This window comes from Bufo bufo, chromosome 2 (assembly GCF_905171765.1).
Source record: "Bufo bufo chromosome 2, aBufBuf1.1, whole genome shotgun sequence".
Lineage (NCBI taxonomy): Eukaryota > Metazoa > Chordata > Amphibia > Anura > Bufonidae > Bufo > Bufo bufo.
The window spans coordinates 793516388-793804745 of NC_053390.1; the positions used below are offsets into that span (position 1 = coordinate 793516388).

At 45.4% G+C, this 288358-nt stretch overlaps 1 protein-coding gene and 1 long non-coding RNA gene across 6 annotated transcripts; one reads left to right on the plus strand and one right to left on the minus strand.

The window, feature by feature from the left end:
* The first annotated feature begins 64591 nt into the window (after nucleotides 1–64591).
* Nucleotides 64592–218726, plus strand: ST3GAL5 (ST3 beta-galactoside alpha-2,3-sialyltransferase 5). Of its 5 annotated transcripts, none has more exons than XM_040419251.1 (7): nucleotides 64592–64728; nucleotides 180836–180966; nucleotides 206712–206817; nucleotides 211080–211423; nucleotides 213141–213327; nucleotides 216636–216794; nucleotides 217788–218726. In XM_040419251.1, exons 2-7 carry the CDS (start codon nucleotides 180911–180913, stop codon nucleotides 218073–218075), a joined length of 1140 nt encoding a protein of 379 aa, XP_040275185.1. In that variant the 5' UTR covers nucleotides 64592–64728; nucleotides 180836–180910; the 3' UTR covers nucleotides 218076–218726. The 5 variants fall into 5 exon arrangements, with proteins under 5 accessions (XP_040275185.1, XP_040275189.1, XP_040275188.1 ...); XM_040419254.1 differs by lacking the exon at nucleotides 64592–64728 and adding an exon at nucleotides 83666–83688; XM_040419252.1 differs by lacking the exon at nucleotides 64592–64728 and adding an exon at nucleotides 178903–178924.
* A 3499-nt stretch (nucleotides 218727–222225) lies between these two features.
* LOC120990426 lies at nucleotides 222226–225411 on the minus strand. The gene is made up of 3 exons (XR_005776415.1): nucleotides 225068–225411; nucleotides 223981–224066; nucleotides 222226–223257 (listed from the first exon to the last, which is right to left on the minus strand). It is a non-coding gene; the product is annotated as an uncharacterized LOC120990426 (long non-coding RNA).
* Between the last annotated feature and the right edge of the window lie 62947 nt (nucleotides 225412–288358).

A 288358-nucleotide genomic window follows, 5' to 3' on the forward strand; every position in this document is an offset into this window, starting at 1 on the left:
TCCACAAGAATTAATGGAAAATGGAGATGAAATTTCAGAATTTCACTTTTTTGGCAGATTTTACATTTTAATCCATTTTTTTTCAGTAGCAAAGCAAGGGTTAATAGCCAAACAAAACTCAATATTTATTACCCTGATTCTGCGGTTTACAGAAACACCCCACATGTGGTCGGTCGTAAACTGCTGTACGAGCACACGGCAGGGTGCAGTAGGAAATGAACGCATTTGGTTTTCGGAAGGCAGATTTAGCTGAACTGGTTTTTAGATGCCATGTCCCATTTGAAACCCCCCTGATGCACCCTTACAGTAGAAACTCAAAAAAGTGACCACATTTTGGAAACTATGGGATAAGGTGCCAGTTTTATTGGTACTATTTTGGGGTACAAATGATTTTTAATTGCTCTATATTACGTTTTCTTGTGAGGCAAGGTAACCAAAAAAATGGATGTTTTGTCACCGTTTTTATTTTTTATTTTTAACAACATTGATCATACGCTATTTTTATTGAGCAGGTTGTTACGGATGCAATGATATCAAATATGTCTACTTTCTATGATGTTTGTTTCAGTTTTACATAATAAAGCATTTTTAAAAACAAAAATTAGGTTTTTGTATCTCTATTTTCTGAACGCCCTATTTTTTTTTTATTTTTCTGCCGATCGTCTTGTGCAGGGGCTCGTTTTTTGCAGGAAGAGTTGACGTTTTTATTGGTACCATTTTTGGGTACATATGATTTTTTGATCATTCATTATTACACTTTATGGGGCAAGGTGACCAAAAAATTGGTTGTTTTGGCGCAGTTTGTATTTATTTATTTTTACAGCGTTTACCTGAGGGATTAGGTGATTTTTCTATAGAGCAGATCATTACGGACGTGGCAATACCTAATATGTCTACTTTTTCTTATTTATTAAAGTTTTACACAATAATAGCATTTTTTAAACCGAAATAATGATATTTTAGTGTATCCATAGTCTGAGAGCCATAGCTTTTTTATTTTTTGACCAATTGTCTTATGTAAGCACTCATTTTTTGCGGGATGAGGGGACGGTTTGATTGGTACTATTTTGGGGGGTATATGCCTTTGGTGTTGCAATTTTTGTGATGTACACCGTTTTTTTTTTTTTTTTTTACGGTGTTCACCTGGTAGGTCATGTGATATTTTTATAGAGCTGGTTGTTCCGGATGTGGCGATACCTAATATGTATACTTTTTTATTTATTTCACTTTAGCACAATAATAGCAGTTTTGAAGCAAAAAATAATCATATTTTAGTGTCTCCATTGTCTGAGAGTGATAGCTTTTTTATTTTTTGACCGATTGTCTTAGGTAGGATCTCATTTTTTGTGGGATGAGATGACGGTTTGATTGGTACTATTTTTGGGGGCATATGCCTTTTTGATCACTTGCTGTTGCAATTTTTGTGATGTAAGGTGACAAAAATTGCATTTTTTTATTTTTTATTTTTTATCAAATATGTTTTTATTGTTTTCAAACAATTCGATTGATAAAAGTACTTTGTTTGTACATCAATAAGTTGTTAATTATGCAATACAATATAATACATGAATTGACATACACTGTTGTATTACATTAACCTCTTAAGGACACATGACGTACCGGTACGTCATGATGTCCTGGTACTTAAGGACACATGACGTACCGGTACGTCATGTGTTGTTCCGATCACTGCCGCCCGGCCGGCAGTGATCGGAACCCGGTGCCTGCTCAAATCATCGAGCAGGCACCTAGGCTAAATGCGCGGGGAGGTCCCGTGACCCCCCCATGTCGGCGATCGCGGCAAACCGCAGGTCAATTCAGACCTGCGGTTTGCTGCGATTTCTGCAGTTTCTGATCCCTGCGGTCCCTGACCGCGGGGATCAGAAACTTTAGTATTCCTAAAATAGATCTGTATCCCTCCCCCTGCACCCCCCGAGTGATTTTAGCCCGGTGGGAGGTGCAGGGGGAGGGTTGCGGGCAGTGCGGGCGGTGCGGGAGGCGGGCGGTGCGGCAGGCGGGATCGCGATCCCCCGCCCGCCTCCCCCTGTATAATCGTTGGTTTCTAGTGGGTATACCAGGGTGCCAGCACATTGCTGGCACCCTGGTATAAACGGCTGACATCTGCGATGCGATGTCAGCCGTTAACCCTTTCCATACAGCGGTCCGTACGGACCGCTGTATGGAAAAGGTTAACAGCGTAGGGAGCTCCCTCCCTCTCCCATCGGGGGGCTGCTGTGCCTTTGCAGCCCCCCGATGGGAGAGGGAGAGAGCCCCCAGAGAGCCCCCCTCAGCCCTGTGCTTACCCTTCCCCGTCTGCGCAGTTCTGAGCAGACGGGGAAGGTTCCCATGACAACAGGACGCCTCTCAGGCGTCCTGCTGTCCATGGTGCTGAACAGATCTGTGCTGAAAGGCATAGATCTGTTCAGTGTAAGTAAAATACAGTACAGTACAATATATATTGTTCTGTACTGTATTATACAGACATCAGACCCACTGGATCTTCAAGAACCAAGTGGGTCTGGGTCAAAAAAAAAGTTAAAAAAAGTGAATAAAAAGTAAAAATCAAAAAACACATTTATCACTAATTAAAAATGAAAAAAATAAAATTCCCTACACATGTTTGGTATCGCCGCGTCCGTAACGACCTGATCTATAAAACGGTTATGTTACTTTACCCGAACGGTGAACGCCATAAAAATAAAAAATAAAAAACTATGATGAAATTGAAATTTTGCCCACCTTACTTCCCAAAAAAGGTAATAAAAGTGATCAAAAAAGTCGCATGTACGCCAAAATAGTACCAATCAAACCATCATCTCATCCCGCAAAAATCATACCCTACCCAAGATAATCGCCCAAAAACTGAAAAAACTATGGCTCTTAGACTATGGAAACACTAAAACATGATTTTTTTTGTTTCAAAAATGAAATCATTGTGTAAAACTTACATAAATAAATAAAAAAGTATACATATTAGGTTTCGCCGCGTCCGTATCGACCGGCTCCATAAAAATATCACATGATCTAACCCCTCAGATGACCACCGTAAAAAAATTAAAATAAAAACGGTGTAAAAAAAGCCATTTTTTGTCATCTTACTTCACAAAAAGTGTAATAGCAAGCAATCAAAAAGTCATATGCACCCCAAAATAGATGCCAATCAAACCGTCATTTCATCCCGCAAAAAATAAGACCCTACTTAAGATAATCGCCCAAAAACTGAAAAAACTATGGCTCTTAGACTATGGAGACACTAAAACATTTTTTTTGTTTTAAAAATAAAATCATTGTGTAAAACTTACATAAATAAAAAAAATTGTATACATATTGGGTATCGCCGTGTCCGTGACAACCTGCTCTATAAAATTACCACATGATCTAACCTGTCAGATGAATGTTATAATTAACAAAAAATAAAAACGTGCCAAAAAATCTATTTCTTGTTACCTTGCCGCACAAAAAGTGTAATATAGAGCAACCAAAAATCATATGTACCCTAAACTAGTACCAACAAAACTTCCACCCTATCCCGTAGTTTCTAAAATGGGGTCACTTTTTTGGAGTTTCTACTCTAGGGGTGCATCGGGGGGGCTTCAAATGGCACATGGTGTAAAAAAAAACTGTCCAGCAAAATCTGCCTTCCAAAAACCGTATGGCGTTCCTTTCCTTCTGCGCCCTGCCGTGTGCCCGTACAGCAGTTTACGACCACATATGGGGTGTTTCTGTAAACTACAGAATCAGGGCCATAAATAATGAGTTTTGTTTGGCTGTTAACCCTTGCTTTGTAACTGGAAAAAAAATATTAAAATGGAAAATCTGCCAAAAAAGTGAAATTTTGAAATTGTATCTCTATTTTCCATTAAATCTTGTGCAACACCTAAAGGGTTAACAAAGTTTGTAAAATCAGTTTTGAATACCTTGAGGGGTGTAGTTTCTTAGATGGGGTCACTTTTATGGAGTTTCTACTCCAGGGGTGCATCAGGGGGGCTTCAAATGGGACATGGTGCCAAAAAACAGTCCAGCAAAATCAGCCCTCCAAAAACCAAACGGCGCACCTTTCACTCTACGCCCCGCTGTGTGCCCGTACAGTAGTTTACGGCCACATATGGGGTGTTTCTGTAAACAGCAGAGTCAGGGCAATAAAGATACAGTCTTGTTTGGCTGTTAACCCTTGCTTTGTTAGTGGAAAAAATGGGTTAAAATTGAAAATTAGGCAAAAAAATGAAATTCTCAAATTTCATCGCCATTTGCCAATAACTCCTGTGCAACACCTAAAGGGTTAACGATGTATGTAAAATCAGTTTTGAATACCTTGAGGGGTGTAGTTTCTTAGATGGGGTCACTTTTAGGGAGTTTCTCCTCTAGGGGTGCATCAGGGGGGCTTCAAATGGGACATGGTGTAAATAAACCAGTCCATAAAAATCAGCCTTCCAAAAACCATACGGCGCACCTTTCACTCTACGCCCCGCTGTGTGGCCGTACAGTAGTTTACGGCCACATATGGGGTGTTTCTGTAAACGGCAGAGTCAGGGCAATAAAGATACAGTCTTGTTTGGCTGTTAACCCTTGATTTGTTAGTGGAAAAAATGGGTTAAAATGAAAAATTAGACAAAAAAATGAAATTCTCAAATTTCCTCCCCATTTGCCAATAACTCTTGTGCAACACCTAAAGGGTTAACAACGTATGCAAAATCAGTTTTGAATACCTTGAGGGGTGTAGTTTCTTAGATGGGGTCATTTTTGGGTGGTTTCTATTATGTAAGCATCGCAAAGTGACTTGAGACCTGAACTGGTCCCTAAAAATTTAGTTTTTGTAAATTTCTGAAAAATTTCAAGATTTGCTTCTAAACTTCTAAGCCTTATAACATCCCCAAAAAATAAAATATCATTCCCAAAACAATTCAAACATGAAGTAGACATATGGGGAATGTAAAGTCATCACAATTTTTGGGGGTATTACTATGTATTACAGAAGTAGAGAAACTGAAACTTTGAAATTTGCAAATTTTTTCAAATTTTTGTTAAAATAGGTATTTTTTGGTGCAAAAAAAATAATTTTTTTGACTTCATTTTACCAGTGTCATGAAGTACAATATGTGACGAAAAAACAATCTCAGAACGGCCTGGATAAGTCAAAGCGTTTTAAAGTTATCAGCACTTAAAGGGACTCTGGTCAGATTTGCAAAAAATGGCCTGGTCCTAAGGTGTAAAAAGGCTGTGTCCTTAAGGGGTTAAAGTGAATAATAAACTTTTTAACAGTTTAACAATTGCCTTGTCTGTGTTTGCTTTATGTAATATTCATTATCTATTTTGTTCTGGTATCTTCACTTAGTATAAGCAATCCAATTCACAGCGGATCTGGACAATTCTGATGCATCAACAAACATTCCCACATGAGAAAATAATGTCAGGCATTTATTTAATTTGCACTTTTGTGTATTGTAGCCATGGATCCCACATTTTTTTAAAAGACTCGTGGCTGTTTAATTGCCAGCTAGTCAGCTCCTCCATCCGACAGATTTGGTGGGATTTTTGAAGCCATTGTTGTACGGAAGGTGGTTGGGGTTGCAGCCATAGCAGTGGAATGAGACATTTAGCTGCTGCCAATAGTTGTGTTAACAGATAATTTTTTGACGGTCCATATTGTTGTGTGGGCAAAGCTAGTAATACCAACTCCGCCGTCAGATTGATGATTGATGGATCAAGTGCACGTAGGTGCTTTTGTATTTCCGTCCAGAAGGAGCTGACCACCGGGGACACGACCACCAAATATGGCTCAGGGTTCCATCTTGCGCCTGCATTTATTTGAGGGTGATAAACCTATTTTATAAAGCATTTCAGGGGTTTTATACCATCTGGAGAGACGTTTATAGTGGTTTTCTTGCATTTTTACACATGTTGAAAAACCATGGGAGTGCTTTAATATAAATTTAATATCCACAAATTTTACAGCATTAGAGATTTTGTAATAAGATAAATTGTCACAAAAGTTTTGTAGAAAGAGGCATAAGTGAAAAAAAGTGACTTGTTAAAAATACCTTTAATAAATGATCAAGTGGGTATAGGTATAAATATACCAACTGTGAACAAGCTACGTTGGCCGAGAGGACTCAGTAAGGGAGTAGCAATCCCTTGGACAAAAAAACAAACATAAAGACACCGTCAGCACAGGGGTTATAAAAATAGGTAAACAGAGAAAAAAGGAATGAATAATTACTTATAGCCCGGAGATGCGGGGCTAAAATTAGGCACTAGCTACCCCTAGAGTCCCTAGAGGTCTGCTGTGCCCAGGGCGACCCCCTAAAGGTGGAGGTTCCCTGTCCCCGTACCTAGTGCTAACAGGTCCCTGGAATTCCCTAGTTACAAACAGTTCCAGGAAATAATAACTTTAAATACAATGACGAATAAATGGTGCTCTATATGGATGTATGTCACCATTATTCTCAGGTGAGCAAAATCCGCTGATCACTAAATTGTTCCCAACAGAAAGGTGGTCACCAATAAACCCCGACGCGTTTCGCCCAAAGCTAATTAGGCTCATCAGGGGGTACAATGAAGTATGGTACTTAGCTTTTGCAACCGGATGTTTAAGACCATGATACTTTATTCCGCTGCCGGTCCCCAAGAGGAGGAAAGTGACCCTCTTTCCGCTCAAAGGTGCAGGCGGTAGAGATGAGGATTCATCCAGGCAGAGGTCGATCTATAAGGATCCAAAGCTCCAAAGTTTTTTTGTCCAAGGGATTGCTACTCCCTTACTGAGTCCTCTCGGCCAACGTAGCTTGTTCACAGTTGGTATATTTATACCTATACCCACTTGATCATTTATTAAAGGTATTTTTAACAAGTAAATTTAATATCCTCCTCAGATAGTTTTATGTCTAGCTCTTTTTCCCATGCTCTCAGGAACTGAGGAGGGTCTACTGATTTAGTAAACGATGGGTGTGAGTATAGAGTAGATACCTTTTTTTTTTTGCTTTTGTGGTGGAGAATTAATTGTTCGAACCATGACAATGGTCTAATGACTTGATTACGAGACATAAATAGTGTGCATACAGTCTTGAAGTGTTCAAAGTGTAAGAAGTTAATTTCTGGTGACATAATTAATGTTTGTAGTTCAATGTTGTCTGGTATTTTATTGTCGGCGAGACACGCAGCTACAATCATATCTTTTAATTGTGACCAAAATGATCTCATAATAATTTCATCTTTTTTGACTGCATGTAGTATTAGACATGCCGGCGGCGGCATAAGTGGCGATGTACCATTTAAGATTGTATTTGTTTGCTGGAGGGATTTCCACACATGGATTGTGCCTTGCACCAGCGAATGGGAAAGTGCCTGAATATCTTTATGTTCTGGTAACCACAGTATTTTTGAGTATGTTGGGCCCAAGACCACTAAGTCTGATTTGTGGCTTGGGTATTTATCTGCGGGAGTACTACCTGTAATTTTAAGCCACCTTTGCAAGTGAAGTGCTATGTAGTATTGATTAACGTCAGGGAGACCTAGCCCACCTCTTGATTTTTTACGGGTTAGCATCTTATATGATAGCCTAGGTTTTCTTCCCTTCCATAAAAAATTTGAGAAGTGTTTTCTTATGGTAGTGAAGAAAGTCTCAGGTAAGTACATGGATAACATCAGTAAATAATAGAGTATTTGGGGAAATACATATGCTTGCAATACGTTTTTTCGTCCCATCCAGGACAGGTATGGAAAGTTGTACTGTCAGTTGTTTGGATATCTTAAGTGTTAGGCCTCATGCACACGGACGTTTTTTTTTGCGGTCCGCAAAACGGATTTCCGTTGTTCCGTGATCCGTGACCGTTTTTTCGTCCCTGGGTCTTCCTTGATTTTTGGAGGATCCACGGACATGAAAAAAAAGTCGTTTAGGTGTCCGCCTGGCCGTGCGGAGCCAAACGGATCCGTCCTGACTTACAATGCAAATCAATGGGGACGGATCCGTTTGATGTTGACACAATATGGTGCAATTGCAAACGGATCCGTCCCCATTGACTTTCAATGTAAAGTCAGGAGTCCCTATTATACCATCGGATCAGAGTTTTCTCCAATCCGATGGTATATATTTTATTTATTTTTTAGAAATTCTTTATTTCTTATTTTGCAAAAGTAACAAAATTATTGCATGTTGAAACACATACATTAGAAAATAATAGTCGGATCAATGCCGACTGACATCCTGAAGTATAATCCAACAATGCACAAACAATTACAACATGTAAGTCTGTGTTTGATATTCAGCCTATGGTGACAACAAAGCACCTTGATTCATCTAACGAGAACCATACACAAATCAAAGGGCCAATGAAGACGTGGCCACAGCATGAAAATAAAAGAAAATTCGACAAACAATAACAAGAATGGGGGGGGGACGACACAAGACAAGGATACGAAAGGAAGAGTTAAGGGGCAAAGGGTTCAAGGAAGTAGGGGGGGGGGGTAAATGAAGTGTACATGAGTGTCCAGACGAGACTCTCAAGCCAGCAAATTCCGATACTCCTGAAAGGTGAACCAGGGGGACCACATAGCAACAAAGGCTCTGTTACCACCTTTCAAAGATGCTGTGAGTTCCTCCATTCTCCGTATCTCTTCAACCTTCTGAATCCACATTCCCACGGAGGGAGGAGAAACAGACTTCCACCTCGCAGGGATACAAGATCTAGCTGCTATAACCAGGTGACGCAGACAGGATCGTCAAAATAAGATCAACGGTAAGTCAGAAAGAAAGAGTAAGAAAAACTCTGGTGTGTTAGGAATCGAAAAGGGAAAAATGGAAGCCAGGGTCTCATGAACAGATTCCCAGAAAGGTTTGATTTTGTCACATTGCCAGAAAATATGTAGGAGGGAACCTTGGTGGGAGTCGCATCGCCAGCATAGAGGAGATGCCGACGGGAACATTTTCTGGAGACGGGTAGGGACATAATAACATCTCGACAGCAATTTGTAACTGTCCTCCTGATATTTACTTGCAATGGATGATTTATGGGTAAACTGGAGAATTCTAAGCCACTGGTCAGAGGAGATATACTTCTGCAAGTCCTGAGCCCATTTAGCTGAGTAAGAGGGGAGGTAGTCCGAACCCGGCGTTACCAATGCCTTGTATAATTCTGAGAGAGAGTGCCGATAAAGGCCGGAGCCAATACATGTCTTTTCAAAAGGAGTGAGCGCCCTATCAGACCCCTGAGAGGAAGGGATAGAAGAAAGGAAGTGGTGAAGCTGTCTTGATCTCCAAGGACCCAGAGGGCAGGGATCTGTCAGACCTAGTAGTTCCGAGTAAGTAAGCCACCTACCAGATGTTCTAAAGAATGGTGCCCTACACCTACCACTCGATCTCCACTCTGCAAACGGACCCCCCGAGCAACCCGCCGGGAAGTCCGGGTGTCCCAAGACAGGGAACATCGGGGAGGGCGTTGGGGAGATTGTAGAGATCTGTTGGTACTTACGGAATTGAGCCAGGGTAGGGCCTATGAGAGGAAAGGTCACTAGGAACCTTCCTATCCGTCCATGGCAGAAGGGCCAAAGGAGTCCGGGATGTGAATTGCTCAATTGAGATCCATTGTTTGAACTGGGTCTGCCGAGACCAGTCTACCACACTGTGCTGTCTTCACTATTGCATAGTCTGTTCATTTGTGTGCCTTCAGCACCATCTAGTGACCTTTAGCTGTAAGTGCATCTTTTGCCTTGTTAAGTTATGCATATTCATTAGGTCACCTGACTTCCTGCTCACAGAGCTTTCTGGGAAAGAGACAGGCTCCTGCTTCATTTTCTCCTCACCTCATGGAAGGAGCAGCTGCACATTGTGTGTCTCTTACTAAAGCATCGTCGGCAAGGGATTAATTCATGTTTTTGTATTGGTTTTGTGTACACTGTACTGTATACTCAGTTCTTGTATGTTCATTTTCCTATAGTTTACCTTATCTACTGCCGGTTAATAAAAACCACAGACTACAGAAACAAGTCTCATCTTATTAACTAGTAGAATGGTGATATCTGCACATGTTGTGAGAACAGGACAGTAAGGGCTCATTCAGACGGCCGTATGCTATCCGCAAAAATGCGGATCCGTTTTTTTGCGGATTAGATACTGACCCATTCACTTCTATGGGGCCCTTTTCTATTCCACGGTTCCGCAAAACAAATGAAACATGTCCTATACTTGTCCGTGAAAATCAGGAGATGGCCCCATTGAAGTCTATGGGTCAGCAAAAATACTGAATGCTATCCGTTTTTTTGCGGAACCGCAAAAAAACGGATAGCATTCAGTATTTTTGCGGACAGCATACGGCCGTCTGAATGAGCCCTAAACGACGACTTCCAGCGAGAGAGACGCACCTGACTACACAGAAGTCTGTTACAGTCCACGCAATATCTGCAAACGGACACCACAGCGACTTCTATACAGTCCAGTGCTGCAAGGGGATAGCCGCTTCAAGCAATGTAGACACATTTGATTGCATACTGTGACCGCTCTCTAAGCACAGCGACCGGCATTCCACAGCACGGTAGTCTCCACGCAGTTAAGTGTCTTCACCAACACCATGTCACGTAGCACAGTATCAAGCTACAAAACAAGATCAGGGAAGGATGGTTCCACTAAGTCGTCTTCCGTTAGCAATGCGGCTACCATTGTGTCACGGCCACGGCCTCAAGTGCGGTTGCCGCGGACAACAGATATGTGTGTGGTTCCCTTGGAGTTGTGCGCGCGTTTGTAGCACTTTTGTATGTCTGTGTGCGCTTTGTTTATGTTTGGTGTGCACTGACATTTTCCCATCACTGTGGCTGTCCGGGGCAACGTTTGGTTGTATTATGTACATGTGGTGGCAGTGTCCCGGCCTTCTGGCTGACTCCCAGGACACGCTTGCCACCCATGTCGTTGCCTGCGGCAACAGCCACAGTGTGTTTGTTGTTTGGACTCTTCCCCTTTAAGTTATGTTTTCCCTTCTGTGGTTTTGGAAGGGTTAACTCCAGTGGGGGCCAACCTTCTGGTCATAAGCTAAATATATGTCCTTTGGTGTCTGGAAGATGTGTTTGCTTTTATGTTTCTTTATTGCACCTGTGGTCCTGGGTTCCCGTGTGTTGTGTGTTTGTGTGCTGAGTCCTGCGGTCTGTGGGCAGTACATCCACATGGGTTCCAGGCTTGGTTGTCTGTGGTAGGTCTCTGCTATGTTTGTTACAAGTACCTGCCATTGCCATAGGTTGCATTTGTTTCCCCTTGCTTGCAGCTTGGCCAGTGAGACTCCTGTTCCTCCGGATCCAGAAGGAACAGGATGTCTTACTCTGACTCCTAGCCTAGGGACCGGCGGAGGGCGAGTAGGGATCCGAGGTTCCTGCGCATGGGTCCTCCTACCTTCAAGGTCGGCCCATGCAGGTAGGAGTTAGGGTCAGGTTAGGGACGTTGTAGGAGGTGACCTTCTCCCTAATCCTGTTTGTCCTGGTCAAGCAGCGACCATCATCGTTCGGCACACGGCTGAGGGTTTCCCCCATCCTCAGCCGTGACACATTGCCCGCGCAAAGGCAGAAGCCGCGAAGGTCAAAGCAGCCTTTGCTGAACAAGAAATGAAGATGAAAGAAGAAAAGGCACAGCTAGAGGCTGAGAAAGCAAAGCAACAGGCTTCAATAGACATGCAAAAGGTCCTCTTAGATGCAAAGCTAGAGAAACTCGCCGTAGAGAAAGAAACGGCAGCCGCCATAGCTGAAGCAGAGTTCCCGAAAAGCGGAAGTCACCGCAGTGTGCTTAGCCCAGAACTCGGCCAGCAAGATCCTGTACAACGCACTTCAGAGTACGTCCGTCAACACTCTAGACCAAACAGCAATGCTGATCCATTCCCAGGAACCGAAGACGTCACCTATGCCAGAGAAGAATCATACCGTCGAAAAGAAAGAGTCACGCTCAGATCCCAGTCCTACAAACAAGAGAGCCCAGAGCCACGTGACAAAACTCCTGCACACCAAGGAAGCCAGCTTCCAGTCCAGCCTGCAGAGCCACCTTATCCCACAAGACAGTATGACATGGGCTGGCCTAAGTCAGAGACTCCATACAGGTATGATCACCCACCGCACTCTCACCGTGACTTTCCACCTCCAACCAACCTTAGTAGTAACCAGAGTACAATAGACTTTGCCAGGTTCTTTACTAAACAAGAATTAGTTACAAAGGGACTGGCGAAGTTCAGTGATCGCCCTGAAAACTATAGAGCATGGCGGGCCTCCTTTTATAACATTACAAAAGACTTGGGTCTGTCACACAGTGAGGAGATAGACTTCCTTGTAGATCGGCTTGAAAAAGACTCTGTAGAACATGCCAAGAGAATCAGGGATATTAATATAAACTACCCAGAGATTGGCCTAAAAATTATCTGGTATAGACTTGATGAATGTTATGGTTCTGCAGAGGTCATAGAGGATGCGTTGTTTAAAAGAATTGACGAATTCCCTAAAATATCTAGCAAAGGGTTCCAGAAACTTAGGGATTTAAGTGACCTACTGATGGAATTACAGGTTGCCAAAGCTGAAGGGGATTTACCGGGGCTTGCTTTCCTCGACACTGCCAGAGGTGTCAAACCGATTGTATTAAAGCTTCCCCACAACCTGCAGGAGAAATGGGTCTCCCACGGGTCAAGGTACAAACATATCCACAATGTGCCATTCCCTCCCTTCAGTGTGTTTGTTGATTTTGTAAGGCTAGAAGCTAATATTCGTAATGACCCCAGCTTTGATCTATCACAGTCTTGTGCCACTCCCTATGACCACAGACCACACAAAGGATCAGTGGCAGTGCACAAAACTAACATTTTACCTGCGGATTCTTACAGGCATTACAGCTCCGCCAGCCACGAAACAGTCAAAGATCCTGGTAAGCAGTGCCCTCTACACAAGAAGCCACACCCTCTTCTGAAGTGCAGAGCCTTTAGAGAAATGTCCATAGGAGATCGCAAAGCCTTCCTCAAGGAGAACCGCATTTGCTACAAGTGCTGCTCATCAACATCACATATTGCCAAAGACTGTCAGGTTAGTGTAAAATGCACAGAATGCAACAACTCAGATCACAACACGGCCCTACATCCTGGGCCTTTCCCATGGACCTCATCACAGAGTAACAGTGCCAGAGAGCATGGCAGGGAGGAAAGTAACTCTGAAGCTAACCCACCAGCAGTTACTTCACAATGCACTGAAGTCTGTAAAGGACTCATAGGCGGCAGGTCCTGCTCAAAAATCTGCCTTACAAAAGTATACCCAAAGGGCTGCAGAGACAAAGCCATCAATGTTTAAGCTATCATAGATGACCAAAGTAATGCGTCCCTAGCCAAATCTAGTTTCTTTGACATTTTCAACATCAAAGGGCCTAACACTCCTTATTCTCTAAAGACTTGTGCGGGTACTGTAGAAACAGCGGGTAGGAGAGCTAGTGGCTACCTAATTGAATCCATAGATGGTAAAACGTGTCTTTCCTTACCAACTATTACTGAATGTAACCAAATCCCTGATAATAGACACGAGATCCCTACACCAGAGGTAGCCATACATCACCCCCATTTACAGCGTATAGCCCATCTCTTACCAAAACTCGATCCTAACGCTCAGATAATCCTACTCCTAGGGAGAGATATCTTACAAGTTCATAAAACTAGAGAACAGATTAATGGCCCACATCATGCTCCTTATGCCCAAAGGCATGACCTAGGCTGGGTCATAGTAGGAGATGTCTGCTTAGGAAGCATACACAAACCAACCTCCATTAATAGCATGCTCACAAGCACATTAGATAATGGACGTCCCTCTATTTTCCAACCATGAAAAAACAACTTCCTCATAAAGGAACTGCCACATAGTACTTAACTACCTTGTTCTTTCATAGACTCTGTAGACCACGACATATCTTGTGACAGTGACGAAGACCACTTAGGTTGCTCAGTGTTCCAAAGGACCAAGGAGGACAATCAGGTAGCAATGTCCCACGAAGACAGATTGTTTTTAGAAACCATGCAAAAGGAAATCAGTAAGGATGAAACAAATAGTTGGGTCGCACCCCTTCCCTTCAGGCCTCAAAGACAACGTTTGCCTAACAACAGAGAGCAAGTCTACAGACGTTTTGTCTCTCTAAGACGTAGCTTCCACAAGAAGCCAGAAATGAAAGATCACTTATTTACTTTCATGAGGAAAATATTTGAGAATGGTCATGCTGAGGTAACTCCCACCCTTAAAAACTCAGAAGAATGTTGGTATTTACCCATTTTCGGGGTTTACCACCCAAAGAAACCAGGTCAAATTAGAGTAGTGTTTGACTCTAGTGCTAAATATGAAGGCGTCTCCTTAAACGACGTCCTGCTCTCAGGTCCAGATCTTAACAACAAGCTCCTAGGAGTACTGCTTCGTTTTCGTAAAGACTCTGTTGCCTTCATGGCGGACATTCAGCAGATGTTTCATTGCTTTCTCATTAAAGAGGAACACAGAAACTTCTTAAGATTTCTTTGGTTTATTGACAATGACCCCACAAAAGATATCGCGGAGTACCGCATGCGGGTACATATCTTTGGTAACAGCCCTCTCCTGCAGTTGCAACTTATGGTCTCAGACACTCTGCTCAGGAAGGCGAACTAGAATATGGGTCAGACGTCAGAAAATTCGTAGAAAGAGACTTTTATGTTGATGACTGTCTAAAATCACTACCCACTGTTGAGGGTGCAATAAGTCTCCTTAAGAGAGCTCAAGAAAGGACACAGTTTGGTTCACGGGTCCTGCTTTTCTATACAACTCAGAACATTCTTCTGCCTGTGACTCATATGAGCTGTTAGATGCAGATTCTGACAAAGAAATCCGCCCCCAGGTATCTGTGCTACTTACTGAAAGTTCGCACAATCAGCTTGGTAGCCACCGTTTCATCAGGTTTTCTACCTGGAAGTCACTTGTGCGAGCTATCACCTGTTTAGCACACGTAGCCCGTTCCTTCAAGCATGCCCCATTTGTTATGGAATGTAACTGCAAAGGTTGGCACCATTGTAAGAATGGATACTCAGTAAGTGAGCTAGAACAATCGAAAAATCTAATTATTTGTTCCATGCAACAAGAGACATTCGCCAAGGAACTCTACTGCATCAACAACAAAAAACCTGTGTCAAAAGACAGTGTGTTAGTGAAGCTCGATCCAGTCCTTGACGAGAATGGTCTGCTAAGAGTGGGAGGGCGGCTTAAAGAGGCCAAATTAGGGTTTAATGAGAAACATCCTATCATAATACCTGGTCATCATCATTAGCTTCCTTGCTTGTAGAGCACTACCACAGTAAGATAAAACACCAGGGCCGACTATTCACCGAAGGAGCATTAAGAGCTGCTGGGCTGTGGGTCGTTGGTGCAAAAAGGTGTATTAACAAATGTATATTCAAATGTATCACTTGCCGCAAGCTACGCTTGGGTTTACAAACGCAAAAAATGGCCAATCTCCCATCCGACAGGGTTAGCATGGACCCTCCATTTACTAATGTGGGCCTTGACGTGTTTGGTCCCTGGTCCGTTATCACACGCCAAACAAGAAGTAGCCACGCTAGCTCCAAGCGATGGGCAGTCATTTTCAGTTGTATGTCAATTCGAGCCGTCCACATTGAAGTTATTGAGTCTATGGACACTTCTAGCTTCATAAATGCCCTCAGGCGCTTTATAGCAATCAGAGGTCCTGTAAAACAAATCCGCTCTGACAGAGGCACAAACTTTGTTGGAGCTTCTAATGAGCTAAAGATTCTCTCCAACTTGGATAATAACAGTGTAAAAAGATTCCTTAGTGAGCAAGGATGCACTTGGATTTTCAATTTCCCTCATTCTTCTCACATGGGAGGAGCCTGGGAAAGAATGATTGGCATAGCCCGCAGAATCTTGAACTCTATCTTCCTACAAGTGGGCAATGCTAGACTCTCTCATGAATGCCTTACAACCTTTATGGCCGAAGTCTCTGCCATTATCAATGCCAGACCCCTGGCTCCGATATCAAATGACCCAGGAGATCCAATACTGCTTACACCTGCCTCTTTACTTACCCAAAAGACTGGTATAGTGAGTGCTCCTTCTGGAGAGTTTGGCACCAAAGATCTCTACAAACGCCAATGGAGACAAGTGCCTTGCCGATACTTTCTGGAATAGGTGGAAGAAGCAATATCTTCCCACCTTACAGACAAGAACCAAATGGCACACAGTTAAGCCCAACCTAAAACCTGATGACATTGTTCTTGTTAAAGACTCTCAGGCTCAAAGGAATCATTGGCCTTTGGGTCTCATTACTAAAGTGTTTCCAAGTGAAGACGGACATGTCCGTAAAGTTGAGGTCAAGATTTTCAAACAAAATGAGACCAAACTGTTTATCAGACCTACTTCCGAACTAATCCTACTGTTATCTGTTGAGGACTCTAATAGTGACATCGGCTGATGTCAAGCGGGGAGTGTGCTATCTTCACTATTGCATTGTCTGTTCATTTGTGTGCCTTCAGCACCATCTAGTGACCTTTATCTGTAAGTGCATCTTTTTCCTTGTTAAGTTATGCATATTCATTAGGTCACCTGACTTCCTGCTCACAGTGCTTTCTGGGAAAGAGACAGGCTCCTGCTTCCTTTTCTCCTCACCTCATGTGAGGAGCAGCTACTCATTGTGTGTCTCTTACTAAAGCATCGTCGGTAAGGGATTAATTCATGTTTTTGTATTGGTTTTGTGTACACTGTACTGTATACTCAGTTCTTGTATGTTCATTTTCCTATAGTTTACCTTATCTACTGCCGGTTAATAAAAACCACAGACTACAGAAACAAGTCTCATCTTATTAACTAGTAGAATGGTGATATCGGCCTGTTAAACTGCATACAGACCCCGGGGGTACATGTTGTGAGAACAGGACAACACGTTGAAACATAGAGGCTGCATAATACTTCCTTAGGTCAGGAATCCCTAGGCCCCCCCCTTTCCCTTGGCACATGCAATAAGGATCTAGACAGTCTTGAACTCTTCCCCGCCCACAGAAATTTAAAGAGGTCCCGATGTACAACAGAGAAGAAACTGGCCGGAATGTGGATAGGGAGGGTCTGGAACAAATACAATAAGCGTGGGAGGACGTTCATCTTAAAAATGGCACACCTGCCGAACCACGTATATAGGCCTTTGGACCACCTCTTGAGGTCTTCTCTGATCCAACTGAGGAGGGGGGTAAAATTCCTTGAGAATAGCTCTCGCAGATCCCTGGGAATCATTGTGCCCAAATATTTAATGGCACCTGTCGTCCAACGGAAAGGCAAGGAACCCGCCAGTTCGGCCTCTAGAGCCGATGGAATGGAGACATTAAGCGCTTCAGATTTCTGTAAGTTAATTTTCAGATTGGACAAGTTATGGAATACTTTGAATTCCTCAATTAGGTTAGGGAAGGTAACTCGAGGTTTGGTAATCATAAACATCAGGTCATCTGCATAGGCTGCTATCTTAAAGAGGACCTTTCACCGATTCTTACCCTATGAACTAAGTATACATACATGTGGAGCGGCGCCCGGGGATCTCTCTGCACTTACTATTATCCCCGGGCGCCGCTCCGTTCTCCTGCTATGTCCTCCGGTATCTCGTTCCCTAAGTTATGGTAGGCGGAGTCTGCCCTAGCGCTGGCCAATCGCATTGCAGAGCTCACAGCCTGGGAGAAAATAACCTCCCAGGCTGTGAGCTCTGCGCTGCGATTGGCCAGCGCTAGGGCAGACTCCGCCTACCATAACTTAGGGACTGGTATCTCCGCCTACTATAACTTAGTGAGCGGAGATACCGGAGGGCATAGCAGGAGAACGGAGCGGCGCCCGGGGATAATAGTAAGTGCAGTGAGATCCCCGGGCGCCGCTCTCCATGTCTGTATAGTTAGTTCATAGGGTAAGAATCGGTGAAAGGTCCTCTTCAAACTCCTTTTCTCTCACCATAAGACCAGAGATGTCAGGGTTTTTCCTTATAGTCCTTAGGAGTGGTTCTAGAGTGAGGATAAAAATTAAAGGAGATAAAGGACAACCCTGACGCGTACCATTCCTAATCTCAAAGGGAGGCGAGAGGACACCATTAACCTTTGTGGCTGCCGAGGGAGAAGAATATAGGAAACGGATCCATGTCAATAAGGAACCCTCCACACCCACATGGTTTAATACTGCAAATAACCATGGCCATTCACATCCAACCCTGTCAAAAGCCTTTTCGGTATCTGTGGATAGGAGACATAGGTTGGAACGTTGAATCTTGGCAAGATGGACCAAGTTCAAGACTTTTGTGGTGTTATCTCTCGCCTCCCTTGAGGGAATGAAGCCCACCTGATCTAAGTGTATAAGGTCCGCCAGGAAAGGAGTCAGGCGGGTGGCCAAGACTTTTGCGAAAAGCTTAATGTCTACATTAAGTAGAGATATGGGCCGGTAACTGGCACAAGCGGTCGGGTCCTTACCTTCCTTATGGACAACAGTAATGTGTGCATGAGACATGTCTTTAGGGAGAGGAACTCCGGAGCTTAATTTATTCAAGGCATTGGTAAGGGGAGTACGCAGGAGGGGGAGGAATCTCTTATAATAGGAGGCCGATAGGCCATCTGGGCCTGGAGCCTTACTAGGTTGCATTGATTTCAGAGCCTCCCCAATCTCATCAGCGGTAAACGGGCTGTTCAAACTCTCAAGGGCCTCACTCGGTAATTTCGGTAAACCCGACCTAACCAAATAGGAGCTCATGGCCGAATCCAAGGCCTGACTAGTTTGACTGGACTGAGGAAGATTGTACAGGTTCTGATAAAATTGGGAAAAAGCTTCTGTGATCGAGTCAGGATTGTGTAATACCGGTCCCCGTGGTGGAGTAATGCGTGGGATATAGTTCCTTGCCCTTTGTTCACGTAAGGATCTGGTCAAGAGTCTACCACACTTATTGCCATATTCAAAAAAGTGTCTCCTGCCCTGCGAAAGGAGAAATTTTGTACGGGTATCTAGTTTATCTTTAAGCTTGCACCTTGCCTGTGTGAGCTCAGCTCGAACAGATTGTGCATGGGAGCATTTATGGATCTGTTCCAGATCGGAAATGTCCTTCAAAATCTGGGAAATTTCCAAAGCCCTCTCCCGTTTACGCCGTGCTCCATGTTTGATGAACTCCCCTCTAATCACGCACTTATGCGCAGCCCACACCATGAGGGGGGAGGCATCGTCTACTAGGTTTTCCTCAAAGTAGTGTGAAAGGGCCGAGTCAATACCCTGCGACACTTCCATATCCTGAAGTAAGGACTCATTAAGACGCCATCTCCAGGACCGGGGCGAGGGCAGAGGGGACTTCAGAGAGACATGCAGCATGGCGTGATCCGAAAAAGTAATTGGGTCAATAGAGGAAGAGGCAATGAGAGGTACTGCCGAGTGTCTAAGCAAAAAATAGTCCAATCTGGAGTATACATCCCTAGGAGTGGAATAGAATGTGAAGTCCTTAACCTCAGGGTTAATCACTTGCCACACATCCACCAACTGATGAGAATGAAGGAGGCTCCTGAAACGGCGAATGTAAGAGTAAGGCAGGTGAGAGGAGCCCTTGGAGACGTCCACCAATGGGTCCAGGGCTACATTAAGACCCCCCCCGACCAGAAGCGTGCCCTCAGCAAAGCTATCCAATTTGGACAGGATTACCGTAAGGGCTCTCAACTGCTTCGTGTTGGGCAAATACACATTGGCCAGGGTACACAACTGGCCCCCTATTCTTCCCTTAACGAACAAATATCTGCCAGTATCGTCAGTGCTAGAGTCTAGGAACTCCCAGGGGGCGGATCTAGCAATGAGGATACTCACACCTCTCGATTTAGAATCACTATAGCAGCTATGATAAGCGTCAGGATAACGGGGGGAGCTAAATTTCGGCATAGTATCCCTACGGAAGTGAGTCTCCTGAATGAAGGCGATCTGTACCTATTTACTCCATAGGAGCCGGAGAATGGAGGAACGCTTCTCAGGGGTATTCAGCCCGTTGGCGTTAATGGATGAAAAGGTGATCTCCGACATGGTCCGGAGCTGTAAAAAACAGAAAGCAGGGGTGGGGGGATATATGAGGGGAGGGAGAGAGGAAGGAACAAACATAAGGATGGGTAAACACCACTATAGGGTAGACAAACAAATACAAACACGCCTGTAAGGCGAAGTATCAGAACCAGCTAATCCGGTTCAGATGAGATTCCAAATTAAACAAATCAACCAGTGGAGAAAGCAATCCACTATGCGACTCTCGGGTAGCCCAGAAAAAGAGCCAACCAAGATTCACGGACCTAGTGGGGGGTGAAGAAGAGCACTCAGTAAAGCTGCCCTTTCCCCCGGCCCAGTAATTAAAGCAACAACAATACCGAGTAAGGGAGGGGGTACAAGGAGCAGGCCGCCGACCCTGAATTACAGGGTACAAATGACAGAAACGTCTAGGTAGCATCCTGCTCTCCGCACCACCCCCCACTCTGGCACAACATCAGGTATTGTGGTCAAAGAGCATGGGTTATACTCAACCCTTATAAACTAGAGCTATTTGAACCAAGAAGTCCTCTATCCAGGTGAGTGTGGGGCTGTAGGACGAGCTTGACGGAGACCATCAGACAGACGTGGGGGAGGCCCCCCCCATTGGGGTTGAGAGAATTGGAACATCTTGCCAATCCGGTAGGGAGATGAGGGGGCAGTCCAGGAACTGACTAAGCTCACCCGCCTGGTCTGGAGAGTGTAGAGCAAACGAGACACCATTCTTGCGGATGATTAGGTGAAAAGGGTAGCCCCAGCGGTACGTGGCCCCGGCATTTATGACAATCTGCAGAAGGGGTTTGAGCGTGCGTCTCATGAACAGAGTTCTCCTTGACACATCAGATAGAAGTTGGATCTGGCATCCTCTGAAAGGGATAGGACCCTGTCTCCAGGCTCTTTGCAAAAGGTCCTCTTTTTCCCTAAAAAAGTGAACTCTGCATAGGACGTCACGAGGCGAGGAGTTTTCTGAACGTCTAGGGCCTAGAACCCTATGAACCCTGTCAAGTTCAATAACAGATTCCTCCGGTTTGTCAAGAAGCGAGTTAAATACCGCAGACACCACCTTCCTCAAATCGGCAGACGGGACCTCCTCCGGGATCCCACGGATTTTAATATTGTTACGCCTGCCTCTGTTTTCTTGGTCATCCATCTGTAGCAATAGGTGTCTGTTTAAAGCCTGTTGTGATGAGACCATCTATTCCACATTAGATAGGCGGGTATGTAGATCCGACGATATTTGGGCCTGCGAAGTCACTTTTGTAGAGATGGATGCTAAGTCCGCCTTGACCTCAGCAATAGCCTGATCATGTTTGGCCTCGACCCTCTGTATGATCACCTCAAGGTCTGCCTTAGTTGGGAGTGCACTCAGCAAAGACCAGATGTCCTTCAGCTTGGGACGTTTAACAGGTTTGCCCTGAGAAGATGAGGTAGATGACGATTCCCCCGATGAATCAGAGGCAGCTGACGGGTGGAATATAGCTGGGGTAGAGGGGATGTCAGGCGAATGAGCCTGGGTAGGCCGGCCACCTCTAAACACTGCCTGCGCACCACTCGGGGCCTGCAAATCAGGAGCGTGTATCAGGGGCCTGTGTGTGGTAATGGATTCCCCCGATAGTGGGACAGGAGTCTCTGGGTGATCGAGAGGGTGCTTTGGAGATGGTAAGGCCTTTGCTGGTAGCCTAGGTGGGGATTCATAGCATACCGCACTCACCGGAGCCAGAACGGAGGTCCCGCCAGAGTGCTTAAGTCCGGGAGCAGACGCAGGAGGTGGCATGTGTGGATCATCTCCAGACGCAGCGAGAGGTAAGTGAACCCTCTGCTGTGAAGCTTGTGGGATGGGTCCCGATGGGCCTACCGGCATTACAGGCGCCTCCACTTCTCTTGAATCCTCCGCCGCCATCTTAGGCCATGAGGCTGCTTGTACATATGATTTCCTGCCCGGCCCGTATGTATGGCTCATGGGCGTGGAAGATACAGCTGGCCAGTCTGAGGATGGTGAGAGCGGAGGCGGGGGGTCCGCTTGTGTCAGCAAGGAACCGCCAACTCCCGTCAGCGAGGGAGCGGTCTGCAGCGCGGCTCCTTCCTCCATCGGCGCCATCTTGGTGGGGTCTGGCGCGGGATTCGGCGTAGCCGTAAAATACCTCGAAATATTAGGATCCGAGGACATAAAAGTTGACCCATGGCGGCCCGAACGTCTGACCATGGTTTTTAGGTCAGTAGCATCAAAATCGTTGCTAAATATCTCTGTTATAAGGGCCAAGGGTCCGGAAGCTCTGTAATGTGCGTGTTCACTGCTGCATGCTCAGGCCACGCCCCCCCCGATGGTATATTTTAACTTGAAGCGTCCCCATCACCATGGGAACGCCTCTATGTTAGAATATACCATCGGATCTGAGTTAGATCGTGAAACTCAGATCCGACAGTATATTCTAACACAGAGGCGTTCCCATGTTGATGGGGACGCTTCAGGTTAGAATATACTAAAAGAACTGTGTACATGACTGCCCCCTCCCTCCCCCCCTGTATTTAACTCATTGGTGGCCAGTGCGGCCCCCCCTCCCTCCCCTGTATTTAACACATTGGTGGCCAGTGCGGCCGCCCCCCCTCCTTCCCTCCCTTGTATTTAACACATTGGTGGCCAGTGCGGCCGGCCCCCCCTCCCTCCCTTGTATTTAACACATTGGTGGCCAGTGCGGCCGGCCCCCCCTCCCTTGTATTTAACACATTGGTGGCCAGTGCGGCCGCCCCCCCCAATTAAAATGACCGCATTGCTTATAGCACAGACCTTTCATTTACCAGTAGGAGGAGCGCCCGGCCGGTCACAGACATCGCAGGTAAGTATAATGCTTCTAAAAATGCTAAGTAACCATGGCAGCCAGGACTGCAGTAGCGTCTTGGCTGCCATGGTAACCGATCGGAGCCCCAGCGATTAAACTGGGACTCCGATCGGAACTCTCCGCTGCCACCAATGATGAGGGGTCGGTCATTTTAATTAGGGGGGGGCCGGCCGCACTGGCCACCAATGTGTTAAACACAAGGGAGGGAGGGGGGCCGGCCGCACTGGCCACCAATGTGTTAAATACAGGGGGGGAGGCAGCAGGGGGCAGTCATGTATACAGTTCTTTTAGTATATTCTAACCTGAAGCATCCCCATCACCATGGGAACGCCTCTGTGTTAGAATATACTGTCGGATCTGAGTTTTCACGAAGTGAAAAATCAGATCTAAAAAGCTTTTATGCAGACGGATCAGCGGATCCGTCTGTGTGAAAGTAACCTACGGACAAGGATGACGGACGCGGATGGCAATCTTGTGTGCATCCGTGTTTTTTCACGGACCCATTGACTTGAATGGGTCCGTGAACCGTTGTCCGTCCAAAAAATAGGACAGGTCATATTTTTTTGACGGACAGGAAACACGGATCACGAATGTGGCTGCAAAACGGTGCATTTTCCGATTTTTCCACGGACCCATTGAAAGTCAATGGGTCCGCGAAAAAAAACTGAAATCAGAACAACGGCCGCGGATGCACACAACGGTCGTGTGCATGAGGCCTTAAGGGGTGAAAGTTAACTAAGTACAAATCTTCTAATTTGTTTGGGATTTGCACTCCTAGATATTTTCTGGAGTTTTCTGCCCAATGAAACGGGGAGATTTGGCTCAACAGGGCCGCCTGGGACTGAGTAAGTGAGATGTTTAAGAGATCTGATTTAGAGTAGTTTATTTTAAAGTTTGATATATTTGCCATATTGTTGAAAAGGTCTAATAGTCTGGGTATTGCAGTGTTTGGGTTGGTAATTAGTAATAAAAGGTCACCTGCGAAGGCCGATATGAGGTGTGTGTCTGAGTTTTGGGTAAAGCCCTTTATAACATCATCCTGTCTAAGCTTTTGGAGTAGTATTTCCATTGTCATTATAAATAGGGAGGGGGAAAGAGGACATCCTTGCCTCGTGCCATTTGTTATGCTGAAGGACTGAGGCAGAGTGCCATTTACTCTGATTCGTGCAGTTGGTGTGGAGTATAGCGTAAAAATTGCTTCTATGAATTGGGGTGGAAAGTTGAATTTCATCAACGTATGGTGCATAAAATCCCAGGCGACCCTGTCAAACGGCTTCTCAGCGTCAGTTCCCACAAGCACCAGGGGTTGCTTTTTTGCTTTTGCCAGATATATTAATTTTAGCAGGTACAGTTGAGCGGACACCTGGATGTTCGGGTTCGGCAGGTTCGGCCGAACTTTAAAAAAAAGTTCGGGTTCAGGACCTGAACTTGACCCCGAACCCGAACCCCATTGAAGTCAATAGGGACCCGAACTTTTGGCCACTAAAATGGCTCTAAAATAGCCCTGGAAAGAGCTAGAAGGCTGCAAAAGGCAGCAAAATGTGCTTAAGAGCATGGCATATGCTCTGCAAACAAATGTGGATAGGGAAATGAATTAAAATAACATAAAAGACCTTAAAAAATAATAATTTGGAATTATCTAGGAGGAAGAGGTTGAGGAGGTGGTGAATGGGTGGATGTGGCGGTGTAGGCTCACGTGGCGGTCTTGGTGGAAGCTGCGGCGAAGGAGGAATAGGTAGCCAACACAGATGTGTGTTATTTTGCATTTTACATAGGGGTATCCCCCAAAATATTGGGACATACAGTACAGACCAAAAGTTTGGACACACCTTCTCATTCAAAGAGTTTTCTTTATTTTCATGACTATGAAGGCATCAAAACTATGAATTAACACATGTGGAATTATATAAATAACAAACAAGTGTGAAACAACTGAAAATATGTCATATTATAGGTTCTTCAAAGTAGCCACCTTTTGCTTTGATTACTGCTTTGCACACTCTTGGCATTCTCTTGATGAGCTTCAAGAGGTAGTCCCCTGAAATGGTCTTCCAACAGTCTTGAAGGAGTTCCCAGAGATGCTTAGCACTTGTTGGCCTTTTTGCCTTCACTCTGCGGTCCAGCTCACCCCAAACCATCTCGATTGGGTTTAGGTCCGGTGACTGTGGAGGCCAGGTCATCTGGCGCAGCACCCCATCACTCTCCTTCATGGTCAAATAGCCCTTACTTTCAAAGTTTTCCCAATTTGTCGGCTGACTGACTGACCTTCATTTCTTAAAGTAATGATGGCCACTCGTTTTTCTTTAATTAGCTGCTTTTTTCTTGCCATAATACAAATTCTAACAGTCTATTCAGTAGGACTATCAGCTGTGTATCCACCTGACTTCTCCTCAACACAACTGATGGTCCCAACCCCATTTATAAGGCAAGAAATCCCACTTATTAAATCTGACAGGGCACACCTGTGAAGTGAAAACCATTTCAGGGGTCTACCTCTTGAAGCTCATCAAGAGAATGCCAAGAGTGTGCAAAGCAGTAATCAAAGCAAAAGGTGGCTACTTTGAAGAACCTAGAATATGACATATTTTCAGTTGTTTCACAGTTGTTTGTTATGTATATAATTCCACATGTGTTAATTCATAGTTTTGATGCCTTCAGTGTGAATCTACAATTTGCATAGTCATGAAAATAAAGAAAACTCTTTGAATGAGAAGGTGTGTCCAAACTTTTGGTCTGTACTGTATATAAAAAAAAAAAAAGGAATAAGTGCACTTGAGTACAAGGATGGATGGTTGAGGCTGTTAGAACTGTTTAATCTGCACAAGGTACAGACAAGTCTTGTGGGATCCAGGCCTGGTTCATTTTAATGAACGTGAGCTTGTCCACGTTGGCTGTGGACAGGCGGCTGCATCTGTCTGTAATGACGCCTCCTGCCGTGCTAAATACACGTTCAGAGAGTACACTGGCTGCATGGCAGGCCAGCACCTCCAAGGCATACAGGGCAAGCTCTGGCCATGTGGACAATTTGGAGACCCAGAAGTTGAATGGGGCAGAACCATCAGTCAGTACGTGTAGTCGTGTGCACAGGTACTGTTCCACCATGTTGTTCAAATGCTGCCTCCTGCTAACACGCTCCATATCAGCAGTTGGAGCCGGTTGTTGCGGCGTGGTGACAAAGCTTTTCCACATGTCGGCCATGCTAACCCTGCCTTCTGAGGTGCTGGCGCTGACACAGCTGCGTTGGCGACCTCTTCCTCCTCCCCTGCCTTCGCCTTGTGCTTCCACTTGTCCCCCGGTGTCAGTTGGGAATGCTCTCAGGAGCGCCTCTACCAGTGTGCGCCTGTAGTGCAGCGTACTCAAGTTGTGTGTAATAATGTTCCTGGATGTAGTAGTGCAATAAACACTAACCTGAGACGGCTGACTCTCTGCATAGGCAGGTGATGGTGGAAATTGTTCGTGACGCCAGTGCCAAGTAAACGGTGGCACGCCGTTTGCGGATAGCAGGAATAAATGAGGAACACCGTGAGGTTAAAGCAGAACTCCAACTTTAGTAGTTTTCATGTAGAGACAATAATGGAATCGCAGTTCCTTGGCATACAGTCGATTTTGCAATACGGTTGATGCAGGCAATACAGAATAAGCAAGGTGATTACAGAGTGTTAAACACAGGACTTGCAGTACAGGAGCTTGCACTCTATCTCTGACTGATCCTGGAATATAGCAAATCTTCTCCAAGGCCCAATAACCTAGCTCTGGCTTTATATCCTTGGTTTTAGCTTTATAGAGTACCTCCTCTGTTCTCTTGAGTACCTCTTGCTTTCTTGAGCTTTGCCTCTGTCTCTCTCTCTCAGCTTCCTCAGGCTCTTTAACTTAAGTATTCCTGTTTCTGCATAAGGGAATTCAGGAGGGGAACCTTCTCCTGATGGCAGGCTTCAGGCCTGGACTGGTTTCTGACATTGTCTAATCTCCAACTGTAGACTACAGACACTAGACTCCGTCTCCCTTTCACTTCCCTGACTGGGCCTTATATCAACTAGGGCTCCCTAGCTCCCTCTAGTGACTAGAAGCTGGAATGACACCCCTAGCAGGCCTGTACATGCAAGTGTCATAGTAACAGGGAAACACATAGCATTACATTACATGACATTTTATAAAACTGACATATACCAACTTCCCATGATTAAGGAGGGACGACAGCACACCAAGTGACACTTTTGTAGTGACGGGTATTACAGTCCCCGTACACTACATACCCCACTGCTTTAAGCTGAGTACGCCCTCGTACTCCATCAGGGCTCGCCCAACTGGAATCTCTACCTGAAACAGAAAATAGAGACATGCAGGCATACATACATGTAATTCATCTGCATTTACATTCACATCAGGTCCAATTGGCAAAAGTGAAGGGTAGTGACAAGGGGCGTCGTTCTCTTCTCTCAGGATAGTGAATGGAACTGGGGCGCTGACCTGGCACAGCGTAACATTATAACCAGGATAGTCCATGACAATGAATAAGTCCATAATAGAACAGCAAAATGGATAAAACAGTATAAAAGTTCTTGGAGGCTCAAAGAACAAACATGAGTCCGTACCCAGGTTATTTCTTATTAATCACAGAGGCTCTCATGCGGTGGAGTCCATCTCTGGGCACATTTCCTTTTTAAAAGAGCAAAAATCTCAGAGGCTCAGGTTCTTTTGAGTCTGTCTCCAGGCACGGTTCCTTAGTATGAAGTTGCACAATAAAAGGACAGCAAAGACACGTACTGTAATACCCCTGATCAACCTGAAAAGGGGGTGAAGGGTAAAAGGTGCAACTAAGGAACAGGCACAACTTGGCGTGGGGTAGCAAAAGCAGGCAGGAGGTCCTGAAAACAAACTTGGCCTTGTTGACTTTGTTACTTCAGTGGTCAACACCCACCACTGAGCCGTGGATGAACTGGCAGCCGCAACAAAGGACCAGGAAACGTAGAACCCCTGTCCTGGAAGGGTTAACACCATATTTCTGCGGTGAAATAAATCAAAGGCCTAGCAGGCTGATTCACAGTGGCATATCGTAACCACTTGGCTCTGCTGGCAAGTACGGCCTGTAGTAGTCCTCTACAGGAGGATGTGCCCACATAACTGTATTGGAGGGTAGCTGCAAGGTGAAGGGGCCCCTAATAGGTATTGGCCCCATGGGCCTAGGGGTAAACCCTTGGGTGGACCGTACCGGTCCCGGCATGATAATGGTGGGATGGAACGGAGTGGTTACCGCCGCCTCAAGCGGTCCGGTGGGCTCTGCGCAGCTATTCACAACTACCGGAGGTCTTCTTTGGGGCACTGGCGGAGCGGTGGCAGCAGAAGGTGGTCTACGGGTGGTGACAGGCACCCTTACCTCGTCCTTCTTTGGCGGCGTCTGGATCCTGGCGGTCGCGATCTTGCGCAGCTCCCGCAACTTTTCCTCCAGCCGGACAGTCTGCTCACCGATGCTCTCTGTGTCGGAGTCGCTGTCATCTGCTGGCGCCGCCGGCGCAGGTACAGTCACCGATGGTGCGGACTCGGCCTCTGCAGGTTCTGGCGATGCGTCTGGTCTCCGACCCCTCCGGATGTTCTTAAAGGTATTTTGAAGTCCTTTTAAATTCTCCATCTCTTGCATGGTCTTCTCCCGACGAGGCAGCTCGGGGGACGGATAGGGGCTCACCCATTTCTCCAACACGGTTGGCTGCCAGAAGACGTTAGGCCCAATGAAGGAGCTCCGCTCCTGAAAGGCGTGATGGGCCGGCTCTGGAGAGCGTTCAGGTTCCCGCTCGCAGCCAGAGTAGTCTTCTCCTTCTTCTGCCTCCCAGTCCTCAGGTTCTCGCTTGGGACGGGTCACAGCAGTCGCATAAGGGCCTCGCAGGCTCTCGGCAGGGGTGTACTCCACTTCCTCTCCCTCACGGAGGCTGTGCTGATAAGAAGGGAGGTAGTCTCTTTTGACAGACCTTCTATTCACATATAGGTCTCTGCCAGTCAGATAGTCTTGGATGAACCCGTAGCCACGGATTTTGTCGAAGGACACCACCACTCCCTTTCTCCTTTCCAGGCGGGGTTGGGTGTTAGTGTGCTTTTCATGGATTGTTTTAGTCAATTCTTCATAAACGATTTTGGTCTTGGTATTCCGCTTTATAGCGGCCTCCCGGATCTCCGCCATTAGTGAGGACCATTTGAAAGAGGGCTGAAAAAAGTCTCTCCACGAGCCATAGCATGGCTCTGGTTCTTTCTCCCTCGGGCGGCAGGCGGGTTTCTCCGGTCCCGGAGAGTAGGCCGGTGGAGCCTCCTCTGGCTCTACACCGATGTCAGTCATTTTTGCAATCTCAGGTGCGGACGTTGCAGCAACGCTCTGTTCACTTTCCAACATGCTCGATCCTTCTGAGGAGAGTGATAGGGTCGCGTCAATTACAGCAGCCAGCTCCTCCCATTGCACTGGGAGGCCGCCCCCCAGGTATTCCAGTATATGGAAGGCGGTGTCCATGCTGGCAGACATGCAAATGTCCAGATAAGCAGTGGCGCCTGACCTTGAACTCCTTCCCGCTTTTTCCTCAGAAAGGCGCCAATTTTTCCCGCCTTTTCGGGATGAAGGTGACGCAGCAGTAAATTCAGCAAGCCCAGCAGCCATCTTTGGGTATAAACGCTGTCTATTCACTGACAGCAAGCAGGATTGTAAAAAGTCCACAAAACCACACTCCAATGTGGCGATTTTCTTCCTCTTGGTAGCGCAACACTGCACAGCGCTTTTTAGAGGTTTTAGGAACACTTTGGGTATGATTTTCAGTCCACAAAGTCCACTTTCAATAAACAGGCAATTTGTCACTTTGGTCACAGGGCAACTGTATAAGGCACAAAGTTCACGCTTCTTGCACTATAAAGCGTGCGAATCCTGTTCGTGACGCCAAAAGAGAGGTGCAGCGTACTCAAGTTGTGTGTAATAATGTTCCTGGATGTAGTAGTGCAATAAACACTAACCTGAGACGGCTGACTCTCTGCATAGGCAGGTGATGGTGGAAATTGTTCGTGACGCCAGTGCCAAGTAAACGGTGGCACGCCGTTTGCGGATAGCAGGAATAAATGAGGAACACCGTGAGGTTAAAGCAGAACTCCAACTTTAGTAGTTTTCATGTAGAGACAATAATGGAATCGCAGTTCCTTGGCATACAGTCGATTTTGCAATACGGTTGATGCAGGCAATACAGAATAAGCAAGGTGATTACAGAGTGTTAAACACAGGACTTGCAGTACAGGAGCTTGCACTCTATCTCTGACTGATCCTGGAATATAGCAAATCTTCTCCAAGGCCCAATAACCTAGCTCTGGCTTTATATCCTTGGTTTTAGCTTTATAGAGTACCTCCTCTGTTCTCTTGAGTACCTCTTGCTTTCTTGAGCTTTGCCTCTGTCTCTCTCTCTCAGCTTCCTCAGGCTCTTTAACTTAAGTATTCCTGTTTCTGCATAAGGGAATTCAGGAGGGGAACCTTCTCCTGATGGCAGGCTTCAGGCCTGGACTGGTTTCTGACATTGTCTAATCTCCAACTGTAGACTACAGACACTAGACTCCGTCTCCCTTTCACTTCCCTGACTGGGCCTTATATCAACTAGGGCTCCCTAGCTCCCTCTAGTGACTAGAAGCTGGAATGACACCCCTAGCAGGCCTGTACATGCAAGTGTCATAGTAACAGGGAAACACATAGCATTACATTACATGACATTTTATAAAACTGACATATACCAACTTCCCATGATTAAGGAGGGACGACAGCACACCAAGTGACACTTTTGTAGTGACGGGTATTACAGTCCCCGTACACTACAGTAGTCGCGCATCTTCCTATCACGCTCCAGTGAGGGAATTAAGGACGGCACATTGTCTTTGTAGGAGAGACATTGTCTCCAGCAGGGTGGCCACCCAGTAGTCAGCACACGCTAAAATGTGGGCAACTCTGCAGTCGTTGCGCAGGCACTGCAGCATGTAGTCGCTCATGTGCGCCAGGCTGCCCAGAGGTAAGGACAAGCTGTCCTCTGTGGGAGGCGTATCGTCTGCATCCTCCGTATCCAGCCAGCCACGCAACAGTGATGAGCACGAGCTGCGTTGGGTGCCAACCCGCTGTGAACATGCTTCATCCCCATCCTCCTCCGCATCCTCCTCGTCCTCCAGTAGTGGGCCCTGTCTGGCCACATTTGTACCTGGCCTCTGCTGTTGCAAAAAACCTCCCTCTGAGGCACTTCTAAAAGACTGGCCTGAAAGTCTTAGAAATGACCCCTCTTCCTCCTCCTCCGCCTGGCCCACATCCTCTTCCTAAGTGTTTTCTCAAGGAGACATAGAAGTGGTATTGTAACGCTGATAACGGCGTCATCGCCACTGGCCATGTTGGTGGAGTACTCGAAACAGCGCAACAGGGCACACAGGTCTCGCATGGAGGCCCAGTCATTGGTGGTGAAGTGGGGCTGTTCCGCAGTGCGACTGACCCGTGCGTGCTGCAGCTGAAACTCCAATATGGCCTGCTGCTGCTTGCACAGTCTGTCCAGCATGTGCAAGGTGGAGTTCCACCTGGTGGGCAAGTCGCATATGAGGCGGTGAGCGGGAAGGCCGAAGTTGCGCTGTAGCGCAGACAGGCGAGAGGCGGCAGGATGAGAATGCCGGAAGCGCGCACAGACGGCCCGCACTTTATGCAGCAGCTCATACATCTTGGGGTAGTTGTGAATGAATTTCTGCACCACCAAATTCAGCACATGCGCCAGGCAAGGGATGTGCGTCAAACCGGCTAGTCCCAGAGCTGCAACGAGATTTCGCCCATTATCGCACGCCACCAGGCCGGGCTTGAGGCTCACTGGCAGCAACCACTCGTCGGTCTGTTGTTCTATACCCCGCCACAACTCCTGCGCGGTGTGGGGCCTGTCCCCCAAACACATCAGTTTCAGAACGGCCTGCTGACGTTTACCCCTGGCTGTGCTGAAGTTGGTGGTGAAGGTCTGTCGCTGACCGGATGAGGAGGTGGTAGAAGAGGAGGAGGAAGCCGAGTAGGAGGAGGAGGCAACAGGAGGCAAAGAATGATGCCCTGCGATCCTTGGCGGCGGTAGGACGTGCGCCAAACAGCTCTCCGCCTGGGGCCCAGCCGCCACTACATTTACCCAGTGTGCAGTTAGGGAGATATAGCGTCCCTGGCCGTGCTTACTGGTCCACGTATCTGTGGTTAGGTGGACCATGCCACAGATGGCGTTGCGCAGTGCACACTTTATTTTATCCAATACTTGGTTGTGTAGGGAAGGCACGGCTCTCCTGGAGAAGTAGTGGCGGCTGGGAACGACATACTGTGGGACAGCAAGTGACATGAGCTGTTTGAAGCTGTCCGTCTCCACCAGCCTGAATGACAGCATTTCATAGGCCAGTAGTTTAGAAATGCTGGCATTCAGGGCCAGGGATCGAGGGTGGCTAGGTGGGAATTTACGCTTTCTCTCAAAGGTTTGTGAGATGGAGAGCTGAACGCTTCCGTGTGACGTGGTGGAGATGCTTGGTGACGGAGGTGTGGTGTTGGTGGCACATCCTCTGTTTGCTGGGTGGTAGGTGCCAACATTCCTCCAAAGGCGGAGGAAGAGGCCGAGGCAGCAGCAGAAGAGGGAGCAGGAAGGGCCTGAGCCCTTTCTTGGTTTTGAAGGTGCTTACTCCACTGCAGCCCGTGTCTCGCATGTAGATGCCTGGTTATGCAGGTTGTGCTAAGGTTCAGAACGTTAATGCCTCGCCTCAGGCTCTGATGGCACAGCGTGCAAACCACTCGGGTCTTGTCGTCAGCATATTGTGTGAAGAAGTGCCATGCCAGGGAACTCCTTGAAGCTGCCTTTGGTGTGCTCGGTCCCTGGTGGCGGTGGCCAGTAGCAGGTGAACTGTCTTTGCCACGGCTGCTCTGCTTTGGCACCCTGTTCCCTCTTTTGCTGCGCTGTTGGCTCGGTCTCACCACTGCCTCTTCCTCCGAACTCTGAAAGTCAGTGGCACGACCTTCATTCCATGTGGGGTCTAGGACCTCATCATCCGCTGCATCGTCTTCCACCCAGTCTTCCTCCCTGACAGTGGCGTACTGCCAATATAGGCAGACCACGCCGTTGCTATGGGGCCCGCGGCACAGGGGGGCCCGGAGGGCATGAAAGGCTCCGCCCCCTACTCTTCACAAGACAGTGACAGTTTATTCATAGTTTCAGGCGGCATTCTTGAACTTCTCCCTCCGGCTCCAACCCCACCCATTGTTCGGGCTGCATCTCCCTCCCAGGCAAGGATCCTGCTGCTGCTGATTGGCCAGTGTATCAGGCGCAGCGCAGCCAGGCACACACAGAGACTAGGGTGGCCACTGGCTTCATGGATCTCGCCGGCCACGCCCCCAAAACATACAAACCACGCCCACCTTCACGAAGCCACGCCCACATCACCTGCCGGTAAACGGGTGGAGGAGAGGTAAGAACTTGTGGAGGGGTCATGGGTGTCCTGGAGGGACAGTAGTAGTTATTAACGGTAACCCCTTTCAGCAGTACCCTATTCACAGTATTTATTAACCCTTTTCAGCAGTCCCCTGAGGGCTTAATAAATACTGTGAATGGGGAACTGCTGAAAGGGGTTAATAAATACTGTGAAGGGCCTTCACATAAACCCATTTCAGCAGTCCCTCATTCACAGTATTCAACCCCTTTCAGTCCCCTCTTCACACTTATTTATTTCCCCCTTTCAGCTGTTCCCAGGACCCACACAGTAGGTATTATTAACCCCTTTCAAAATTACCAGCGCCTGCCCTTCCCCCCTTTGAGCAATCCCTGACGGCCCACAGCACAGACCAGGGAGTACCTCAGCGCAGCTGCGCTCCTCAGAGTCTGTTCCTCCACTTCCTGCGTGGCCGCGCCTGCACAAACCAGAATTGACTGGCGCGATGCAGGAGCTGCCGGACGTGCGACTGATGTCGGTGCGCTCTACGCCGTGATGTAAGTGATCCTTAAAGTGCCCCGTACTCGTCGAGTCTAGAGTCGCTGATGACCACAAAAAAGGAGGACTTCTGGTTGTCCGTCCTGGCTTTGTTCCGGACGGAGGACCAGGAGTCTAAAAAACGGACGTCTGGTCACCCTAATAGAGGAGTGCACCCGGCGTGGCAGAGTTATCCTCTGCGCTCACGTGCTGCCCGCCATCTGCCGCCCGCCCTCAAGACAGTCATCAGCCAGTGAGTGCCCCACACCCCTGGCCCATACTGAAGGACTGGTCAGTGAACACAGAAGTGTGCCACAGTAAGAGGACAGCAGCAGACTTAATATAAAGCTCATATATGGTATTGGTTGGATATGGGTATTCTTGATAGGGGGAGGGCAGCAGCAAGCAGTGGGGTTTGGGGGGAAGGGGGCCCTGTAGGATCATAGAGTACTCAGGAGGACAGTGTGCTTTCCTCCTACTCCCCCCCCCCCCTCACTCCCCGGGGAGAAGAGGGTGGAAGCACACTGTCCTCCTGAGTCCTCTATGATCATACAGGGCCCCCCAGCATATCAGTCACCTTGCAGGGGCGGGGGCAGAATATGATTGGTGGCTATGTGCACACTTAGCATCAGCAGCAATGAGTTAAAGGGGTTATCCAACCCCTATAATGCCCCCCAAAATGCTCGGGGCCAGGCACCTTACTTACCTCATTCCCTAGCACCCGCATTGCTCCTGATGCCCACACTGCCTCCCTCCCGTCACGCAGATTAATAGATCCAGCGACATAGGGGGGAGCAGGCTAGCAGCCAATAACAGGCCACAATGGGAACGAGCCTCCCTAGCGGGTGATGCTAGGGAGGCTCATTTCCGACGCAGCCTGCTATTGTCTGCACCCCCCCATTGGGCAGAGGTATTAACTGTATGCGGTGCCTGGGCAATTTGGGGGGCATAATAGGGATTAGATAGCCCCTTTAACCCTTAGGATACCAGAGGTTTTTTCATTTTTGCATTTTATTTTTCCTTCCCTATCTTCCTTGAGCCATAACTTTTTTTTGTGGGAAAACCCCACAATCTTTTCACCTTTTTAATGGTTTTGTTCCTACAGCTTTACCTTTGTGGCAAAACTGACCTGTTCCCTTCATTCTCTGGGTCAGTACGATTACAACGATACCACATATGTATAGGTTTTTTATGTCTAAATAGTGTAAAAATACATTAACACTTTAATAAAAATAAAAAAATTACTTTTTTACATCACCATATTCTGACCCCCATAACTTGTGGGGGTCATATTCTGACCCCCATAACTTGTGTGGGGGCTCATTTTTTGCGGGATGAACTGTAGTTTTTATTGATACCCTTTTGGAGTGTGTGTGACTTTTTAAATCACATTTTATTACATTTTTTGGGGTGAGAGAAGTGATGAAAAAATGGCGCTGGTAACAAAGCTGTGTCAGGCTTTACCGCAGTGGGCACAGGCAGGAGGAGTGATATATATGCGGGCTCCTTCCCTGCACTCGTTCAGTTGTGCTCGCATACATATGGCGCCCTGTGCCCACTTTGCTAAAGCCTGACATCGCCCATTTATGCCCGACTTTAGCAAAGCAGACAGGCAGGAGCAGTGATGTGTGCTGTACATGGCTGAGATCCTTACTCCCATACAGAGAGAGTATGGATTATAAAGGGCTATAAGCACCTGAATTCAGCACCTATTTCTTAAAGGTTTCTTACGGTTTCAGTAGAACATGTATACATTTTTTTATTGGCAAATGGGGGTGTGGCAGGGGAGGAGCCAGGAGGTGGGATGGGCCAGGGGTGGGTAGTGGGTGGGGTTGGGGGCCTAATTCAGACTCTTGCTATGGGGCCCAGTGATTTCTGTGAACGCCCCTGCTCCCTGACCTCCTTTTCGGTCTGCACACTGCAGAAAGACGCAGCAGTTGGCACCTGTGTTTCGTCATCATCAGAGACGTGCTGAGGTGGTATTCCCATGTCCTCATCAGGAAACATAAGTGGTTGTGCGTCAGTGCATTCTATGTCTTCCACCCCTGGAGAAGGGCTAGGTGGATGCCCTTGGGAAACCCTGCCAGCAGAGTCTTCAAACAGCATAAGAGACTGCTGCATGACTTGTGGCATAGACAGGTTCCCTGATATGCACGGGGGTGATGTGACAGACTGATGGAAATGGGTTTCAGGCGCCACCTGTGCGCTTTCTGCAGAAGACTGGGTGGGAGATAATGTGAACGTGCTGGATCCACTGCCACCCAATCGACTATCGCCTGTACTTGCTCAGGCCTTACCATCCTTAGAACGGCATTAGGCCCGATCAAATATCTCTGGAGATTCTGGCTCCTACTGGGACCCGAAGTAGTTGGTTCACTAGGACGTGTAGCTGGGCCCGAACGACCACGTCCTCTCCATGCAGCAGTGGCTCCACCAACACCACCACCACCACGACCATGACCGCGTCCCTTATTAGAATTTTTCCTCATGGTTAGTGTTCCGCCAAGCAAGAAATTACAAATAAAGGGAACGGTATATATGGGCTGGTTAATATGACAGATTCCCAGCAAAATAGATTTATTTCAGCTACTTCTAAATGAGTACGGTCACACACAGATAGTGTCACAGCGGTGTATATGGGCTGGGTAATATGACAGATTCCCAGCAAAATTTATTTATTTCAGCTACTTCTAAATAGTTTCGGTCACACACAGATAGTGTCACAGTGGTGTATATGGGCTGGTTAATATGACAGATTCCCAGCAAAATAGATTTATTTCAGCTACTTCTAAATGGGTTCGGTCACACACAGTGTCACAGCGGTGTATATGGGCTGGTTAATATGACAGATTCTCAGCAAAATAGCTTTAGTTCAGCTACTTCTAAATGGGTTCGGTCACACACAGATAGTGTCACAGCGGTGTATATGGGCTGGTTAATATGACAGATTCCCAGAAAAATAGCTTTAGTTCAGCTACTTATAAATAGGTTTGGTCACACACAGATAGTGTCACAGCGGTGTATATAGGCTGGTTAATATGACAGATTCCCAGCAAAATAGCTTTAGTTCAGCTACTTCAAAATTGGTTCTGTTACACACAGATTAGGTCAGAGCGGTATGGCATGAAGACAAGCGTCAGATCATGCAATGCTTTGCTGGTGCACTGCAATTGCGGTAAAATGGCCGCCGATGACCACTGAAAAAAGTGTCTGAAAAAACGCTCAGGACAGGCACAAAACCTGTGTGCTCTGCACCCACAAAAGATCGAAGATTCTCAGCTGTAGATGTGCAGAATTTCAGGACTTGGTTGTATTTCTCCCTGCCTAATCTCTCCCTCAAAGCAGTAACCTATCCCTACACTAGTGAAGTGCAGAGTGACGTGCAGCGCTACGTGACTCCAGCTTTTAAGGAGGCTGGTCACATGGTGCACTTGGCCAATCACAGCCATGCCAATAGTAGGCATGGCTGTGATGGCCTCTTGGGGCAAGTAGTATGACACTTGTTGATTGGCTGCTTTGCAGCCTTTCAAAAAGTGCCATAGAAATCGCCGAACACCGAACCCGAACCCAAACTTTTACGTAAATGTTCGGGTTCGGGTGGAAAAAATCGTAAAGTTCGGTACGACTCAACTCTATTAGCAGGCATATAACATTATATCTGCCTTCTCTTCCCTTGACAAAACCCATTTTATCAGGTTTAATTATATTAGGTAAAATACCCATCAGACGTCTAGCTAGTAGTTTGGCCCAGATTTTAATGTCAATGTTTAACAATGATATGGGCCTGTAGCTGGAACATAGGTTAGGATCTTTCCCTTCCTTAGGCAGAATTGTTATGTGTGCTTCCAGCGCTTGTCGTGGAAGATATCCTCCATTGATTAGATTGTTACATAGTAAGGTGAGATGAGGCAGGAGGATGTCTTGAAATTTTTTATAGTATCTGAGCGTGAGTCAGGGCCCGGGCTTTTTCCCATTGGGAAAGAGAGCATTGTGTCTTTTACTTCCTGTATTGTAATTGGTTGGGTTAAAAAATTGCATATTTTTTTCCACTTTTTTTTATTTATTTTTACGGTGTTCATCTGAGGGGTTAGGTCATGTGATATTTTTATAGAGCTGGTTGTTACGGACGTATGTATATACAGTATTTCACTTTAGCACAGTAATAGCAGATGTTTTAGTGTCTCCATGTTCTGAGAGCTATATATATTTTTTTTTTTTTGGGTTATTGTCTTAGGTAGGGGCTCATTTTTTGTGAGATGAGGTGACAGTTTTATTGATACCATTTTGTGGGACATACGCCTTTTTGATCACTTGGTGTTGCACTTTTTGTGATGTAAGGTGACAAAAATGGCTTATTTTAGCCATTTTTTTTTTATGGTGTTTATCGGACAGGGTGGATCATGTGATATATTTATAGAGCCGGTTATTACGGACGCGGCAATACCTAATATGTGTGTTGTTTTTTTAAATGTTTTTTATTATAAAATAAGGGAAAAGGGGTGTTTTTTTTTTCTTTTTTTCTTTTATTAATTTTATTACTTTATTAATTTTATTAAAAAACAATTTTTTTTTACTTTTTTTGTTTACTTTATTTCTGATGTTCACTTTTGGGGCTCTGATCCCCTCTACAATGCATTACAATACATCTGTATTGTAATGCATTGCCTGTTCGTGTCTGACACTGAGTAATACACCAACTTGCAGGATAACAGGCAGAACTGGATGGACAAATGTCTTTTTTCGGCATTATGTACTATGTTACTATGTTACTAACAGGCTGCCTAGGAGACAGGCCTGAGGCTGGATCTCCTGAGCACCTTTAGAAGGCAGGTCCCGATGCCGCGCAAGGCATAGGACAGCCTTTGCACGGCATCGGGCTGCCTTCTGACACATCGAGTCTCCGCCACAGCAGCGCGGGGACTCGATGCGCTCCCTCACCCGACACAAACCCCCTCTATGTCGTGGTCAGCGCGGACCGCGGCATAGAAGGGGTTAATCCGCTGGCATCGGCTTTTACAGCAATGCCGGCGGACACAGAGGGGGCCCGGCTACCAAGGACTGCCGGGCCCCTGCAGTGATCGCGCGCACCGCTCCGGTGCCCGCCCGATCACCATGACGTACTATTACGTCAAATTGCGGGAACGCAGTGGCTTCCATGACTTAATAGTACGTCATAGGTCGGGAAGGGGTTAAGGACACTGCACCACCATGTACAGTCAGGCCCTACAGTCTATCCTAGCCAACTGGTCCCCTCCTGGAACTGTGGTCTTATTGCAATATGTCGATGACTTACTTTTGTGTGCGGAAACAGAGACCAGCTGTCCAGCCGCCACTCTGTCACTCCTAATTTTTCTCCAAGAAAATAGGCGTAAAGCTTCTAGGCATAAACTGCAATTTACAACAACAAGGTGATATTTCTTGGAACACTGCTTGTCACACGGTGCCCGGCACCTCACCCCCAAACGAAAAGAGGTAGTGGAAAAGATACAGGTGCCCAGAGGAGCACAGAACTTGAGAGTATTTTTGGGTCCTGTCTCATACTGCCGCCCCTGCATACGGCACGCATCTATGTTAATTCTATGACTGTTTGTCTTCTGATCCCTTTCATCTTACAGAAGAAGCTGTTCATACTTTGAAACTGTGCATACTGTCTGCCCCCGAACCTTTCTGTTTGTTTTGTTCTGAAATGCAGGGGCATAGCACTGATGTACTGACTCAGAAACACGGAGATCGGCAGCGCACTGTTGCCTACTTTTCTGCTCGCCTCGATCCTGTTGCCAGAGGCGCCCCCTCCTGTGCCTGTAACTGTTCAAACTCCTCATGACATTCAAGGCATTCTCGCTCAAGTGCAACCAAAACATACAGTAGGTGAACCCGATTTTGTGTCAATCTCGCTGTATTTCTCGGCGAGATTGAGCACATACGAGCCCCATCGCGGGAGCCAGCGCCGAGCTGGCTTGCCGCTATGGAGAGCAAGCGCGTCATAGAAGCGACGGGAGATCCGACTTGGATTCCCGCCAATTCTACACGTGTGCGGCGTTTGTTATGAATCCTGAGGGGGAAGTCCCCGCCGGATTTAAATAAAAATCCGGCCTGGGTCCCGCCCTCAGGAGCATACCGGGCCCTTAGGTCTGTTATGGGTTGTAAGGAGAGCCCCCCCTACGCCGAAAAAAACGGCGTAGGGGGTCCCCCTACAATCCATACCAGACCCGTATCCAAAGCACGCTACCCGGCCAGCCAGGAAGGGAGTGGGGACGAGCGAGCGCCCACCCCCCTCCTGAGCCGTACCAGGCTGCATGCCCTCAACATGGGGGGTTGGGTGCTCTGGGGCAGGGGGCGCACTGCGGCCCCCCCACCTCAGAGCACCCTGTCCCCATGTTGATGAGGACAGGGCCCCTTCCCGACAACCCTGGCCGTTGGTTGTCGGGGTATGCGGGCAGGAGGCTTATCGGAATCTGGGAGCCCCCTTTAATAAGGGGGCCCCCAGATACCGGCCCCCCACCCTAAGTGAATGAGTATGGGGTACATCGTACCCCTACCCATTCACCTGCAAGAAAAGTGGTAAAAACACAAATAAACCACACAGTGTATTAAAATATTTTATTTTTCTGCTCCGGAGGCCGCCCCCTGTCTTCTTTATTAGCTCTTTTACCAGGGGGGGGCTCTTCTTCTTCCGATATCCCGACGGGTCTTCTCCGCTATCCGGGGGGGTCTTCTCGACTCTCCGGGGTTCTCCTTCTGTCTTCTCCTTCTGTCTTGTTGTCTCCTTCTGTCTTCTGTCTCCGGGGGGGGCTCTTCTTCTTCCGATATCCCGACCGGTCTTCTCCGCTATCCGGGGGGGTCTTCTCAACTCTCCGGGGTTCTCCTTCTGTCTTCTCCTTCTGTCTTCTCCTTCTGTCTTGTTGTCTCGGCGCACCCCGATTCTTCGTCTTCTCTTCTTGTTTTCGCCTCTCTCTGTTGTTGACTCGGCGCACCCCGGTTCTTCGTCTCGCGAGACGAAGAATCGGGGTGCGCCGAGTCTCGCGAGACGAAGAATCGGGGTGCGCCGAGTCTCGCGAGACGAAGAACCGGGGTGCGCCGAGTCAACAACAGAGAGAGGCGAAAACAAGAAGAGAAGACGAAGAATCGGGGTGCGCCGAGACAACAAGACAGAAGGAGAAGACAGAAGGAGAAGACAGAAGGAGAACCCCGGAGAGTTGAGAAGACCCCCCCGGATAGCGGAGAAGACCCGTCGGGATATCGGAAGAAGAAGAGCCCCCCCCGGAGACAGAAGACAGAAGGAGACAACAAGACAGAAGGAGAAGACAGAAGGAGAACCCCGGAGAGTCGAGAAGACCCCCCCGGATAGCGGAGAAGACCCGTCGGGATATCGGAAGAAGAAGAGCCCCCCCCTGGTAAAAGAGCTAATAAAGAAGACAGGGGGCGGCCTCCGGAGCAGAAAAATAAAATATTTTAATACACTGTGTGGTTTATTTGTGTTTTTACCACTTTTCTTGCAGGTGAATGGGTAGGGGTACGATGTACCCCATACTCATTCACTTAGGGTGGGGGGCCGGTATCTGGGGGCCCCCTTATTAAAGGGGGCTCCCAGATTCCGATAAGCCTCCTGCCCGCATACCCCGACAACCAACGGCCAGGGTTGTCGGGAAGGGGCCCTGTCCTCATCAACATGGGGACAGGGTGCTCTGAGGTGGGGGGGCCGCAGTGCGCCCCCTGCCCCAGAGCACCCAACCCCCCATGTTGAGGGCATGCAGCCTGGTACGGCTCAGGAGGGGGGTGGGCGCTCGCTCGTCCCCACTCCCTTCCTGGCTGGCCGGGTAGCGTGCTTTGGATACGGGTCTGGTATGGATTGTAGGGGGACCCCCTACGCCGTTTTTTTTCGGCGTAGGGGGGGCTCTCCTTACAACCCATAACAGACCTAAGGGCCCGGTATGCTCCTGAGGGCGGGACCCAGGCCGGATTTTTATTTAAATCCGGCGGGGACTTCCCCCTCAGGATTCATAACAAACGCCGCACACGTGTAGAATTGGCGGGAATCCAAGTCGGATCTCCCGTCGCTTCTATGACGCGCTTGCTGGGATGTGCTGTCGCTATCCCAGTGAGTGCGAGATCTCGGCACCACGTCGCCGAGTATCAGCGCGACGCTGTCGTGCTGAAAACACAATGTCAGAAACACCTACTGTATCTCCATGGCCAGACAACTGAGACTACAGTGTGCACTCCTCATGCCTGCAAACATCTAATTCAAAGGTTGTACTACTCTGAATCCTGCTACTCTGTTACCAATTACAGATTCAGAAATGGGGGAGGGAGGTGTATCAGAACTTTTAACTGATCTTGTTGAACATGACCCTCATGATTGCGTACAATTAATGCAGCAGGAAACGTCTGGTTTTGAACATGTTCATGAAAAACCTCTTTCTAAAGCTACATGTACACGAACGTTGTTTGTTTCCGTGTCTGTTACTTTTTTTTTGCGGATAGGACGCAGACCCATTCATTTTAGGATGCGGTCCACATCAGTATATCCGTTCTGTAGCCGCGCAAAAAAAATAGAACATGTCCTATTATTGTTCATTTTAGGCATTGTTACAAACTGATGGCATACGACAAAACACATACGGTCATGTGCATGTAGCCTAATCCTGACTTTGAGTATTTTGTAGATGGAAGCAGGTTCATGGGAGAGGATAGCCGGTTCCATACTGGATATGCAGTGGTCACTTCCACCTTATATATCAGCACAAGAGACGTAGTTGAAGGCACTCAATGAGGCGTGTAAAATGGCCAAGGGGAAGAAGGTGAACATCTACACAGACTCAAGGTATGCTTTTGGTATTGCACATGACTTTGGACCTATTTGGCGGGCCAGGGACTTCCTAACATCAGCAGGCCAGCCTATAAAGAATAAAGACTCTGTACTAGAACTTATGAACTCTCTGTTGTTACCAGAGGAAGTTGCGATCCTCAAGGTCAAAGCACACCACGGTGGAGGCTAATGGTAAAGGTCGAGCTGACAAAGCGGCCAAACAAGCCGACTACAGCTCGTAAAGACTGTCCCCACCCCGGTAAAAATCCTGAAGCCTGAAGATGTGTCTGTAAGTATGCTCCAGAAAATGACTGATCAAGCCCCTCCTGAGGAAAAAGAACTTTGGGCAAAGCACTGGGCCAAGGTTGAGGAACAAGGAATCTGGAGAAACAAAGAAAGGACTTGTTACCTCGTCCAATGTATCCTGCTGTGGCACAGGAGGCCTATGGGCCTACCCATCTGTCTAAAGCAGTGGCGTCTCTAGCTTTCAAATTTTGGGGGGGCACACTGGGGGCCAGGACAAAAGTAGGGGGGGGGGCAGCTATAACAACGATACATTTACACAAGTATGCTTAGAAATGCTACAATACTTTACCCAATACCTAAAACCGCAACAGGGAAGAAAAGTCCAGCTGTCTGTGGATGACACTTTTATAGAGAGGGGGATCTGTGGATGACACTGCTATGGGGGGGATCTGTGGATGCCACATACCGTATATAGCATCTTATGCTATATGTGTCATCCACAGATCCACCCCATGACAGTGTCATCCCCATTTCCCCCTCCATAACAGTGTCATCCACAGATCTCCCTCCCTATAACAGTGTCATCCACAGAGCTCCCTCCCTATAACAGTGTCATCCACAGATCTCCCTCCCCGCCTCTCACAGGAGTGTACATATATAAAATAAACATATTTCACATGAACACTTACAGTTACTTGGCCCTTGGGGATCTCGGACGCCACTTCCACACTTGGCCGGGGGCTCGGCGGAGCTGAAGTTGTGTTTTATCCTAATGAGAAAGATTTCATAATAAGGATTTGGAGAAGGGGCAGAGGAATAGCAGAGCAGAGAGAGGATGGTGCTGCTACTAGGGGATCATACCATGGGGGAGTAATAAAGCCAACCATAATGCCCCCCAGTAGAAATAATTCTCCTTATAATGTGCAAAACATAAACCTCCTATGCCCCCAGTTGAGCTAATGTCCCCCATAATGTGCCAGTATAAAAAAAAACTATATAGTGCCCCCAGTGAATGCCTCCATAGTGCTCCTCTCCCCCCTTCCTGCTAGTGCCCCCCATAATGTACCAGTATAAAATGCCCCATATATCGTGCCCCAGTAGATGCCCTCAGTGTCCCCCATAATTTGCAAGTATAAAATACCCCTTCTTAGTGCCCCCCGTAGATGACTCCATAGTACTCCTGTCTCCCCTTCTCCATAGTACCCACCATAATGTGTTCCAGTATAAAATGCTACTGTACAGAGCCCCCCATATAAAACACCCCTTCTTTGTGGCCTCAGTAGATGCCGCTATAGTGCCCACCAATAATGTGCCAGTAATAAGTGCCCTCAATAACGTGCCACTGCCAGTAACAAGAGCCCCCCAACGTGCCAGTAATAAGCCCCCATCACGTGCCAGTAACAAAAGCCCCCATCACGTGCCAGTAATAAGCCCCCCATCACGTGCCAGTAATAAGCCCCCCATCACGTGCCAGTAATAAGCCCCCCAATGTGCCAGTAATAAGCCCCCCATTACGTGCTAGTAATAAGCCCCCCCATTACGTGCCAGTAATAAGCCCCCCCCCATTACGTGCCAGTATTAAGCCCCCCATCATGTGCCAGTATTAAGCCCCCCCATGTGCCAGTATTAAGCCCCCCCATGTTCCAGTATTAAGCCCCCCCCATCATGTGCCAGTATTAAGCCCCCCCCCATCATGTGCCAGTATTAAGCCCCCCATCGTGCCAGTATTAAGCCCCCCATCATGTGCCAGTATTAAGTCCCCCCCATCATGTGCCAGTATTAAGTCCCCCCCATCATCATGTGCCAGTATTAAGTCCCCCCCATCATCATGTGCCAGTATTAAGTCCCCCCCCATCATGTGCCAGTATTAAGTCCCCCCATCATGTGCCAGTATTAAGTCCCCCCATCATGTGCCAGTATTAAGTCCCCCCATCATGTGCCAGTATTAAGTCCCCCCATCATGTGCCAGTATTAAGTCCCCCCCATCATCATGTGCCAGTATTAAGTCCCCCCCATCATCATGTGCCAGTATTAAGTCCCCCCATCATCATGTGCCAGTATTAAGTCCCCCCATCATCATGTGCCAGTATTAAGTCCCCTCATCATGTGCCAGTATTAAGTCCCCCCCATCATCATGTGCCAGTATTAAGTCCCCCCATCATCATGTGCCAGTATTAAGTCCCCCCCATCATCATGTGCCAGTATTAAGTCCCCCCCATCATCATGTGCCAGTATTAAGTCCCCCCCCATCATCATGTGCCAGTATTAAGTCCCCCCCCCATCATCATGTGCCAGTATTAAGTCCCCCATCATCATCATGTGCCAGTATTAAGTCCCCCCCATCATCATGTGCCAGTATTAAGTCCCCCCCATCATCATGTGCCAGTTTTAAGTCCCCCCCATCATGTGCCAGTATTAAGTCCCCCCCATTGTAATAAGCCCCCATAATGTGCCAGTAACACTATTGTAAAAAAACAAACAAAAAAAAAACACTTATACTTACCTCAGTGTCAGCGATGCGATGCAGACTCTTTCTGTGTCCCGCGCTGTAAGGCTCAGGCGGCGCGATGACATCATCGCGCCAGCCTCTGATAGGTTGCCGGCCTAGTGCCTGCAGCCTATCAGAGGAAGGGGAAGGGACACGCCTCTCCCTCCCCCAGTGGCGTAGCGTGGGTTGCCAGCACCCGGGGCAAGCCAAAAATTGCGCCCCACCCCCCTACCCCAGGCACGCCCCTTTTAACAGATACTGTAGTAGATCACCTGCAGTCCTATGTAACACCACAGATAACACAGTGATAACTCTGAGTACAGATAATGTAGTAGATGGGTGTAAGCCCCCAGAATTCAGAACACACACAGTGTTACCTGAAGTCTGGGGCCGAATGCGGCAGGGTGGGCCATATTCTCAATCTCCTCCCCCAACCCTACTGTGAAACAGATATGTGCATGGACATTATTATTACAGTATAATACCGCCCCATACCTGTTACATCCAGTGACGTCTCCTGTGATGTAGACTCTCCTCGACGTCTTCATTCAGAGATAAGACCGCCATGATACTTTCTTTCAGCCGCTTCTCGTCTCTGCAGAGTTTCACATAAATCTTTTTAGGTTCCTCACTTTACTATCATCCTCTCCTTCCTGGTGTCTCAACAACTCATCCTGCTGCCCCCCAATACTGGGCTAGAGCCATACAGATAGTCCCCCATTCCCCATAATATTACTCCCCCTGTATATTATAATGTCCCCCTCTTTGTTAATAATACAATAGCCCCCTCTTTGTTATTAAAGAGGGGGCCATTATATTAATAATAAAGAGGGGGTCATTACATTAATAATAAAGAGGGGCCATTATATTAATAATAAAGAGGGGGACATTACATTAATACTAATGTATTGGCCCCCTATTTATTATTAATATAATGGCCCCTCTTTATGCTTTATTATTAATATAATGGCCCCTCTTTGTTATTAATATAATGGCCGCCTCTTTGTTATTAATATAATGTCCCCCTCTTTGTTATTAATATAATGGCCCCCTCTTTGTTATTAATATAATGGCCCCCTCTTTGTTATTAATATAATGGCCGCCTCTCCCCTCCTCTCACCTAATTACAAAGGGGGGGACTATGCACTCAGGGACTGTCACTCACTCTGGGTCGCTTGAATCACTCTCTGCCTGGAGTCTGCCTTCATTCTTGCTCCGGCTACTGGCTCTGCACTCACTGCCTTTCCTGCCTGGAAGGTGGGCGGAGCCTATCAGGAACTGCCGTGCATGCCCCGCCCCCTCTCCCCTTCTCACTCTGCTCTGCAGCCGGACGCTGTGTGAGGACGCTGGCGGCTCACTTCACTTGGGAAGGGGGGGGGCATTTTAGTTGGGGGGGCACATGGGGGGGCACAGCATGATGTAGGGGGGGCCGTGGCCCCCTCTGGCCCCCCCCCTGGCGACGCCACTGGTCTAAAGGTGCTATGGTAAGTGTTGTAAATGCTGGTTGGATTGCACCAGGGTTTTCCACTGTAGCTTTATATACCCACCCAATTAAACCACACATGTAATATAATTTTTTTTATTTTATTGCACATAATTATACCAAAACAATATATCACAAAGGCACATCATAAATCCGCGGGTGAAAACTGTAGAGCCAAAATCCCCCCCACACCAAGATACTGTCAGCCTATATTGCATGCACAACATTACTTAAACGTAAAGTTAATCATATATGCTGCCCAACCTACGTGGGTATGATTTCACGCCAGCTGAAAAAGCGGATTAGGGAGCATGTGCTGGTGATTGAAGCCACTAAGGGTACTTTCACACTAGCGTTACACTTGAGTTCCGTCCTAGGGGCTCAATACCGGAAAGGAACTGATCAGTTTTATCCCTGTGCATTCTGAATGGAGAGCAATCCGTTCAGGATGCATCAGGATGTCTTCAGTTCAGTCTTTTTGCCATTTCAGGACGGAGAAAATACCGCAGCATGCTGCAGTTTTCTTTTCGGTCAAAAAGACTGAACACTTTCCGGAATGCCGGATCTGGCATTAATTTACATTGAAGTGTATTAGTGCCGAATCCGTCATTAAGTGTCCCGGCAAAAGGGATCCGGCATTCCGGAAAATGCAAAAAAAAAATTATACCGGATCAGTTTTTCTGGATGACACCGGAGAGACGGATCCGGTATTTCAATGCATTTGTCAGATGGATCCGCATCTGGATCCGTCTCACAAATGCTATCAGTTTGCATACATTTTGCCGGATCCGGCAGGCAATTCCGGCGACGGAACTGCCTGCTGGAATCCTCTGCTGCAAGTGTCTTTGAGTTACAACCTATTGCTAGACACTTTAAGGAACGACATCATTCTGATGGGTCCCTTCTACGCTTTAGGGGCATTGACCGCATGATTATCTCTCCTCGGGGTGGTGACTGGAGGAAAACCCACGCCCAAAAGGAGACTAAATGGATTTTTCTCTTGAATACTGTTTCACCATATGGATTAAATGAGGGCAATAGCTTTGTACCATGTTTGTAACATTTTGGCTCCTGCTCCTCTGTTCCGGATTGTCGTCTCAAGTAAGGCTACTTTCACACTTGCGGCAGAGAGATCCGGCAAGCAGTTCCGTCGCCGGAACTGCCTGCCGGATCAGGCAAAATGTATGCTAACTGATGGCATTAGTAAGACTGATCAGGATCCTGATCAGTCTTAAAAATGCCTGATCAGTCGAAAAAATTTATTTAAATGCCGGATCCTTCTTTCCGGTGTCATCCGGCAAAAACGGATCCGGCATTTATTTTTTCACCTTTTTTTCAGTCTGCGCATGCGCATACCGGAAGGACGGATCCGGCATTCCGGTATTCTGCACTAATACATTCCTATGGGAAAAAATGCCGGATCCGGCATTCAGGCAAGTCTTCAGTTTTTTTAGCCGGAGATAAAACCGTAGCATGCTGCGGTTTTCTCTTTTGCCTGATCAGTCAAAATGACTGAACTGAAGACGTCCTGATGCATCCTGAACGGATTAGGCTCCATTCAGAATGCATGGGGATATACCTGATCAGTTCTTTTCCGGTATAGAGCCCCTGTGACGGAACTCTATGCCGGAAAAGAAAAACGCAAGTGTGAAAGTAGCCTAAGTATTGTTTTTAATTTGATTTTAACAGATGTTTGTTTACTGTTTTGGTCATTATTATGGACATTACTGTTTGAGTTGCTTTTCTCTGTGATTGGTTCTGGGTGGGATTAATGGTATTTATCTTTTGTATTTACAGTAGGGGGCTCCATTGTCTGGACATACACATGTGGAGAAGAACAACCTTTATCATCTAGGGGATCTTGGCGGACATTTACCTCAGGGGAACAAAATTTTTATTGACCATGAGAGTTGCCCGGACTTTATCTGCCCATATTTGGGTGGTGAAATTATTGATGTCGCATTTTTGTTGATGGGGATATAAACAATTATGCCCTTAGGGGCATGTTAATTATGTCTGTCTGTTCCATATATACATATATTTTGCATGAGCACTGCATGGCACGAGCACTTTTCTGTTTCAGTGTTTCTTTATTGGTATGGGCACGAATGGCGGCGGGTGCGGGCGGCATCTGGAAGACAAGAGCATCTCCTTTGTGAGATGAATGACAGGTTAGTTTTAACGTTTTTTAGACAAAATTAGCCTTCAGATTTCGCTTATAAGACCACATTAGGAATCGCTAGAGCTCCATGAACATAAACATATTTTTACGGTTCAATCATTATTTTATTAAATCGTATAATTGAATAATGTATAAATATATCCAATGAGTATACAAAACAGTAAAGTACAAGGTCAAGAACTGGACATATCAATAAGTCTGAGGTAGTATTACATTCAATAATTAGTCTTACGAAACAAAATTTCAAGTATTAGTACCGTTGGGGCTTCCATAGATGAATCTAAGAGCATACACGGCATTTATTCTCTAATTTCCAGACTAGTAACCACATAAGACAGGGAGACATCACAAGACATGACAGACCAAAACAAGACATATACAAAAGGAAGGGGGGGGGGGGGGGGGGGGGGGGGGGGGAGAGGGTGTATAGGATAGGATAGGAGATTCTACTTAGCGTAGTATTTAGGAGCTATTACCGGGGACAATACCTGTTGTCAACCAATCATGGAAAGATGTGGAGGTACGAAATTGATTCCATGGGTCCCAAGTCCCCCAAAAGGCTGTAGCAGATCCTGAATCCCTAGCGCCTAATTCTTCCATATGAACTAGTGAATCCAGGGCGTTAGACCAGGTCACTCTCAAAAGACTCTCTGTAGACCTCCATTGACGGGGAATTATCTGTCTCATAGCTAGGATAAACAATCGGAGGGCGCCCTTCTTAATCTGTGAGATCCGCCCTGAGAACATGGATAGAAGAGCTAACGCAGGTGAGGGTGTAATAGTAGCTTTGTATAAGAAATTATATAAGTCAAAGATCTCCTGCCACAGTGGGGCTACACCCGGGCAGTCCCACCAAATATGAGTCATGGATCCCCTTGCACTAAGACATCTCCAACATGCATCAGATACCTGAGGATAAAATTGGTGTAATCGCACTGGGGTCCTATACCATCTGCTAAGGATTTTATAGTTGAGTTCCTGTAAATTACAAGACACCGTTAATTTGTGAGTGAAGAGGAGAGATCTGGACCATTGGTCTACAGAGAAGGTGGCTCCCAGTTCCGATTCCCAATCAGACATGAATTTGAGTTTAGTTCCCTGGGTGCCTGTGGAAGAGTCCTCTTTCTCCCCAGAGTTCAACATGGCATATAAATGAGATATAGCATGATCAGGAGCTGACCTCGCTGTGCACATCTTTTCAAATTCAGTTAAGGGGGGACATGACCGCGATCCAGGTATCAGGGATTTAATGAAGCTTCGCAACTGAAAGTAGAGGAGCCAACGCCCAGGGCCTGCAGGAATAATGTGGGAAAGATCCTCCAAAGGGAGTAAACAATTCTGTTTATATATGTCTATTAATTTGATTGGTTGTCTATTATGGTCTCCTAAAGCTGGGAGTTGACTCAAGCCTGTGGGGAGATCTGTATGACCCGTGAGTGTCGTGAGAGGACCAGGAGAATGTATAAGGCCAAGTTTAACCGCAAATTTAGCCCAGGACCTAGCCAAGGAATATAGAAAGCATTGGGGATTGCGAATTAGATAATGAATTCAAGGAGGTAGGGGACAACCAGAAGATTCCAGTGGCTAAATGTGGAGCCATTTCATGCTCAATTTCTACCCATAGTTTAGTAGAGCGGTTGTGACATAGATCAAGCACACAATTCATGATTGTCGCTTTATAGTATGAGCTAAAATTTGCTAGTCCCGTACCCCCCTGAGCTTTAGAACGAGATATTAAGCTATAACTTAGTCTAGCTCTGGGTGCTTTCCATACAAAAACCGATACCATTCTCCTGATCTTAGTAAAATAGGTTAAAGGGATTTTACATGGGATCGTCTGAAACAAATATAGAAGACGCGGTAAAATGTCCATTTTCACCACATTAATCCTCCCAAACCAGGAAATCTGGAGTGAAGTCCATTTATGGAAACTGGATTCAATAGCTCTAAGCAAAGGTAGATAGTTAAGTTTAAAAACATGTGTCAAGTTGGCTGGGATATGTACTCCTAAATATTTAATATGTTGGGAGGTCCACTTAAAGGAGAAAGAGTCCCTTAAGGAATCTGCTTCCCGCTGGGGCATGTTTATGTTTAAAATCTCTGATTTCTGCACATTGACTTTAAAGTTACTAAGGCGCCCAAAAAGATCAAATTCACGAAGAATCGAGGGCAGGCCTATCCTGGGAGAAGTTAAGTAAATAAGCAGGTCATCTGCGAACAGGGACAGTTTGTGCTCTTTATTGCCAAGCTTGAGACCCGAAATGGAAGGGTTTGCCCGAAGAGCATTAGCCAGGGATTCCATCACAAGGGTGTATAAAAAGGGCGACAAGGGGCACCCTTGACGTGTTCCATTCCGGATCTCAAAAGGGGCAGAAAGAAGTCCATTAACACGTACACAGGCTGAAGGGGAGGAATAAAGAGCTAATATCCTATAGATCATTTTGTCTCCTAGGCCAACGTGGCGTAGGGTCTCCTCCAAGAACCGCCAGCTCACCCTATCAAACGCCTTCTCAGCGTCTACAGCGAGAAGGCATAGTGGAATTTTGGTTTGTTGTGCTCTCGCTATCAGCCCTAGCGTTTTAAGTGTATTATCTCGGGCTTCTCGTCTAGGTACAAATCCTACTTGCTCTTTGTGTATACAACCTGGAATGTGGGGATGGAGCCTCAGAGCCAAAAGCTTGGCATACATTTTGAGATCCACATTGAGCAAGGAGATAGGCCTGTAATTAGAGCATGACGCTGGGTCCCTGCCTGGTTTGGGGATGACTGTGATATGTGCCTGGAGTGCCTGTCGTGTAAATGGACAATCTGGTAAGATGGAATTAAAGGTTTCAACCAATAAGGGTGTAAGATCTTCTCGGAGAATATTATAGAACCGTGAGGTCAATCCATCAGGGCCTGGGGATTTCCCATTCTTCAGGTTCTTGATCACTGATTCTAGCTCAGGGAGGGTGAAATCATCTTCCAACGTGGCTGTATCCTCGTCAGATATAGGTGTAGGGCCAAATTGGGTTATGTATTCACGAGTTTCGTCACTAAGGGGTTCTCGTGAGAGAGCGGATGTTGGTAAATTATATAAGGATGCATAATAGGATTGAAATTCCGCTGTGATATCTACTGGGTTGTGTACAGAGCTTCCAGTACCTGTATTAATTGATGGCACGTGAGTCAGAGCAGTTCGGGGATGTAAGGCCCTAGCTAGCCAACTTCCACATTTATTACCATATTCAAAGAACCCGTGTCTAATTTTATCCCTAAAACATAATGATTTTTGGTCTAGGATCTGCAATATTTGATGTTGAACTAGAGAAATGTCTGATTTTAAGGTGTCAGTAGGGGAATTTTTGTTTAGGTTTTCTTTTATGGCAAGGTCAGATAGAAGAGATTTCAATTTATGGGAGCGTTCCTTCTTCAGTCTGGAGCCATGTGAAATAAACACCCCTCCTAAGCACGCATTTGAGGGCCTCCCATTTAATAGGGGGGGCGGTCAAATCCGTTAGATGATCATTAGTAAAGTTGGTAATAGCTTTCCTGATGTCTGCTAGGCAGGCTACATCTGATAGCAGGTTATCATTCAGTCTCCATGAGAAGGGCCGGGAGTAAGAAGGTTGGGAGGAAATAATGCCACACACCGGTGCATGATCAGACCACAGGCGAGTGTCAATAGAGCATTTAGGCCCAGAGTCCAGTAGTTGTTGAGATATAAAGATGTGATCGAGTCTACCATAACTATTATGGATTGGAGAGTGGAAGCTATAATCCCTGACACCTGGATGCAAAATGCGCCATAGATCCACCAGGCGAAGTGCCATGAGCTCGGATTTAAAACTGCGCAGAGAACTCGGGGAGATCGAGGACTTACCAGATGAGGAATCCAGCAGTGGGTCCATCACCAGGTTGAAATCGCCTCCAAGTATGATCGGGGAACCATCTGCAAATTTGGATAGTTTTTTCAGGATCTTGGATCCAAAAGTTGTTTGTCCCTGGTTAGGAAAATAGACATTAGCTATAGTTATAACAGAATGATCCACAGAGAGCTTAATGAAAACAAACCTGCCCTTTAGGTCTATCTCAGAGGATAAAACTGTATAGCTAAATGATTTGTGGAGTCCTATAGAGACTCCCCCTGATCTGCTAGTGGGATTAGGACCATGAAACCAATTCTGATAATAACGGTTGGCATATTTGGGAACGGCGCCTGCTTTAAAGTGAGTCTCCTGAATCATAGCAATCATAACTCTCTTCTTATGGAGGTTGTATAAAATCTGACTCCGTTTCTCGGGTTTATTGAAACCCCTGACATTAAAAGTGCAAAACGATATGGGTGCCATTTTGAGGAATATTAGTGAGAGGGAAGCATAATCTCCCATATTCTGTCAGTACTATCTGAAATGTAGTAGGAGTATGGGGAAGGACACATGAGGGAGGGAAGACAACAAGGGGAACAATTAAACACAGAGCAGTGCACATATAAAGCATATAAATCTTATTTGGAAGAACCAACATCGTCGGTTCCAAGGGTGCTAGGTGACGACCATAAACATATTTTTAAATGTGGGGGTAAAAAACTGGTGACAGAATCCCTTTAAGGACTTGGCCATTTTTTGCAAATCTGACCAGTGTCACTTTAAGTGCTGATAACTTTAAAACGCTTTGACTTATCCAGGTCGTTCTGAGATTGTTTTTTCGTCACATATTGTACTTCATGACACTGGTAAAATGAAGTAAAAAAATTTCATTTTTATTTATAAAAAAATACCAAATTTACCAATTTTTTTTTAAAATTGCAAATTTCCAAGTTTCAATTTCTCTACTTTTATAATACATAGTAATACCTCCAAAAATAGTTATTACTTTACATTCCCTATATGTCTACTTCATGTTTGGATCATTTTGGGAATGATATTTTATTTTTTGGGGATGTTACAAGGCTTAGAAGTTTAGAAGCAAATCTTGAAAATTTTCACAAATTTTCAAAAACCCAATTTTTAGGGACCAGTTCAGGTCTGAAGTCACTTTGCGAGGCTTACATAATAGAAACCACCCAAAAATGACCCCATTCTAGAAACTACACCGCTCAAGGTATTCGAAACTGATTTTACAAACGTTGTTAACCCTTTATGTGTTCCACAAGAATTAATGGAAAATAGAGATACAATTTCAAAATTTCACTTTTTTGGCAGATTTTCCATTTTAATAATGTTTATCCAGTTACAAAGCAAGGGTTAACAGCCAAACCAAGCTCAATATTTATGGCCCTGATTCTGTAGTTTACAGAAACACCCCATATGTGGTTGTAAACCACTGTACGGGCACACGGCAGGGCGCAGAAGGAAAGGAATGCCATACGGTTTTTGGAAGGCAGATTTTGCTAGACAGTTTTTTTTTTACACCATGTCCCATTTGAAGCCCCCCTGATGCACCCCTAGAGTAGAAACTCCAAAAAAGTGACCCCATTTTAGAAACTACGGGATAGGGTGGCAGTTTTGTTGGTACTAGTTTAGGGTACATATGATTTTTGGTTGCTCTATATTACACTTTTTGTGAGGCAAGGTAACAAGAAATAGCTGCTTTGGCACAGTTTTTATTTTTTATTTACAACATTTATCTGACAGGTTATATCATGTGATATTTTTATAGAGCAGGTTGTCACGCATGCGGCGATACCTAATATGTATACTTTTTTTATTTATTTATGTAAGTTTTACACAATGATTTCTTTTTTGAAACAAAAAAAATCATGTTTTAGTGTTTCCATAGTCTGAGAGCCATAATTTTTTCATTTTTTGGGCGATTACCTTGGGTAGGGTATGATTTTTGCGGGATGAGATGACTGTTTTATTGGCACTATTTTGGGGTGCGTGTGACTTTTTGATTGCTTGCTATTACACTTTTTGTGATGTAAGGTGACAAAAAATGGCTTTTTTTACACCGTTTTTATTTTAATTTTTTTACGGTATTCACCTGAAGGGTTAGGTCATGTGATATTTTTATAGAGCAAGTTATTACGGACGCGGTGATACCCAATATGTATACTTTTTTTTAATTATGTAAGTTTTACACAATAATATTATTTTTGAAACAAAAAAAAAATCATGTTTTAGTGTCTCCATATTCTGAGAGCCATAATTTTTTCAGTTTTTGGGCGATTATCTTAGGTAGGGTCTCATTTTTTGCGGGATGAGATGACGGTTTGATTGTCACTATTTTGGTGTGCATATGACTTTTTGATCGCTTGCTATTACACTTTTTGTGATGTAAGGTGACAATTTTTTTTTATTTAGCACAGTTTTTATTTTATTTTATTTACGGTGTTTATCTGAGGGGTTAGGTCATGTGATATTTTTATATAGACGGTCGATACGGACGCGGCGATACCTAATATGTATACTTTCTTTTTATTTATGTACGTTTTACACAATAATATTATTTTTGAAACAAAAAAAAATTATGTTTTAGTGTCTCCATATTCTGAGCCATAGTTTTTTTTATTTTTTGGGCGATTGTCTAAGGTAGGGGCTAATTTTTTGCGGTATGAGGTGAGGGTTAGATTGGTACTATTTTGGTGGGCAAACGCCTTTTTGATCGCTTGCTGTTGTACTTTTTGTGATGTAAGGTGAGAAAAAAATGGTTTATTTAGCACAGTTTTTATTTTTAATTTTTTACGGTGTTCATCTGAGGGGTTAGGTCATGTGATATGTTTATAGAGCCGGTCGATACGGACACGGCGTTGTCACCAATCAACACACCTTGGTTTTAGACTACCTGACAGCAAAGGAAGGAGGCATGTGTCAGGTTGTAGGACCTGCTTGTTGCCATTATATAGATCCCTAAGGTGACCTACGGGTAAAAGCTGGAATAGAAAAGGTGGAAGCCATGAGAGACAAATGGTTACAGGAAAATAGTGCAGACAAAGACTCATGGTGGGGAGGCCCCTTTTCCTTCCTCAACCCTGCCAACTGGTTCAAAACCTTGGGAGGGTGGTTCACGGGAATTCTTTAAACGATTGTCCAAGTCGCCATAGTTATCCTCATAGCAGATGTATTGCTTAGGCTACTGTTTATGTGCGCAAACTAAGAATGCACCAAAAGAAGAGATTATAGAGACTATTGAGAAAATCTTCTGTCCTGCGCCAGCTGTAGAACTGAAGATATCTCAAAATGGGGGATTTGTGAGGAATGAGAATCCATAAACATAACCTCCATCTTGTGTATATGGGAGATTTAGGTCAGGTTCTAAATGGAGCTTACAGGGTTAAATAGACAGATGATAATAAAGTCATAAAAACAAGGTCAAAAAGTCAGTTTATGTGTGTCGATCGCACCCACACACCACTCGAGCAGAGCTATCTGGTGAAGGGGGGGAGAAGAGTAGAATGGAAACCTATGTATGGTCTTATCATTCATATCTTATAACCGCAGATGTCATGTTTGTCATGTGATGATCTTTTCCTATATATTGTAAGCTTGAAGTAAGAAAGAAATCGGATCCAGCTATGTTCAATAACTGTGTCAGTGTCCCTAGCGCTCATATCGAATCCTTTTAATTTGGATTCCAACAATCATAGGTGAAGGGATATTTCCATAACACCCCCCACTGTACATACATGATTATTACTTGGAGACCTCCACTGTACATACATGATTATTACTTGGAGACCTCCACTGTACATACAACCTCACTAGTAGGAGACCCCCAATGTACATACACTCTCATTACTGGGAGCCCCCCACTGTACATACACCCCTATTACTGGGAGACCCCCCACTGTACATACACCCTTATTACTGGGAGACCCCCCCACTGTACATACACCCAGATTACTGGGAGACCCCCCTCAATACATATACCCTGATTACTGGAAGACCCCCCACTGTACATACACCCTGATTACTGGGAGACCCCCCACAGTACATACACACTGATTACTGGGAGACCCCCCACTGTACATATACCCTGATTACTGGGAGACCCCCCACTGTACATATACCCTGATTACTGGGAGACCCCCCACTGTACATATACCCTGATTACTGGGAGACCCCCCACTGTACATACACCCTCATTACTGGGAGCCCCCCACTGTACATACATGATTATTACTTGGAGATCTCCACTGTACATACAACCTCACTACTAGGTGACCCCCCACTGTACATACACCCTTATTATTGGGAGACCTCCACTGTACATACACCCTGATTACTGGGAGACCCCGCACAGTACATATACCCTAATTACTGGGAGCCCCCCCACTGTACATACACCGTCATTACTAAGAGCCCCCCCCCCCCCCACTGTACATACACCCTCATTACTAAGAGCCCCCCCCCCCACTGTACATACACCCTAGCACTGGGAGACCCCCCCACTATATATACATCCTGATTACAGGGAGACACCCACCCCTCCCCACAGTACATACACCCTCATTACTAGGAGCCCCCCACTGTACATACACCCTCAGTAGAGGGAGCCCCCCACAGTACATACACCCTCAGTAGTGGGAGCCCCCACTGTAAATACACCCTCAGTAGTGGGAGCCCCCACTGTACATACACCCTCAGTAGTGGGAGCCCCCCACAGTACATACACCCTCAGTAGTGGGAGCCCCCCACTGTAAATACACCCTCAGTAGTGGGAGCCCCCACTGTACATACATCCTCATTACTGGGAGCCCCCCTACTGTACAAACACCCTTATTACCAGGAGCCCCTCACAGTACATTTACCCTGAGTAGTGGGAGCCCCCCACTGTACATACACCCTCAGTAGTGGGAGCCCCCCACAGTACATACACCCTCAGTAGTGGGAGCCCCCCACTGTACATACACCCTCAGTAGTGGGAGCCCCCACTGTACATACACCCTCAGTAGTGGGAGCCCCCACTGTACATATACCCTCAGTAGTGGGAGCCCCCCACTGTACATACACCCTCAGTAGTGGGAGCCCCCACTGTACATATACCCTCAGTAGTGGGAGCCCCCACTGTACATACACCCTCACTAGTGGGAGACCCCTGTGAAGGACCTCCAGTACTCAGGATGAGTATGTCCGCCTCTGTATTCTTCCTTGTTCAGGAGATATTACAAACCGCTGGTCTTTAGCTCCCAGTTTCTCCAGTCACTGGTCCAGACTCGGTGCTTTACTGAGCAACTGCACAAACTTATATATTGAAAGTGATCAGATGAAACTGTAATCCATCCCATCCCCCTTCCCCTCCCCACACCACAGGGGTCCACCTGCTAAGGCTACTTTCACATTAACGTTTTTCTTTTCCGGCGCTGAGTTCCGTCACAGGGGCTCTATACCGGAAAAGAACTGATCAGGGATATCCCCCTGCATTCTGAATGGAGAGCAATCCGTTCAGGATGTCTTCAGTTCAGTCATTTTGACTGATCAGGACGGAGATAATACTGCAGCATGCTACGGTTTTATCTCTGGCGAAAAAAACTGAAGACTTGCCGGAATGCCGGATCCGGCATTTTTTTCCATAGGAATGTATTAGTGCCGGATCCGGCATTCAAAATACCGGAAGGCCTGATCCGTCCATGCGCAGACCGGTAAAAATGTGAAAAAAGATACAAGACGGATCCGTCCTTGCAATGCATTTGTGAGACGGATCAGCACCCGGATGCGTCTCACAAATGCTTTCAGTCAGCGGCAGATCGGCGGATCACATTGCCGCAGGTGTGAAAGTAGCCTAAAATAGCTCCAGGCAGCCCTAGCAGGAGCCTGGCCAAAATGTCATTGTCCTGAGCTCTTTCAGAGTACAATGGGAGATAACGAAGGGGGAGGGGAGGGGGGGCTGACAGTCTTTTGAAACAAGTTACACAGTATAACATATAACATAATTACACATATCCAACACCAACACACATTTAGCTCAAACTGATGACCATGTCGTCACATAGGATGGCAGACCCGGTGAGACCCTCTACGGGTCCACTTGGGGATGTCCATGTTAGTCACCCTTCCAGTTCTGTTTGACGAGATGGACCATCAGCATTCGCATTGTGTTTCCCAGGCCGGTATCGGATTGTGAAATTGAACGTCTGTAGTGCTAGGCTCCACCGCAACAGCCGCCCATTGTCCCCGGACCCTAATTACTGGGAGACCCCACTGTACATAAATCCTCATTACTGTGAGCCCCCCACTGTACATACACCCTCAGTACTGTGAGCCCCCCACTGTACATACACCCTCATTACTGTGAGCCCCCCACTGTACATACACCCTCATTACTGTGAGCCCCCCACTGTACATACACCCTCATTACTGTGAGCCCCCCACTGTACATACACCCTCATTACTGTGAGCCCCCCTGTACATACACCCTCAGTACTGTGAGCCCCCCCTGTACATACACCCTCAGTACTGTGAGCCCCCCACTGTACATACACCCTAAGTACTGTGAGCCCCCCACTGTACATACACCCTCAGTACTGTGAGCCCCCCACTGTACATACACCCTCAGTACTGTAAGCCCCCCACTGTACATACACCCTCAGTACTGTGAGCCCCCCACTGTACATACACCCTCAGTACTGTGAGCCCCCCACTGTACATACACCCTCATTACTGGAAGAACCCCACTGTACATACACCCTTATTACTGGGAGACCCCCACTATACATACACCCTCACTACTGTGAGCCCCCCACTGTACATACACCCTCAGTACTGGGAGACCCCCACTGTATATACACCCTCATTACTGGGAGACCCCCACTGTATATACACCCTCATTACTGGGAGACCCCCACTGTACATGCACCCTCATTACTGGGAGACCCCCACTGTATATACACCCTCAGTACTGTGAGATACCCCCCCCCCCCCCACTGTACATACACCCTTATTACTGGGAGACCCCCACTGTATATACACCCTCATTACTGGGAGACCCCCACTGTACATACACCCTTATTACTGGGAGACCCCCACTGTATATACACCCTCAGTACTGTGAGACCCCCACTGTATATACACCCTCATTACTGGGAGACCCCCACTGTATATACACCCTCAGTACTGTGAGACCCCCACTGTACATACACCCTCATTACTGGGAGACCCCCACTGTATATACACCCTCAGTACTGTGAGACCCCCACTGTATATACACCCTCATTACTGGGAGACCCCCACTGTATATACACCCTCATTACTGGGAGACCCCCACTGTACATACACCCTCATTACTGTGAGACCCCCACTGTACATACACCCTCATTACTGGGAGACCCCCACTGTATATACACCCTCAGTACTGTGAGACCCCCACTGTACATACACCCTCATTACTGTGAGACCCCCACTGTACATACACCCTCATTACTGTGAGCCCCCCACTGTACATACACCCTCATTACTGTGAGCCCCCCACTGTACATACACCCTCAGTAGTGGGAGCCCCCCGCTGTACATATACCCTCAGTAGTGGGAGCCCCCACTGTACATACACCCTCAGTAGTGGGAGCCCCCACTGTACATACACCCTCAGTAGTGGGAGACCCCTGTGAAGGACCTCCAGTACTCAGGATGAGTATGTCCGCCTCTGTATTCTTCCTTGTTCAGGAGATATTACAAACCGCTGGTCTTTAGCTCCCAGTTTCTCCAGTCACTGGTCCAGACTCGGTGCTTTACTGAGCAACTGCACAAACTTATATATTGAAAGTGATCAGATGAAACTGTAATCCATCCCATCCCCCTTCCCCTCCCCACACCACAGGGGTCCACCTGCTAAGGCTACTTTCACATTAACGTTTTTCTTTTCCGGCGCTGAGTTCCGTCACAGGGGCTCTATACCGGAAAAGAACTGATCAGGGATATCCCCCTGCATTCTGAATGGAGAGCAATCCGTTCAGGATGTCTTCAGTTCAGTCATTTTGACTGATCAGGACGGAGATAATACTGCAGCATGCTACGGTTTTATCTCTGGCGAAAAAAACTGAAGACTTGCCGGAATGCCGGATCCGGCATTCAAAATACCGGAAGGCCTGATCCGTCCATGCGCAGACCGGTAAAAATGTGAAAAAAGATACAAGACGGATCCGTCCTTGCAATGCATTTGTGAGACGGATCAGCACCCGGATGCGTCTCACAAATGCTTTCAGTCAGCGGCAGATCGGCGGATCACATTGCCGCAGGTGTGAAAGTAGCCTAAAATAGCTCCAGGCAGCCCTAGCAGGAGCCTGGCCAAAATGTCATTGTCCTGAGCTCTTTCAGAGTACAATGGGAGATAACGAAGGGGGAGGGGAGGGGGGGCTGACAGTCTTTTGAAACAAGTTACACAGTATAACATATAACATAATTACACATATCCAACACCAACACACATTTAGCTCAAACTGATGACCATGTCGTCACATAGGATGGCAGACCCGGTGAGACCCTCTACGGGTCCACTTGGGGATGTCCATGTTAGTCACCCTTCCAGTTCTGTTTGACGAGATGGACCATCAGCATTCGCATTGTGTTTCCCAGGCCGGTATCGGATTGTGAAATTGAACGTCTGTAGTGCTAGGCTCCACCGCAACAGCCGCCCATTGTCCCCGGACCCTAATTACTGGGAGACCCCACTGTACATAAATCCTCATTACTGTGAGCCCCCCACTGTACATACACCCTCAGTACTGTGAGCCCCCCACTGTACATACACCCTCATTACTGTGAGCCCCCCACTGTACATACACCCTCATTACTGTGAGCCCCCCACTGTACATACACCCTCATTACTGTGAGCCCCCCCTGTACATACACCCTCAGTACTGTGAGCCCCCCCTGTACATACACCCTCAGTACTGTGAGCCCCCCACTGTACATACACCCTAAGTACTGTGAGCCCCCCACTGTACATACACCCTCAGTACTGTGAGCCCCCCACTGTACATACACCCTCAGTACTGTGAGCCCCCCACTGTACATACACCCTCAGTACTGTGAGCCCCCCACTGTACATACACCCTCAGTACTGTGAGCCCCCCACTGTACATACACCCTCATTACTGGAAGAACCCCACTGTACATACACCCTTATTACTGGGAGACCCCCACTATACATACACCCTCACTACTGTGAGCCCCCCACTGTACATACACCCTCAGTACTGGGAGACCCCCACTGTATATACACCCTCATTACTGGGAGACCCCCAATGTATATACACCCTCATTACTGGGAGACCCCCACTGTACATGCACCCTCATTACTGGGAGACCCCCACTGTATATACACCCTCAGTACTGTGAGACCCCCACTGTATATACACCCTTATTACTGGGAGACCCCCACTGTACATACACCCTCACTACTGTGAGCCCCCCACTGTACATACACCCTCAGTACTGGGAGACCCCCACTGTATATACACCCTCATTACTGGGAGACCCCCACTGTATATACACCCTCATTACTGGGAGACCCCCACTGTACATACACCCTTATTACTGGGAGACCCCCACTGTATATACACCCTCAGTACTGTGAGACCCCCACTGTATATACACCCTCATTACTGGGAGACCCCCACTGTATATACACCCTCAGTACTGTGAGACCCCCACTGTACATACACCCTCATTACTGGGAGACCCCCACTGTATATACACCCTCAGTACTGTGAGACCCCCACTGTATATACACCCTCATTACTGGGAGACCCCCACTGTATATACACCCTCAGTACTGTGAGACCCCCACTGTACATACACCCTCATTACTGTGAGACCCCCACTGTACATACACCCTCATTACTGTGAGCCCCCCACTGTACATACACCCTCATTACTGTGAGCCCCCCACTGTACATACACCCTCATTACTGTGAGCCCCCCACTGTACATACACCCTCAGTAGTGGGAGCCCCCCGCTGTACATACACCCTCAGTAGTGGGAGACCCCCACTGTACATACACCCTCATTACTGTGAGCCCCCCACTGTACATACACCCTCAGTAGTGGGAGCCCCCCGCTGTACATACACCCTCAGTAGTGGGAGCCCCCCGCTGTACATACACCCTCAATAGTGGGAGCCCCCCCTGTACATACACCCTCAGTACTGTGAGCCCCCCACTGTACATACACCCTCAGTACTGTGAGACCCCCACTGTACATACACCCTCAGTACTGTGAGCCCCTCACTGTACATACACCCTCATTACTGGGAGACCCCCACTGTACATACACCCTCATTACTGGGAGACCCCCCACTGTACATACACCCTAATTATTGTGAGACCCCCCACTGTACATACACCCTCATTACTGGGAGACCCCCACTGTACATACACCCTCATTACTGGGAGACCCCCACTGTATATACACCCTCATTACCGGGAGACCCCCACTGTACATACACCCTAATTATTGTGAGACCCCCCACTGTACATACACCCTCATTACTGGGAGACCCCCACTGTACATACACCCTAATTATTGTGAGACCCCCCACTGTACATACACCCTCAGTAGTGGGAGACCCCCACTGTACATACACCCTAATTATTGTGAGACCCCCCACTGTACATACACCCTCATTACTGGGAGACCCCCACTGTACATACACCCTCATTACTGGGAGACCCCCACTGTATATACACCCTCATTACCGGGAGACCCCCACTGTACATACACCCTCAGTAGTGGGAGACCCCCACTGTACATACACCCTCATTACTGGGAGACCCCCACTGTACATACACCCTCAGTACTGGGAGACCCCCCACTGTACATACACCCTCATTACTGTGAGCCCCCCCACTGTACATACACCCTCAGTACTGTGAGCCCCCCACTGTACATACACCCTCATTACTGTGAGCCCCCCCACTGTACATACACCCTCATTACCGGGAGACCCCCCACTGTACATACACCCTCAGTACTGTGAGCCCCCACTGTACATACACCCTCAGTACTGTGAGCCCCCACTGTACATACACCCTCATTACTGTGAGCCCCCACTGTACATACACCCTCAGTACTGTGAGCCCCCCACTGTACATACACCCTCATTACCGGGAGGCCCCCACTGTACATACACCCTCAGTACTGTGAGCCCCCACTGTACATACACCCTCAGTACTGTGAGCCCCCACTGTACATACACCCTCATTACTGTGAGCCCCCACTGTACATACACCCTCAGTACTGTGAGCCCCCACTGTACATACACCCTCATTACTGTGAGCCCCCACTGTACATACACCCTCAGTACTGTGAGACACCCCCCCCCCCCCCCCACTGTACATACGCGCTATATTTTTCTTTTTATATCCCCCATCCCCTAAAGCCCCCATCTGACTCCCACAGAAGTGAATGGAACATTCTGGGAGTTGTAGTCCCCTAACACCTGCATGGCCGGCGGTTGCTGATCCCTGCAATCCCTGATCCTCATTACCAGCAGTTACTGGGAGCTGTAAAATGATGAGAATTACCACCAAAATAATCGAATCAAGTACCACCAGCCAAAAAGACGCAATTAACGGACACAGGAAAAAGGTTGCCTAATTTTACAGACTGTCCAGGAATCCTCCCCCCCCCCCCCCCCATATCTCCTCCCCCTCCCCCCCCCTGTGTGACCAGAGAGCTGCATGTTTCCTGGGATGGGACTCTTCTTCCTCTGTGGATCTGCTGTGACTTTCCCACGTTGTCCTGAGTCCTCATATGTGGATGTGACCCTGGAAGAGGCTCCCGGCCCCCCTCGTCCATGTAAGTGTCCTGGTGGTCTCCCCTCCCCTCTGAAAAGTTTACTTTCTCAGTGTTGCATGGGTTGGGGTGGTCTCCACGTTCCCATGCCTGGGTCTGGTTGGATGGTGTTTTTGTATGGAGCATTGTTTAGCTACTGTATAGAGATGCAGCAGAGCTGAGTTTGTTGAATGCATTATTATTTTTTAATCATTTTTTTTTTTTTTTTCATTTTATCATTTTTTTCCCTGTGGCTTTCCAGGTTAGCAGTGTTATGTCAGATCTAAGTGAAAAGCAGCGTTACCCTGTGGCATATTCATCTCTAGGGGTGTCTTCACGTGGGGTGCAGACACTGTGGATTTTCTGTCCAGATCTTTGAGGTCGCAAAACCTGCAGTGTGAAAAAGTAGCAGCAAAATGAATGACACTTGTTTGATTTGAGCTTTGGTTCTGGACGTATGCAAAGCTGCAGAGCTGAGTTTGCAGTGTGGCGCAACTCATTGCGATACCACCGTTTATTATCTGGGATCTTACATAGGACTGCAGGTTGAGTAGTCCAAACACAGGATAGATCATAAGTGTCTGATGGGTGTAGACGGTGACCCCGGGGGGTGGTCACCCACGCGCAGTGCTCTCCGCTGTAGAGGCTTAGTCACACTTGTGTATTACAGCAGTTTTTTCTTTTTTTTTTTTGTCCTTTGTTTTTATACTTTTTTTCTTTTTTTTTTTTTTTTCATATATAACTAGTGTTAAACGAACTTGTTTTGTAAGTTCGGCGTCTAAAGTTCGGGTTATCGAAGAATCCCGTTATGGATTCTAAATTCCGTTAAGGTTTGTGGTAGCGGAATCCATAAGGGGATTCTTCGATAACCCGAACTTTAGATGCCGAACTCAACACTATATACACAACCCCTTTCAGTGGATCTGTAACGCATGTTCCATGATTGCACAGATCCCTCCGTTTTTTTACCACGTGTATATCTCCTACATTACAAAAACGGCAAATAAAATCCCCCAAAAAACAATAGTTAACACTTTAATAAAAAAATAAAAAAACAACAACAACAAATACTGCTCAAAAATGGAACAAATTGTAAAAGAAAAAGATCAATCTTGCTTGTGTATATCATTATGCGCAGGTGTGAACGAGCCCTTATGGAGTTCATTGACTATTTTAGCTCTGCTACATCTGCAGAAGAAGCAGCTAGAGCTCTGGAGAACGTTTGCAGAGAGTTTCACTTTTGAACCTTGGGTGCTGCTTCCATAGATCACTGTGGGAGTCATTTATTATCCTGATTTGCGCCTGCCTTAGGGCTCACGCACATGACCCTAGCCGTTTTTGCCATCCTCAAAACACGGATACCGGCCGTGTGCGTTCCGCATTTTACGGAAGGTCCTGCCTGCTGTAGAGCTGTCCTCTCCTTGTGCACAAAACGGACAAGAATAGGACATGTTCTATTATTTTTATTTTTTTTATTTTTTGCGGGGTCGCGTTACGGATATACGGATGCAGACAGTACGCTGTCCCATTAAACTGAATGAGTCCACATCCGATCCCAAAAAAATGCTGACTGGATGCGGACCAAAACCACGGTCGTGTGCATGAGACCTTAGACTAATTTTGCCTGGTTTAGACAGGCCAGTTGTATTAGGCGCATTTACTAATAAAGGCGCGCCTTTTTTGTTGTCTCTTAACCCCTTCACTACCGAGCCACTTTTCACCTTAAATCCCAGGCCGATTTTTGCAAATCTGACATGTGTCACTTTAGGGTCCATTCACACGTCCGTAAGTGTTTTGCGGATCCGCAAAACACGGACACCTGCAATGTGCATTCCGCCATTTGTGGACCGCACATCGCCGGCACTATAATAGAGAATGCCTAATCTTGTCCGCAATTGCGTACAAGAATAGGATATGTTCTATTTTTTTGCGGAAACGGAAGCACGGATGCGGATCCGCAAATGCGGATAGGGACAGCACATTCCAGCCCCATTGAAAATGAATGGGTCTGCCCCCGTTCCGTAAAATTGCGGAACGGATGCGGACCCGTTTTGCGGACGTGTGAATGGACCCTTATGTGGTAATAACTTTGGAACGGTTTTAGGCTACTTTCACACTTGCGTTGTTCTTTTCCGGCATAGAGTTCCGTCACAGGGGCTCTATACCGGAAAATAACTGATCAGGTATGTCCCCATGCATTCTGAATGGAGAGTAATCCGTTCAGTTTGCATCAGGATGTCTTCAGTTCAGTCGTTTTGACTGATCAGGCAAAAGAGAAAACCGTAGCATGCTACGGTTTTATCTCCGGCTAAAAAAACTGAAGACTTGCCTGAATGCCTGATCAGGCATTTTTTCCCATAGGAATGTATTAGTGCCGGATCCGTCCTTCCGGTATGCGCATGCGCAGACTGAAAAAAAGGTGAAAAAATAAATGCCGGATCCGTTTTTGCCGGATGCCACCGGAAAGACGGATCCGGCATTTCAATGCATTTTTTCGACTGATCAGGCATTTTTAAGACTGATCAGGATCCTGATCAGTCTTACTAATGCCATCAGTTAGCATACATTTTGCCTGATCCGGCAGGCAGTTTCTGCGACAGAACTGCTTGCCGGATCTCTCTGCCGCAAGTGTGAAAGTAGCCTTACTTATCCAAGCCATTCTGAGAATGTTTTCTCGTGACACATTGTACTTCATGACAGTGGTAAATTTCAGTCAATATTTTTCATTTTTATTTTAAAAAAAATACAAAATTTACAAATAAAATTGAAAAATTAGCAACTTTCCAAATTTCAATTTCTCTGCTTTTAAAACAGATAGTGATACCTCCTAAAATAGTTATTACTTTACATTCTCATTTGTCTACTTCCTGTTTGGATCATTTTGTAAATGACATTTTATTTTTTGGGGACGTTACAAGGCTTAGAAGTTTAGAAGCAAATCTTGAAATTTTTCAGAAAATTTCCAAAACCCACTTTTTAAGGACCACTACAGGTCTGAAGTCACTTTGCGAGGCTTACATAATAGAAACCACCCCAAAATGACCTCATTTTAGAAACTACACCCCTCAAGGTATTCAAAACTGATTTTACAAACTTGGTTAACCCTTTAGGTATTCCACAAGAATTAAAGGGCTTCTGTCACCCCACTAAACAGTTTTTTTTTTTTTTTTTGTGTACTTATAATCCCTATCCTGCCATATTGCTATACCTTATGTTATTAATAATTTTCGTTCAGTAGATTTAAAAAAAAACATACTTTTATGATATGCTAATTACCTTTCTACCAGCAAGTAGGGCGTCTACTTGCTGGTAGCAGCCGCAGAAAACCGCCCCCTCGTCGTGTTGATTGACAGGGCCAGCCGTGATCTCCTCCTCTGGCCGGCCCGGTCAGCATTTCAAAAATTGCGCGCCTGTGTTGATTCGGCGCAGGCGCTCTGAGATAAGGAGCCTAGGCTCCTCAGCACTCCCTCAGTGCGACTGCGCCGATGACGTCACCGAAAGAGAAGACGTCATCGGTGCAGGCGCACTGAGGGAGTTCTGAGGAGACGAGCCTCCTCATCTCAGAGCGCCTGCGCCGAATCAACACAGGCGCGCGATTTTTGAAATGCTGACCGGGCCGGCCAGAGGAGGAGATCGCAGCTGGCCCTGTCAATCAACAGAAGGAGGGGGCGGTTTTCTGCGGCTGCTACCAGCAAGTAGACGCCCTACTTGCTGGTAGAAAGGTAATTAGCATATCATAAAAGTACGTCTTTTGCAAAATCTACTGAACGAAAATTATTAATAACATAAGGTATAGCAATATGGCAGGATAGGGATTATAAGTACACAAAAAAAAGAAGCCCTTTAAAGGAAAGTGTAGAGGAAATTTCAGAATTTAACTTTTTGGGCAGATTTTCCATTTTAATCAATTTTTTTCCAGTAACAAAGCAAGGGTTAACAGCCAAACAAAACTCTATATTTATTAGCCTGATTCTGTAGTTTACAGAAACACCCCATATGTGGTCGTAAACTGCTGTACGGGCACACGGCAGGGCGCAGAAGGAAAGGAATGCCGTATGGTTTTTGGAAGGCAGATTTCACTGGGATAATTTTAAGTTGCCATGTCACATTTGAAGACCCCCTGATGCATAGAAACTCCAAAAAAGTGACCCCATTTTGGAAACTACGGGATAAGGTGGCAGTTTTGTTGGTACTATTTTAGGGTACATATGATTTTTGGTTGCTCTATATTACACTTTTTGTGAGGCAAGGTAACAAAAAATAGCTGTTTTGGCACAGTTTTTATTTTTTGTTATATACAATGTTCATCTGACAGGATAGATCATGTGGTATTGTTATAGAGCAGGTTGTTACGGACGCGACAATACCAAATATGACTACATTTTTGGGGTTGTTTGTTTCAGTTTTACATAATAAAGCATTTTTGAAAAAAAATATTTTTTAGTGTCTCCATATTCTGAAAGCCATAGTTTATTTTTTATTTTTTGGGCAACTGTCTTATGTAGGGGCTCATTTTTTTCGGTATGAGATGGCGGTTTGATTGGTACTATTTTATGGTGCATATGACTTTTTGATCGCTTGGTATTACACTTTTTGTGATGTAAGGTGACAAAAAATGGCTTTTTTGAAACTTTATTTTAATTTTTTTTTACGGTGTTCACCTGAGGGGTTAAGTCATGTGATATTTTTATAGAGCAGGTTGTTACGGACATGGCAATACCTAATATGTATACTTTTCTATTTAAGTTTTACACAATAACGATTTTTTTGCTTAAAAAAATAGAACATGTCCTATTATTGCCCGCATTACGGACACGGATAGGACTGTTCTATGAAGGGCCAGCTGTTCCGTTCCGCAAAATACGGAATGCACACGGACGTCATCCGTGTTTTTGGCATATCCATTTTTTGCATATCGCAAAATACATACGGCCGTGTGCATGAGCCCTTATGCACATTTTTCATCCGTTTTAGCTATTTCCCTCTGTGATCCGTTATTTTAAATCCGTGAAAAGGTGAGGATCGGTGTGTGGTCCGTGTGCCCCTTTTTTGCCGTCCGTGTGCCATCCGTGTTTCACTGACACTGCAGAGAAGAAAAATCATTTTCAAAGCATCTCTTCCTAATGATCCATGAAACACGGATGGCATCCGTGGTTTTTACGGACCTATAGACTATAATGGGCGTGATGGATCCGTGAACGGACAAAATAGAGCATGCTTCCGTGCTAAAAAAACGGACCCACGGACCATGCTAATACACACATTAAAATGAATAGGGACTTGTGCTGTCCGTGAAGAACACGTCCATGGAGGCTTTAGACAGGCAGATCAGCAAGCGATTGTCGAGAAGGAAGCGTTCCCTCCCAGTGATCACCTGTAGTGTTCCGTTCAGTAGTGTTTCCGTTCTGCTTCCGTTCCGTTTTTTCCGTTTGTGATCCGTTTTTTGTGGATTGGAAATGAAAGCAAACAATAATGTTTAAACAGTAAGTACATAAAAAAAATTAGGCTGGGCATAAAAAATTTTAATAGATGGTTACTCAAAAACGGAACGGAAACGAAAGACATACGGATGCATTCAGTTTTTTTTTAGCGGAACCATTGACTTGAATAGAGCCACGGATCATTATTTGCGGGCAATAATAGCACATGTTCTATCTTTGAACAGAAATACGGCAACATTGAAATGAATGGTTCTGCATACGGACCGCAAACGGAATCCGCAAAAACGAAAACGGGGAAAAAAAAACTTACTGGACTAGAAGTAATGCAGCCATCATGACCTCCTGTCAGGGGTGCACCACCAATGAGGCCAGGTGAGGCGATCGCCTCAGGCAGCACCAGATAGGGGCAAGAGGAGGGCAGCGGAAGGGCCATGGGCAATGATCGCTTTCATTGTGGCAAATGGGTTAGGTTAAGAAATTGGCATTGGAGAAGGAGGGCCAACTTTTAGTTTTCGCCTCAGGCAGCAGAAAGTTGCCTTCCGTTCTACTTCTAAGGCCCCATGCACACAACTGTATTTTTGATCCGCATCGTTTGCATTTATTTCAATGGGCCGCAAAAGATGCAGACGGCGCACTTTGAATTCTGAAATTCTCCTCCACTTTGCTGGTGCTGTACAACGCTGCGGATTTGCCACACGAAAAATCACCTCAGCTATTAAGTCACGTGTGGCCCTGACCTTAAAATCCCTTTCGAAGCTTTACAGCAACACGCCAGCTTCAGTATGTGTTATACACAGAGCACCAGATCCTTTTAAGGCATGCCGCAGCACGCTACCTCTTGGAGAAACCTTTTAAAGGACATCTGTCAGCAGTTTTGTCCCTATGACACTGGCTGACCTGTTACATGTGCGCTTGGCAGCTGAAGGCATCTGTGTTGGTCCCATGTTCATATGTGCCTGCATTGATGAGAAAAATGAAGTTTTATGATAAGCAAATGAGCCTCTAGGAGCAACGGGGTGGGGGGGAGGGGGTTGCTGTTACACCTAGAGGCTCATTTGCATATAATAAAACTTCATTTTTCTCATCAATGCGGACACATATGAACATGGGACCAACACAGAGGCCTTCAGCTGCCAAGTGCACGTGTAACAGGTCAGCCGGTGTCATAGGTACAAAACTGCTGACAGATGCCCTTTAAGAATTAGAGTCCTCCAGAAGCATGCAGAGGCAAACATATACTTATATCCTTAGCTTGTATCTTCAGTCCACTTCTCCAGCCCAATTGTAGCCTGCAGCAGGGGACACTACTCCATGTTCACCACAAGAAGTCCAACACATGGTAAGAAGGGAGGAGAAGGAGGGAAGCCACCACATGTGCATGTCCTTCACATGCGCATCACCGCTCGCATGACCATGTGCGAGGGCTTAATTTTTGCAGTTGGACTTGTTACCTTTTTTTTTCTTTTTTATCAATGGAGTTTTTAATGATCGACACAATAATAAAACAGTACTGTAAAACAAGATTTCATAGCATACCGTATGTAAGAACTTGTAATATCCACACAGGGATCATCAGAGAGAAATATATATAATTATATGTAGTTAAAAATAGTTAGAATAATAAAAAATAAATAAAAGAAAACGAATAATAAGAATAAAATAAAAACAAAATCGGGCAATTCAAAGTGAGGCTTGTTGCATAATCCACAACACTTATTTAAACATGACAACATGGTCGGAACAGAGAATATGTACCAACGTGCCTGCAATTTCTCCAACATTGAGATGAATATGAAGGACTGATTTTGTGTATATGTGCTGGTGTCGAAGGAGAATCTTAAAGGCTGTCTCCCAATGAGCAGCTCCCTTTGACACAGCGTACCAGTCATCTACAGAGTGTGTTGTTTCCAATTCCCACTCCCATTTGAGCACAAATGGAGGTTTCTCTGTTATATCTGGGGAGGATAATATGCTATAAAAAAACAACCATATTTGAGGATGAGAGGAAATCCCGAATTTGAGCCAGGAATCTGAAAGTGGGTATATTTGGTCCAGATAAGGCATGTCTGATTCTGAAGTTTAAAAAAAAATCCTTTTGGGGAATAGAAAAGCTATGAGTTATACTTTCGAAGGTACGCAATAGTGCCCCCTCATATAGTAGTTTTAATGTAACATAGGCCCCTCTGTTACCCAATTATCTAGGTGGAGGTCTGGAATCCAGATATTCAGGTAATGTAAAGGGAGTTTCTCTAAAATGGTTTTAGGATATTTAGACGCATATGGAAGCGTATTTTTCCACGCTATAAGGCCTCTTTCACACGGGCGTTGCGGAAAAATGTCCGGGTGCGTTGCGGGAACACCCGCGATTTTTCCGCGCGAGTGCAAAACCTTGTAATGCGTTTTGCACTCGCGTGAGAAAAATCGCGCGTGTTTGGTACCCAAACCCGAACTTCTTCACAGAAGTTCGGCCTTGGGATCGGTGTTCTGTAAATAGTATTATGGTTATAAGGGAAAATAATAGCATTCTGAATACAGAATGCTAAGTAAAACAGGGCTGGAGGGGGTTAAAAAAAAAAAAAATCATTTAACTCACCTGAATCACCATGGTAAAAGATCATGTGACGTACCATGTGATGACCGGAGTGACGTCATCCCAGGTCCTTAAACTATAGTTAATGCTCTCCACAGGTCCTAGACAGTAAAAGAGTCAGACGGAGATGCCGGCTACGCGAGCAAGTGGATAAAGGTGAGTTAAATGACTTTTTATTTATTTTTAACCCCTCCAGCCCTGTTTTACTATGCATTCTGTATTCAGAATGCTATTATTTTCCCTTATAACCATGTTATAAGGGAAAATAATAAGGTTCGGGTCTCCATCCCGATCGTCTCCTAGCAACCGTGCGTGAAAATCGCACCGCATCCGCACTTGCTTGCAGATGCTTGAGATTTTCACGCAACCCCATTCATTTCTATGGGGCCTGCGTTACGTGAAAAACTCACAAAGAGGAGCATGCTGCGATTTTCACGCAACGCAAAAGTGATGCGTGAAAATCACCGCTCGTGTGCACAGCCCCAAAGAAATGAATGGGTCAGTATTCAGTGCGGGTGCAATGCGTTCACCTCCCGCATCGCATCCGCGCGGAATACTCGCTCGTGTGAAAGGTGCCTAAGTGAGGCTTTCACACTCGGCAAAGGTGACGGGATTCTTGTAGTACTCTTGGGATCCATATCAAATCCTGTGATGAGGGGGCGTCCATAAACAATTAGTTCTAGATGCACCCATGTTTTATCTTTGGTGTTTAACCACTAATCTTTCATTTGTGTGAGTATAGTCGCCCAATAGTATTTCTTCACGTCTGGTATGCCCATTCCTCCCTTAGCCCAGGGTCTAGACATTGTAGAGAAGCGAATTCTGGGTTTTCTCCCCGCCCATAGAAAGTCAGCGAGCAACCTCTGTAGGCACTGAAAGTATGATACCGGAACTGGGATTACTACTGTACGAAAAACATATAATTGGGAGCATCATCATTTTAATGATCGCTACTCTACATGCCCAAGAGATAAGTGGTTGAGAGAACCGTCCTATCATGGAGGAAATTTTTGTCAATAAGGGTTGATAATTTGCTGAGTAAAGGTCGTTAGGGTTATCCCCAAATAAGTAAAGCCTTTCTCTTGCCAGTTAAATGAGTATTGGGAGATTAATTTAGCCCTCATCGCAGGATCCATGCCCACAGGTTAAGTTTGTAGTAAGAAACACTTTGGAACACATCAATCACCTTTTGTACCCCTGGGAGAGAGATCTCTGGCCTGGAGAGCGACAGTATGACGTCGTCAGCATAGAGTCCCAGAGTATGGGAGGTCCCTTCTACTGTGATGCTTGAAATAGTAGATGATCGCCGTATGGTTTCTGCAAAGGGCTCCATCACCAGGGCAAAGATAATGGGGGAAAGGGGACATCCTTGTCTGGTTCCATTGGATATGGAGAATCTATCCGATAAGAAGCCAGACGTGTACACTCGGGCTGACGGAGATGAGTAAAGGATGAGAATGGCCGATTTGATAAAACCTTCAAAGCCGAATTTGTCTAGGGGAGCTGCCAAGTAACCCCAGTATGCTCGATCGAACGCCTTCTCTGCGTCTAAGGCCAAGAACAGGGAAGGCGCTCGGGATTTTTCAACCATCTGAATCAAATTAATAAACCTTCTCGTGCCATCAGGTGCCTGTCTGCCTGCGACGTAACCCACTTGATCAGGATGGATTAGTAGCGGGATAAAGTTCAACAAACGTGTCGATGGTATCGTTGCATACATTTTTACATCGGCATTCAGAAGTGAAATAGGGCGGAAATTCGCTGGGCAAGTTGGTTCTTTACCAGGTTTAGGTAGAGTGACAACATGAGCCATGAGCCTTACTGATGGAAATTTAAAAGCCTTGGCTAGTGTCGGTACAAGATTAGGGGAGAAGTGTTTATTTCTAGTATGTGTTAGTGTATCAATCCAGGCCTGGCGCTTTATTCAATGGGAGTGATTTAATTGCTGTTATTACTTCTATATCCGTGATAGGTGATGATAAAAGCTCCAGTTGTTCTTGTGATAATTTGGGCAAATGGATAGAGGTAATGAAGGAATCTATGGACTCTTTAGTGGAGTATGGAGTTTGGTTATCATCCTTCAAGTTGCAAAGTGATTCGTAATATATTTTGAATTGGTTCGCCATCTGTCTGGGGTCAATTATTTTGTTGCCATTTTTATCTAATAAATGCCCTATGCGCGAGGCGGCTGAGAGTTGTTTGAGTCTTTTGGCTAAAAAGGCACCCGCTTTATTATTTTGCGTGTAACATTGTAGTTTGAATCTCTTAAAAAGAAATTCGTGTTGGGTTGCTAATAGTGTTTGTAGCCGACGTCTGAGCTCACCCAGAGCTATGGATTATGTGGGTGTGACGGTATTTTAATTTTGAGATTCTAGACGTTAGATAGATGAGATTAAATCTGTAACTTCTTTATTTCGTTTTTATTTTTTGCGTGAGTACAGCATTGAATAAAAATGTCCCTCATAACTGCCTTGTGTGGGTTGCACAAAGTTTGTGGATCTATATCCGGGGTGTTATTCAGGACAAATTATGAGGACAAGTCATTCCTCAGTTTGTCCTTACAGTTTGGGTAGTTCAGTATCGAGTCGTTTAGACGCCATAGAGATGGTAAGGGGGATGAGAACTGCTCTAGTACGGTGAGAGTTATCGGGGCGTGGTCGGACCAAGTGATAGTTTTGATACTAGTGGAACCTGCTTGAAGGAGTGAAATTTTGTTGACTAAAAAGAAGTCAATCCTCGAGTAAGATTGACGGGGTGAGGAAAAGAACGTGTAGTCTCTCTCACCTCCATGCTGACACCGCCACACATCATAGAAACCCTCCTGGGCCAGAGAAGCTGCTAGCGGTGGTAGGCGTCTCCCAGGGGCAGTGGTATCTAGATGAGCATCCAGAATGGTGTTAAAGTCCCCAAGCATTATCAAAAGTCCCTTGCTCGCCAACCTTATCTTGGGCAAGAGAGACGTCCAGAATCGCATATGATGCCTGTTGGGAAAGTAAACGTTAAAAAAGGTATATGTAACATTATTAACATCGCAGATCAGTCCCAGATAACATCCCTGAGGATCTACAATAGTGTCATGCAAGGTGAAGGTCACTGTATTTTTAATGGCTATGGCCACTCCCTTATGTTTCGTGGGGCATGATGATAAAAAGTTGCGCGGAAACAATTTATTAGTAAATTTAGTTTTAAGTTTGAGGAAATGAGTTTCTTGTAAAAAGAGTATCTCGCACCCAAGTCATTTGGCTTCCCTCCAGACCATGCTACGTTTGTAAGGCCCTTAACATTCAGCGATGGGATTCAATTATGTGACCTGCCATGCCCTCGCTCCACAAGGGAGTGCCCATATGTTTAACATTTTAAAAGGTAATAGAGGTATGCAATGCCTGAATCGCCTATAACAAATATTAACAGTGTATTCTGACTCAGATTGTTGTAATAGCGATTTATTCCTAGTGAGACCTCTATGCCTGGCCTGTATGAGCAGATATAATCACTGCGGACAATCCTTATCAGATAGCTTGAACTCTCCAACACCGAGTTTATCCGAGTAAGTTGCTTTATTCTGTACGCCAAATAACAGAGTACAGCAGAAACAGATGGATTCCGAAATTGTGCGGGGTTGTGCGGTCAAAAGATGATGCTTTTGCAAGCCTACATGAGAATACATGTGTACCTTGTGCAAATGCCTGGAGCAGAAAGAAGATACAGGAAGGGAGGTACACGGAAGAAGGGGTGGAGCAAAGAAATGAATGACCGATCAGGAACAGAAAAACAAAGTGCAATACCAAAAACGACCACTAGCATATAACCAAATATAGAATATATGAATGGTTCAACAAATTAAACTGTATAAATGTAACCGCGTAGCAGCACACAGTGAAAACCAAAGAGAACATTCAACATAATGTGAACATAAATACCAACTTGTGTAACCATTACTTCTATGGTACAAGAACCGTGTGTACTGTAGCTTATAGGGACGTATTTAGATCTTTAATGATGATCAGTATATACGAGCTGTGGACCTTCAAGAATGAGATACACCAGGCATGCTCAAACTGCGGCCCTCCAGCTGTTGCAAAACTACAACTCCCACAATGCCCTGCTGTAGGCTGATAGCTGTAGGTTGTTCGGGCATGCTGGGAGTTGTAGTTTTGTAACAGCTGGAGGGCCGCAGGTTGAGCATGCCTGAGAGATACACTAAACCATTATTGGAGTACTGTGACAGTCTCAAGCGTTGACCATTGTCCAGTCGGCAGCAACCGATGAGGCTCCGCTGGGTAAAAACTTCAACTTTCTCAAGATGGACATGCCTTCTTCCACCGATGATATGGATGTAGACAGGGCCGGTACAAGGCAGGGGCCGAAGGAGCGGGTGCCCTGGGCGCTACCATTTGCGGACAGGAGGGGGGCGCAGGCAGGGCCGCTGATAGGCCAGTACAGCTGGCCCAGTTGTACCGGGCCCGGCTGGCAGGGGGGCCCGGGCTGCCGACTCCCGAGCCATTTTCAGGGCCGATCCTACACGGGGTGCAGTGGGTGCCCCGCACCCCAGCGCTGCGGCCCTGGTGACAAGTGGGGGCGGCCGCGGCCGGCGGCAGGGCAGAGCAGGAGATGAGCGCCTCCATTGCGGAAGCGCTCATCCCCATAGTCATCTGTATTGCCGTCCTCAGGACGGCAATACAGATGCCTGTCTGTGCTGCGGCAGAGGAGGGAGAGGTGTGTCCCCTCCTGTTCCTCTGATAGGCTGCCGGCTTAGTGCTGGCAGCCTATCAGAGGCCGGTGATGGCGCGATGACGTCATCGCGTCGCCTGAGCCGTATAGCGAGGGACACAGACGGAAGAGGTGGCCTGCATCGCATCGCATTGCTGGAGGTAAGTATAAGTGTATTATTTTTTTTTATTTTTTTATATAGGTACAATACTGGGCTGGCACATGATAAGGGGGGCTACTGGGCTGGCACATGATAAGGGGGGCTACTGGGCTGGCACATAAGGGGGGCTACTGGGCTGGCACATAAGGGGGGACTACTGGGCTGGGCTGGCACATGATAAGGGGGGACTACTGGGCTGGCACATGATAAGGGGGGACTACTGGGCTGGCACATGATAAGGGGGGACTACTGGGCTGGCACATGATAAGGGGGGACTACTGGCACATGATATGGGGGGCTACTGGCACATGATATGGGGGCACTCTGGCTACTGGCACATGATAATGGGGGGGATCTGGCTACTGGCACATGATATGGGGGGGGGGGCTCTGGCTACTGGCACATGATAAGGGGGTCTACTGGCACATGATAAGGGGGGCTACTGGCACATAGGGGGGCTACTGGCACATAAGGGGGGCTACTGGCACATGATAAGGGGGTCTACTGGCACATGATAAGGGGGGCTACTGGCACATAGGGGGGCTACTGGCACATAAGGGGGGCTACTGGCACATGATATGGGGGGCTCTGGCTACTGGCACATGATATGGGGGGGCTCTGGCTACTGGCACATGATGGTGGGGGGGCTCTTATTTCTGGCACATGATTGGGAGCACTCTGGCTACTGGCACATGATATGGGGGCACTCTGGCTACTGGCACATGATATGGGGGCACTCTGGCTACTGGCACATGATATGGGGGCACTCTGGCTACTGGCACATGATATGGGGGGCTCTGGCTACTGACACATGATATGGGGGGGCTCTGGCTACTGACATGATATGGGGGGGCTCTGGCTACTGGCACATGATGGTGGGGGGGCTCTTATTACTGGCACATGATTGGGGGCATCTATGGGGGCACATCTTACTGCAGATTATTGGGGGGCACTATAGGGGCATCTACTGAGGCTAAAAAAGAAGATATTTTATATGGGGGCTCTGTATAGGGGCATTTTATACTGGGACACATTATGGTGGGTACTATGGGGAAGGGGGGGCACTATGGGGGTCATCTACGGGGGCACTGAGAAGGGGTATTTTATATTGGCACATTATGGGAACATTAGCTCAACTGGGGGCATTACAAATGTTTTGCATATTATAAGGAGAATTATTACTACTGGGGGTGCATTATGGTGGGCTTTATTACTCCCCCATGGTATGACCCCCTAGTAGCAGCACCAGCCTCTCCCTGCTCTGCTATCCCTCTGCCCTTTCTCCAAATCCTTATTATGAAATCTTTCTCATTAGGATAAAGCACAACATCAGCTCCGCCGAGCCCCCGGCCAAAGTGTTGAAGTGGCGTCCGAGATCCCCAAGGGCCAAGTCAAGTAACTGTAAGTTTTTATGGGGGTTCTACAAAAGAGCTATCGTGGGGCAAAGTTCATATTCGTGTTTACACACGTGTTTTAAAATGAATGCTTTCTCCTATTATAAACAAGTGGATGACACTGTTATGGGGGGATCTGTGGATGACTGTTATGGGGGGGATCTGTGGATGGCACTGTTATGGAGGGTATCTGTGAATGGCACTGTTATGGAGGGGTATCTGTGGATGACACATAGCATAAGATGCTATATACGGTATGTGTCATCCACAGATCCCCCTCTATAACAGTGCCATCCACAGATCCCCCCATAACAGTGCCATCCACAGATCCCCTCCATAACAGTGCCATCCACAGATCCTCTCCATAACAGTGCCATCCACAGATCCCCTCCATAACAGTGCCATCCACAGATCCCCTCCATAACAGTGCCATCCACAGATCCCCTCCATAACAGTGCCATCCACAGATCCCCTCCATAACAGTGCCATCCACAGATCCCCTCCATAACAGTGCCATCCACAGATCCCCTCCATAACAGTGCCATCCACAGATCCCCTCCATAACAGTGCCATCCACAGATCCCCTCCATAACAGTGCCATTCACAGATCCCCTCCATAACAGTGCCATTCACAGATCCCCTCCATAACAGTGCCATTCACAGATCCCCTCCATAACAGCGCCATTCACAGACGACCCCCCATAAGTGTCATCCACAGACCCCCCCCCCATAAGTGTCATCCACAGACCCCCCCCCCCATAAGTGTCATCCACAGATCCCCCCATAAGTGTCATCCACAGATCCCCCCATAAGTGTCATCCACATTACTTATGTTTTTTTGGATAATAAAACTTCTAACTGGCTGGAGAAAAATAAATATCACTTGTAGACAAATCTGCATGTTGTTTCAAGGCGGCGTCTGGGGAGGGGCCAAGGGCGGGGCCAGGGGTGTGGCTGAAGGAGGGATCAGGGGGTGGAGCTGAAGGGGGCCCCGTCATGTATGCTGTACGGGGCCCCATGATTTCTATCAGCGGCCCTGGGCGCAGGTGAAGTGCCAGCAGTGTACAGCTTCACTGTACCACATTAGCCAAGCGCCACTTGCTGTGCTTGCTGTGCTGAGTGCGCTCCTGCACCCGCCTACACCGTCCACACCAGCCATGTCAGCGCTGCTCCTTCTCTCCCCCTATGAATTTTGTGCCGACTGCGCTCCTGGCTCGGGCTCCCTTTCCTCCTCTGCGTTTCCTCGCCCCCCCCCCCCCCATGGAGGATGATTCATTTGGTTGATACCACCGGCGTGCGCCGTGTGACGTCACGCGGCTCACGCCGGAGGCGAGGTGTGAGGTGAGAGAGGGAGGACTCGCGCAGCCTACAGGGAGCTGTGTCGGCGCGTGAAGAACAAGCTACGAGGAGCCTGCCTTCACTAGCTGCTACTCACACACAGACTGTAAAAAGTAAGAAAATAATGTAATACAAATAACAAACTAATTTTTTTATTAAAAAAATTATGGTCATCTCAGTCCAATCCCCCCCCCCCCGGGGGGGGGGGGGGGGGGGATTGGACTGAGATGATCATAATTTTTTTAATAAAAAAAAGCAGTTTAAAGAAATGATTTTGTGTTATTTTAAGCTTGCCTTTTCTGTAAAAAAAAAAAAAAACATTAATTGCAGCTTCACTGTGCCATCACATGCAGCCACTCTGTGCCCACCAACCGTAGCCACTGTGCCATCAATTGTCGCCACTATGCCCATCATGCAGCCACTGTGCCACCTAACGCAGCCACTGTGCCATCACATGCAGCCACTGTGCCAAGTCCAACACACTCAGCCACTGTGCCATCAATTGTCGCCACTGTGCCATCACATGCAGCCCCTGTGCCATCACATGCAGCCCCTGTGCCATCACATGCAGCCACTGTGCCATCACACACAGCCACTGTGCCAACACACGCAGCCACTGTGCCACTCGTCAATTTTCGCCACTTTGCCCATCAAACGCAGCCACTGTGCCGATCAAACGCAGCCACTCTGCTCATCAAACGCAGCCACTGTACCCATCAAACGCAGCCACTGTACACATTAAACGCAGCCACTGTACCCATTAAACGCAGCCACTCTGCCCCTCAAACACAGCCACTGTGCCCATCAAACACAGCCACTGTGCCCATCAGAGAAGGAGCAGCGCTGACATGGCTGGTGTGGACGGTGTAGGCGGGTGCAGGAGCGCACTCAGCACAGCAAGCACAGCAATTGTTGCCAGTTTGCCCCACTGTGCCCATCAATTGCCGCCAGCGTGCTGCCAGTTTGCCTGATCAATTGCCACCAGTATGCTGGTGGAGGAGGCTGACTGAGGTGACCAGCACTTTGTTAATAAAAAATGGCAAATAAAAAAAAAGTGTTTGTGTTATTTTGAGCCATGCTTGCAGCCTCACAGCCTCACTATGCCACCAAACCCAGCCACTGTGCCATCACTGTGCAGGGTGTCCCCAAGAAAGGCACTTATGCTATTTCTGGTGCCGGGATCAGTTTGCCCGCTATATTGTACTGTCCCTGCCGCGCACATGGGCAATATGGCTGCCACTGGCGGAAAGAGCTTCTTCCCTGCAGGGTGGAATGATCGGACCTCCGCTGTGCTTCTAATCCACGGAGGAGGTAAGCGGGGGATGGTGGGAGGCTGTGAGGCTTACCAGCAGTGCTGCCCTTCACCCTCCTGCTCCGGAGGGCACTCCGCTGCTGAAGCGAGATGGGGTGCCGGGACTCCTGGGATTCGTGCGCACAGTAGCGGCGTGCTGATTAGCGGCGTCCCAGAGCAGCGGGCAGTGTAGAGGCCGAATCAGCTCCAACTTTGCCAGATCAGGTGGGCTCCGGTGCTGGGCGCTTAACTGTCACCTTTAGAGGGGTTTAGTGCCAGGAATGAAGTGCTGTGAGCCGCTGTAGAGCATCCCAGGCTGGGAGAGCAAGATTCAGGCGGTCATTTGCTTCAGCGGCCAAGCTCCGCCTGGACTTGTCACCTTTTTATTGGTATCACTTTGGGGTGCATATATCATTGTGTCGTGCGGGCCGTAACAGATGCGGCGATACTAATGTGATGGAGAGTTTTTTTTGTTTTGTTTTTTTATTTCCAGTGAGAAAACATTTTTTTAAATGGAAAAAAGGTGTGTATACCTTTTAACTTGCAGATTTTTTAAATTAAACTTTTTTTTTTTTTAACTACTTATTAGTCCACAAGGGGACTAATAATTATCAATGTATTATGCTGTCAGTAGGCAAGCTATTAGGCTGCGACTCTGGCACAGCCTAATAGAGCTTAGACATAGGGCAGACCTGAGGTCCTTCATTAGACCCCATCTGCCTGTATAGACATCAGCACCCCAATGATTTCACTTGCGTGGGTGCTGTTGGCTGACAGAGGGAGCCCACTCCCTCTGAAACGTCTTGGATGCCACAGTTGCTATCTAAGGGGTTAAACGTCTGAGATCGGTGCTTCTGTCAATCCCGGCTGCAATGAGAGGGCCGAGCTCCTGCTCTTCACTGCATGGGAGACCCGTGCAGCTCTTACACTAGTCTGCCTTTAAAAAGGTGGTGGCCTAGGGCCCCTTAATAACTGTCATAAAAATGCGTATGGGTGGTCATTAAGGGGTTAACCAGGGGTGGAGGGTACATATTAGTCTGCAGACCATCTCTAGTAACACTTATCATAAGTGAGTTTTGCCTTTTAGATCTTTGTGTCCTGTTTGCAGGAGATATAAAGCAGATTCCCATCTTGCTAGCAGTTTCTTCATGTTCTGTTTTGTCATCGACAAGTCGGGTATCTTGGATTTAAACATATGAGGGGTGTTCAATAAGTGATCTACCCCAGCATGTTCTGTCAGTGTTGGAGAGCTGATCTTGCCGCAGTTCAGTCTTATGAAAGCACTGGAAGTGACAGAATGTCAAGTGCAGTACAGTGCGGGTCTATAAAGAAAAAGAGGGATTTGGAGCTTCGTTCTGTGATTAAATTCCTTACAAAGGAAGAAAAGAAGCCTAAAGAACTCCATAAAAGGATGATTGCTGTATATGGTGATAATGCACTTTTACTACTACGAAGTAATGTTTTGAGCCAAGCAGTTTAAATGGGGCAGGGAATCAATTGAAGTTGACCCTCGTTCAGGGCGACCTGTTGAAGCATCTTCAGAGGAAATGTACCATAAAAGTGGAGGCCATGACTTTAGAAGATCGTCAGGTCAAAATCAGTGTTATGGCTCACGAATTAGGCATTTCAGTTGGCACAGTTTCCAGTATCCTTCGCCAATCAGCTGGAAATATCATGGCAACAGTTTTTTTGGGATACAGAAGGCGTTTTATTACTAGAATTCATGTCACAAGACAACAACTACTGGAGACACCTGTTCTTTAACAATGACGGCATTACGTGAGGCAGTCAAAGAGAAATGCAGTGGGAAGTTTCATGACAATATGCCAGCTGACAAGTCTCGCAAATCACAAGCTATCAGGGAATGCAGCTTTATGGAGGTTAACAATCCACCCTACAATCCAGACCGGGCTCCCAGTGATTACTATCTCTTTCAGAACCTGAAGGAACTTCTGTGTGGACAACGGTTTCCTGATGATAATGCAGTCAAAGAGGCGGTAACAGGGTTCCTGCAGCAGCAAGAAGTCTCCTTCTATTCTGAGGGCATCTGATCACTGGAGGTGAAGTGGAATTTGTGTGTTGAAGTCAAGTGGGATTGCATCTCAGAACATTTTTGTTTTCATATTCAGGTAGATAACTTATTGAACACCCCGCTTACATGTATGGCAGTGGCTTATTCTCCTCTCCCTAATAAGAATATGTGAACGCTCAGCATTGTTGAACAGGAGGAATATTGATCCACTGCTGTCTTAAGTATGTGGCCAGCCTTAGTTGAGATGACTTCAAAAATCATCTAGGATAGGGAGAAATGCTGGTGGTATTCATGAAATACTTCCTCCGTTCTCATAAAGATTTGGGGGTTAGCCTCAGCTCTGATACATCTGGGTTATAATAGCCTATACTCATAATGCTCAGGGCTTTTGATTCCTCTTCCCGTCCTCAATAATAAAGCTTCTGTCAGGCAGCTCAGCCGGGGTTTGATGGTTACAAGGCTCGCACAATGGAGAAGTTCTAGCAGTGCCGTTGCAGTCATTTTTCTAGCACATATGAATGCTGATCTCTTCCATTTTGGGGAACAGTGTGGGGGGGGGGGGGGCTTGTGCTTAGCCAAGGGATGAGCTTACCCATATTTTTGTCCTACTGCAGAGGCGGGAGGTTTTAGCTGCAGCCACTTGCCTTACTGCCAGACACAGGGCAGTGAGGAGGAGCAGGGAGGACTTGGCTGATCTCCTGGGACACAGAGCGAAAATTTCTTCATATGTTTCTCAGTTTTAATTGTAATATGAGGCAAAAATAAACTGAAAGGAAAAGAGATGAGGGGAGGAAGGGCTGAGATTCTTTTTTCTTATTTCAATCAAAATCTGCATTGTTAGTGCTGTACTTCCTTAAAAATTAATTTACACTTCTGGGATTTCTGGGATTTTTTTCACGTGTAATAAACGGATAATTTAAGTATGTCACAAGGGGCTATAGTGCTATTTTAAATAAGAACGGAGCGGCTCTGCTCCTGGTTAAACCATAAAGGGGCCCATTCAGTCAGCCGATTGGCGAGGATGTCTGCAGTCGCATATTAATGGCCTGTCCTAGGATAGGCCATCAGCAGTGTACTATATTATACATTATATAAAGAGCACCTGGGGTGTGTACATTTTTCATTTTAATTTTTTTTATCAGGGATACGGGAAATACAACCTTCATAAATCATGAGGATGAAGGAGCCCCAGAGGTTTTTCATACACCTTTGCCCACCGGGGTCTCGACTTTTTTGGATGATCTCCAAGCCAAATGTACTTCTATAAGACTTGGGCTGTGAAATCTCCAAGAACATGTTCATTCTTACAAACTTGTCATGGAACTGACATGATCAGCGATAGGAGATCCCATGACTCTATGGACAGAAAAAAAACAGCCCTGTCTTTCTGCTGTTGTTAAAGAGGAACTCTGTTGAAGACTGTAATTTCCCAACTAAGTTGTTTTCTGAAATCATGATGTCAAAATCTGAATAATTTGCCAAAATATGTCTAGACTGATGCAAGACAACAATTCATTGGGTGACAACCACAGAGCTCCATTGTTCTGTATGACGAGCCATTGTCACTGAAATCCTTGGGTCTAGTCATATATAACCTTCCTTACAGAGGAGCTCCCCAACTTCCTCTAGTGGTGACTGCAGGCAACCAGAAGTTTATCATTTATAGGGGTTTCTCATGAATTAAATTTTGATGACCTATCCTCAGGCTATGTCATTAATATCAACAATAGTCTGAGGGAAGTGGCCCTTTTTAGGGATTTCAGAATTTTAAAGAGCGTCTGTCATCAGGATCAACCCTATTAAACCAGGCATGATGTTACTGATAAGTAAAATGATACCTTATGTGCCACTTCCGCCACGATATGTAAATGGGAGCACTGATAGGTGAGCCCAAGCTCTTCTGCCTTCTCCCCCTGCCAATGCTCCATCCCATTGACTGACAGGGCCAGGCATCTCAACTGCCCCTGAAAAGTGCACAACAGAGACACGTAAATAAGGTATTATTTTACTCATCGGGATCAACCCTACCAGACATTATCCCTGATTTAATTGGGTTGATCCTGATGACAGATGCCCTTTATAGGGGTTCCCCCATCTTGGACATTGTGGCTTATTGCTAGGATATGCCCCCAATGTCTTATAGCTGTGGGTCCTGCACCTATCCTTACAATGGAGCCTGCAAAGCATGCGCGGCCGCCCATCATTAATTTCTATGGGAGTGCCGAAAATAGCCGAACAGAGCACTCAGCTATTTTCTTAAGTCCTGTTGAAATGAAAGGGAAGCGCACGGCACAAGTGCGGCCACCACTCCATTTACTTCTGTGGGGCTTCCAAAAATAGCCGAGCGCGCCACTTGGCTATTTTCGGCACTCCTATAGAATGGCGTACGGCCATGCATGCGTGGTGTACTCTCCCATCACTTTGCGGGCTACCTTCTAAGGATAGGTGCGGGTCACAGAGGTAGCACCTGCACCTATCAGACACGTGTAAATATACATCTGTGGACGGGACTTTAAAATTGTCGCCTGCTCGCATTATGGAGAGCCTGCCTGTGGCAGTGTAATTCTAATACAGTCCATTGCTCCAAAGGGGAACTATAAAAAAAAAAGTATAGAAAAAGCTAAAAGTTTTTAAAAATCTAGAAAAAAAATTTAAATATGAAAATTAAAATCCCTCCCTTTCCCCAAAGTTAAAATAAAAGTACATAAACAATTAAACATCATGGATATCGCTGAGTGCAAATACGCCCTTACTATTAAGACAAAAGTATTTATCCGAAACGGAAATAAGTCAAAATGGCTAATTCGTCCTTTTTTGATTGCTTCACCTCCCACAATTTTTTTTTAATAAAAAGTGATCAAAGTCATACACACCCTAAAATGGTATCAATGAAAAGTACAGATCACCCTGCAAAACATGAGCCCTCGCACAGCTCTGTACACGTAAGAATAAAAAAGTTATGTGGGTAAGAATATGGTGATGCAAAGAAAAAAAAAAAATTCCAAAGTTTTAATTTTTTTCCATTCAAACAAAAGAAAAACTATAAATATGTGGTATCGTTGTAATCGTAGTGACCCGGAAAATGAAAGTAACAGGTCAGTTTTACCGCATAGGAAACGTTGTAAAAACGAAACCCATAAAACTATGGTGGAATTTTTTTATTTATAATTCTGCCCCATTTGGATTTTTTCCCCCCCACTTCCCACTACATTGTATGCGAATGGTAAATGGTGCCATTAAAAAGTTCTGCAAAAAACAAGCCCCATATGGCTATATGAATGGAAAAATAAAAAAGTTATGGCTTTGGGAAGGCAGGGAGTAAAAAAATAAATAAATTAAAAAAAAAAAGGAAAATTAAAGGATCATTAAAGGGTTAAAACCTCATTCAACACAGAATGTAGGACCTAAAAAATGTCAAGAGGATAAAAGGTGGACATTTACTTGATCCACCCAAGCTTCACCTCTGCCTGGTGTAAAGAGTAAAAACAACATAAATGGGAGCACATCACGTAATGTATGTAGTGTGGAACTGGAGGAGACGCTATACTTCAAAGGATAGAAGAAGAGCAAGTTGTGACCGGCAGATGTAAGGACGTGGAACCCGAAAATGCTTGCTAGTGGAAAGTGTAAGATTTGGCAGCATCTCGAGCAGACCAGAACTGAAACCCAGCTGATCGGACGTTGCTGAGCTGTGGGTTTCTGCTCCGCCGTACCGTCAGGAGAATATCTCTTCTATGACCCTTGGATTCTACGCAGAGCATTTCTGCTTGGACAGGCCCTTGTGATAACCACAAGCTAGCCGCATGTAATAGATAAGAATACAAAGGTCATTATCTGAGTCTCTGCTCAAGATCCAGGTCTATTCTAGAAATGCTTACTCTTGTCCGCAAGAATACGACATGTTCTATATTTTTGCTGGGCCGCGGAACGGAACTATGGATGCGGACGTGTGCTGTCCACATCTTTTGTGGACCCACTGAAATGAATGGGTCCGATACGCAAAATTGTATTGCTATGTCTCAGCCTGGTCGGTATATTTAACATTACATATAGTGCATGCACTTTAGGGCTCATGCACACGGCCGTTCCGTGCATCGGGGACCGCAATTTGCAATCCCCAAGGCACGGGCAACATCCGTGCAAATTCCGCAGACGGATCCAGAGCCATTTAACTTTAATGGTCTTTTAATGATCCGTCCGCGCTGCAAGAAAATCGAACATGTTCTATTTTTTGGCGGTACGGAGGCAGCGAGAGAAAACCACCCCCCCCCCCCCCCGGTTCCTCCTCGCTGCATGGCAGTAGTGAGGCAGAGTTTAAATGAAGTACCGATTTAAGTTTGGGTGGTGCCTCTTTATTTTAAGTCTATGCAGCTGGTATAGACTAACCTGGTTCCACTGGTCTAATAGACAGAGGGGTGCACCACCATTGAGGCCAGGGGAGGTGTTCGCCTCAGGTAGGGGCAAGAGGGGGCCAGCGGAAGTGCCAGGGGCAATGAGCGCTTTCCTTGTGGCAAAGGGGTTAGGTTAAGAAATTGGCATTGGGGGGTGCACCAATTCAGTTTTCGCCTCAGGCAACAGAAAGGCTAAGTGCACCCCTGAATAGACAATAAATGGAGCAGAAGGAACCTTTCTTGACCACCACTCCATTGAATCTCCTTACTTGTATCTTGCAAAGGGAATAATGGGGAGCTCTAATGATCGGTGAGGGTCACACCTTTATCACCTATCCTGTGTAGTAAAATCCCCTTTAACAACAGGACATAGGAATGTGTGGCCTCCTGGGGCTGCTGGATAATCTCTAATGTTGAAAGATTTTTCCGTAGAGATTAATTACTAACCACATACCAAGACTAATGAGTCCATTACTAGCGAGAAACTGTAATGAATGGGTGTAAGTGCTGGTTATTAACTACACTAAATGGAAGTGGTGGAGATGTAGGACATTAGGCTCTTCCTTTCGCACCTCTCAATGGCTGGGCTATAATATTCCGTAAAAACATGAGCTCTCAGGTGGAAGGAGAGGAGTCCACACACGTGGCCTGTAGTAGTGGCAATAACTGCTAATTTATATTACTGAAATGTCCCACGTGGAGTTTACAGTAGATTGTTCTACAGCCTTTTTGTGAATGCCTCGTAACCAGAGTTCCACCTCAGAGAATCTGTCTACTCCACAAACTAGAGTAAGGGGTGTATAGTGTAAGTGATGCCGAGAATGTCATTTTTATCTTCATACTCGCTTGCATTCTGACCCTGTGCTCTGACATACCACTGTATAATGCATTGAGAGGACTCCTGAGCTCACACACATAATGGAGAGGACTCAAAAAGGAGTCCTCTCAATGCATTCTACTGCTGGTTTGTGGGAGCACAGCATCTGAATGCAAGTGAGTATGAAAATAAAAATTACGTTCCCAGACTCGGCACCACTTACACTATACACCGCTTACTTTAGTTTTAGAGCTGACAGATTCCCTTTAGGCCTCATGCACACGACCGTTGTGTGCATCCGTGTCCGTTGTTTTGTTTTCCGTGATTTTCTGCGGACCCATTGACTTTCAATGGGTCCGTTGAAAACTCGGAAAATGCACCATTGTTCATCCGCGTCCGTGATCAGTGTTTCCTGTCCGTCAAAAAAATATGACCTGTCCTATTTTTTTGACGGACAACGGTTCACGGACCCATTCAAGTCAATGGGTCAGTGAAAAAACACGGATGCACACAAGATTGTCATCCGCGTCCGTGATCCGTGTCCGTGGCTACTTTCACACAGACGGATCCGCAGATCCGACTGCATAAAAGCTTTTTCAGATCTGAGTTTTCACTTCGTGAAAACTCAGATCCGACAGTATATTCTAACACAGAGGCATTCCCATAGTGATGGGGACGCTTCAAGTTAGAATATACTACGAACTGTGTACATGACTGCCCCCTGCTGCCTGTCTGCACCCGATCTCTTACAGGGGGCTGTGATCAGCACAATTAATCACTCAGGTGCCGCACCTGAGGGGTTAATTGTGCGTATCATAGCCCCCTGTAAGAGATCAGGTGCTACCAGGCAGGAGGGGGCAGACCCCCCTCCCTCCCCAGTTTTAAATTCATTGGTGGCCAGTGCGGCCCCCCCTCCCTCCCCTGTATTACATTCATTGTTGGCCAGTGCGGCCCCCCCTCCCTCCCCTGTATTTAATTCATTGGTGGCCAGTGCGGCCCTCCCTCCCCTGTATTTAATTCATTGGTGGCCAGTGCAGCCTCCCCTCTTCCCCCCTCCTAATTAAAATCCCCCCCCCTATCATTGGTGGCAGCGGAGAGTTCCGATCGGAGTCCCAGTTTAATCCCTGGGACTCCGATCGGTAACCATGGCAACCAGGACACTACTGCAGTCCTGGCTGCCATGGTTACTTAGCAATTTTAGAAGCATTATACTTACCTGCGCTTTCTGTGACCGGCCGGGCGCTCCTCCTACTGGTAAGTGACAGGTCTGTGCTATAAGCAATGCGCCGCACAGACCTTTCACTTACCAGTAGGAGGAGACCAGTAGGAGGAGCGCCCGGCCGGTCACAGACAGCGCAGGTAAGTATAATGCTTCTATAATTGCTAAGTAACCATGGCAGCCAGGACTGCAGTAGCGTCCTGGTTGCCATGGTTACCGATCGGAGTCCCAGCGATTAAACTGGGACTCCGATCGGAACTCTCCACTGCCATCAATGATGGGGGGGGGGGGATTTTAATTAGGAGAGGGGAGGCCGCACTGGCCACCAATGAATTAAATACTGGGGAGGGAGGAAGGGGGGCCGCACTGACCACCAATGAATGAAATACTGGGGGGGAGGGAGGGGGCCGCACTGGCCACCAATGAATGTAATACAGGGGAGGGAGGGGGGGCCACACTGGCCACCAATCAATGTAATACAGGGGAGGGACGGGGGGCCGCACTGGCCACCAATGAATTTAAAACTGGGGAGGGAGGGGGGTCTGCCGCCTCCTGCCTGGCAGCACCTGATCTCTTATAGGGGGCTATGATCCGCACAATTAACCCCTCGGGTGCGGCACCTGAGGGGTTAATTGTGCGGATCACAGCCCCTGTAAGAGATCAGGTGCTGCCAGGCAGCAGGGGGCAGTCATGTACACAGTTCTTAGTATATTCTAACTTGAAGCGTCCCCATCACTATGGGAACGCCTCTGTGTTAGAATATACTGTCGGATCTAAGTTTTCACGATATAACTCAAATCCGATGGTATATTCTAACGTAGAGGCGTTCCCATGGTGATGGGGATGCTTCAAGTTAAAATATACCATCGGATTGGAGAAAACTCCGATCCGATGGTATAATAGCGGGATGCGATGGTGACCAGCCTCCCTAGCATCTCTACATCTTTTTGTGGGTTATTATTGGATCATTCTTGGTAGCTATTTAATACAAACAACATATATTAGAGACTTTCTCTAATTGCCTTAAGTGGAGGGAGAAGGGCGACCACAGACGATACTGCCTTACAACTTTGGGAGTGTTTTCTATTTAAGACTGTGCTGTTAAAAATTTTTATCTTTAAGAGGAGCTGTAACCTCTCGACATATCTGTTCTAAGAATTACTTGCAGTTCCCATGTAATAATAATTTTGGAGCATTCTTATGATTGTATGTTGTGCCATACCTTTATTATCCCTCCTAGAAGTTACAAATGAATTTCTAGCAGTTTGCAATGAAGGTCCTGCTGGATGTACGAAGTTGGGTGTGTGTCCCTGCATAGTTTGACACTGACAGCAGTGTCTGGATAGGAGGGAAGGGAGTGGGATCAACGCCCTTCCCATACTCCACGTTGGGAGTATGTCTATTGAGGAGGACGTGGAGGACGCGGATAAGTGCCTAGTGTGGGAACCAGACTGATACAAATGTGGAGGTGTGAATAGGACCTGGTTACCAGACAGCAGGTGCTGCTACTGCTGTTAGCCATATTCTGACTCTTGGAAGATTAGACCTGGGTCTTTTGTTTTCCATTCTTCTATTTACCAGACATTTTATTATGAGGCCTTTAAATGTAAAGTCATGGGTTTGGTATGCCGATTATTAAAGTGTAGCAATATAGCAAGTGTTTTTTATGTAATTTACATACAGTGGTGCAATTAAACATCTCTCTCCTAGAAACACACTGCACACTGGTATTGACAATTTACAGTGGTAATATAATGCGTTGAAGGAAGCTACTACATTAATGCAGTACAATATGTTTGCTGAAACTGTACAGTATAGTGAAGTAATACAATATGTTCCCTAACATAGATATACTAATGCAGTTATTGTAGTAAAATGCTTTTGCTGAAACTGCACGGTGTCTGAAACAACACATTATATTCGCTAATGCGGGCATACTAATGCAATTTATTGCAGTTTAATGCGTTTGCTGAAACAGCGTGCTTTTTTTCAAGTAATGCAATGTGTTAACTGAAACAAGTATACTGATGCACTGAAATGTGCTGAAATGCCAAATTACAAACACTAGATGAATTGGAACTGGTTTTTAGGAAAAAAAAAGCGGGCAACTGCTCAATAGAGATGGCCTTGCGGTTCGCCCGGCGGTCATTTCGCTGCGAACTTTGCGTGTTCGCGATTCGCCGAACATGCGAACATATGGAGAAATTCGCGCCCGCCATATTCTTTTACAGTATGAAGAACTTTGACCCATGACACATCCATCAGGTGGTACAGGACAGGCAATTGAGACGATTCAGCACATGGACATACCCCCTACCTTATAAATAAACCTGATCTGGCTGCCATTTTACATTCAGTGTTTTGCCAGTATAGGGAGAGGTTGCTGTGTGGACCAGGGACAGGCTGTTGGGGACACCAAACGCTACCTAATAGGGGCACAAAAGTCATTTTAAGGACTGGTATAGGTGTGCTATCGATAGGTGTGATACACAGAGGGGTGTGATATACTTATAATATACTTTTATAATGAGTCAAAAACACATAGATCTATATAGTGATCGCCTGGAAGTCAGGGGGCTAGGGGCTTACTAGGGCCATTTTTATATAGGGTAAGGTTCCGGACGGGGTCGCTCTTATCAGGGCGGGTGGTCTGTGGTTAGGCTATCAGGGCCAGAATAGCACCCCCCCTGTAGGGCAATATCAGGGACAGTTCTTTGCCCACCCTGTCCTTCAATACCACATCATCATCTAGCCCAGGGATAGATGTTTTTTGCTTTCCCTCCGGGATTCATGGATGTGCACTGGAACCCCCCGGATCGTGGTAGGACATATGGTTTCTGGTTTGGTGCCGCCGAGCACCTGATTTAGTGCCGCCGAGCACTTGTTATTGCCTACCACATCTATCTTTTTGCTTAACTTTAATAATTTTATTTATTTTAATTTTGAGGGATATCTTTTCCATTCACACGTCCACAAAATGGGTCCGCATCCGTTCCGCAATTTTGCGGAACGGGTGCAGACCCATTCATTTTCATGCGGAATGCACATTGCCGGTGTCCGTGTTTTGCGGATACGCAAAATACTTACGGACGTGTGAATGGACCCTCATAGTAACATTATTAAAGATTACGTATTATCTTCATGTATATTCTAATGGATTGCCTTCCTTGTACAATGTTATAATATACTTTCTATGTTAGAAAGTATATTCTAGTGCATTTGTATTGTGCGGCAGTTGTGTGCGGTTCTGCTGCGATACTGCAGGTATACAGAGGGGCAAACGCTCTTGGAACAAATAATTTCTTCTGGTGTGATATACCAGTCGTCGTCCCCAAAAAAACTGATTGAAGCGGGGTGTTATATACCAATATACTTTCTTTATAGTGCATTTGGGTACTGTATAGAGCATTTGCGCATACGCGAAAATTGAATTGCCGATATTTCGCATTGAAAAAAATAATGAATGGAGATCGCAAATTCGAATAATACATCTGGTATGTCACTGTACATGTTGTGGGACTATTTGTGCACTTCTAGTAATTATTTCTTGGCTGCAAATATGAGCTGAAGGTTTTTCAAGTTCGCCTGCCATTAAAATGAATGTTTGAAATCTCTTTTTATTAGACAAATAAAGATCATAATACAATAAATCAAATCAAAGTTGAGTGAGTCACCTCATTATGAAGGCAGATAAACATCATCAAGGGCAAAGCCAGACAATACTCGTAAATACGAGGTGACCACTCATCTGAGACCACCAGTCTCGTTAGACAAGTGATCTTACAGGAACAATAGTGTTGTACAAAACAGATGAACAGAGCAACGGCCCTAACACCGTGTCACCTCACCCATCAAGCTATAGTCCGTACAATGTTTGAGAGCAAAAAATATAGCTTAACGTAATAGCAAAGGGGGTCAGCATGTACATCTCGCCTCTCATAGGTTAAGTAGTGTCAGGATGCAATGAGTTTAAGTATTCCGCTCTATAGTGCAGCCAAGGCTGCCAGATCTGTAGAAAGCGGTCTCTGTTATGGTATGTCCATCCAATCAGTTCCTCCATTTGACATATCTGGTGGACCCTATCTCTCCACATATCTAGGGTAGGGGGATCCACTGATCTCCATTGTATAGGGATCAGGAGTTTAGCAGCCATCAGCAAGTGTGTGATCAGGTTGTGTTTTCCAGGGCGAAAAGCTGGGGTAGGTAGCCAGAGTAGTATCAATTGGGCTGTAAGCTTCAAAGACGTGCTACAAATCGAATTTATAGTACTCTCGACCTCCGCCCAGAACTTATGGATGCCTGTACACGTCCACCAAATATGAGAAATGGAGCCAGTGGCAGTATTGCATCGCCAGCACAAATCTGTGGGAAGCAACTGGATTTTATATAGAAATTCAGGTGTCCTATACCATCTGAATACTACTTTAACTGAGTTTTCTTGTATTTTTATACATTTAGAAAAGCCGTGCGAACACTTTTGGATCCATTTCCTATCAGCTTCATTTAAAGTAAGTTGCAGTTCCTTCTCCCAGTCAGCTAACCATGGCGGGGCCTTGGAGTCCCTGGCATTAAGGATTTGTCTGTAAATGAGAGTGGTGCATTTATGAGGCAAACGTCGGAGTAAGACAAAGTTTTCCAGCCACGTTGGGTCCACTAAGGGGACTAGCTCGGAGGACTTGAACTGTCTACACATGGACTCAAAGTCATTTCTCTGAACAAAGTTTTTCCCTAGGTCTATATCGCCTAAAAGGGTGCTGAAGTAATCAGTAGTATCATCAAGTTTCCCTAACTCTCCCAATCTATGGTTTGACAGTGAAAGCCATAAATCAGAGGGATGTTCAATTTGGGGGCACAGAAGGGTGGGTAAAACTGAGATGGGAGCTAAAGGGGAAATCCTGCTTTGCCCTGAATTAAGTTCCTTTGATCTATGGCAGGTGTGCAACATACCTCTGGTGAGCACCATTAAAATGAATGAACTTGCGGTTCTCGAACATTTGATCGCGATCGCTTTCGCAAACCGTCCCGGCAGATGTTCGTCCATCACTACTGCTCAACGTTTGCCGCAGAATTTGTGCTATTGATGCTGGAGGTGCTAGCAACAAGCCTATGAACTGTACAAACTTGAGGCTTTTACAGAAAAAAAAAAGTCTGGCTGGCTGTCCATTTACAGAAAAAAAAAAAATTTGCAGGCGTTTTTAGTGCCGAACTTACCAGCAGCTGTATGAAACACACAACTCTAAGTGACCATTCCCTCACACTCTATGCTTTTCCTGATAAAACCTTAAATCTGCCTAATTATTTCCCTATACTCTCCTGATAAAACTGCCTTCTATGTGAAAGAATATAACTACTTTACTTCTGTCCCTATGTACAAGAATATAACTACTATAATACTGCCTCCTATGTACAAGAATAAAACTACTATAATACTGCTCCTATGTACAAGAATATAACTACTATAATACTGCTGCTATGTACAAGAATATAACTACTATAATACCGCCTTCTATGTACAAGAATATAACTACTATAATACCGCCTCCTATGTACAAGAATATAACTACTATAATACTGCTCCTATGTACAAGAATATAACTACTATAATACTGCCTCCTATGTACAAGAATATAACTACTATAATACTGCTCCTATGTACAAGAATATAACTACTATAATACTGCTCCTATGTACAAGAATATAACTACTATAATACTGCCTCCTATGTACAAGAATATAACTACTATAATACTGCTCCTATGTACAAGAATATAACTACTATAATACTGCCTCCTATGTACAAGAATATAACTACTATAATACTGCCTCCTATGTACAAGAATATAACTACTATAATACTGCCTCCTATGTACAAGAATATAACTACTATAATACTGCTCCCATGTACAAGAATATAACTGCTATAATACTGCTCCTATGTACAAGAATATAACTACTATAATACTGCCTCCTATGTACAAGAATATAACTACTATAATACTGCTCCTATGTACAAGAATATAACTACTATAATACTGCTCCTATGTACAAGAATATAACTACTATAATACTGCCTCCTATGTACAAGAATATAACTACTATAATACTGCTCCTATGTACAAGAATATAACTACTATAATACTGCTCCTATGTACAAGAATATAACTACTATAATACTGCTCCTATGTACAAGAATAAAATTATCAATGCTTTCACTTTTGGTTAACATGGAGTTCGGAAACAAAGAAATACACTTCCATTTCCTGCCGTTACAGGAGCAGATACATGTGCTCACTGCAAATAAGATTTTTTTTTTTTTCTTCCACTGGCTCTGAAAATACCAATACATTTTTCTGCCAAGTCTTTTATACCTCTAAACCAGCTCAATCCCCTTAGTGCCCCACACGCAGTAAAGATGCCCCCTTAGTATCCCAACACAATAAGCAATAATATTGTCCCCTTAGTGCCACCTAGCAGTACTAATGCTCCTTAGTGCCACCTAGCAGTACTAATGCCCCTTAGTGCCACCTAACAGTACTAATTCCCCTTAGTGCCACCTAGCAGTACTAATGCCCCTTAGTGCCACCTAGCAGTACTAATGCCCCTTAGTGCCACCTAGCAGTATTAATGCCCCTTAGTGCCACCTAACATTAATGATGCCCCTTACTGACCTCTAGACAGTAATGATGCGCCTAAAATAGTATCATGCTTCTTTAGTGGCCCACACAGAGTATGATGCCCCTTAGTGACTCCTCAGTTTGTTGCCCCCTAATGTAGCCCATGCAGTGTGATGAAGCTAAGTGCCCCCTCACAGCAAGATGATCCCTTAAGTGCCACCAACACAAAATGAGACCCCCTTAATTGCCCCCGAACACAAAGTGATGCCTTCAAAGTGTCCTTTACACAGTATGTCCCCTTAAGTGGCTCCCACACAACGTAATGTCCTCTTAATTGGTCCCCACACAGTGATGCCTTCTAAAGATCCCCCTCACAGATTGATACCCCTTAAGTGGTCCCACAAATGTATGCCCCCCTTACTTGACCCCATCACAGAGTGATGCCCCCTTAAGTACCCCACATGAAGTGATGCCCCTTATTGCCTCCACCCACCCCACGTTCCCATGCCATAATTTGCTGGTTTCACCTTTCACCATTGGTGGTTCAGTCCCCTAGTTGAGTACCCCTGGTCTAGACAATTCCTTGTGAGCTAGACAGCTTGTGCTCCAGACTGATACATTGTAACAAACCAGCAGAAAGATCTGAGCAGCTGATGCTTATGTGTTTGTGCAACGCCCGTAGATGCAACTAGGGTCCTTTTAAGATGTGATAAATGTAATTTTTTGTGACGCCAGTTGCATTTCAGCAATGAGGGACTAGGTCTTCCTATTTAGAAGGTGATTGTGAAACCCAGGTGAAGGAATGCCAAAGTGGTGTAAGGGTGGCCTATAATGTCCCTTTAGGTATTGTGTCTGTGCACTTGTCCTGGTGCTCCTACCTGGATATCCGGGAACCCCAGGCGTCGCTGGACGAAGCAGAGCAAATAGGGTGACTAGGTGGTGGAGAGGATGATGAGAGAAATTGAGTCCAGACTTGGCATGAAGTTCAACTGCAGCTTTACATTGCATAAACGTTTCTTCCAACGGTTTAAAGACTTGATCTTGGTTTATAGCAAGCTTTAGCATGAAAATGGTAGGCAAACCCTCTCTGCTCTGATATGCTGACAGGATTAAATAGGAACCTTTCCTTTTGCTTTCTGCTGCAACTTCTCTCTTTGTCTGACTCTATGGCAAAGCACAGGGCAACTTCTTCCCGGCTGAGACTTCTAGAAATGGTCTCTCTGCTCCAGCAGAACTGGAGGTGTTCTGGCTGGTGTGGGCAACACACGTCCAGGAGGGATGCTGCACTGCACACGTGCTTCCTTAGCAGGGGGTCAGCTAGCACTCAACTACTAAACTGGAACTAACTGGTCTCCACCTTTTCTGCAGGACATGGGACTCGCCTACTCCTACACAGGGGGAGTTAGAATAGAATGGAACCTTCCAGTCCATTCTATCTACTGCTCTTCCATATTTGCTGCCACCTGCTGGTAAACCAGGCACATTACATTTGAACATAAACAGATGCATAACAGGAAATGCACAATATATGGGATCTGGAATAAATGTATAAAATGACATTGAGATTGTATACCCAGATAGAAACAGGGCGTAGGTGTGGTAATGCCACTCGGGGCGTTACATTTGGCTCATAGAGCATAGTCTACTGTATCTCCTGAGAGCTGGACCCCCACCAATCTAGTAATGATGACCTACACGATGACTCATGTAAACCCACCCTAATGCTGGTGGAGGTTATCTGAGCAGGAGGCCATTAATGTATCCTTAATGTGATTGTCCCATCAGGACTGGTGATAGAGACTTCCCACCAGCTGTTTGTCGGGGATGTCAGGGGTCAGACTCATGGAGATCAGCTGACTGTGTAGCATCCAGTTTCCATCAGGAGACACATGACCATCCACTTCTGTAATGGTTCTTCATCATACCATCTCCTTAGTTTGCATGGTTCTGTTGAGAACACCCTTTGCGAAAATTCAAAGCAGAAGTAGACAGGTCATGGGGTGTTGTAACTGCGATGGTGGAGCTAAGAGGGTTGTGAAAGACTAGAAAAGATGTAGCTAGCTTTTATCCATGAAATCTTGACTGTCCGGAAGGAACTTTCTTAAGGGAAACATTACATATTCTGGAAGATAACTTCTGTGAAGGTCTCTTTGAAAGGGCTGTAGACCTTTGGTGAGGACCGCAGTGGCAGCACTGGAAATGGCACCGGATTAATTGGTGATTATATGACCTCTGGAAGCCCTATTGTTCATGAGAATGGAGGTCTCTGATTCTCCATATAAATGGAGCAGTGGTGCACAGGCGGGACCACCACTCCCTTCACTCCTGTGGGAGACAGCTTTACAAAAGTGAATGGAGCAGTGACCATGCTTGCGCACTACCGCTCTCCTTACATGGGGAATCAGGGACCTCCTCCTTTAACAGGGTTGTGTCTATGTGACAACCACCCGCCAATCCCGTCGTACTATGCCACAGTTGCCATACAGGTCTCCACTAGAGACTTCTGGAGGCAAATCCACTGTGAGCACAGAAGACGTTTAAGATTGGTTGGTGTGCCCATACATGATACAATCGCGATTGTATGTACAATCGGTAAAAATTAAATTACTGATTTCACGCTGGAAATCAAATTGATTTGCTGCCACCACTCTTCGTATTTAAAGGGTTTCTGTCTCTTCCGGGTGTATGCGATGACGTCATCGACGCAGGCGCATTGAGGATGGAGCGGTCGAGCAGAGCGGCCGCCTCTCAGTGCGCCTGCGCCGATTGAAGCCAGGTACGGCGCAGGCGCGAGATTTCAAATTCTAACAGCGCCAGCAGAGAAGGATTACCTTCCCTGGCCCTGTCAATCAGCATGCCGAGGGGGCGTCATTACCATCGGAGGATGCGGCTGCTACCAGCAAGTAGCCGCCCTACTTGCTGGTAGCAAGGTAATTAGCATATTTTAAAAATCGTTTTTTAGCAAAATCTACTGAACCAAAATTATTAATTTGATTATGTATCATGAGATCGCACTATAGGGATTATTATTAAAGAAAAAAAAAAAAAACGGTTTAATGGGGTGACAGAAACCCTTTAATCGGGGCGAAGAGACCCCGGCTAGCTAATCCTAAAGGGACGAAACGGTTATTTGCAACCTAGCTAGTACATTAACAATTTATAAAAATACAACAATTTGGTAGTGTGTCTTCTGAGGACAGAGTTCTTAGCATAGATCAGGTCATCAAGTAACAAGGGCAAAACTGGAACGATGAAATCGTTAGTTTTTATTCTAAAACTATACACAAAAATATATATATTAAAGCTGACAGATAAATATACCTGCCAGTTGAACAGATTGGTTTGGATAGAAATAGGTAAGAGGTGGAAGGGAATAGAATGTCTAAGTTCAGAATTACCGTGGTAAAGTCCAGTAAAAGGCAAAGTCTTTGTAGAATAATCCAAGATGGTGGGGTGTGCCCGTGTCCAGTGGGCGGTCGTGATGTTAGTCGACGTCAGATGGTAGAAGAAGGACCCAGGGCTGAATGTGTCACAGGGTTTTACCCACTCTGTAGTGGGGAGGGGTTGTGACCCGCACAAGTCCAGCCTTGGGTAATTGGAAGAGGGGCAGTTCCTGCCCTGGACAGAGGAAATCTGGCTGAATCTTTGCTGTGCCAGTTTCTCCGTACCCGGGCGCACACAGGCACACAGGCGCGCGCGTTCACAGGATCGGAAGGTAAGCGAGTGGATCTTCAGCCTGCCAGCGGCGATCGTTCGCTGGCAGGCTGTAGATGGATTTTTTTAAACCCTAACAGGTATATTAGACGCTGTTATGATAACAGCGTCTAATATACCTGCTACCTGGTCCTCTGGTGGTCCCTTTTGTTTGGATCGACCACCAGAGGACACAGGCAGCTCTGTAATAAGTAGCTCCAAGCACTACACTACACTACACCCCCCCCCGTCACTTATTAACCTCTTATTAACCCCTGATCACCCCATATAGACTCCCTGATCACCCCCCTGTCATTGATCACCCCCCTGTAAGGCTCCATTCAGACGTCCGTATGTTTTTTACGTATCCACGGATCCATGGATCGGATCAGCAAAACACATACGGACGTCTAAGTGGAGCCTTACAGGGGGGTGATCACCCCATATAGACTCCCTGATCACCCCCCTGTCATTGATCACCCCCTTGTAAGGCCGGCTCCATTCAGAGGTCCGTATGTGTTTTGCGGATCCATGGATCCATGGATCGGATCCGCAAAACACATACGGACGTCTGAAAGGAGCCTTAAAGGGGGGTGATCAATGACAGGGGGGTGATCACCCCATATAGACTCCCTGATCACCCCCTGTCATTGATCACCCCCTTGTCATTGATCACCCCCCTGTAAGGCTCCATTCAGACGTCCGTATGTGTTTTACGGATCCGATCCATGTATCCGTGGATCCGTAAAAAACATATGGACGTCTGAATGGAGCCTTTCAGGGGGGTGATCAATGACAGAGGGGTGATCAGTGTCAGGGAAGTGATCACCCCATATACACTCCGTGATCACCCCCCTGTCATTGATCACCCCCCTCTAAGGCTCCATTCAGACATTTTTTGGGCCCAAGTTAGCGGAAATTTTTTATTTTTTATTTATTTATTTTCTTGCAAAGTCTCATATTCCACTAACTTGTGTCAAAAAATAAAATCTCACATGAACTCACCATACCCCTCATGGAATCCAAATGCGTAAATTTTTTTAGACATTTATATTCCAGACTTCTTCTCACGCTTTAGGGCCCCTAAAATGCCAGGGCAGTATAAATACCCCACATGTGACCCCATTTCGGAAAGGAGACACCCCAAGGTATTTCGTGAGGGGCATATTGAGTCCATGAAAGATTGACATTTTTGTCCCAAGTTAGCGGAAAGGGAGACTTTGTGAGAAAAAACAAAAAAAAATCAATTTCCGCTAACTTGTGCCAAAAAAAATTCGATGAACTCGCCATGCCCCTCATTGAATACCTTGGAGTGTCTTCTTTCCAAAATGGGGTCACATGTGGGGTATTTATACTGCCCTGGCATTTTAGGGGCCCTAAAGCGTGAGAAGAAGTCTGGGATCCAAATGTCAAAAAATGCCCTCCTAAAAGGAATTTGGGCCCCTTTGCGCATCTAGGCTGAAAAAAAGTGTCACACATCTGGTATCGCCGTACTCAGGAGAAGTTGGGCAATGTGTTTTGGGGTGTCATTTTACATATACCCATGCTGGGTGAGATAAATATCTTGGTCAAATGCCAACTTTGTATAAAAAAATGGGAAAAGTTGTCTTTTGCCGAGATATTTCTCTCACTAGGCATGGGTATATGTAAAATGACACCCCATAACACATTGCCCTACTTCTCCTGAGTACGGCGATACCAGATGTGTGACACTTTTTTGCAGCCTAGGTGGGCAAAGGGGCCCACATTCCAAAGAGCACCTTTAGGATTTCACAGGTCATTTTTTACAGATTTTGATTTCAAACTACTTCCCACACATTAGGGCTCCTAAATTGCCAGGGCAGTATAACTACCCCACAAGTGACCCCATTTTGGAAAGAAGACACCCCAAGATATTCCGTGAGGGGCATGACGAGTTCCTAGAATTTTTAATTTTTTGTCCCAAGTTAGCGGAAAATGATGATTTTTTTTGATTTTTTTTCTTACAAAGTCTCATATTCCACTAACTTGTGACAAAAAATAAAAAATTCCATGAACTCACTATGCCCATCACGAAATACCTTAGGGTGTCTTCTTTCCAAAATGGGGTCACTTGTGGGGTAGTTATACTGCCCTGGCATTCTAGGGGCCCAAATGTGTGGTAAGTAGTTTGAAATCAAAATCCATAGTTTGTAAACGCTTTTACCCAAACCATTTTTTTTTTTTTACCCAAACATATTTTTTTTATCAAGGACATGTAGAACAATAAATTTTGAGAATTTATATATGGATGTCGTTTTTAAAAAAAATAAATTTACAACTGAAAGTGAAAAATGGCATTTTTTTTGCAAAAAAAATCGGTAAATTTCGATTAATAACAAAAAAAGTTAAAATGTCAGCAGCAATGAAATACCACCAAATGAAAGCTCTATTAGTGAGAAGAAAAGGAGGTAAAATTCATTTTGGTGGTAAGTTTAGCAATAAACCGCTAAAGTTGTGGAGTGCTGATTTGTAAAAAAGGGCCTGGTCACTAGGGGGTATAAACCTGTGGTCCTTAAGTGGTTAAGAGGGTATGTGTTGTTGTTGGTGGTTCTGTTTTGATTAAAATATAAAATATTCATATACTATTAGCACAGGTTATTTGTGGCTTTAGCTTCATACAGTAATACACTTATACTTTCTGAAATCTACTTCGGCCACTGCAGCGTGTGAATCCAGACTTGTGGGTAAGGCTCATGCACACGAACGTATTTTCTTTCCACTTCCATTCCGTTTTTTTTTTTTTGTGGACCGTATTTCGGAACCATTCACTTCAATGGGGCTGTAGAATATACAGAAGTTACTCCGTGTGCATTCCGTTTCCGTTTGTCCGAATGGCCGTTCCACAAAATAGTACTGCATGTATAATAAGATATACCATAATTATATGCATTTTAAATTTGGCTACTAATAATTAAATTTTTCAGGTTAGGAGCCAATGGCTCCTTGATATTTTTTTTAGTCTGGAGCAGTGGGGGGCACAGAGGTAGGGATGGCCTTGCAGTTCGCCCCCGGCGGTCGTTTTCGCGGCAAACTTTGCGTGTTCGCGATTCGCCGAACATGCGAACATATGGAGAAATTCGCGCCCGCCATATTCTTTTACATTGTGAAGAACTTTGACCCATGACACATCCATCAGGTGGTACAGGACAGCCAACTGAGACGTTTCAGCACATGGACATACCCCCTACCTTAAAAATAAACCCGATCTGGCCGCCATTTTACATTCAGTCTTTTGCCAGTGTAGGGAGAGGTTGCTGTGTGGGGCAGGGACAGACTGTTAGGGACACCAAAGGCTAGCTAATAGGGCCACAAAAGTCATTTTAAGCACTAGTATAGGTGTGCTATCTATAGGTGTGATACAAGGAGGGGGGCGATATACTTAGAATATACTTTTAGAATGAGCCAAAAACACATAGATCTATATAGTGATCACCTGGAAGTCAGGGGCCTACGGGCTAGGGGCTTACTAGGGCCATTTTTATATAGGGTAAGGTTCCGGACAGGGTCGCTCTTATCAGGGCGGGTGGTCTGTGGTTAGGCTATCAGGGCCAGAATAGCACCCCCATGTAGGGCAATATCAGGGACAGTTCTTTGCCCAATACCACATCATCATCTAGCCCAGGGACAGATGTTTTTTTGCTTTCCCTCCTGGATTCATCAATGTGCACTGGAACCCCCCGGATTGTGGTAGGCCATATAGTTTCTGATTAAGTGCTGCCAAACACCTGATTTAGTGCCGCCGAGCACTTGTTATTGCCGACATCTATGCTTTTTGGTTAACTTTAATAATTTAATATATTTTCATTTTGAGGGATATCTTTTCCATTCACACGTCCGCAAAATGGATCCGCATTGCGGAACGGGTGCAGACCCATTCATTTTCAATGGGGCCGGAATGTGCTGTCCTCATCCGTATTTGCGGATCCACATTCGCATTTGCGGATCCGCACTTCCGCATCTGTGCTTGCGTTTCCGCAAAAAAATAGAACATGTCCTATACTTGTCCGCAATTGCAGACAAGATTAGGCATTTTCTACTATAGTGCCAGCGATGTGCGGTCCACAAATTGCAGAATGCACATTGCCGGTGTCCGTGTTTTAAGGCTCCTCAAAACACTTACGGACGTGTGAATGGACCCTCATAGTAACATTATTAAAGGTTACGTTTTATCTTTATGTATATTCTAATGGATTGCCTTCCGTGTACAAGGTTATAATATACTTTCTATGTTAGACAGTATATTATAGTGCATTTGTATTGTGCGGCAGTTGTGTGCGGTTCTGCTGCGATACCGCAGGTATATAGAGGGACAAGCGTTATTGGAACAAATAATTTCTACGGGTGTGATATACCAGTCGTCCCCCAAAAAAACTGATTGAAGCGGGGTGTTATATACCAATATACTTTCTTTATAGTGCATTTGGGTACTGTATAGAGCATTTGCGCATGCGAAAATTGAATTGCCGATATTTCGCATTGAAAAAAATAATGAATGGAGATTGCAAATTCGAATAATACATCTGGTATGTCACTGTACATGTTGTGGGACTATTTGTGCACTTCTAGTAATTATTTCTTGGCTGCAAATATGAGCTGAAGGTTTTTCAGGTTCGCCTGCCATTAACCACCTCAGCCCCCAGTGCTTAAACACCCTGAAAGACCAGGCCACTTTTTACACTTCTGACCTACACTACTTTCACCGTTTATTGCTCGGTCATGCAACTTACCACCCAAATGAATTTTACCTCCTTTTCTTCTCACTAATAGAGCTTTCATTTGGTGTTATTTCTTTGCTGCTGACATTTTTACTTTTTTTGTTATTAATCGAAATTTAACGATTTTTTTGCAAAAAAATGACATTTTTCACTTTCAGGTGTAAAATTTTGCAAAAAAAAACGACATCCATATAGAAATTTTGCTCTAAATTTATAGTTCTACATGTCTTTGATAAAAAAAAAAATGTTTGGGTAAAAAAAAAAATGGTTTGGGTAAAAGTTATAGCGTTTACAAACTATGGTACAAAAATGTGAATTTCCGCTTTTTGAAGCAGCTCTGACTTTCTGAGCACCTGTCATGTTTCCTGAGGTTCTACAATGGCCAGACAGTACAAACACCCCACAAATGACCCCATTTCGGAAAGTACACACCCTAAGGTATTCACTGATGGGCATAGTGAGTTCATAGAACTTTTTATTTTTTGTCACAAGTTAGCGGAAAATGATGATTTTTTTTTTTTTTTTTTTTCTTACAAAGTCTCATATTCCACTAACTTGTGACAAAAAATAAAAAGTTCTATGAACTCACTATGCCCATCAGCGAATACCTTGGGGTGTCTTCTTTCCAAAATGGGGTCACTTGTGGGGTAGTTATACTGCCCTGGCATTCTAGGGGCCCAAATGTGTGGTAAGGAGTTTGAAATCAAATTCTGTAAAAAATGAGCTGTGAAATCCGAAAGGTGCTCTTTGGAATATGGGCCCCTTTGCCCACCTAGGCTGCAAAAACGTGTCACACATCTGGTATCTCCGTACTCAGGAGAAGTTGAGGAACGTGTTTTGGGGTGTCTTTTTACATATACCCATGCTGGGTGAGATAAATATCTTGGTCAAATGCCAACTTTGTATAAAAAAAATGGGAAAAGTTGTCTTTTGCCAAGATATTTCTCTCACCCAGCATAGGTATATATAAAATGACACCCCAAAACACATTCCCCACCTTCTCCTGAGTACGGAGATACCAGATGTGTGACACTTTTTTGCAGCCTAGGTGGGCAAAGGGGCCCATATTCCAAAGAGCACCTTTCGGATTTCACAGCTCATTTTTTACAGAATTTGATTTCAAACTCCTTACCACACATTTGGGCCCCTAGAATGCCAGGGCAGTATAACTACATCACAAGTGACCCCATTTTGGAAAGAAGACACCCCAAGGTATTCCGTGAGGGGCATGGCGAGTTCCTAGAATTTTTTATTTTTTGTCACAAGTTAGTGGAAAATGATGATTGTATGAAAAAAAAAAAAAAAAAAATCATCATTTTCCACTAACTTGTGACAAAAAATAAAAAATTCTAGGAACTCGCCATGCCCCTCACGGAATACCTTGGGGTGTCTTCTTTCCAAAATGGGGTCACTTGTGGGGTAGTTATACTGCCCTGGCATTTTCCAGGGGCCCTAATGTCTGGTAAGTAGGTAAATGACCTGTGAAATCCGAAAGGTGCTCTTTGGAATGTGGGCCCCTTTGCCCACCTAGGCTGCAAAAAAGTGTCACACATCTGGTATCTCCGTACTCAGGAGAAGGTGGGGAATGTGTTTTGGGGTGTCATTTTACATATACCCATGCTGGGTGAGAGAAATATCTTGGCAAAAGACAACTTTTCCCATTTTTTTTATACAAAGTTGGCATTTGACCAAGATATTTCTCTCACCCAGCATGGGTATATGTAAAATGACACCCCAAAACATATTCCCCAACTTCTGCTGAATACGGAGATACCACATGTGTGACACTTTTTTGCAGCCTAGGTGGGCAAAGGTGCCCAAATTCCTTTTAGGAGGGCATTTTTAGACATTTGGATACCAGACTTCTTCTCACGCTTTGGGGCCCCTAAAATGCCAGGGCAGTATAAATACCCCACATGTGACCCCATTTTGGAAAGAAGACACCCCAAGGTATTCAATGAGGGGCATGGCGAGTTCATTGAAAAAAAAAAAATTTGGCACAAGTTAGCGGAAATTGATTTTTTGGATTTTGTTCTCACAAAGTCTCCCTTCCGCTAACTTGGGACAAAAATTTCAATCTTTCATGGACTCAATAAGCCCCTCAGCGAATACCTTGGGGTGTCTTCTTTCCAAAATGGTGTTATTTGTGGGGTGTTTGTACTGCCCTGGCATTTGAGGGTCTCCGCAATCATTACATGTATGCCCAGCATTAGGAGTTTCTGCTATTCTCCTTATATTGAGCATACGGGTAATGAGATTTTTTTTTTCCGTTCAGCCTCTGGGCTGAAAGAAAAAAATGAACGGCACAGATTTCTTCATTCGCATCGATCAATGTGGATGAAAAAATCTCTGCCAAAAAAAGAAAAAGGAGGGGAAAGGTGTCTGCCAGGACATAGGAGCTCCGCCCAACATCCATACCCACTTCAGCTCGTATGCCCTGGCAAACCAGATTTCTCCATTCACATCAATCGATGTGGATGAATAAATCATTGCCGGGATTTTTTTTTTTATATATACAAAGTGTTTGCCAAAGTATATGAACACCGCCACCTCCTCAGCTCATATGCCTCGGCAAACATATCTTTTACTGCAGAGGAGAAATCTCGTCTTGCAGCGCCGCATACACCGACTTGCGTGTAATCTGACAGCAGCGCAATGCTTCTGTCCGAATGCACATCAGTGCTGCAGCTGGTCGATCGGTTGGTCCACCTGGAAGGTAAAAAAAACAAAACAAAAAAGAAAAAACCAGGCCGCAAAGCAATAACTTTATTAACTTTAGAACAGAACATATTAACTTTTTAAAACTTTAACTTTTTTACTTACCGGTAATTTTTTTTTTGTTTAGTTTTTTTTACCTTTATAGAACAAACCTCTCCTTCCCCATGGGACAATGTGCAAAGCGCAAATCGCCCAAAGATGTGGCGAAGTACGTTATGCACTTTATCCCAGGTGAAAGGAGAGGTTTGCAGCAGCTGAGAGTAAAAGGGCCCTAATAGCCCTGTGTGCCTGTCCTGTGAGATGCAATCCCTATGCTAGGTGTACCTGTGTGTGGTACTTCCGGAAACACTCTCCATAGCATAGGGCAGGGTGGTCAGCACAGTCAGGACAGAAATAGCGGGTGTCACGCCTTATTCCACTCCTGCTACAGACACGACATCTTTTTCGGGGTGACGGTTGGGTTGAGGTACCAGGAACGACACTGTGGAAATGTCGCTCGTGTAGACGGCTAACTACACTGGGGGATGGGGCCACGGAACCTCCTGGGTAAAGGAGGTTCTCGATGATCTCTTCCTGGAATTTGAGGAAAGATCGTGTTCTCCCAGCCTTACTGTAAAGAACAAAACTATTGTACAGCGCCAATTGAATTAAATATACAGACACCTTCTTATACCAGCGTCTGGTTCTGCGGGAAACTAAATACGGAGACAACATCTGGTCATTGAAGTCCACCCCTCCCATGAGCGCATTATAGTCGTGGACACAGAGGGGCTTTTCAATGACACGGGTTGCTCGCTCAATTTGGATTGTCGTGTCTGCGTGAATGGAGGAGAGCATGTAAACGTCACGCTTGTCTCTCCATTTCACCGCGAGCAGTTCTTCGTTACACAAGGCAGCCCTCTGCCCCCTTGCAAGACGGGTGGTTACAAGCCGTTGGGGGAAGCCCACGCGACTAGTTCGCGCGGTGCCACAGGCGCAAATCCGTTCTAGAAACAAATGCCTAAAGAGGGCCACACTTGTGTAAAAATTGTCCACATAAAGATGGTACCCCTTGCCGAATAAGGGTGACACCAAGTCCCAGACTGTCTTCCCACTGCTCCCCAGGTAGTCAGGGCAACCGACCGGCTCCAGGGTCTGATCTTTTCCCTCATAGATCCGAAATTTGTGGGTATAGCCTGTGGCCCTTTCACAGAGCTTATACAATTTGACCCCATACCGGGCACGCTTGCTTGGGATGTACTGTTTGAAGCCAAGGCGCCCGGTAAAATGTATTAGGGACTCGTCTACGCAGATGTTTTGCTCGGGGGTATACAAATCTGCAAATTTCTGGTTGAAATGGTCTATGAGGGGCCGAATTTTGTGGAGCCGGTCAAAAGCTGGGTGGCCTCTGGGACGGGAGGTGGTGTTGTCGCTAAAATGCAGGAAACGGAGGATGGCCTCAAATCGTGCCCTGGACATAGCAGCAGAGAACATGGGCATGTGATGAATCAGGTGCGTTGACCAATATGACCGCAATTCATGCTTTTTTGTCAGGCCCATGTTGAGGAGAAGGCCCAAAAAAATTTTAATTTCGGAAACTTGGACTGGTTTCCACCGGAAAGGCTGGGCATAAAAGCTTCCCGGGTTGGCGGATATAAATTGTGTGGCATATTGGTTGGTCTCTGCCACGACTAAGTCCAAGAGCTCCGCAGTCAAGAACAGCTCAAAAAATCCCAGGGCCGAACCGATTTGAGCCGTCTCAACCCGAACTCCAGACTGGGCGGTGAAAGGGGGAACTACAGGTGCGGCTGAAGTTGGTGACTGCCAATCAGGGTTTGCCAGCACCTCAGGGATTCTAGGGGCTCTACGGGCCTGTCTGTGCGGTGGCTGCGACGGGGTAACTAGTGCACGTGCCACCGTACCAGCTTCAACTGCCCTTCTGGTGCTCGCCACGTCACCATGTTGTACGGCAGTGCTGGTACTAGGTCCAGGGAGGGCTGCGCTGCTGGTGTATGCCTCACCACGTGATCCGGCAGCGACAGCCCCACTCTGCTGCTCTTGAAGCGGATCCTGCATAACCTGTGGTCTAGCGACACGGGGCCGGGTACGCCTGGTGCTGCCAGGGACCTCCACCTCCTCGTCCGAACTTTGGGTCAGAGAGCCACTGCTTTCCACAGGTTCATATTCTGACCCGCTAGATTCATCAGATGAGGGTTCCCACTCCTCATCCGACTGGGTCAGAATCCTGTAGGCCTCTTCAGAAGAATACCCCCTGTTTGACATTTTGGACAACTAAATTTAGGGGTATTCCCTGAGACTACCCAAGAAAAAAAGCAAGCCTGTTTTACAAAGGGGAGGCTAGCGAAGTACCGGAGGCCGCTGCGGTTGATAAAAAATATCAAAACTGATTTTTTTATCGCCGCAGTGCGTGTAAAATGAATGTGCAGTGATCAAAAAAATATATATTTTTTGTCACTGCGGTGGGGCGGGCGTGGGTGAACGCACGTGTGGGCGACCGATCAGGCCTGATCGGGCAAACACTGCGTTTTGGGTGGAGGGCGAACTAAAGTGACACTAATACTATTATAGATCTGACCGTGATCAGTTTTGATCACTTACAGATACTATAAAAGTACAAATGCTGATTAGCGATACGCTATTCAGCGAATAAAAGTGACTGCGGTGCGGTGGGGTGGGCGCTAACTGACGCTAACTACCTAACCAAGGGGCCTAAACTATCCCTAAAACCTAACAGCCAATACTAGTGAAAAAAAAAAAGTGACAGTTTACACTGATCACTTTTTTTCCTTTCACTGGTGATTGACAGGGGCGATCAAAGGGGTGATCAAAGGGTTAATTGGGGTGCAGGGGGGTGATCAGGGGCTACAGTGAAGTGTTTGGTGCTACTCACAGTGATGTCTGCTTCTCTGCTGGATCCAACCAACGAAAAGGACCAGCAGAGAAGCAGAGAAGCCATATAACAGATCATATTTACTAATATGATCGGTTATATGGCTTGTGATTGGATTTTTTAAAAATCGCCAGCCTGCCAGCCAATGATCAATGCTGGCAGGCTGGTGACGAACTTGTCCTTTAACTTTTGCCGGCCCGCGATGCGCATGCGCGGGCCGGCTTGGAGCGAAATCTCGCGTCTCGCGAGATGACGCGTATATGCGTGACTGTGCGCAGCGCTGCCACCTCCGGAACGCGAATCTGCGTACAGCGGTCCGGAGGTGGTTAAAATGAATGGGACCCACCGCGAACTTGCAGTTCGCGAACATTTGATCGCGTTCGCGAACCGTCCCGGCAGATGTTCGTCCATCACTACACAGAGGCAGTGGTCGCACCTGGACCTTGGTCCTTGAGGATGCTTAAATTGCCCTAGTGTAGATATAGATTTTAAATCTGAGTCTGCTTTTACAGGGCCTACCAGTAGCCATTTGGCTCCAGGAGAAGTATATAGTGGGCTCAGCATGCATGTTGGTACTTGCATCCCTGGATCCGATGAAAGCTGTCACGGCACTGGACGGGGTTAAAAGCAGAGTGTGCTTGGCATGCATGCTGTACCTGCGCTCCCTGGACTTTGTGTGGCTATCATGGCCCATAAACAGGTAGGAACTAGTGTTAGGGACCACTCAGAGGCGACCTTGACATGGTGAGTGGCTTATTACGCTTTGGCCAAAATGTACACCAATGCCTCATTCAACATCCAGCATAGAGGCAGGGCAGAATGCTGGTTGCAGAGGTGTGCCTCGAAATTGCAGCTGCATTTCAGAGAAACCCCCAGGCATGAATTGTGCCTTAAAACTGATCACACAAACACAGTATGATACAGGGATCTCAAGTCTCCCGGACGTTCAGGGAGTATCCCTAGTGGCTCCCTGACACCCGCATGTGAAACAATATATCCCGTAAAGGTTCACTGATAGCAGAGCAGAGAGATAAGAGAAGTGACAGGACAGAGTTTAGATTACAGGTTGAATTAACCCTTTAGGGTCAAATTGGCTTCTCAAAGAGATATATATGTTAAAGGCATCCCTCCTTCTTTCTCATTCAGTAGCTATATAACTATTGAGAGAGATGTATTTTTTTTTAAATACATTTACACATTTAACCCTCCATTTTAATTATATTATTTACCCCAGTGTTAAATTCACCCCCCCTGGATGCTTGTTTTTTTCCTACAGTGGGGTAGATAATTACACACAGGGTTTTAAAGAATAAACTTCCTGACTCAGACCAAGAGCCGACTCAGCGAGTCAGCAAGTGAATCGAAGCATCCGCGCATGCGCATTGTGCAATCTAAGCTTCGGTTCACTTGCTTCTTGTCAGCTCAGCGAATGAACCGAAGATTAGATTCATGATTTGGTTCATTTGAATGAACTGATTCAAATGAACCGATTCATGTGAAAGATCCGAACTTCCCATCTCTAGTTTACTCGCAGTAAACCTTTCCGGCAACCTGTAGCAGTGTCCCCTTCTCGGCGCGTGCGCACAGTGCAAGAAGAAGCCGATGCCAGCAGTCCGCAACGGCGCATCAGGCTGAGCCTGTGCGCGGGCTCTCAAAGCGGGAGGAGGGAGAGGCGGCACTGAGGAGTTGAAGGCGGCGCTGGGCACGAATGAAAATCTCCCTGAAATGAGAAGTGCACCTCCCTGAAATGAGTTTTTGCAGGTTGGGATGTCTGATGATGTCTACCTATTTGTATAACGCAACAAAATGTAAAAGGAGGTTCATTCACAGATTATTAGGAGAAGGTAGACTTGAGTACCATCAAGAGCTGACTGGAGTAGATACTCGCGAACACTTCTTGCCTCTCGAGAATGTCTCTTATCTAGAAGTTTCTTTTTATTAAAGGGGTTGTCCGAGTTATGAAAAAAAAAAATATAGCACTGAAAATCTGATAGGCAGCAATATATAACTAAGCTAAGCAAGTTTTATGCAAAAAAAAATAAAAAATATATATATATATATTTCCTCATTTCCCTGGTTCTCTTCTGGCCCTTTGTTTACTTGCAAAAAAAACAATCTCTGCCCCTCCCCCTGCTCTGCTAAGGGAGTGAATACAAGTGCTGCCCTGAGTGCTGGGGGAATCAACAGCAACTTGTAAGTGTAGAACTACAAGTCCCAGCTGTATAATGACACTGCTGATACACACAGGATCTTCCCCCTACATTCTTGTGCAATGCTCTCTCTAGTCTGTCAGCTCCTGTGCCCAGAATTGTCACTGCTGCAGCTACAGTCTGTGCAACTGAAAGGGTTAAGAATCCTAGGAGAGAGAGAGAGCAGACGGCAGTGAAGGGGGCGTGGCCAGCACAGTGAGGCTTGTAAACGACCTTTATCAGAGCAGGGAGAGAAGCTGACATCACAGGTCATGTGACCCTCAGTGAAATCTGATAAACCAGGCACTGCAGATAAAGTGAGTGAATTGTAAAGCTGTTATATTTGCCCAGTTAGGAACATAGAACAAAAAAATAACTCGGATAACCCCTTTAAGACTAGGTAAGATCTTAGGAATCTTGACTATGGAAATGGTTTTGGGGGACTGTGGTTTTATGGACATGGCAAAAATATCTAGGGCAAGTTTGTATGGATATGGTGGATATCTTAGAGACAAGATGTTATGGATGTAGCTGAGATCCTAGGGACTGTAGTTTTATGGACACCGTAGATATCTCAGGGACAAGATTGAAAGATAGGGACAAGTTTACAAGCATTTGTAGAGGTTGTCGTTTGGATGTGGTGGAGCTCTCTCATACTCGGTTGTATGAAAATGGAGGCGCTGGTGGTTTGGTATGGCAGATACATCGACGATTTGCTCCTTATTTGGGGGGGGGGGGGCGATGTGTCTGCCATCCAAGCCCCATCGAATATCTAAATAATAATCCTTATAATTTGCATTTCACCTATTCCTTTAATTGCCATACAATTAATTTTTTAGATTTAAAACTTACCGGTATTTCAAATGAGGTCATATACACTGAAACTTTTCGTAAAGAAGTTTCAGGTAATACAATATTGAAAGCATCCAGCCATCATCCTATACATATTTTGAAGGCTGTTCCAGTTGGGGAAATAATTAGAGCCCGTAGGAACTGTAGCACTGATATAGCATTGTCAAATAATTATGACACGTCTGCACAAAAGGGGATATCCGGAGTGGATGCTATCTAGAGCCCTAAATATAGCCAAAAATAAGTCGAGAGAGGTGGAGTTATTCAAAACAAAAAAAACTGATAGAATAAAGAATGAGATGAAAGACCCCGAACAATCCACATTGGTCCTTACCTATAGGCCTCATGCACACGACCGTGACGTTTTTTGCGATCCACAAACCGTGGATCCGCAAAAAACGGAAGCCGCCCATGTGCCTTCCGCAATTTGCGGAACGGGCGGCCCATTGTAGAAATGCCTATTCTTGTCCGCAAAACAGACAAGAATAGGACATGCTACACGGAGAGCTGTCCGCATCTTTTGCGGCACCATTGAAGTGAATGGGTCCGCACCCGAAAACTGCGGCTCTGATGCGGACACGAACTACGGTCGTGTGCATGAGGCCATAGTCGTCAATTTTCTTAGATCAAGCAAATAATAACAAAATGCCTTCCTATTTTGTAGAGATGTCCCGATACCAGTATCGGGACCGATACCGGACATTTGCACGAGTACATGGACTCGTGCAAATGTCCCCGATACCACTGCTGATACCTGTGCGCCGCTTCTAAATGTGTCTGTGTCCGTCCGCGGCCCCTGCATCTCGCACAGCAAATACAGCTTCAGAGGCAGCAGCAGGCAGTGTAATAGGAGCCTACAGTGGAAGCTAGCCCCGCCCCTCCCCGCCCTCCAACCAATCAGAGGCAACCAGCACTGACTCACAGCACAGGGGGAGTCGTGCAGGGACTCAGAATCGTCTGAGAGTCTATTAGTTATGAGTCACAGACTGTGTCACCGAGTCCCTGCCAGGCTTCCTGCTCTGCGGCTCCCTGTCTCCCGACAAGTCCGTCTGGGGGGGAAGGGGGGCATTAGTATAGCATGTAGCAGAGCTGTGTGTGTACAGGGTGCATGCAGCAGTGTAGCAGTGCTGTGTGTGTACAGGGTGCATGCAGCAGTGTAGCATGTAGCAGAGCAGGAAGCCTGGCAGGGACTCGGTGACACAGTTTCTGACTCATTCGATTCTTTTAACTAATAAACTCTCAGACGATTCTCTGAGTCCCTGCAATAACTATACATTGTAATTACATCAGTCTGCTCCACTGCATTCACTGCAGCAGAGCTGTGTTTGCCAGGAGCGAGTCCCTCCTGACCTTCGGTTCACTTGAGAGACACCTTCCGGCCTCAAACAGAGTTCGCCTGCCAGTAGTTTTAAAAGTTATAGGAACCGACCCCAGTAAGTGTATAAAGCTTAGTTAGAAGATTATAACCAGCCCAAGTGGTCACAGACAGAAAGAAATAAAGGTGTAGTGTCTGTCTTCTATGGCCCTGGTCCTTCCCTTCCTGTCTGCAAGCTGCACATTGATCTCTAAAAGCAGGCATTAGGGCAAGAAGAAATGTACATTGCTGTATGATGGCCACAATACTATTATACTGAGGAGGGGCTTCAAAAATTGTTGTCCTGACTCCTTACAGTATAACGTCTCCTTGTGGCTGCCCCCAAACAGTATAACGTCTCCTTGTGGCTGCCCCCCATACAGTATAACATCTCCTTGTGGCTGTCCCCATACAGTAGAACGTCTCCTTGTGGCTGCCCCCAAACAGTAGAACGTCTCCTTGTGGCTGCCCCCCATACAGTAGAACGTCTCCTTGTGGCTGCCCCCATACAGTGTAACGTCTCCTTGTGGCTGCCCCCATACAGTATAACGTCTCCTTGTGGCTGCCCCCATACAGTATAACGTCTCCTTGTGGCTGCCCCCATACAGTATAACGTCTCCTTGTAGCTGCCCCCATACAGTATAACGTCTCCTTGTGGCTGCCCCCATACAGTAGAACGTCTCCTTGTGGCTGCCCCCATACACTATAATGTCTAGTTCTGTTTTTGGGGCTTTTGGTTGGTCAGTGGTCAGAAAATACATGTGTGTGTATTTTATTGTTAAAATTAGTATCGGTAATTGGTATCGGTGAGTACTTAAATAAAAGTATCGGTACTCGTACTCAGTCTTAAAAAAATGGTATCGGGACATCCCTACTATTTTGTATGAGGATAGTTAGTGTCTTACATGTGTGGGGATCCGCTCTGGTAGGCATTGGTAGCGAGTGCAGTATAGAGGCATCACAGACCGGTCTTGGTGTAAAACACAATGCTTTGTTTATTCACACGGTGCATATTTGTGAAAGACGGTGCAGTTCATAGGGAGGGTGGTCACACACAGCAAAAATAACAGTTCAAACACAGCAAGTCCCTGCTGCAGGCTACTTGAGGCCTGTTTCAGTCACATAAAGCAAAGTCTATTTAAAGCCAGGAGTAATGTCACCTTTTCTCCTTGGTGAAGTAAGTCCATCGGTCCGGCTCCTAGCCACAGGACATGGATCCTAGCCACAGGACATGGATGACGTCCATCAATCGCTGGAAGGTGGCTGGAGCGCCATGTAGGCCAAAGGGCAAAACTTGGTACTGAAATAACCCCTCGGGGGTGACAAAGGCAGTCTTCTCCTTTGCCGCCTCCGTGAGAGGCACCTGCCAATATCCTTTTGTGAGGTCGAGGACGGAGAAATAGCGAGCTTTCCCTAGCCGTTCTATGAGCTCGTCTACCCGGGGCATGGGGTAGGCATCGAATTTCGACACTTCGTTGAGCTTTCTAAAGTCATTGCAGAAGCGCAGAGTACCGTCAGGTTTTGGGATGAGGACTATGGGGCTGGCCCACTCGCTCCTTGACTCCTCAATCACCCCTAACCTCAACATCGACCTTACTTCTTCTGAAATGGCCTGTCGCCGGGCCTCCGGTACACGATACGGCTTTAACCGTACCCTGACGTGGGGCTCGGTGACGATGTCATGTCGGACTACCGAAGTTCGACCAGGAAGCTCAGAGAACACGTCCCTATTTCGACTCACCAACTCTTTGGCTTCCTGAGCTTGTCTGGTCGACAGACCACCCGCTATCTTTACCGCGGAGGTGCCCTCCGGGACCTCGGGTGGAGCTGGGATCTTCCCCGCAGACAAGACAGTGCTTGGGCCGTCCCCAATGAGACACTCCCTATCTCTCCACGATTTCAGTAAATTTACATGATATACCTGTTCTGGCTTCCGCCGGCCTGGCTGGGATATCTTGTAATTCACTGGCCCTACCTTCTCTTTCACCTCGTAGGGACCTTGCCACCATGCCAAAAACTTACTGTCAATGGTGGGGACTAGCACCAGTACCCGGTCACCCGGGTTAAATGTCCGGACCTGGGCACTCCGGCTGTATACCCGGCTCTGTGCCAGTTGGGCGGCCTCCATGTGTTCCCGGACGATTGGTAGGACTGTCTCGATACGGTACTGCATCTTTTCTATATGCTCTATAATACTCTTGTGTGGGGTGGGCTGTTGCTCCCACGCCTCTTTAGCGATGTCCAGCAACCCTCTTGGCCGTCGACCGTACAATAGCTCGAAGGGCGAGAATCCCGTAGAGGCCTGGGGCACTTCTCGCACTGCGAACAATACGTACGGCAGCAACAAGTCCCAATCCTTTCCGTCTTTGGCTACGGTTCTTTTAAGCATAGTTTTTAGGGTTTTGTTAAAGCGCTCCACTAGTCCGTCGGTTTGAGGATGGTATACGGACGTGTGTAACCGTTTAACCCCTAAAAGCTTGCAGAGCTCCCTCGTCACCTTAGACATGAAGGGTGTCCCCTGGTCGGTCAGGATCTCTTTTGGAATCCCCACTCTTGCGAACATGCCCATGAGTTCTTTAGCTATGAGCTTAGCTGAAGTATGACATAGTGGGATCGCTTCAGGATATCTGGTGGCATAGTCTAAGACCACCAAGATATGCTGGTGCCCTCTGGCCGACTTGTTTATGGGGCCTACCAGATCCATCCCTATTCTTTCGAAGGGGACCTCAATGATGGGCATGGGTACTAGGGGACTGCGATAGTGGGGCTGGGGGCTCGTCATCTGACACACTGGACAGGATTGGCAAAACCTTTTGACCTCCTCATAAACCCCGGGCCAATAGAACCTTTGCAGAATCCGCTCTTGGTTTTTTTTTACGCCCAAATGTCCTCCCAGCACGTGGGAATGGGCCAAGTCCAGTACCACACGGCGGTATGGCTGGGGTACCACCAGCTGCTCCACTACCTCGTGCTGCACTTTGTCCACCCTATACAGCAGGTCCTGGTTAAAAGCCAAATGGGGAAACACCGAGTCGGCCCCTGGGTGCTGAGCCACCCCATTTAACACTGTCACCCCTTCCCTCGCCCGCAATAATGTCGGATCCTGGAGCTGGGCGGTCCCGAACCTGTCACGGGATACCTCCAGGTCCGGGATGGACGGGGTTTCCACGGATTCGCCTGCCAACACCTCTAGGGGAAACCTATCGGGATGACACTCTACAGATGATGTGGTGACCCCTACGGCTGGTATCCCCGCATCGGGATCCTCGGGCACTGGGCCAGATTGTCGTCTGTCCCTAAGGGAAGGCATATCGCTCTTCCATAGAGTCCAGAATAAAGGAAAATCCCTTCCCAGTATGGCGGCATAAGGGATTTGGCGTCCCACTCCGACGACATGCTGCACCTCTTTGCCCAACACGGACATGGTAACCCTGGCAGTGGGGTACTCCCGGCGATCCCCATGGATACAGACAATGGACAGGGTTTGCTTCTCTGGGAGTGTCTCAGACACTAAGGACTCATGCACTAGGGTTACCAGGCTCCCAGAGTCCAGCAAAGCATTAATCGGATGCCCATCGACCAAGACTTGGCACAGAGGTCTGCGTCCGGCCAGGCATCTGCGGTACATACAGGCCGGGCAAAGAAAGAGGACCGGCGAGCGAACCCGCAGTCCATGGGTTCAGGTGTTTGAGGACAGTTCGCTGCCCTATGTCCCAGGCCGTGGCAGTGCCAACATTGAATCCCCGTGGTCCCTCCCCGGTCTCTCTTCCCTGGAGTAGGACTAGCCTTCCCCCCCCTTTGTGGTTGGGACCCTTTTCCCGGATCCCTAGCCTGAGAGGGAGCCTGACGGGATTCCCGTACCTGCGTTGAGTCCCGCACCAAGTCCTGGGTAGCCACATACCTCTCGACTAGGCTTACTAACTGATCCAGGTTGCCGGGGTCTCCCTGACCAACCCAGCGCTGTATGGCCCTTGGCAGGGTCCGCACCAAACGATCGACCACCACCCGTTCCACCATCTGCGAGGGGCTCAATGTCTCAGGCTGCAGCCATTTTTTTACTAGGTGTAACAGGTCATAGGCCTGGGACCGAGCAGGCCGGGACTCAGAGAAGGCCCACTGGTAGACTCGATGTGCACGCACATAGGTATTAACCCCAAGACGAGCCAACACCTCCCCCTTCAGCCTCTTATAGCTCTTGGCTTCCTCCTGACTGAGGTCGAAGTAGGCCTTTTGTGCGTCTCCCACTAAAAATGGTGCTACTACTTCGGCCCACTGTTCTGCAGGTAACCTTTCCTGTTCCGCAGTGCGTTCGAAGACCATCAGGAACGCCTCGATATCATCCTCGGGGCCCATCTTTCTTAACGCTGAGCGCACCTTATCCCGGGCAGCAGGTAGGACTGCGGTTCCCCCTGGGACGGCTTGTTGTTGTAACACACGCATGGACTCCTGCATAGTCGCCAGTTGCTGGGCCAGTAGACTATTCAACTGCCTCTGGTCTCTCAGGGCTTCCTCATGTCTCCGAGTAGCCTCCTCATTACTTTGCACCAAGTGTCTAATGGCTTCCTCCATCTTATCTGGAGCCACAAAACTTGCCGGTTTAATATATGACATACAGTCCAAACAACACAATTTTCCGGCCTCGCTGCTGTTTGCCCGCTGAAGCCACCAATTGTGGGGATCTGCTCTGGTAGGCAGTGGTAGCGAGTGCAGTATAGAGGCAACACAGACCGGTCTTGGTGTAAAACACAATGCTTTGTTTATTCACACGGTGCATATTTGTGAAAGACAGGGCAGTTCATAGGGAGGGTGGTCACACACAGCAAAAATAACAGTTCAAACACAGCAAGTCCCTGCTGCAGGCTACTTGAGGCCTGTTTCAGTTACATAAAGCAAAGTCTATTTAAAGCCAGGAGTAATGTCACCTTTTCTCCTTGGTGAAGTAAGTCCATCGGTCCGGCTCCTAGCCACAGGACATGGATCCCTTCTGGATTCAGCTGCGGGTCCCTGCACACTCCTTTACAGGCCTCAGCACGCAGCCCAGCTCACCTCCACTCCTTACTCTCACAGCCAGAGAACCCACAAGCTCCACACTGTGCACCACACCCTTGTTGCTGGTCAGGTTTTAACCCTTCCCTGCAAAACCTGGCCTGGACCGTGGGGAGACAGGCACCCGCCCGCATATCTGCCTGCTCCCAATAAGAGCCGGCCCGGATCCGTTGTTAACAGCGTAACCGCTGCAAAATGCACTTTTCCGGCTCTTACTCCAGCGGGGCCAGGACCCCCGCTGGCACGTACCTCCCGTTTACGACCACCCCAGGTACTCTCCTACACATGATACATTGAATAAATGATGCAGAATAGTGTCAAGGCGACCAAGTACAATTGCCATTGTCCTTTTACCTTCATTGTTTACACGTACTACTAAAACTGTCTAGTACTTGGATGAATTATACTGGCTTTACAAAAGGTGGAGGACACCCTTGCAAAATTGCAAATATGTTCTCCCAACCAAAAGTTTCCATAATTCCACTCGCACTGAAACGTTTCCAATCAAAAGTTACATTAATTGTAATACTAGGGGCATATATATATATTTATGTATGTATAGTATATATTAGTGATGATCGAGCATGCTCGGCACATGGTGATATTCAGCCGAATACCGCATGTGCTCGAGCGCAATACTCGAGTCTCTGCCCCGCACGTTTCTTGCCAATAAATGTGCAGGTAAGTACTGGCACTCACTGTAATGCCGTAGCCATGTTGGTTATTGGCATTACAGTGATTGGCTGGCCGGAACGCGTCATCGGGTTCTATATAGCAGGGCTTGACAAATTTCCTTGGAATCTAGGAGCCAGCTAAAAAAGTTAGGAGCCAGGCGGAGCCGCGTCATAAAATCTATATTGCGATATAATTTTAAGCATGTGCGATATGCGATATAAATCGCGATATATTTGGGGGGGGGGGGTGTTTAAACTTTTTTTTTTTTTTTTTACTTTTTATTTAATAACTATTAGCCTCCTTAAGGGCTCGAACCCTTGTCATATTCACCCTAATAGATCACTACTAGGGTGAATAGGACTTTACTCTCTCCCTGCTGCCCTGTGCTTTGTGCACACAACAGCAGGGAGCTGACCATGGCAGCCAGCCTATCATGTGCCCTCCAGCCTCTGATCAGCCCCCCCCCCTCTGATCAGCCCCCTCTGGTAACAAACCCGCCCCCCCTCCCTCCCCAGTATTAATCATTGGTGGCAGTGGCCACAGGGTCCCCCTCCTCCCCCCCCCCATCATTGGTGGCAGTGGGCAGTTCCGATCGGAGTACCAGCAGTGTAATTCTGGGGCTCCGATCGGTTACCATGGCAGCCAGGAGTCACGCTACTGAAGTCCTGGCTGCCATGGTATGTTAGTGAGCAGCATTATACTCACGTGCGCCGTGATCGCCGGGAGCTCCTTCTTCTCATAGGTCTGTGCGGCGCATTGCTAATGCTATAAGCATTAGCAATGAGCCGCACAGACAGAAGAAGGAGCACCCGGCGGCTACGGCGCACGTGAGTATAATGCTGTTCACTAACATACCATGGCAGCCAGGACTTCAGTAGCGTGACTTCTGGCTGCCATGGTAACCGATCAGAGCCCCAGCATTACACTGCTGGGACTCCGATCGGAACTGTCCACTGCCACCAATGCAGACAAACATTCCCGGCACCCGACCTCTGACAGGACGCTGTGATCCGCGCGATTAACCCCTCAACCGAGGGGTTAATCGCGCGGATCACCGCGTGCAGTCATAGGGGCCGGGATATGGCCAGCACATTGGTATTCAGGCATTCATTGGTGGCGCAGTGGCCACAGTCCCTCCCCTCCTCCTCCTACTCTGTTCTCATTGGTGGTCAGCGGCAGCCGCGCACAGTGGGGAGGGAGGGACTCCTTTCCTTCTCCACTGTGCCGGCTCAGGAAACCATGGTGCGCGCCGAGAGCGCATCTTTGAAAACGGACTGACAAAAACCCAAGCGCCAGGACCAAATTCCTGGTCGCCATGGCGACCTGGCGCCTGGGATTTGTCGAGCTCTGCTATATAGCACCCGATGACGCATGTTCGGCTCATTCTTAGTCGGGAGATCTGTGCTGAGGAAGGGACAGACAGTGTAGGGAGTGATTTTAAGAATATTTTTGCCACCAAAACTTTTCATAGACCCAAAAGTCCTTTTTAAGGACTATTGTGTGTGGCAGCAGCAACCTGCGCTAAATGGCGTACAATAGTTAGACCGCTGCAGACAGTGACATTAGCAGCGCCACATCTCCAGTGTAAAGTGTGCGCATCCCAAAAATATCTGTGACATCCAGTGTACTTTTTTGATAGACTGTGTCCGCTGTGGACAGTGACATTAGCTGCGCTACATCTGCAGTGTAACGTGTGCGCTTCAAAAATTTATCTGTGACATACAGTGTAATCTTTTGCGTAGACGCTGCGGACAGTGACATTACCGGTGGTACCTCTCCTGTATAACGTTTCCTCATCCCAAATACCTGTGACATTCCCTGTAATCTTTTATTAGCCGCTGGTGACAGCATTGACATTATCTGCGGTATTTCTCCTGTGTGACATTTCCACATCCCAAATACCTTTTTAAATTTGTTTGCGCATACACTTCCAAATCCTACACTACTGTACGTGTGACATACTTTCAATCATATATAACATTTTATATGAAGAAGGCGAGCAGTAAGGGACGGGGCAGTGGCCATGATGCTGATGGTGCACGCAGAGGCCGTGGCCCTGGGCGCGGTGAAACTGTGCCTGCTGCCAGAGCACAAGAAAAACAATCATCCACAATATCTAGCTTCATGTCCCAGTTTGCATGGCGGCGCAGGACACCACTCTTAAAATCAGACCAGTGCGACCAGGTGGTCGGTTGGATTGCAGCAGATAATGCTTCCAGTCGGTTAAGCACCACCCTGTCTTCCACCAAGTCCCGTCTTAGTAGCCAAGAGTCTGGTCAACACAATCCTCACCCTGATCCAGTGTCGGACTGGGGTGCCTAGGGCCCACCAGTGGAATTGATTTTGGGGGCCCACCCTAGAGCTGGAGATATAACTTGTTCATTTTTCAGTCTCGCACACATGAATGTATGCATTTTAGCACACAATACAGTAACAGTATGCTAAACAGAACAGTATTGTGCACTGCACTATATCAAATAGTTTCTCTTTAAAGGGAGTCTGTCATCACAGTTTCACCTTTTTAACCCTTCCCATAGCTTTCGAGCAGCATTACAGTTGATAAAAACGTTACCTTAATAAAACTGGCAAAAATCATCTTAGTAGGATGTGCAAATGAGGGCTCGCAAGTGCCCAGGGCGGCGTCAACCTCGTAGGTGCCCAGGCAGCTCTGCCTTATCGCCGCTTCCCCCCGCCCATCCTTTCCCTCTGCCCGCCCATCTTCTTACTTCTTCTTTTGCCGAGATCTGTTAGCCGGCATATGCGCATTAATTACTGTGATGCCGTACCAGGAATGGACATCGCAGTGCGCATGCGCCGGCCGATGGACTCAGTGCGCAGGCGCGGGATCTCGGCACCTACAAGGTTGACGCCGCCCCTGGGCACTTGCGAGCCCTCATTTGCATATCCTACTAAGATGATTTTTGCCAGTTTTATAAGTCCACGATTGCTTATAAAAGGTAACGTTTTTATCAACTGTAATGCTGCTCGAAAGCTATGGGAAGGGTTAAAAAGGTGAAACTGTGATGACAGACTCCCTTTAAGCAACTCATTTAGTTGATAACTGTATCTGTTATTTACAGTCAGTAGTTTGGACAGCGGTCACACGTGGACATTCCATGTCCTAGATGAACCACCCAGTCCCCCAGCCTAAACAATATCCAAAGTGAAGGAAATGTTTCCTGCATATTCAGAAGGATAAGTTTATTGAAGTGCTGGCAGTAGTGCCCCGGCCTCCTCTCAGCTCACCAGGCTCAGCGCCGTACATTGTATAGCGGCTGTGCTTGGTATCGCGCTCAGCCCCTTTCACTTCTATGGGGCTGAGCTGCTCCTAGGCCACTTGATCAATGAACGTGACGTCACATGGCCCAGAAAAAGCACAGAGAAGGGCACAGGGCTCACAGGAGCCCCGGTGCCTTCTCAAACAGCTGATCGGCAGTGGTCCCAGGTAGGGATCGACCGATTATCGGATTTACCGATATTATCGGCCGATATTCAGGATTTTCAAAGTTATCGGTATCAGCATCTAACCTTGCCGATATGCCGATAACGAATCGCGAACATGGATCACGCTGCTATCAACGCGATCAATGTTCCCTCAGCAGCACAGGGGAGAAGGAAGCAGTCCCCCCGCCCCCCCTGTGCCACTGCTGCCACCAGTGAGAGGCAAGAGGGGAGGAGGAGGGGAGGGGCTGTGGCCATTGCGCTACCAATGATGTTAACTCAGTTATTAATTCAAATATAGGAGGCGGGTGAATCATATAGCTGCACCTGAGGGGTTAACTGTCGCGGATCGCAGCTACCTCTCATAGAGGTCAGGTGTCGCTATATTTTAATTAATGGGCAAGTTATCTTCATTGGTGGCAGTGGCAGCTTCTGATCAGAGCCCAAGCAGTGTAATTGCGGGGCTCTGATCGGTTACCATGGCAGCCAGGACGCTACTGACGCCCTGGCTGCCATAGTCAGCTCCCTGCTGACATGTGTACTATGCACAGGGCAGCAGGGAGAGTGTGACGTCCTATTCACCCTGATAGAGCTCTATTAGGGTGAATAGGACAAGGGATCCAGGTTCTAGCCCCTAAGGGGGAGATAGTTATTAAATATAAAAAAAACACCAAAATATTAAGTATAAATATTTAATCTTAGATATATAAATGGCATCTCTTCATTTAACAACAGATTTGTGTAGGAATTTGTGAAAATGCACAAAATATTTGGTATAAATTATCGGCTATCGGCCTGAAAGTTCACAGGTTATCGGCTCTAAAAAAAAAATCTATATCAGTTGATCCCTAGTCCCGGGTGTCAGACCCCCACCAATCAGATACTGATAACCTATCCACAGTCATATGTGACTGATATCAGCCGCTCCTCTTATAACGCTCCAGTACTGATATAACCTCCAGAGACATTACATCCTATGTGACTGATATCAGCCGCTCCTCTTATAACGCTCTAGTACTGATATACCGTATTTTTCGCCCTATAAGACGCACCTAGGTTTTTGGGGAGGAAAATAAGAAAAAAAATATTTTTAACCAAAAGGTGTGCTTTTGGTGGGTTTGGAACTAATGGTGGTCTGTGGATGGCACTGTTACTGGGGATCTGTGAAGGAGACTGTTATGGGGGGGATCTGTGAAGGACACTTATGGGGGGATCTGGGGATGGCACTGTTATGGGGGATCTGTGGATGACGCACTGTTAGGCCTCATGCACACGACCGTTGTTTTATTCCGTGTCCGGTGTTCAGTTTTTCGTGATTTTCTGCGGACCCATTGACTTTCAATGGGTTTGTTGAAAACTCGGCTAATGCACCGTTTGTCATCCGCGTCGGTGATCCGTGGTTCCAGTCCGTCAAAAAAATATAACCTGTCCTATTTTTTCCACGGAAAACGGTTTGCGGACCTATTCAAGTCAATGGGACCGTGAAAAAACGCGAAGGCACACAAGATTTTAATCCACGTCCACGTGTCCGCATCCGTTTTTTTCCTATCATTTGCATGGCAAACTTGACTTAGATTTTTTTTTTTACTTTCCTTCATGTCTGGTGATCCTCCAAAAATAAAGGAAGACACACGGAAACAAAAACGGAAACGAAACAACGGAACCCATTTTGCGGAACGGAACACAACAACGGTTGTGTGCATGAGGCCTTATGGGGGGATCTGTGGATGACGCACTGTTATGGGGGGATCTGTGGATGGCACTGTTATGGGGGATCTGTGGATGGAACTGTTATGGATGTGCCATCACAGACCCCCCCACCCCATAACAGTGCCATCCACAGACCCCCCACCCCTTAACAGTGCCATCCACAGATGTCCCCCATAAAACTGTCATCCACAGATCCCCCCCCCACCGCTCCAGTGCTGCACTATACAAATATAAAATGTCTCATTCAATTAAAAGTGATTAAACATGCCCCCTCACTCCTAATATTACCGTACACCCTAACAGCTTCTGTACTACGCAGGCAGGCAGGCCGGGCGGCCAGCGCGTCACTCACTGACGTCACGTGCCTGCGCCGCCTGCTTGATTCATAAAGTAGGTGGCGCAGGCAAGTGACATCAGGGAGTTATGCTGCCGCCCGCCCGGCCTGCATTCTACAGAAGCTGTTAGGGTGTAAGTGTGGGGGGGGGCATGTTTAATCACTTTTAATTGAATGAGACATTTTATATTTGAATATTGCAGCACTGGAGCGGCGGGGCCGGAGTACAGTGACTGCACCAGCCCATGTCAGCATTCGCCCCATAAGACACAGGGACATTTTCTCCTCATTTTGGGGGGGGGGGGGAGTGCGTCTTATGGGGCGAAAAATACGGTAACCTCCAGAGACATTACATCATATGTGACTGATATCAGCCGCTCCTCTTATAACGCTCCAACGCTGATATAACCTTCAGGGACATTACATCCTATGTGACTGATATCAGCCACTCCTCTTATATCGCTCCAGTACTGATATAACCTCCAGAGCAGGGGCGTATATACAGGGGTCGCAGTTGCGACCGGGCCCGGCACTCCAGGGGGCCCGGCTGCCTGTGGACCCCTGGCCCCGCCCTGCAGTAGTGCTGTGCCTGCCTGTATAAGGGCTGTTTCACACGAGCGAGTGAGTGTTTCACACGTGTGTGAGTGTGAACCTCCGCTCTGGACATAGCGACATAAAGCTGTCAGTGTGATTCTGTAGAAATAAGGTCAAGCAGAGACACACAGCATTATAAATCATGATAATGCCGTGCGCTACTGCAAGTCCAGAGCGGAGGATCACACTCACACACGGAGCGTGATTCCCGCAATGGACTCGCTCGTGTGAAACAGCCTTAACCCGGGCGGACGACCTAGGGCCTGCCGCCCAGTGTTACGTTTCTGCGCTGCAGTGCCAGGCCAGGCCAGCCCTACCCTCCTTGAGTGAGTCTCCTCCCCCTGATTCTCCTCCCCGTGCGGGTGCGGCGTGCCTAGTCATTTCCTGTTGGGTGGCCGCACCGGACATGACGTTTCCCTAGGCTGCGCAGGCGCACAACAACGCCGAGACGCAGCAGGGAGAAGGCGCCGGAAAAGCTTTCGGGAGAGCGTGAAGAAGCCGGTGCCGGTCCGGAAGTGAAGATAAGATTTGTAAAAAAAAAAAAAAAAAGGTCCTTATAATTGCGCAGCACATTTATGGTCAGTGAGTTCAGAGTAGACTCAGAGTGGGGTCTGATGGGGGCTTTATAACTAGCTCTGCTATTTCTGTAGCCTGCAACCTCTGACTGCCCAGTTGGGCTGAAACTACTACACCCAGCATGTTCTGGCAGTAATAGTAAATGGATATTGGTGCAATTCTGAGCTACTAGTCTATATAATATTATATTGTATTATATAGACTAGTAGCTCAGAATTGCACCAATATCCATTTACTATTACTGCCAGAACATGCTGGGTGTAGTAGTTTCAGCCCAACTGGGCAGTCAGAGGCTGCAGGCTACAGAAATATAGCAGAGCTAGGCTACTTTCACACTGGCGTTTCTGGGTCTGCTTGTGAGATCTGTTTCAGGGCTCTCACCAGCGGTCCAAAACGGATCAGTTCAGCCCCAATGCATTCTGAATGGAGAAGGATCCGCTCAGAATGCATCAGTTTGCCTCCGTTCAGTCTCCATTCCGCTCTGGAGGCGGACACCAAAACGCTGCTTGCAGCCAAACGGATCCGTTCTGAACAGATACAAGCATTTGCATTATAGGTGCGGATCCGTTTGTGCAGATTCGTTTTGGTGTCCGCCTGGCGATGCGGAGCCAAACGGATCCGTCCTGTCTTACAATGTAAGTCAATGAGGACGGATCCGTTTTCACTGACACAATATGGTGCAATTGAAAACGGATCCGTCTCCCATTGACGTTTAGTGTAAGTCAAAACGGATCAGTTTGCATTATCTTGTTTTTTTTGTTCGTGGTAATGCAAACGGATCCGTGCGTTTGCATTATAGGTGCGGATCCGTCTGTGCAGATACCAGACGGATCCGCACCTAACGTAGGTGTGAAAGTAGCCTAACTCTGCTGCTGGTGGAGGGAGGTTGGGGGGGGGGCCCCCATGGTTCAGTTTTGCACCGGGGCCCCATGGATTGTGTGTACGCCACTGCTCCAGAGACATTACATATTATGTGGGGGTGAGGGGCTGGGAAAGTGTGAAATGCCACTGATGAGAGGGAAGAGGGGGACACTGGGAGACATAACTTCTTGCCCTGTATAAAGTATAGGTGAGATAGTTGGTGGGAAAGGTCTGTGAGGGGCTGGAACAGGGACACAAGATGTGCAGGGGCAGCAGCTTCAGGACTCTCCTAACTTCCCAGTTCCCTCCCACAGTAACTTACCCCAGTGCTGCTGTGTGGAGTAGTGGGACCAGAGAAGAGGACTGAACTTTATACTGGAGGGAGGCACAGTGACTCAGAGAGAGCAGCGTCTCCATGATCTCCTGCTGCTGCCTCGGCTGTCGGCTCCTCTGGCTCCGCCCCCTCCTCACATATGATGGAATATCACACTGCAGAGAGGAGGGGGGGGGGGAGCGGTCTGCTCATGTCGGGTCGGTGAAGTTTACTTTGTAGAAAGGAACAAGCGCTGCAAGGTATTGTGCTGTCCTGTCCCTTTCACCAAAGTAAAATGATGTGTGCCAGTGCTGCAGTCCAGCACCTGATAACAGCCAGGCGCCTGAAAGAATAGTAACTGCCCTGCCCCTGCTGGTGGCTCTGGCTGTAGTATAAGCAGACAGGCAAGGGGCCCACCGGGCATTTCACCGGCTTCCCGGTGAGCCAGTCCGAGCCTGCCCTGATCCTCCTTCCTCCCACCATGAAGAGTCTGGGCAAACAAGTGATCCCACACTCGGATATTCCGAGGAGCTCTTTTCAGCACCATTCCTTGATTTGGCCCTCTCGCCAAGCCCGCTTGAAGAGGGACAGATCTTGTGCCCTGATTCCCAAATTCTTGAGCATCCACAATCGCAAGAAGATGACGGTGGGGAACGGCAATTACTGTTTAATGAGGTGGATGATGTTGAGACACAGTTGCCAATAAGTCAATGGCAATTACTGTCTCAAGAGGAAGAGGATGAGACAGTTGTCAATAACTGAGGTTGTGGTTAGGTCAACTAGTCAGGAGGATGAGCAGAGTTAGGAAGTGGAAGAGGAGGTGGTGGACGATGAAGTCACTGACCCAACCTGGGAAGGTGGAAAGCTGAGCGAGGACAGCATAAGTCCCCATTCACACGTCCGCAATTTCGTTCCGCATTTTGCGGTACAGAATTGCGGACCCATTCACTTCCGCAATTCCGTTCCTGAAAAAAATAGAACATGTCCTATTCTTGTCCGCAATTGCAGACAAGAATAGGCATATTCTATTAGTGACGGCGATGTGCGGTCCGCAAAACACGTTACGGATGTGTGAATGGAGCCTTACAGAGGGGGAGGGATCTGCTGCACCGCAACAGGCTGGAAGAGGCAGTGGGGTAGCAAAAGGGAGAAGGCGGGCCACACCAAACAGGCCCGCAACACCCTTGCGGAAATCTCCCTTGCCAAGGGGTAGGTGTTCCACAGTCTTGTTCCAATAGCCTACTGACTATAATTCCCGTTTCTGGTCCTATTATTAAAAAATAACTTTTATTTGCCTTTTAATAAACTTTATTCCAACACAGAAAAAACACACACTTTTAAAAGGTATATGGAGGGCCTGAACCTGTGGGCTCCGTACCTATATCCTCTAAGAGTGTTGTTATATTATTCAGGAGGACTTGCTCTTTCCCACATATCTATCGCACATGGGCTGCGAGTGTTTAGCCCGTGTAATTGCGCTTGGGTATCTATAGGTGTCGCCTATTGCCAGGTTATTGGCCCGTCATGCCGCAATGCTGATTATTATGTTTTAGGCTCAACCTATATGGTATGTCCTCACTGCCTATTTACGGACTACTTGTCATAATTGTACTCTGGCCCTCAGGGGGATACGGCGTCTGCAGATCGCCTTTCCCTATTCATTCTCAGCCCTACCATTAATTAAAATTGTTAAAGACACAGCTCCCCCAACATGTTTCACCGCATCAGCGGCGTCTTCAGGGGAATGGAGCTACTATCAACGATTGGTTGATAGTAGCTCCATTCCCCTGAAGACGCCGCTGATGCGGTGAAACATGTTGGGGGAGCTGTGTCTTTAACAATTTTAATTAATGGTAGGGCTGAGAATGAATAGGGAAAGGCGATCTGCAGACGCCGTATCCCCCTGAGGGCCAGAGTACAATTATGACAAGTAGTCCGTAAATAGGCAGTGAGGACATACCATATAGGTTGAGCCTAAAACATAATAATCAGCATTGCGGCATGACGGGCCAATAACCTGGCAATAGGCGACACCTATAGATACCCAAGCGCAATTACACGGGCTAAACACTCGCAGCCCATGTGCGATAGATATGTGGGAAAGAGCAAGTCCTCCTGAATAATATAACAACACTCTTAGAGGATATAGGTACGGAGCCCACAGGTTCAGGCCCTCCATATACCTTTTAAAAGTGTGTGTTTTTTCTGTGTTGGAATAAAGTTTATTAAAAGGCAAATAAAAGTTATTTTTTAATAATAGGACCAGAAACGGGAATTATAGTCAGTAGGCTATTGGAACAAATTGATTTAACTTCCTGGGTTAGTGGATCATTTGGTAAAATATGTTCCACAGTCTGGCGCTTTTTTTGAGGAAAGTGCGGATGACAAAAGAATTGTAATTTGCAACCTGTGCCGTACAGAAATGAGCAGGGGCGTGAACACTAGCAACCTCACCACCACCAGCATGATCCGCCACATGGCATCAAAGCACCGTAATGGGTGGGCCGAACGCCTGAGTCCATAACCAGTGTCTGCGGGTCACACCACTGCCTCCTCTTCTAGATAAGATGATATGCCTTTATTGTCAGTGTACAATACAATGTAATCCAATGTACAATACAATAAAATGTTGTTTGGAGCAATCCTAGATGCCATGGACAGAGGAACAAGAACTGACATTTAAACTAAAGCATTACACTAGGGAAAAAACAAAAACATTGCACTAGAAAGCGTTACTATTCACAGTTCACAGCATATATATATATAGCAAGAGCAAAGTAGGAAGTGCTTATGAGTATATATACCCACTGATCAGACACCACTGCAGACAAGAGATCATCATGGGGTCATGAATGCAGCAGTCACTTTCAGTCTGTGGTAGTTTCTATTCTAGGAAGGGGCAATAATCTCCGAGCATTTAGGAGACTGATTGCTTTGGGGTAAAAGCTGTTCTTCAGCCTAGTGGGGCGGGCATGTAGGGCTCTAAGACGTCTACCAGAGGGTAGGGGAGTGAAAAGGCTGTGGCCGGGGGCGAGTTGGATCCCCGCAGATAATTTTTGCCCTGTTGCTGCAGCAAGCAGTGAATATGTCATCCAGTGATGGTAGCTGAGTACCAGTGAATCTTCCAGCCATTCTGATGATGCGCTTGAAGGTCTTCTTGTCCTCAGAAGAGCAGCCGGAGGACCCCACTGTAATGCAGTATGTGATAACAGATTGTATGGTGCACCTGTAAAAATTGACTAGCAGCTGTTTTGGGAGTTGTGCTTTCTTCAGACTCCTCAGAAAATAAAGCCTCTGAAGGTCTTTTTTGGTAATTTCTGTTGTGTTTTTTATCCATGACAGGTCCTGACTAATATGAACTCCCAAGAATCGGAAACTTTGAACTAGCTCCACGTTTCCACCATTAATGCTAATGGGGTGGTGTCCCTTTCGTGTCTTCTTCCTAAAATCCAGAATCAGCTCCTTTGTTTTCTTGGTATTGAGTATGAGGTCGTTGTTCTTACTCCATCTCTCTAGGTTCTCAACCTCTTTCCTATAGGCTGTTTCATCATTGTTGGAGATCAGGCCTATCACGGTTGTGTCATCTGCACATTTTATAATGGTATTGGTATTGTGAATAGGTTTGCAGTCATTCGTGAAGAGGGAGTAAAGGAGAGGGCTCAACACACAGCCTTGCGGTACCCCAGTGTTTAGTGTTAAGGATGAAGAGAAGTGCTTGCCCATGCGTACGATTTGGGGTCTTTTTGTAAGAAAATCCAGTATCCAGTATCCAGTTGCAGAGGTGTGAGCTGAGACCCAAGTTGTTCAGTTTCGTTGCCAACTTGTTGGGAGGGATGGTGTTAAAGGCGGTGCTGTAATCAATGAACAGATCTGCACATTGCTCTCTCTCTGCTCCAGGTGTGACAGCGCAGTGTGAAGGGTAATTGATACGGCATCCTCAGTTGACCTATGTGCTCTGCAAGCAAACTGGTATTGGTCCATGGAGGTGCAGATCTTGCTCTTCATGTGCCTGAGGACAAGTTGTTCAAAGCACTTCATAGCAATAGGAGTGAGAGCCACTGGGCGATAATCACTTAAGGTCTTCACCCCTGCCTGTTTTGGAATTGGGACAATTGTGGAGGACTTCAGGCAAGTGGGGACAATGGCCTGCTCTAGTGAGCTGTTAAACATACTGGTAAACACTGTTTTCAGCTGTTTAGCACAGTTTTTTTAGGACCTTTCCAGGAACTTCATCAGGGCCAGCTGCTTTGTGGGGATTAATGTGGCTCAAGGCCCATCCTACCTCATGTGCTATCAGCATCAGGGAACATGATGGAGCCTCTTGCTTGGCTAATTTGATGATAGGCAGCTCATTGTCTGTCAAATCGTACAAAAAAATGATTTAGGTCATCAAGAGAGAAAGAATTTCCAGTGTTGATAGAACAGGTGTTGCTCTTATAATTCGTAATGGACTTGATACCCTTCCACACGTGTCGGGAATCAGAGCTTGTAAAATGATGTTGTATTTTTGTTTTGTAGCAGTGCTTTGCCTCCTTAAGGCCCCTCTTCAGATTGGACCTGGCTGTTTCATACTCCTCTGGGTCTCCCTTTCAGAAAGCAATGTCACGTGCCTTCAAAAGGTTTTGGACATTTCTGTTTATCCATGGTTTCCTATTTGGGAAGGTCCGAATGATTTTAGTATCAGTGACATTGTCCATGTAAAATGTAATATAGGATAGGACAGAGGAGGCATATATGTTTAAGTCTGTGTGATTTTCCTTTGTAGCTGCCTGTTTAAACAAATCCTAATCTGTGTCCTCAAAACAATCCTGTAGTCTCTATGTGGCTTCTTCAGGCCAAACTCTGGTTGTATGCAAAGTAGGCTTAATCCTGGTGATAAGAGGTTTGTATGCTGGAGCTAAAAACAAAGAAATGTGATCCGACCTGCCAAGATGGGGGGCAGGTGATGCTGTACAGGGAGTGCAGAATTATTAGGCAAGTTGTATTTTTGAGGATTAATTTTATTATTGAACAACAACCATGTTCTCAATGAACCCAAAAAACTCATTAATATCAAAGCTGAATATTTTTGGAAGTAGTTTTTAGTTTGTTTTTAGTTTTAGCTATTTTAGGGGGATATCTGAGTGTGCAGGTGACTATTACTGTGCATAATTATTAGGCAACTTAACCAAAAACAAATATATACCCATTTCAATTATTTATTTTTACCAGTGAAACCAATATAACATCTCAACATTCACAAATATACATTTCTGGCATTCAAAAACAAAAACAAATCAGTGACCAATATAGCCACCTTTCTTTGCAAGGACACTAAAAAGCCTGCCATCCATGGATTCTGTCAGTGTTTTGATCTGTTCACCATCAACATTGCGTGCAGCAGCAACCACAGCCTCCCAGACACTGTTCAGAGAGGTGTACTGTTTTCCCTCCTTTTAAATCTCACATTTGATGATGGACCACAGGTTCTCAATGGGGTTCAGATCAGGTGAACAAGGAGGCCATGTCATTAGATTTTCTTCTTTTATACCCTTTCTTGCCAGCCACGCTGTGGAGTACTTGGACGCGTGTGATGGAGCATTGTCCTGCATGAAAATCATGTTTTTCTTGAAGGATGCAGACTTCTTCCTGTACCACTGCTTGAAGAAGGTGTCTTCCAGAAACTGGCAGTAGGACTGGGAGTTGAGCTTGACTCCATCCTCAACCCGAAAAGGCCCCACAAGCTCATCGTTGATGATACCAGCCCAAACCAGTACTCCACCTCCACCTTGCTGGCGTCTGAGTCGGACTGGAGCTCTCTGCCCTTTACCAATCCAGCCACAGGCCCATCCATCTGGCCCATCAAGACTCACTCTCATTTCATCAGTCCATAAAACCTTAGAAAAATCAGTTTTGAGATATTTCTTGGCCCAGTCTTGACGTTTCAGCTTGTGTGTCTTGTTCAGTGGTGGTCGTCTTTCAGCCTTTCTTACCTTGGCCATGTCTCTGAGTATTGCACACCTTGTGCTTTTGGGCACTCCAGTGATGTTGCAGCTCTGAAATATGGCCAAACTGGTGGCAAGTGGCATCTTGGCAGCTGCACGCTTGACTTTTCTCAGTTCATGGGCAGTTATTTTGCGCCTTGGTTTTTCCACACGCTTCTTGCGACCCTGTTGACTATTTTGAATGAAACGCTTGATTGTTCGATGATCACGCTTCAGAAGCTTTGCAATTTTAAGAGTGCTGCATCCCTCTGCAAGATATCTCACTATTTCTGACTTTTCTGAGCCTGTCAAGTCCTTCTTTTGACCCATTTTGCCAAAGGAAAGGAAGTTGCCTAATAATTATGCACACCTGATATAGGGTGTTGATGTCATTAGACCACACCCCTTCTCATTACAGAGATGCACATCACCTAATATGCTTAATTGGTAGTAGGCTTTCGAGCCTATACAGCTTGGAGTAAGACAACATGCATAAAGAGGATGATGTGGTCAAAATACTCATTTGCCTAATAATTCTGCACGCAGTGTATAAGCATTTGCTATGTTGCAATAAACACGGTCCAATGTATTTCTCCCCCTAGTTAGGAATTTAACAAACTGGTAAAATTTGGGGAGCACAGTTTTGAGATTGGCTTGGTTAAAATCACCCGCTAAGGGCTCTTTCACACCTGCGTTATTGTCTTCCGGCATAGAGTTCCGTCGTCGGGGCTCTATGCCGGAAGAATCCTGATCAGGATTATCCTAATGCATTCTGAATGGAGAGTAATCCGTTCAGGATGCATCAGGATGTCTTCAGTTCCGGTACGGAACGTTTGTTGGCCGGAGAAAATACCGCAGCATGCTGCGCTTTTTGCTCCGGCCAAAAATCCGGAACACTTGCCGCAAGGCCGGATCCGGAAGTAATGCCCATTGGAAGGCATTGATCCGGATCCGGCCTTAAGCTAAACGTCGTTTCGGCGCATTGCCGGAGCCGACATTTAGCTTTTTCAGAGTGGTTACCATGGCTGCCGGGACGCTAAAGTCCTGACAGCCATGGTAAGTGTAGCGGGGAGCGGGGGAGCAGTGTACTTACCGTCCGTGCGGCTCCCCGGGCGCTCCAGAGTGACGTCAGGGCGCCCCAAGCGCATGGATCACGTGATCGCATGGATCACGTCATCCATGCGCATGGGGCGCTCTGACGTCATTCTGGAGCGCCCCGGGAGCCGCACGGACTGTAAGTATACCGCTCCCCCGCTCCCCGCTCCTACTATGGCAACCAGGACTTTAATAGCGTCCTGGGTGCCATAGTAACACTGAAAGCATTTGGAAGACGGTTCCGTCTTCAAATGCTTTCAGTACACTTGCGTTTTTCCGGATCCGGAGTGTAATTCCGGCAAGTGGAGTACACGCCGGATCCGGACAACGCAAGTGTGAAAGAGGCCTAAGATGAACACTCCATCTGGATGGATATTTTGCAGACTGTTCGTAATTTCATGCAATTTGGACAGTGCCAGCTTAACATTAGCTTGTGGAGGAATATAAACTACGGTGAGATACACGACTGTGAATTCCCTCGGTAAGTAGAACGGTCTGCATTTAAGTGTGATAAGTTCTAAATCAGCGGAGCAATATTGTTAAGCAATGACTGTGGAGGTGCACCGAGCCTTATTGACATAAATGCACACTCCACCTCCCTTATTCTTACCGGACTCAGCGGTTCGATCTATTCGGTAGACAGTCCGATCCGCAAGATCAATAGCCTCGTCCGGGATGTTAGTATTTAGCCAAGTTTCGGTGAAAAATGAGGCGCAAGTGTTCATCCTATCAGATGAGATCCTCAGTCTCAGCTCATCGATCTTGTTCACTATAGACTGGGTATTTGCGACAAACAGGCTGGGTAGTGCTTGCTTGTTTGGGGTGTTCTCCTGTGTTACATGCTGGGCAATCCCCTGTCGAAGGTGCCTCCCGCCCTGCACCTGGACCTTCGCAAGCACTATCAGCCACCACATCCACTTCCGTGTCCCAGCGCAGCGTACAAATGTCCTTACCCCAGGCATTTGAACGCAAGCGCAAATACCCAGCCATCCACCCACAGGCCATAGTACTAAATGCGCAGCTTTCCAAATTACTGGCCCTGGAAATGTTGCCATTTAGGCTTGTGGACACTGAGGCTTTCCGCAGCCTGATGTCGGCGACTGTCCCGGGTTACGCAGTCCCCAGCCGCCACTATTTTTCACGGTGTGCCGTCCCCACCTTACACCAACATGTGTCCCATAACATCACACGTGCCATGACCAACGCAGTTACTGAGAAGGTCCACTTAACCTTGGACACATGGACAAGTGCATTCGGCCAGGGATGCTACATTTCCCTGACGGCACACTGGGTGAATGTTATGGAGGCCGGTAGCGAGTCGTACCCTGGGATGGCACAGGTGCTACCGACGCCAAGGATTGCAGGCCCTACGTCGATCAGGGTTTCTGCCAGCACTTATGTTAGTGGCTCCAACCCCCACTTCTCCTCCTCCGCCTCCTCCTCCACTTCCACATCCAAATCATCCCTTTGCAGCACCAGTCAGTCATCAGTCGGTAGCTGGAAGCAGTGTAGCACTGCAGTGGGGAAGCGGCAACAGGCCGTGCTAAAGCTGAACTGCTTAGGTGACAAACAGCACACCGCCGCAGAGCTGTGGCAGGGGATAAGAGACCAGACTGAGCTGCGGCTCTCGCCACTCAACCTAGAACCAGGCATGGTTGTGTCTGATAATGGCCGTAACTGGGTGGTGGCTTTGGAGCTCGGCAAACTCACACACATCCGATGCCTAGTCCACATGTTCAACTTAGTGGTTCAGCGGTTTCTCAAAACCTACCCCAATTTGCCTGAGCTACTGGTGACGGTGCGCTGTGTGTGCACATTTTTGCAAGTCATCGACAGCTTCAGCCGATCTGTCTACACTGCAGCAGCGCTTGAAATTGCCATCTCACCGGCTGTTGTGCGACGTTCCACATGTTGGCCAGGCTTTGTGAGCAGCAGAGGGCAGTAGTGAAATACCAGCTGCAACATGGTCGTCGCCTTTCCAGTCAGCTTCCGCTATTCACAAGCGAGCAGTGGGCATGGATGTCTGACCTCTGTGAGGTTTTAAGAAAGTTTGAGGAATCAACACAGATGGTGGGCGGCGATAACGCTATTATCAGCATCACCATCCCACTTCTGTGTCTACTCAAATGCTCGCTGCTCACAATTATGGACAATGCTTTGCATGTGGAAGAGGTGGAAATGGGGGAAGACATTACACAGGGTGATAGCCAGATCACCCTCAGTTCATCTTCTCAGTGTGAATTGGATGAGGAAGAGGAGGAGGAGCAGGAGATGGTTGCCTCCGCTACAGAGGGTAGTACGCATGGAAGTTTAATTCCATCTGTTCAGAGTGGGTGGCAGAAGAGGAGGAAGAGGATGAGGAGATTGATAGTGATCCTCCTGATGACGACAGCGAAATCTTGCCTGTTGGGACTCTGGCACACATGGCTGACTTCATGTTAGGCTGCCTTTCCCGTGACCCGCGCTTAATACGCATTTTAGACAACACGGATTACTGGTTGTTCACCCTTCTCGACTACCGCTACAAAGAGAACTTCTCATCTCTCAATCCTGTGGTCGAGAGGACGAGCAAAAGGGTGCAATAACAGAAGATCCTTGTTGATAAATTGCTCCAAAAATTTCCAGCTGACAATGCTGGCGGCAGAGTACGTAGTTCCTTGGCCGACCTAGGAGTGGAGACGAGGGGAACACACATCAGCTCTCCAAAGCCTGGGATAGTTTCATGACACCCCGCCAGCACCCTCACCCTGATGCGTGGCCTAGTGTCAAAAGGAAGGAAACATTTTGGAAGATGGTGAAGGAGTACGTAGCATACCGTGTCAGCGTCCTTAATGATCCCTCAGTGCCTTACAACTACGGGGTATCCAAGCTGGACACGTGGCACGAACTGGCGCTCTACGCTTTGGAGGTGCTGGCCTGCCCTGCTGCCAGCGTTTTGTCTGAGCGGGTATTTAGTGCTGCTGGGGGAATAATAACTGGTAGGTGTCCATGTTGGTCCTGTTGGCAGTGGTGTTTTCTGCCTCTGGACACTTGCCAGTCGTGTCGTCCACTGCTGGCTGCTTTCTTCCCCTTTGTTGCTAGGCCTGTTCGAGACTACGGTTCCTCCGTGTCTTGAAGGAATCGGTTGTCTCCACCTTTTGACGCCATATTGCAGGGATCGTTAGGGTCAGGCCCAGGTTCGAGAGTATAAGCCCCCCCCCCCCCCTACCATCGAGGGTGGCTCATATAGTCAAGAGCTCAGGGATAGGATTTAGGGATGCTTAGTTGGTTTTCAGCTCCCTTTTCCCTGTTTTCAGGCCTAGCTGCTTCCCTATAATCCCCACATTGTACGGTGGGGGGTTTCCCCCACTCTCCACGTGACACCTGTGTTGAGTCAAATTAAGCCGCACGCTCCACTCCTGGTGGTGCCCTTCTATCACTTCCTTTAAGTTTCAGCTTTGCAACCATATTCCCCCCAGAACCCAAAGACTTTGGTTTCCCGGAAGCTGCTCAGCAGGTCATGGGAATAACCGCCGGTCGTCATCGTTTGTCTGAACTACGACGGTATCTGATCGTCTTCGAACCTCCGACTTTCATATTTTTTTTTATTGAAAACATTCTTGGCAAATGCTTTCGCCTTGGTTCGTCTTGCGTCGTTCCAAGAATTTCACCTCTAGTGGTGCAATACTGATGCCCCCGGCCATCCCTCTTAATCATGGCGCCAGTTCTAAAAACCAACAATAGAACCGGAGTCCTATTCGATTATTCCTAGCTGAAGTATTCAGGCGACATGGCCTCCTTTGAACACTGCAAATTTTTTCAGTGGTCAGCTGAGCAGCAGGTACTCTCCCATAATTTTTTCAATGGTCAGCTCAGCAGAAGACCCTTACCTACAATCTTTTACAGGGTCAGCTCACATGCATGCCCTCACCTAATTATGCCCAATAGGTAATTTGCGCGCATGCTGCCTTACTTGGAAGTGGTAGCCGTAGCTGTTTCTCAGGGTCCCTCTCCGGAATCAAACCCTGAATCCCCGTTACCCATGGTCAAAGTGGTTTGCGCTGAAAATAACATTGAATGTTGATAGGGCAGACATCCGAATGGATCGTTGCCGTCACGGGGATGTGCGATCGGGCCCAGGTTATCTAGTGTCACCTTAGCGGCAGCAGGCCCTCGCCCCTAAATGTTTTAGATGATCAGATCAGCAGGCCCTTGCTCCAAATGTTTTTGAGGGTCACCAGCAGGCCATCAATCATAATTTATCAAATCTGTGTATGATGCCCTCCTTTATGTGTAATAAAGAGTGTATTGGAGTGCTGGTTCCTTGTAATTTTTGGCAGCCCTTTCACTTAGTGCATAGGCTTTGAGTGTAGGAGTCCCACTACCTGAACAATTGTACCACAATGTGAATGAGGCCCTCCTTGTAATTTTTGGCAGCCCTTGCACTTTATTTACAAGTAAATATACAGGAAAGAATGTTTCCTAACAATGTTTCCTCTAAAATCGATTTTATCTTCGGTTTGGTGCGTATTATTTTCAGCCTGTAAAAGTGGCGCACTACTCGGACAACATCGTTCCCAGCAGCGACCTGGGAGTCAAAGATGCATCCAGACATCCTCCCCATGCTGTTCCCGAACAATTTTGGTGGTGTTTCTAATCAATTTCTGACCTTTTCCTATGAACCAGGCACCCTCCCCTCCTCAGAGCAGGGGGTGCCTGGTTTAATGCTTGGGTTCTCCCATTGAATTCCATTGTGCTCGGTAGAGCACCCGAGTATCCCGAGGTGTTCGGCCTGATGTGATCTTATGTATGTTGGTAGCTCCTCCAGAACATTTTAAACCGGGCTACTTGAACACATTAATTATATTACCAATCCATCAGCGGCAGGTATTTCAAACACAGCAAAACATTTTATATTGGAACATAATCACAGTTTGAATAGCTTCTGAGAAAGTGGGAGTCCCCTCTAGAGTTGGTAATTTAAAAAAGACCGTTCTGCTGAGAGAAGCATATTGGATGCTCAGATTGAATACCAGATATCCTTTGGGTTTAAACATGAAAAAATAATGTATTTTTATTGAATTATTTTTTCATGTTGTAGAAAATGTGTGAACGCCATTATTTTGTTTTACACAGTTTTTTTTTTGTTTTTTTTTTAGCATACCAGTTTGCTGTTTTTTTTCCTCATTTTACAGTTGCAAGAAAAAGTATGTGAACCCTTTTGGAATGATATGGAGATCTGCACAAATTGGTCATAAAATGTGATCTGATCTTCATCTAAGTCACAACAATAGACAATCACAGTCTGCTTAAACTAATAACACACAAAGAATTAAATGTTACCATGTTTTTATTGAACACACCATGTAAACATTCACAGTGCAGGTGGAAAAAGTATGTGAACCCTTGGATTTAATAACTGGTTGAACCTCCTTTAGCAGCAATAACTTCAACCAAACGTTTCCTGTAGTTGCAGATCAGACGTGCACAACGGTCAGGAGTAATTCTTGACCATTCCTCTTTACATAACTGTTTCAGTTCAGCAATATTCTTGGGATGTCTGGTGTGAATCGCTTTCTTGAGGTCATGCCACAGCATCTCAATCGGGTTGAGGTCAGGACTCTGACTGGGCCACTCCAGAAGGCGTATTTTCTTCTGTTTAAGCCATTCTGTTGTTGATTTACTTCTATGCTTTGGGTCGTTGTCCTGTTGCAACACCCATCTTCTGCTGAGCTTCAGCTGGTGGAAAGATGGCCTTAAAGAGGACCTTTCATCAGCATCAAGTATGTAAACTGAATATACATACATGGAGAGCGGCGCCCAGGGATCCCCCTGCACTTACTATTATCCCCGGGCGCCGCTCCGTTCTCCGGTTACAGGCTCCGGTAAAGTCATAGTTAGGCTCCACCCACTCTTTCTCCTATGTTGTAGCGCTGGCCAATTGCAGCGCTCAGCTCATAGCATGGCTAAGAGCTGAGCGCTGCGATTGGCCAGCGCTACAGTATAGGAGAAGGAGACCGCGGCAGGCTCAAATGGGTGGAGCCTAACTATGACTTTACCGGAGCCTGTAACCGGAGAACGGAGCGGCGCCCGGGGATAATAGTAAGTGCAGGGGGATCCCTGGGCGCCGCTCTCCATGTATGTATATTCAGTTTACATACTTGATGCTGATGAAAGGTCCTCTTTAAGTTCTCCTGCAAAATGTCTTGATAAACTTGGGAGTTCATTTTTTCTTCGATGATAGCAATCCGTCCAGGCCCCTGAAGCAGGAAAGCAGCCCCAAATCATGATTCCTCTACCACCATACTTCACAGTTGGGATGAGGTTTTGATGTTGGTGTGCTGTGCCTCTTTTTCTCCACACATAGTGTTGTGTGTTTCTTCCAAACAACTAAACTTTGGTTTCATCTGTCCACAGAATATTTTGCCAGTACTGCTGTGGAACATCCAGGTGCTCTTGTGCAAACTGTAAACGTGCAGCAATGTTTTTTTTGGACAGCAGTGGCTTCCTCTGTGGTATCCTCCCATGAAATCCATTCTTGTTTAGTGTTTTACATATCGTAGATTCGCTAACAGGGATGTTAGCATATGCCAGAGACTTTTGTAAGTCTTTAGCGGACACTCTAAGATTCTTCTTCACCTCATTGAGCAGTCTGCGCTGTGCTCTTGCAGTCATCTTTACAGGACGGCCACTCCTAGGGAGAGTAGCAGCAGTGCTGAATTTTCTCCATTTATAGACAATTTGTCTTACCGTCGACTGATGAACAGCAGGGCTTTTGGAGATACTTTTATAACCCTTTCCAGCTTTATGCAAGTCAACAATTCTTAATCGTAGGTCTTCTGAGAGCTCTTATGTGCGAGGCATCATTCACATCAGGCAATGCTTCTTGTGAAAAGCAAACCCAGAACTGGTGTGTGTTTTTTATAGGGCAGGGCAGCTGTAACCAACACCTCCAATATCATCTCATTGATTGGACTCCAGTTAGCTGACACCTCACTCCAATTAGCTCTTGGAGATGTCATTAGTCTAGGGGTTCACATACTTTTTCCACCTGCTCTGTGAATGTTTACATGGTGTGTTCAATAAAAACATGGTAACATTTAATTCTTTGTGTGTTATTAGTTTAACCACCTCAGCCCCTATAGCTTAAAGACCAGGCCACTTTTTACACTTCTGACCTACCCTACTTTCACCGTCATGCAACTTACCACCCAAATGAATTTTACCTCCTTTTCTTCTCACTAATAGAGCTTTCATTTGGTGGTATTTCATTGCTGCTGACATTTTTACTTTTTTTGTTATTAATTGAAATTTAATGATTTTTTTGCAAAAAAATGACATTTTTCATTTTCAGTTGTAAAATTTTGCAAAAAAAACGACATCCATATATAAATTTTGCTCTAAATTTATTGTTCTACATGTCTTTGATAAAAAAAAAATGTTTGGGTAAAAAAAAATGGTTTGGGTAAAAGTTATAGCGTTTACAAACTATGGTACAAAAATGTGAATTTCCGCTTTTTGAAGCAGCTCTGACTTTCTGAGCACCTGTCATGTTTCCTGAGGTTCTACAATGCCCAGACAGTACAAACACCCCACAAATGACCCCATTTCGGAAAGTAGACACCCTAAGGTATTCGCTGATGGGCATAGTGAGTTCATAGAACTTTTTTTTTTTTTGTCACAAGTTAGTGGAAAATTATGATTTTTTTTTTGATTTTTTTTTCTTACAAAGTCTCAAATTCCACTAACTTGTGACAAAAAATAAAAACTTCTATGAACTCACTATGCCCATCAGCGAATACCTTGGAGTGTCTTCTTTCCAAAATGGGGTCACTTGTGGGGTAGTTATACTGCCCTGGCATTCTAGGGGCCCAAATGTGTGGTAAGTAGTTTGAAATCAAAATGTGTAAAAAATGACCGGTGAAATCCGAAAGGTGCTCTTTGGAATGTGAGCCCCTTTGCCCACCTAGGCTGCAAAAAAGTGCCACACATGTGGTATCGCCGTACTCAGGAGAAGTTGGGGAATGTGTTTTGGGGTGTCATTTTACATATACCCATGCTGGGTGAGATAAATATCTTGGTCAAATGCCAACTTTGTATAAAAAAATGGGAAAAGTTGTCTTTTGCCAAGATATTTCTCTCACCCAGGCATGGGTATATGTAAAATGACACCCCAAAACACATTTCCCAACTTCTCCTGAATACGGAGATACCACATGTGTGACACTTTTTTGCAGCCTAGGTGGGCAAAGGGGCCCATATTCCAAAGAGCACCTTTCGGATTTCACCGGTCATTTTTTACACATTTTGATTTCAAACTTCTTACCAAACATTTGGGCCCCTAGAATGCCAGGGCAGTATAACTACCCCACAAGTGACCCCATTTTGGAAAGAAGACACCCCCAGGTATTTCGTGATGGGCATAGTGAGTTCATGGAAGTTTTTATTTTTTGTCACAAGTTAGTGGAATATGAGACTTTGTAAGGGGAAAAAAAAATAAAAAATCATCATTTTCCGCTAACTTGTGACAAAAAATATAAAATTCTAGGAACTCGCCATGCCCCTCACGGAATACCTTGGGGTGTCTTCTTTCCAAAATGGGGTCACTTGTGGGGTAGTTATACTGCCCTGGCATTTTCCAGGGGCCCAAATGTGTGGTAAGTAGGTAAATGACCTGTGAAATCCGAAAGGTGCTCTTTGGAATGTGGGCCTCTTTGCCCACCTAGGCTGCAAAAAAGTGTCACACATGTGGTATCGCTGTACTCAAGAGAAGTTGGGCAATGTGTTTTGGGGTGTCATTTTACATATACCCATGCTGGGTGAGATAAATATCTTGCCAACTTTGTATAAAAAAAATGGGAAAAGTTGTCTTTTGACAAGATATTTCTCTCACCCAGCATGGGTATATGTAAAATGACACCCCAAAACACATTCCCCAACTTCTCCTGAGTACGGCCATACCACATGTGTGACAATTTTTTGCAGCCTAGGTGCGCAAAGGGGCCCACATTCCAAAGAGCACCTTTCGGATTTCACCGGCCATTTTTTACAGATTTTGATTTCAAACCACTTCTCACGCATTCGGCCCCTAAAATGCCAGGGCAGTATAACTACCCCACAAGTGACCCCATTTTGGAAAGAAGACACCCCAAGGTATTTCGTGATGGGCATAGTGAGTTCATGGAAGTTTTTATTTTTTGTCACAAGTTAGTGGAATATGAGACCTGACATTTTCCAGGGGCCCTAATGTGTGGTAAGTAGGTAAATGACCTGTGAAATCCTAAAGGTGCTCTTTGGAATGTGGGCCCCTTTGCCCACCTAGGCTGCAAAAAAGTGTCACACATGTGGTATCGCCGTATTCAGGATAAGTTGGGCAATGTGTTTTGGGGTGTCTTTTTACATATACTCATGCTGGGTGAGAGAAATATCTCGGCAAAAGACAACTTTTCCCATTTTTTTATACAAAGTTGGCATTTGACCAAGATATTTATCTCACCCAGCATGGGTATATGTAAAATGACACCCCAAAACACATTGCCCAACTTCTCCTGAGTACGGCGATACCAGATGTGTGACACTTTTTTGCAGCCTAGATGCGCAAAGGGGCCCACATTCCTTTTATGAGGGCATTTTTAGACATTTGGATCCCAGACTTCTTCTCACACTTTAGGGCCCCCTAAAATGCCAGGGCAGTATAAATACCCCACATGTGACCCCATTTTGGAAAGAAGACACCCCAAGGTATTCAATGAGGGGCATGGCGAGTTCATCGAAAAAAAAAAAATTTTGGCACAAGTTAGCGGAAATTGATTTTATTTATTTTTTTCTCACAGTCTCCCTTTCCGCTAACTTGGGACAAAAATTTCAATCTTTCATGGACTCAATATGCCCCTCACGGAATACCTGGGGGTGTCTTCTTTCCGAAATGGGGTCACATGTGGGGTATTTATACTGCCCTGGCATTCTAGGGGCCCTAAAGCGTGAGAAGAAGTCTGGAATATAAATGTCAAAAAAAATTTACGCATTTGGATTCCGTGAGGGGTATGGTGAGTTCATGTGAGATTTAATTTTTTGACACAAGTTAGTGGAATATGAGACTTTGTAAGAAAAAAATAATAATTTCCGCTAACTTGGGCCAAAAAAATTTCTGAATGGAGCCTTACAGAGGGGTGATCAATGACAGGGGGGTGATCAATGACAGGGGGGTGATCAATGACAGGGGGGTGATCAGGGAGTCTATATGGGGTGATCACCCCCCTGTCATTGATCACCCCCCTATAAGGCTCCATTCAGATGTCCGTATGTGTTTTGCGGATCCGATCCATGTATCCGTGGATCCGTAAAAATCATACGGACATCTGAATGCAGCCTGACAGGGGGGGTGATCAATGACAGGGGGGGTGATCAATGACAGGGGGGTGATCAGGGAGTCTATATGGGGTGATCACCCCCCCCCTGGAAGGCTCCAGGGAGACGCCTGTATGTGTTTTGCGGATCCGATCCATCTATCAGTGGATCCGTAAAAATCATGCGGACGTCTGAATGGAGCTTTACAGATCAATGACAGGGGGTGATCAATGACAGGGGGGTGATCAGGGAGTCTATATGGGGTGATCACCCCCCTGTAAGGCTCCATTCAGACGTCCGTATGCGTTTTGCGGATCCGATCCATCTATCAGTGGATCCGTAAAAATCATGCGGACGTCTGAATGGAGTTTTACAGGGGGGTGATCAATGACAGGGGGGTAATCAATGACAGGGGGTGATCAGGGAGTCTATATGGGGTGATCAGGGGCTAATAAGGGGTTAATAAGTGACGGGGGGGGGTGTAGTGTAGTGTGGTGTTTGGTGCTACTTTACTGAGCTACCTGTGTCCTCTGGTGGTCGATCCAAACAAAGGGGACCACCAGAGGACCAGGTAGCAGGTATATTAGACGCTGTTATCAAAACAGCGTCTAATATACCTGTTAGGGGTTAAAAAAATCACATCTCCAGCCTGCCAGCGAACGATCGCCGCTGGCAGGCTGGAGATCCACTCGCTTACCTTCCGATCCTGTGAACGCACGCGCCTGTGTGCGCGCGTTCACAGGAAATCTCGCGTCTCGCGAGATGACTCATATATGCGTGACCCTGCGCAGGGCTGCCGCCTCCGGAACGCGATCCTGCGTTAGGCGGTCCGGAGGCGGTTAAGCAGACTGTGATTGTCTATTGTGACTTAGATGAAGATCAGATCACATTTTATGACCAATTTGTGCAGAAATCCATATTATTCCAAAGGGTTCACATACTTTTTCTTGCAACTGTATATTGTCTGTGTATATTGTGTGAAATCTAGTGTGCCCATACGGCGATTAAATCTATAATTTAATCTTGTGCTATCTTGTATCTCGATCACGAATCCCCACGTCCGTGTTTTGGCCTAGTTATAAGCTACCGCGGGTTGGTTTCTGGCCCTATATAATCCCGTTAGAGGACCGGGCTTATATCAAACGAGAACTGGTGGCAGATTTCCCGGGCTGAGGAGGCGCTGTTTCACTGCGGCAGTGGAAAGGCTCTCTCAGCTTGTTGCCTCTCTGTGCCCGCGTGGACAGGAGGTGTGTGTAAGCTATACCAACCTGACCTTACGTGCTCCACTGGAGGGCGTAACTTCACGTTTTTGGTAGACCCGTGACCATACCACGTCTCGTGAGCTCGACGTAGTTGACGTCAAGCGGGCACGAGGTGTGGTATTCGTCATATTTACATACTTTTTCTTGCAACTGTAATCTCATTCACACCATGTGTTTATTTAGATTAGGGCGTATAATGTTTGAATATGCGCTCACGTTATATTTCATATGAAAGAATTATGTTCCTGCCCTTTAAATATATTAGAAATATATCAAATTAGAGGATGCCCACCACCTAGTCTGGACTACTGACCAACTTTCAGTAATGTATATACCTTTAGGAAATAAACAAATTGGCTGGCTCACATTAATTTGCATGTATCTTTACTTGTTCAGCAATCTATAATATACATAAAAACTTTTAATATTTAATAAACATACATAAAAAATAAAAGTAATAAATAAAAGTCACTTAATTCATATAGATCCCTATGTTGGATTCATAAATTCAGTCCCAATAAAAATTGCGGTTTTTATATGCGATTACTGCATTTTGGGCATGTGGCTGGGTGGTACATTATTTTTTTTTTAATCCGATTCTTTTTATTAAAGATTTTCAAATTTAACAAAAGACAGAACACTGTCGCCCCAATTCCCCCTCCCCCCCTCCCTCCAACATACCCCTTGGGACAAGAGCATTTATAAGATAACGCATCACAAGATCTGACATATCATCACCTTCTTTTTACATATCACAATGTACTAAATCAAAACAGTGCACCTTTGAGCATTGTAGTACATTCTACAGGAGTAAGCAGACATGTATAAATATTCATGAAACATTCCTATTCCTGAGACCATTAAAGGTAGCTATTTTATGTATATAACCACTCCTCTTATAATTCTTTGCACCCCTTTCCACCCGTTCCTATACATCCCTCAATCACTCACTTACTCACTCCCTTACATTTGCAGATTATAATGTTGAATCCAAAGTGACCATATCTTTTCGAACTTTTTTAAACAGTTTCTCTTTTGGTAGACATAATTTTCAAGATTAATCAGCACATGTATCTTTTTTTCTAGTTCATCCACTGATGGCTGTTGAGTATCTAACCAGTGAAATGCTATTACCTTTCTAGCCTGATATAATACCCCAATCTTTTCTCAAGCATCGATTTTGGTACATTCACACATCCTAATATACACTCCACCACTTCCATATTGAGCTCAACATCAAAAACAGTTTTCACCATCTCAACTACCCCCTTCCAGTATCTTCTCAGTCTAGGGCAATTCCACATCAAGTGAATGAGGTCTGCATTTGCCACATCACACCTTGGGCAACAATCATCATTTCTGTACCCCATTTTTTTCATTAGAACAGGAGTTTTATATACTCAGTGTAACAACAAGAGTTGAGACACCCTTTGAGCTTCACTCACCGCAACCTGAGTGAACTCCTCCAAGACAGTGTCCCATTGTTCCTCCGTCAAATTGGGGGCATCCCTCTTCCATTTATCATATAACGGGAATTGCTGCTTCTTAAATTGTGCTTCCATAAGACATGTGTAATTTAGAGATATCACTCCTTTTGTACCTCCACTAGACTTTACCAGGTCTAATATTGAATTTGTCTGCGCAGGGCTTACTGCTACCACCTGTTCCTGAGCACGTAGCGTGTGTCTAAGTTGCAGATACAGGTAGAATTGGGACTTCTGCAGCCCAAATTCCTGCTGCAGTCTTGATAATTCTTTAAGAACATTATTATCAAACAGTTGACCCATATATTTCAGTCCTGAAGCATCCCAAACCTTGTTACTCTACTAACCTTGTTCACTTCAGTATACATAAAATTCGGCCAAATAGGAGTGATGTCAGAGTAACCTTGAATACCTATGATTTCCCTGGCTTTCCACCACGTATTGTGAATGGAGCGAAGTATCCAGTAAGTATTGCCCTTTGCATGAAAAGTACCCTCCTCCAGAGCAGACCTCAAGTTTTGACATCCCACCAGAGACTGAATAATTTTGCTAGCTGTACTCATGCCATCCGTCGACTCCCATCCTCTCATATGCTGCAATTGTGCCGCTAGATAATACATCCACGGATCCGGTACCCCCTTGACCACCGCTAGTCTTCAGCCTGCATAGAGTTGCCAGTTTAATGTGAGGTGTACCTTTCTTCCAGATAAGGTCCCTGAATATTGCATTAACTACATAGAAGATCCTAAGGGGGAGCCATATAGGGGCATTATGTAGCACATAGAGAAGTTGTGGCATCATTATCATTTTTATCAGATTCGTTCTGCCTATGATCGATAGTGTTAGTTTTGTCCAGGCATTAACCTTCTGTCTAAACTTCAGAAGCAGAGGGGATATGTTCAATCTTTCAAAATCTAGATCACTGCGGGAAACCTGGATATTCAAATATTTGAAAGATTGAACAACCTGTAGGCCTTCCACACAAGAACTGATGTTAGTGACATCTTCCTTCAATGGCATCAGCACAGACTTAGTCGAATTAGTGCATAGACCCGACATTTTCCCAAACCCATTAATCACTTCCATTGCCACCGGGAGAGATTCCTTCCAATTATCCATAAATAATAACAGATCATCTGCGTACAGTGCTACTTTCTCCTCTAGTGAACCATATGTGAAGCCTCTTATCCCTACAGAAGATCTGATGGCTTCAGCTAGAGGCTCAATTGCTATCGCAAATAGCAGAGGTGACAGAGGGCAACCCTGCCTCGTCCCCCTATGAAGTGTGAAGCTATCTGACAAATTGCCATTTACCCTAATCCTAGCTGACGGTTTATTGTATAAGAGCTGAATCCACCCTATAAAAGATTGGCCAAACCCTAGCTTCTTTAATACCTTCCACAAGTATCTCCATTCTACACTATCAAAGGCTTTGGCCGCATCAAGAGATGCGACCGCCGCCTCCGAAGTGTGTCCCTGGCTTTGGATATTTAGGTATAGGCGCCTGATGTTAATTGCCGTTGACATATTTGGCATAAAGTCAGCCTGATCTGGGTGGATAAGGTTAGCTATAATTGAGTTCAAACGGTTAGCTAGGACTTTTGCCAGTATTTTAATGTCTACCTGAAGTAATGAGATTGGCCTATATGATTCAGCCTCCAAAATATCTTTACCCGGCTTCGGAAGAACCACAATCGTTGCCTCAGTCATACTGGAAGGTAGTCTTTTCTGTGTCATTGCCTCCTTGAAGACCTACAATAGCTGGGGTAGCATAACTGAGGCCAAACGTCTGTATATCTCCACCGGCAAGCCATCGCCACCCGGGGCTTTATTATTAGACATACTTGACAGTGCCAATTCCATCTCAGTGATCGTTCTAGGGGAGTCTAATTTAACACTCTGATCTGAAGTAAGTATAGGCATATGCAATCCCTCAAGAAAGGAGTCCATTTCTTCGTCTGAAGCGGATAAACGAGATACATACAGATTGGAGTAAAATCCCCTCATAATCTCCAATATTCGCTCCGGAGTATTACATAGATCCCCAGCTGAATCCCTGAGAACTGTTATATAACTAGAGGGTCGTTGTGCCCTTGATATCAGAGCTAGCATTCTTCCTGTCTTTTCTCCTTCTTCATAATACATTTGTTTTTGGAAGAACTGTTTGTTCCTGGCATTAAGTAACAGCCTATCATTTAACTCTTTCTGTGCCCCCTTCCATACTTCTCTATGCCTATCAATTGGCTGTTTCACATAATTAGCTTCAGCCGTTTCCACCGCTCGCGTTAAAGCCTGTACCGTAGCTTTAGTTTCACTCTTTTTTCTGTTAACTTGTGCTATAAGCAACCCCCGCATGAAGGCTTTCATAGTGTCCCAGACTATTAACCGTGCAGTTGTGGGCAGATTAATCCTAAAAAAAACTCCTCCAATTGCCCCTTGATATCATTAATCTCTGGCAAAATAGACAACCAGAAAGGATTAAATGACCACAACATACCTTTACCTATTCTAGTGGGCCTAAAGGCAGCAGAGACTAACAGTGGGGAATGATCCGTCAGCTGACGGGGAAGGTATTTAATTTCTTGTATCACTTTACCTATTTCTGCATTTGCTAATGCCAAATCAATTCTAGACAGCGAGTTAAATGTACTAGAACAACATGAGTATTGTCTCACCTGCGGATTCCTTTCCCTCCAAATATCTACTAAAGAAATCTCCTGTAGGAGTCTCCCAAATGCAGTACAGTCTCCCGAAGGATCCCTCATTGTCATCCCCATCCTATCAACATCAGGGCTTATCACATTATTAAAGTCTCCCAGTATGAGTGTTGGCACCCCTGGGAAGTCTGTCATAAAAGATAAAACTTTCCTGATCACAAGCGGGGAATATGGGGGCGGGATGTACACTCCACATATCACACAAGGCTGGTTATAAAGGGTACCATATAGGCACACATAACATCCGTCAGCGTCTACCTTGCTAGAAAGGCAACAGAACGGTATATTTTTATGTATCAAGATACTGACCCCCCTAGCATATGTAGAATACGTGGAGTGAAATCCCACCCCACCCACGCCAATCTAAGCAAATGTACCTGCTCCGGCAACAGGTGTGTCTCCTGAAGGCAGCATATGAGTGGATGTAGGTCTTTTCCTTGATCCCACACACATTCCAGCTAAGGATTTTAATGCAATTAGCCATTAGTGGTATAACACAATCTCCTGCCCATCATAAGAGCCTCAACCCCCTACATTGATCATTCTGACGTTTTGCTCTGGAGGACGGCACTCCCACATCCATTCCACACTCATCTTGCCATATTTCCACTCATAACAAAGATTGCTCTGCCCCGTAACAAATCCCAAAACTTCCCTAGACTGTAAACTTGCCATTAAGTGGCATAAACTCTATAGCTGACCGATTGGCCCCACACCGCGCCCAATTACTAGGCCCGTGGGATTATGCTGTACCAGTCGGTAAGTCCAGCAGGGTTCCCCAACTAATAAACAATATTAGCAGGAGGGACGTAGCCTAAACTGACTACCTAACTTCACAGTGAGAATCTGGAAACTGTTAATCACACTATCAATATAGCTAGTCTCCATTTAGCTTCCCGCACCTCACCCGGGGGTATATATTATATCTAAAGCAGACATATATCACCCTCAGTGAGTTTCAAAGGGATCCAATACTCTAACCTTAGTATCCTGACCAACAATCGGGTTTTTAACAATGAAAAGCATCCTTGTCTATGCCTGTGATAAACACATATTCATGTATATTCTTTGCGTTATATATTACCTATGACCTAGCATAATTATTCCCCCACCTCCGTAACCCATCTGACATGAATACTTAATACTCAATAGGAAACAGATAGATATCCCGCAATATAAAACAGTACATATAAAAGGCATTTATGCAGACATCTGTATAAAAGAGGCTGAGGCTCTTTAAGCAGGAGGCTGAAGTTCCATCCTAATCTGACGTTCGTTTCTGTCCAGCCATTTTGTCGCCTCTCTAGGATCCTCAAAGAAGCTGGTGGTATTTAAAGCAACTACACGCAACCTAGCTGGGTATAACATAGAATAGGGAACTTCCAGACTTCTCAGCCTTTTCTTAATTTCTAGAAATCGAGCTCTCCTTTTCTGAACTTCCATAGAATAGTCCGGGAATAACGAGATTCTATGTCCGTCAATGGATAGTTCTTGTAGCTCTCTAGCCTTGCGTAGAAGAATATCCCGGTCTCTATAATGCAATAATTTAGCCAGGACCGTTCTCGGAGGTGCTCCAGGAGGTAGAGGCCTAGTCGGCACCCTATGGGCGCGTTCCACTGCAAACAGTGGGGTTAGAGTGTCCTGTCCCACATGCTCTTTCAGCCATGCCTCAAAATATTCAGTGGGATTTCTTCCTTCCACCTTCTCAGGCACTCCAACAATACGCACGTTATTGCGACGTAGGCGGTTTTCCATATCATCTTGTTTGGCTGCCAATATACTTAACATTCTAGCATGTTCTGCGGCATCTCTTTTCAGAGGCTGTACCTCGTCCTCCACCTCTCCCACTCTATCCTCTAGAGCAGTGATACGCTCCGCCAGTTTTCTAAAGTCATGTCTAATAATAGAAATGTCCTCTTCAATAGCGCCTACCTGGACCGTTAGTGCACTCAAGGACTTGCCACATTTGGAAATGGCATGTAATACGTCCTTAAGAGTGGGTTCCCCGGAGTCAGGTTCGCAGAGCCTCATACCTGTTGGCGCTCTGATGTGCATTTATGACATTCACCGGCCCTTCAGGTTCCGATTCATCTCCTTGGTCCAATGACCCAGTGTCCTGGATCTCCTGGCGCTGTCTGATATTAGTTGCCTGTGAGGATCTTACAAATTGGCTTAACTTTACTGCCGCTTCTTTCTGCAGCTCCGCAGCGCGTTCCCGCCGTTTCGGCGTGCTGATCCCGGCGCCATCTTGAGACTCCTTATTCGTGCCTCTGCCTTCTCTTTTCCTCGACATGGTAGCTTTCTCCGCTTTCCAGAGCCTCAGTCTCGGTCACCACACTGCTTCCCAACTGTTTAGGCTGTAAATATTTGCTGGTTTTAGGGTAATCACAGGATAAATGGCCGGGCAGATGCGGGAGCTCTCTCTGCGTGCGACCGCTCACATGCCTAGCTAGCCATGCCCCCAGGTGGTACATTATTTAACCTTTTGATGCAGATCTGTTGCAGTGTATCCGTATAGTTAATGGAACTACATTCTTATATCTCTTTGGATTAGTGCAGGATTTTATTTAATTCCTATACGTGCTACTAGACAGTTCATCATGTCCGTGCGTATCACACATTTAGTGAAATTGTATAAAGTCTATGTTCAGGCGAGACTTGCTTTCACCCACACTGCGGTGTAATTATAGTGTGTATTATTCACGGCTCTCTTATAGTTCAAGCCGTTAGTGTGTGTTACTCACGACTTTGATGATTTAAGCCGGTCAATTCTTCTGCTTCTCGGTGTAGATTTCAGTTGAGACGCTTGCTTCAATAGCTTTTGCAGCGCATGCGCTCTAGGGCCGCTAGCCTCAGCTGATGGCTCTTCTCCCCAATTCAGTAGTGAATGCGCTATATCTTTGTCGGCATCTTTACTTTGGAATCGCCGAACCAGCAGCTTCACCTGTGGTTTTACCTCTTTGGATACACAATGATTTTGATGATAGTCACCTCGATGATGATAGTAGATCACCGTCCACCTTGCCCGCATATACCGCCACCAGACGCGTTTCGGAACACAGTCCTTCCTCAGTGGTGCAAAATTCAGAAATCAAATTAGGTTATGGGACTTTGTGTTGGATCCTAATTTGGTGTTTCTAAGGGCTCTTTCACACTTGCGTTCTTTTCTTCCGGCATAGAGTTCCGTCGTCGGGGCTCTATGCCGGAAGAATCCTGATCAGGATTATCCTAATGCATTCTGAATGGAAAGAAATCCGTTCAGGATGCATCAGGATGTCTTCAGTTCCGGACCGGAACGTTTTTTGGCCGGAGAAAATACCGCAGCATGCTGCGCTTTTTGCTCCGGCCAAAAATCCTGAACACTTGCCGCAAGGCCGGATCCGGAATTAATGCCCATTGAAAGGCATTAATCCGGATCCGGCCTTAAGCTAAACGTTGTTTCGGCGCATTACCAGATCCGACGTTTAGCTTTCTCTGAATGGTTACCATGGCTGCCGGGGCGCTTCAAAGTAACGTCAGGGCGCCCCACGCGCATGGGTGACGTGATCACATGGATCACGTCATCCATGAGCATGGGGCGCTCTGACGTCATTCTGGAGCGCCCGGGGAGCCGCACGGACTGTAAGTATACTGCTCCCCACTACTACTATGGCAACCAGGACTTTAATAGCGTCCTGGCTGCCATAGTAACACTGAACGCATTTTGAAGACGGATCCGTCTTCAAATGCTTTCAGTTCACTTGCGTTGTTACGTATCCGGCGGGCACCTCCGGCAAATGGAGTGCACGACGGATCCGGACAACGCAAGTGTGAAAGAGGCCTAAGTTGGATCAAATACCTGGACCGGATCACTCAATGTATCATGGATACTATTATTATTTAATTAACGTCATTCACATTTATATCACAACACTACTGAATGTGCCATCACTGCCAATTTACTTATTTGTTAGATTAACGCTTTTAAAAAAAGGAATATGTGATAAAGAGTAAAAATAACAATAGAAATAAAAAAATAAAAATAAACGTCTTCATATCTAAATGCTAAAATGAAAGCAATAGCAATGAAACCTATAAGTGGGAAAATGGAAATTGAGAAATATATGTTGTTGTAAGATAGGGGAGAGGGGAAAGTCACAGGAGGCATTGATGCGTTGATGCACAACTAGGCATCGATGTCTGATGTGTTCGATTTCCCCCCCCACCCATTCAAAGGAACCCGAAGATCTCCAATTCTGCATTGAGACCTTTTGGCATCAGTGACCCAAAATCATATATTTTCTTTGCTTCACATCTTGACATTAGAGAAATTAAATCAGCCCCCTCCAATTTTCTTTTACTGACTCAATTGCCATGAATTTCAAATTCGTCGGATCGCTAGCATGGTATATTTTGAAATGGTTGGATAATGTATGTTTTTCATACCCTTTTTTTGATGTCGCTTTGAGAGCCCTTTTTGTTTGTCCTATGTACTGTTTTTTACACGGACACTCTATTAAATAGATAACCGATTTGCTGTTGCATGTGAGTATTTCTTTTATTCCCCACGTGTATTGGTTTGTTGTTTTAATTATACTCGTTTTTTTTTTAGAGAAATTAGTTTGTTTGCAGTTGTGACAGTAGCCACATCTGTAAAAACCACTTAGCGTCATCCAATTTTTTGGGACTGCCTTTCTTGTTGGATTTTTGACAGTTGGTGCTATTTGTAGACCCAAATTTGGTGCCCGGGTATAAACTATGGCGGGTTGTGTAGGAATGATGGGTCCTAATAGTTTGTCTTCTTTTAACGGGTGACAATGTTTTTGGATGATTTTTGAGAGTCTACATTAAATGGCAATACTATCTTACATTGGTCTGTTGTAGATTCTTCCTCTTTTATTTGTTTTGGCTCCAAAAATTTGGTTCTATCCCTATTTTTCACCTCAATTTGGATAGAACCTAATTTTTTGGAGCCCAAACATGCCATTTAATGTAGACTATAAAATATATTTCTAATATATTCAAAGGGCAGGAACCATAATCCTTTCATATGAAATATAACGTGCCCAAAATACAGTAATTGCATATAAAAAACGCAATTTTACTACAAAACATATATGAGTGAGCTCCGCATTTTTATTGGGACTGAATTTATGAATGCAACATAGGGATCTATATGAATTAAGTGACTATTTTTTATTTTTTATGTATGTATATTAAATCTTAAATTTTTTTTATGTTTATTATAGATTGCTGAGCAAGTAAAGATGCATGCAAATTAATGTGAGCCAGCCAATTTGATTGTTCCTTTGAATATATTATCTGCTTGGTTACATACATTTTTAAAGTGTTATTGAATGTTGATCACAGGGTGTAATACACGAGCAAATGATGAATGCCCTGGGAGGAGTGAGTTCCCCTCCCCGACTGGTAGTGGGCGGAGGGGTTTTAATTAAACCTGAATGTTCGGCACCACATAGTCACGATCAAGAACGTGATTGTTCGAAACACGTCAACTGTGCTTGAGTGAAAGGATGTGTCCTCGTGTCTTTGTTACTGCAAATAAAGTAAAGCAACAAAACTAGATCAAAGTGCTGGAACTTTTTTGTACTATAGGCGCTGTTGTACTATGGTTCTGAGAACATGATGGAGACCTTTAGCACTGGTGGAGAACTCGTATGCCGTGGTTGTATGGACGTGGTGGAAATCACTTGGACAAAAGTTGTATGAATGTGGTGTACAGTGGTGCTTGCAAGTTTGTAAACTCTTCAACATTTTTTTATAGTTCTCCATAAATTTGACTGAAAACTACATCAGATTTTCACAAAGTAGATAAAGATAACCAAATCAAACAAATGAGTCAAAAATATTAGACTTGTTCATGTGTTTATTGAGTGAAATGATGCAATATCACATGTCTGTGTGAGTGGTAAAAGTATGTGACCCTTTGCTTTCAGTATCTTGTGTGATTTCCTTGTGCAGCAATAACGGCAGCTAAACATTTCCAGTAATTGTTGATTAGTCCTTCACATTAGGAGGAAACTTAGCCCGTTTCTCTATACAAAAGAGCTTCAGCTCTGTTATGTTGGTGGTTTCCTCCCATGAACTTCTTGCTTCAGGACCTCAGCCGTGTTAGCCCCCCCATATCAACATTTTTGAACAAAACACATGCAGTTGGTTAGATCTTTGTTAGATCAGGTTAGATCAATTGTTGTTTGCGTTAGATCTCACACAGAAGTAGAGATATTAACAGTTATTTGCAGGGGGGCTAACCCCTCATCAGCCCCCCCTTATCAAAAAATTAACCAAACAATTAGCTATTTTGGAAGATATTTGTTAGATCCGGTATGATCAACTAGTTGTTTTGTTAGATCTCACATAATTACAGACTTATTAAGTGATTAATGAGGTGGGGCTAGCCCCCCCCCCCCACATGCAATTTTCAGGTAAAATTTGATGCAGACTTATAGGCCTTCGTTAGATCCAATAAGATCAAGTGGTTTCAACGTTGGATCTCATATAATTAGAGATATTTCACATGAAAACACAGATATTAGGTAGTATTAAATAGGGGGGCTAGCCCCCCCACATGCAATTTTTTTGGTAAAATTTGATTCAGACTAATAGGCCTTCATTAGATCAAGTGGTTTCAACGTTAGATCTCATATAATTACAGAGATATTATGGATATTTGCTATTACATAAGGGGGGGCTAGCCCCCCCCCCACATGCAATTTTCTGGTAAAATTTCATTTAGGCTAATAGGCCTTCGTTAGATCCGCTAAGATCAAGTGGTTTCAATGTTAGATCTCATATAATTACAGAGATATTTCACATGAAAACACAGATATTAGGTAGTATTAAATAGGGGGGCTAGCTCCCCCTTATGTAATACCAAATATCCATAATATCTCTAATTATATGAGATCTAATGTTGAAACCACTTGATCTTATTGGATCTAACGAAGGCCTATTAGTCTGCATCAAATGTTACCTGAAAATTGCATGTGGGGGGGGGCTAGCCCCCCCGCATTAATCACTTAATAAGTCTGTAATTATGTGAGATCTAACAAAAAAACTAGTTGATCATACCGGATCTAACAAATATCTTCCAAAATAGCTAATTGTTTGGTAGATTTTTTGATAAGGGGGGGGCTGATGACGGGTTAGCCCCCCGGCAAATAACTGTTAATATCTCTACTTCTGTGTGAGATCTAACGCAAACAACAATTGATCTAACCAACTGCATATGTTTTGTTCAAAAATTTTGATATGGGGGGGCTAACACGGCTGAGGTTGCTTCAGGTCCTTCCACAACGTTTCTGTTGGGCTAAGGTCAGGACTTTGAGTTGGCCGTTCCAAAACTTTTACTTTATTCTTCTTTAACCATTCTTTGGTAGAACGACTTTTGTGGCTAGAGTTCTTGTCTTTCTGCATGGCCCACATTCTCTTGAGATTCAGTCAGGTCACGGACAGATTCCTTGACATTTTCCTTTTTAGGATTTGCTGATATAATTCAGAATTCATTGTTCCATCATTAATGGCTAGCTGTCCTGTCCCAGATGAAGGAAAACAGGTCCTAAACCCAGGGCTGTATTTGGAGAGTATGCTGTCCTAGACATGTTTAGTGTTCGAACCCTCTATTACTTCACTTGAGGGTACTGTGGCACGGTAGATTTGAGGTGGTTTCGTGATGTGGTTATTGTCCGTGTGGTTTATACAAGTGCAACTTGGAAAGGGGGAGTGCTGTGTGGTCTCCTCACAACCACAGTACCTGAGATCTCTGTGATCTCCTCACAACCACAGTACCTGAGATCTGTGATCTCCTCACAACCACAGTACCTGAGATCTGTGATCTCCTCACAACCACAGTTCCCAAGAACTCTGTGATCTCCTCACACTGTCCCTGATATCTCTATGATTTTTTTCACACAGTCCCTGGGATCTCTAGGATCTCCTCACACAGTCCCTGATATCACTATGATTTCTTCACATAGTCCCTGATATCTCTATGATTTCCTCATACAGTCCCTGGGATCTCTGTGGTCTTCTCACACAGTCCCTGATAGCTCTGTGATTGCCTTATACAGTCCCTGGGGTGTCTGTGATATTCTCACACACACTCCATGATAGCTCTATGATTTCTTTACACAGTCCCTAAAGTCTCTGTGATCTCCTCACACAGTTCATGAGATCCCTGTGATCTGGTCCTTGAAATTTGAGTACCTGAATATAAAACTGCTAACTTTCAGAGCTAGATAAAGAATAGTACAGACACTGGAGACTTTTCTCCTCCAGTTTACATAAGGAGACTTCAAGGGCATCTGTTTGCTCAGAACTACAGATGGAAAAAAAAAAAGAGGATCAGGCACGGATATAAAATACGGTAGCGTGCACGTGGCCTTAACAGGGGATCCTCTGTTCAGGACCCTCCTCTCTTGGCCAGAGCCTAGTAGTTCTAAAGAGTGTCTCTTCCTGCGGAGGACCAGTCCTTCATTAGGCTACTTTCACATCGCTTTGGGTTTTGGTTTTCAAATCTGGCGGAGGATCTCGAAACCGGTCCAAACAGGATGCGTCTGTTCCGTTAGGATGCGGTTGTGTTAAATCGAAATGGAGCAAACTGGATCCGTCACTAATAACAATGTAAGTCAACGGGTGATGGAAAAAAATGGATCTGGCACCATTGACTTGCATTGTTTTTATTAGTGATGGATCCGGTTTGTTCCGTTTTGATGACCGGACGCAAAACCAGAGCTGGCAGTGGTTTTATGTCCGGTCACAAAACGGAAGGCATACTGATGCATCCTGAACGGAGCATACCCCATTCACACCACATTGGCCCTATGACAAAACGCTGATCTGAAAAGTAGTCTTAGGGTTCATTCACACGTCCGCAAAAGGGTCCGCACCCGTTCCGCAATTTTGCGGACCCATTTATTCTCTATGGGCCCGGATGTGAAGCGGAGAGCACACTATGTGCTCTCCGCTTCCGCATTTGCGGAGCACGGCGCCGAACTTCCGGTCCGCAGCTCCGCAAAAGATAGAACATGTCCTATTCTTGTCGCAGCTGCGGACAAGAATAGGCAGTGCTCCAGACTAAAAAAAAAAATGAAATTTAAAACAAGTTGGTAAGGCTGATTAGTCAGCCTGCATTTGTGGGAGGGGCGGAGGCTCTTCATATACGAGCCACAGCCTCACTCCCCGGCGTGGGTTCTCTGCAGCATGGAGCCAGAATAGAGCTTGTTATTTTGCTCTCTGCTACCGTAGCATGCACGCGCCATACTACGTACGTAGGTTGGGCCGGGGCCGTCTCTCCTGGCCGGTCGGAACTGACTTTGCTAGCAAACAGGTTTGCTCGTTGGGGCTAAACACTTCTATTTCTTTTCAACTTTGTTTGTTGGTAATAGGAGTTAGTTCCTATAAATCTTACACGTTTTACTTCGCTTTGTTCATCTCGTATGAAAAGTTACTTCAGCCGGTTTGCTGTAAAGGAAGAGTTACCCGGGCTGCACGTGACGTCCTGTTTGGAGATCGGACGCAGCGTTTATTGTTTAGGCCTCTTGCTGTAGCTGTTCCTTGCCACGTGTCTCCCCCTCCCCCCGCTACCACCATCCTTAGACTTCACATATTTCACTGCTCCATGTACTTAAAAACCCTGCCGCACTTTTATGCTCTGCTTATTTCATGTCTTATGCTGCATCCGCACGTCTTTACTGTCCAGCACTTTCCTACTCTTGGTTCGTATTCACTCAGATTGGCCTCACATTCAAGCTGCGATCACCTGTTGGCTGTTACATCTCATTCCGTACCCAGCCGACAGCCGGATCCGTATTACACGCCTGTTATTTCATGTTGTGTACTCGGCTTACAGCTGCTACTGTTACTCCATTTTTATTCTCGGGACGCACCACCCTGGTGTTCACACCTTGCTCCACTCACAACCAGAGCTGCGTTCACACGTCAACTGATATACCATGTTTGCTCCGCTCACTGTGAGAGCTGTGTTTACACGTCCGCTGTCACAACATGTTCATACTAGGCTTGTTTCAGAGCTGCATTCACTTTCACTGTTACATCACGTTTATGCTCCACTCACATTTAAAGCTTCTGTTCTACCAATTTCATTCTCGGCCACACCCAGAGGTGCATTCACACTACGCTGTCAAATCATTTTTTGCACTCCACCCTCGACCAGAGTTGCATTCATCCGTCTATCGATATATCAGGTTTACTCTACTCACACCCAGAGCTGCGTTCACACGTCCTATGCTACTACAGGTTCTTTCCATGTCTGCTGTCACATCAAGTTAATATTCCGTTCACATCCAAAGCTGTGTCCGCATGTCTGCTTTTACATCTTGTCCTATACTCCATTCCCATACTCAGAGCTGCGCCCATACCATGTTTTTTAGGTACCACTCACATCCAAAGCCCCATTTGTTGTTACATCATGTGTTGTACTCTGCTTCCACTCAAAGCTGCATTCTCCTGTTAATTGCTACGTCATGGTTTTACTCAATAATCTCACCGGGGCAGTCTGCACCCACCGCTCTGGTACCTCTCTCCCGACAAACATAACTGCGTTCTTTTCAGGCTTACGTTCCTTTCCTCGGTGGTCTGTTACATTCCATAGGCCTACTTTTCTGTTCACCTCAGGGAGAATTTTTATATATTTTTTTTGTTTTTAATCCTGGTTTATATTCACTCTGACTGGTCTCCTTTAAAAAAAAAAAATTGCTTTCACTACTGCAGTCCGAGTCGTCCACCGCTTGTACACCGCCTGTACGCGTCTCCAGGACGGGTAAGCTCCTTCCCTCAGTCCATCCCCTTCACAGTCCATCCTCCGATCAGCGCTCATGTGTTTCCCTGCTTCCGGTCGCGGGGGGTCGGCGTGCGTTCCAGCGTGGAACGCATGTTGAGAACCACTGCCGGACTTGTGTGTTTTGAATTACAGGGGGTGTCCTGGTTAGTACTGTGTCATTGCTGCCCAAACTTACCGGTGCTCGCTCCTCCCGGTTCCTCTATGCTTCCTACAGGTTCACACACACGGACATCACTCTTGATAGTGGCTTGCAGCTAAACCAGCTCCTCTATTCCTTGTTGTGGTTGCTAGGAGCTGGTCATACAGTGCAAAATCCTCACCTTGGAGCGCATGCTGGGCTGTGTTTTACATGAATACGACTCACCTGGGTTGGAAATACACAGCTTCAGCCTAGACACTATGCACAGTCACTGCACGCTGACCATTTGCCTGCCGTCATCTGTACTGATATGTAGTGGTAGCAGGGCCGTTCTGTATGTGTCTGTTCATTTATTCATATGCTATGTTTTTTCCTGTTTCCCACTGGATCGCCCAGGCTCGTACCTACCTCTGCCTCCTGGATCGCCCAGGCTCAGACCTACCTCTGCCTCCTGGATCGCCCAGGCTCGCACCTACCTCTGCCTCCTGGATCGCCCAGGCTCGCACCTACCTCTGCCTCCTGGATCGCCCAGGCTCGCACCTACCTCTGCCTCCTGGATCGCCCAGGCTCGCACCTACCTCTGCCTCCTGGATCGCCCAGGCTCGCACCTACCTCTGCCTCCTGGATCGCCCAGGCTCGCACCTACCTCTGCCTCCTGGATCGCCCAGGCTCGCACCTACCTCTGCCTCCTGGATCGCCCAGGCTCACACCTACCTCTGCCTCCTGGATCGCCCAGGCTCGCACCTACCTCTGCCTCCTGGATCGCCCAGGCTCGCACCTACCTCTGCCTCCTGGATCGCCCAGGCTGTCATCGCCTCAGTTATTCCTCCTTCTGACTCGACTAGATTTTGTTCTCCTGGGAACGGGTACGTTTAGTTTATTTTTTATGTATCATTACCCTGGGTCCGTCCAGGCCCTGTTCTTCCTTCTCTGCCTGGTACGTTCAGGTCTGGTCTCCCTGCATGTCTACTATTCCGGGTTTTTTCCAGGGTCTCCCGCTGTCGGAGGATCCGCCTAGGCTTAGCCTCCTATCCATTACAATACTTCCCCATGATCCGTACAGGCCCACCTACTCTCACACTCGTCTCACCCATGCCTGTCCCTTCCTGGTTTACTTTTTCCTGGCACTGCCAGGTCGGTCCTTCACCGGGCTACGTGGTGTGGTATTTCTGGGTCACCCCCTTTTTTTCCAGGTGATGCCAGAAGCAGATCCCGCGGGGTCCCCTCTCCCAGCCTTCAATTCCCGGGTGATGGATTAGAGTCCCTCCTTTCTCACGCCAGGAACCTGGTACAACATTTCCTCTCCTCCAACACGGCCAGGAATCATCCAGCCGGCTATAAAATATATAAAGAATTCTCGGCCCCATGGCTTCGGGGGCCCGATGACGGCTTCAGCCCCATGGCTTCGGGGGCCCGATGACGGCTTCGGCTCCATGGGTAATTCCCTCTAGCATTTCAGTCTCTGATCGTAGTCGATCATATCTTGTCAACCAGGTCCCCGCGCAAAGTCTTTGCCTTTTTACCACGACCAGGAATTCATTTTCGCCGGTAGCTTCATTGTAATTGCATTCCCTCACTCATGGGAGGGCATAGACAGAATCTTGTATATTATGGCTTCGTAGCTTTTTTCCGCACTAACCTCAGACTCCCTACAACCACGTTGGATTAGTTTGCACATGCCATTCGAGTTCCTTTTCTACCCTACTTGGCTTGGTTTTTGCCCACTTATAGGCCTACCCACGATCATGGCTTAGGGCACACAACAAGCCATTTAGTCAGGTTAGCTAAGACACACTTAGCCTGGTTAGGTTGTTCCCGTTTTCTCTCCCTAGGGTTCTTCGGATATCTCTTGGCCGTAGCCATAACCACAAGTTGGTAAGGCTGATTAGTCAGCCTGCATTTGTGGGAGGGGCGGAGGCTCTTCATATACGAGCCACAGCCTCATTCACAGGCGTAGGTTCTCGGGTGCCCCAACCTCCCTCCCTTATCTTCTCATTTCCACAGGGTATGCCCACTTATAGGCCTACCCACGATCATGGCTTAGGGCACACAACAAGCCATTTAGTCAGGTCAGCTAAGACACGCCTAGCTGGGTTAGGTTGTTCCTGTTGTTTCTCTCCCTAGGGTTCTTCAGATATCTCTTGGCCGTAGCCATGACCACAAATATAATATAGCTGGGATGCTTAGGAGCATATAAGCCATCTAAGGCCTCATCATGCACACAAACGTGTATATTCTTTCCATGTCCATTCCGTTTTTTTTTTTTTTGCGGGCCGTATACGGAACCATTCATTTCAATGGGTCCGCAAAATAAACGGAAGTTACTCCGTGTGCATTCTGTTTCTGTATGTCCGTACTTCTGTTCCGCAAAAAAAAAAAAACATGTCCTATTATTGTCCGCATTACGGACAAGGATAGGACTGTTCTATCAGGGGCCAGCTGTTACGTTCCGCAAAATACAGAATGCACACGGACGTCATCCGTATTTTATGCAGAACCATTTTTTGCGGACCGCAAAATGCATACGGTCGTGTTCAAGAGGCCTAAGTCTGAGAGGACACAATAACCCCTTTTAAGCAGTGCATGTTGATGAAGTCAGCTGGCACATGCCCAATGAGGCAGGTCTGTGAACAGTACCATGAGCTTATAATTTACTTTTTTACTAGGCCATCAGCACCTGCAATGACTAAAAATAATCTAACACCGCAATCTAACTCCTGTTATAGGTGCCAGAAAAAAAAAAAGGTGTCAAGGCTGTCAATCATTAGTGCATGGACAGCGTAAACCAGGAACACACTAGAAATCAGACAGCAACTGTACATATGTCATTTAGTGCTAAATATTAAAGGAGTTGACAACATTTTTAGTACATTGCTCAGGGTGGTTTAACCACCTCCGGACCGCCTAACGCAGGATCGCGTTCCGGAGGTGGCAGCCCTGCGCAGAGTCACGCATATATGCGTCATCTCGCGATGGCCGAGATTTCCTGTGAACGCGCGCACACAGGCGCGCGCGCTCACAGGAACGGAAGGTAAGAGAGTTGATCTCCAGCCTGCCAGCGGCGATCGTTCGCTGGCAGGCTGGAGATGTGTTTTTTTTAACCCCTAACAGGTATATTAGACGCTGTTTTGATAACAGCGTCTAATATACCTGCTACCTGGTCCTCTGGTGGTCCCATTTGTTTGGATCGACCACCAGAGGACACAGGTAGCTCAGCAAAGTCCCACCAAGCACCACTACACTACACTACACCCCCCCCCCCGTCACTTATTAACCCCTTATTAGCCCCTGATCACCCCTGATCACCCCATATAGACTCCCTGATCACCCCCCTGTCATTGATCACCCCCCTGTCATTGATTACCCCCCTGTAAAGCTCCATTCAGATGTCCGCATGATTTTTACGGATCCACTGATAGATGGATCGGATCCGCAAAACGCATCCGGACGTCTGAATGGAGCCTTACAGGGGCGTGATCAATGACTGTGGTTATCACCCCATATAGACTCCCTGATCACCCCCCTGTCATTGATCACCCCCCTGTCATTGATTACCCCCCTGTAAAGCTCCATTCAGACGTCCGCATGATTTTTACGGATGCACTGATACATGGATCCGATCCGCAAAACGCATCCGGACGTCTGAATGAAGCCTTACAGGGGCATGATCAATGACTGTGGTGATCACCCCATATAGACTCCCTGATCACCCCCCTGTAAAGCTCCATTCAGATGTCCGCATGATTTTTACGGATGCACTGATAGATGGATCCGATCCGCAAAACGCATCCGGACGTCTGAATGAAGCCTTACAGGGGCATGATCAATGACTGTGGTGATCACCCCATATAGACTCCCTGATCACCCCCCTGTAAAGCTCCATTCAGATGTCCGCATGATTTTTACGGATGCACTGATAGATGGATCCGATCCGCAAAACGCATCCGGACGTCTGAATGAAGCCTTACAGGGGCATGATCAATGACTGTGGTGATCACCCCATATAGACTCCCTGATCACCCCCCTGTCAAGCTCCATTCAGATGTCCGCATGATTTTTACGGATGCACTGATAGATGGATCCGATCCGCAAAACGCATCCGGACGTCTGAATGAAGCCTTACAGGGGCATGATCAATGACTGTGGTGATCACCCCATATAGACTCCCTGATCACCCCCCTGTAAAGCTCCATTCAGATGTCCGCATGATTTTTACGGATGCACTGATAGATGGATCCGATCCGCAAAACGCATCCGGACGTCTGAATGAAGCCTTACAGGGGCGTGATCAATGACTGTGGTGATCACCCCATATAGACTCCCTGATCACCCCCCTGTCATTGATCACCCCCCTGTCATTGATCACCCCCCTGTAAAGCTCCATTCAGACGTCCGCATGATTTTTACGGATCCACTGATAGATGGATCGGATCCGCAAAACGCATCCGGACGTCTGAATGAAGCCTTACAGGGGAATGATCAATGATTGTGGTGATCACCCCATATAGACTCCCTGATCACCCCCCCTGTCATTGATCAACCCCCCTGTCATTGATCAACCCCCCTGTCATTGATCACCCCCCTGTCATTGATCACCCCTCTGTAAGGCTCCATTCAGATATTTTTTTGGCCCAAGTTAGCAGAATTTTTTTTTTTTTTTCTTACAAAGTCTCATATTCCACTAACTTGTGTCAAAAAATAAAATCTCACATGAACTCACCATACCCCTCACGGAATCCAAATGAGTAAAATTTTTTAGACATTTATATTCCAGACTTCTTCTCACGCTTCAGGGCCCCTAGAATGCCAGGGCAGTATAAATACCCCACATGTGACCCCATTTCGGAAAGAAGACACCCCCAGGTATTCCGTGAGGGGCATATTGAGTCCATGAAAGATTGAAATTTTTGTCCCAAGTTAGCGGAACGGGAGACTTTGTGAGAAAAAAATTAAAAATATCAATTTCCGCTAACTTGTGCCAAAAAAAAAAAATTTCTATGAACTCGCCATGCCCCTCATTGAATACCTTGGGGTGTCTTCTTTCCAAAATGGGGTCACATGTGGGGTATTTATACTGCCCTGGCATTCTAGGGGCCCCAAAGCGTGAGAAGAAGTCTGGTATCCAAATGTCTAAAAATGCCCTCCTAAAAGGAATTTGGGCACCTTTGCGCATCTAGGCTGCAAAAAAGTGTCACACATCTGGTATCGCCGTACTCAGGAGAAGTTGGGGAATGTGTTTTGGGGTGTCATTTTACATATACCCATGCTGGGTGAGATAAATATCTTGGTCAAATGCCAACTTTGTATAAAAAAATGGGAAAAGTTGTCTTTTGCCAAGATATTTCTCTCACCCAGCATGGGTATATGTAAAATGACACCCCAAAACACATTCCCCAACTTCTCCTGAATACGGCGATACCACATGTGTGACACTTTTTTGCAGCCTAGGTGGGCAAAGGGGCCCATATTCCAAAGAGCACCTTTAGGATTTCACAGGTCATTTACCTACTTACCACACATTAGGGCCCCTGGAAAATGCCAGGGCAGTATAACTACCCCACAAGTGACCCCATTTTGGAAAGAAGACACCCCAAGGTATTCCGTGAGGGGCATGGCGAGTTCCTAGAATTTTTTATTTTTTGTCACAAGTTAGTGGAAAATGCTTATTTTTTTTTTTTTTTTTTTTTTCATACAAAGTCTCATATTCCACTAACTTGTGACAAAAAATAAAAAGTTCCATGAACTCACTATGCCCATCAGCGAATACCTTGGGGTCTCTTCTTTCCAAAATGGGGTCACTTGTGGGGTAGTTATACTGCCCTGGCATTCTAGGGGCCCAAATGTGTGGTAAGGAGTTTGAAATCAAATTCTGTAAAAAATGACCTGTGAAATCCGAAAGGTGCTCTTTTGAATATGGGCCCCTTTGCCCTACTAGGCTGCAAAAAAGTGTCACACATCTGGTATCTCCGTAATCGGGAGAAGTTGGGGAATGTGTTTTGGGGTGTCATTTTACATATACCCATGCTGGGTGAGAGAAATATCTTGGCAAAAGACAACTTTTCCCATTTTTTTATACAAAGTTGGCATTTGACCAAGATATTTATCTCACCCAGCATGGGTATATGTAAAAAGACACCCCAAAACACATTCCTCAACTTCTCCTGAATACAGAGATACCAGATGTGTGACACTTTTTTGCAGCCTAGGTGGGCAAAGGGGCCCACATTCCAAAGAGCACCTTTCGGATTTCACAGGTCATTTACCTACTTACCACACATTTGGGCCCCTAGAATGCCAGGGCAGTATAACTACCCCACAAGTGACCCCATTTTGGAAAGAAGAGACCCCAAGGTATTCGCTGATGGGCATAGTGAGTTCATGGAAGTTTTTATTTTTTGTCACAAGTTTGTGGAATATGAGACTTTGTATGAAAAAAAAAAAAAAAAAAAAATCATAATTTTCCACTAACTTGTGACAAAAAATAAAAAATTCTAGGAACTCGCCATGCCCCTCACGGAATACCTTGGGGTGTCTTCTTTCCAAAATGGGGTCACTTGTGGGGTAGTTATACTGCCCTGGTATTCTAGGGGCCCAAATGTGTGGTAAGGAGTTTGAAATCAAATTCAGGAAAAAATGAGGAGTGAAATCCGAAAGGTGCTCTTTGGAATATGGGCCCCTTTGCCCACCTAGGCTGCAAAAAAGTGTCACACATCTGGTATCCCCGTACTCAGGAGAAGTTGAGGAATGTGTTTTGGGGTGTCTTTTTACATATACCCATGCTGGGTGAGATAAATATCTTGGTCAAATGACAACTTTGTATAAAAAAATGGGAAAAGTTGTCTTTTGCCAAGATATTTCTCTCACCCAGCATGGGTATATATAAAAAGACACCCCAAAACACATTCCCCACCTTCTCCTGAGTACGGAGATACCAGATGTGTGACACTTTTTTGCAGCCTAGGTGGGCAAAGGGGCCCATATTCCAAAGAGCACCTTTCGGATTTCACAGGTCATTTTTTACAGAATTTGATTTCAAACTCCTTACCACACATTTGGGCCCCTAGAATGCCAGGGCAGTATAACTACCCCACAAGTGACCCCATTTTGGAAAGAAGAGACCCCAAGGTATTCGCTGATGGGCATAGTGAGTTCATGGAAGTTTTTATTTTTTGTCACAAGTTAGTGGAATATGAGACTTTGTAAGAAAAAAAAAAAAAAAAAATCATAATTTTCCGCTAACTTGTGACAAAAAATAAAAAGTTCTATGAACTCACTATGCCCATCAGCGAATACCTTAGGGTGTGTACTTTCAGAAATGGGGTCATTTGTGGGGTGTTTGTGCAGTGTACTCAAGTTGTGCAGTAGGTGTTTCTGGGTGTAGTAGTGCAATATACACTAACCTGGTACAGCTGACTCTCTGCAAGGGCAGGTATAGGTAGGGAATAGTTCGTGACGCCAGTGCCAAGTAAACGGTGGCACGCCGTTTGCGGATGCAGGAATAAATTGAGGAAACGTAGTCTTAAACAGAACTTCAACTTTAGTAGTTTGCAGGCAGAGACAATATTGGAAACGCAGTTCCTCAGCATACAGTCGATTTGGCAATTCGGTCGATGCAGGCAATACAGTACAGCAGGGTTATTACAGAGTGTTGAACACAGGATTTGCAGCAAAGGAGCTTGCACTCTAACTCTGTCTGATCCTGGAATGTGGCAATCCTCCACCAAGGCCCATTAACCTAAGTCTGGCTTTATATCCTTGATTTGGGCTTAGATAAGTACCTCCTCTGTCTTTCTTAGTACCTCTGGCTCCTCTGATCTTTGCCTCAGTCTCTCCTAGCTTCTGAATGGTTCCTCAGGCCCTTAGGCTAAGATGTTCCTGCTTCTGCATATGGGTATTCAGGAGGGAATCTTCTCCTGAACAGCAGGCTTCAGGCCTGGACTTGTCTCAGACATAGTCTAATCTCCAACTGTAGCTTACTGAAACTAGACTCCGTCTCCCCTGCACTTCCTGGTCTGGCCTTATATAAACTAGGGCTCCCTAGCTCCCTCTATGGACTAGAAGTAGGAATGACACCCCTAGCAGGCCTGTAAGTGCAAGTTTCAGTGACAGGAAAATACACACATTACATTACATTTTATAAAACTGACATAAAGCAACTTCCCATTATTTAGGAGGGACGACAGCACACCAAGTGACCTTTGGTAGTGACGGGTATTACAGTTCCCGTACACTACATACCCCACTGCTTTAAGCTGAGTACGACCTCGTACTCCATCATGGGTCTCCCAACTGGAATCTCTACCTGAAATAGAAAAGAGAGACATGCAGGCATACATACATGTAATTCATCTGCATTTACATTTACATCAGGTCCAATTGGCAAAAGTGAAGGGTAGTGACAAGGGGCGTCGTTCTCTTCTCTCAGGATAGTGAATGGAACGGGGGCGCTGACCTGGCACAGCGTAACATTAGAACCAGGATAGTCCATGACAATGAATAAGTCCATGATAGAACAGTAGAAAACGGTATAAAAGTTCTTGGAGGCTCAAATAACAAACATGAGTCCGTACCCAGGTTATTTCTTATTAAATCACAGAGGCTCTCATGCGGTGGAGTCCATCTCTGGGCACAATACTTTTAAAAGAATAAGAATCTCAGAGGCTCAGGTACTTTTGAGTCTGTCTCCGGGCACGGTCCCTTGGTAACTGGTTGCACAATAAAATGGACAGCAAAGACAAGTGCTGTAATACCCCTGATCAACCTGAAAAGGGGGTGAAGGGTAAAAGGTGCAACAAAGGAACAGGCACAACTTGGCGTGGGGTAACAAAAGCAGGCAGGAGGTCCTGGAAACAAACATGGCCTTGCTGACTTTGTGATTTCAGTGGTCAACACCTACCACTGAGCCGTGGACAAACTGGCAGCTGCAACAAAGGACCAGCAACATAGGACTCCTGTCCTGGAAGGGTTAACATCACCTTCTGAAGAAATAAATCGAGGGCCTAGCAGGCTGACTACAGTGGCACATCATATCCACTTTGCTCTGCTGGCAAGTATCGTCTGTAGTATTCCTCTACAGGAGGATGGGCCCACATGACTGTATCAGGGGGTAGCTGCAGGGTAAAGGGGCCCCTAATAGGTATTGGCCCCATAGGCCTAGGGGTAAACCCTCTGGTGGGCCGTGCCGGCCCTGGCATGATCACTGCAGGGGGTGACATACTTGGTACCGCCGCAGCAAGCGGTCCGGTGCTCTGGGTGCAGCAATTCACGGCAATCGCGGGTCCGGTCTGGGGCACTGACGGAGCGGTGACAACAGAAGACGGTCGGCGGGTGGTGACAGGCACCCTTACCTCATCCTTCCTCGGCGGTGTCTGGATCCTGGCGGTGTAGGTCTTACGCAGCTCCCGCAACTTCTCCTCCAGCCGGACGATCTGCTCCCCGATGCTCTCTGTGTCGGAGTCGCTGTCCTCTACTGGCGCTGCCGGCGCAGGCATAGTCACCGATGACGCGGACTCGGCCTCGGCAGGTTCTGGACTTGCATCTGGTCTCCGTCCCATCCGGATGTTCTGGAAGGTAGCACTCAGTCCTTTCAATTGCTCCAGCTCAGATATAGTCTTCTCCCGACGAGGCAGCTCGGGGGAAGGATAGGGGCTCACCCATTTCTCCAACACGGTTGGCTGCCAGAAGACGTTCGGCCCGATGAAGGAGCTCCGCTCCTGAAAGGCGTGATGGGCCGGCTCTGGAGAGCGTTCCGGTTCTCGCTCGCAGCCAGAGTGGTCTTCTTCTTCTGCCTCCCAATCCTCAGGTCCTCGCTTCGGACGGGTCACAGCAGTCGCATAGGGGCCTCGCAGGCCCTCGGCAGGGGTGTACTCCACTTCCTCTCCCTCGCGGAGACTGTGCTGGTACGAAGGGAGGTAGTCTCTTTTGACAGACCTTCGATTGACATAGAGGTCTCTGCCAGTAAGATAGTCCTGAATAAACCCGTAGCCACGGGATTTGTCAAACGACAGCACCACTCCCTTTCTCCTTTCCAGGCGGGGTTGGGTGTGTGTATGCTTCTCGTGGATGGTCTTGGTCAATTCCTCATACACGATCTTAGTCTTTATGTTCCGCTTGATAGCGGCCTCTCGGATCTCCGCCATCAGGGAAGACCATTTGAACGATGGTTGAAAAAAGTCCCGCCATGAGCCATAGTAGGGCTCGGGTTCTTTCTCCCTGGTGCGGCAGGCGGGTTGCTCCGGTCCCGGAGCGTAGGCCGGTGGAGCCTCTTCTGGCTCTACACCGGTGTCGGTCATTTTTTTAATTACAGGTGTGGACGCTGCAGCAACGCTCTGTTCACAATCCAACATGCTCGATCCTTCTGAGGAGAGCGATAGGGTCGCGTCAATTAGAGTAGCCAGCTCCTCCCCCTGCACTGGGGAGCCGCCCCCCAGGTATTCCAGTATATGGAAGGCGGTGTCCATGCTGGCAGACATGCAAATGTCCAGATAAGCCGTGGCGCCTGCCCTTGACCTTCTTCCCGCTTTTTCCTCAGAAAGGCGCCAATTTTTCCCGCCTTTTCGGGATGAAGGTGACGCAGCAGTAAATTCAGCAAGCCCAGCGGCCATCTTTAGGTACAAACGCTGTCTATTCACTGACGGCAAGCAGGAATGTTTAAAGTCCATAAAACCACACTCCAATGCGGCGATTTTCTTCCTCTGTGCAGCGCAATACTGTACAGCGCTTTTTAGAAGTTTTTGACACACTTTGGGTACGATTTTTAATCCACAAAGTCCACTTGAATAAAACAGGAAAATGTCACTTTGGTCACAGGGCAACGGTATAAGGCACAAAGTTCACGCTTCTTGCACTAGAAAGCGTGCGTATCCTGTTCGTGAAACGCCAAAAGAGAAGGTGCAGTGTACTCAAGTTGTGCAGTAGGTGTTTCTGGGTGTAGTAGTGCAATATACACTAACCTGGTACAGCTGACTCTCTGCAAGGGCAGGTATAGGTAGGGAATAGTTCGTGACGCCAGTGCCAAGTAAACGGTGGCACGCCGTTTGCGGATGCAGGAATAAATTGAGGAAACGTAGTCTTAAACAGAACTTCAACTTTAGTAGTTTGCAGGCAGAGACAATATTGGAAACGCAGTTCCTCAGCATACAGTCGATTTGGCAATTCGGTCGATGCAGGCAATACAGTACAGCAGGGTTATTACAGAGTGTTGAACACAGGATTTGCAGCAAAGGAGCTTGCACTCTAACTCTGTCTGATCCTGGAATGTGGCAATCCTCCACCAAGGCCCATTAACCTAAGTCTGGCTTTATATCCTTGATTTGGGCTTAGATAAGTACCTCCTCTGTCTTTCTTAGTACCTCTGGCTCCTCTGATCTTTGCCTCAGTCTCTCCTAGCTTCTGAATGGTTCCTCAGGCCCTTAGGCTAAGATGTTCCTGCTTCTGCATATGGGTATTCAGGAGGGAATCTTCTCCTGAACAGCAGGCTTCAGGCCTGGACTTGTCTCAGACATTGTCTAATCTCCAACTGTAGCTTACTGAAACTAGACTCCGTCTCCCCTGCACTTCCTGGTCTGGCTTTATATAAACTAGGGCTCCCTAGCTCCCTCTATGGACTAGAAGTAGGAATGACACCCCTAGCAGGCCTGTAAGTGCAAGTTTCAGTGACAGGAAAATACACACATTACATTACATTTTATAAAACTGACATAAAGCAACTTCCCATTATTTAGGAGGGACGACAGCACACCAAGTGACCTTTGGTAGTGACGGGTATTACAGTTCCCGTACACTACATTTGTACTGTCTGGGCATTGTAGAACCTCAGGAAACATGACAGGTGCTCAGAAAGTCAGAGCTGCTTCAAAAAGCGGAAATTCACATTTTTGTACCATAGTTTGTAAACGCTATAACTTTTACCCAAACCATTTTTTTTTTACCCAAACATTTTTTTTTTATCAAAGACATGTAGAACAATAAATTTAGAGCAAAATTTCTATATGGATCTCGTTTTTTTTGCAAAATTTTACAACTGAAAATGAAAAATGTCATTTTTTTGCAAAAAAATCGTTAAATTTCGATTAATAACAAAAAAAGTAAAAATGTCAGCAGCAATGAAATACCACCAAATGAAAGCTCTATTAGTGAGAAGAAAAGGAGGTAAAATTCATTTGGGTGGTAAGTTGCATGACCGAGCAATAAACGGTGAAAGTAGTGTAGGTCAGAAGTGTAAAAAGTGGCCTGGTCTTTCAGGGTGTTTAAGCACTGGGGGCTGAAGTGGTTAAAAAGAATCAATACTCACCACCACTGATCCCCTGCCACTCCTATTTCAATGCTTAATGGTTCTCCACTGGTTTCGGCAGCTCAGTCCATCACTGGCTGAGAAAAGTATAGCGCCATGGCTAGTGATTGGCTGAGCAGGCTTCTCCTGGCATTTCCTGCTTGTGGAGACTGGACCATTAAGTTAATTGAGTTTTGATTCTTTAATATAAAACCACTCCAAACACTTAACTAAAATTTTGCACTGCACTGGACAATCCCTTTAAACATTTTGTACTCCGTAGTTAAAGGGACAGCAATAGGTTAGATAATAAAAAAACTAAATAAAAAAAAAAACTCTCACCAGTTGAATCCCACATCACTCCTGCACTGATCCTTCCTTATTTTCTGGTGCTGTACATTCACATGATGCGAGTCCACTGTCACCTGCTGCACATGCTGGCATCACCAATGAGGCCAGTAATTGCCTGCAATGGTCACATGGACATATTCCATGTCATCACTTCAGGAAAGAAAAAACTGCTGGGGACAACAGCATCAGCGCTGGAGTGGCCGGGAATTAACCGGTGAGTGAGTTTATTTTTTTTTATATTTCCTGCATTTAATTTCTTTTGAATTAAAATTCTTGAAAATCCCTTTTAATTACTAATTAACCTGATTTATTTATGCAGTAATGATGGTCCTGAGTACTGATAATGTGCAATCGGCACTGCAGAAACTGGGGAATATGGACAAGAACCTATGCAGAATACATGCTCCTGTTTCAGGCTCCTTGAAGTGTATGAGATTAGGGAAGCCATTAAACGATGCTTATGTTATTCACTACCTACATCCACCTCCTGCTCCCTTGGCTGTTCTCAGCACTGGTTGTACGATTTCTTGGCTCTGTCCTGCTTCCTCTCCATCATTCTACGAGGTATCTTCCCCATTATATCTCCAGTAAGAGTGCCTGGAGCTGGATAACCCATCACCACGTGACTTACGACTATAAGGTCTCTCAGCCCGAGAGCGACCATTGAACCCAGGGCCGGCCTTAGGTGTTCAGGCGCCCTGTGCGAGCTAACGTTCCTTTCCTCGGTGGTCTGTTACATTCCATAGGCCTACTTTTCTGTTCACCTCAGGGAGAATTTTTATATATTTTTTTTGTTTTTAATCCTGGTTTATATTCACTCTGACTGGTCTCCTTTAAAAAAAAAAAATTGCTTTCACTACTGCAGTCCGAGTCGTCCGCCGCTTGTACACCGCCTGTACGCGTCTCCAGGACGGGTAAGCTCCTTCCCTCAGTCCATCCCCTTCACAGGGCTCCTCCGATCAGCGCTCATGTGTTTCCCTGCTTCCGGTCGCGGGGGGTCGGCGTGTTGCTGGCATCATGGCATAGGCTGGCTGACTATCCAACCAAGTAGTTACCAGCCCGCACACCCCAAAGGCCGGTGTAATGTTATACTTCCCTACTTCGTGAGATTTCCCTACCCTCGTCACTTCCAGTCGCACCGGACATGACGTGAGGAGTCCAGCTGAGAACATCCATCCGATCACCGCACCTGTGCACTGGCCCATAATTCTTCCCTACCCTAACCGCCGGCGAGGCTCCCAGCGCATGCGCACTCTGCTGTGAAATTTCCCTAACCCATCGTTGTGCGCAGTGCGCCCCCCCAATATAATAAACATTGGCGCAGTGCGCCCCCCCAATATAATAAACATTGGTGGCGCAGTGCGCCCCCCCCAACACCCCAGTATAATAAACATTGGTGGCGCAGTGCGCCCCCCCCAACACCCCAGTATAATAAACATTGGTGGCGCAGTGCGCCCCCCCAACACCCCAGTATAATAAACATTGGTGGCGCAGTGCGCCCCCCCCAACACCCCAGTATAATAAACATTGGTGGTGCAGTGCGCCCCCCCCCAATATAATAAACATTAGTGGCGCAGTGGGCAGTGCCAATGAGGGTTAAAAAATAATTAACTCACCTCCTCCAATTGATCGTCTTCTGTTCTTTCTTCATGACCTGTCAAAGGACCTGTGGTGACATCACTGTGCTCATCACATGATCCATCACCATGGTAATGGGCCATGTGATGAGCTCAGTGACGTCACCACAGGTCCTGAAGAAAACAGGAGACCGGCAGCTATGCGATCAACTGGAGGAGGTGAGTTAATTTTTTTTTATTATTTTTTAACCCTCACTGGCACTTCCCACTGTGCCACCAATGTTTCTTATACTGGGGTGTTGGGGGGGGGGGGGGCGCACTGTGCCACCGTTTCTTATACTGGGGTGTTGGGGGGGGGGCGCACTGTGCCACCGTTTCTTATACTGGGGTGTTGGGGGGGGGGGGGGGCGCACTGTGCCACCAACGTTTCTTATACAAATACAGGAGGCGGGTGCCGGAATCAAATAGCCGACACCCGACCTCTGTGACAGGGAGCTGCGATCAGCGGCAGTTAACCCCTCAGGTACCGCACCTGAAGGGTTAACTCAACTGCAGCTGATCGCAGCTCCCTGTCACAGAGGTCGGGTGTCGGCTATTTGATTCCAGCACCCGCCTCCTGTATTTGTATTTCAGGTCAGTTATCTTCATTGGTGGCGCAGTGGCCACAGCCCCTCCCCTCCTCCTCCTGTCTCTCTTCTTATTGGCAGCGGCGGGGGCAGCAGGCAGGTCAGGCACAGGGGAGGAGGAACGAATCAGGTCAGACAGGGGAGGGCTAGATGGAGGGGGCGCCCCGAGGGAGAACACAAGTGCAGCCTCGCCTGCCGCAGATTACATTGCGAGCTGTCGGCCGCCCAGCGCCCCTGTTACTATGGCGCCCTGTGCGGCCGCACAGCCCGCACACCCCAAAGGCCGGCCCTGATTGAACCTGTAGCCCTGTTAGAAAGATCCATTGATTCAGGATGATTTACTTTGCTGGATGGGTGAGGGGAAAATGTTTGGAGAAGCTCCATTAGGGATCTCAGAGGGAATGTTAGGAGTCTGCACTTTTTCAGTGGAGACTCCTCTGGTTCTGTTTCTGAGGCAGAAGGGTCCATTGATGGGATAATGTGTCTGTTCTTGGGGGATCAGGTGGTGTGTCTGGAGGAAGGTCATCATGGACTGGTCCCTGAAAAGGGGGGCCTTTGGGGACGGATTCAAAGGAACTTGAGGTGTTGGAAACCAAGGAACCAGGCAGCGAGGGGATAAGCGGCAAAGTTTGAGACTTGTTAGTCACATCAGTTCGTTGTGAGGGAAAACTGGAGTCCAAGGTCTGCTGGGAGCTTGACGGGATTTGCGATGTAGGAGTGCCGAATTCACACGTCTGTGAGATCCCGGACCGGAGTCATTGGTTGCTATGACGCTGTGCACTTCCTGCTGCCGCCGCAGTACAGTAATACACTGGTATGATCTATTGGGCAGACTAGATGGGCCAAATGGTTCTTATCTGCCGACACATTCTATGTTTCTATGTATTACTGTACTGCGGCGGCAGCAGGAAGCGTACAGCGTCATAGCAACCGATGACGCCGTGCGCTCCTGCACTCAGCAGGACTCCGGGCCGGGATCTCACAGACGTGTGAATTCAGAAGCAGACTGCTGGAAGCGGAAGCACAAGACGCGGGAACCCAAGCCACGCCCACCCTCTATGCCGCGTAGTGTGAGGGGCGGATCTTCATCCAGCAGACGGCTGCAGCGGGTCTCTGCTGGGTGAAAGCCTTTTTTTTCTTAGAGGCAGAGCAGCGGAGGGTTTAGGCGCAAATGGCGACAAGACCACAAAGTCTTGTCGCCATTTTGCAATTCCAAGTCGCATTGGCGACCTGTTTGGTCGCCATCTGGAGCCCTGATAGGCATTTCTATAGCGGGTGCCGGCCGGGTGTGTTGCGGATCCGCAACACACCACGGACGTGTGAATGGACCCTTACACCGACAACCCAAAGATGTCATTGTAAATTGTGTAATACTTAATTTCCCCTGTGGAGGCGCTGCAGGTAAATTGAACACTTGATGTCATCAGATTACATCTGTTCGCTGGGGGTTCCAGCAGCGGATCACTATAGGACAAGGGTCAGCAACCTCCGGCACTAGAGGTGTTGTGAAACTACATCTCCCATCATGCACACTTGCTGTTCTCTCAACTCCTTAGAAATGAATGGAGCATGCTGGGAGTTGTAGCTACACGACAGCCGACGGTTGCTAATCCCTGCTAGAACAAAAAGGTCTGTTCAATTACGGCTATCGAGCTGGATTTAGCAATGCCGCAATTAATAGCCACAATGGGGCCAAGAAAGGACACGTCCCATCTTGGCACAATGTCTGTAAGGAGAGTGCCCGCTCGTTGTGCCCTACTAGAATAGAATACTGGGGCAGCATGTTGGCTCAGTGGTTATGGGGCAGCACGGCCGCTCAGTGGTTCGCACTCTTATCTTGTAGTCCTGACCGAGAGCTACATCTGCATGGAGTTTGTATGTTCTCCTAAAGTTAGATCGCGAGCCCCAATGGTGGCAGGGACTGAGGTCGGCCATGACGCTCTCTGTACAGCGCTGCAGAAGATGTTGGAGCTATAGGAGTAACCGAAATGTACAGTATAGATGCGGCACAGTCACAGCTTGCAGAGTGTTATCAAAGACTCCTAGTAGTAACTGAGCCGCCCTGCCTCCCCCACCGGCCTCCCTCTTCTTCTCCTCTTACAATCATCTGATCCTTCTCATAACCATCACACAGCACAGTGCCTGTGGAGCGAGGCGGAGCAGAGCCACATACCTCCTAGCAAGTATGCAGAGCAAGGGCTAGATGAGTTCTGAGACTTTTTTTTTTTTCCTCATCATGGAGAAACGTACTGCCTGGACAAAGTGCAATTGTTTCCATAGATCCAAGAGATCCTACCTCCTTTCATGAGCGCAGATCATGGGATTGTAACGGATAAGGTAACTCGTTTCTCCCCTCGGATTCTCTTTCTTCCCTAGGCAGTTGATGGTTGCGGCACGGCAGGACTTATACGGTGTAGGTGAACGCTGATTTTCATCCGATTGTCTTTGTTCGTGCTGCGACTTTTTTCCTTTCTCGCGACGTTCTTGGTTCCTGTAAAGTCCCGCTCTGCAGCATCTGGAGGGTTACAAGCTCCTCTGAACCTCCAGGTTTGGTCACTGGTCTGCAGCGAGAGTAGTTTAAAAATAGACATATGGAAATAGGATGTAGCAGAGTTGAACAGCGGCACTCAACTTTTACATTGCGGTTTATGGTGGAGAAGTCGCGTGCAACATGCAACCAAACATCCAGCAGATTTGAGTTACTGGCAGCAGTGGAGATACAGTGCGAACACGGCCACAGTGACCATCATTAGATGTGGCGTCTTAACACTACCATCTCGTGTAGCCCTAGCCTCAGGGACAAATTCACTTCTGGAACATCGTTATCTGTTGGCATTGCACCTAGTAGTTTCGGAGCAGCAGGAAACCACCCGATCCCTATATGTGACTTATAATTTTTTTTTTACCTGTTTGACCTGTTAGGGTAGGTCCTCATCACATTTTATGACTCCGTTTGATGTATACACAGGGGTTGTGCACCACCAATGAGGCCAGGTGAGGCTGCACCAGGTAGGGGCAAGAGGGGGGCAGCAGAAAGGCCAGGGGCAATGAGCGCTTTCATTGTGGCAAAGGGGTTAGGTTAAGAAATTGGCATTGGGGGGGGGGGGGGGGGGGGAGACATTTCAGTTTTCGTCTCAGGCAGCAGAAAGGCTTGGTGAACCCCTGCGTATACATTACAAAAAAAAAGATACAAAAACGCAGCACACCACTTTCTTGTATCCTGCACAGTCCGGTAAAAAAAAGTCAACTTTTTTATTTATTTATTTTTTACATCGGAACTCTATGGTGAACGGATGCCACTATGAGGCTTCCATTTAACGGATACTTAAAAAAAAAAAATATATATATATATATATATATACGAAAAGAGGATAGAAAAAAACGTGATGTGAACCCACCCTTAACGCCTTCTGTGTAATGATGGCAGATGGAGCGTTAGATGCACAGAGGGTTGCCCCGTTAACCCTTTCAGGCACGTGAACAATGAATTTGTCTACTAGGGTATCAGTGGGTGATTCTTGTCATTTGTGCCTCCTGCAGGTCTGCTGTGTAAGCGTGGAAGAACGTACGCTGTCCTCCGTGCGGTGGTCTCCAACCCACCTGTGATGTGCATTGATGGGACGGAAGATGAAAAGGCCGACCTGTAAATACTCCTGCAAGGTCTTCTTCAGGTCAGTTCTTTACGGTGGCTCTTGCTAGTCGTTACTCAAGTATATGAATTGTGTGAGAGATATAAACCTAGAAGACCCTCTGCTCTGCCCTCCTGTTCTTACTTATGGTCACCAGCCACCTCCGCTGGTAGTTTGTTCCAAGCCTCAACTACTCAATTCCTGCCATTGGTTCTAACCCCCCCCCCCCTAACTAATTTTGGATTGTGTTGATTTTTATTTTTTTTTTCATTAAAAACTCTTCCCACCTGAACTTTATTTACGCCTTTAACATACGTAAAGGTTTCCAGCTTGTACCCCCCCTACTCCTTATCTTTCCTCAAAGCTATGCAGATGGGTTGCATTCCCCAGGGATGGACACTACAGGGTTAATGCTATATCCCTGCCGCCTGTACTGCAGCGTTACCATGTGTCTGTTATGTTAGCAGTTAATAATCTTCGCCCCTGCAGCGGTGTCTTGTGTAACCCATGACGAGGATGTGTCCGTGCCTTTGTATCTTCAAGGCCTCATGCACACGAACGTATTTTGTTTCCGTTCCGTGTTTTTTTTTTTTTTTTGCTGATAGGATGCAGACCCGTTCATTTCAATGGGTCCGCAAAAAAAATGCGTAAATGGGGGGAAAAGTCACAGATTTTGCTTTCAAAACACCTTTGCGACAAAATCTGCACCTAATACACGCCAAAAAAGTGGCATATATTGATTGATAAATGACCCCCCCGCCCTAATAGTTCTCAAAGCTGAGGGTTTGCTACCCTGTGGTCCAGCCTGATACATGTTACCAGCACTGATACATTGGAGCAAACTACCAGGCACGGAGAGAGAGGTACGCTGCTGCGTTTAGCACACAAGTTTATCAGCTGTGATCAGGACTGGCTAAACACCTGCAATGAGCAGGACCGGGGTATGCACTCTGACGCCAAATTATGCAATGGCTGGGTCAGGTGTGGGTGATAGTCTATTGTTTGTTCGTGATGCCAATTGCAGCGTGTGCAGGGTACTGTCACAGGGCCCTTTAAGGTGTTATAACTAACGCCCCAGGTTAGGAATGCCAGAGTGGTGTAATGTCTCTGTATGGTGGTGATAATGGTGTCAACGGTGTCTCCTACCTGGGTACGGCTGGACTCCTGGATCCCGGCTCACTTGCAATAAATTGAGTGTGGTGCTAGTAGGAGTAATAGAGGAATTTGCAGCAGAAATTGAGATCCAGACCTTGGGTAAAGTTCAAACTTGTCTTTACTGGTTGTAGCTTTCATCCAAGCAAGATACAGCTCTAGTCTTAGGTCCCAGCAGGTATTGGCAATGGTTGGCAGGGATTTATCTTCTGCTCTATCAACCTGGAGCTTGCAGGAAAGGACGTCTGCTTGTTAGCTCTATACTGTGGCAGGAATTTGGCTTCTGTGCTTTCTATCTTCTGCTGACTAGCTGAGGAGGAATATGGCTTCTCCTAGGTCTCTGGACGGTACTCACAGCTATCTTCACAGGGTATGCTTCTTCCTGAAACTGGAGTTGTCTGCTTGCTTCTTCCAGCTGAGGCTGAAGGGCTCAGGCTGGGGATGATCAATGTCTCAGCCGAGACAAGATCCTGGCTTGATTCCCTATATCTGGGAGCTCCTACACGCACACCCTACCCCTAGCAGGGGGTGGGCTACACTACTTCTAACTTCCATGCTGCAGGATATGGGCATAGCCCACTCCGCTCACAGAGGGGGGAGCTGAACTGGAATGAACTATTCCAGCTCAGAAACACTAAACTGACTTAAGTCCTTGCCAGAACATTGCTGCCACCTGCTGGTGAACATGGAAATTACAGCAATATACTTTTAACAAGGTCTTTAATGCACAGTTGTGAGGATGTAAGGTAAAATTACATCAGATGACAAAGGTAATGCTTTTTTACAGATTGTAGCGGGGTAAAAGAGTTTAGTAACACAACTCTGGGGTGTTACATTCCCCCTTACTTTGAGTCAAGCCGCCCTCGGCTTATGCTTAGGAGGGAGAGGAACCAGCTCTGGGGTACCCAAATAAAATACAAAGTGCTGCATGTATTACACATATAATGACATACACAGACAAAACATATAACTGCTACCCTGAGGTTCCTGCCCGCATGAGTAGGGTGTCCTAAGTAACAGTTTCCCTCTCGGTATAACCAGTGAACCAAGGTCTGCACTAAGCATTCACTACTGACTAACTTTGAAGTGTTCTGAGTTCTGTAAACACCAAAGGAAGCATGGGGGTGACTTTACTCTGTAATCCCGCCATTTTGTAATGAGATGCCCGCAAATGGAAGGGTGGCTTTATCCTGTATTCCCTTCTCTGCACCAAAGTCAAAATATAAGGCTTATAGCACGATCACTATGGTGACTATGGGTAGCAAAAATAGCTCTAAGGTTTGAGGTGCCATACCTTAGGCAAAGGCACAGAAGGGGAGGTATTAGCGTCCCCATGCACTTCTGGCAGTCACAGGAGGAGGGCATGACAATCCCATGAAACTCCTGGAAGACACCTCAGGATGGGAGCAATCCTGAACAAATAACAAGTGGGAAGGAGGGGTCAAAAACTCCTCTAACCATTCCCGAAGCAGCGGGGTTACCCGTGTAGTTACTAGACCTGCCAGGACTTACCACTTGGTCCTACCCTGGGTACCTATGGGTATATAACACCGGGTGTAGGCCATTAGTATTAAGTGTCCGTATAGGCAGTCCGTTTAAAGGGGGGAGAGAACAAGAGCTGTAAAGTAAGGCACACAAGAGTAAGGTGCTACATATCTGGTTAAGTGCAATTTCACAATAAGTGCATTAGGTCACATTGCTGCACCTAGAAAATAATTCACACTATGTGCATATGATTCTTAAACGTTACATAACCTGAAAACATTTAGGCAAAATTAGTGCAAAAACATCATGCAAATATCAGTGCAATCTATATCATCATAATACGCTCAAATAAGGCTTGAGTCCTTTTTCTTGAAGTGCTTGACTGTGGACAGGAACAATAAGTCCATAAGTCAATACTATTCCTGTGGATTACAATTGACTTGTACCTGTTTCAGAGGAATATAAAAGTTAATTATAATCCATTAGGCGGTATAAAATGTCATAAAAACACATAAAAGCAGCATATTAAGAACCGTAGTTCCATAAGGCTATCAAGTAACCTGAGAAAGGGGATAAAACAATGTAAACTTGGACATGAGGGGTTAAATGATGATGATGATGATGGAAGTCCTTACTGCACATGACCATCAGGGTGAGGACAAAATAGGGCAACCTGTAAAAGAAAACATTAAAACAATGCCAACGGGTCCTCACCCGTCAGGAACAGTCCATGATGTGGCTCCCATTAGTCCTTTATTTTTGAAAAGGAGCATTTTTAGAGAAGGACGTCCAGGTCCTCCTCGCTGCTTGAGCTACTGAAGTGCATTAGGGGGCGCTCTTGCCTTTGGTAGCTCAGAGTTGCAGCAGTAGTGGTGCGCCACTGCCCTCTGGTGGTGTCCTTAGGTGGTGGCTGTGCAGACAGCCTGGTGAATGCAGCTGGGACATGCTGCAAGCTGGGATCCCTAGCCGGTGCAGAGGTGGGTAAAACCTCCGGCTGAAGGGGTTCTGGAAGGCAAGCTGAAGGTGCCTGGGGCTGCTTCCATGGGAAAACATAAGGTTGCATCCTGGGGTTGATTGTCAACACTGAGTTATTGATTTGACCCACCCGTAGTGTTGGTGGTGCGGCGAGGTCAGGGATGAGTGGTTCAGGTTCTGGGTGAGGCTGTTCTTTGAACCGAAACCTGCCATCTTGGGTCTCTTGTAAACAGCAGACTCTCCCTGTAGAGCCTTGGTCTTCCTGCCAGGTCTCTGGGGTAACTGAAACAAAGAAGAAAAAGAGGAAGTTAATTCAACCACTCAAGGATCTGAAGGAATCCCCAGAGTGGGTGAAAGTTGGCGCCGACAGTGGTGGTGCAGAAGTAGTAAAAAGGGGGTCAGTCAGCACATCCCAAAGCGCAGGGGCACGTTGCTATGGCTGAGAACAAGACTGTTAAACAAAACGTGCAATGCAACAGCTCACTGCAAACCAAATAAAGTACAAAATTGCATCATAATTGCAAATGCTATACTAATAAGTTAGAGATGCTTGGCAAATCGTTTTGTACAAAATTATTTGAGCCCGTCTGCCGCACGTCAAGGCGATCTCTAGTTAGACTGGTTCCTAACACTAAATTTTACCTGTTATGTGCCATGACGGCTATCATATAATTCAGAAATTGCAGGTTCCATATGCATGCTGGATCCGCCTGAATTTCTGTCATTTTTGGTGCCAAAATGGCCTCCATTATATCCACGGAAAGCAGTTACCAGCATGCATGCCGGGCCCACTCCACACCACCCCTGGCGCCAAAAGGTCACCAAGGACTGCAATGAGAGTCCACACACTATCTCTCTCCTGGTGCCAGATGGCTTCAGTGAGTGAGGGGGAGCAGGCCATGCTATATACTAACACTAATTAAAATCAGCCAATGGGGCAGACGAGCTGGTCAGCTGACTGACCCCCTTTTTCTTTGCAGCTTGTGCTGGAGGTGTGGCTGCCTCCTTAGTCGTGCACTCCTGACCAGCTCGTCTGCCCCATTGGCTGATTTTTAATTAGTGTTAGTACATAGCTTGGCCTGCTCCCCCTCACTCACTGAAGCCATCTGGCACCAGGAGAGAGATAGTGTGTGGACTCTCATTGCAGTCCTTGGTGACCTTTTGGCGCCAGGGGTGGTGTGGAGTGGGCCCGGCATGCATGCTGGTAACTGCTTTCCGTGGATATAATGGAGGCCATTTTGGCACCAAAAATTACACTAATTCAGGCGGATCCAGCACGCATGTGGAACCTGCACTTTCTGAATTATATGGTAGCCGTCATGGCACATAACAGGTAAAATTTAGTGTTAGGAACCAGTCTAACTAGAGATCGCCTTGACGTGCGGCAGACGGGCTCAAATAATTTTGTACAAAACGATTTGCCAAGCATCTCTAATTTATTAGTATAGCATTTGCAATTATGATGCAATTTTGTACTTTATTTGGTTTGCAGTGAGCTGTTGCATTGCACGTTTTGTTTAACAGTCTTGCAGAAGTAGCAAGGTAGAATCCGAATAACGCAAGGAAGGCAGCTATAGAAGTGTCCAATGAAGGCACTCAATACAATAATGAGATACACAAAGAAGGAGGTGAGTTGAAGGAGTTCAACTGACCAAGGAGTGTGGGAAGGGAAGAAAAAAAGGAGAGCGCCAATCCAAGCTGAGGGTAGGTAGAGATATTATTACTGTCCTGGTGGTGTAGTAGTACACAACACAGAGAGGCCAGACAATGTAGCAAAAACGGTACTGGAGACCAATCGGTGTGTTACGGGAAGTCTTAGTCTCAGATAGTACATAGGTCAAACCTATATATAGGACAAAACTGTATATAAATGAATATGTATATATCAAAAAATAAAATAAAATGAAATCACAATAGACTAAAATAAAATGTGGTATTAGTTAACCACTGGACTGTCATAATGTTAATATATTAGATAAAAAGTGGTGATGTGTGACCACAATGTGGATAAAGGTGGAAAGGTACCATCCAACAATAGCATGAGGTTAAAAGCAAATGGGTGACATCCAGTAAAGCACTTACTTCACTGGGGGGCCGTCAACAGGATATGTTGGTAAATTTGTCAAGGCCGAAGTCCCGGCAATCCCCCGCCACACACCCTCGGCACACCCTATGTATCAAACTTGGTGTAAAAATGTCCTTGCGGCAAAATATTGTTCTAAAAAAGGGGTCATGCAACATTTTTACGCCAAAAGCTGGTGTGTAAATGACCCCCAGTGACAATTGATAACCTTTCCGGAAAATGTCTGTTCTGCCAAAGAGGCGAAGGGTCAATGCAATCTCCTGCAGACTCAGCTCGATCCGTGGAGGAAATGTGCGAGCGCTGCAGAGTCAGGCCTGCTGACGTGACAAACTATCAACATTGAGAACTGAAATCTTGCATTTTTTTTGTCAGAAGACCCAAAAAGCAATAAAACCATAAAACAACAAAACCTGCAGGGAGCTACTGGGGGCATGATGATGCAAATTACCATCACATTCTGTTGCAATTTGGAAAGTGGATTAACTCCTACTGGGAAGAGATTGCAGTCCATTGAGGTTTCCCTCAAAGAGAAATGCACGGCCCCTTTAAATTCGTATTTCATATTGAAATGTTGTAAGACCTACTTGCTGACTATTACTTCAAATGGAAAATCCAATGTGATATCAATCTGTACAGCGCTGCGACATATGTCGGCGCTATGTAAGCAATGCAAATACAATAAGCATACATACCCTTCCTGTGTCGCACATATCGGGTGTCTCTTTCTATTTCTTACCACATTTTTTATGTAGGAATTTCATATTGATGGCCTATCCTCAGGATGGTCATCAATATCAAATGGGCAAGGGTCAGAGTCCCGGCACCGCCCGCCAATCGGCTGTTTTACGGTGAGCACGGCTGCCTTTTCGCAGCACAGCGCCGTACATTGAATAGTGGCCGTGTTTGGTATTGCATTCACTTGAATGGAGCTCATGTGAACGATGAACCTGACGTCGCTGACCTAAGAGGAGGCCTAGATGCTCACAAAGTGCCACAGCCTCTTTAAACAGCTGATCAGCAGGGGTCTCAGGAGTCAGACCCCCGCCGATCTGATATTGATGACCTGATGAATAGACCATCAATTCCCGCATGAATCCCTTTAATATCAGGTGGAAAGGAGTGACTAGACCCGCATCTGTTTTCAAGAGGACCTGCTATCTATGTGTTTAACGCATACATATAATTGATTTTAATGGGGAAAAAAAAACGTGCAGTGCTTGATATCTCCTGTGGAGGCGCTGTAGGGAAATTGAATCCTGACAAAGCTGGTCATTGAGTGTAGCAGTAGGACACCCTGTGATCAGCTTATAGTCAGGAGGCGTTTCTAACCAAATGGATTATCCAAAAGAAACGCCCCCCCTTTAAAGGGAGAGACGTCTGGGGTCCTCCTTTCAGGATCCTTATCTCATGACCAGAGTGAAGAACAGTTACAAAGCTTGTCCTGTTCTGCATAAGGCCTTTTCATACGTGATGATAAGATGCCCATGAAGGATCCATGTTTGGTCCGTGAGTCCGTTTTTTTAGGTTTTTTTTGTCCTCCGTGTCTCATACGTATTTCACAGACATCGCCAGGCTGAAAATGAAGTTCCACCTCATATCCCAGCAACAATTTGGGAAAACCACAGACTGCATCCATGTTGTGTCCATGGTTTTCATGGAACCATAGACCTCAGTAGGCGGCGTTTTTGGTCCACATCATGGACCAAAATAATGCACTGTGTGCCTCCATCATAAATTAGGTGCATCTATGGCAGTCCTGTTACCGGAGGTAAGTGTTGTAAATTTGCCGAGGATGGAGTCTCAATCTGTCCAGCTGCTGAACATGGCATGAAACCAGCCGTGCAACTCAATTATGTTGCACAACCAGTTAAAAAGGGAACTTGTGACTATTTTTGCGGCTAAGAAAGGGCGCTCTGTAATACTTATTCCTCCCCTGTTGGTGGTGTTGCCAACGGAATTTTTCTTTTCTTCTTTTTTTTTTTTTTTTTACTGGATAACGTATCCAAAAATTATGGACAGACAACATTTTTTACGGATAAATTGGAAAACCATAATGAATGATAAAGACTATAAGTAATGCACGTCTGTAGCTCAATATACTGATAAGAACTCATTACCAGCAATTACTGTGATGAGAATTACCACCAAAATAATCTAGTCAAGTATAAGCTGCCTCAAAAATTCACGCATCTATTTTTTTTTCACGGACACAGGAAAAAGTTGCCTATTTTTACAGACTGTCCAGAAATTTCTGGACGGTTGGCAACCCTGCGGGAGACCCTCCGACCCTATGTAGAGCAGAGACCTCTTTTTAGAGTTCTCTTCACCTTACGCTTGCATTGTACTTTTACCATGGTTTTTATTTTATTTTTTATTTTTTCAATGGGTTACGTGACGACTCCATAGAGCAAGTTCTGCGTGGACATCTGGGGCTCAACTGTGGTCACGTGACAGACTAATCCCAGGGCTAGATGACGGTGGCAATTTGATTTTAGGGTGCAGGTAGAATTTTTGTGATTTTGGACTTGGCGCCACTTTTCTTGTGATTTGAGCATGTCTGAAGGAGATGAGATGGCTGAAGTCTAACCTTGTAACTTCCTGGGCCTTTCATTCTCCTGGGCTGAGCTCATGCAGGGCGGTGACCCCATCGTTGGGATTATACATGAGTCAGGGAATCGATCGCGGCACGGAATTTACAAAAAAATACTATAGCTTATGTAATGGCTCTATCCTAGGTTGTTGACTTTAGTCACTTCAAGGTGGGAGTGAGACCTCCCTAAAAGTCACAAGTCAATCTGAATGTTGTCTGCAATGGCAGAGTTCCACCATCCTCACACCACTTACCGATCCAATATTGATCTATTATTTTTTGGCCGCACTTGGCACCACTTGGAACAGGTATGAGGAGCATGTCATAATAATCTTTATTTACATACAGTACTGTCTTTAACGCGGGGCAAAAGGGGCAGCTGCCCCGGGCCCAGTTGCTCCTGGGGGTCCCAAGGCAGCTGCCGCTTGAGCCCCACTGGCCACTGGTGACGTGGGGGGCGGCAGCAGGGCATATGGAGATGAGCGCTTCCATTATCTGTATCGCCGTCCTCAGGACAGTGATACAGATGGAAGTGCTGCTGCGGGGCAGGGGAGGGAGAGGCGTCTCCCTTCCCCGTTCCTCTGATAGGCTGCAGACACTAGGCAACATCTGGACGTAGATGCTGTGTTGGGGCCACATCTGGGGGTACATGCTCTTATGCGGACACATTTTGGGGTACATGCTATTATGCAGACACATCTGGGGTAATGCTTCTGAGGGTGTACATCCTGGGGTGGTAATTTTGAGGGGGGCGCATGTGGGGGCACAGGATGTGGTGGGGGTACATGATGTAAGGGGGGAACTTCTGGGGGTACTGCTTCTGAGGGGGAACATCTGGGGATAATAATTTTGAGGGGCGTACTGATTTAGATGGGGTCACATGTGGGGGTACAGGATGTGGTGGAGTCACATCATGAGATGAGGGGAACATCTGGCCATACATCTATATATTATTGTGGTGTTTAATATAAAAAAAATTACGCTTCTATGTTGGAGGTGGGGGGTGTTTGTTAACACAAAACATAATATCTACCTACAATTATAAGATATAACTATAATTCTATAGATGCTGGCCACTTTTTCTAGCTGGGAAATGACTGCTGAATGAAGAGGATCCTCTCCTGCGCGCTTCCTCTACAAGCTCCCAACAGCGCTCTGATTACGTCACTGGGCTCGGCGCATGCCCAGTGACACTATTGAGGCTGTTGCCCTCAGGAGCCATAGGATCGGACAGGCGCAGGCAGTCGGCGATACTGCGGCTGCGCAAGATATCCTGCGCAAGAAATCATGAAGCAAGGTTCGTCTGTTGAATAAATTATATGACGTAGCGGAGGGGGCGGCGCCGTTCTGCTCGGCTGTGGGAGGAAATGTATTTATGAGGAGGCGGGCTGGGCTTGAAATAAAGGCGGGCTGGGCACTGCAGGGGGCGTTACTGGGCACTAGGGGAGAGGAATAACGCCCCTCTGGGCACCTTGAAGGTTCATTAGCATAACCGAAAAATCGCTTTTTTTATCTAAATGACAACATGAATAAAAGAAAGAAGACCCTTGCTGGAATGAAGGTAGTTTAGTGAACATTGCAATGGTTACAGGTTAATATGCTCAGACTAGGTGACAGATTCCCTTTAAGTTGCAGGGACATGGCGCTGTCACTGGATAGAAAAGCACTACTCTTTCCAAGGAAAATTAATAAGAAAAAGGGAGATGGTGCTGATCTATCCGGTGACAGAGCCATTTTATTTACTACTAGATACAGTGAAGAGTTCAGAGAAATCTGTCAAATAGTGAAAAAACACCTTCCTGTACTTGGCTATGATAAGGATTGGGCCGCGTTCACAACAAGCGGCATTAAGTGTGTTGCACGCCGAGCTCCAACCTTAGGAAATATGATCAGTCCCATTTATAGAAACTCCTAAAACAAAACCAACTTGGCTTACCCGCGAAGGTAGCTATAAATGTGGACATGGCAGATGCATTTGCTGTAACCACATGAAATTCAGCAAATTTTTTGAGTCTACAGCGAATGGTAAATGTTTTTTAGGTAAAATCATCCCTGAACTGTAATACAAAATTTGCAGTGTACCTGATCACATGTGATATATGTCTGCTTCAATACGTAGGATGTACCACTAATGAGAGAAATACTAGAATAAGGAAACCTATATCAGATGTACCGCATTTTAAAATACGAAATGTTTCCGCTGTTAGTCTGCACTTTGCCCTAAGGGGCGATACTTCAGCCTTAAGGGTTACAGCTCCTCTGCGGGGTGGTGATCACAGAAGGAAGCTTCTCAATAGAGAGGCTTTTTGGATGTTCTCCTATAGGCTTGAATAAAAGACATGATTTGATACTACGATATTATTGATTAATTTTCTTGCTGTATATTGCATTGTTTACATGCAGATGTTTTTATGGAACTTGTTATAGAAGAATATTAGAGTTTATATCATGTGTTTTGGATTTTATCAATCAGTTTCATATTTCGATCATGCGACACCAGAATCTTTGTGGATAGGTGTAAGAAGGGTATATAGGAAACTGTTTATTATTTGTTATATATGTCATGAGTAAGGACCGGAATACAAGGGTCCGAAACACGTAGACTTACTTTTGCGTTTGTCTTTTGGAAGTTTTTACCGCACTGCAAATAAAGAACCACTTGTTTGTCCAGAGCTGGATTTCGTACTATTTCGGCAGTTCTAACATAGCCGTGTCCAGGCTGTAATCCGAGCTCACAACAGGTGGAACAGGTGAGAGCTGCTTTTTCCTGTGTTATAAGTGCTCAATGTTTGTACGACTTTTACTTCTGGATCACCTATAGACAATTCTGTGTAACCTTTTACTGGGCGTGATTTCCTTTTCCCAAAGGAATTCTGGGCCTGTGAACCAATTTTAATTTTTAAATTCAGTTACATTCAGGACTCTTGAAGCATGGTCTGCTGGGTTATGCTTTGTGTCAGTGTGATGCCAATGTTCCGGGTTTGTTATTTCCTGAATTTTCTCCACTCTGTTGGCAACAAAGATATGGAATCTTCGCGCTTCGTTGTTTATGTATCCTAGGACAACTTGTGAGTGTGTCCAAAAATATTCTTCATCTATTTTTAGTTCCAATTCTTCTCTCAGAAACTTGCTTACTGATGCTGAAACAACAGCTGCTGTCAGTTCAAGTCTTGGTATTGTATTAATACTGATAGGTGCAACTCTGGCCTTTCCCAAAACCAGGGAACAGTGTATCTTTTCTTCTCCTATCACTCTGATGTAGGAGCACTGACCATAACATAACTACTGGCATCTGAAAAGTGATGAAGTTCTATTTTCTTGTACTTTCTGAAATCATGAGGTACAAAACATCTGGGTATCCAAACTTCTCTCAAGTTTTGCAGGTGTCTTATCCAACTCTCCCACCTTGGCCTCAAATTTTCAGGTATGGGCTCATCCCATCCCAACTTCTGTCTGCATAATTCTTGTAGTATTTATTTTGCTCTGAGGATTACTAGGGCCAAGAATCCCAATGGATCAAATATAGAAGCCACTGCAGAAAGAATAGTTCATCTAGTTGCAACTTTCTCTTCAATAGATACTTCAAAGAAGAACTTGTCGTTCTCTACATTCAATCCCAATCCAAGTACGTTCTGAACTGGAAGATGATCATAATTGAGATCTACATTCTTCATTGATGCACGTTCAGATTCACTGATGGATTCCAGTAACTCTGTTATTTGAGATGAATTTATGAAGGCGCAGGTTTCCTCTTGCGCATAACTCTTGGCTTTCTTTCACTAGTTTGATTCCAGATTCTGTGGACTCTAGACTTATGAGACCATCATCTACATAAAAGTTTTTCTTCAGAAAATTTGCTACTGATGGGCAATCCTTTTCATTCTGATTAGCCAGGTACTTAATACCGAGGGTCCCTTTAGAGACCCTCGGGATATAATATACAATATGCTAAGCGGTTTATTGGACCAAAAATCCCTTTAGGTCTCTAACTAATAATAAAATTATATCTTTATTTTGTTCATTTAAAATATACACTCAATAAGGAAACTCTCTTAATATTAAAATTGTCAGGGTGCAGTGAGATATTAAATTAATCTATTGTCTGCTGATGGTTGCTAATAGCAACTCATGGAACTTGTCCAATACAGCCCTTGTTTGATATAATTATACCTATCAGGTGCATTAGTTTGGGCGTGCTAGGAACAGGAGACTTGTGGGTGTGTGGTTTACACCACTTTGGGGGACAGTATTGGTCAACCAATATATTGATTTTTATTTTGTATTTTTTGTTATTTATTTTTTATTTTATTATTTTATATTGTTTATTTATTTATTATGGTGAATATTCGTAGGTCAGTGTCATCAATTGATTTATCATGGAGCCCAATCGCTAGCACAGACTTTCCAAATGTATCAGCTTGACAGGGCGTACATTGTATCTAGATATGCCTCTGCCTGGGAGATGTTACAACTTTGGCAACAATTTCAGTCATTTGTCTCCTCATGCATTCACACTCTGCAAGCTGATGCACAACGCAGGTGGGTGCGCTAGTCTCCTAATGGCTCCTGCTCTGTCCTCTATGAGGATTGATGCAATATAAGATAAGCTGACTGCTTGTCCTCCATAATGCTCACTGTCTATAACCTGATCGTAGTCGCTCCTAATGCTCCTAAGTTCTCTCACTGACCACTGTCTAAAACATAGCGCTAAACTAATACGCCCCTCCCGACATGTTTCGCCACTTGCGTTGCTTCGTCAGGGGAAGTGGGGTATAGGCGTGCGCGCGCTCTTGGTGACCTCTACTTGTATGCCGCTAGGTCCCGCCCATCTCATGTCTGTGCCCAATGAGTGCTCTGCTGCCCTTTGCTCACATACTTCTGACCCTATCAGATACGAGCGCATCATCTTACGCATATACTCTGCGCTCGTTGCTGTTTGGCCCGTCGCAGGTAGGTCGGGTGTTGTTTCCTCCCATCCAGGTGATGTGAACTGCCATTCATTCGCCGCCAGTTAACTAGTTCATGCCATACACTCTGCCGTTCATCTGGTGATATTGAATCGCTAGCAATAAAATGTAGGATCAGTCTCCAGGTTCCACAGTGCTTTTTATTTTATATAGTGAGTAATACTTTAGTGACTCTCATCAATATGTTATGCTACTTCTAGGGACCATTCTATTTGATAGGGCATGGATTATGAAGTCAGTGAGATTTACAAACACTCAAAATGGCACAGAAAATATATATGCACTATTATGGTCACTAGAAGTAGCACACAGGTAGTAGTGGTTGGGAAATTACTAGCCACCCTTCCAAAAAGCCAATCAACCTAAAAGCCGATCTGGCTAATACTTTACTTGCCACAGAATTGCTGGTTCAAATGGCAACAAAAAGCAATATAGAATTAGGTGAATCGCTGTAAGATATATCTTTGTGATTGAAATGACAATAGAATCTACAGTAGTCTCTGCATAGTAGGAGGATGGATTAATACATATTGATGAGTCACTAAAGTATTACTCACTATATAAAATAAAAAGCACTGTGGAACCTGGAGACTGATCGTACATTTTATTGCTAGCGATTCAATATCGCCAGATGAATGGCAGAGTGTATGGCATAAACTAGTTAACTGGCGGTGAATGAATGGCAGTTCACATCACCTGGATGGGAGGAAACGACAACACCCGACGGGCCAAACAGCAACGAGCGCAGAGTATATGCGTAAGATGATGCGCTCGTATCTTATAGGGTCAGAAGTATGTGAGCAAAGGGCAGCAGAGCACTCATTGGGCACAGACATGAGATGGGCGGGACCTAGCGGCATACAAATAGAGGTCACCAAGAGCGCGCGCACGCCTATACCCCACTTCCCCTGACGAAGCCACGCAAGTGGCGAAACATGTCGGGAGGGGTGTATTAGTTTAGCGCTATGTTTTAGACAGTGGTCAGTGAGAGAACTTAGGAGCATTAGGAGCGACTACGATCAGGTTATAGACAGTGAGCATTATGGAGGACAAGCAGTCAGCTTATCTTATATAGCATCAATCCTCATAGAGGACAGAGTTAGCAGGAGCCATTAGGAGACTAGCGCACCCACCTGCGTTGTGCATCAGCTTGCAGAGTGTGAATGCATGAGGAGACAAATGACTGAAATTGTTGCCAAAATTTCTGTTATTTGGCAGGCGAGGTTGCTCTCTAAAAGGTAAGGGCGTTTCAAGATGACCTTGTTGATTCTACTGAATACTTTCTTCTACAGTGTGTACGAACTTTGTCTTCTTGGCATACACTCTTTTCTTTAGAACTTATGTCTGCAAAGTTGGATTCAAGTATCTTAATTACTTTTGCTGGACTTACAGTTGGTAACTCTTGGACATATATTCGATGACACAATCCTGTCAACTGTCTTGAGTTTGCAATCTGCTGTTTTCCTCCAACAACACCCCATCTTAGATCAGTTTGAACAGCATAGGGTTCACCCTTTCCTCCTGTGATTACCTTTCGTGGTACCAAAGCTTCGGGATAATCTTAGCCTATCAACAGTCCAACACCAAACTCCTTCAGCGGGGACATTTCATGTGATATGACAGATAGGTGCTCCCATTTATTGGCTGTTTCACAGTTAGGTATGCAATCTCGATCTAGAGGAATGTCGTCTTTTGTATAAGCTGGAGGTAGATCTAATATGAATTTTGAATGAAGTTCTCTAACTCTCAGTCCTTTGACCCATTGACTGTTCACTAATGTGTCTCTCCCCGTTATTGTGGTGAGTTTGAGCTTCATTGGTTCTGTAGTCACTTGTCATTGTAGGTAAAAGGAAAGTGAAGGTGACGTCACTCTGGGCATCCAAATGCAAACTGGTACAACCATTGATGTGCCATTGCTTTCTCCTTCCCTCACTCTGCAAGAGAATACCGATACTTTCTTTCCTTCCTCAATATCTTTAGGTATTGAGGATTTATCTTTGCTTGGATATTCTTCGTGTAGTGGTGTAGGATGGCGTCCTTTGCAAATGCTGCATGTGGCCTTTTTCTTCCACTCCTTAGTAATATGGCCTTTTCTTAGACAACCGAAACACAGTTGGTTCTCAAGTACATACCTTTTTTTTTCATCTGGGGACATCTCCTTCAATTGTTGGCACTTGTGTATGGAGTGGTTCTCTCCACAGAACATATATTTGAAATTAGTCTGAAGATTTGTCGGTTCTGTCTCTCTACTGATCCCATTAGTGACTTTGAACTTGCTCTTGTAGATATCTGGACCGCTGCTGCGTTGGTTGCAAAGCTAGTTGCTCTTGCACGTCTTATTTCTCTTGCAGGCCCTTCTTCTAAGGATTTCAAGACGTAAGATGATGTTACTGGATTACATGCTATCCGTGCTTCCTTATTGATGAACTCAGAGAACTCTTTAAAACTTGGGAAGTTCTTGCCTAGATCTAACTGTTCAGTCACATAGCGATTCCATCCAGAAGCCACTTCTTCAGGCAGCTTGGCTAGCATCCTGTGGTTTTCTAGATGGTTGTTCAGTACTTCTAGACCTTGAACATGTGGGACGACATTGCTGCATGCTTGCAGGAAGTCACCATAAACTTGGAGTCTAAAGTGTTCTTTAGGACCTATTTTAGGCCAGTTATTCAATTTCTCTCTAAAAGCTCTTTGTACTAACAAAGGATGACCATATCTTGCATTTAATTTTTCCTAAGCTTGTTTGTAGGCTTCTTCCTCTTTTCTATAGAAATTACCTTCAAGAACATTCTTTGCTTCCCCACCAACATATCTCTGAAAGTAGAATAACTTGTCGACTGGACTGAAGCAATGATGCTCAATGATCATTTCAAAACTTGCCTTCCACTCTATGAACTTCAGTACGTCTCCTGAAAATACAGTGGGTTCCGGAACGGGGAGTCTAGCTAGGACTTTTCTCTGTGGTCTTGCAGGGACAATGGTTGTAACATTCTCCTGAGCATTGCCATGGCATCTAGGAATAGAATCATCCGGTTCTATTTTCTCACTAGTTCTGAATTAGGTGAGTCTCTTTCTTCTTCTTCTTTTCCAGTAGAGATAGAGGGTAAATCCACACACCTTTCAACTAACACTGGACTAGGCCTCTTTGTCTTTGTGAGCAGGGATGAAAAGATAATGACTTATTTTCCTCACTAAGTGCTGGAGATTTCCTTCCATTCTCCTGGGAGTATGTAGGAAAGTAGGAGTCTGCTTCTTCACTTAGTACAGATATGAACCTATGACTACTCACATTCATATCCGCTTCATGTACTCTGAGTCTGGCTTCTATGATCTTAACTTCTTTTTGCCTTTCCAGACTTTTCAATTCAGCTTCCATTTGATGCCGCTGTGCTTCCATTTGACAGCGCTGTGCCTCGATGGCAGCTTTCATTTCAGTTTCTGCTCTCTTGAGCAAGTTGTTCAGCTAATTCCTTTCTTTTGGCTGAAGTATTTGAGGACTCTGATATATGGGTGGCACTTCTGCTAGCGAAGGAAGTCACACTTGAGATTGTAGTTTCCCCTAAGGACCTAGCATAGTCTCTCATAAAAAGCTCATTCATTCTATTTCTTGCTTTAACTTCATCATAATTAGCTGCAGATGGAATTTCTCTCATGAGCTTTACTAAATCTTTAGTGACTGCAGTACATGTGTCCATGTTCCTTACAATATCCTGGGAAGGTGTCGTAAACGACCGCAGGTTGACATATGCTGCCATAAGCTCTGATTCAGATTCTTCTACCATCTCTACCATATCACTCAAGTTATCTTTTTATACTTTCTTGCTTTAGCTTTTTACGAATGTCTTTAATGTATAATTTCCACTTATCGTACATTCTGGTGAACTTTTTCTCTTTTAAAGCTCCAAATTTACTGCATCTTTGGGGTCGGTTTTCTGGCACGTGACTAACGTCCTAGTTCATCTGCTTGGGCTATATTTGTTTGAAGCAAGACTAATGCTACATCAGACTCTTCTACCTCAGACAGGTTCCCTTGCTCTTCAACTTCTACTCTATCTATCTTTGCATCCTCTAACAGTGGCATGGTAATACTAGGCTCAGACATTTTACTTTAAATGCTAGAACAATCAATACAAATATTAAAGGACCTTTCACTTTAAAGGCAATACTGACAAATGCAGAAATAAATTACTTTTACTTTAAATACTTTAAAGTAGATGCCTGGGTTACATTATTTCCGCAACATCTGCCCCTTCCATACATCTAAGAATTCATAAGTCTTGCATTCACAAGGATACCATTTTTTTTTTTTACCTGATGTATGTGAATCTATATTTTTTTTTATTATTATTTTCTCCCGTTAACTTTTCCCTGTTTGTTTGATACTACATGCATAAAACTTTACACCTATCATTAACCACCTCCTGCGTGAGGTGCTCTTTTATGATATATTGTTTCTGGTTTTGTAACCTTATCCTATGTCCTTCTTTAATAAAACCAACTATTGAAACTAAATACTTTAGAATCCATATACTAAAACTCACTGAAAAAAGTGGCCTAAAAGGGTGGAAATGCTCCAAACCCAGACACTGTAGCGCGTCTATAACCGGGGGAGCAAGAAGAATGCCGGGGCGGACCGCATGCACCATAAGGACATCTTACACAAAATGATACATTGTGCAGATGAAAAAATATATATATACATACACAAATCACTGCAGAAAATGCACCAAAATGATACGCAACTGACAGTACTAGCTAATTCCCCAAGCCGATGTTAAAAGCTGAGAACTTTGCCAATATCTTCCAGTCAGGAACATATCGGAGACCCTCATGCACCACGTCATGGTGTCTCAGCACGCATGGGGTCCTACCACTAAAACGCCCGTGGTGTGTGAACAGGGACTGAACAATGCTAGAAATTAACTCACAGCCAGACTCTCACAGGCCTCCATAGTGGTATCACCAATGCACTGTGAGGTAGGATAAAGCTGTGAGCCGCACCCACAACAGACCATGTGACACAGAAGCCGCACCCACAACAGACCATGTGACACAGAAGCTACCAGGTGCAAAAGAATGTTACCAACAAAATAAAGTGGCACATTCCATATACAGAAGGACAAAAACTCACTGAAAAAAGTGGCCTAAACAGGTGGAAATGCTCCAAACCCAGCAAAGTATCAGTTTGCGTATTATTTTGGTGCATTTTCTGCAGTGATTTGTGTGTATATATATTTTTTCATCTGCACAATGTATCATTTTGTGTAAGATGTTCTTGTGGTGCATGCGGTCTGCACCGGCATCCTCCATTGTGCGCATTGTTTGCTGTTGTCTGCGGACCGCATGCAGAGGAATTGCAGTACAGACCAAAAGTTTGGACACACCTTCTCATTCAAAGAGTTTTCTTTATTTTCATGACTATGAAGGCATCAAAACTATGAATTAACACATGTGGAATTATATACATAACAAACAAGTGTGAAACAACTGAAAATGTCATATTCTAGGTTCTTCAAAGTAGCCACCTTTTGCTTTGATTACTGCTTTGCACACTCTTGGCATTCTCTTGATGAGCTTCAAGAGGTAGTCCCCTGAAATGGTCTTCCAACAGTCTTGAAGGAGTTCCCAGAGATGCTTAGCACTTGTTGGCCCTTTTGCCTTCACTCTGCGGTCCAGCTCACCCCAAACCATCTCGATTGGGTTCAGGTCCGGTGACTGTGGAGGCCAGGTCATCTGGCGCAGCACCCCATCACTCTCCTTTATGGTCAAATAGCCCTTACTTTCAAAGTTTTCCCAATTTTTCAGCTGACTGACCTTCATTTCTTAAAGTAATGATGGCCACTAGTTTTTCTTTACTTAGCTGCTTTTTTCTTGCCATAATACAAATTCTAACAGTCTATTCAGTAGGACTATCAGCTGTGTATCCACCTGACTTCTCCTCAACGCAACTGATGGTCCCAACCCCATTTATAAGGCAAGAAATCCCACTTATTAAACCTGACAGGGCACACCTGTAAAGTGAAAACCATTTCAGGGGACTACCTCTTGAAGCTCATCAAGAGAATGGCAAGAGTGTGCAAAGCAGTAATCAAAGCAAAAGGTGGCTACTTTGAAGAACCTAGAATATGACATATTTTCAGTTGTTTCACACTTGTTTGTTATGTATATAATTCCACATGTGTTAATTCATAGTTTTGATGCCTTCAGTGTGAATCTACAATTTTCATAGTCATGAAAATAAAGAAAACTCTTTGAATGAGAAGGTGTGTCCAAACTTTTGGTCTGTACTGTATATGGAATGTGCTTCATTGTGTTGGTAACGTTCTTTTGCACCTCGTAGCTTCTGTCACTCATGGTCTGTTGTGGGTGCGGCTCACAGCTTTATCCCACCTCACAGTTCATTGGTGATATCACTATGGAGGCATGTGAGAGTCTGGCTGTGAGTTGATTGCACTGTTCACACACCACAGGCGTTTTAGTGGTAGGACATCATGCATGCTGGGACACCGTGACGTGGTGCATGAGGGGCTCTGATATGTTCCTGACTAGAAGATATTGGCAAAGTTCTCAGCTTTTAACATTGGCTTGGGGAATTAGCTAGTATTGTCAGTTGCGTATCATTTTGGTGCATTCTCTGCAGTGATTTGAGAGTCCATATACTACAAACTGTCCTTTTTGTTTTTACTTTCAAGTCTCTTATTTCTGAACACAAAAAATGTCTCTTTATGCCAAAGCCTATATGCAATGATGAGTAATAAAAGGAAAGCTCTGACCTTATTCTGAAGAGCAGGAACAAATGTCAGTCTTATAGGAGACGTGTCTTTTCTTGATATGATGCAATGCTCTGTGCGGACTTGCGATGCTCTGTGCAGACTTACGATGCTCTGTGCAGACTTGCCATGCACTGGCTTGGATACGCTGCTTGCGATGTTCTGTGCTGATTTGTGATTCTATGTGCTGACTTGCCATGCACTGGCTTGGATACGCTGCTGCAGGCTTTGGGCCTAGTGGCTGGAAACTAGCTGGCTGCAGTACGTGGTCTCTCCGTGGATATCGGTGCGGGCACTCTAGCTCGGGACTTTGGCATCCCACCATGCGTCTTTCTCTATCTCTAGGGATCGCAGGAGGGTTGGCGCTCTTTCTCTGACTATTTTGCCTTTGCCGTTTTGCCACTAAGAGTCGGCTGCAGTTTGACTAATGCACACGTTCTATGACCTCTATGGCAGCTCTGCTGAGGTGTTTTTGCTTGCTCACTTGGGGAACAGTTGCTGCGTGGTGGTATATGCTGGCACTCCGCTACTCTAAGCGCTCCTCAACTTGCACAGAAAAGAGTGCATATCGCTTCACCCACTGTGGCAGGCGCAGCACTATGAAGTGCCATTTTCGCTGTGGCATTAGAAGAATTTTAATATCTCTGACTTTTTAGTCTAACCAGACTGTCTATTACTCTGTAATTCCTCTCGCGCCGTTCTATGGAAACAGTAGGTTTAAAGAGCACTTCAACTTTTCTTCATATATAACACTGCCGCCTCCGCAGCAGATAGTCCATGTACATAACACGTGTTGAATAAAGTATCATAAAATGGCGGTATGCATAAGATGGTGGTTCAACTGTTCAATCTTGTCATTTAACATAAAATGGTGGATATATTTCTCTCTTCAGTATCTGTACTCTGACTTTAAGTTATTTAAGCACTTTATGATCTCTCTGAGAGGTATATCTGAGGTCTAACTAATAGTTCTACTTGCTGAATTTGGTTGCAATTTGCAGTATGCAGTTATAAGTAACTATTTGCAGATTGGTTGAGTATGATCTGGTATGGTTGTATGCAATTTGGATTGCAATATGGAAATAGAATATTGATTGTGAGCTTTGTAGTTTGCAATTGGTGGAACTGTAAGTAAACGCACATATAACTGGTTCAGTATACAGTTCTAATCACTATATTAACAGTAGGAACATTATATAACTGTTTTAAATACCTATTTTGGCCTCACTGCTTCCATAAAACACAGCTCTTAGTGGAGTGAATGTCTGTTCAGATTCTCTCCTCTGGTGTAATGATTCTAGCAGCTGCTGCTAGGGGAATTTCCCACACAGGCTGTGTGTTAGGCTGGCTGTGATTGGTCAAAACTCTTGCGCTGTGTGATACAGCCATTTTATTTGATACTTTTATGCTGATTCTTTTTTTTCTTCTCTATATTAAGGGACACTATAGTCACCAGAACCACAACAGCTCAACGTAGTAGTTCTGGTGTCTATAGCATGTCTCTGCAGGCTTTTTAATGTAAACACTGCCTTTTCAGAAAAAAAGTCAGTATTTACATTACTGCCAAGGAACACCTCTAGTGGCCACTCATCATTATTAAAGTTTGCTACTCTACGAGGTGTGTGGATTTTTTTTGTGTGTGTGTGTTGTGGTGGAGGACGTTATTGCATGCTAGGGTGTGGGAAGGCGGGATCCAGGGGGCCTAAGTAAATTATTGGCCAGGGTGCAATCAATATTACATAGTGTCAACATATTTCACAATTCCAAGGGTCATGTACAAACGGTCATAAATAACATAGCAACAGACAAGTCCATAATTACAAGAGGAATGAGGATCCTGCTTGCAAGAGCTTACAATCTATGAGGAGATAGGTGCTTGTTTGAACAGTTCCTGCCAGTTTCCCTATATTTTACAGCTGATGGTTGGAGGTATCTCAGTAGTGGGAGACTCTGTGTCAGGCAGGAAACGGGGGACAATATCAGCCGTGTCTGAACTCAGTAACCTAGTCTAGTAATGACTGACAACACCTTGTGTTGTGCAGAATCATGTACCACTCCCTAACGAGTACATAGGTCTTGACTCCTGACAGAGAATTAAAATAGCGGCAGACTAAACCTGCCATTCCCACGAGACATAAGGTCATCTAGAGAAACGGCAGGTTTTTAAAATAATTTTTTTCCTTTAGGTGTTTAGGTATCAGAGCAATCAAATAAAAGTTATGATTTAACATAAGGCCCCTTTCACACGGGTGAGTTTTCCGCGCGGGTGCAATGCGGGAGGTGAACGCATTGCACCCACACTGAATCCTGACCTAATCATTTCTATGGGGCTGTGCACACGAGCGGTGATTTTCACGCATCACTTGTGCGTTGCGTGAAAATCGCAGCATGCTCCTCTTTGTGCGTTTTTCACGTAACGCAGGCCCCATAGAAATGAATGGGGTTGCGTGAAAATCGCAAGCATCCGCAAGCAAGTGCGGATGCAGTGCGATTTTCACGCACGGTTGCTAGGTGACGATCGGGATGGGGACCCGATCATTATTATTTCCGTTTATAACATGGTTATAAGGGAAAATAATAGCATTCTGAATACAGAATGCATAGTAAAATAGGGCTGGAGGGGTTAAAAAAATAAATAAAATTTAACTCCCCTTAATCCACTTGTTCGCGCAGCCGGCATCTCTTCTGTCTTCATCTGTGAGCAATAGGACCTTTGATGACATCACTGCGTTCATCACATGGTCCATCACATGATCCATCCATCAGTGCGCTCATGGATGGCAGTGAAATCATCATGTGTATTCATACACATCAGACATTTTTTTAGGGAGTAAAACTGCCTGTAAAGGCGTTATTGCGACCTATGCCCATTAGCGTAACCGTAGAAGGTGCAGAAGATGCAGTCACACCAGAGCCACGAAGCCTGAGGGGCCTAAAGAGCCTATCTACACCCTATGTAATGGTGAGGATCATGTATAAACGTTTTCGAATAGAACGGTGGTCTCGAGACATCCTGCAGTCCCATGTAATGTCTACGGAGCTGATGGTAAAGCCAAGTATTTGACTCTTTGTCAGTCCCATAGATGTTCAGTGGATGAAGAAGACACATGTGTGACCAATGCTTCATTCTGACTCCTCCTCAGGAGCCATGGGCAGGCCCGGGACCCCCATTCTAGTATTTGGGACACTTTAAGGAAAACTGAATAAAGTCAAGTTTAGAAGTGTTCTGTCCCTTTTAATGACAGGTCAGGCCTGGTGTACATTGTTTAAGGGCTCATGCACACGACCGTATGTTTTTTTCGGTCTGCAAAAAATACGGATGGCATCCGTGTGCATTCTGGCCCCTAACAGAACAGTCCTATCCTTGTCTGTAATGCGGACAATAATGGGACAAGTTCTATTTTTTTGTTGAATGGATAAACGGACATAAGGAAACAGAATGCACACAGAATCATTTCTTTTTTTTTTTGCGGCCCCCATTAAAGTGAATGGTTTTGCATATGGTCCGCAAAAAAAACCCTGAATGGAACGGACTCTGAAACAAAATACGTTTTGTGTGCATGAGGCCTGACTCTCATGGTCAACTTTCTCTGTTTGCTTCTATGAGAGTTAGCTGAGGACGCGTGCTAGGCCCCTGGGGTTTGAGCGTGTTCGAGAGTTAAGGATATCCGACCCACTCGGGCAGATTTACCAACCCTACAGCTGATGTGAGCTTAGAGGGGCTGTCTAGACCTGCAGCAGATTTATCACAGGGGCTCAGACCGGATGATAAATGTGTTGCAGGGACAGACACTTTGGGGGGTCATTTGCAATCAGAAATACGCCTATATAGTGCAGATTATGGCGCAATGGTTATTTATGCCACAATTTGTGGGGGTTTTTTGGGGGGGGGGCGTGGTGGGGTTGTCAGACTCGTAGAAAATGTAAAACAGCTAGGAAGCTGGATGCGCTGAAGTTATGTAGAGGCCGGCACCTCTACATAACTTCGGCAGATCCACCGCAGGGGCTTATTATTATTATTATTATTATTTATTTATTTTACGCACTTATATAGCGATGCTATATTCCGCAGCGCTTTACAGACACTTTAGCATCCAACTGTCCCCAATGGAACTCGCAATCTAAGTTTTCTATCAGGGAGGAAACACACGGGGAGAACACACAGACTCCATGCAGATATTGTCCTCGGTTGAATTCGAACCTAGGACCCCAGCGCTGCAAGGCCCCAGTGCAAACCACTGAGCCACCGTGCTGCCCATTAAGATTGGTCTCTAAAACGGCGTCTTAATGAATGACCCCCTGTAGTCTAACTCTATGCCAACTATTGTTTGACTTTGTTTGAGACAGAATTGTGGTGCAATTTTGGCACTAAAGGGTAGATTTATCACACTGGTGTAAAGTAGAACTGGTTTAGTCTCCCACAGCAACCAATCAGATTCCGCCTTTCATTTATCACAGCTCCTTTGGAAAATGAAAGGTGGAATCTGATTGGTTGCTATGGGCAACTAAAACAGTTCTACTTTACACTAGTTTGATAAATCTCCCCCTAAGTGTCGGATACTTGGCCACAACCACCATCAGCCGTTATCCGGCCCAGGCCTCCTGCCTTACACCCCATCATCAAACTCATCTAACACCAAGGGCACCCCAGCCACAATGAGGCAGGGACCCCCAATAACAGGGGAGTGACCTGAGGAGAGAAGAAGAGTAGAGCCCCTCTATTCACTGCACAGGCGTTGGAGTGAGGGCAGCCACCGTCAACTACTACCACTCTCATCAGCGCTACCACTAGCACTCCCCTCCTCCTGGCTCTCCCTAGGCGCGCTGCATGTGTTTTCCGGACAATTGTACCTGGTTTTCCAATATGATTAATCAGGATGTGTATTGATCTGAAGGTGGATGGACCTGTAAATGGTTTGAAAATATAATTCCCAGTGCATTATCCATCTTCCCCCTCCTCCATCCACTGACTCCGTACATGCATGGCGGCAGAAGAAACTCTTCTCAGATGAACCTGTCTCTAGGTTTGGACCCACTAAACTACCAGTGTGTCCTTTTGCAGCTGTGGTTTAGCTTACTAAAAATGCCCCAACCATTTAGACATGGTATCCTAAAAGAACTCCTACATCAGTCGGGCACCATCGGACATGTGCACATTATGCAGGTCAAACTGAGGACAGTACACATCGCTTTACATGAGGTTTACTGTCCTCTGCTTCATCATGTACCCAAAGTCACCAGACTGATGTCCTGGACTTGGGCTCCTCACAGATAAAGCTGGATTCAGATGCCCATTCCTTGACGTAAGTGGGAGTCAGTACGGCTTCCAGATCTGTCTGTTTTCTTTCCATACCCATTCATTGAGAAGAATTTTTGGATGGAAACTGGACAAGAATGGTTCATGCTTGAGGTTCTTTGCACAGATCCATGCAGGAAATCTTATGAGTGGATTGCACCATCTTCTTTTAATGGTCCACTCTGCTATGCGGGTGCAGTCTTAATAGCATGTGAATGGAGACTGTCGTCTGAGTTAGGCCTAATAGAGGACTTCTTTTATGCCAAACATCATCTTTAGGATGGTGAACCTCGGCTGCATAAGCCCCAAACCTACTGGCAGCCTCCATGTTAATTTGGTAAAAATGTGGCTTAAATTTTCAGGTATTGGGCGAGAGAAGATGCCCTCTGTATTAATGAGAATGTGACTTATCTGTTTTTCTGTGTATCTTTGCTGTTTTAGGTATTACATTCTGCTTTTTTTTTGCCTTTAGGATTCTGTTATTCATCGGGAGCATGGTATGCCTCCTGTACATCTGCAAGGTGGGACTGGACGCCAAGACGTGTGACCTCCGAGCCCTGGACGCCAACCACATCAAGGTTGTACGCTGTTTATATCCTGTAGATAGTGGTCAACGTTGGGGGACGTGTGTAAACTTATGGTAATAAGATGTCACATATAGCAGCCAATCAAATTGCAGCTCCTAAATTACTTGAGAAATATTATTAATTGAGGGTGAGTAGATGTTCTCCTATGTACCTTTGAGACCACTGCCACTGATTATTACTTAGATGGAAAACTCTGTTAAGCCAAGGATCATAGAAAGGACATGCCAGGCAAACGAGCTCCAAGTCCAACTGTCCCAAGTGGTTAGTAAGTTCTGATGCATGGATGGATGTGCAACCAGTGAGGCTCCTTTTAAATGGAGGTAAAAACCACCACAGACGGGTTCCTTTTGCCGCCATTCATGACAAAGTAAAAGCAGTGAGTGGAGGGAGGAGATGGACAATGTACTGGGAATCATATTTGCAAACCATTTACAGGCGTATCCTTCAGATCAATGCATGTATGGCTGATTGATATCAGAAAATCAGCTAGAATTGTCTGGAAAACATGCACATATGATGCTGACTTCTTTGTAATGCTACCATGATCAGGATATGGACCAGTGACTCCCATCCTCCTCCTGTGTGATACTGTATCCTGCCCCTGGAGATTGCTTGTTTGTTATCCCTCATGTGGATCCCAGGCGTCTTATGTGAAACGGTAACCTCCTCATGCCTACCACTTATATATAATTAAGCCTTTTGTATCTTCAGACGAGGCACAATAGAGGAGCTATCCTTGGAGAAGAAAGAGTAAAGCCAAGGGGTGTTATTTACTGTGGCTTTATATACTGCAGAGTAGTGTTCTTCGAACTTCAGTCCTCAGTGCCCACCTGACGGTCATGTTTTCAGGATTTCCTTAGTATCGAGCAGGTGATATAATTTGAGTCCATCCATCAGAACTTACTACAGGTATTTATTCTGTGGGATATTCTGAGGACAGGAGTTGAGGAATACTGCTGTCGAGGACTGATTGTATGAGCACTGGGGCTACAGCTCATATATTCCTCACTTGGAAGCAAGCCACCATAGTATGGAAGAATTCCACCAGAAGTCTTCTTCTGACTTCTTGTAGACATCAGTAAGGGTCTGCTCATTCCTCAAATAAAAGGACCAACTCCTTCAATACTTCCTGGAAAAAGGATCCATCAGATTAGGGAATCTTCCCCATCCGCCGCCTGTCCAACCTATAAGATGCCCTATGTAATATGGCCTATTGTTTTAAGGGGGATCTGTCAGAAGATTTGTAACCATGACACTGGATGACCTGTTACATGTGCGCTTGACATCTGAAGGCATCTGTGTTTGTCCCATGTTGAGAAAAATGCTGAGAAAAATGATTTCTTAATATATGCAAATGAGCCTCTAGGAGCAATGGGGGCGTTGCTGTTACACCTAGAGGCTCAGCTCTCTCTGCAGCTGCCTCACCCTCTTAACGTAGACAGGGCCAAGCAGGCATGATGATGTTTACACTGCCTGGTCCTGTCAATCAAAGTGCAGAGGGCACGGCAGCTGTAGAGAGAGCAGAGCCTCTTAGAAGCTTATTTGCATACACTGAAACATCATTTTTCTCAGCAATGGCGGCACATATGAACATGGGACCAACACAGATGCCTTCAGCTGCCGAGTGCTCATGTAACATGTGACAGATGCCCTTTAACTTATCAGTGAGATGTCCCAAAAACTACTCTCAAGTTCATTTTTATCAATTACTCCTATTAGCTCCTATTCTTCATTGCATTGTGTAGTTTTTTGTTTTTTCTTCCAAATGAACCTCATTTGCAGTTTTCTCTTATCCCTCATGTTTAAATCCTAGTTCCTGGTTTTGAACCTTGTACCATAGGATATAGGAAGCGTCATTGGCAGTTATGATAAAAGGTTGTATTTGGGGAAATTGTTGGGCGGGATACATTTATATTATTGGCAAAGCCCCTTTAACAGGTGCACCATAGAGAAAAGGTAATCTAATACTAGCAGTCTCGCACTGTCAGTCATTCCCGTGACAGGTGGCAGGAGATCGGCAAGACTGGCAACAAGTGGTTTAATCTGACAGGTTTCCTTGTGGATAATAGGCGTCTGTGTTGTTTCTGGTAATGCCCACACCCCTTGCCTCAGCTGTTGCTAATGTGGTCATTTAACCTTCCTTATTTATTGTTGCTTTTCCCACTATGCTGTGTGCGTTTTATAGCTTCTGCTTTGAGTTTTGCTTTGCTGGTGTGTGGATCTCGGCAGAGTTCCTGGTGCTTCCATTGCTCCTTCGAAGTTAAGTCTTTCATTTCCATTTTTGTATTCTGTTTGAGTTCTGTGTGTTGTATTTTCCTGTCTTTTGTATAAGGCCTGAGGGAGACTCCTGTTCGTCCTTCCTCATGGAGGAACATGTTGTCTCAGTCCTGACATTAGTCCAGGGTCCTATAGGGTCAGTTAGAACACTAGGTTCCGGTGTATAAACTCACCTCTGGGGTCTGTTCATACTGGTAGTTAATCAGTTTTTTAGGAGGTGTCCATCTCCTTTCCCTAGTTTCCAGGCCTTATTCCCCCAGGCCTTATTCCCTCACCCCTTTCCCTCCTATGTTCGGTGTGGTGTTTCCCTCCCACACCCGAATGTTACAGGCACAGCATTGAGGGGCCGCTCTGGCACAGCATTGAGGGGCCGCTCTGGCACAGCATTGAGGGGCCGCTCTGGCACAGCATTGAGGGGCCGCTCTGGCACAGCATTGAGGGGCCGCTCTGGCACAGCATTGAGGGGCCGCTCTGGCACAGCATTGAGGGGCCGCTCTGGCACAGCATTGAGGGGCCGCTCTGGCACAGCATTGAGGGGCCTCTTTGGCGCAGCATGGAGGGACCTCTATGAAAGGGGCCGCTCTGGGACAGAATGAAAGGGGCCGCTCTGGGACAGCATGGAAAGACCGCTGTGGGGCAGCATGGAGGGGCCGCTCTGGGACAGCATGAATCAAGTACACTACAGCAAATAGGGGTCTAATATTTTTGACTCATTTGTTGGATTTGATTATCTTTATCTATTTTTAGGACTTGTGTGAAAATCTGATGTTGTTTTAGGTCAAAGGTATGCAGAAATATAGAAAATTCGATAGGGTTCACAAGCTTTTTAAGCACCACTGTAAGGTCTGTGCCAAAGGACACTGCTGCTAATTTCCTAGTGTCATGCTATAGTTTCCATTGCATGGCAATACCAGGTCACAACCCATACTAACAACTTTCCATGTCCTCTATGGTCGTGCATTTGACATTTGCTTACAGCCTCATTTGCATTGTCCTGGTTCATCTTAGAATAATGTCAGTGGTCGTCTCCTCCTTTGGTACTGTGCATATTTGCCTGCAAGTGCACGGCTATAACATCTGAGGACAATGCAGCCCTTCTCCTGGTTTGCGTGTATGTAATGCGATCTGCTGCTTGCTCATCTTTACGTGACACAGGATACGATTAGACTTGGCTGAACCCTGCATGGCGGTTGCCATTTCCCTGCAATAAACTATGGGTGAGCAGTTATACATTGCAATAAATTCTGCTCCACTCCCCTGCATCCTCAAAATCAGCAATAGGACGACCATAGGGCTTAGATTAGAGAGACGTTAAGGAGAGACATATAGCTATATGGGTAATTAAAGCATTTACAAGTGCACACATCTCAGTGAGTAGGATGCTAGGTGTTGTATCCTTGCGGCTCTCGATGGCGGCAGGGGAGACATCTCCAGTGATTACCCCATTTACAACCTGACTGTTCAATAAAGAGTGTCCTTCTCTTTGGAGCATTACATAGACTGGCCATTAACTTCTATGTGAAGTGTGTAATGCTTCATTTTACCTGTGGTGGCGCTGCCGGGTTCCCCCACAAATTAGGAGTGGGATGCCCTTATTGTGAGGACCCTTCTGAATTATAAAAAGTGGGCAGCCCCTTTGAACGATAGGTGGTCTGGGACCCTCTGTGATCACAAGAATGGAGGTTTCCACTTCTGTGGGACTGAGATGGCTGTACTCTGCAGTCTCATAGAAGTAAGTGGAGAGGTGGTCTACAGCTGAATTCGCACTGTGAACTCCGGGGCTCCAGTATCATGATTAGCGAGTATTCCAGTAGTCAGAGCCCCAGCGATTATACATTTATCTTGTATCCCGTGCATAGGGCATAAATGATGATCATGGGCCTACCCCTTAAGTAAGTGTTTCATATCGGTGCAATGTCATATTTCCTATGGACATGGGTATCTGCATTCTAATAAAGTGTTGTCTGTCTCCTCAGAATGCCCACGCGTTTGCCAGGAGGGTGGAGGAGGCACAGTGCAGACCGGCATTTGCAAAACTGGAAATGGACCGCTTGTTCCAAAACAGATACAACATAGCCCTAGAAAGCTTTGTTAAGAAGGACAGGAACTTAAACGAACTTTTGTATCAGTATGACCCACCTTTTGGGTTCCGTCACTACCTCAAGGAACTTGATGACATTTTGGACATGATAACCAATAATGATCTTCCCATGAGACCAGGTTCCAAAGACTGCAAGCGCTGCATTGTCATAGGGAGCGGGGGAATCCTCCATGGTCTGCAGCTGGGGCATGCCATCAACAAGTATGACGTTGTCATCAGGTAGTTAACACCAGGAGAATGTCTCTGGTCTCTAATAGGGTTGTTTCTGTATTCTATTAGATAAATATCAGAGATAGACAGATAAGTAGACACCTACTTTGGGCGGAATTTATCACACTTTGCACTCCAGAATTCTGTCTTCAAAAAGTCACAAACTAGGACTTTTGCAACTTTTTGCAGAGCAAGGCTTATAATAGTCCTCCAGGTCAAAAAGGACCCAAGGTAGCCTCTCACATTAGCTGATGTTCATGTGTCACCATCATGAGGACACTGAACAACAATGGTGTGCATGGGAGGATTGCAACAAGAAAGACCCTGCTCTCCAAAAAGAACATTGCTGCCCGTCTGCAATTTGCTAAAGATCATCTTGACAGGCCAGAAGTCTATTAGAACAACATTTTGTGGACGGATAAGACCAAAATAGAACTTTTTGGTTTAAATATGAAATTTAAGGGTGGATTCGGAAAACATGTCTGCTGCATCTCGCGGACTGACTGCTGCTTACCTGAATTGCATTATAATGATTCATGATGCAGTCAGCTACTATCTAATTGCGAGTCTATTGTGCTGTACTCATACAAAGTGATTGACCTCTCCTAAGGATAGTTCTTCAATAGTTAAAGGGTTTCTCCGGGAAATAATATTGATGACCTATTCACAGATAACCCCTTTTAAAACTCACCGGTCATGATTTATTCTTGAAGAACTTCTCAGTTATTTCTCATATTAAGAACAGTGACCAATTATTACATAGTCCACTTTCACAAGGTCAATCAGAAGGGTCTCTTGAACATGAGCAGATCATCTGGGATCTGTAGGAAAACCTGGCAAATAAGTCTTCAGTTTCTCTGCAGCAACCCCAAAGGGGAAATGATGCATTACACACTGATCTCAATGGGTTAGGGTAGGTTCACATATGTGTTGGAGGCTCTGTTTGGGTTGGGTTCCATCAAAAACAGCGTAAAACAAAATCCTTTTTGTCTGGTAAAAAAAAAGCGGCGTCCCGAATAGAAACTGAACGTACCTCATTATAGTCAGTGTGGCCTGTGCCACTTTTGTTCTGTTCCTCTAAAGGACCAGAACAACAGAAATTGCTAGCGCTGGTTTGGACCTAGCTTTATCTGTTTAGTGTAGGACAGGACAGGACCTCCACAACTAGAGATGCTCTTAGTAACCATTCTCCATTCTAGTAAAGAACAAATACAGCCCCTTTAAGGAACCCAAACTGGTAATGCCTTATTTTGCAATGTAAAGGTATTGTCATGATGGTCTGCTCTTGGTCATGGCCCAAGCATCCACTAAGTGGTCGGCACATATACTGTAGATCAGTGCTATTCTGCACTTGAATAATAGAGTTATGGAAACCGACAAGTGCTGTCATTAAGAGGTTTCCACACCCCCATTTATTGACAGTGACCACAAATACTTGACTTCTTCTCCATTGATAGTCTGCACCAGCTGAAGAGACCTTGAAGGATGGCTACAAGGTCTGATAACCACAGCTCTGTCTAAAAATGACAGCGTGCCTAGAAACCTAAGGATAAAGGACTTACACATGTCAGTTTTAAAATGTTCTAGCCTTGTTTGAACTCCTGCAAGACATTATGGGTGTGAGGTTGTGAGGACCTGGAGTGTGAAGGTCACCTACTGTAGGTAGAAGATCCTGCTGTCTTGTCCTTTGCACTGTGATATAAGGATTCCTTTGTGTCCACTATAGATTGAACAATGCTCCGGTTCACGGCTACGAGAGAGATGTTGGGAACAAAACCAACATCAGAATGACTTATCCGGAGGGGGCGCCGGTCTCAGAACAGGAGTATTTCAGTAACAGTCTTTTTGTCACCGTTCTCTTCAAATATGTGGACTTCTTGTGGCTTCAGGCCATTCTGAAGAACGAGACGCTGGTGAGTGTGGTCTGGTCAGTGCTTCCAGAGAATATAAAGATTTACTGATTGGTGAGATACACGCAGTGTTCAGCCAACAGCCATTACACGTGCACGCTCGGTCAAGCAGAGTTTGCTTATGTTCTGAACGGGAGGAGTGGAGAAAACCAAACCGCTGCCGGACACCTCTGGCTGCCATATATCTTCCTTAAAGGGGTTTTCCCACTAATAACACTTGCCGCCATTCTGTGGATAGAGCTGAGTGCTGTCCTCTGCAGTCCCATAGAAGTAAACGGAGATGTGGTCGCGCACGCACACTACCGATCCATTCTCATAGGGGACTCTGGGATCTCAGTTTTTGCGATAGTTGGGAGTCCCCAACCCTCCTAAGCTACCAGACACTTATCCCCCTATCCTGTGGATAGTATTGTTGGAGGGAAAAAACTCCTTTAAGAACAAAAGGATTGGGCAAGTAAGTTAAAATCCAGTTGTCCAATATGTCTCCCCCCATCGACATCTGCTGTCAGGGAGTAGTCGGGAGACACATTAAATGGTCAACCTAGGCTGCAAAAACAAGCAGGTTGGGCAGACATTAATCTAAGGTACATGGCTGACAGAGACTGACGCAGGACATGCTTAAAGGCTATGGAAAGCTTTGGGAGAAAAAAATTTTTTTTTTTTCAATTGGTGTTTATTTCAAATGTTCAGCCATTTCTGAGATACAAGGGTTGGGCTACTTTCACACTGGCGTTTCTGGGTCCGCTTGTCAGATCCGTTTCAGGGCTCTCACAAGCGTCCCAAAACGGATCACTTCAGCCCCAATGCATTCTGAATGGATAAGGATCTGTTCAGAATGCATCAGTTTGGCTGCGTTTGGTCTCCGTTGCGCCTGTATTCTGCTTTTGAGGCGGACACTAAAACGCAGCTTGCAGCGTTTTGGTGTCCGCAAGAAGATGCGGAGCCAAACGGATCCGTCCTGACTTACAATGTAAGTCAATGGGGACGGATCCGTTTTCACTGACACAATATGGTGCAATTGAAAACGGATTGGTCCCCTATTGACGTTATGAACGGATACAAGCGTTTGCATTATCGGTGTGGGTCCCTCTGTGCAGATACAAGACGGATCCGCACCAAACGGGAGTGTGAAAGTAGCCTTAAAAGTCAGTCTGTTTTCTTTGTATCCTATCATCTGACTGCTCATGTTTAGCTCTTATCTCTGATCTTCCGACCTCCTAAACACTCATTATAGCTGAATTCTTATTAAACTGATGAGAATATGGCTTAAATAAGTGTCAGGAGATCAGAGATTAGAGCTACAAATGAGCAGATGACAGGAGAGTTAAATGATGGGAGTCAACGAAAACAGGGAGTGACAGCTTACGAACAGACAGATTTTTATCAGAAACTGATCCTTTCTCTGGCATCCCCCCCCCCCCCCCAATACTTGAAAAAAAAATTGTACCCCCTCACAGTAGTATTGCCCTCATTGTACAACCTTCACAGTAGTTTTGTACAGATGTGTGCTCCCTAACAGTAGTTATGCCCACATTGTGTCCCCTCCATAGTAATAATCCACATTGTGTCCCCTTTATAGTAATAATGCCCATTGTTCCCCCTTAATAGTAGTAATGCCCACTGTGCTAATGCCCCCTGTGCCCCCTCCATAGTAGAAATCCCCATTGTGCCCTCTTCACAGTAATAATGCCCTCTGTGCCCCCTTCATTGTAGTAATGCCCTCTGGCTCTATGCCTCCTCCATAGTAGAAATGTTCATTGTGCCCACTTCACATTAGTAATGTCCTCTGTGCCCCCTACATAGTAGTAATGTCCTCTGTGCCCCCTCCATAGTAGTAATGTCCTCTGTGCCCCCTCCAAAGTAGTAATGTCTTCCGTGCCCCCTCCATAGTAGTAATGCCCTCTGTGTCCCCTCCATAGTAGTAATGCCCTCTGTGCCCCCTCCATAGTAATAAAGCCCTCTGTATCCCTTCCATAGTAATAAAGCCCTCTGTGTCCCCGCCATAGTAGTAATGCCCTCTGTGCCCCCTCCATAGTAATAAAGCCCTCTGTGTCCCCTCCATAGTAATAAAGTCCTCTGTGTCCCCTCCATAGTAATAAAGTCCTCTGTGTCCCCTCCATAGTAATAAAGCCCTCTGTGTCCCCTCCATAGTAATACAGCCCTCTGTGTCCCCTCCATAGTAGTAATGCCCTCTGTGTCCCCTCCATAGTAATAAAGCCCTCTGTGTCCCCTCCATAGTAATACAGCCCTCTGTGTCCCCTCCATAGTAGTAATGCCCTCTGTGTCCCCGCCATAGTAGTAATGCCCTCTGTGTCCCCGCCATAGTAGTAATGCCCTCTGTGCCCCCTCCATAGTAGTAATGCCCTCTGTGCCCCCTCCATAGTAATAAAGCCCTCTGTATCCCTTCCATAGTAATAAAGACCTCTGTGTCCCCTCCATAGTAGTAATGCCCTCTGTGCCCCCTCCATAGTAGTAAAGCCCTCTGTGCCTCCTCCATAGTAATAAAGCCCTCTGTGCCCCCTCCATAGTAGTAATGCCCTCTGTGCCTCCTCCATAGTAATAAAGCCCTCTGTGCCCACTCCATAGTAATAAAGCCCTCTGTGCCCCCTCCATAGTAGTAAAGCACTCTGTGCCTCCTCCATAGTAATAAAGCCCTCTGTGCCTCCTCCATAGTAATAAAGCCCTCTGTGCCCCCTCCATAGTAGTAATGCCCTCTGTGACCCCTCCATAGTAATAAAGCCCTCTGTGACCCCTCCATAGTAATAAAGCCCTCTGTGTCCCCTCCATAGTATTAATGCCTCTGTGTCCCCTCCATAGTAATAAAGCCCTCTGTGTCCCCTCCATAGTAGTAATGCCCTCTGTGCCTCCTCCATAGTAAAAAAAAAGCAAAACAAAAAAACACACATACCTCTCTTCCCTGCAGGCACAGATCGCTCTGCAGCACTGTGTGGGCGGAGCTTATGAAGATTTCCAGGCTGCAGACTCCTCCCACACAGGCCGGCAGTGAGATCGGTGCGCCGCCGGCCTGAAGGAGGGGAGGAGCGCTGGGAGCTGAGCGGTGAGTGACAGGACCCAGCTTCCTGCGCTCCAGCAATTAGTGCTTCCATCTGTATTGATGGAAGCATTCATTGCTTCTGGCACCCCCCTGAGAGACGGCACCGACCCCCCCCCCTTCCCCCGCCCCCTTTAGTACGCCACTGCTCCCCACCACACCAAACTACAAAGGCGTAGTGCCGCTTCCCATAGACATCAGAAGTGTCCTCCCATATAATTACATCCTATCACTCATCATACTTTGCTTCCCTTCACAGTCCATCTGGGACAGGCTGTTTTTCTGGAAGAGCGTCAACGACAAACTACCTCTTAAAGCTAATCAGATCCGGATCCTGAATCCACTCATAGTGAAAGAGACGGCCATGGATATCCTGCAATTTCCCCCACCTCGGCAGAAGTGGTTGGGCTGGAACAAGGTACACGGGCTGACAATGTGAGGGAAGTCACAGACTGTAATCATAGCTTTCTCACAAGGCTTGGTGCCAATTATCACTGGAGTGAAAGGCAGGCTGCCCACTCATCCGGGCCGTGGTGACGCTGCGCCCACCCTCCAGCTATACACTAATTATAAACTCGGCCTTCAGCTGCTCGCTCACATGTTGACTCAGGCGTGGGCGTTCTTAGGTTAACACCACTAAGGAGAAAGCTCTTCATTTCTGGTTGACAACCAACCAACACGGGTTCCATTATAGCTTATAAAGGAGTTGTCAGCCAACTTATACTGCTCCGAAAGGACAATTTGACTAATAATTCACATTTCAGTTTTCGCCTCAGGCAGCAGAAAGGCTAGGTGCACCCCTGCCTATCTCACAACTACATCTCCCAGCCGGGGCAAATGATTCAGTTTGCTTCCCCAAGTCCTGTCTCTAAATACTCTGCCCGGTGCAGAGCGGCTCCCTCTTGGCACCCGGGCACATATAACAGCAGCCCTCCCCTGTGTGATTCTCCGACTGGTGAGTGACTACTCCAGTACCCGCCACAGATATAGACTGAGTGTAGTCACGAGCTGAATGCAACACCTGTTACTAGGCAACCGACCAACCTGATGACCATTCACAGAGCAAAAGCTAGTTATCGGAGTTCCTCTTTAAAGGGGTTATCCAATAGTAGCAATACCCCCCACGATGCCCGGACCCCTAATATAGATGATACTTAACCGATCCCCGGCACCCGCGTGAATCCACATCCCTGCACAGCCCCCGCTGCTAGGGAGGCTGGTCACCATCGCGGCCTGCTATTGGATGTTTTGATCCGCAGCAGCGGCCGTGCAGTGATACGGGTAAGTATGGCCTATAGGAGGGGCCCGGGTATTTCTACTATTGGATAACCCCCTTTAAGCAATGCAAGCAACAAAATGAATAAATCCGGCCATTGTAATGTCTCTTATTTTGCTCTTGTTGTTCTTCTAGAATGTGCCTACCATTGGTGCCATAGCCATGGTCCTGGCCACCCATTTATGCGATGAAGTGAGTATCGCCGGCTTCGGATATGACCTCAGTCAGCCGGACATAACCTTACATTACTATGATAACCTGTGTATGGAAGCAATGAACCGTCAACCAATGCATGACATCAGCAAGGAGAGGAAGCTGCTACAGACTCTGGTGCGGGAAGGTGTGGTGAAAGACTTGAGCGGAGGACTCCATTGTGAATTCTGCTCCTCCCATCAGACTCAGGGTGTCGCCACTGATACATAGATATTTGCGTCTTAAACTGGGATCATCCTCACGTGATGAGGGAACGCTCCTTCAAGTAATAGAAAGCCGACCTGCCTCCTGTGGAGTATTCATCGTATTGCTGCTTGATGCTGCATCATGGTTCATCTCCATGACACTGTGGAGAATCAGGGTGGTCAGCACTCCCACTATGGGGGACCATACGATATCTAAACCACTAACATTGTCCACCCACCACCTTCTCATGGTGCTGACAAATCTGCAGCCCCTACATCATCTGGATGAAATGAAGACTTCAGAAACACCGTCTACAACATCAGGCACTCAAGACCACAACTCCCAGTGTTCATAGGCTTCCTGTGGAGCATGCTGGGAGTTGTAAGATAACCATGGCAGACCACTGGATTACGGGCTAGATAAAGCATCAGACACTGTGTTGTCTTACTCATGGTGACTGCTGCTCCTCTCTTCAGAGACCTTGTAAAAACCAGAAAACCACTTCACTGTTGAGGACGACTGGACTCCATATTGTCCCTCATACATTTTATGATCAGAAAGGTTGTACCAGATGATTTCTTCCAGAAACGGCGCTCACACAGGTTGTGTTGAGCTGCAATACCAGAAACAACCAATGGAAAGATGTGGCGCTGTTTCTGGAAGTAGACATGTTTTTCTAATAGAAACATAGAATGTGTCGGCAGATAAGAACCATTTGGCCCATCTAGTCTGCCCAATATACTGAATACTATGAATAGCCCCAGGCCCTATCTTAGATGAAGGATGGCCTTATGCCTATCCCATGCATGCAGGACAATCCGTTTGATGAAGTGTCTCAGGACATCCCCCCCCCCACAATTCTCCAGGCTTGTCTTGGTTTACATATGATTACAACATTACATTGTGCATCGGGATTGGGAGGGCTTGGGTAACAATCTTCAGATTTAAGAGCATTGACACCTACTTTTAAAAAAATATCCACTTCTGAGAAAGTTGGGTGACGGTCACTATGGCCGTAGTCACAAATCCAAAACTCCAAAGAGGGTTGTCATCGGACAAGCGTCCAGGGCATTATTTCTCTGCTAGTGACAACCTTGTAGGAAGCCGTAATACGCACAATATTTGGTGACGCCCAGCTTCCTTACAAACAGATGGGGAAAAAAAACTGTAATAAAAATGTTTCCAGAAGGGGATTCTGAGGGTTTTCGGTTTAAATGCTTCATTTTTTTTCACTATTTCTATGCAGAACTTTTTAATTTTTAGAACGAGAAAATAGAGGATATTACTGAATATTTCACGCGTTCAATCCATTGCAGGCGATGGGATATGCTGTGTTATTTTGTACCAGTATTAAGCTCTGGCCTCCGCAGGGTGATGTAAACCCGTGCCTTTAGCCTTCCAGAGCAAGCAGAATAATGTGTATGTGCAGTGTTAAGGGCTCACGCACACGAACTTATATTCTTTCCGTGACCGTTCCGATTTTTTTTGGAACAATTGCATTCCGTTCTGCGAAATACGGAATGCACGCGTACGTCATCCGTATTTTTTACGGATCGCAAAATACATACGGCCCTAAAGCAGATTCCAAAGATAAATCAGGACTTAAAGGAGTACTCCAGCCCACAAAGGTAAGAAGAGCACTGCTCACAGGTGACCATTCTAGCAATCAGAGCTCCAGTTTTGTGATACAGAGGCTCAAAATCCCCTGCATTGACAAAGCTAAATGAATAATTCTGGTTACTTTCAGCCACCACTAGAGGGAGCTTAAAGCCTTTGACTCAAAATGACGTACAGCCGGGGTGTGGTTGTGATTGACTGCTTCACTAACTGTCGGGATTGGAGTTTTACAATCCTGTCTGTTTGACCTCCTAAAGGGCTTGTCCAAGCTTTCAATATCGATGTCCTATTCCCTGGAACTGCAATGGACAGAGCTGTAGTTCCAGCATCGACTTCCGGTGCCAAAGCAACAAGGTAACAGCTAATTGTCAGGGGAGTGGGGTGTTGGCCTCCCCCCCCAGCTGATATTAGGGTCTGTCCTGAGGAGATAGGCCATCAATAATACAATCCTGGACAACCTCTTTAATGCGGATCGTGGTATAGTAGACCAGGGGTGTTGGCTTACTTTTTCACTGTCGTCCCTGGCTATGTGATTGCTGGGGTTGCCTGGATAATAGTGAAACCTTTGGGTGCAAAGTCACAAAAATGTATCTCAACCAACTATTTTAACAGTGAACACTGTTGAGAATAAGAAAAGAAATGGCGAAATTGCTTTTTATTCAATCCAACATGCAAACAAATTCATGTAAGTGAAATACTACCATATGTCTAGCCAAAAAATGATGCCTAAAATTGTGACTCAAAATTTTTATTTATTATTTATTTATTTTATGCACTTATATAGCGCTACTATATTCCGCAACACTTTACAGTCATTAGTATCCAACTGTCCCCAATGGGGCTCACAATCAGTATGTCTCTGGTTCTTTATTATTTTAACGACATCTGGTGTTTTTTTTATTTATTTATTTAATCCTTTTAATAATTTGCGTCATGCTGTTTTAGAATGCAGTTCACTTTCAAAATAGTATGCAGTGTGCCCATGAGCTCCCTCTAGTGGTGACTGTCGGCAGACAGAAGTTTCATTCAACTCTATACAAGGAATTTATCGTGCTCTTTGCACTAGAAAACTGGCATCAAAAAGTTACAATCTCATTTGTGCAAAGATTTTGTTACTTTTTGAGCTTTTATATGAAGTGCTTTTTAAAAAATTAGGTGGGGTTAGTGAGCCTCATGGCCACCCGCAGCCCCACAGATTTACTTTCTTCACACCAGAGAGCCCAGTATAAATCTTTGCTGGCTCATTGCTGGTGTATAGTTAATATTTTTTGCCACATGGACAAGCAGATTTGTAACGTCTTACTCAGGCACACTTTGGAATAAAACCAGCATCTGAAAATCAGGAAATTTGGAGCTCTGTATCATATATATTAAGGATATGAACAAATATTTATCAGCACAACCTTTGAGGATGTGATTTCATTTTAAAGGGGTTTTCCGTAAGTACAATATTGATGACATATCCTCAGGATAGATCATCAATATCTGATTGGAGGTCCAGCCTAGTGAGCGCTCAGCATACCGCTCACCGTTCCATACATTGTACAGTGGGCGTGCTTGGTATTGCACTTCATACATTTCAATAGGACTGAGCTGCTCCTAGGCCTTGTGACTGATGAACATAACATCACTGGCCAAGGAGGAGGCCACATAGCTCACCAGAGCTCTGCAGCTTCTTCAAACAGGTGCCAGGATGACCTGTCCTGAGGATAGGTCATCAACAGTGGCGTACATAGAGAAGTAAAGGCCCCATAGCAAGGATCAAACTAGGCCCCCCACCCAGGACAGAAGGGTTTCTGCCTAAACCTTTTACAAATGACCCTTGGGCCATTTTTCCGCTGCTTCATTTGCTAAAAGTTGTTCCTTTAGAGGGTAGAGTCCTGACCAGGTTTTTACCTCCAGTAGAAGAGGAGATACTCCCAACTAAGACTGGGCACCATAGCAGTCTCATGGTCTGCCGCTATGGTAGTTACGCCCCTGGTCATCAATATTGTACTCCTAGAAAACTCCTTTAAGGTTAAAGCGATAAAAGCAGTGAAACTTTCTAGATCATGTCATGTCCTGGTCACTGATAAACCAATGTCTATGCATCATTAACATCATTCACCTCTTGTGGTTGCATGGAACTATGAGGAGTTATCATGGGTGATCATTATGTGTACAGTACCTCCATATTGTGCTTTAAAAAATTGTAGACTCAGTATGGGCCAATAGAAATCTATAGACATTGTGCTAGGACTATGTAAAAAAGAGTTCTGTAATACGGCCAGGTGTTTTAAGCCCATAAATCTAGGATCATTGGTGAACGTCCTCCTCTCAAGGACCTCAGCAGTGTCCGTGGTCATATGAGTTCTGGTTGCGTGCACGTATGTATATCGGAAAAAAACAACACATCACATGTATGAATGACTGGCTCTGATTTTCTGGAGTACTGTGCCTTTTATAATGTGATATATATTCAGCCAATCAGAGTATGACTTTGAGGTGATCTAACCATCACTAGGGGAAGGGTGAAGGGGTGGAGCTTAGCAATTAGAGAGTACAGCAGGCTCATGGGTAACGCACACTCACCAATCATCGTGGATTTCCATATGAGGAACTCATCGGTGGGGGTTATGGCCCCTAGAAGTGCTCAGCCTAGTGAAAGAAAGACGCTCACCTATTCACCGGTGCACCATTCCAGCACTGAAGGTCTAGTCCTCACCATTTCTGGTCTACTGTAGACCTGAAGTGCGAAGTCTTATTCATCGTCACATTTACTTCTGCAGCCATTCACTGGTCTCAGAAATCACATGCCGCTTGGAGACACGTCCTTGCTGACACCAGTGAATGGCTGCTGAAGTGCACCTGACAATGGATAGGATGTCCTACATCTAGTCCCCTGTGGACCAGAAGGAGAAGGGACAGGACTATTAGTGCTTCATGGAGCACCAATAAATAGGTGAGTGCCCTTTTTTAATTAGGCTGAACACTTTCAGACCATAACTAAAATTACGATGGAGGTCGGGCAACCTGTTTAGGTAAAGGATTAATTGCTTAGGTCTAGCAAATTTTTCTTTTAACTTGACAGTAGACACACAAAAATTCATACTTAACACCCCTTCCCCCTTATACCTCTTGTACATCTGTTGTCTGGGTTCAGGTGGCTGGTTTGCGTAAACACTCAGGAATATTGTGTGGACTGATTTTCTTACCACATAGACCAATGTTTTACATTTAGATTTTAAATTTTTTGATAATTTATTTAGTTTGTTGTACAGAACACATGGCAGGTTTTCTGTGGCTGTATGATCACAAAGAGGTTGGAGTGCTCAGTCTTTATTGCGTTTCTACAGCCTTATTTTCCCAAAATGTGACATTTCAAAGGTGAGTCTTTCGAATCCAGAGGTATATTTTTGGAATTTTATTTGAAAGATGTTGACCCGCTCAAATAAATCGGTTATTTAAAGAAACTGGACTTATTGTGTATTATGTTGTTATACATAAATTTTCCCTATGCCGAATTCATGGTGTAAACCTTCATCCTTGGTCACTTTCTTACTGGACCTAGTAATCTTCAAAATAGTAGAGATGCCAATCCTTAGATCTACTAAAAAGGATAAATATATTGTTGGGAGCTAATTTTTTTTCTTTCGTGAAACCAAGCAGTCTTACAAACCCAACTTTAAGGGATTAGGCAACTTTTGGATTTTTTTTTTTTGGCAAGCACCCCCTCTCCTGATCAGACCTACAAAGAGAAGCCTACTTACATGCTTCATGTCACTGGGTCCCGGCTCCTTGGCTATCTGCTCTCAACTGCCTCGCTAGGCTCCCCCACCGTTAACATCCGCAGTGACCTGCTTGCCTTGTGTCATGTCAGTTGGTCAAGTGACGCAAAGAGGGCTGTTCACTGCTGAAGCCAGTGATTGGCTACAGTGGCTTTCAGGCAGATGTTCACAGCGGGGGACCAGAGTGAGAGCAGGGCAGCGAGGCAACGAAGGAGCCAGGACCCCGCACCGGGGAGCAGGTAAGTATGCTTCCCTTGGCAGTTCTGCCCAGGAAGAAGATTTGCCAAAAATCCTCCAAAAGGTGGCTAACCCCATGTTATTACATAGTACACACCTGTACAAGAAAGTTTGGAATATATTTACCATTCCAAAGTTGTGTGGATAGGTCACCAATATTACTGGCTGTACAATCCCTTTAGAAAATGACCTAAAATGAGCCATAGTCCACAGCAGCTCCTAAGAGAGTCTTCCACTGCAGTACATTTTCATGCATTACACAAACAGCATTTTGATTTGATTTCAGTGGGTATCTTGCAATACTTAACTCCATCTCTGACGGTGCTGGGTTTTTTCAATGGATAACAGCTGATCACTTGGCAGGAGACTCAGTAATAACCTATTTTTGGGCTCCCTGTAACAAAGAAATTAGGAAAAGCAGATGGTAACTCTTTTAAGGGCATCATTCTAATCAATTGCTCTATTTTTCAAGATATGAGAAGTCATGGTGGAGTGTAATAGGAGCCCCTGGAAACCTAAATTACTGGCATCTCTTTCAGCTAGGAGGGCATTGGAGGGTGACAATGTTCCTGACGTGGAATTTCTATTTAATTGTAGGACAGTATTTAAAAGTCTACGATTGGATGGTCTCAAAGTGAGTGTCCCTGTTAGGATACCATATATTTATTCCCATAAGACACACATGATCATAAGGCACACCTAGGTTTTAGAAGAGGAAAATAAGAAAAAAATATTTTTCATCAGACCTCAGATCAGATCCTTTATCTTCATGAGACCTCAGATCAGACCCCCAATCTTCATCAGACCTCAGATCAGACCCCTAATCTTCATCAGGAATCAAATTCGACCCTCAATCTTTGTCAGACTCCCAATATTTATCAGACCTCATACCAGACCCTCAATCTTCATCAGACCTCAGATCAGACAAAAAAAATAAAAAAAAATACCTCTTCTGTTTAGGATGGCCATGGAGCCCAGAGAAGACCAGGGAGCGGTGAGTAACACCAACGCACCACCAGCGCTACACTGCTACCCGGTCTTACTGTACTAATGAGCGCTTCCATAATGGAAGCACCCATAAGCATTTGCTTTAGAAAATGCAGCAAAATTGACCTCACAATGGATGGACCCCTGCTTTGGAACCCTTCTTTTAACCTTACAAAAGAGCCACTGTCACAGAGTATGACTCGTATAGCCTGTATTTATGTAATTAATAAGTTACACCAAGCAATGATTGTCGTGTAGTTACTGACTTATTGGAAGGTAAAAGTCACAATGCAAAGTGAAGCAATAACCCTGCTACCAGAAAGGAGCAAATTCAAGTCTACTGCACAAGCTGTTAAAGAACACCAGTCAAAAATGGAAAGTTGCTCATCACGTAGGTGTGCTCCTCACCTGGTGGTGTCTTTTTCTGCCCTCTGTTACGGTATGGTTTGTACAGTGTAGTAGTTTGTGACTCTTCTCTCCGTGACACATTCTCCCATGAAAATGCAAATATGCCAGATTCCTCCCCCACCATGTTCTTTGCCTTTGTACACAAAGCCTTTGGTTAACTGGCTTCACCCAGAGGGGGCGCTCATTAAAAAATAAGGGCTTGGTTCCTGTACGGTCATCTGAAGTATACAGTCCCAAAGCCTGAAGATGCACTACTGAGTCATTCTGATCACGAGTTCTGATTTTTGCCATCAACAGCGTTCTCATAAGGACATGGATCCAAGTCACCATCCACATCAATGTCGACGTCTGGTTTGAAGAGTGGCCAATATGAAAGTACATGTAGAAGCAAACAAATGTGTCCTTTTTTCCTTACTTGACATATCCCCAGCTTTAAACAAAACAAAACATGATTTTGCGATACTCTATTGGGGGTTGTTATGTTATATGTGTCCTCCCAGTGGTTGTAATGTGAATATCATCTAGTTGAGGGTTTTGGTAGCATGTCTTAACCACCTCCGGACCGCCTAACGCAGCATTGTGTTCCGGAGGTGGCAGTGCTGCGCAGAGTCACGCATATACGCGTCATCTCGCGAGACGCGAGATTTCGCTCAAAGCCGGCCCGCGCATGCGCATCGCGGGCCGGCAAAATTAAAAGAAGTATTTCGTCACCAGCCTGCCAGCAACGATCATTGGCTGGCAGGCTGGCGATTTTCAAAAAATCCAATCACAAGCCATATAACAGATCATATTAGTAAATATGATCTGTTATATGGCTTCTCTGCTCCTGTGCTGGTCCTTTTCGTCGGTTGGATCCAGCACAGGAGCAGACTGAACTGTGAGTACACCAACACTACACCTTAGCCCCAGATCACCCACCTGCACCCCAATTAACCCTTTGATCACCCCTTTGATCGCCCCTGTCAATCACTAGTGAAAGGAAAAAAAGTGATCAGTGTAAACTGTCACTTTTTTTTTTTCACTGGTATTGGCTGTTAGGTTTTAGGGATAGTTTAGGCCCCTTGGTTAGGTAGTTAGCGTCAGTTAGCGCCCACCCCACCGCTCCGCAGTCACTTTTATTCGCTGTTTAGCATATCGCTAATCAGCATTTGTACTTTTATAGTATCTGTAAGTGATCAAAACTGATCACGGTCAGATCTATAATAGTATTAGTGTCACCTTAGCTCGCCCTCCACCCAAAACGCAGTGTTTGCCCGATCAGGCCTGATCGGTCGCCCACACGTGCGTTCACCCACGCCCGCCCCACCGCAGTGACAAAAAATATATATTTTTTGATCACTGCACATTCATTTTACACGCACTGCGGCGATAAAAAAATCAGTTTCGATATTTTTTATCAACCGCAGCGGCCTCCGGTACTTCGCTAGCCTCCCCTTTGTAAGACAGGTTTGCTTTTTTTCTTGGGTAGTCTCAGGGAATACCCCTAAATTTAGTAGTCCAAAATGTCAAACAGGGGGTATTCTTCTGAAGAGGCCTACAGGATTCTGACCCAGTCGGATGAGGAGTGGGAACCCTCATCTGACGAATCTAGCGGGTCAGAATATGAACCTGTGGAAAGCAGTGGCTCTCTGACCCAAAGTTCGGACGAGGAGGTGGAGGTCCCTGGCAGCACCAGGCGTACCCGGCCCCATGTCGCTAGACCACAGGTTACGCAGGATCCGCTTCAAGAGCAGCAGAGTGGGGCTGTCGCTGCCGGATCACGTGGTGAGGCATACACCAGCAGCGCAGCCCTTCCTGGACCTAGTACCAGCACTGCCGTACAACCTGGTGAAGTAGCGAGCACCAGAAGGGCAGTTGAAGTTGGTACGGTGGCACGTGCAATAGTTACCCCGTCGCAGCCACCGCACAGACAGGCCCGTAGAGCCCCTAGAGTCCCTGAGGTGCTGGCAAATCCTGATTGGCAGTCACCAACTTCAGCCGCACCAGTAGTTCCCCCTTTCACCGCCCAGTCTGGAGTTCGGGTTGAGACGGCTCAAATCGGTTCGGCCCTGGGATTTTTTGAGCTGTTCTTGACTGCGGAGCTCTTGGACTTAGTCGTGGCAGAGACCAACCAGTATGCCACACAATTTATAACCGCAAACCCGGGAAGCTATTATGCCCAGCCTTTCCGGTGGAAACCAGTCCAAGTTTCCGAACTTAAAATTTTTTTTGGCCTTCTCCTCAACATGGGCCTGACAAAAAAGCATGAATTGCGGTCATATTGGTCAACGCACCCAATTCCTCACATGCCCATGTTCTCTGCTGCTATGTCCAGGACACGATTTGAGACCATCCTCCGTTTTCTGCATTTTAGCGACAACACCACCTCCCGTCCCAGAGGCCACCCTGCTTTTGACCGGCTCCACAAAATTCGGCCCCTCATAGACCATTTCAACCTGAAATTTGCAGATTTGTATACCCCTGAGCAAAACATCTGCGTAGACGAGTCCCTAATACATTTTACCGGGCGCCTTGGCTTCAAACAATACATCCCAAGCAAGCGTGCCCGGTATGGGGTCAAATTGTATAAGCTCTGTGAAAGGGCCACAGGCTATACCCACAAATTTCGGATCTATGAGGGAAAAGATCAGACCCTGGAGCCGGTCGGTTGCCCTGACTACCTGGGGAGCAGTGGGAAGACAGTCTGGGACTTGGTGTCACCCTTATTCGGCAAGGGGTACCATCTTTATGTGGACAATTTCTACACAAGTGTGGCCCTCTTTAGGCATTTGTTTCTAGAACGGATTTGCGCCTGTGGCACCGCGCGAACTAGTCGCGTGGGCTTCCCCCAACGGCTTGTAACCACCCGTCTTGCAAGGGGGCAGAGGGCTGCCTTGTGTAACGAAGAACTGCTCGCGGTGAAATGGAGAGCCAAGCGTGACGTTTACATGCTCTCCTCCATTCACGCAGACACGACAATCCAAATTGAGCGAGCAACCCATGTCATTGAAAAGCCCCTCTGTGTCCACGACTATAATGCGCTCATGGGAGGGGTGGACTTCAATGACCAGATGTTGTCTCCGTATTTAGTTTCCCGCAGAACCAGGCGCTGGTATAAGAAGGTGTCTGTATATTTGATTCAATTGGCGCTGTACAATAGTTTTGTTCTCTACAGTAAGGCTGGGAGAACAGGATCCTTCCTCAAATTCCAGGAAGAGATCATCGAGAACCTCCTTTACCCAGGAGGTTCCGTGGCCCCATCCACCAGTGTAGTTAGCCGTCTACACGAGCGACATTTCCCCAGTGTCGTTCCTGGTACCTCAACCCAACCGTCACCCCGAAAAAGATGTCGTGTCTGTAGCAGGAGTGGAATAAGGCGTGACACCCGCTATTTCTGTCCTGACTGTGCTGACCACCCTGCCCTATGCTTTGGTGAGTGTTTCCGGAAGTACCACACACAGGTACACCTAGCATAGGGATCACATCTCACCAGGACAGGCACACAGGGCTATTAGGGCCCATTCACTCACAGCTGCTGCAAACCTCTCCTTTCACCTGGGATAAAGTGCATAACGTACTTCGCCACATCTTTGGGCGATTTGCGCTTTGCACATTGTCCCATGGGGAAGGAGAGGTTTGTTCTATAAAGGTAAAAAAAACTAAACAAAAAAAAAAATACCGGTAAGTAAAAAAGTTAAACGTTCAGTTAAAAAAGTTTAAAAAAAGTTTCTATGTTCTGTTCAACAGTTAATAAAGTTTATTGCGTTGCGGCCTGGTTTTTTCTTTTTTGTTTTGTTTTTTTTACCTTCCAGGTGGACCAACCGATCGACCAGCTGCAGCACTGATGTGCATTCGGACAGAAGCATTGCGCTGCTGTCAGATTACACGCAAGTCGGTGTATGCGGCGCTGCAAGACGAGATTTCTCCTCTGCAGTAAAAGATACGTTTGCCGAGGCATATGAGCTGAGGAGGTGGCGGTGTTCATATGCTTTGGCAAACACTTTGTATATATAAAAAAAAAAATCCCGGCAATGATTTATTCATCCACATCGATTGATGTGAATGGAGAAATCTGGTTTGCCAGGGCATACGGGCTGAAGTGGGTATGGATGTTGGGCGGAGCTCCTATGTCCTGGCAGACGCCTTTCCCCTCCTTTTTCTTTTTTTGGCAGAGATTTTTTCATCCACATTGATCGATGCGAATGAAGAAATCTGTGCCGTTCATTTTTTTCTTTCAGCCCAGAGGCTGAGCGGAAAAAAAAAATCTCATTACCCGTATGCTCAATATAAGGAGAATAGCAGAAACTCCTAATGCTGGGCATACATGTAATGATTGCGGAGACCCTCAAATGCCAGGGCAGTACAAACACCCCACAAATAACACCATTTTGGAAAGAAGACACCCCAAGGTATTCGCTGAGGGGCATATTGAGTCCATGAAAGATTGAAATCTTTGTCCCAAGTTAGCGGAAAGGGAGACTTTGTGAGAACAAAATCAAAAAAATCAATTTCCGCTAACTTGTGCCCAAATTTTTTTTTTTCAATGAACTCGCCATGCCCCTCATTGAATACCTTGGGGTGTCTTCTTTCCAAAATGGGGTCACATGTGGGGTATTTATACTGCCCTGGCATTTTAGGGGCCCCAAAGCCTGAGAAGAAGTCTGGTATCCAAATGTCTAAAAATGCCCTCCTAAAAGGAATTTGGGCCCCTTTGCCCATCTAGGCTGCAAAAAAGTGTCACACATCTGGTATCTCCGTACTCAGGAGAAGTTGAGGAATGTGTTTTGGGGTGTCTTTTTACATATACCCATGCTGGGTGAGATAAATATCTTGGTCAAATGCCAACTTTGTATAAAAAAAATGGGAAAAGTTGTCTTTTGCCAAGATATTTCTCTCACCCATCATGGGTATATGTAAAATGACACCACAAAACACATTCCCCACCTTCTCCTGAGTACGGAGATACCAGATGTGTGACACTTTTTTGCAGCCTAGGTGGGCAAAGGGGCCCACATTCCAAAGAGCACCTTTCGGATTTCACAGGTCATTTACCTACTTACCACACATTAGGGCCCCTGGAAAATGCCAGGGCAGTATAACTACCCCACAAGTGACCCCATTTTGGAAAGAAGACACCCCAAGGTATTCCGTGAGGGGCATGGCAAGTTCCTAGAATTTTTTATTTTTTGTCACAAGTTAGTGGAAAATGATGATTTTTTTATTTATTTTTTCATACAAAGTCTCATATTCCACTAACTTGTGAAAAAAAATAAAAACTTCCATGAACTCACTATGCCCATCAGCGAATACCTTGGGGTCTCTTCTTTCCAAAATGGGGTCACTTGTGGGGTAGTTATACTGCCCTGGCATTCTAGGGGCCCAAATGTGTGGTAAGGAGTTTGAAATCAAATTCTGTAAAAAATGACCTGTAAAATCCGAAAGGTGCTCTTTGGAATATGGGCCCCTTTGCCCACCTAGGCTGCAAAAAAGTGTCACACATCTGGTATCTCCGTACTCAGGAGAAGGTGGGGAATGTGTTTTGGGGTGTCATTTTACATATACCCATGCTGGGTGAGAGAAATATCTTGGCAAAAGACAACTTTTCCCATTTTTTTATACAAAGTTGGCATTTGACCAAGATATTTATCTCACCCAGCATGGGTATATGTAAAAAGACACCCCAAAACACATTCCTCAACTTCTCCTGAGTACGGAGATACCAGATGTGTGACACTTTTTTGCAGCCTAGGTGGGCAAAGGGGCCCACATTCCAAAGAGCACCTTTCGGATTTCACAGGTCATTTTTTACTGAATTTGATTTCAAACTCCTTACCACACATTTGGGCCCCTAGAATGCCAGGGCAGTATAACTACCCCACAAGTGACCCCATTTTGGAAAGAAGAGACCCCAAGGTATTCGCTGATGGGCATAGTGAGTTCATGGAAGTTTTTATTTTTTGTCACAAGTTAGTGGAATATGAGACTTTGTATGGAAAAAAAAAAAAAATCATCATTTTCCACTAACTTGTGACAAAAAATAAAAAATTCTAGGAACTCGCCATGCCCCTCACGGAATACCTTGGGGTGTCTTCTTTCCAAAATGGGGTCACTTGTGGGGTAGTTATACTGCCCTGGCATTCTAGGGGCCCAAATGTGTGGTAAGGAGTTTGAAATCAAATTCTGTAAAAAATGACCTGTGAAATCCGAAAGGTGCTCTTTGGAATATGGGCCCCTTTGCCCACCTAGGCTGCAAAAAAGTGTCACACATCTGGTATCTCCGTATTCAGTAGAAGTTGGGGAATGTGTTTTGGGGTGTCTTTTTACATATACCCATGCTGGGTGAGATAAATATCTTGGTCAAATGCCAACTTTGTATAAAAAAATGGGAAAAGTTGTCTTTTGCCAAGATATTTCTCTCACCCAGCATGGGTATATGTAAAATGACACCCCAAAACACATTCCCCACCTTCTCCTGAATACAGAGATACCAGATGTGTGACACTTTTTTGCAGCCTAGGTGGGCAAAGGGGCCCATATTCCAAAGAGCACCTTTCGGATTTCACAGGTCATTTTTTACAGAATTTGATTTCAAACTCCTTACCACACATTTGGGCCCCTAGAATGCCAGGGCAGTATAACTACCCCACAAGTGACCCCATTTTGGAAAGAAGAGACCCCAAGGTATTTCGTGATGGGCATAGTGAGTTCATAGAAGTTTTTATTTTTTGTCACAAGTAAGTGGAATATGAGACTTTGTAAGAAAAAAAATAAAAAAATCATCATTTTCCGTAACTTGTGACAAAAAATAAAAAGTTCTATGAACTCACTATGCCCATCAGCGAATACCTTAGGGTGTGTACTTTCCGAAATGGGGTCATTTGTGGGGTGTTTGTACTGTCTGGGCATTGTAGAACCTCAGGAAACATGACAGGTGCTCAGAAAGTCAGAGCTGCTTCAAAAAGCGGAAATTCATATTTTTGTACCATAGTTTGTAAACGCTATAACTTTTACCCAAACCATTTTTTTTTTACCCAAACATTTTTTTTTATCAAAGACATGTAGAACAATAAATTTAGAGCAAAATTTATATATGGATGTAGTTTTTTTTGCAAAATTTGACAACTGAAAGTGAAAAATGTCATTTTTTTGCAAAAAAATCGTTAAATTTCGATTAATAACAAAAAAAGTAAAAATGTCAGTAGCAAAGAAATACCACCAAATGAAAGCTCTATTAGTGAGAAGAAAAGGAGGTAAAATTCATTTGGGTGGTAAGTTGCATGACCGAGCAATAAACGGTGAAAGTAGTGTAGGTCAGAAGTGTAAAAAGTGGCCTGGTCTTTCAGGGTGTTTAAGCACTGGGGGCTGAGGTGGTTAATATTATATTGAATTTGTATTCCGGGTAACTGGAGCGCTTAACACAATTCTGCAGATATAGTGGATGACTTGAATCTACTTAAGGTCTCCATGGCATCAAGAAATGTAGCTATAGGGGGTGCAGAAGTGGAAGTCACACTTGGCCCCAAAGGCCCCTCTGCCACAGAAGACACCAGCAATATAAATGGTACATGATATTTTGCTTTCAGGTCACACTTGTATTGTTAATTCTAGTATTGAGATCTTAATAACAGAATTAAACGGATCCATTTTGATTTTTGCACATCAGGAGGCATCCGTGCCATTAGGATGCAGTTGTGTGGAATCAAAACATAAAAAACGGATCAGTCACTAAACACATTGAAAGTCAGTGGGTGACAGATCTGGTCACCATTGACCAGTGCTGGATCAGTTTTCCTTTTTTTTTCTTTTTTTTTATGACCGTACACAAAACCTCATCTTGAAATGGCTTTTTGTCCGGTCAGAAAACGGAATGAGGACATAACGTAAGGCATCCTGAACGGATCTCTTTCCATTCAGAATGCATGAGGACCAAGCGGAATTTTTTTTTCCGGTATTGAGATCCTCTGCCAGAACATAAGCGTGAAAATAGCCTCAGACAGGATCCACCATTCACAGTTGGTGAATGTCTCATCCCTTTAAGTCAATTTTAATGGCAGTGACCTAGTCCTGTTTGTAGCCACACCAGCCATCGGGTTACCATATAGCACCTTAACCTACTTCCTAAATACAGGGCCCAGACCAAACCTAGACTTTTCAGTCAAAGTCCCACTCAACGCGTTTGAAGGCCCTTTCCACCTGGAGGAACTTCATCTTATAATCTCTTTTCTGTATGTGAACATTGCACAGTAACGACAAACATGAAACATTGGCATCGGATGAACCTGGCGTACAGGTCAGATTAGCTTTTCTTTGTACAGGTTATCCAATACTTAATGGATAGGATATTTTGTATTATGTTCAGTGCATCATACACAATCCCTGTGTTATTTATCATTTATACGTAGAGTTTTGGCAGACAATACAGTGTTCTCATATAGAGAAGATCTTCAGAAAATGGAAGAAGGACTATTGTGTGCAGAACAAAGGTGGCATTTAGAAGGTATCTGTCCTAAGATCACATACAGTTGTGTTCAAAATAATAGCAGTGTGTTTAAAAAAGTGAATAAAGCTCAAAATCCTTCTAATAGCTTTTATTTCCACACACACAAATGCATTGATGCATTGGGAACACTACACATTCTATTCCAAATCAAATCATGAAGAAAAATATATAAAAATTTTGTTGTTCCTGTAAAAGAAAATTGAAGAAAAGTGAATGTTAGACTGTTAAAAAAATAAATAAAAATAGCAGTGTTTGTATTCTTCTTTACAAACTCAAACATTCACTTATATAAAATGAAAAATGTTCAAAGATTTTGCTTTCCTTTGAATCACTTCACTAATATTTAGTTGTATAACCGCTGTTTCTGAGATCTGCTGGACATCTGTGTTGCATGGAGTCAACCCACTTCTGGCCCCTGTGAACAGGTTCTCCAGCCCAGGACTATTGTGTGCAGAACAAAGGTGGCATTTAGAAGGTATCTGTCCTAAGATCACATACAGTTGTGTTCAAAATAATAGCAGTGTGTTTAAAAAAGTGAATAAAGCTCAAAATCCTTCTAATAGCTTTTATTTCCACACACACAAATGCATTGATGCATTGGGAACACTACACATTCTATTCCAAATCAAATCATGAAGAAAAATATATAAAAATTTTGTTGTTCCTGTAAAAGAAAATTGAAGAAAAGTGAATGTTAGACTGTTAAAAAAATAAATAAAAATAGCAGTGTTTGTATTCTTCTTTACAAACTCAAACATTCACTATATAAAATGAAAAATGTTCAAAGATTTTGCTTTCCTTTGAATCACTTCACTAATATTTAGTTGTATAACCGCTGTTTCTGAGATCTGCTGGACATCTGTGTTGCATGGAGTCAACCCACTTCTGGCCCCTGTGAACAGGTTCTCCAGCCCAGGATGATTGGACTACATTCCACAGTTCCTCTCTATTTCTTGGTTTTGCCTCAGAAACTGCATTTTTGATGTCACCCCTCAAGTTTTCTATTGGATTAAGATCCTTGGATTGGGCTGGCCACTCCATAACGTCAATCTTGTTGGTCTGGAACCAAGATGTTGCATGTTTACTGGTGTGTTTGGGGTCGTTGTCTTGTTGGAACACCCATTTTAAGGGCGTTTGCTCTTCATCATAAGGCAGCATGACCTCTTCAAGTATTCTGATGTATTCAAACTGATCCATGATCCCTGGTCTGCGATAAATAGGCCTAACACTGTAGTATGAGAAACATCCCCATATCATGATGCTTGTCCACCATGCTTCACTGTCTTCACAGTGTCCGTTGGCTTGAATTCAGTGTTTGGGGGTCGTCTGACAAACTGTCTCCGGCCACTAGACCCAAAAAGAACAATCTTACTTTCATCAGTCCACAAAATGTCTCTTTAGGCCGTTAATGTGCTCTTTGGCAAATTGTAACCTCTTCAGCACATGTCTTTTTTTCAACAGTGGGACTTTGCAAGGGCTTCTTGCAGATAACTTGGCTTCACATAGGCGTCTTCTAATTGTAACAGTCCTCAGGGTAACTTTACACCTTCTTTCATCTTCCTGGAGCTGATTGTTGGCTGAGTCCTTGCCATTTTGGCTATTCTTCTATCCATTCGAATGGTAGTTTCTCGCTTTCTTCCACATCTTTCAGGTTTTGGTTGCCATTTTAAAGCATTTGCGATCATTTTAGCTGAGTAGCCTATCATTTTCTGCACTTCTTTATATGTTTTGCCCTCTCCAATCAACTTTTTAATCAAGGTACGCTGTTCTTCTGAACAATGTCTGGAACGACCCATTCTCCTCAGAATTTCAGAGAGAAATGCACTGTAACCAGCATGTACAACATTTGCTGCCTTCCTTCCTTCCTTAAATAAGGGCAATAGATGCCACCTGTTTTTCAAAGAATGAATAACCTCACTCATTGAACTCCACACTGCTATTATTTTGAACATGCCCCTTTCAATAAGTGATTGAATTACAGAGAATCAGCAGCATGCATGTCATGAATGTTGGGTCTGTTGGATTTCTATTACTCTACTACACCTGCTAGTAAATTATTTGCCATGTAGAAATATCATTTCTATCAAAAACAGTGATTGATCAGGTTAGTGATGTCTGACTGCTATTATTTTGAACACAACTGTACAACATTTATTCTTCTCCAGTTCCTGCCAAAGAGACAATTCAGGAGATTTTATCGGATGCATGCATGAACAGACTCCTCACTGTTTACTTCCCATCATAGTAGCACTTAATAAAGCTTTCATAGTGTGATACAGTCATGGTAGATTGCCTGTGTATGTGCACCTGGTATATGTTGCGATTATGAACTTTTGTGGCTACATTTTCCTATTTTTAATGCCATCCAAAACGGAATGATCTCTATCAGGTGGCGTTGCCCACAATGTAACATATTCAGCAGGGACTGAATATTCTGCTCTGTCCCAGTTCACACCTAGGCAGCTGAGATCTGGGGTGCCACTTGCACAAGTCATCACTCCAGGGCCATTTTAACACAATTGTGGCATCAGTGCAAAGGTTTCATGAGTGGGCACTGTAGCTGGCCAGCTAAGAACTGTCCTTGGTTGCAAGTATAGCTTATATGTGTATACAGCTCGACCTGCCAATAGCCTTAATACAGTTCCTATGTTTATGTGTTAAAGACAAAAACAGAGTTATTTACTGTGACATAATGTTTTGGATGTCATATAACTGTTATATTTTGTGTTCACAGAAGCATAAAAAGATAATATGCCTTTTAAAATTAATTTTGTAATGTAAGGTAAGCTCAGTGACACAGCAGAAACAACGGAAAGTATAGTGTTAATCTGTTGTTTAGGGGCAGAAGTCTAGACCAATTACAGCCAGCTTCTCACACAGACTGTCCGGGAATTCCCCTAGCAGGAGCTGCTGAAATCATTACTCACCAGAGAGAGGAGCTAAACAGACACACAGTTCCAGTCAGAGTCCAGTTTTATGGGAGCAAGAGGCCAAAATAGGTATTTAGAACAGTTATATAATGTTCATATTGTTAGTATTGTGACTAGAACTGTATACTGAACCAGTTATATATGTGTTTACTTACAGTTCTACCAAATTGCAAGCTACAGTTGCAAACTGTGAACTACTTAACAATCTATACAAATTGCAACCATACCAGATCATACTCAACCAATCTGCAAATAGTTACTGCATACTGCAAACCAAGTTTAGCCAGTAGAACTTCGATAGAAAAGACGAAGAAGCCTACAAGCAAGCTTGGGAAAAATTAAATGCAAGATATGGTAATCCTTTCTTAGTACAAAGAGCTTTTTAGAGAGAAATTGAATAACTGGCCTAAAATAGGTCCTAAAGAACACTTCAGACTCCAAGAGTACGGTGACTTCCTGCAAGCATGCAGCAATGCCATCCCACACGTTCAAGGACTGGAAGTACTGAGCGACTATCTAAAAAACCACAGGATGCTAACTAAGCTACCCGAAGAAGTGGTTTCTAGATGGAATCGCTATGTGACTGAACAGTTAGATCTAGGTAAGGACTTCCCAAGTTTTAAAGAGTTCTCAGAGTTCATCAATAAGGAAACATGGATAGCATGTGATCCAGTAACAGCATCTTACGTCTTAAAATCCTTAGAAGAAAAGCCTATGAGAGATATAAGACGCGCAAGAGCAACTAGTTTTGCAACCAACACAGCAGCTAAAGGTCCAGATACCTACGAGGGCAAGTCCAAAATCACTACTGGGATCAGTAGAGAGACAGAACCAACAAATCATCAGTTTACCTTCAAATGTATATTCTGTGGAGAGAACCACTCCATACACAAGTGCCAACAATTGAAGGAGAAGTCCCCAGATGAAAAGAAAAGGTTTGTGCTGGATAACCAACTATGTTTCGGATGCTAAGAAAAGGCCATGTTACTAAGGAGTGTAAGAAAAAGGTCACATGCAGTGTTTGCAAAGGACGCCATTCTACACCACTACACGAAGAACGTCTAAAGAAAGATAAATCCCCAATACCTAAAGATACTGAGGAAGGAAAGAAAGTATCGGCATTCTCTTTCAGAGTGAGGGAAGGAGAAAGCAATGGCACATCAATGGTTGTACCAGTGTGCATATTAAATCCGAAAAGGAGGAACAAGAAGGTATACGCCTATGCGCTACTGAATGCCCAGAGTGACATCACCTTTATTGATCAAGAAATCTGCAAGAAATTACAAGTGGCTACAGAACCAGTGAAGCTCAAACTCACCACAATGACGGGGAGAGACACATTAGTGAACAGTCAAAGGACTGAGAGTTAGAGAACTTCATTCAAACTGCACATTAGATCTACCTCCAGCTTATACAAAAGACGATATACCTCTAGATCGAGATTACATACCTACCTGTGAAACAGCCAATGAATGGGAGCACCTATCTGTCATATCTCATGAAATGTCCCCGCTGAAGGAGTTTGGTGTTGGACTGTTGATAGGCTATGATTGCTCCGAAGCCTTGGTACCATGAAAGGTAATCACAGGACGAAAGGGTGAACCCTACGCTGTTCAAACTGATCTAGGATGGGGTGTTGTTGGAGGAAAACAGCAGATCGCAAACTCAAGACAGGTGACAGGATTGTGTCATCTAATATCTGTCCAAGAGATAAGTCCAGCAAAAGTAATCAAGATCCTTGAATCCGACTTTGCAGACATAAGTTCTAAAGAAAAGAGTTTATCCCAAGAAGACAAAGTTCGTACACACTCTAGAAGAAAGTATTCAGCATAATCAACAAGGTCATCTTGAAATGCCCTTACCTTTTAGAGAACGAACTCGTCTGCCAAATAACAGAAATCTTGCCCTAGCGAGATTGAAATGTTTGAAGAAAAAGATGGGAAGAGATCCCAAATTCAAGCAGGATTATTTGAAATTCATGGAAGGCATCCTCGAAGAAGGACATGCAGAGAAAGTTAATAACAAACCTAAAGAAGGAGAAGTGTGGTACATCCCACATCAAGGTGTTTACCACTCAAAGAAACCAGATTAGAGTAGTAGGTAAAAGGAAAATCACTGCAGCTCTCACCTACCACCTCCCAGTGGAGCACGGATGATCAGACCTGGGCTAAGTCTGGAGCAAAATATGGAAAAAACACGGATTCCAGCTCTTCACAGTAAAAAAGGCTTTATTCGACTTCCATAAAATCCGACATCAAAAGTGAGACATTTTGTTGTGACGCGTTTCGGGCTGTTACATCCTAGCCCTTCATCAAGACAAACAAATAAACTAAAAACCTCCATTTTATACACAGTCAGAAGACCTGCCCACTTGATTGAATGATTTCCATCACCTGGAACAAGCACCTGGTGGCCATAGAATACTGGACATAGGGAAAACAATCCCAATCAAGTGGGACGGAGCCCTTAATAGAAGAAAACCAAATCATTTGTATTGTAGGGTTAAATCATGTTTCCTGTTCAGCCCTTTAGGTATACATGTTCCAAGGTTGAACATCCAATATGTCTCTCTACTAAAAAGTTTTTGTCTGCGATCTCCCCCTCTAACCGGAACAGTAACTCTTTTGACACCTTGCACATAAAACGCAGAGGTATCGCCCTTGTGTACTATCGCAAAGTGTGATGTGGCTGCTGAGACATTGCGCGTTGAAACATGTGGGATGTCACTGAGATGTTTTCGAATTCTCACTTTAAGCTGATTAATGGTGCATCCCAGTATCATCCCTGTGGTCAAAAGGAAAGCAGCGCCATGCTGTTGTATGTTTGCTACCATAACATGAGATTAGATTAACCAATCCACTTTCATCCCTTTTTTTTTCTATACAAATACCTTCTATATTCTCTGATAAATGGTCTAACTTACAAACAGGACTCCACCCAGATCTTATTTACCTAGTTATTTCCAAGGTAATTTTTCAAATACTCGTCTTGAACTTAGGAGCAATGATCGATAGTAAAAGAGTAAATTCAGTACTGATAGGACACAGTCAGACATGCACAATGATAGCAGGTGGCTTACTGGTGACTTCTTAAATTGGAGTCGTCGTCTTATCTTTTCTGCTCCATCTGGTCCATACCGTCATGACACCTTCTTCCGGCCATGACTCATCTATGCAGTTTGTCATCCACGTGTCTTTGTCTCCTCACTAGAGATGGGCGAATCGATTCTAACATTTGGAAACTTAGCTTGAATTTTTCCCAAAATTTGGATTCTACTAAATCTGGATTTTTTTGTAGATCAATTAGGAGGAATCAAGGGAGAGACTTTTCAAGGCAATCGGAGTAGTTTTGATTCAGATAGGATTTATTTGGACCATTCAGTTGGATTACATCAACAATTTGGTCAAATTGGACCCAAAACGAATTTTGAACGAATATAATATTGCTGCAGATGGTGCCCACTGGAAGCAACCCACATACTACAGCCTCCCTCCCCACATACTGTTGCCACACAAATATGTACAGTCCCTTTTACCATGCTGTCTTCTCATGTTGCTCGTTACGTCTGGCATCTTCTATCCTGGCTCCACTGGAATAATGCAAGCAGTTCAGTGATATCTTAAGAATACGTTTTATAATTAAGTCCAGGATGGAACCTGGTCAGCATCCCACTCATCTCCAGTTTTGTGAGTAAGTTCTTGTGTTAAAACCGGTTCAGGGAAAGTGGTCCAGTCCTACCCCTGAATTATTCTACCTGATATTATAAATGAATGGTGTTGTACATTTCTTTAAAGGGATGTCTCATTTGCACACTTGCTATATCGGTCCCACAATAAAGACTGCTACAGCTGGAGGTAGGGCCATCACAATATGGTAGTACTGCCATAAGGTACCGTGACAAATGAGCTCAAAAAAGAGCACTGGCCCACCTGCCACCAAAAGTTTTGCTAATGGCCTCACAGCACCCCTTGTCTCTCCAAGTGCCGAAGAATCACCATAGTATACAGTGCCGTACATTGTATAGCGGTTGAACTTTGAATTGCAGCTTAATCCCATTCACTTGACTGGAACTGAGCTGCACAAAGACGATTTTACCAATGGATATGACGTTACAGGCTGCAGAGCTCACCAGAGCACCGTGTCCTCTTCCAATAGACAACGGGTGGTGGTGCTCGGAGTTGGACACCCACCAATCAGATATTCATGACTTATCCTGAGGACAGATCATCAATATTTCAGCCCTAAAAACCTCTTTAAGGGATAACGTTCCAAGTCCTTATGACCTATTAGGGCAAATCAATATATGACTACATGAGGCTTATTCCGGCAACGACAGCCGAATACCAGGTATGAGAGTGATCGGACCTACAGCAATTATTTAAAAAAAAGGTGGTCATTGTGAGAAAATCCCTTTAAGCATCCAACTTGCAAAACATCAGCAATGAAGGTCAGTGAGAAGAAGATGTCAAATAAGAATTTAATAGAAGCTCTGTCCTTGCCATGGCTCCTTCCCATGTAGAATAATTGTTTGCCGGCTGTTTAGACGGCACAATCTGCTGCCGGCAAAGGACTATTTAGGTGAACGCACCAACGACCGTATTACCCAATGAATGAGAATAATCGGCAGCACCTTTACACCAGCAGATTATCGCCAACGAGTGTTTGTACGAATGCTCATTAGTGATAGTCTGCCCGAACATCTGGCAGTGTAAAGATGGATTTACAAACCGGATTCCAAAAAAGTTGGGACACTATACAAATCGTGAATAAAAACTGAATGCAATGATGTGGAGGTGCCAACTTCTAAAATTTTATTCAGAATAGAACATAAATCACGGAACAAACGTTTAAACTGAGAAAATGTACCATTTTAAGGGAAAAATATGTTGAATCAGAATTTCATGGTGTCAACAAATCCCCAAAAAGTTGGGACGAGGCCATTTTCACCACTGTGTGGCATCTCCCCTTCTTCTTACAACACTCAACAGACGTCTGGGGACCGAGGAGACCAGTTTCTCAAGTTTAGATATAGGAATGCTCTCCCATTCTTGTCTAATACAGGCCTCTAACTGTTCAATCATCTTGGGCCTTCTTTGTTGCACCTTCCTCTTTATGATGCGCCAAATGTTCTCTATAGGTGAAAGATCTGGACTGCAGACTGGCCATTTCAGTACCCGGATCCTTCTCCTACGCAGCCATGATGTTGTGATTGATGCAGAATGTGGTCTGGCATTATCTTGTTGAAAAATGCAGGGTCTTCCCTGAAAGAGATGACGTCTGGATGGGAGCATATGTTGTTCTAGAACCTGAATATATTTTTCTGCATTGATGGTGCCTTTCCAGACATGCAAGCTGCCCATGCCACACGCACTCATGCAACCTCATACCATCAGAGATGCAGGCTTCTGAACTGAGCGTTGATAACAACTTGGGTTGTCCTTGTCCTCTTTGGTCCAGATGACATGGCGTCCCAGATTTCCAAAAAGAACTTCGAATCGTGACTCGTCTGACCACAGAACAGTCTTCCATTTTGCCACACTCCATTTTAAATGATCCCTGGCCCAGTGAAAACGCCTGAGCTTGTGGATCTTGCTTAGAAATGGCTTCTTCTTTGCACTGTAGAGTTCCAGCTGGCAACGGCGGATGGCACGGTGGATTGTGTTCACTGACAATGGTTTCTGGAAGTATTCCTGAGCCCATTCTGTGATTTCCTTTACAGTAGCATTCCTGTTTGTGGTGCAGTGTCGTTTAAGGGCCCAGAGATCACAGGCATCCAGTATGGTTTTACGGCCTTGACCCTTACGCACAGAGATTGTTCCAGATTCTCTGAATCTTCGGATGATGTTATGCACAGTTGATGATGATAGATGCTAAGTCTTTGCAATTTTTCGCTGGGTAACACCTTTCTGATATTGCTCCACTATCTTTCTGCGCAACATTGTGGGAATTGGTGATCCTCTACCCATCTTGGCTTCTGAGAGACACTGCCACTCTGAGAAGCTCTTTTTATACCCAATCATCTTGCCAATTGACCTAATTAGTGTTAATTGGTCTTCCAGCTCTTCGTTATGCTCAAATTTACTTTTTCCAGCCTCTTATTGCTACTTGTCCCAACTTTTATGTTGACACCGTGAAATTTTGAATCAACGTATTTTTCCTTTAAAATTTATTCGGATTAAACGTTTGATCTGTCATCTACGTTCTATTACAAATAAAATATTGACATTTGCCATCTCCACATCATTGCATTCAGTTTTTATTCACAATTTGTTTAGTGTCCCAACTTTTTTGGAATCCGGTTTGTACAATTATCGTGCAGATTATTGAGAACGACTGTTCCTGCAAACGCTCATTCCCTACAATTGCCTGTGTAAACGATCCGCCGATCACCCAATGAATGAGCAGAATGTGCGTTCATTGGGTTATCCTGTCGTGCAGGCACATCAGTCATCGTTTCTGGGCTGCAGATCGTGATGTCTAAACAGCAGGGCCGTAGATAAAAAAAATTCCTGGGGGGGGTTCAGCTTTCTCAAATTACACTAGTGCGGGGCTGGCAGGCGGCAATGCAGGAGGCGGAGCACAGGGGTGTGATTAGGGTGTGCCCAGGCACACCCGGCACACCCCGTGCGCACGCCTATGCTGCCCAGGGGCGGATTAAGTGCATGATAGGCCCGGGGCTGTCTACCCAACTTGGGCCCCCCCCTCCCCCTCCCTCCCCCTCCCCTCCCCCTCCATTTTGTTTAGTTGTTTTTTTTGTATGAAGAGGCTGCGGTGCTTCATGAGCACCACAGTCTCTTCTTAGGCCATATGCCATCTTCAGACTAAAAAAAAATACCCCAAATTGGGTCCTAAACTGAAAAATTTCGCCAAATTTCAAATACATATAATTGTAATAAAAAAGACATGGAGGAGAATACAGCACACACACCTCTTACATCCAGTGACATCTCCTGTCATGTAGACCTTCTCTTTCCTCTTCTCCTCCGTTTGACCCAGACCACCATGGCAAATTCTTTCAGCCGCATCTCGTCTCTACAGTTTGTAACACAGACATGTTAGATTTCTCAATTTTTCCATCAACCTCCTCATCCTGATGTCCCCACAGTGTCATCCTGCTGCCACCCCCAATACTGTGCCCGTTGTGCCCCCCAATGCCCCAGGTACTATACTGCTGAAAAAATAGTGACCCTAATAGACATAATTGGGGTAATTTATCAAACTGGTGTAAAGTAGAACTGGATTTCCAAAAGAGCTGTCAAATATGAAAGGCGGAATCTGATTGGCTGCTATGGGCGACTAAGCCAGTTCTGCTTTACACCAGTTTGATAAATTACCCCAAATGTTCCTATAGTGTCTACAGCAGCTATAATGTCCCCTAGAGACCCCAGTAATAATAACACCCTATATTGTGCTCCAGGCAATAATCCCTGTATAGTGTCCCCAGAAATAATATAATTGCCCCTACAGTGCCTCCCCAATAGCAACACCCCCATATAGTAATTTCCACCACACTGCCCCCACATAGTAATTTGCCCCCACACAGTAATTTCCCCCAAACTGCCCCCATATAGTAGTTTGCCCCCACATAGTATTCCCTCTCATAATAATTTGGCCCCATACAGCCCCCACATTCCCCCCTCCCCCATCATGTACTCGATTTATTTTCCCTAATATGTCCTCCTGTGTGTCCCCCCCCCCAAAGTAGGCACATGAAATAAAAAAATTAAAAAATGAACAAAAAATTAAAAGCTAAATACTCATCTATGTCCAGGGCCAGGCGCTTGCTCGCAGAGGAAGGCGGGATGAGTCAGGCGCGTCACAGTGCTGCGTCCCGACACAGGCGCGCAATGACGTCATCACGCACGCCTGCGCCGGGATTTCACTACCGCATAGGCCTCAGGCCTACAAGGCCTGAAGCCTATGGCGGTGATAGGCGATGGGAGAGGGAGCTATGCGCTCCCGTGCCCCGCCGCAGTAATACAGTATGTGGGCGTTCGGGTCAGCGGCACGCCTGGGGTGGGTTTGAACCCCCCTATCCTCCCCCTTATCTACACCCCTGCTAAACAGTGATCTGCCCAGAAACTATAATTCTGTATGGGGGCCATGGATCGCACTAGCAGCGGTGTCCTTCACTTAACGAGAAACCGACTGTCAGGAAACCCGCCTTAAAGGGGCTTTAAATGCATAATTGGGACAACAGTATGATAGCTCTCTTTTGTTCTCTTGATAGGCCTAGACATAGAAGTGCACAGAAGAGCACTGCCTTTTCAGTGTCATGTTTGATGCTCGCATTGAGTCATTCAACCCTTTTCCTCTCTAGTCGCAATGATGGTTTTGAGTCACACAAGGCTGTTTGCTGTACTAAAAGTCCAAACAAAGATGAAATTAAAGAGCCAGAACAGGAAATACAGGTGAAACTAGAAAAATTTGAATATCATGCAAAGTTTATTTATTTCAGTAATGTAACTTAAAGGGTGAAACTAACATATGAGAGACTCATTACATGCAAAGCGAGATATTTCAAGCCTTTATTTGTTATAATTTGGATGATTATGGCTTACAGCTTATGAAACCCCAAAGTCACAATCTCAGGTCCCCTTTGCTCAGGGGGTATGGATTAATTACCTGACTACAGTGTGACACTTTGAGCCTAGAATATTGAACCTTTTCACAAAATTCAAATTTTAAGGTGCATTACTGAAATAAATGAACTTTTGCACGATATTCTAATTTTAGTCAGCTAATTAATCCATACCCCCTGAGCAAAGGGTACACGAGATTGTGACTTTGGGGTTTTCATAAGCTGTAAGCCATAATCATCCAAATTATAACAAATAAAGGCTTGAAATATCTCGCTTTGCATGTAATGAGTCTCTCATATATTAGTTTCACCTTTTAAGTTGCATTACTGAAATAAATGAACTTTGACAATATTCAAATTTTTCGAGTTTCACTTGTATATTTTTCAGTTCACATAGCCGTATGAGGGCTTGTTTTTTTTTTGCGTGCCAAGTTGCAGTTTCTAATTCCACCATTTAATATTGCATACGATATAGTGAGGAACTGGAAAAAAAATATTCCAAATGGGGTAGAATTGGAAAAAAAAACGTATTTTCGCAACAGTTGTATGGGTTTCGTTTTTACGGCAATCCCTATATGGTAAAACTGACCAGGTCAGTACGATTGCGGAGATACCACATACGTGTAGTTTTTCTTCCATTTTAATACTGAAAAAAATATATACTGACTCCTATTTTTTGCATTAATGTATACGACTGTGTGAGGGCTAATTTTTTTGCAGGGTGATCTGTACTTTTCATTGATACCATTTTGGAGTGCTCGAATGCTCCTGGGGCTGCACTGATGAGAAGGGCACAACTTTTCCACTTTTTGGGGGGACACCCTGGTTCTCCCGCTTGATGTTGAGGACTGCTGTGAGGTGCATGGCAGGGTCCATTAGGCAGTTGAAGTTGTCTGTATAGTGTAACAGTGCAAGAAATAATGAGGCCACATTATCAGCAGAACGGATCTTTACTGAAGGATCAAGTTTAAGTACATTAGGCACAGTTCTCAATATGCATTGACTGGCAGTTCTTAAGTATAATTTCCATATATATCTCAGGTTACATGGCTGCAGTAACACTTAAAAGGTCAAGATGTGTCTTTAAAGCAATTTTCCTCACACTGCGATTCTCTAGCTGACTTTTGCATGAGCATCAATAAATAGGGATGCAACACTTTCTCACTATGCAACCACGGGCGGCCCCGAACGTCAGACTAAGTTCTCAACCTTTTTCACAGGCACAGTTAATGTTGCTACAGGTTTCCACTGTGGGATGTCGTATGGTGGGCATATCCCGATTCTGCCTTTTTGAGGCTCGTCATGGGCTGGAAACCTTTCACTTTCTGGACAATGTCTGCTGTGGAGTCTATAGGCTTCTCTTTTAAGCAGTTTATCTCCACAGAGCAGTGGCGACTCTAGGATCAATATATAGGGGGGGGGGGGGGGGGCACAGAAGATACACAGTCTAAAATGGGGGAAGGGGGGGGCACTAATAATTTTCACCAGCTAATCATACTACTGAAAAATACTAAAGCAGCCGCTTCCCCTGCAGCTACGCCCCTGGCGCCGGGGTAATATAATTAAGGGGTATCAGGGTACATTGGGTGTAATATAACTGAGGAGGGCTATCAGACATTATAAAGGGGTAATATAGCTTACATTACCCCTGTATTACGTCCCTGATAGGATAGCACTCCTCAGTTATGTTACCCCCTGTATAATGCACCCTGATACCCCTTAGTTATATTATATAACTAAGGGATATCAGGGTACATAATTATACAAGGGTAATATAACTCAGGAGGCCTATCAGGCATTATACGATGGTAATATAAGTTATATTATCCCCTGTATAATGTACCCTGATACCCCTTGGTTATATTACCCCCTGTATAATGTACCCTGATACCCCTTGGTTATATTACCCCCTGTATAATGTACCCTGATACCCCTTGGTTATATTACCCCCTGTATAATGTACCCTGATACCCCTTGGTTATATTACCCCCTGTATAATGTACCCTGATTACCCTCAGTTATATACAGTCAGGTCCATAAATATTGGGACATCGACACAATTCTAACATTTTTGGCTCTATACACCACCACAATGGATTTGAAATGAAAAGAACAAGATGTGCTTTAACTGCAGACTGTCAGCTTTAATGTGAGGTTATTTACATTCAAATCAGGTGAACGGTGTAGGAATTGCAACAGTTTGCATATGTGCCTCCCACTTGTTAAGGGACCAAAAGTTATGGGACAGAATAATAATCATAAACCAAACTTTCACTTTTTTAATACTTGGTTGCAAATCCTTTGCAGTCAATTACAGCCTGAAGTCTGGAACGCATAGACATCACCAGACGCTGGGTTTCATCCCTGGTGATGCTCTACCAGGCCTCTACTGCAACTGTCTTCAGTTCCTGCTTGTTCCTGGGGCATTTTCCCTTCAGTTTTGTCTTCAGCAAGTGAATTCAGGTTAGGCCATTGCATAACATTCCACTTCTTTTCCTTAAAAAACAGTATGCTTTGGGTCATTGTCCATCTGCACTGTGAAGCGCTGTCCAATGAGTTCTGAAGCATTTGGCTGAATAATAGCAGATAATATTGCCCGAAACACTTCAGAATTCATCCTGCTGCTTCTGTCAGCAGTCACATCATCAATAAATACAAGAGAACCAGTTCCATTGGCAGCCATACATGCCCACGCCATGACACTACCACCACCATGCTTCACTGATGAGGTGGTATGCTTAGGATCATGAGCAGTTCCTTTCCTTCTCCATACTCTTCTCTTCCCATCACTCTGGTACAAGTTGATCTTGGTCTCATCTGTAAACACTGAGGGTGAGAGTGGGTGGTGGCCTTTTAAACTCTCTGTTCCTGCCCCTATAGAGGTCAAGGGTCATCTCTCCATGGTAGCCGTCATGGTGGATTCAAGGAAACAAAATTACCGGTAATTACGTTTTTTCTCCCTTGTTTCTACAATGTCCCTGATCTTTACTAAAGCGTCCTTGTTGTACCCTTTCTCTTCAAATCGTTCTGTCTTAATTTCACTTTGTATGGATATGTAGAGAGAATCTCTAAATCGCACATCCTCATGCCTATGCTCCTGATATACAACTGTTTTCAATTATCAGCATTTCTTATGATAAAACATGGCTATACAGCGATGCTATCAATCATTTGCTGTGCACTATATAGAGGCAATTAGTATACAGTTTGATCAAAGCGCATAGGCCCACTTACCGCGACAAGGATGCCTCTTGTTTAAGTGGGAACCTACTCTAACCATGGCGCAGAGCCGTGCGGCGACCGACACGCCTCCACACCGCTCCAGCAGGCAATGGGATCCAGCAGCCGCACAGCGGCCCCACTGTACAGCATAAATTGGGACCCGGGGCCACATGGGCCCCGGGTCCCATCACTCCACCAGCACGGCACAGAAGCAGAGAGTCTGCAAAGGGTCTATATATTCCTACCACATCTCAGTTGGAGTTCCTGAGAGGCTGTGAACAGGTGAGCCATTTGCACCAGTTCACATGCGGCGCTGGACGGCGGCCGTCGCTGCTTCTGTGCCGTGCTGGTGGAGTGATGGGACCCGGGGCCCATGTGGCCTCACTGTACAGTGGGGCCGCTGTGCGGCTGCTGGATCCCATTGCCTGCTGGAGCGGTGTGGAGGCGTGTCGGTCGCCGCACGGCTCTGCGCCATGGTTAGAGTAGGTTCCCACTTAAACAAGAGGCATCCTTGTCGCGGTAAGTGGGCCTATGCGCTTTGATCAAACTGTATACTAATTGCCTCTTTATAGTGCACAGCAAATGATTGATAGCATCGCTGTATAGCCATGTTTTATCATAAGAAATGCTGATAATTGAAAACAGTTGTATATCAGAAGCATAGGTATGAGGATGTGCGATTTAGAGATTCTCTCTACATATCCATTAATTTCACTTTGTTCTCTGTAGTCCTCTCTTTCCGTGCAATTTCTTTGGATGCGCATTAGTTGTCCCTTTGGGATATTATCTATCCAGGGGCTATGATGGAAACTGTCAATATACCCATTAACATCAGTAGGCTTGAAAAAGGTTCTCGTTTTTAATTTCTTATCCTGCACAAATATTGGGAGATCTAAAAAGTTGATACTCTCAGAACTGATTTCTCTCGTAAACGTTAGGTTCCAGCTGTTATTATTTATGTCATTAAGGAAGTCTTTTAACCCTTGTTCCTCACCCTCCCACATTATCAGACAGTCGTCAATATACCTTTTCCACAGTGCTAGGCTACAGTGTTTAACACATTTCGTAACGTTAAGTGACCCATGGGCTCTCCGAGCTTTGACCTCAGCCATTATAAGCAGTAGGGTGTGACCAGAATACAATGTAATGAGCTTCTCCATGTTTGATGACAGGACAGGGATACGTAATGGCTTTTGGCTGCTTAGCGTATTATTCCACATTACTGTGATTTGCTGACGGTCATTAAGATAGCGATCACATCCAGTGTAACAGGTACTAATCAGCCGCCCGCCGCGCTGTAGGTTATATACATTTTTATACATGTGATTCATAACTAGGAGAACTGAGGAAAGGAAATGATTTGCCCTCTGGCAGTATGTTACATGAATTATAGAGAAGGGGTTTTCTGGGATTTCTTTAGTTTTTAGTTACACTTCATAGCGTGTATGACCTAATAGAGTCATACTTGCCTACTTCTGGTCCTAGGCTTGTTTACCTACAGTCAGGGTGCGCTGCTGCAGCCAATGACTGGCTTCAGCAGTGACATGTCCCCAATCGGCATGCCACTGCTGGGTCATGTTCCGCTTGACGATATGTCACTGCTGAGGCCAGTCATTGTCTGCAGCATCGCATGTGATCAAGATCGCACCCCGACCAACAGTAAACAAGCTGGGGATCGTAAGATGGCCGAATGGGAACCAATGTGCAGGGAGCAGATGAGCATGACTCTCTCATTAGGTCATACATACTATATAGGGCATAACTAAAAACAAAAGAAATCCCAGAAAACCTGAATTAGGCTTCAACATATCGGTGCTACATGGATCTGTCACAGCTTGCACTCACAATGTGATCGGGTCATGGATATTTTGATTCTATGGTTGGCATAAAATCATATGATAATCACAAGTGTAATGTTTGAGCCAAGGTCCCTGTCCTGAAGGACAGTGCCTGCTGTAGTCAATGGCTTTCCAGCATGCTTGAAGTACATCCAGTCCTGTTATTTGACATATTCCTGGAAACACAACGCTGACTAACCACCTACTAGTATTTCTCGATAGTAGATGAATGTTGTGTTTCTACAACTTGCATATAGATACATAGTAAATTTCAACTTATTCTAATGTATGTGACTGAGTGATAATAAAGCAGATGCATACGTGATACCAGCAACTATTACTGACAACAAGTGCTATAGTACTGGCTCCTGTGTTCCCAGATCTAACTACTATAATACTGCCCCCCATGTTTAAGAATATAACTACTATATTATGCCCCCAATGCAAGAATATAAGTGTTATCATACTGCCCCAATGTACATGAATATAACTACTATAATACTGCTCCTATGTGCAAGAATATAACTACTATAATACTGCCTCCTATGTACAAGAATATATCTACTATAATACTGCCCCATGTACAAGAATATAACTACTATAATACTGCTCCTATGTACAAGAATATAACTACTATAATACTGCCTCCTATGTGCAAGAATATAACTGCTATAATACTGCTCCTATGTACAAGAATATAAATACTATAATACTGCTCCTATGTACAAGAATATAACTACTATAATACTGCTCCTATGTACAAGAATATAACTACTATAATACTGCCTCCTATGTACAAGAATATAACTACTATAATACTGCTCCTATGTACAAGAATATAACTACTATGATACTGCTCCTATGTACAAGAATATAACTACTATAATACTGCCTCCTATGTACAAGAATATAACTACTATAATACTGCTCCTATGTACAAGAATATAACTACTATAATACTGCCTTCTATGTACAAGAATATAACTACTATAATACTGCCCCCTATGTACAAGAATATAACTACTATAATACTGCTCCTATGTACAAGAATATAACTACTATAGTACTGTTGCTTTTTCCCCTCATGGTAAGTGTATTTTTATTATGCTAATTCGCTTCGTTCTGCCTAATGTCACTTCCGGTGACTTGGCACTGAGGGCAGGTCTTTGATTTGCATTAAGGGATCTGGTTGCTGATAGTACCTGGCAGCCAGACCCTTGAACTTGTAAAAGTACACTGCTCAAAAAAATAAAGGGAACACTTAAACAACACAATGTAACTCCAAGTCAATCACACTTCTGTGAAATCAAACTGTCCACTTAAGAAGCAACACTGAGTGACAATCAATTTCACATGCTGTTGTGCAAATGGGATAGACAACAGGTGGAAATTATAGGCAATTAGCAAGACACCCCCAATAAAGGAGTGGTTCTGCAGGTGGTGACCTGACCACTTCTCAGTTCCTATGCTTCCTGGCTGATGTTTTGGTCACTTTTGAATGCTGGCGGTGCTTTCACTCTAGTGGTAGCATGAGACGGAGTCTACAACCCACACAAGTGGCTCAGGTAGTGCAGCTTATCCAGGATGGCACATCAATGCGAGCTGTGGCAAGAAGGTTTGCTGTGTCTGTCAGCGTAGTGTCCAGACCATGGAGGCGCTACCAGGAGACAGGCCAGTACATCAGGAGACGTGGAGGAGACCAGACCGTAGGAGGGCAACAACCCAGCAGCAGGACCGCTACCTCCGCCTTTGTGCAAGGAGGAACAGGAGGAGCACTGCCAGAGCCCTGCAAAATGACCTCCAGCAGGCCACAAATGTGCATGTGTCTGCTCAAACGGTCAGAAACAGACTCCATGAGGGTGATATGAGGGCCCGACGTCCACAGGTGGGGGTTGTGCTTACAGCCCAACACCGTGCAGGACGTTTGGCATTTGCCAGAAAACACCAAGATTGGCAAATTCGCCACTGGCGCCCTGTGCTCTTCACAGATGAAAGCAGGTTCACACTGAGCACATGTGACAGATGTGACAGAGTCTGGAGACGCCGTGGAGAACGTTCTGCTGCCTGCAACATCCTCCAGCATGACCGGTTTGGCATTGGGTCAGTAATGGTGTGGGGTGGCATTTCTTTGGAGGGCCGCACAGCCCTCCATGTGCTCGCCAGAGGTAGCCTGACTGCCATTAGGTACCGAGATGAGATCCTCAGACCCCTTGTGAGACCATATGCTGGTGCGGTTGGCCCTGGGTTCCTCCTAATGCAAGACAATGCTAGACCTCATGTGGCTGGAGTGTGTCAGCAGTTCCTGCAAGACGAAGGCATTCATGCTATGGACTGGCCCGCCCGTTCCCCAGACCTGAATCCAATTGAGCACATCTGGGACATCACGTCTTGCTCTATCCACCGTCACGTTGCACCACAGACTGTCCAGGAGTTGGCAGATGCTTTAGTCCAGGTCTGGGAGGAGATCCCTCAGGAGACCGTCCGCCACCTCATCAGGAGCATGCACAGGCGTTGTAGGGAGGTCATACAGGCACGTGGAGGCCACACACACTACTAAGCCTCATTTTGACTTGTTTTAAGGACATTACATCAAAGTTGGATCAGCCTGTAGTGTGTTTTTCCACTTTAATTTTGAGGGTGACTCCAAATCCAGACCTCCAAGGGTTAAAAAATTTGATTTCCATATTATTTTTTTTGTGTGATTTTGTTGTCAGCACATTCAACTATGTAAAGAACAAAGTATTTCAGAAGAATATTTAATTAATTCAGATCTAGCATGTGTTATTTTTGTGTTCCCTTTATTTTTTTGAGCAGTGTATGTGTATCAGCACCTTTATAGAGTCTTCAACTCAATGTAGAAAGAAAAGCCACAAGCAAGCCGCCTCATAGTTATGTATTAGGTGTATTAAGCCTTTACTAGAAAGTTATGACTATGAATTTATGTACCAACTGCTATCATGAAGAGAGTCTGGTATTAAAAAAGGAAGCAAAAAAATTATTTGCTCGGCTAAGAAAAAATACGAAAGCTCTTGGCCCTATCTATCTCTGATTCTGACTGCTCTGAGGGGCAAGTGTTTTCATCTGACTCTGAGGACCCAGTTTCTGAAGATTTTTCTCTTTTCAGAAAGGAGAACGCTGCTAAAATAATAAAATCAGCCCAGGGTATTATGGAAAGTAGGAAGTGTACTTCCTGTCAAGATTAAATTGCAGTCTTTTTTCTTTGCCAAAAAAAGAAGGCTTCTATGTTTCCTAATCATTTGGCATTGAATATTATTATGAAACATGTGCTGATAAAATCCAGATAAACGACTAGACATTGGGTCAAGGTTTAAGAAAGTTTACAAGACAGATCCTGTAGAGTCTGAAAAATGGGAGGAGCTGGATAAAGTTTATCAGGCAGTAAGCCAAGTTGTCTAGAAAATCATTCTTTCCAGCTGATGACCAATCATAGGTGATGGAATGGACAGGAAGGCAGACATTGTCCTGAAAAAAGTTTGATTTAACTCATCTACTCCTAATAAAGCTGCTTGTGCAGCTGCCCTGTCTCTAGGGCTTTCAGAGTATGGCTTTCTCAGCTTAATTATGTCATTGAAGAAGGTTTCTCTTGAAGTGAACTGTTGAAACAAGTCTCTATGCTGAAACCTGCTGCAGATTTCATGTGTGATTTCCTATTGGATGTTATTAGAAGTTCCTCAAAAATCTTGCCTTGCGTGTAGCAAGTAAGAAGAACTATCTGGCTAAAACCATGGTCGGGCGATAGTATATCCAAAAACAATTTGAACCAGGAAGACTGGCACCAATCTACTGTAGAGAAGATCTTGGAGGCCAATAAAGATGGAAAGCGGCTTGTGTTTCCTTACATTCCTAAAAGGCAGCATTTTTGTTCCTTTCGTGGAGGAAGACGTACAGGAAGGGCTTTTTCGAAGATCTGCCCAGAGAAAGTCTTTTATTAAGGAACAAGTTCCAAGTCAAGTCTAAATCCAAGCAAAATACCTGCCAAAATCTAACACCAGAAGTTTGGCCACTGTAGAAGCAAGATTATTGAACTTTTACTGGTCTTGGTCAGAGCTTACTTCAAACAAATGGATTTTGGAGATTGTCAGTTTGGTCCTAGCTTTAGAGTTTTTAAATAAGCCAAAAGAGGTTTCTACTAAACAAACAAGAATATTTAAGAATTTTCAGTTAATAGACAAGTTTCTTCTAAAGAAAACCTTGGAACCATTTCCAGTGGAAGAACAGGGCCACAGAGTCTATTCAAAAGTATCTCCCATGCCAAAACCAGACAGCACATGGTGGCTTATTATACAAGGTGGGCCATTTATATGGATACACCTTAATAAAATGGGAATGGTTGGTGATATTAACTTCCTGTTTGTGGCACATTAGTATATGTGAGGGGGGAAACTTTTCAAGATGGGTGGTGACCATGGCGGCCATTTTTAAGTTGGCCATTTTGTCACAAGAGGGTCATGTGACACATCAAACTTATTGGGAATTTCACAAGAAAAACAATGGTGTGCTTGGTTTTAACGTAACTTTATTCTTTCATGAGTTATTTACAAGTTTCTGACCACTTATAAAATGTGTTCAATGTGCTGCCCATTGTGTTGGATTGTGAATGCAACCCTCTTCTCCCACTCTTCACACACTGATAGCAACACCACAGGAGAAATGCTAGCACAGGCTTCCAGTATCCGTAGTTTCAGGTGCTGCACATCTCGTATCTTCACAGCATAGACGATTGCCTTCAGAAGATACGAGATGTGCAGCACCTGAAACTACGGATACTGGAAGCCTGTGCTAGCATTTCTCCTGCGGTGTTGCTATCAGTGTGTGAAGAGTGGGAGAAGAGGGTTGCATTGACAATCTAACACAATGGGCAGCACATTGAACACATTTTATAAGTGGTCAGAAACTTGTAAATAACTTATGAAAGAATAAAGTTACGTTAAAACCAAGCACACCCTTGTTTTTCTTGTGAAATTCACAATAAGTTTGATGTGTCACATGACCCTCTTCCTATTGAAAAAACAAAAGTTGGATTCAAAATGGCCAACTTCAAAATGGCCGCCATGGTCACCACCCATCTTGAAAAGTTTCCCCCCTCACATATACTAATGTGCCACAAACAGGAAGTTAATATTACCAACCATTCCCATTTTATTAAGGTGTATCCATATAAATGGCACACCCTGTAGATCTCCATTACCTAAATTGTCATCTATAAAAAAATAATTCAGAATGGAAGCCATAAAATTTGTTATTGCAGTACTACAGTCAGGAGATTGTATGGTCTCACTGGATTTGACAGATGCCCATCTCCAATTCCAATAAGAGAATAAGACAGAAAATTCCTTAGAATTCCAGTCATGTCACAAATAACTGTTCTTCATCTCCAGTTTCATGCCATGCCATTCGGGTTATCTCCAGCACCCAGAGTATTCACCAAAGTATAGTAAAATCAGTACAATGCATACAATACAAGTTATATTGTACCAATGATTGGCTCCTGACAGCTCAAACTCCAGATATTCTTCTGACTCATCTGCAGACCACTACTCAACTTTTGAGATGTTCCTGGGATTTGTGACAGACTTGTCAGAAACTCTTTATTCCACCAGATTTCTTAAGATCAAAGAAAAAATATCCTCTTCTATCCAGACCCTCAAGTGTCCAGCAAATAAGCTATGAAAATCTTAGGACTATTTTCCACTGCCATTGAGGCAGTACCCTGGGAAAAAGCCCATATTTGAAATCTGCAGCAAGGGGTGTTGAGAGTCCGGGACAGAAATCGTTTAAAGCTTTCACAAAAATTGACTCTTTCACCAACAACTCATATGAATCTGCATTTCTGGTTACAACGCAAGAACCTGTAGGAAGGTGTTTTCAATTCACAAACCATGTAATCATAACCACAGATGATTCCAAGTGGAGCGGAGGGGGTTCATTGCAACAGTCAGTAGATTCAAAGGAAGCTGTCCAGCCAAGATCTTCTCCTTTCCTCAAACTTAAAGGAATTCAAGGCGATCAGGCTGGCCCTTCTCTATTTCAAGAAACTTTATACAGAAAAAGTCAGTATTAGTTTAGACAACACAAGTGCGGTGTTTTATGTCAACCATCAAGGGCATACCATATGTCACAGATTTCTCCAAGAATGCAATAACATAATATCTTGGGCAGAATTGAAGTTGCAACATTTCAGACCGTTGCATATAAAAGGATGTCTATTCTAGCGGACCTTCTGAGTCATAAGACCCTGAAAGAGGGAGATTGGGAACCAAACAAGAAATACTTCAAGCTGCTGACAGACACGTGGGAAGAAAGAATTATTATTCAATTTACAAGACAGATCACCTGAATTTCCTGGATGCATTTTCAATTAGTTGGAAGACTTCCCAAGTATGTCTTCTTCATAGAATCCTAGCAAACCTATAGTGTTGTGATTGAGTGCTGAAACAATTTATTGCAGTGGGGTAGCTACCATCCAAGACCCCTCAAGAAGGGAATTTCTGTGGGTCAATACATCAGGGCCCGCAGGAACTGCTCTGACGAGGCGACCTTCGTCAAAGAGTGTAACACCCTATACGATCGGTTTCGTGCTAGGGGATACCCAAAAAAGGTTCTGCATAAGGCCTATGCTAGGGCAAAGAATACTGATAGGAGGGAACTGCTAAAGGCCAGATCCAAGGACCCAAAAACACAAATGGTTAGGTGCATTGGCACCTATGATGCCCGAAATAATCAGATTTTTCGCATATTAAAGAAACACTGGCATGTTTTGTGGGCAGATGACGACCTAAGGTCAGTCATCACGCAAAATCCGAGTGTCACCTACCGTCGAGGTAGGAATTTGAAGGATTTTTTGGTCCACAGTTTCTTTTGCCCAGTACCGCCCAAAACCACCTGGCTTAAGTCTAATGTAGTGGGTACTTACCCCTGTGGGGACTGTGTCTTCTGTCCTCTTGTTAAAAAATGTCGATACTTCACCAATCCTGTAGACAAAAAAGAATATCAGATAATGCAATACATTAAATGTAAGACCAAGGGCATTGTTTATGCCATCCAATGCTCCTGTCCTAAGATTTATGTTGGAAAGACATCTCAAGAGTTCAGGAGAAGGATCTGTCAGCACATCAGCAGTATCAATACTAAAGCAGATACCTCGGTCTCCAGGAATGTCAGAGCTTATCATGGAGGTGACTATAAGGTACTCAAATTTTGGGGAATCTGTAGAAACGCCCTGGGTGCCAGGAGAGGAGATTTAGATGCCATCCTATTGCAAGAAGAAACTAGGTGGATATATCGACTTGATAGTCTGAGCCCCAAAGGGCTCAATGAAGGATTTGCCTTTACAGCATTCCTTGGATGATTAAGGAGGGTCTGTAGTTTCCTGTTTTGTTTTGTCTTGTTTTGTTTTGTTCTGTTCACCAGTCAATTCTTTATGGATGCGTCCTGACATTAAGCCAAGGAATATTTTGTCTGGACCCCAACCACTGACTGGACCATAACATACCTACAGTTACCAGTGCACATGCCACCCAACCCACCACCTTGTTCTGCACACTCAGAGGATGTGCTGCCATGTTATGATGCCATCTGTAGTTGGCCAACTCACATTCAGTGTCACAAATGTGCTTGTAATTGCACTATGATCAATAAGGTTTCACATCTTTAGGCCCTAATCTGCCCTGAAGTTAGCACACTAAGGTAATAAGTTGAGCAGATAAGCAACTACTATTGCTGTATCTTACTGCACTTCAGTGGGCACATGCGCAATAGCTCCCAACATGGTGCCCATCTGTGTTGTGTTGCATCTTAAGGATTGCGGCCGGTTTTACTTACAACAGTTTCCAGCTCTAAGTCCCGGCGCACCATCCATCTGCGCAGGTCATTATCCTCCTCCACCTCTTTCCTCACGTCTAAGTCCGTGCGCACTCACAAGTAGCGCAGCGCATGCGCAGTTCCCCAGAATCAATGGATGCATCCTGGGAGCATGCGCAGCTATATCGGGTGCAGCAATCCTTTGATGACGAGTATAATGGGCGACGGATGCATGCGCGTCACTGTTGGTTTTGTGGACATAGTCCAAGTGTTCGCGCAGCCACCTTGGACGCAGCGCATCACTGTTGACGTGTATAGTGGGCGTTGTTGACGGCACTCCAATGGGATTGATGTGGGGGGAGTGTCTACGGCCCTGATTGGTTGGTTGTGTTATGTGTAGTGCGTCTGATAGGTGGGTCAATCTGTCAATCAGTACACCCATACTATTTAAATCTTAAGGTGGCTGGGGTCATTCATGGCTGCCCATTTACCCCTGAAGAAGCCAGAATACTGGCGAAACATGTCGGGGGGGGGGGGGGCAGTTTTAGATTTTAATTGCTCTGCACCTCTTCATTGTTTAATGGTCTAGTTTAATAATTCAGCTGGTTTGCACATACGCTGCTGGGCACTGAGTCCCTGTTGCGGTTCTAGTCGCTTTATAATTCTGGCCTTAGATCAATTGAGACGCTTAATGTGCCATGTGTATAGTGGGCTGCACCCTCATTCCCACACCACTCTATAAGGTTGCCATGACAACCATTCTCAGCTGGCAGTGAACTGCTGTGAACTGCTACGGCAGCGTGTGGCCCTCCCAGAGACATCAGTAGCCTTTTGCCTATAGGGACATAGGGTGAGAGATAGTGCACATCTCTCTTTCCCTCATATTGTTCAGTTATTATTTTCATCAGTGTAGAGGTGCATTGTGCTTTTAACTTTTCATTCTTTGGTTTGTCTAAGTTCAATTAAAGAGTGCATGTCGCACACACGCAGTATATTACATTTTAGAATTATCCCAATAAAAGTGAAGTATTAATTTATACCTGGGTCAAGACAGGTTCTATTGCCTAGTTAGGCATCTGTAAATAAAACAGACAATGCCCATTGCGTTTGTTCATTGTGTCGCAGACAATGCCCATTGTGTTTTTTATTGTGTCGCAGATAATGCCCATTGTGTTTGTTGATTGTGTCACAGGCAATGCCCATTGTGTTTGTTGATTGTGTCACAGGCAATGCCCATTGTGTTTGTTGATTGTGTCACAGACAATGCTCATTGTGTTTGTCAAATTTATAGTTTTGGAGTCACAGAAATGTGTTAAAAAGTATATTGTTTCCATTTGTTGGGGGGTTGTTTTGAGGGCCTGTTTTACTATGACATGTGTTTGCCTATGGGGGGCTCTATTTTGTGCCATTACTTCGAGATGTTCAGCTCATTTTTGGAATGGGTTGTGCGTGTCGAGTCTGGACGACTTCCTTTTTGTGGCACCGGGAGATAGTGACGGCTGTCTACTTTTCTGAAGTTAATGGCGCGATTTGGAGTTCCCATCTCGGCGTAAAAGACTGAGGGTTCAGTGACTTGTCTCTCTTTTCTGGGAATTGAGATAGATACTGTTGCTATGGTATTCCGTCTCCCTTCGGTCAAATTGGCCAATCTCATGGAATTGTAAAAACCGACGATACGCACAGGGAGGAAAACAGGGAAAGCCCTGCCCAAGGGAGAGGGAAAGGTGGTGACCCCTAACTCACCTTGCGGCTGGCACCTGACTGCCCTGACGTCCCTAGACGGGTTCCTCACCCGTGCGGCGATCACGTACCTAAACCCTGGCTTTCCCTAATATGAGCCCTAGATAGTGAACAGGCCGGTGGGATCGCTAGTCCGCACCACAATCACTAAGAGGGAAACACCAGGGAGAGGACAGACAAAACAGACAAACACATACACCCAGGTGGGCGACCACAATAGACCAAAAAGGTCCAACAGGGATCCGGAGGGTAGCGTTCTGGACCAACTACCAGCGAACGCAGCAACACAGCTCCAGAAGGTCAGAATAGATGTCCAGGCAGGAAGCTCTATCTCTGGCAACCAGAGAAGTGTGAGAGAGGAATATAAGGAGGTCTGGGAGTGCTGGACAAGGAACAGCTGAGGAGAAGGAGCTACGGATCCCTGAGTGAGCCAAAAGGGTTTGCAAAGCAAACCCAGAAAGCTACCATAAGGAAAACAGCCCTATCTTAAATAGAGCGTGCAGCCAACCACTGCGACTTCCTGACCCCGGGTATAACGGAGTCAGGTGTGGTTCTCGATACCCTCGTGACAGTACCCCCCTCTCTACGAGGGGCCTCCGGACACTCAGGACCAGGTCTCTCAGGATGAGAGGCATGAAAAACCCGAACTAACCTGTCGGCGTTTACCTCAGACGCAGGAACCCACATTCTTTCCTCGGGACCGTAACTTCTCCAATGCACCAGATATTGAAGAGAGCGGCGGACCCGACGAGAATTAACAATTTTGGATATCTGAAATTCTAGATTACCATCCACGACAACAGGAGGGGGTGGCAGCGGTGATGGTTCTAGAGGTGGAACATATTTTTTGAGTAACGACATGAAAAACATTATGAATTTTAAAAGTCTGAGGTAACTCCAGGCGAAAAGCCACGGGGTTGATGATGGCTACAATTTTGTAAGGGCCAATAAACCTAGGACCCAGTTTCCAAGAGGGAACCTTCAATTTAATATTCCTAGTAGACAACCACACATAGTCATTCACTCCTAGGTCCGGACCTGGCGACCGTCTCTTATCAGCCATGCATTTGTATTTACCTCCCATATTTTTCAAGTTAGCTTGCACCTTCTGCCATACCGATGAAAGAGATGACGAAAACCGTTCCTCTTCGGGAACCCCAGAAGACCCCCCCTCTTTGAAAGTACAGAATTGGGGATGAAAACCATATGCACCAAGAAATGGTGACTTGCCAGTGGATTCCTGACGACGATTATTTATGGCAAACTCAGCTAACGGTAAATATGATGACCACAACTCTTGGTTTTCAGACACAAAACATCTTAGATATGTCTCAAGGTTTTGGTTGGTACGCTCAGTCTGTCCATTCGACTGAGGATGGAAAGCTGAGGAAAAGGACAAGTGTACCCCCAAACGGGAACAAAAAGCTTTCCAAAATTTAGAAATAAACTGGGTACCCCGATCCGAAACAACATCGGAGGGGACCCCGTGAAGCTTCACGATTTCACTGACGAATACCTGAGCAAGAGTCTTAGCATTAGGTAGTGCGGGTAACGCAATGAAGTGTACCATTTTGCTAAACCTGTCCACTACTACCAAAATATCTGTTTTACCCGCAGACAAAGGTAAGTCAGTGATAAAATCCATTGACAGATGTGTCCACGGTCTATTGGGAATGACGAGTGGTAATAGAGACCCTGCAGGACGTGTATGTGAAACTTTTGCGCGCGCACAGGTAGAACAAGAAGACACAAAATCCAATACATCCTGACGCAACCTTGGCCACCAAAAATGACGAGACAATAGCTCCAAGGTTGCTTTACTACCCGGCTGCCCAGCAAGTGCCGAATTATGATGTTCCTTTAATAATTCGAAACGTAAGTTCAACGGTACAAACAATTTCTCTGAGGGGCAAGAGACTGGGGCGTCCCCCTGGGCCTCTAACACCTTCCCCTCCAGAACAGAGTGTACCGCAGAAACAACCACTCCTCTTTGAAGAATGGGCACCGGATCACTCACATTACCCCCTCCAGGGAAACAACGAGATAGTGCATCAGCCTTGGTGTTCTTTGCCCCAGGACGATAGGTAATCACAAAGTTAAACCTGGTAAAAAATAGCGACCACCTAGCCTGTCTAGGGGTGAGACGCTTAGCTGATTCAAGATACAGAAGATTTTTGTGGTCCGTAATCACAGTGACGGGGTGGACTGCCCCCTCTAAAAAGTGACGCCACTCCTCAAACGCAAGTTTAATAGCTAATAGTTCCCTATTGCCAATATCGTAGTTCTTTTCTGCTGCAGATAGTTTTTTAGAAAAGAAAGCACAAGGACGCCATTTGCCAGGAGACGGACCCTGAGACAGCACCGCCCCCACTCCCACCTCTGACGCATCGACTTCAACAATAAAAGGCTGAGAGACATCAGGTTGGACTAGTACAGGTGCCGAGGTAAACCTCTCTTTTAGAGAGGAAAAAGCAACTTTAGCGGCGTCAGACCATTTAGAAAAATCAGTCCCCTTCCTAGTCATGTCAGTAAGCGGTTTTACAATAAGTGAATAATTTTTAATGAATTTCCTATAGAAATTCGCGAAGCCCAAGAACCGTTGTAGTGCTTTGAGGTTCTCAGGAAGATCCCAATCTAAAATTGCCTGGACCTTCCTAGGATCCATACGGAAACCTGAAGCAGATAAAAAATAACCCAGGAACTGTATTTCCTGAACGGCGAAGACACACTTTTCAATTTTAGCATATAATTCATTCGTCCGTAAGACCTGCAGTACTTGTCTGACATGCACCTCATGTGTTTTCAGATCAGACGAATAAATTAAAATATCATCTAGGTATATTACCACAAACCTGCCGATTAGATGACTAAAAATGTCATTAACGAAATGTTGAAAGACGGCAGGAGCATTGGTCAGACCGAAAGGCATAACTAGATTTTCATAATGCCCCTCAGGGGTGTTAAATGCTGTCTTCCACTCATCCCCCTCCTTAATACGAATCAGATTGTAGGCCCCCCTAAGATCAAGTTTGGAGAACCACCTAGCACCCGCAATCTGATTAAACAGGTCAGGAATGAGAGGAAGAGGGTATGGGTCTCGGATGGTTATCTGATTTAATTCGCGAAAATCTAAGCAAGGACGCAGGCCCCCATCTTTCTTTTTAACGAAGAAAAACCCTGCAGCCACGGGTGAAGAAGAGGGTCTGATGTGTCCCTTAGCCAAGCTCTCGGAGATATAATCTTTCATGGCTTGTCTCTCTGGACCCGAAAGATTATATAACCTGGTCTTGGGTAATTTTGCGCGGGGAATAAGGTTAACCGGGCAATCATAAGGACGATGAGGTGGTAACTTCTGACAACCCTTTTCAGAAAAAACATCCTCAAAATCCGAAATAAATGTAGGTAGGGTAGTTATGGAGGCAACTAAGCAATTGCTATTTAAGCAATTTTCTCTGCACTGCTCACTCCACTCCAATATCTCCCTGGCCTGCCAATCCACCACTGGATTGTGCGCTACCAACCAGGGAAGACCCAGCACTACCGGAGTGGGAAGCCCCTCCAGAACATAACCTGAAAGAATCTCGTTATGGTGGTCCCCTACCCGAAGGTGTAAATTATGAACAATGTGGGTGAGGTTTCTCTGAGACAGGGGAGCAGAATCAATAGCGAATATGGGAATGGGTCTCTGTAAAGTACAGAGAGACAAACCCAAAATGGGCATCTATCAAATTTACCCCTGCTCCACTGTCTAGAAAGAAAGAAATAGTCTCCATCTTATCACCAAAAATAATAACCGCTGGCAACACAAATTGCGATGTACGTATGGAGGAAACGTATACCCCCCGGCTGACATCCTCCACACAGCCTGGGGTTAGTAGTTTTTCCGACGGTCTTTTGTTTCTGAGGAAAGAAGGACAGACATTAATGAAATGACCCCTCTCCCCACAAAAAAAACAAACCCCACGCCTACGGCGAGCCTCAGGAGGACGGACCTGACGAGTAGTTCCTCCTAGCTGCATAGGCTCGTCTAAGTCCGTACAGACTAACTGCTGCTTGGGAGGGGTTACCAATTGCTCCGGTTTTTTCAACCTGTCCCTAAGGCGTCTATCTATTCGGATAGAAAGGGACATAACCGCATCAAGGGAAAAGGGGGTCTCATATAATGCAAGCGCATCCTAACCCTTTCGGATAACCCAGAGCAGAACTGACTCCTGAGAGCCGGGTCGTTCCATTGGGTATCCGTAGCCCACCTACGGAAGTCAGAGCAATACTCCTCTACCGGCCGCTCTCCTTGTAAGAGTCTCCACAATCTTGATTCAGCCAGTGCGACTCGGTCAGGGTCGTCATATATGAGACCCAAGGCCCCGAAAAACTCATCCACTGACCGAAGAGCCTGGGAATCAGTAGGTAAAGAGAACGCCCAGGACTGCGGATCCCCCTGCAGCATGGAAATAACAACCCCCACCCGCTGATCTTCATTACCAGAGGAGTGAGGGCACAGTTTAAAGTATAATTTACAGGCCTCACGGAATGTCAAAAACTTGTCCCTTCCCCCAGAAAATCTGTCAGGGAGAGGGACCTTGGGTTCCGCAACAACCTGGTTACCACTAGCAACCGCTGGGCTTGCAGTCAGTTGCAATTGCTGCTGTTGCTGGAGGACCGACGCCTTCAATCCTACCACCTCCAAAGACAGGCCAGAGATAATGTAATGACCGACGACACGCACAGGGAGGAAAACAGGGAAAGCCCTGCCCAAGGGAGAGGGAAAGGTGGTGACCCCTAACTTACCTTGCGGCTGGCACCTGACTGCCCTGACGTCCATAGACGGGTTCCTCACCCGTGCGGCGATCACGTACCTAAACCCTGGCTTTCCCTAATATGAGCCCTAGATAGTGAACAGGCCGGTGGGATCGCTAGTCCGCACCACTATCACTAAGAGGGAAACACCAGGGAGAGGACAGACAAAACAGACAAACACATACACCCAGGTGGGCGACCACAATAGACCAAAAAGGTCCAACAGGGATCCGGAGGGTAGCGTTCTGGACCAACTACCAGCGAACGCAGCAACACAGCTCCAGAAGGTCAGAATAGATGTCCAGGCAGGAAGCTCTATCTCTGGCAACCAGAGAAGTGTGAGAGAGGAATATAAGGAGGTCTGGGAGTGCTGGACAAGGAACAGCTGAGGAGAAGGAGCTACGGATCCCTGAGTGAGCCAAAAGGGTTTGCAAAGCAAACCCAGAAAGCTACCATAAGGAAAACAGCCCTATCTTAAATAGAGCGTGCAGCCAACCGCTGCGACTTCCTGACCCCGGGTATAACGGAGTCAGGCGTGGTTCTCGATACCCTCGTGACAGGAATTGATTGATGTTTTTTTGGTGGTGCGGAAGGTCTCCTTACGTCAACTCCAGTCGCTCTTGGGGTTACTTTGCTTTGCTTGCCGAGTTATGCCCATGGGCCGTTTTTTTTTGCGGCGCCTCTCCTTGGCCATGCGCGGGGTCCGGTCCCCTCGGCATCACATCCGGCTTACAAACTCACTGAAAGCTGATTTAATGGTATGGCGTTCCTATAACAGTCACACTTGATTTATTTCTGCGGATGTTTCAAACTCGGAACTGGAGTTGTGGTCTGATGCGGCTGGCTCCTGTGGTTTTGGTACAATCTTAGGTACGGAGTGGTGTGCATCTTCCTAGCCTGAGGATTGGTGCGCCTCGGGGCTCGTTCGGAACCTTACATTGCTGGAGCTGTTCCCTATAGTGGTGGCGGTTGAGATCTGGGGGGAGCGTCTGGCGAATCGGCATGTTTGTTTTTGGTCAGATAATTTGGGAACTGTTCAATGTATTAATTGTTTGTTGTCCTCCTCCCTCCCGGTTCTGTCGTTGCTCAGGCACCTGGTCCTCCATTGCCTGGAGCGTAATATTTATTTTAGGGCCAGGCATGTTCCTGGGGTGGACAACCGGATCGTTGACGCTCTTTCTAGCTTCAATTGGCAGGTTTTTTGGGAACTGCTTCCGGAACCGGAGTTGGATGGAAAGGAATGCCAGCGGTACCTGTGGCGTCTAGTGGTCAACACTTGATGTCCCTTGTGAGTGCATCGGTGTCTCCGGCTACGTGGCATGCACATGGTAAGGCCTGGGCTGACTGGTTGGAGGTGCGCGGGGAAAGGGACGTCGCTAGGCGGGATGATCTTCGTTTGGAGGTTACCGTCGAATGGCTGCTGGGGCTGAGGTCCCTGGGGGTTTTGGCTCCGGTTGCACGGCGGCGGTTGGCGGGGGTGGCGTTCTACGTTAAGTTATGTGGATGGGCGGATGTGACAAAAATTTTAGTTGTGAGGCAGGCGTTGCGGGGTTGGCAAAAGGAGTACGTAGTATGGGATAGCAGACAGCCTTTTACCCTACTATGCAAGTTGGTTGAGTATTGCGGGGAGGTTTGTTCCTCAGCCTTTGAGCGTTCTATGGCCGCGGCTTGTTTCAGTCTCGCCTTTTTTGCGGCTTTGAGGGTGGGGGAACTCGTGGCGCCTTCGGGCACGAGACCGGGTGGCTTGTTGTATTTGGATATCGTGCTGGGTAATAATGCTCTCAGGGTCCGTATTAGGAGATCGAAGGCGGACCAGTTTGGGAACGGGGTATGGTTACCTATACTGCTGGTGCCGGGAGTAGCTTGCCCGGTCCGGTTGGTTTCTGAGTATAGGTCATTAAGGATGGGAGGCTTAAATTTTTTCGCGCATGCTGACGGTCCCCTTTTGCCAAATTTCTGTTTTCTTTAGTGTTGCGCAGTTGTCTGCGGCGTTCGGGGGTGGATCCTGGTGAATTTGGCACTCACTCTTTTCGCATAGGCGCCGCCAGAGAGGCGGCTAGAGTGGGTTTATCGGAATCGGAGGTGATGCGCATTGGTCGGTGGCGGTCGGCCTGCTTTGTGAGATATATTCGCCCTGATCTGCTGGTGTGAGTTTGTTGTGTTTTCTGAGGGGTTGCTGTATATTAAATATAATAAAATAAAATAATGCTTATGGCAGGTATACTGTTTTTTCTCTTTCAGGGGCTGTTCGTCCGGTGGTGTGGCTGTTGGGCCACTCTTACATCTTTTGGGCTGCGCAGAGGGCGGAATGCAGGCCTGGAGGTCGGAGCCTTGGATTCAGGGAAGTGGAGGTTTTTTGGAAGTGTATATGGGGTCTCAGATGGTCTCAGCTGTTACCTGAGGAGGTGGATTTGGGTCTCCGATCGGCGGGGCCGGTCATATTGGTGATACATGCAGGCGGGAATGATCTCTGCACCCTGCGGCTGACGGAATTGATGGCGCTCATGCGCTCGGACCTGGAACGGTTTCCTGCCTTTTTTAGGGAATTAGTGATTGTGTGGTCGAGGTGGTTCCCCGAGTGGTGTGGCATGGAGCTCGGGATGGGGAGGCACTGGAGAAGTGCCGGAGAACCTTGAATGCCCGTATTTCCCGTTTTGTGCGCTCCCGAGGTTGGGTAGTGGTTCGGCAACGGGAGCTGGAAGGCGACAATAGGGCACTGATGAGACCTGATGGGGTGCACCTTACGGACATTGGTATGGACATATTTTTGTCTGGCCTCCAGGATGGCATTGAACGAGGATTCTTTTTGCTGGGTGGTGGTCGGAGTCACGCATAGAATTCGGTACTCCTCCGTGGCGGCAATTTAGAACAAAGGAGCATGGTGGTGACAGATTTGGCGCACGTGCCCTCTGGGGTCCAGGGGTTGGCACACCGCACCGAAGGAATGGTTGGGGGAGGAGTTTAATTTGCCTATTGTAATGCTTAGCTGTGGCCGATAATCACCCAGTAAAATAAGTTAAAGTTATGAAACTGTGTCCGTGTCATTTGTTATGGGAAGAGTGAATAAAGGGGCCCGGTGGTAGATCTCTCATCCTAACCCTTGTTCCTGAATACCAGCAGTCCTACCTGCATGCAAACAATCCCTTCTGTTTTGTGTATGCAGCTGCCCTGCAGAGAAATGTGTGTCCATGGGGGGTACAGACTACAAAAAATCCTTTTGTTATAGGGTCCTGACAAAACCATTCCATCTGATTCCTGATTTCTCCTGCAAATAGCCTTGATTAAATATGGGGTTAAGTTTTTCCCATCCGTTTAACATATACAAAGAATGTATGTTAGGCCTCAGGCACACGACCGTTTTGTGCATCCGTGGCCATTGTTCCGTTTTCCGTGATTTTCTGCGGACCCATTGACTTTCAATGGGTCAGTTGAAAACTCGGAAAATGCACCGTTGTTCATTCGCGGCCGTGATCCGTGTTTCCTGTCCGTCAAAAAAATAGGACCTGTCCTATTTTTTTGACGGACAACGGTTCACGGACCCATTCAAGTCAATGGGTCCGTGAAAAAACACGGGTGCACACAAGATTGGCATCCGCGTCCGTGATCCATGGCTGTAGGCTACTTTCACACAGACGGATCGCAGAAAACTCAAATCCGACAGTATATTCTAACACAGAGGCGTTCCCATGGTGATGGGGACGCTTCAAGTTAAAATATACCATCGGATTGGAGAAAACTCTGATCCGATGGTATATTAACTCCTGACTTTACATTGAAAGTCAATGGGGGACGGATCCGTTTGCAATTGCACCATATTGTGTCAACGTCAAACGGATCCGTCCCCGTTGACTTGCATTGTAAGTCAGGATGGATCCGTTTGGCTCCGCACGGCCAGGCGGACACCAAAACGACTTTTTCTTCATGTTCGTGGATCCTCCAAATATCAAGGAAGACCCACGGAAGAAAAAACGGACACGGATCACGGACCTACGGACCCCGTTTTTGCGGACCTTAAAAAAAAGGTCCGCCTCGTGTGCATGAGGCCTTAAACGGATGCATCAGACACGGAGCCAATGATGTAGGCAGGGGCGGATTGGCCATAGACTTTACAGTGAAATTTCCTGCTGGGCCGATGTCCAGGGGGCACCCAAGCCCCCATCTCTGCCGCTGGCCGGGTACATAATGAGCTCCTATTAAAGAGGCTTTTAATATTGATGACCTGTCCTCAGGATAGAGAAAAAAATAACAGAATGAAAGCAGCAACAATATCCCTCAAGATCTCCAAAGGAATGCACAAGCCGACCTCCAGCCGCAGATCCAAAACAGCTGTTCCGGTTCAATAGTACGAAAACAAAGATGTCGGCAGCATAGCCTTCATTGTTTCCTTCATTAAAAGCGCGTCCAATACAGGTACAAAGTGCAAAAATAGTGCCCACTAATGATGAATTTTGCAAAAAGTTTAAGTTGGTCAGCAATAAATATTCATTTGAAATCATGCTTCTGAATATTGAGTTCCTACAGCAGGCATCCTCAAACGGCCCTCCAGAAATATCGGGCAAGTTAAGCCACACCCAAAGGGGGTGTGGTTGTTGGGCCGTGGCTTAACACGGGGTGTGAAGTCGCTGACATACTGTGGCTCCCCAGGAATATTAAAGCCCCCATTAGCACCCCCAGTAATAGTAATGCCCCCATTAGTGTGCCCCAGTAAGAGTAATGGCCCTATTTAGTGCGCCCCAGAATGAATAATGCCTCCTATTAGTTCCCCCCAGTAAGAATAATGCCCTAAGTAAGAGTAATGCCCGCATTAGTGCCATCCATTAAGAATAATGCCCCCATTAGTGACCCCCAGTTAGAGTAATGTGGCCCTCATCCCACGGTAACCGTCACTCGGGGCCGGCACACTGACTGTAGAGTGTTGTGTGAGAGTCCGGCAAATCAAAAGTGGTGATTTATTTCACCTCCTATATCAATAGGCGCACACCACTTTTAAAATGTAACATTTTAAAATATAAACCTGATTATCCCCCTATTTTTCTCTATTTGCGACATTTTAACACCAATGGGACTAAAATGTGACTTTTTTAAACTAAAATGCACCATTTTAGCCCACCCCGCCAGACCACATTTGAGACATTTAAAACCTATTTGCGACTTTTGAAGCATATTTGCGACATTTCCTCTGGTAAATTGCGACTTTTGTCTCAGACTCGGGATGTTTTCGTAATCGCTTTGTTTTTGTTGGATGTCAATTTACTGACAAAACCCTGCAGTTTAGCTCATTTCTATTAGAAAAAAATAAGTGCATCCTGTTTTAATACTTCCCTATCACTTGTTCCCAAAAGTTGGTTTTCTTTTCATAAATGCAAATTTTTTAGACAAAATGTTGCATCTTTCTGCCATAAATGCCACTTTTTACACCACACACCACCACATAAGCTGGCGTAATTGTCCACAACAATTTGAGCCATTTCTGCAGATAAGAGGATGATAAATGAGACGTAATATGCCCCAATTTGATAGCCCCGCCCACTTTCACATTTAGAACTCATTTCTGGCGTGATGCATTCTTTATGGCGAAAATTCTGGAGAAAACTGTTGATATTTTTGGCGCAAATCAAAACAGCATTCTTTTTGGTGCAACATGCTTAGTAAATGTCCCCCAGTATGTACAGCGACAAAGAATGGAGAGAGCTAAACGTGACAAATGGCACTGTGATCTGGAGGATCAAAGCGGAAAGATCTATTATTGGCAGAAAAATCCCGTACAAAGTATATTAGAGAAAAAAAGATTTGATCAAGGTCGCTTTGGATTTACTACATGTGATTCTGAATCCGCAGATGATTCGGTGAAATCGTTTTTTTATTAGGTCCACAACAAAATGAAAAATCAGGACAGGAGCCCAGAAGAAATATGCCGCAGAGGGTATATCCAAATTGAAGGAGGGACGAAGGAGAACAACAAGCCGGAATCCACAATCTGGTGGTAAATATCTCTTCTTGTGATTTAACTGATGATGAGGTGAAATTATTACATAGGCGATTATCATTCTGTCTAGAGATGAGCGAATCGAAGTTGACGAAGTGGAATTCGATCCGAATTTCCTCACGCTTCGTGGTAACGAATCGCATTTTTTCCTAAAATGGCTGCTGCACATGTGAGGACATGGAGCAAGGAACTCTGGGAAGGCGGGATCACCCATAATGCCATGCATGCAGCCAATCAGCAGCCAGCCCTGTGATGTCACAGCCCTATAGATAGCCTCAGCCATCTTGGATTCAGCCATTTTCCAGTGAACTTACTGCAGGGAGAGATGTCAGCAGGCGCTAGGGACAGTGCTAGGAAAGACTGTATTTTGCTGTTGTGGGGATTCGCTCTGGTAGGCAGGTTAGCGGACGCAATTTAGAGGCAATGGACCAGGTTTTACATCAATCTTCAGTGTTTATTCACACGCATAACATAACAGAACAGTCCCTTTTCAGGCTTGGTGCTTGTTCACACACAGAAAAAACTAAATAACATTCACCTGGTATCCTGGGTGTCAGTTCACACCCAGCTGAATGCTCAGCCTCAGAAAGTCCACTTGTAGGCTGTAAGGCGGCCTGCTCCCTGACATACGGCCTTCAGACCTCAGCGCAGAGAGCTCCCAAAACCACAGCATCTCCACAGCTTCACTGTGAAGTGGGGGATAATCCACACAGCTGAGACTGCTGGCTGGGTTTTTATATCCCAGCCAAAACCCGGCCTGGAGCGTGGGGAGCAGCCACCCAACCTGCACTTTGGCTGCTCCCAATAAGAGCCGGCTCGGATCGTCTCTACAGCCATACTAACTAACAAATAGTGTCAGTCAGCACTAACTGCCACTGACACTGCCACTTAAAATTACCGGCTCTTACTTCACTGAGGCCAGGAATCTCGGTGACACATACCTTCCGTCAATGACGGGCCCTTGCACCTTCCTACATACCTCCCCCCTTTGTTCAACCCTGAGGGGGTGAACACTTGCCAGACAGTGTACGCGGGACAGGGCATCCGCGTTTTCCTGTAACCTGCCTGCCCTATGTTCCACGGCAAACTTAAAGTTTTGTAAAGACAAGAACCACCTGGTGACCCGAGCATTCCTCTCTTTGGCTTGGCTAATCCACTTGAGAGGTGAGTGATCGGTTACCAGACGGAACTTTCTCCCCAACAGATAATAGCGGAGAGACTCAAGTGCCCACTTGATCGCCAGACACTCTCTATCCACTATACTGTACCGGGTCTCGGATGGGGTGAGTTTACGGCTGAGGAAGAAAACGGGATGCTCCTCCCCATTGACTTCCTGAGACAGTACAGCACCGAGGCCTACTTCGGATGCATCGGTCTGTACTATAAACTCTCTTTTGAAGTCAGGCGTCACCAAAACCGGGGACCCACACAGGGCCGACTTCAAAGCAGAGAAAGCCTCTTCCGCCTGGTCATTCCAGCGGACCACCACGGACTTCCGTCCCTTCAAGAGCCCTGTCAATGGAGCTGCTAAAGTGGCAAAATGGGGAACGAACCTCATATAATATCCCACCATTCCCAGGAAATAGATAAAAAGTCTCTAGTACGTTGCCTTTTTCTGTGTCGTAGGTCCCAATCATGAAGTGGGTACAGTTCACATAAATCTCAATCCTTTTCCAGTTGGACCGCGCTGCTCCAGAAGGCAGGAAAATCGCCACTATAGACTCATTCCAATAATCCGTGGATATAGGGAAGCAGTAAGGCCACAGAAAGCAACAAAACCTCCACTCATTCACCTCTGTCAGAGACCAAAGGATAATCGCAATAGTGAAGCACCATCACATATACAGAATAAATAGAATTTATTATACTCACAAAGGTGAATAAAAAACAGGCAGTATTTAAACTCATACACCCGACCCGGGTTTCGCTCCGAAAAGCTTCGTCAGGGGCATCTGATCCGCCCATTCCAGGGCAGTCTATTTAACCCACAGGAGGGTGTATACTCCACCTCTCAAATCCACAATAAATATATTAAAAATAAAAATAAATACAATATATACATAAAAACAAGTATTTCCACATTGCATCATAAGCCATAATATTAATATTAATTCATAATGTTATACTAAAAACTCTGTAGTAGTTTTTCATTCATATACATATCCACTCCATAAATCATTACAACCTAAAAATGAGACCAATCATATACTGCTTACCCACAGGCCAATTGGCTGAGAGGGGTCATGTGGCTTGTGATTGTAATCTTATGTTCTGAATGAAAGGGGGTGTGGCCTGTGGGTTAGCGGTCTTTAACCAGACTTTTGCCTGAGGCTCAGTGACAATATCATGCTGGATTGCGGAAGTGCATCCAGGGAGGTCTGAGAACACATCCGTGTTCCGACTAACAAACTCCCTGGTCTCTTGAGCCTGTTTAGAGGAGAGGCTGTCAGCAATTTTTACTGTGGCAACCGCCTCCCTTGCATCAGACATAGGAGCTGGAACCTCTTCAGAACCCAGATTCTGCGGTTTACAGAAACACCCCACATGTGGTCATAAACTGCTGTATGGGCACACGGCAGGGCGCAGAAGAAAAGGAGCGCCACATGGTTTTTAGATGCCATGTCCCATTTGAAGCCCCCCTGATGCACTTTTACAGTAGAAACTCCCAAGAAGTGACCCCATTTTGGAAACTAGGGGATAAGGTGCCAGTTTTATTGGTACTATTTTTGGGTACATTATTATTATAGTTCATTATAACACTTTATGGGGCAAGGTGACCAAAAAATTGGTTGTTTTAGCACAGTTTTTATTTATTTTTACAGCGTTCACCTGAGTGGTTTTACACAATAATAGCATTTTTGAAACAAAAAAATTATGTTTTAATGTGTCCATGTTCTGAGAGCTATAGTTTTTTTTTTTTTTTTTAGTGATTTTCTTATGTAGGGGTTTATTTTTTCTCTATTTTGTGGGACATACACCTTTTTGATCACTTGGTGTTGCACTTTTTGTGATGTAAGGTGACAAAAATTGCTTTGTTTGACACCGTTTTTTTTCTTTTCTTTTAACAGTGTTCACCCGAGGGGTTAGGTCATGTGATATTTTTATAGAGCTGGTTGTTATGGACGCAGCGATACCGAATATATATAATTTTTTTATTTATTTCACTTTAACACAATAATAGCATTTTTGAAACCCAAAAAATTATGTTTTAGTGTCTCCATGTTCTGAGAGCTATAGTTTTTTTATTTTTTGAGCGATTTTCTTATGTAGGGGCTAATTTTTTGAGGAATGAGGTGATGGCTTTATTGGTACCATTTTGTGGGACATACGCCTTTTTGATCACTTGGTGTTGCACTTTTTATGATGTAAGGTGACAAAAATAGCTTTTTTTGACACATTATTTTTTATTTTTTATGGTGTTTATCGGACTGGGTCGATCATGCGATATATTTATAGAGCCGACCGTCACAGACGCGGCAATACCAAATATGTCTATTTTATTTCTTTTTTTCTATTTTTTAAATTTTTTTTTTTTTAAGTATAGCGCTGTGGATACAGCGATCTAGAAGGCAGGGACACCTGGGAACTCTCCCTGCCTTCTCTAAGGGTTGCCCTGCTGTCACTGACAGCGGGCAACCCGATCTGCAGCTGCACGATTAGCGTGCAACTCCAGTTTCTGAATGGACGTTCAGAAACGTCCATACAGAAATATAGAACCACCTCCCGGACGTTTTTAGTCTATGGGCGGACGGGAGGTGGTTAAAAGGACTTTTGTGGCCCTATTAGCTAGCATGTGGTGTCCCTAACAGCCTGTCCCTGCTCCACAAAGCAACCTCTCCCTACACTGGCAAAAGACAGAATGTAAAATGGCTGCCAGATCGGGTTCTTTTGATAGGGTGGGGGTATGTCCATGTGCTGAAACGTCTCAATTGGCTGTCCTGTCCCACCTGATGGATGTGTCATGGGTCAAAGTTTGGCGCAATGCAGAGGAATATGGCACCGGCGGACATAGCCATATGTTCGCATGTTTGGCGAATCGAGAACGTGCAAAGTTCGCCGCAAAACGACCGCCGGGCGAACCCCAAGGCCACTTCTAAATTTATACACTTCTCACATGCACACAACTAATGGTCCAGATTAGACTACATCTTCTTCTCAGCACCACATATACATAAAGTACAGAATATACATATAGCTGTTAATCTCAGATCATGCCCGGTCAGACTACATATGGCGGTTTCCCTCCACATTGGCGAAAGACGAAACCTTTTGTGAGTTATTAAACCACTGGTGGCGAGAATTTCTCCACGATAATGAGGGGACAGAAGACAAACAGTTACTATGGGATGCGGGAAAGGCAGTATTGAGAGGACACATAGTAGCCCACATGACACATCATATAAAACTGATCTCCTCACAATTTCAGAAATATAGTTTAGATCTTGAGAGGGCATATACGATATTCTGCAAAACCCCAACTCAAGAAAATAAACATAAAACCGGAATATGAACACTGGCTGAATAAGCGTGAGGATATTTATCGGAACAAGACAGGGAAACTACTTGCACGCTTAGCTAAAGGGAAATTAATATCTTCCCCCATAATGTCACTAAAAGACTCTTTAGGGGTACGGTACTCTCCCATGACCCCAAAACCATAAACAACATCCTGATGGAATTTTACAAACATTTATATTCTGATACCGCACAACCAAATCCATTGGCCAGACAGTAGCTGGACTCATTATCTAAGCCCAATTTGAGGAAGAACTCCACTCACTTAATGGCCCTATTACAACGTGACTGACTGTATTAAGATGCTACATATGGGGAAGGCGCTGGGACCAGATGGGTACACAGGAGAATTTTACAAAATACTAAACACTGATCTGACCCCACTAATAACAAATCTATATAATGGCTACATGTCAGAGCCATATGTCAGAAGACTGAATAAGTAAACACAACCAGGCATTTTGAGCATTGACCCGAAAAAAGTGTTTGATGACGTCAGATGGCCGTGGCTACAAGAGGTACTCAATTGTGTGGGACCTTATAGGACATATGTAAGGCTACTTTCACACTAGCATTTTAGTTTTCCGGTATTGAGATTCGTCATAGTAGGGGCTCAATACCGGAAAAAAAGGTTCAGTTTTGTCCCAATTCATTGTCAATGGGAACAAAACTGAACTGAAAAGAACGGAATGCTCCAAAATGCATTCCGTTCCGTTTAGTTCCGTTCCCATACCGGAGACGGCGGAGAGCAAACCGCAACATGTTGTAGTTTGCTTTTCGTCCTGGGGTGCAGAGCAAGACGGATCCGGCATGACCCCCAAAATGCAAGTCAATGGGGATGGATCCGTTTTCTCTGCCACAATCTGCCACAAGAGAAAACGGATCCGTCCTCCATTGACTTTCAATGGAGTTCATGACGGATCCGTCTTGGCAATGTTAAAGATAATACAACCGGAACCGTTTATAACGGATGCAGACGGTTGTATTATCAGTAACGGAAGCATTTTTGCTGAACCCTGCCGGATCCAGTAAAAACACTAGTGTGAAAGTAGCCTAAAAAACTTATATGCTACACCACAAGCCAGAACATACACGACAGGCTTTCTATCTCCAACTTTCACACTACAAAAAGGTACGAGACAAGGATGCCCGCTATTTCCTTTGCTATTTAATCTTGCACTGAAACCCCTCTCTAAGGCGATACAGCTAGCAACTAACATTAAAGGTATTCAAATAGGGAAATCAGAAATACGACATGCCCTATTTGCGGATGACATTTTGTTTTTCTTCACTGATTCGGGTAAAGAGATAACGGGTACACTGACCCTACTGGAACACTTTGCTACTATGTCAGGGTTCAAGGTCAACCAACATAAATGTGAACTGCTAAACCTGAGTCCGCCATCTTCCCCTATGTACCGAAAACAAGTGATAAGCCCTATAGCTATCGCACATACATCAATAAAATATTTAGGGATATTAATAGGTAAAACACCAAACGCTATATATACTTTAAATTATCCCTTCCTAATTAAAAAAAAATAATGGGAGATCTAGACAGATGGATGCATCTCCCATTATCCATCTTGGGGAGATGCCACCTTTTAAAAATGATGAGTACGCCCAAGCTACTGTACTGTATGCAAACGATCCCCCTACTCATTAAAGGGGTTCTCCCGGAATTAAGAAAATGAAAATACTTAAATATTACTTTATTCTAAATATATTCCCAAATAACTTTCATTAGTTATAATGGCTTGTTTTGTCTGGGGAGCAATCACTAGGAGAAATAAAATGGCTGCCATCTTATTATTACACACAAAACCTGTCCTAATCGCACAGGAGGACAAGACACTTCAGAACATGGAGGTAAAGAGCTGCCTCATCCTCCTCTCTGCTTGTCAGGGATTATAATCCTGAATACAGCTGATCTTCAGCTAAATCTCTGTAGGAATGGAGCTCATGAGGAGACATGTACAGAGAGGATGGACAAGGCAGACTGTGGTAATGAAGACTTCATACAAGAGCTGCTGCTCATTATCCTCATCCCCACACCCCTCTCTGAACTTCATGTCTCCTCATGAACTCCATTCCTACAGAGATTCAGCTGAAGATCTTATCATCTGTATTCAGGACCATAATCCCTGACAAGCAGAGAAGAGGATGAGGCAGCTCAGTGTTGTGAAGTAGCTTGTGCTTCTGTGTGATTAGGACAGGTTTTGTGCGTACTAATACAGTCCTGATCAAAAGTTTAAGACCACTTGAAAAATGGCAAAAAATCATATTTTACATTATTAGATCTTAACAAGGTTCCAAGTAGAGCTTCAACATGCAACAAGAAGAAATGAGAGTGAGAAAAAAACATTTTTTGAGCATTCAATTAGTTGAAAATAACGATTAAACTGAAACAGGCTGTTTTTCAGCTGATCCAAATTTTAGGACCACATGCCTTTAAAAGGCCGAATCTGTGCAAAGATGTGGATTCATTGTCATTTTCTGTCAGGTAGTCACACGTTGTGATGGCAAAGGCAAAAAAACTCTCCCTTTTTGAACGTGGCCGGGTTGTTGAACTGCATAAGCAGGGTCTCTCACAGCGCGCCATCGCTGCTGAGGTGGGACGCAGTAAGACAGTCATTTGGAATTTCTTAAATGATCCTGAGGGTTATGGAACAAAAAAGTCAAGTGGAAGACCCCAAAAAATTTCACCAGCACTGAGCCGAAGGATCCAATTGGCTGTTCGTCAAGACACTGGACGATCTTCAACCCAAATTAAGGCCCTTACTGGTGCTGACTGCAGCCCCATAACCATCAGACGGCATCTGAGACTGAAGGGCTTCAAAAACTAAAAACGTCTTCAAAGACCTCGTCTCCTTGAACGCCACAGAACTGCTCGTTTGGACTTTGCAAGAGAGCACCAAACATGGGACATTCAAAGGTGGAAGAAAGTTTTATTCTCTGATTAGAAAAAATGTAACCTTGATGGTTTCCAACGTTACTGGCATGATAAGCAGATCCCACCTGAGAAGTTTTCTACGCGCCACAGTGAAGGGGGCACCATAATGGTCTGGGGTGCTTTTTCCTTCAGTGGAACAATGGAGCTTCAGGAAGTGCAGGGGCATCAAACGGCTGCTAGCTATGTCCAGATGTTGCAGAGAGCATTCCTCATGACTGAGGGCCCTCGTCTGTGTGGTAATGACTGGGTTTTTCAACAGGACAACGCTACAGTACACAATGCCCGCAGGACAAGGGACTTCTTCCAGGAGAATAACATCACTCTTTTGGCCCATCCTGCATGTCCACCTGATCTAAATCCAATTGAGAACCTTTGGGGATGGATGGCAAGGGAAGTTTACAAAAATGGACAACAGTTCCAGACAGTAGATGGCCTTCGTGCGGCCGTCTTCACCACTTGGAGAAATGTTCCCACTCACCTCATGGAAACACTTGCGTCAAGCACGCCGAAACAAATTTTTGAAGTGATAAACAATAACGGCGGAGCTACTGATTACTGAGTTCATGTTTGGAAGTTGGATTTCTGTTTTGGGGGGGTTTAGTTTTTTTTTTGGAGGTGTGGTCCTAAACTTTTGATCAGCTGAAAAACAGCCTGTTTCAGTTTATTCGTTGTTTTCATTAAATTGAATGTTCAAAAAATGTTTTGTCTCACTCCCATTTCTTCTTGTTGCATGTTGAAGCTCTACTTGGAACCTTGTTAAGATCCAGCCATGCTAAATATGATTTTTTGCCATTTTTCAAGTGGTCTTAAACTTTTGATCAGGACTTTATGACGGCGGCCATTTTATTTCTCCTAATGATTGCTTCCTAGACAAAATGAGCCATTATAACTTAGGAAAGGTATTTTAGAATATATTTATAGTAAAGTAATATTTAAGTATTTTCTTTTTCTTAATTCCCGGAGAACCCCTTTAAGCACCGAGATGTTCTAACACTGGAAACAACATTTAGATCATTCATATGGGCCACAAAAAGGCCAAGGATATGTCTAAAAACCCTACAACTGACTAAAGCACATGGGGGCATCAACTTCCCCGATATTCGCACATACAACCTGGCAAGCCTAATGAGACATTGCATAGATTGGATAAAAAAGAGGAACAGATACTCTACTAGATCTACTAGAAACAGACCTCCTCAGCCCATGAAACCTAAATACCTTATTACATACCAAATTCACAGATATCTTCCCCTAAAGCATGACGTAGTTTGTTATTTAAAGACACATATGCGACATGGAAGACGGTCAGAAAACTCTTTGGTCTATCTTTTCAATGCTCCAAGCACATTGACATCAAACATCTGGACATACCAGTAGTGGGAAAGATACTGAGCTGGCAGGGTATTCAAACCCTATCTGAACCCGGAACAAGGGAGATCTCACACCTTCCAGGAATTTAGCTTGAAAACGGGAGTGAAAGATTCCTCTTTCCTGTCCTACTACAGCATCATTACTTTACTCAAGGCCAAACTACGGGATTGCTCTGCTGAGCTCTTCCAAAAATGATTTTAATCTAACGATTGGACAGGCAGACTCAGCCGTTACTCTTGCGTCTCTATACAGAGACATAAGAAGCAACATATCAAGGAAACAAGCCACGTCAGTTTTTCATAATTGGAAAAAACAGGTACCTGAACTAAATACTGCAACAGATGTTTTGGCGGGATGGAAGAGGGTATGCTCTGCAACGGTAAATGAAGTGTGGAGGGAAACACATTTTCGCATAATACATAGACCAATTTATGTTTTTTATATCCGAAAAGCCCAAACAGACAAAATGACCAGATGTCCCAAATGTCAGATAGAAAACACCAATCTTTTCCATGGTCTCTGGCAATGACCTAAGGTGGTTGAATTTTGGGGGAAGATGCGTCAATTATTGTTAGACAAACTACGCATACAGTTACCAGACTCACCAGTACTGCCTTTTTTCCAAAACACCACACCTCACCATCATGTCCCAATGATAGCACACCTAATACTATTAGCAGCAAAAAGATGCTTACTAGCTCAGTGGTTAAAACCGGAAGGTCCGCAACCCTCTGAAGTGATCTCACAGTTAAAAAGGTGTTTAATGTTAGAGTTAGTGGAGGTGGAATGTCGAAAAACAAAACTGAAAACCACATTTTTTTTTAAAATGGCAAGCGTTTATTGAAACGGATGAGGAAATACAAATTGTAGTATCACCCTTCCGACTGACAACATGGTATCTTATAGAGAAACAAGCTACCAATCTATAGAGTCTATATGAAAATAGCTCACCTCCTCACAACCACGGTCAGGTGCTCAGATCTGAATTGATTCACCCTTCAAATAAAATAAATTGCAATGGAAGACTGGCACACTTCACATATGGGACAATATGGGCAAAGTCTGAACCACAATATGTTTAATACAAACACAATATATTAAAATATATAAAAATATAAAATATTTGCCGGAAGCAAATAACACACAAATACATAAAAAAAAGGGTATAGTGGCTCAAAATAAGTAGCTAGCAGTTTGCTAGATCAATTTGTTATGCATCCTGAGGCATGGCAACACTGTATCTACAACTTGAATCGTAATGGAAGTCTGAAGTCGCAGTTTAATGTCCTTTGTTGCAACAATGTAATCCAAAATGTCTCACTGCAATAATAGAAAAATAGAAACGATGTGTAGCCAATGTGGCAGTTCGTTTGTATCTGGTTGGATATGTTGTGTCCTTTTGTGATCAATATAATCACCGGTCAGCGAAGTTCTTTTATGCCTGTACTGATAACCCACTTCGTGGACTTACCTTTATTTGTCCGGAACTGCTCGTCGATTCCCGTGGTACCTTCTAAGACCAACTGCAGACCGGCGTACCGGCTGTTTCTCCGTCGGCGTCCCGCATTTGGTTAGAGGTTGATTCACCACGTGGGTGGTACTCACGGAACTAGCGCTCAAGCAAGCAGGACATAGTCTTCCGGTATGTCTCGATCAAATCCTCGATTATAATAGGCTATGATCATTTGCTTGCAGGAATAACAGTGCACTGTTTTTGATCAGAATAAAGTTTGTTCCTTCGGGGTGAAATTTATATTTGAATCATAGTTTTTACCAGACGCGTTTCGGGGATAGCTCTCCCCTTCCTCAGTGGCAACACCCCTCTTACATGAATTGTGGGTTTTTAAACCTTGGATGGTTGCATTCAAAAACCGGTATGGATTGTTCCAAATATAATTTTCCAATTTTTATAGATTTTCTGTATATGCCTCGAGTTTATTTGTGGTGAGACATCTTTCATTTACTATTATTGCTGGTTATCATTTCCATTCATTTGTTTTGATACATATTTTTCATACTTGCGATTCTGTTGCGATTGTCATGCGTTTTTTTGCCATGGTGATGCGTTTTTTTCATATTATTGCATTTTCTTACACTATATACAGTACAGACCAAAAGTTTGGACACACCTTCTCATTCAAAGAGTTTTCTTTATTTTCATGACTATAAAAATTGTAGATTCACACTGAAGGCATCAAAACTATGAATTAACACATGTGGAATTATATACATAACAAACAAGTGTGAAACAACTGTTAAAAGCTGAGAACTTTGCCAATATCTTCCAGTCAGGAACATATCGGAGCCACTCATGCACCATGTCACGGTGTCCCAGCACGCATGATGTCCTACCACGCCTGTGGTGTGTGAACAGGGTCTGAACAGTGCAATCAACTCACAGCCAGACTCTCACATGCCTCCATAGTGATATCACCAATGCACTGTGAGGTGGGATAAAGCTGTGAGCCGCACCCACAACAGACCATGAGACACAGAAGCTACGAGGTGCAAAAGAACGTTACCAACACAATGAAGCACATTCCATATACAGTACAGACCAAAAGTTTGGACACACCTTCTCATTCAAAGAGTTTTCTTTATTTTCATGACTATGAAAATTGTAGATTCACACTGAAGGCATCAAAACTATGAATTAACACATGTGGAATTATATACATAACAAACAAGTGTGAAACAACTGAAAATATGTCATATTCTAGGTTCTTCAAAGTAGCCACCTTTTTCTTTGATTACTGCTTTGCACACTCTTGGCATTCTCTTGATGAGCTTCAAGAGGTAGTCCCCTGAAATGGTTTTCACTTCACAGGTGTGCCCTGTCAGGTTTAATAAGTGGGATTTCTTGCCTTATAAATGGGGTTGGGACCATCAGTTGCGTTGAGGAGAAGTCCTACTGAATAGACTGTTAGAATTTGTATTATGGCAAGAAAAAAGCAGCTAAGTAAAGAAAAACGAGTGCCCATCATTACTTTAAGAATTGAAGGTCAGTCAGTCAGCCGAAAAATTGGGAAAACTTTGAAAGTAAGGGCTATTTGACCATGAAGGAGAGTGATGGGGTGCTGCGCCAGATGACCTGGCCTCCACAGTCACCGGACCTGAACCCAATCGAGATGGTTTGGGGTGAGCTGGACCGCAGAATGAAGGCAAAAGGGCCAACAAGTGCAAAGCATCTCTGAGAACTCCTTCAAGACTGTTGGAAGACCATTTCAGGGGACTACCTCTTGAAGCTCATCAAGAGAATGCCAAGAGTGTGCAAAGCAGTAATCAAAGCAAAAGGTGGCTACTTTGAAGAACCTATAATATAATATATTTTCAGTTGTTTCACACTTGTTTGTTATGTATATAATTCCACATGTGTTAATTCATAGTTTTGATGCCTTCATAGTCATGAAAATAAAGAAAACTCTTTGAATGAGAAGGTGTGTCCAAACTTTTGGTCTGTACTGTACATGCTACATAAAATATTATTTAAAATTTCCATTCTTTAGTTATAGGCATAATTAGTTCAGACTTTCTCTTGATGATCTCAACTGTTATGACAGGTGTTATCCATCTATATCTATGATATAAGACAATACGATGGAACAAACATGTACAAAAATGAGGTAGAAAACATATATCCCCAAGTGCAATAGATGGATAACACCTGTCATAACAGTTGAGATCATCAAGAGAAAGTCTGAACTAATTATGCCTATAACTAAAGAATAAAATGGAAATTTTAAATAATATTTTATGCAGCATGTATAGTGTAAGAAAATGCAAATAATATGAAAAAAACGCATCACCATGGCAAAAAACGCATGACAATCGCAACAGAATCGCAAGTATGAAAAATACACTGCTCAAAAAAATAAAGGGAACACTTAAACAACACAATGTAACTCCAAGTCAATCACACTTCTGTGAAATCAAACTGTCCACTTAGGAAGCAACACTGAGTGACAATCAATTTCACATGCTGTTGTGCAAATGGGATAGACAACAGGTGGAAATTATAGGCAATTAGCAAGACACCCCCAATAAAGGAGTGGTTCTGCAGGTGGTAACCACAGACCACTTCTCAGTTCCTCTGCTTCCTGGCTGATGTTTTGGTCACTTTTGAATGCTGGCGGTGCTTTCACTCTAGTGGTAGCATGAGACGGAGTCTACAACCCACACAAGTGGCTCAGGTAGTGCAGCTTATCCAGGATGGCACATCAATGCGAGCTGTGGCAAGAAGGTTTGCTGTGTCTGTCAGCGTAGTGTCCAGAGCATGGAGGCGCTACCAGGAGACAGGCCAGTACATCAGGAGACGTGGAGGAGGCTGTAGGAGGGCAACAACCCAGCAGCAGGACCGCTACCTCCACCTTTGTGCAAGGAGGAACAGGAGGAGCACTGCCAGAGCCCTGCAAAATGACCTCCAGCAGGCCACAAATGTGCATGTGTCTGCTCAAACGGTCAGAAACAGACTCCATGAGGGTGATATGAGGGCCTGACGTCCACAGGTGGGGGTTGTGCTTACAGCCCAACACCGTGCAGGACGTTTGGCATTTGCCAGAGAACACCAAGATTGGCAAATTCGCCACTGGCGCCCTGTGCTCTTCACAGATGAAAGCAGGTTCACACTGAGCACATGTGAAAGACGTGACAGAGTCTGGAGACGCCGTGGAGAACGTTCTGCTGCCTGCAACATCCTCCAGCATGACCGGTTTGGCATTGGGTCAGTAATGGTGTGGGGTGGCATTTCTTTGGAGGGCCGCACAGCCCTCCATGTGCTCGCCAGAGGTAGCCTGACTGCCATTAGGTACCGAGATGAGATCCTCAGACCCCTTGTGAGACCATATGCTGGTGCGGTTGGCCCTGGGTTCCTCCTAATGCAAGACAATGCTAGACCTCATGTGGCTGGAGTGTGTCAGCAGTTCCTGCAAGACGAAGGCATTCATGCTATGGACTGGCCCGCCCGTTCCCCAGACCTGAATCCAATTGAGCCCATCTGGGACATCATGTCTCGCTCTATCCACCAACGTCACGTTGCACCACAGACTGTCCAGGAGTTGGCAGATGCTTTAGTCCAGGTCTGGGAGGAGATCCCTCAGGAGACAGTCCGCCACCTCATCAGGAGCATGCACAGGCGTTGTAGGGAGGTCATACAGGCACGTGGAGGCCACACACACTACTGAGCCTCATTTTGACTTGTTTTAAGGACATTACATCAAAGTTGGATCAGCCTGTAGTGTGTTTTTCCACTTTAATTTTGAGGGTGACTCCAAATCCAGACCTCCATGGGTTAAAAAATTTGATTTCCATTTTTTTTTTTTGTGTGAATTTGTTGTCAGCACATTCAACTATGTAAAGAACAAAGTATTTCAGAAGAATATTTAATTAATTCAGATCTAGGATGTGTTATTTTTGTGTTCCCTTTATTTTTTTGAGCAGTGTATGTATCAAATCAAATGAATGGAAATGATAACCAGCAATAATAGTAAATGAAAGATGTCCCACCACAAATAAACTCGAGGCATATACAGAAAATCTATAAAAATTGGAAAATTATATTTGGAACAATCCATACCGGTTTTTGAATGCAACCATCCAAGGTTTAAAAACCCACAATTCATGTAAGAGGGGTGTTGCCACTGAGGAAGGGGAGAGCTATACCCAAAACGCATCTGGTAAAAACTATGATTCAAATATAAATTTCACCCCGAAGGAACAAACTTTATTCTAATCAAAAACAGTGCACTGTTATTCCTGCAAGCAAATGATCATAGCCTATTATAATCAAGGATTTGATCGAGACATACCGGAAGACTATGTCCTGCTTGCTTGAGCGCTAGTTCCATGAGTACCACCCACGTGGTGAATCAACCTCTAACCAAACGCGGGACGCCGACGGAGAAACAGCCGGGACGCTGGTCTGCAGTTAGTCTTAGAAGGTACCACGGAAATCAACGAGCAGTTCGGGACAAATAAAGGTAAGCCCACGAAGTGGGTTATCGATACCGGCATAAAAGAACTTCGCTGACCGGTGATTATATTTATCACAAAAGGACACAACATATCCAACCAGATAGAAACGAACTGCCACATTGGCTACACATCGTTTCTATTTTTCTATTATTGCAGTGAGACATTTTGGATTACATTGTTGCAACAAAGGACATTAAACTGCGACTTCAGACTTCCATTACAATTCAAGTTGTAGATACATTGTTGCCATGCCTCAGGATGCATAACAAATTGATCTAGCAAACTGCTAGCTACTTATTTTGAGCCACTATACCCTTTTTTTTTAATGTATTTGTGTGTTATTTGCTTCCAGCAAATATTTTATATTTTTATATATTTTAATATATTGTGTTTGTATTAAACATATTGATGTTCAGACTTTGCCCATATTGTCCCATATGTGTGCCAGTCTTCCATTGCAATTTATTTTATTTGAAGGGTGAATCAATTCAGATCTGAGCAACTGACCGTGGTTGTGAGGAGGTGAGCTATTTTCATATAGACTCTACAGAAATTTTATCCTATTTCACCCAATTGGAAATTTTGCTCCTTATCTCACAGCCATGGACATATGGAACCATATGGAGAGTAAGAAACAAAAAGCCGAAACCTTTATATTTGATGTAATAGAGGAAGATAATACAAGACAAACTGGGGAGATATCCATTTCTGACACATTTAGGGAACTTGAAAACTTAATGCAAAAACAGCTGAGACAATTCTGGGAAATACGCTCCTTAAAACAATATTTGGCGTATAATAAAATCCCAAGAGGTCTACAGCTTACTAAAGTCCCCGCACAAGACTTGGCGGGAGATGAATTTAATAAGGAGTGGGAAGAACTACTATTGACACAATCACGTGCACTGGTCGAATTAATTGTCAAAAGGAGATCTGAAATTTTGGAAAATTTATCTGAAAAAATTACTAAACTCAAAATTGTACTAGATAAATTTCCAAAAAATCAGATGTATGACGTGGCAAGAAAGACTTTGTAGGAGTCTAGATAGAATGGAACAAGAAATTATTTAGAAGAAAACGAAGAAATACAAAAATACATCCAAAATAAAGATAAATGAAACACGACCCACTATGGTAGAACCAATAAGAGAGATGTATGATCAAACACGAGATGAACATAACGAACAAAACAGATACAATATACCTACTCAAAATCGATATGAAACTTTAGCACAACATTCTTTTTTAGATCAGACTCCGCCACATCACCCACCAAGAATCAGATACAGATGGTCACAATCACCAGATCAAGGGAGAATATTGCAAACACCATACAGACCACCATACAACCTGAGACACAGGACTTCACCACAAGAACAGAGGAAACAAACATACTCAAAGACACACTCGGGGAAATACGACTCACTCTGCACAATACACAAGGGAATCACACACAAATGTACACTCAGAAACAATATCACAGAGAATACCCCTTAAAATCAGGAAATCACGAAGAGGGAAGAAGAAAACCAGAGCACAGAAGGCACCACTAAATATAGATCAAAGCAATATAATTAATTCTAGCTAAATTAATCTTACACCAATTCAGATCACTTTATTAAATAAGGGACTGAAATTTTCCCCAACAACAAAATTAAACAAGTTTGACACATATATAGGCATCCAAAAATTCATTTGGAAAATTTGCCTAAAAAAGCACTTTTTGAAAAATCCATTCACCACGAACACTCGGGAAGAAGATCCCTTTACACATACTCACTTGAAGGCTAAATCAAAAAAATTTCCCAGATCTGAAATCAGCCCAGAGATGGTCACCTTCCAAAAATGTGTCGAAACTGACCTAAATAAGATAAAACTTAAAAGATTTAGTAAGAACAATTTGACCAGTGGTGAAATCAAGGCCATACGAGAATTACAGAAGGAACAAAATGTAATAGGGAGGGGCAATTGTTATTTGGTGAAAAGAACAATATAATAATTAATGTTTAAACAACTGTCTGATCAATCTACGTATAAACTTATAAAAAAGGACCCTACAGCGGAATTTAAACTTTCTTTGTCAAAATACTGCGACAAAGGTTTGCAACAGGGAATCCTAACCGATCAAGAATACAAATTTATAATGGGAACATCAGGAAGACTACCAATATTTTATTGTTTACCAAAGATTCATAAGAATCGAACAAATCCCCCTGGCCGCCCTATTATATCAGGAATAGGCTCCTTAACAGCCAACCTGTCGCAGTATATTGACACACTACTTCAACCATTGGTCAAAACTACTAGGTCTTATATTAAAGACACCATGCAAATTATCAGTGTTTTAGAGCAACTGGATGTCCGCCCAGAATGGATTATAAATACATTGGACGTACAATCCCTTTACACTGTAATTGATCATACACAGGGGATTTCGGCCTTAAGGACCCAACTCAATATGAATAATACCTTGGAACCAGAACAAATCAGATTTATATTAGAAGGTGTAGACCATATTCTCCATCAAAACTATTTTTTCTTTGAGGAAGACTATTACCTACAGTTGAAAGGCACCGCCATGGGTACCAGGTTTGCCCCCAGCTACGTCAATTTATTTCTGGCCCAGTGGGAACATGACATCATAGGTCCCAAGCTGGGGGGAGACCTGGTGCTATGGCGGCGTTATATAGATGACGTAATTTTTATTTGGCGAAATGGTGAAGATGGCTTGCAAAAATTCATAGAAGAGTTAAACAACAATATGTATAATTTACGGTTCACAGCCGGTACAAATAGGGAAAGGGTGGATTTCCTAGATATTCAGATTACTAAAAAAGAAAACAAATATATATGTAACATAACACTTACCATAAACCCACAGCCAAAAATGGGTTTATCCTTTTCTCCAGCTGCCATTTACCAAACTGGCTCACGAATATTCCTTTCGGGCAGTTCCGACGCATTAGGAGAAACTGCACGGAAGATAATAAATTTGAAGAAGCCAGTATAATGAGCATGCAGTTTAAAGAAAAGGAATATCCAGATAGGATATTTGAGGAAGCACTTGAAAAAGTGAGACAACTAGATA

Coding starts and splice junctions, on each gene's coding strand:
- ST3GAL5 (XM_040419251.1), top strand. CDS start 180,911: ATGGGACGGAAGATGAAAAGGCCGACCTGTAAATACTCCTGCAAGGTC. Junction 211,424..213,140: donor AAGTATGACGTTGTCATCAG/GTAGTTAACACC, acceptor TGTCCACTATAG/ATTGAACAATGCTCCGGTTC. Junction 213,328..216,635: donor TTCTGAAGAACGAGACGCTG/GTGAGTGTGGTC, acceptor TTCCCTTCACAG/TCCATCTGGGACAGGCTGTT.